Source organism: Sciurus vulgaris (genome assembly GCF_902686455.1).
Source record: "Sciurus vulgaris genome assembly, chromosome: 16".
Taxonomy (NCBI): Eukaryota; Metazoa; Chordata; class Mammalia; order Rodentia; family Sciuridae; genus Sciurus; species Sciurus vulgaris.
In genome coordinates this window covers 43,504,051-43,792,408 of record NC_136477.1, presented here as the reverse complement: position 1 = coordinate 43,792,408, position 288,358 = coordinate 43,504,051, and the positions used below count along the sequence as shown (strand labels likewise).

General features: G+C 38.4%; 3 protein-coding genes and 1 pseudogene across 4 annotated transcripts; 2 read left to right on the top strand and 2 right to left on the bottom strand.

Annotated features, from left to right (window-relative positions):
* Nucleotides 1-141,475: 141,475 nt before the first annotated feature.
* LOC306645992 (cyclin-dependent kinase 2-associated protein 2-like) lies at nt 141,476-142,289 on the top strand (annotated as a pseudogene). The gene has a single exon. The product of its transcript is annotated as a cyclin-dependent kinase 2-associated protein 2-like (transcript).
* Nucleotides 142,290-155,655: 13,366 nt separating this feature from the next.
* EFHB (EF-hand domain family member B) lies at nt 155,656-205,565 on the bottom strand. Its single transcript, XM_079115144.1, has 13 exons — nt 204,554-205,565; nt 193,156-193,218; nt 192,049-192,192; nt 190,843-191,023; nt 188,189-188,299; nt 181,763-181,889; nt 178,234-178,317; nt 177,607-177,674; nt 172,614-172,768; nt 163,624-163,831; nt 160,264-160,476; nt 157,462-157,643; nt 155,656-156,572 (listed from the first exon to the last, which is right to left on the bottom strand). Exons 1-13 carry the CDS (start codon nt 205,451-205,453, stop codon nt 156,399-156,401), a joined length of 2,610 nt encoding a protein of 869 aa, XP_078971270.1. The 5' UTR covers nt 205,454-205,565; the 3' UTR covers nt 155,656-156,398.
* A 9,557-nt stretch (nt 205,566-215,122) lies between these two features.
* Nucleotides 215,123-238,856, top strand: RAB5A (RAB5A, member RAS oncogene family; the record flags this gene model as incomplete). The annotated part of the gene is made up of 5 exons (XM_079115167.1): nt 215,123-215,285; nt 230,940-231,091; nt 231,364-231,486; nt 233,604-233,697; nt 237,851-238,856. 5 exons carry the CDS (start codon nt 215,123-215,125, stop codon nt 237,964-237,966), a joined length of 648 nt encoding a protein of 215 aa, XP_078971293.1. The 3' UTR covers nt 237,967-238,856.
* A 188-nt stretch (nt 238,857-239,044) lies between these two features.
* PP2D1 (protein phosphatase 2C like domain containing 1) lies at nt 239,045-261,015 on the bottom strand (the record flags this gene model as incomplete). The annotated part of the gene is made up of 4 exons (XM_079116163.1): nt 239,045-240,248; nt 257,567-258,630; nt 259,131-259,140; nt 261,012-261,015. The coding sequence occupies 4 exons, from the start codon at nt 261,013-261,015 to the stop codon at nt 239,458-239,460; spliced, it is 1,869 nt and encodes a 622-aa protein (XP_078972289.1). The 3' UTR covers nt 239,045-239,457.
* Nucleotides 261,016-288,358: the final 27,343 nt, after the last annotated feature.

The following is a 288,358-nucleotide window of genomic DNA, read 5'->3' as shown; positions in this document are numbered from 1 at the left end:
TTTTCTGAAACATTGAGCAGGGGCCAGGACGAGTAGGAGTTTCAGACTCCTTTAGAGTCTCTGCTTCCTTAGATTGAACACAGTGCTGTCCGTGGTTCATCTGATGCAGATGGTCACAAAAATGTAAGCACGCCATATTTACCCTGATTATCTTTGTTTCCTCAAATGACCATCAAGACCTCAAATATTTTATTTGATATCAAATACAATACATTTTCCTCCTCTTGTATGATGGATTTTTTTTTTTTTTTTTTTTTTTTTTTTTTTGGTATCAATTCTAACCAATGTAAGGGACTATAGGGAATAAAGGAGAAGCATTCACCCCAGTTCAGGAAGATTTCCCAAAGAGAAGATAGCCAAGATAAATGTAGAAAAATGTAGCTAGTTAGAAGGGGAAGGAACATCCACACGGAGAGGTGGCAATAGGACAAGACACAGGGGGTGAGATTCCTTCAGGGAAGCCTGCATTCTGTAAAAATGGAACATCTGAGACATGTGGGAGAACATCAAAAGTAGAGTGTATTAACAGACCTAGAACCAGTTAAGGAAGAGAATTTTAAACACTTGGTCTACCTGTTAATTACTCCGAAGGCAATGACCATGTATTTCTTACCCATTGCTCTGAACACTAGAACAAAGCATAACACACGGCAGGCACAATATTTAACGAATATGCCCATGAATGAATTAATGAATGAATGACTATAGTTTGTCCTTTTTATATAGTGCTTACATGTAGCATTCCAAATATAGCAGTTCTCTCAAGAGAAAAGTTGGAAGCAGTCAGTGCTTATACATATTTAGATAAACATGGCAGTTTGAAGGCTCAGAATGCTTCTTTTTCTGAGCTGGATATGTAGCTATAACAGAAGTCCACTACTGTGGCTGAATACTGAAATCATGTGGGAAACTTTGAAAACTCTCAAAGCCCCAATCCCAATTAAATCAGAATTTCTAGGGGTGAGATTCACCAGTAGCATTTTTTTTTTTTTTAATTCTCCAGGTGGTTCCAGTGTGTAGCTACAACTGAACACTCCTGATTTTGTGCATCAATATCATTCAAGATTGACAATAGGGGATTTTCATCTTTGGTACTCCTAGGAGTCACCTGGAGAGTTTTTATCCATGAACTATATGCCTGCTTGCAACTAGTGACTCAATAGCAGTGGGAAGGATCCCCACCATGTGTCTTTTGAAAAAGCTCACCATGAGAACCTGCAGGAGATTTGAGCACCACATCTTTAGAAAAGCAATAGCGAGTTTTGGCAAACACTCAAGATCCCCTAAAGTCGAGATGAGAAAAGTACTCTCTCCCTCTCCCTTTATTAGCCATGTAACTGTCATTGCCAGAGACTGTGCAAGAATGAAGGTAGAAGGTTCCGCAAGACAAATAATGAAAGGTGTCTCTTCATTTGGAGAAATGAGTGAGCTTATCTACCTGGGCATGTGACTTGTTTCCTAGGAAATGCATCAAGAGATAGAGTTGCCTGTTGGACTTCCTACATAGGCCTAATACTTGATCACCAACTTGACTTATCTACATCTGCACACAGCAGGCAGCAGTGAAGAGGGCTCCTGATCTGTATTATTCACACCGACTCTACACTGCATGTCCCCTGGTCCTCCCCTGCTGCCTGCGAGTATTGTTCTTTCTTTAATTAAATCCCCTGGGTGAAAGGATTGTCCCCATCAGAACAAATTCTGGAATGTTCTGCAGAAGTAAGCAGATTAAAAAGAAGAAAAAAAAAATAGGGTCAGCCAATTATTTGTCAAGGGAGTAGGAAGCAAGAGCTATCATGTATTTCTTTTAAAAAGAACATGAATCGAGGGTGTTTTAAAAAAATAAATAAATAAATAAAACTCTGATAGTCATCTGCATTGTCTTCTTTACAAGAGAAAAGACTTTTACATTTTTTTCCCAAAACCTTTGAAGAGAGAATCAATGAGCTTCATTGCAGCACAGAGACAAGGGTTTCTCAGACTGTCAGAAAAAGAAAATTTGGCATTCATTAGTATTAAATTGAGCATTTTCTCTTATCAAAGTCAGTATGCATTCTCTTGTCTTTATAATATTTCACTTATTAGCTTGTCTACTTACTGTTATTAACTTAATGGAAGTGCATGCAGACCTAAAAATTAGTTTATTTTTATACAGTTTGTTCTCAGTTGTTCTCTTTTCTCATAGAAAATGAATTTGAGGTTGAACTGTTCTTATTATTCATACTCATTACTAAAGAAACTTACCTTTCACATATATATATACACAGCACCATTAAATCAAGCTGTTTGCCCCTTTTAAGACAAACAGCCGCAGGCACAGGACTCATGAGCCTGTGAGCCTGTCCACATTCAAATGATTCGTGATTCAGTGATGACTGTCACTTGCTCACATTTTCTCAAAAGAACTATGTCTTACTGACTTCCCTAAAATTCACTTTTATCTACTTCAAGGCCTTTCTGTTTTTAATATCAGTTATTAGTTTCTGCCGTATTTAAAGAGGGTGTCTTCAAAGAGGGGCACCAGCCTCTTCAACTCTGAGAGCCCCAGAGAAAGTGGCTGTAGCTGCCATGCTGCCACAACGCAAAGGGATAAAGAGAGAAAAAGGGAAAAGAAAAAGCAGAAGCAATGGGGAACATCCGTTTCAGTCCAGAGGTGAGGCTTGTGCCTCTTCAACTGTGTTATCACCAATCCCACATTGGAAGAACTGATCTGTCGTATAGAGCTATAGGAAAGAAGGATAGTGATGAGATCTTTCCAGTCCCACTTCCTGTGTTTAATCTTCCTCAAAGGCTATTTACATTGCATATATACATATACATATAGCCCCATTATAATATATATATAATATAATATATATATATTATATTTATATGGGATATTTTGGCACCAGGGATTGAATCCAGGGGTGCTTAACCACAGGCCCACATCCCTAGTCCTTTTTAATATATTTTATTTAGAGACCAGGATTCACTAAGCTGCTTAGGGTCTCACTAAGTTGCTGAGGCTGGTTTTTGAATCCTCCTGCCTCAGCCTCCTGAGCTGCTGGGATTACAGACATGTACTACTGTACCCAGCAATTATTTTATGTTATTAGCAGCTTAGCAAAAACCTTTTGAGACTTGTGTCTTAGTTCAGGTCCCCAGTCAACCACACAAGGCTTAAATGCTGATGCTTTGCTGAAAGATGCAATTGTTGAACAATAAAATAGAGAAAAATGGGAAACTGAAGGCAATATGTTATCAGACCAGCTACCATTTCATGACCACAAAGAGACACAGCTGATCACCCAGCTGTGCTAACACCTTAAAACAAGCTGCACAGAAAATGGCCTTAGGACTCTTCACCAGAAGGGAAGAGGGAGAGGAATTTAGCTCCCCTGCCCATCTCTGGCCCTCCATTTGGCCAAAGTTTATACACAGAATCTAAACCTCTCTGCTCTCCCAGTTTACATTAATTAGCTCTTTTTGGCAACTATTGGGAAAGCCAGGTTTTGTGTCCAAGGGCATGAAGTTTGTTCTGAGTCCAGTGGTAAAGAATGGATCTGGAGTCCATGAATCTGCCTCCGATCACACCATGATATATGTCACAAGTCCATTCCAGCAGAAGAAACTATGATGGTGTTGGCAATAGGACCTTCCCACGATTCAGAAGCTAATACCTCAGAAATACGCAACTTGGGGAGAATCTAAGGTACTACCGAAAATATGTCCAGTCCAGGTTTTATCTTAGCCTGGGTTTTCTCTGGAAAAGTGGAGCCTGAGACAGAGCCCCCATGAAGTACTTTGGGATGTGATTCTAGGCAGGAGAAATGGAGAACCAGTGAGAGTAGAACAGAAAGGGAGAGAACGTCCGTGAAAGTGTGCAGGCACGGCTTGGTCACTGCACCTGGACTTCCATCCTGCTGGGAATTTCTGAGAAGCCTTGTAGAATGTGCCTCAGAATCAAACATCTGAGGAACAGAAGAGGCGACAATTAATCCCCTCGCTCCCGTGATCCACTGGTCAAAAGCCACCATCCTCACACTTCCAGACTTTTCATGTACAAATAATAGATTCCCACAAGCTTCCCAGGCAAAAGAGTCTGAAAAACTCTGTGGAGGGGAGGTTATATCAGCACAAAGCTGATCGCCCAGGAACAGTGGGTTAAAATGGTAAGGCCAAGAGGATGTAACAAAAGGTACAAAGGGTGTTTGCCACACCTGTCGAGCATTTCTTTTTTGGGGGGTACCAGGGATTGAACCACTGAGTCACATCCCCAGCCCAACTTTTTTTTTTTTTTAGAGACAGGGTTTCACTGAGTTCCTTTGCACATTGCTAAGTTGCTGAGACTGACTTTGAACTTTAAATTGGCAATTTTTATTGTTATATTCAATAGGTAACCCTGTAAGTAATTTGCATTTTAACAGGAACTATACCATAAAAAGTGTAGGTATGTAAATTAGTCTTGTATTAAGATAGTTAAACAGGAAGTTAAAGTGGCAGAAATTTTTCTTTTAAAGTTTAAGGAAGGAAAAAATATCTTGCTTTTACTATTTTGTACTAAATACCATGCATTGTGCTAGGTATTTTGGAATATTTTCTCGTCCCATCATCTCTATTAAGAAAAACATTGTAATCCAGATGTGACTTGGTGTCTTTGCACCTCAGAGGTTCCAGTTTCCTAATCTTGAAGCCCCTCTTCTATAATAGGTGCAATCAAGTAGACTCCCCCAAACCTTGTGGCTTCCAACTTTACCTCTTCAGGGTCTCCTCTGACTCAGCTCCTGAGTGACCCTCAGTAAGATTTCTTCTTTAAAGCAGAACTCAGCATTCACACACACACACACACACACACATACACACACATACACAATCCAATTATACTTCCAACTCTTGAAGTTTTGCTTGTGTTGTTGAAGCTTGAGGAATCAAGGGAATAAATCACATGCATCACCATTCCAGCTTCTGCCTCCTCCCTAAACACCCTCAGTTTGCATTAATTGGCCCCTTTTGACAACTCATTCTCTGCTCCCATCCAAAAAGGCTTGGCCCTTTTCCTTGCTTTGGCCATTGGAATACGGGTGGAAGTGCTGTGTGCCAGTCTGAGCTAGGCATCAAGAAGCCTGTGCATTTCTGCTTTCTCTCCCTCACCTCTGCTATCTTTGGAGGGTGGAGGGACCTCAAAACCCCAAAAGCAGGCATTGGACCGTGCATTTATTCAAGGAGGATGAATGAAACAGTGCAGAGCCTTCCTATCCAACCCAAGACTTGTGACGAGAAGCAGATCCAATCATCACAGCTAAAGCAACGTTGCTTAGCTGGACCCAGCTGAGAGCAGCCAAACCAGCCAATCTACAATACATGAATGATAACAAATGATTGGATTTTTTAAACAACTTAGTTGTATTGTTAGTTTTTCACTTAACAGCTAGCCAATATAATAGTCTATAGGCATCTCAATTAAACTCAACTTGCCTGAGATTAAACTCCTTTACTACCACCTATCATAAACATGTTCCTCTGTCCGATGTGTCTTTCGTTGGTTGGAGGTCTTACCACTCATCACTCAGTCAGGCAACAGCATAACAGGTAACTTTTACTAGCAAAGAAGCTACCACAGGGTGTTAATGTAGACCAGGGCAAGAACTTGAAATTGACAATATGTTAACTCCAATATCCAGGAGAAGATTTTAGGAAGACACTTGAATTTGTAAGAGGATAAAATTTGTAGGAAAAATCAGGAATGCGAGTTAATAGATGGTTCATTCTGGTAGAGCTGATGATTAAAGCAATAGGAGATTATAAGTAGTATATATAGTGATAAGAGAGACAGGTCAAAGACAGATCATTAAGAACAACCAACACTTAAAGAACAGAGGATAAGATTCCTCTAAGGAAACTGGAAAAGAATGTGTTGGAGGAGGTGAAGGAGGGTTTCCTATTAAAGATGCCAAGTGAATAAAACTTTCAAGGATGTATTTACATTTAATACTACTAATAATAAAGTATTTATTGACTGTTTACTAGGAGTTAAACATTATTCTAAAATCTTTTACATGAATTATTTGACTTAATCCTCATTAGTATAAATGAAATATAAAACAGTATTACTGTCATTTCACTAATACAGAAATTGAGGTGGATAAAATGTAAGTAATCAATGCAAATTCACACAGCAGTTGAGGCACTCTGTTAATTCTGGTACCCAAAATCTGAACCTCTATATATGATTGTAAGAGTGCTGAATGAAAATTTTCAGTCTTTATAAAAAATAATGCTACTAAAAAAGGCACATATGCACAAATAAGGATAGAAAACTGAGTCTGCCGACATACTGAATTTGCCTAAAATTTGCACCTTCCCTGATCTTTTGAACTCCAGGGGTTTCCTACCCAACACGCTGTAGTCAATGTGATGAATGCAGTAGGATTTTTCCATACCCTTGCTTCACCCAAAGCCCTTCTCCAAAAGTGGGGGCTTAGCTCCAAGGTTCAAGCTAGCAACATTGCTTTTTATCTATCATTTAGTGAATGACAGCTTAAGAAATCAATAAAAGAGTAAAATATGTGGATCATCTACCACTTTCTTCTCTGATTGATGTGAATTTCAAACAAGACTTGACAAGTAGAAATCAACATCTGGCAAATATCAGTGAAGCTGCTATTGTTTTGGAGAGGCTATGCTTCTTGGAGTCAATAACAAATTGAACAAGACATTGTCTACCAAACCTAGCTCAATTTTACTCTTTATAGACATAGCTAGATCTTAAAAAATAACTTTAACCAATTCATGAATTTGTTCTACATGATATTAAATCTTGTGATGTATTAGTTAGAAAGAAATGAAATTGTATTCTATGCTATAATTAAAACCATGCAAATAGCACTTGGTATGTATGGGCAAAAAATGGGTAAATACTATGAACAATGAAGATCAATTGTTGAAGAGCCTACTTCATTTATAAAATTGCCATTATTTTTTTCATTTTATATATATAATGTTCATTTGATAAATTATCCCTCTTTTTCCTGAATGGTTATGAATCCACTCCATGACCCTACTTTCCCTTTGAATTGAAAAAAAAACTCTAAAGACAAGAAATATCATGATTTGTTGATATCACGTAAAGAAATTTTTGGTCTACAATATTCTTTTAATGTCCATTTCTAAGCAGAAAATAATCTATTAAGTGAACTGAATCAACAAAATCTACTACTAAGACTCCATTCACATTTTAGCTTGGATCTCAAGTACATACAAACAAAAGCACACTTACACACCAATCCAAGTACCTACCCAGCCTTTTAAGCTTAAAAATAAGCCATTCGGGGAAATTTAAGATGGCAGATTAGAGCAAAGCATTGTGGTACGTGCCTGTAATCCCAGCAACTTGGGAGGTCAAAACAGGAGGATTGCAAGTTTGAGGTCAGCTTCAGCAACTCACCAAACCCTCAGCAACTTAGTGAGATCCCGTCTCAAAATAAAAAAGGATTACTGAGGATATAGCTAAGTGATAAAGCACCCCTGGATTCGATCCTTAGTGCCAAAATAAAAAGATGGCACATTAGAGGAAGAGAGGAAGACTACATGTTCTGATTGCTCCAAGGCTTAGAATTCAAGCAGTAGGAATACTGCTTCTCAGAGAATTAGGTGAAAGAGGGAATTCACTGAAATCCAATATTGGACCGACAGAGTCTTGGAGACTTAGAAATTCAGGTGCACTGAACAAAGGACAAGAAAGAGTACACTGAAGCCAGACAAGAATAGCCAAAGTAATTCTAAGCAAAAAAGCAATGTTGGAGGCATCACAATATATGACTTCAAATTGTACTACAGAGCTATGGTAACAAAAACTGCATTAAAATACACAAATTGACTGATGGAACAGAATAGAAGTCACAGAGATAAATCCACACAGATACAATCATCTTATCCCTGAAAAAGATGAAAAACATACATTAAAGATAACCTTTTTAACAAATGGCACTGGGAAAACTAGTTATCCATATGTGGAAGAATGAAGCTAGATTATTATCTCTTACCATGCACCAAAGTCAACTCAAAATAGATCAAAGGCCTAGGAATCAGACCAGAAACTATGCAACTTCTAAAAGAAAAAGTAGGGTTAACCCTCCAGCATATAGACACAAACAACAATTTTCCCAAATAAAATTCCTGAAGCTCAGGAAATAATACCAAGAATTAATAAATGGGATGGCATCAAATTTTAAAATCTTCTGCACAGCAAAGGAAACAATTAAGAATGTGAAGAGAGAACCTACAAAATGGAAGAAAATCTTTGCTAGCTACTCTTCTCAGAGTATATCTCTAGTTTTTTAGAGAACTAAAAAACCCCAATAAGTAAATAAATAACAATTAATGAATAGACATATGAACTATGCAGACATTTCACAAAAGAAGACATACAAATGACCAACAAATATAACAAAAAAGTTCAACATCATTAGCAATTAGGGATATACAAATCAAAACTATGCTGAGATTTCACCTTATTCAGTTAGAATGGCAGTCATCAAGAATATAATCAATACTAAGTGCTGGAGGGGATATAAAGAAAAAGGAACACTTTTAGACTGTAGGTGGGTTTGTGAATTAATACAACTACAATGGAAATCAGTATGGAGTTTCCTCAGAAAACTAGAAATGGAATCATCATATGACCCAGTTACACCACTCCACAGTATTTACACTAAATAATTAAAGTCATCATACTACAATGATACATACATACCCATGTTTATAGCAACACAATTCACAATAGTCAAACCATGGAAACTGGCTAGGTGTTCATTGATGGATGAATGGATAAAGAAAATGTGATGTATTTATACACACACACACACAATAAAACTTTATTTAGCCATAAAAAAGAATGAAATTATGTCATTTGCAGGAAAATGGATGAAACTTGAGAATATTATGTTAAGTGAACTAAGCCAAACTCAGAAAAGTTGAGGGTCCTATGTTTTCTCTTATATGTGGAAGCTAGAGAAGACAAGGGAAAAGAAAGGCAGGGTAAGAGTCTCATGAAAATCAGAGGGAGACTAGTACAGGAAAGGGAGAAGAGGGAGGGAGGACAAGAGGAAAAGGGTAATTGTACTGGCCAAACTATATTGTCAAATTGTGTGCATGTACAAATATGCAATGAAAAATCCCACCATTATGTATAATTATAATGCACACAATTGAATGCCAATAAAAATATGAAAAAAAAATTTTAAATAAAAATAAGCCATTCAACGCAAATATTAAAGCTTCTTATAGATTTCTTTCTGCATCATGTTTGGGAGAAATGCATATATAATTCCAAACCTGAAAAGCACAGGACACCCTTTGATGAGAAGGCTGTGATTTCAAGCACAGCATGAAGAGGGCATTCTTTAACTCAGTGAGACTCTGTTCTAGGAAGATTGTTTTCAGTGAAGGCGGATACTTTACACATTTCCTTCAGACACTTGGTAAAAAAAGAATGTAATACAGTGTTCTATACTCTTGGATCATAGCTTTGAACATGAATTACACTATTTTAAAAGGTATTGTACCTGTTTTCATTCCAACCACAAAACTAAGAGCAATTTGAGAAAATAAACTTCTTATGTTCATCACTATACCCAGCATGCCTAAAGAAATACCTAGCATTATGGACAGATATTGTTAAATGGATATGTATAATTGCAAACAGAAATTGTAGGTTGCTAAGGCTCCACTCAGTGAATGGTGAATAAATACAAATATTTACATATGTCAAGGAATTTGACATTCCAACCTTTTATATGTACCATTTTCTTTCATCCCCATCACAAGTCCCTGGGGTTGGTACTATTATTTCCCTGATAAGGAAACATATTCAGAGAGGTAAATAGTTTGTTAAATGCTCCATGAATAGAAAATGAGAAGGTCTGGAATCAAACTCCAGCATTTAGACCATCTTCCTAACCAGTATTGTAAGCTGTCTATCTTCAAAGTGCAGAGGATAGCATTCTCTAGGAAGAATATACAATATTGTCTTTATTCTACCTCTGAAGGAAATCGGGTAAAGCACGAGGAGAACCTAGAGTTACTATTAGTCCTAGACTATATATTTATGTTCCCTGGGCTTTTCTGAATTTTTTTATTTCTAGAAAATAAAGAAGAAAGTCCCTCCCTGCCACATCTTCTGCCCTGATTATTCCCTATGTCAATTAATTCCACCATCATCCATCTGATTATTCCAGTCCAATACTTGTGGTGCATTCTTACTTTCTATTCTCCCTTATCTTGTATATCCAATTAGACTATTCTCTAGAATCTAACAAAAATCTTTGAAAACTTCCTTCTTCTCTCACCCTAACCAAATCAGCTCCAGCCCAAATTCAATGTTTTATCTTAACCAAATGGGCATCATATTCTCCTATCTGGCCCTCCATTTCTGCTTATACCTCTCTCCTGTTCCTTTTCCATGCAGAGGCTATGATTGCTTTTTTAAAAATGTCAACCTGAGTACCTTGCTTCTCTGGATGGAATTTTTAGTTGCTTTTCATCACACATGGAGCAAAATTCCAACTCTTTAAGATGGTTTGCAAAACCCAACACAATTTGAGCCAAGCTCATCTTCATGTTCTACTACTTTCCCCTTCAGTTGCCACACCTGGTTATTTTCTCCTAAAGTCAGCATCTTCACACGAGCCATTTCCTCTTCCTAGCTCATCTTTCCCTTCTCCCACCAGCATTCCTTGTACCACTCTTATCCATTGTATAACACCTCGTGCAACATCTTTCCTTATGAGGAGATTGCACAGGGGCCATCTTAACCCTTTGTGCCAGGGAAAGGCATGAGTGAAGAGGAGTGACTTCGTCAGAACTGTGTGGGAGCCCTCTGATGTCAGATGGGAGGTTGCCTTACACAAGCCAGAGGCCAGATTCAGAATGCTATTTCTAAAGTAAATGAATGCAAAATGAAGACAAAGAGGTAAAAGAGAGGGATCTAGCAAAAACTACTGATGTCCACATCTATATCCTGGAACCAAGATGAAAACTCACATTATAAAGTCTACACAAAGGCATGAGATGGGACTAGAAGTTCTGGTCCACAGCTGGACTGCTTAGAAGGAACTGGGTACTCTAACAACTCTTAAGATCCTACAGTTTTCACCATTTGCCCTGAGAAAGAGGTTCCAGAATGCAGTCTGTTTTGGAGGCATTTACAAACCCATCCCATTTACAACAACTGCTTCTAAAAATCTTTTCATGGCTTTAGAAAAACAACCTGGAGAGGTTTCCAAAGGTTTTTTAATACACCTTAAGAGAGAAACTGCTTACATGTCCTTCTAAAACTACTACATTATTTCCTCATCACATTTAATGTGAGCACAACTAGAGAAAAATAATGTAATGTAGTAATGTAAAAGAAACCCAACAGTAATTTTTTGATATTGCTATTTGGTTGATATCTACTTTTGAAAGTTTATTTTTTGCAGGAGTATTTTTTGCTGGTTATCTTGTAACTATGGGCAGTTTATCATTATGATTTGATGGAAAAGGCATATTTTTGAGTAAGCTTTTAGTCTGATCCAGCAAACTAAAAATCTGCTGAGAACTACTCTAAGGTCAGTTGTAGACTTTTGAGCGTCTGTGGTTCAATATATTTCTAAGAAGCCACTTAAGCTAAACAGCAGGGTAAATAATAGATCTTCATCCTCATCCATTGCTCTGGACCCATGAAAACCATTAAGGGGCTGATTTTTTTTTTCCTTGTAGGAAAAAGGCAAACAAAACCTTTATAGAGTTTCTGTGAGCTCAGTTCAAAGGAAATGGTGGTATCAAGCAAATATTCATCCGATGACCTTGAACAAGTCACTTCTCAGCCTTGGCTGTCTCATCTTTCAAAAGAGAAAGGTCAACCAGATAATCATTAAGGTCTCTGAATCTCACAGTCTAAAGAGAGAGAGTCACACATGGCCAAACCAATTTTTACACAATGCAATGTGTGCAAGAATAACATTTGGGGGTAACTAGGTACTATCTCTCCCTGGAAGTGTTGGGGAAGAAAGTCTTCAAAGTTTAAAAGAATAAATAGCTTTTGAACTGAGGTCTCCAGAGATAAATAGAAGGTGGAAAGAATAACCAAAAAATAAATAAAAAAAGGAGAGAGTCATGTCAGGCAAAAGAAGCAGTTGGGCAAAGTGCTGGAAGCATAAAGCAGCAGGCAGTCCAAGAAATAGCAGGGCTTTGTTATAGCTGCAGCAAAGCATGCCAGAGACAGGGCATATGCCCTGTCTCTGGCATGCCCTTGGAGAGGTAGGCTGGGGCCAGAAGAATTGATTTATATTGAATAGAGAACTGGGGGAGGCAGAATGAGCATTAGGGACTGTTTTTCTTTTTATTTAAAATTGACAAATTATAATTGTATATATTTATAGGGTACAAAGGTTTTGTTATGATTTCTAATACAATGCATATTGATTAAATTGAGCTAATGAACATATTCATCACTTCAAGTATTTAAAAAGTTTTATAATGAAAACATTATAAGTCTACTTTCTTAGCAATAGCATGGTGAATATAGCTAATGATTGAGTTAAGGGAGTAATTTATCCCTTGATTTTTTTTTTTCATTCCTTAATTTTTAAGGAATAAAGAAATACAAAAAGTTTTTCATTATAGAAAAATCACTTTGGAGTAATAACAGAGGATACAAAGAAGATGGGAAAGATCAGACACAGGAAGACCAAACAAGGCTATTATTATTATGAAGTATAAAATGAAAATGGAAAGAGATTTTCAACACACACACTAAGTACTTGATAAGGGCTTCCACGTGAAAGAGATGGGGTGCAGCTCATGCTGACTGTCACAGGGAGACAACACAACAGAAGTGCTAGCTTACCTCTGATGGGAGAGCCCAATGCTGCTGCCACTGTGGAAAACCCTCTTAAAAGATTAAACACGGGGGCTGGGATTGCAGCTCACTGGTAGAGTGCTTGCCTACCACGTGTGAAATACCGGGTTCAATCCTCGGCACCACATAAAAATAAATAAATAAAATAAAGGTAGCGTGTCCCTCTACAACTAAAAATATTAAAAAACAAAAAAAGATTAAATATGGTTGCCAAATGACCCCACCATTTCACTCCTAGAGAAATGTGTTAGAGCTCAGAACTCAACTCTCAAAAAAATGTGGTACCTTGGCATGCTTAGGACTTTGAGCCAAAATAGATTGGAAAGCCTCAGATTCCAGGTCTCTCTGACCTTGACTCAAGGTCTCTCTCCCCCAAGGCAGGTCATAGGGACTAGAACTCTCTCCCCCAAAGTAAATCATAAAACCTAGAAAGTTTACTCTCTCCCTTCTCCCTTCTCCCTTGAAGACTGCCACTCCAGAGGGTCCCTGCCACATACCTGGGGAAAAATAATGCCACATGGAGAGGCCAAGAAAGAATCCAACAGACCAAGGTCTTGCTAGATCCTCCCACCCCAATCTTTTGCCCTTTTGTCCAGTCATATTTCCACAGGGCATCCATTCTTCATCAAACATAAGCATAAAAATAGAGCATAAACAAGGGGTGGGGAGGGGAAGAGTAGAAGTTCAGTGGATCAGACAAAAGGGAAAGAAGGAAAGACAGGAGAATGGAAACAAGAAAGACAGTAGAATGAATGGGACATCACTTTCCCATATTCATATATGAATACATGACCAATGCAACTCCACATCATGTACAACCACAAGAATGGGATCCTAATTAGAATAAGTGATACTCCATGTATGTATAATATATCAAAATACTCTCTATCGTCATGTATATCTATCTAAAAAGAGAAAAAAAAAAAGTAAGCATAAAAATAGGCTGTTTTCCTGGGTCTTTGGGCCTTCATTTCTGAAGGCTTCCTTGTCACATAAAGCCGTAATTTAAAAAATGTGTTGTCTTTTCTCTTGCCTACTTGTCTCTTATTATAGGCAAGTCAACCATGACCTTTGTAATGGATAAAGAAACGTTTCACATCTTTTTGCCCCTGCAAATGAAAATGTGTACACAAAAACTTGTCCAAGAATGTTCATAGCAGCATTAGTCATAGTGGTTAAAAATGAAAACAACCAAAATGCCCATCAACTAATGAATAGGTAAATAAAATATGGCATACTCACATAATGGATAATGTTATTTGTCAATAAAAAGAAATAAAACATGTATGTATTACATGCAACATGTATGAATCTTGAAAATATTATACTAAGTGAAAGGTACTAAGGTTTACATATTGCATGGCTGTGTTAACATGACATGTCCAGAATAGGCAAATCCATAGAAACACAAAGTATATTGTTGGTTTCATAGGGCTGGGAGGTTGTGGGAAAATTTAGAGATGACAGAGTCTCTCTTTGAGATAATGAAATTATTCTAAGACTAATCATGCAAAACTCTGTGCACAACTAATGGATTAGTTGTCCATTGCACAACTCTGTGAATATATTGAAAATCACTGAGTTGTCACTTTAAAATGGATGAATTGTGTTGCACTTGAATCATATCTCTGTAAAGCTGTTATTTAAAAAGTGCTATGGCCCAGGAAGCTGAGGCAGGAGGATCACAAGTTCAAAGAAAGCCTCAACAACGAAGCCCTAACCAACCTAGGGAGACCCTGTCTTAAAATAAAAAATAAAAAGGACTGAGGATGTGGCTCAGGGGTTAAGCACCCCTGTGCTCAATCACTGCATAAATAATAAATAAAGAAATAATGCTTGCAGCACTAAAGGACAAGGATCATACCTCAGACTTAGTAGGAACTCAGAAGAACATATATGGAATTGAAAATCATCTGGATAGATCAGAATGAAGATGATGGCTATTCATGATATTTGTTAAAGATTGAGATAGAACTCCTTGGAATTCGCTACCAGTTCTATCATTTGGATCTCCTAAAACACGGTGGAGCCATCAAACAAATAAAGCCTTCGAGGTTGACAAAATGTGACTGTAGAGCATAGCATGAAGCATAGGCCTCAGCAGGAAGGTCTTAAATGTGGCAAATCCCATCCCACATATGAATTCAAACAGATTCCCTCTATACCACAGAAATATGTTTTCTCTTCTCCCAGGAAGATGCAACATAAAGTATGAATATACATTTTACTTTATTTTGGGATGTGTTATAAATGAGATTGTGTCATAATTTTCAGATAGTTCATAATTAGCCTGTAGAAATGCAACTGATTTTTATAAATTGACTTTTTATCCTGCAGCTTTAATAAATTTTTTTGTTAGGACTAATAGTTTTTATGTGGACTCTTTAGGGTTTCTTACATTTATGATTACATTATGTGTGAATCATAATAACTACTTCTTTTCTGATTTGGATGCCTTTTATTTCTTTTTTCTTGCTTTATTTCTCTGGCTAGGACTCCTAGTACCATGTTGAATAGGAGTGCTGAGAGTGGACATTGAAGATTCCTAATCTTGAAGAAAGTTTATCATCATTGACTTTGATGTTAACAGTAAATCTTTCATACATGGCTTAATTATGTTGATGTAATTTCCTTTACATCTACTTCAGTGAGAGGTTTTCTTTATCATGAAAGGGTATTTGATTTTCTCAAATATTTCTTCTGCATCTATTGAGATTATCACAAGGATTTTTATCCTTCATTCTGTGAATGTGGTTTACTAGCTTGCTACATTGATTGATTTTCATATCTTAAAACATTTTTGTATTCCATGAATAAATCCAACTTGGATGTAATCTAAGATTCTTTTTAATGTGCTCTTTAATTTGGTTTGCTAGTATTTTGTTAAGGATCTTGGCATCGATTTTCATTAAAAATATTGCCTGTAGTTTTCTTTTCTTGCAATATCTTTTTTTACTTGGTTATCAGGGTAATGCTGGCTTCATAAAATGAATTTGGAAGTGTTCCCTTTTCTACAAGTTTTTGGAATAATTTAAGCACGATTGGTGTTAATTCTTCTTAAATGTTTGCTAGAATTCACCAGCGAAGCCATCTGTTCTGAGCTTTTCTTTGTGGTAAGCTTTCTAATTACTGATTCAAAGTTCTTTCTAGTTATAGATTTGCTCAGACATCCTATTTCTCCATAATTTAATCTTGGGAACATGTACATGTGTTAGTTTATTTTAGGTGACAACTTGACTGGGTTACGAAATACCTAGAAAACTCATACAGCATTATTTCTAGGTGTATCTGTGGGAGTGTTTCCAGGAGAAATTGCAATGTGAGTTGGTGAACTGAGTAGGGAAGATCTGCACTCAGATGGTACTGACTGGCCACGATCTATCCGTCTAAGCAGCTGGGGACCCAAATAGTACAAATCTCTCTCTTGGTTTTGCACATCAGAACTCAAAGCTCCCTCGCTTTTGGGTCTTGGGACTTACTCTACCAGCCCTCAGGTTGTCAAGTCCTTGGCCTCTAAAAAATAGCCTCTACATCATTCACTTCCCTGGTTTTGAAGTCAGACTTAGACTAAGCCACACTACTGAGATTCCATGGTCTTCAATGGGCAGGTGACCTATTGAAGACTTCTCAGCCTTAGTAACCTTGTGAGATAATTCCCCTATTCCCACTCTTGTATGGGGTGTGTGTGTGTGTGTGTGTGTGTGTGTGTGTGTGTGTGTGCGTGCGCTTGTGTGTGCGTGTGTAAAGAGAGAGAGAGATCCTATTGTTTCTGTCTTTCTGAAGAAACTCTGAATAATACAGTGTGTTTCTAGGAATTTATTTCTTCTAGGTGATCAGTTTGCTGTTGTATAATTGCTCTCATAAGCATTCTTATTTCTGTGACATCAGTGGTAGTGCTTCCTTTCATTTCTGATTTTATTCAAGCCTTCTTTCTCCCCCTAGTCTAGTTAATGGTTTTGTTAATTTTGTCTCTCCAAAACACCAACTCTCAGTTCCATTGACTTCTGCTATTGTTTTCTTATTCTCTATTTCAATAATTTCTGCCCTAATCTTTATACTTATCTTCCTTCTGCCAACTTAGGACTTAGTTTGTGGGGAAAAAGGTACACTCATACATTGCTGGTGGGGCTGCAAATTAGTGCAGCCACTCTGGAAAGCAGTGTGGAGATTCCTTAGAAAACTTGGAATGGAACCACCATTTGACCCAGCTATCCCACTCCTCGGCCTATACCCAAAGGACTTAAAATCAGCATACTACAGAGATAACAGCCACATCAATGTTCATAGCTGCTCAATTCACCATAGCCAGATTGTGGAACCAACCTAGATGTCCTTCAATTGATGAATGGATAAAGAAACTGTGGTGTATATATATATATATATATATATATATATATATATATATATATACAATGGAATATTATCAGCTATAAAGAATGATAAAATTATGGCATTTGCAGGCAAATGGATGAAATTGGAGAATATCATGCTAAGTGAGATAAGTCAATCTCAAAAATCCAAAAGGCGAATGATCTCATTGATAAGCGGATGATGACACATAATGGGGGGTAGGAGGGGGGCAAGAATGGAGGAAGGAGGGACTGTATAGAGGGAAAAGAGGGGTGGGAGGGGTGGGGGGAGGAAAAAATAACAGAATGAATCAAACATCATTACCCTATGTAAATGTATGATTATGCAAATGGTATGCCTTTACTCCATGTACAAACAGAAACATGTATCCCATTTGTTTACAATAAAAATAAATTAAAATTTAAAAAAAAGAATGAAGTTGGGTTGCCCATTGGAGATGGTTTTCAAATGTATTCATTGTGTGGCTCTGAAATTTCCTCATAGTGTTGCTTTTGCTGCATCCTAGGAGTTACAGTATGTTGCATTTTCATTTTCATATTTCTCAAGTAATTTTCTTATATCTCATTTAATGTATTCTTTGATGAATTGTGTTTTTCTCTGCCTATTTGTGAATTTTTCAGTTTTCCTTCTGTTACTTATTTCCATTTTTGTCCCACTATGGTCAGAAAAATCTCTTACATAAAGAAAATTTGTTTGAGAATGCTGTGCGTTGAAGAACAGTGTGCTATCACCAGGCTGACCAATTCCACAAGCACTCTTTATAGCTTAAAATAGGATCACTGGCAATATTTCCCTATAGCGATATTCCCACAGCATAATTTACGAGATGAATTTAGGTGAATCAGAGACTAAAGCAGCTTTTAATATTTATACGTTTAACATGAATAGAAATGAAACTTTTCCCCCATGATAGTGATTTCAATTTTCTTCATAAACAAATATTACCTTTATAAAGTTAACTTTATTAAAAATATTAAGTACATATAAGTACACTAGAAAATATGATTCTTTTAAAATTTTAGCTGCATCAAGTAGAGAAGCTACTGATGCAACCAGGTAAATACAATGATCTTAAGAACTGAACCAAAGCTTTTTCTCAGTCTTTAGTCAATGCCTACTAATTAATCCAACTTTAACATAGATCGTACTATACCTATTTAAAAGAACTCATTGGCTAAGAAAATGCTAGCAGTGTTCTGGAAGGTAGACTGGTGATTAATCTTAGTTTATATTTTATTTCATGAATTGTTAGGTTTTTATTCCTTTTGTTAATCCATGATTGTAAACAATCTGCAGGTAGGTGGTTTTATGGTTCATACGAGTAAAAAGGACTCCTTCTGAAGCCTGCCATTCTTCCCTCAGCTATTATTATCCATGCAATAGCAATGTTTTAAATTGCCCAGTTTTCTAAAAATATACAAAGGAAAGACTATCTAGATAGGTTGTCTAACTTGTAATCAGTAGATAGGTGGCATCAGTATTTCCCAGGAAGGTTATATCTATTGGTATTTGTGACATGAATTGTCTTCTGAGATGTTCCAGGTAAATGGCTTCTCTTTGAACATATTCACCCATCGTGAATATAATAACACAGTTCTTCTTCAGGGTGCAACTCCAAACCAGTAAGGAAATGAGAGAACAAACACACCAGAAGAAAAGAGTGCTAGGTGAGGGAATCATTAGGAATCCACTGTCAGAGAAGTAGAAGCTAAATGGAACCCAGATACATCCCCAGCGGAGTTCTGTAGCAGGGGGTGGGGGACAATGATATGAAACTAAAGGTTTATTCACTCCCTACTTTACACTTCAGATGTTTAGTAACTATTCCGTGAACCATTCCATAAAAATTTTAATTCAAAATCAATTCTCAGGGCATTGGACCTGAATTTGTATTTCACTTTGAAAAATGTCAGATCATATTACAAAAGCTATCACAAATGTGGCTCTTATTCTGACATTTTTGAAATCCAAAAGAGAAAACTTGGGCCAAAAAGTGAGAAAAAAAAATCCTTGCTTATCTCTGGACGTGCAAATGAAAATGGGGGAAGAAGAAACCATCAGACCTGGAAGGAACGTGTAGGTAATACATTTGTGAAATTATGCTTTTTGTCATCAGAGCACTCTTGTACTGTTTGCGTTTGGCTTCAGAATGGACAGAGGACCTTCAGTGATTCCAATCAAGGGTCCTTCTCCATCCTGAGCCATACAATGGTGATGTCATTCAGTCACAGAAGTGATTTATGTGCAGGTCTACCTAAGGTGCTTGCCCAGCAGTTTTATTTTCAGGTGATGTAACACCCTCCTCCTTGCCCCTCAAAAATCCCAGGAGTTGTTCCATCCAACTTCCAAATTCCTTTTTCCATCCAACTTCTCTTTAAAGTCTTTCCCTCTGTTTATTACCTTGTACTTTCGTGCTTTTCTTTCTTATCTTACTTTAGATCACCAAGAAGGGGGTCTGAGTCAAAGAATTTGAATTTGGAGACCTGTAGAGGAGTGTGGAAGGAGCTCATAGAGGGTGTACGCCAAGCAAGGCCATATAGAGGGTGTACGCCAAGCAAGTCAACATTGTGAGTAACTGAGCTCATTCCCACATGAAAATTCTGGAAAAGCATGTGAAAACCCATGTGTCTCAGATTTATCTCAGCTGAAGGTGAGGGAGCTGAAGCATGTAAACACCACCTCGCACCAGGCACTGACTGAGGGCTACTCCTCGGAGTTATTTCCCTCCTACTTCAGGGCTGCCATGTGCTCCTGGCTTAAAGAGACAGGCAGAGACTGGCAGTGACAGAAACACACTGAAGTGATAAAACCCTAGGATGGGATCCCTGGGTACAAAAGTACCAGGCTCTATTTCCACCCATCACACAAATGACCTCCCTCAGTGGCACTAAGGTGTTAACAGTTTGCAAAGCAAATCCCACTTTAAGATGCAGCCATTAGAGGATTGCAGGGTATGGTTGATGATAATAGACGTGTATATCCCAAATCTGGATATCCATGGTTTGGACTATTCTACAAGCCTCAGAAAATCAGGAAGCCAATTAAGCCACAGTCCTTCTATGAGAGCAGTCATAGATGAGCTGCCAGATGGCAGTCAGCACCAGACAGAGCCCAGGATCAAGCATTAAGGGTCATTGGAAAGCATCAGTGTTCATCATCACCTTACCTTTTAGGACTACATTATCAAAATACACTGTGTTGACAAGTACATGCACACACACACCACACACACACACACACACACACACACACACACACACATATGTATACAATCTATTTTTTTATTTATTTTTATTTATTTGTTCTTTTTAAATATGCATGACAGTAGAGTGTATTTTGACATATTATACATATATTGAGTATAACAAGCTAATAGGATCCTACTCTTGTGGTTGTATATGATGTGGAATTTCATTGGTCATGTATTCATATATGAACATAGGAAAGTTATATCCAATTCATTCTACTGTCTTTCCTATTCCCATCCCTCCCATCCCTTCTTTCCCCTTTGTCTCATCCAATGGACTTCTATTCTTCCCACCCACTGCCCCAGTCCCTTGCTGTGTGTTAGCATCCACATATCAGAGAGAATGTTTGGCCTTTGGTTTTTTGGAATTGGCTTATTTCACTTAGCACAATAGTCTCCAGAACCATCCATTTACCAGAGAAAGTCATAAAGTCATTCTTTTCTATTTGTCTTTTTACAGTACTTTCTGCAGTATGTGACAGAGAAAGCTGTTTACAATAGACTATAAGAGTATAGGTTGAGAATTAGACAACCAAATATTAAAGCTAGTTACTTCTTAGATAAGCAAGCCTCTCTCTCTCTCTCTCTCTCTCTCTCTCTCTCTCTCTCTCTCTCTCTCTCTCTCTCTCTCTCTCTCCCCTTCTGTATGTGAATAAGTAAGGAGGTAGGTATACATGTATGTGTGTATATATAGTTAATTATCAAGCTATAGAGAGAGAGACAGAGGCTGCATGGTATTTGGTAGATTGCCCAATTGCCCTAAGAACACCAGGAACATGGTATGTGGTGGGTTTTGCAGTGTCAGCTCAGTGGAGCTAGAATTATGTTTCCAAAATTGCCTTCTGAATATGGTTCCAGTTAGTATTGATCACTCAAAAAATTCACACAAGATTTGCAAGGTGAAAGTGAAGTGGTGGCCACTGTGCTTTGAAAGTCAATGCAGAGCAGCAAGAGCTATGGCAGCTCACTTGTGTTGCCACTGACCTCTGACCCACCTGGTCAGAGAAGCACCCAGACCTGCACCTCCCCCAGCCCCTACCAGATCTCCTCCTTGAGTTTCTCCAGGACCTGAGTCAGATGTGTGAACAGTAGCACAACAGGGACACACAGCAAAGGGGACCAGCTTCCCCTGCACATCATCCCCACAGTCAAGGTTAAAGGTATAGTTAAATGTTTACTCCCCTGTTGCCTCTGTGAGACACTCATCTGGCCACCATTTGTGATGAACGGTATGATAAGCTGCCCAGATCTCCTTTCAAGAATAAAAGTATTAATACTGCAGTTTCTGAAAGAGTTTTTGGTAGAGAGCCCTCTGCTGTTACCTGCTTTGGGGATCACAGAATGCTAAAAATCAAAAAAAGTCACCTTGCCCAAGGTTGTACCTCCTGCTAGGGGTGGCCTACACCCAACCACATCTATAAAGGCCCATCTCTTCTTGCCACAGTGCAGGACTTCCTGGAAAGGGCATTCTTCCAAACTCCCACATGAGAGAGCATCACAATCGACCACTCCTCCCACCCACCCAGCTCCCTTCCCTTCTCTTCCACAGGTGTTGATTCCACAAGTATTCCCAGTGTACCTCCTGCAGACTCATCTCTTTCAGTGTCTGCTGCCCAGGGAACACAATCTGGGACACTTTGTTCCTACCACTCTTGATGTAAGACATAATTGATGAAAACTTTAAGTACAGAGAGACCTCAAGAAGAGAGAACCAAAGCTATGGCACTTCAGGTGCTTCAGATTCCCAAGTGCCCACTAGGAGCCAGTAAACATGTGGTTCCAGAGTTAGGCAAACTAATGCTCCCCTTACAAACCTCCTGGATGGGGCTGTAACCCCAACCAGTAGAGCATGTGAAGTGATTTATTCATGTAAGTATACACACAGTCTAGCTCAAGAAACCCAATTAGGTAACTCATGTTTCTGAAAAATTACTGGCAGGTTAATCCAACTTCTCTGAGGATCCATTCTTAAATGACAACAGAAGGAGAGAGAGTCAAGGAAGAACTAGAGCCAAAGGCAAAATTTTTTTGCATTCTAGAAGAAATCAGAAGCTTAATCCGTCTAAACTTCACACCAGAAAGTGATAAAAGATAAGGTGGGAAACATAGGGCTGGGCTATGGGAGAAATTAATCACTACATAATTAGTAGCAAATGGGGAGTTATACTCCATGTGTGTATAATATGTCAAAACACATTCTACTGTCATGTATAAATAAAAAGAACAAATAAAAAATTTTAAAGATTTATATAAAACCTTAAAACTTAGTAGCAAAATACCTTAAATTGTCATTCATCTTATCAATGGTTTTTTGTTGTTGTTGTTTTGCAGCGCTGGAGATTGAACCCAGGGCCTTGTGCTTGCAAGAGCAAGCACTCTACCAACTGAGCTATATCCCCAGCCCTTAACAATGGCATTTATTTACAAAATACCTTTACAAAATAAAGTCACAGGAGAAACTTTTAAACTTTTATTCCATTTCCATTAAAATTATTAAATTCATATTTTCTGACTCACTCCTCCTAAATCTAATGTACTCTCAAAGACTGAGTTATCTTTTTTCCAGTTTATATTTAAAACAAGAAACATAATTTTTTACAGTAATATCAATTTTGTCAAAGACTTGTACAGTGTGCTTTTGGTTTCAATGGTTCATGCCTGGTTGTCTGACTTCTTTGCCACAAGGCGGCAGACGGGCATGACAGAGGATAACTACTCACCTCTTGGTAGCCAGGAGAGGTGTTATCAGAGAGAGAGTTGAGTTATCGTCTTAGCATTTTAGGCTTAGGTATTTCCTTACTCAATTATCATCCAATGGGAGAAATTTGTTCTATAATAAAACAGGTGGATGAAGACAAAGTTTTATTGTGTTATCAGCTACAGAAACGAGTCTATAGCAGGCTGATTCAAATATTGTGAATCCTGTTCAAAGATAAATATTTACAAAATAACTATATCATTCTGAGGATGCAAAATGCAGAGGTTTTCTTTGAAATTTTTCAGCATCTTGCTCCTGTGGCTGCATCCATTAAAATTAAAGTCTTCACTTTGTCTTTTTCATAGCAGTTACCGTCATCTAAAATTATTTTATTACCAGGGACCGGTGGGATGGAAAGATTATGAAGATGTTGGTAAAATGATACAAAGTGAATAAATTTGAGATATTTATCATATAAAATGGTGACTATAGTTAATAATAATGTATTGCTCTTGGAAATTGCTGAGAGTAGATTTTAAGTGTTCCAACTACAAAAAAAAATAAGTATTTGAAGTAATGCATATAATAATTACCTCAAGTTAATGATTCTACATTGAATACATATTTTAAAATAACATGCTATACACGATAAATATATTCAATTTTATTTGCCCATCGAAAAGAAAAATAAGAGCTGGGGTTGTGGCTAAGTGGTAGAACACCTGCCTTACACTCATAAATAAGTAAATAAAATAAAGGTCCATCAACAACTAATAAAAATATTTTTAAAAAAAGAAAGAAAAGAAAAATAATTTTTCTACTCCCTAACTGTAATGTTAATTCACTGGGGACAGAAATCATGCCTTCATTGTTGATGTTCTCCCACTTGTCCCTAGCACTTGGCATAGCACATCTCTCACAGGTGGCACTCAATTAATTGAAGAATAAGAATGAATGAGTGATAAAGCCAGGTGTGGTGTCACACACCTATGATCTCAGCTACTCAGGAGGCTGAGGCAGGCAGGTCACAAGTCCAAGGTTAGCCTGGGCAATTTAGCAAGACCTTTTCCCAAACTAAAATAAAAATAAAAAGGGCCAGGGATGTAGCTCAGTGGTATAGTATGTGCCTAGCATGTGTGAGACCTTGGATTCAGTTCCAAGAACTATGAAAGAAAAAAAAAAAGAAGACTGAATGAGGGATAAATAATTTTGAACTGAAAAAAAAAAAAAAAAAAGCCATTTCGAAGGACTCTGTTAGCAGCCTTAGAGATACTGATCAAACTGAGCTGGAGTCTTTGAAACCTTGTTTTTTTAATTTATAATCATCCCTTGTGGAAAGTCACATCTGTTTACTTCTCATGTGCCTGTATCACTTGTGCCTGTATCAAAATGCCATCCCCAGCCACAGGACGGAGCTGAGGAAAGGGAGAATGGATAATAAATGGACCATTTTGTGAGTTTGGGGTTTTTAGTGGCACACAATGGAAACTCGATAATTAGATTAAGCAAAGGAGAATTAGATTACAAAAAAAGAATGAAATAAACAGAAAGGTTCATTGGGAGTTTGATGGGACTATGCCATATGCAGAGCCCAACCTGAGGAAAACCAACAAATCAACCATATCGACAACCTCCTTATCTATATGAGAATATGTTATCTCTTTGCTTAAGGATTGCTTTAATGCATTTGAAAAAAATTTTTAAATGAGGCACTTACCCACTGAGTTATATCCCCAGCCTTGTTTATTTTTTATTTTGAGACAGAGTCCCGCTAAGTTACTTAGGACCTCACTAAGTTGCTGAGGTTGGCTTTGAACTTGGGATCCTCCTGCCTCAGCCTCCTGAGTTGCTGGGATTACAGGCATGCAGCACTGAACCTTGTTTATATTCTTCCTGATTAAGGTGCTGTATATCATTCATTAGATTTATTTCTAGACTTTTTTTACATACACACATATATGCACAAGAATGTGTCATAGTATTTAAGAAAAATTATTTTTAAATTATATATTCTACAGGAGGAGAGGAGGGGAAGATACAGGAAAGTAGGGAGGGTGAATACAGTTAAAACATATATACATGTATGGAAATGTCACAATGAACCCCATAAATTTGTACCAACTAATATGAGTTAATAATTTTCCCTGAAAGTCATATATTCTACTGGTTATGGCTGGATACATGAAAATTAAACAGAGTACATTGAATTTACATCCTGTATCAGCCAGCCATAGGTGCATAAGAAACCACCTGGAGTCCAGTGGTTTGTGTTCTTATGTCTTTGTTATAAGATGAGAAGGTACAAAATCTTCCCTGTGTTCATGGAAGGTGAGCTTTTTGGTCCACTATCTTGTGTAGAGTGTGAATCTGAGTAACTGGTTGGTGGATATGACTCTCCAGGCAAGTTGTTACCCTCATTCCTAAGCCCGGTGCTAAGTGAACAAGGACGTGAGATATCGCATTTTCCAAACTAGCCCCAGTAGTATCTCCAATCACTCATGCTCTTCTACATCGTAACATTACCATGAACTCATTAACAGGTGGCGCCTTTGTTCCTTCCCCTGAATTTGGGTGGGCCTATGATTGCTTTGGTGAATGAAGTGTGAGAGCCCTAACACTGTGATTTCTGAGCCCCACTCATAAAAGACGAGATGGTTGCTGTCTCCTTCAGCAAGACAACTCGCATTTAAAGCCCTGAGCCACCCCATAAGACATCCAACCACCTTAAGACCTCCATGCTTAGGAGGTAATCAGGTCCCACAGAAAGAAAGCACCACACTGGTTCTAACTGACATACCCAGCCAAGATTCTGGCCAAAAGCAGCACCAACATCCAGACCTGGCAGTCAAGATATTGCCTTACGAAATAGAGTCTCCAGCTCCCAGACACATGAGTTTCACGGCTGAAGTCCCAGATATCACAGAGCAAATCACCGAGCCCTTATTGAATTTCCAACCAAAAGAATTTTGGAGAGCATAAAAGTGTTGTTATTTTACACTGCTGTTGGGGTGATTTGCTTCAGGATAATAATAAAAAGAACCAGGGTTTAGGCAAATCATTCCGAGACTTGCAGTAATTGCGGTCTAGAGACTTATTTCCAAGTTCTGTTGCAAAGTGAAGGACATCAGAGTGAGGCTGTGCAAAACACTAGTATCTAAATCCCAGCCTACGAGTTTGAGGTTGAGAGGACTCATTTGCTCTCAGAATGGTGCATAATTCAGAATCAGGCCTTGCCTACTTGTGGCTATGTCTTTTTCGAGATCTCTTATTTTTCCAATCAAGGTCAAAACCCCTTTCCTACTACTTTGAAGAGAAGACAGCCATGACCACAGCATCTCTGAGGAATTCACAGCCAGACTTTAAACTGAGCCTGACTCAGTCACTTCTGCTTCATTTTGTGCTTCCTGAAAGTGTGCTTTGCTCATTGGCTTGGCAACTTTCTTCTTTACCAGGGAAACTTGAGAAACACACACACACACACACACACACACACACACTCACATACATACAGAGGAGAGGAGAGGTGGGGAGGCTGTTTAAAACACCCATTGTGTTGAATAATTAATTGCTCCCCAAAATACAATTCTGCTGACAGAGTTGAACTGAATTCAAGCCTTCTATTGTCTTCTATTCTCTCATGTTGACTGCTCCTTTTGGGACCCTAAAGCAGCATCCCTCTAACTTTCTTTTCCGACTGCAACAAGGGAAAAAAGGAAGGGAAAAAAAAAAATCCATGAGCCTCCCTCTTACATTTCCCTCTTTCAAAGTAATTACTTAGAATATTACCACAGTAAATTCAGAAGATTTTCTTTCAAGCATTATTTCTTATTTCCAATGTGAGTAATTCCCACAACTATAAAAGCCCAACTCACCATAAAAAGAGGATTGTGTGCTAAAAAGACATGATTCAATTATAAACACGAAACTGCTGAGTGAGTTACAGAAGGGTGCCAAAGAACCCTTTAGGGGGGAGAATGCTTTTCTTTCCTTTCCTAAACTTGCAAGTATCTCAGCTTCACAGTTTGAGGGACTTTACCTTACAGGCAAGAATCCTAGCTGTGAGAATCCCCTGGAGAGTAGGGTCAATTCAAAAGCCCTCTTGTTGGAAAACGTAAGCATTCTCCATTCAAGACAAATGCACCAGTTCTTTGTGTAGCTTGCTCTCTGCCATATTTGCCTCCATCCTAGGTTTTTCAGAGCTCTGCTTATTATTAAAAATCAAACCCAGTTCCCTTCTTTTAATGGGAATGTTCCAGCAGCTTACAGCTTTGATGGATCTCATGGAAAGATGTTCTGAGGTGGAAGAATTATTACAAAAGGAACCACAGGCCAGGTGCAGTGGCACGGGTCTGTAATCCCAGCAGCTCAAGAGGCTGAGGCAGGAGGATCACAAGTTCAAAGTCAGCCTCAGCAAATCAGCAAGTCCCTGAGCAACTTAGCGAGATCCTGTCTCTAAATAAAATACAAAAAGGGCTGGGATTTGGCTTGGTGATTAAATGCCCCTCAGTTCAATCTCTGGTAGAAAAAGAAAGAAGAAACCATAGTGCCAGGAAACTCATGTTCTATAGAGATAATGACTCCACATGATAGTCAGTCTTCAAAGAAGTCCCCAACACTCTCTTACCCACTGCTGGCACATGCCACTCGGCATGCATGTGAAAGTTACACCATCATCCCTTGAGTATTTACCAGAAGACTCTTTTAGTACATTAGTATATATCCATTTCCTTGGTTACAGGTAATAGAGAAAGGGGACAAAACATTTGAAGCATAAAGAGCTGGAATAAGATACCAGTCAAAGGATTTGAAGCTCAGAGTAACATCTAGGGCACTAGCAAATCAAAATGGAAAAACAGGCTATTATTCAGATGGTCCAAAGCAGAAGGAAAATCTTTCACCTGGAATCGTCAGATAATTCCAAATGAAAGCTTAAAGTTTTTGTTGCGGTTGTTGTTGTTGTTTTCTGTCGAGTTGAGCTGATCATTACTAGAGTTTATTTTCTCAATGTGCTCTTCCATAGAGCTGCAGAACAAAAAGCACCCACAGACCCATTAGGAGCTGGAGTCAGCCTGCCAAGAACTGGGTGAAAGCTCAACCGTGGAGGGGTGGAACCAAGGCCAAGTCGGAAAACCAGAAAAAACGTTCAGTGACACTTCACACCTAGCTGCCAGCACTGGGTTCAGGAAGGTGTGCGTGCGTTGGAGTGGGGAGGAGGAGGAGGAGGATGGGGGAGGAGGTTGCATCTGGAGCGGTAGCCGCTATTCACATTCCTGCTTGGTTTGCATTAGCAGGCACTGGCAGGCTGTTCTGTCATGACTCGTCCTATTTCTCTCACAGTAAGCCTAAGAAAAAGTCTCATTAGAGTGTGGAAAGCATGCATATGGATGCCCTAATTCAGAGAAATGTCCCTGAAGGAAAAGTGCATTCATTAGATTAGTTACTGAGGGGGGGAAATAAACCGAACAATAAGAAATGCACTCCAGAACCAGTTTGGATATATTTCCTTCGTTTCTCCATGCCTCTCTGCCAAGACCCAGCAGATCTAGAAAATCCGAGTGGTGCTATATTACATTACACTAGGGAAAGCTCTAAAGTGACGGATTAACCTCAGTATAAGACAGGCGGCTGAGATGGCCTGCTTTCCTGCAGGTTAAAAAGCTGAGATGGGGGAACAAGGCTCTCCAAGTGTACATTAGCCACAAAAGGATCCCCCCACTGTTCAGCACATTGTGCTGGAGCAATCGGATTTCCAGAAATAGACTCACCCTAATCCCCCTTTTTACATTTTCCAGAACTGAACCTGAACTTTCAAGGGGCTTGACTTTGCTTTTATTTTGCACTCTTCTTTTCATAGGTGATTGAATTTCCTAGTGTTGCTTTCAGATCAGATGTTATTTTGGGCACAACTCAAAGAAAGCCATCCATATACATCGAGGAGCCGTGGGTGGCAGAAAAGTTCAGCTTCATTCCTGATTAAGCAAAAAGACCCATCAGGGGGTGTAGGAGAAGGTGGAAAAAACCACTACCAGACTCCAAGGTCATTGAAAGGACAAGTACCTGACAACAGAGGATGATTCTGACTGATGCAGAGTCCACCAGGTTTTAAAGAGGGATACGCAGTTTTTTAAACTACCAGAACTACTGTTCACCATTGCTATCATCCCAAACAACATTAATCATTAGGCTTGAATTTTAAAATTTTAACATTAAAAACTGAGTGAAGTCACAAGGAAAAATACCACTTGATTTAATGAAGGAATTTTTTAAACCTTCTCCCAGTAGCAGATCCAATCAGTTTATAACCCACCTTTAAAAACTTTTCCTTCCAGTTCTCCTTCTTACCTGCCACAATTAAAGCAGGAGATCTTCGATGAATCCTAGACACTGTGCAAAAACCATTTGCCTTTTTTTCCTAGTTTTTTTTTTTTTTTTTTTTTTTTGGTTGGTTGGTTTTTTTTTTTTTTTGGGTAATGACGCTGTGAGAAGAAACTAGAGCTTAGGTAGATAAATAACTTGCCCAAGAATAGGCAGCCCGTAATTGGATCTGTCTGGTTCCCAAGTTTACACTCAAAAGCTTTCCAGTTGACCACAAGGAGGAGAGCATTTATTTTAAATTCAACATTTGAAGTTCTGATGTTATAACAGGAGGAAGGAAGTTCTGGTATTTCCAATGACACCCACACAAAGGCACCCCTTTCCCCCCACTGCCTGCCGTCATTTGTTTTGTTCATTGATTCCAAAGAGCATTAGAGAAACAATATAATTTTAGTTTGCTCCCCAGGGGCCACATAACAAAACATGTTGATGACTTTAACTTGCTGAAGTGCAGTTGAAATTATTTTTTTGTCATTCTGTCCTTCATTGGATGTCTAATTCACTGGTACCACCTGGGACAGCACCCACACACACTTCAGAATCAGATCTTAGCTGGGCCCCTCCCCTTGGATCCTGGGCAAAGAAAATGTGTTTGTGCTTGGGGAAAAAATAACAACTGCAACAACAAAAGAGAAAAAAAAAAACACCACAGCCCTCCCACACATCTGTTTCATGGGACTACAATCAAATGAGGTGAATAAATGAAAACAGGCTTGAGATATCCACAGACCTAGAGGATTTTTTTTTTTTTAAAGATGTTTCACCTACTTTACTAATTTCCATGGAATCATTTAAGGTCTCATTGAAGACGTCTTGAAATAAATGAAAAAATACTTAAACCCCAAACATGTACCTACTTTGTCTTTATATCCCCTTTAGCTTTCAGAGGACGTGTGGAGATAGGAAATGCATGTCCCCATCTTTGACATTTCTTGGTAGCAGGGTTGTAGATTCCAGAATACAAGAAGACGATTCCCTTGCTCTGAGCTATTCTTACAAAGACAAAATATGACACCAAAATGCTAATATCCAGATGATGAAGGACACATTCGAGGATCATTTTTATCTTTATCACTTTTACTCATCTCTATTTTGTATTTTTTAAATGATGTCATTACTTATATTTTTAAAGATTGTTTTATTAAGAAAGAAAATTCGAAACCTGCACGTTTAGAGAAAACTGAGCAAAAGTATATGGGGTTCTTCTATTTCAGAAATTGCTAGGATAAAGAACTTTTTTACAGGCTTCATTGAGTCCACATAGTTCTTGGGCTCCTCCGCCTGTAGGAATTCAAAGCTGAGACATTAATAGTGTCATGGGAATCCTGCTGCAGCAGAAGGAGGCTATCTGGATTCTAAATCCCAGCAAGTCCTTGCAGTGGTAGGATGACCTTGGACATAGCATTTAACCTCTCCAGTTCTTGATTTGCTTATTTAAAAAAGGAACAATACACTGGATACAGTCAAATGACCTTACAGTACTAACTGTGCTCAGAATCTAATGTGATGTGCCATATTTAAATGGTAATGAATGCTGCTGCTGGAGGTAATTAGGTATCTTTGGGGATTGCAAGATGGTAAATGGATGTCTGTTTCTCTCCAAAGATATTATTCTCCCATCTGCCAATTCCCTTGGGCTGGGGTAATAATCATCAGTCCTTTCCTGAGTTTGTTCTTGTCTCTTTTACTGCACATATAGTTTGAAAATGATGTATACTCTCTCCTCCTCTGCTGGCAACAAGGCACACAGTATTCTCTGTCATCTCACCAGTTCTGGAAATAGTCATGAACTTTAACCTTCTGGAAAACACCATAAAATCTCAAAAAGGACTCAAAAGCAGAAAGCTTAGATGGGGCATCATATGTGCTATGATATCAAATGCCTGAGGAAAACCATGTCTATACAGACTGGCCAGAAAAGGACTATCTGAGAAGGAAAGATTTGAGCTAGGATGTGTTAAAGAATCAGACATAAGAAGGGTGAGGAGAAAGCTTCTCCAGGGGAAGGAAAAATAGGTACAAAGGTCCTGGGATGGGAAAGAGATCACCAACTTTAGGAAGGTAACATAGTAGAACAGTAGTATCAAGGGAGGAGAAAAGCACACAAAATAGGGTTGAGGCCTCAGAAGACCTGGTTCATACAGCTGGTGCCATTGTACACGGATGTGTCATGATCCTATCTAAGTCTGCTACATGGAAAATAGATGTTTAGAGTATGAGATAACACCAACCAAACTGGAAAGACTTGTGAGAGGAGGCCAGCAAAAGTTCTGAGAAGGCTGGGCCGGACCTCCATCATGGTCATGAAGATGGGGAGAGTGATGTATCTGAGACACATTTTGGAAGTAGAAATAAGAGGACTTCTAAAGGATCAGAAGTGGGTGGGGTTATGTGCAGAGTTTGGTGTCTGAGAGAAGCAGTAATGACTCCCCAGTTTCTGGCTCAAGTAACAAAGAGGTGGGGACGTTTAGTTAGATGGTGTTTTAGTCAGCTATTTCGCTGTGACTAAATGATCTGACCAGCACAATTGTAGAGGAGGAAAGGTTTATTTGAGGGCTCACAGTTTCAGAGGTCTCAGTCCATAGAAGGCCGACTCCATTCCTCAAGGCTCCAGGAGAGGCTGAACATCATGGCAGGAGAGTGCAGCAGAGGGAAGCAGCTCTAGGAAGCTGAGAGAGTCCACTGGCCAGATACAAATATATACCCCAGCTCTTTGACATGGTGACAGCATTCTAGTGAGTTATTTAGGAAGCAGCCCTAGTCCTTGGCTCCGCATTTCACTTAAACATTTGTCTTGCACTTGTGGCTGTCTGACCTACCAGTTCCAAGCTCTGGCTTTCAAGGGACCGCCTTGCCCTGGAGTTTTCTGTCAGATCATGTCTAGAATCTTCCACAAAATAAATGGTAATATGGAGAATGAACTCAACCCTGAAGAATCATCATCTACCTTTACTCTTCAAAGTTCTTCAGAGACAATGTTTTCCATTCAGTTATTAGATTTCAAAAACAAGTTTACTAGAAGCATTCGAAGAATTGCGTATGAGAAGGATATTCCTTCAAAGAATTGAAGCAAAATTAATACAAAGCCAGCCAGAATTGAATGCAATGTTTTTTAGAACTTGGCAGGATGATTCTAAAGTTATATCTGTAAGAAAAATGTATGAGAGGTCAGCACAGTGGTTTACCTCCCAGCTACTCCAGAGGTTAAGGCAAGAGATTTGCTTGAGCACAGGGAGTTTGAGTCTAGTCTAAGCAACATAGCAAGACCATGTCTTAAAAAAAAAAAAAAGGCATGGGGATACCAAGATAAACTTCAAAAGAGAACAGTGAATTGTTACTCACTCTATCAAATATAAAGTCATTCTCTAATGCAGTAACAAATGTGTGACACTCTTGGAGAAATAGAAAAATAGATCAGTGAAAGGATAAATCAATCTAGTGGGGAAAAAGACTAGTCAATAAATGGTGTTTGGACCATTCACACACGTCAGACACAAAAATAAAACTCAGGAGAAAGAAAAACTAAATGTAAAAGAAAAGAACTTTACAAATAATAGATGAACATTTTATTTTGTTGTTTGATTGAACCCAGGGGCACTCTACCTCTGAGCTACTTCCCCATCCTTTTTCTTTTCTTTTCTTTTTTTAATTTAGTTTTTAGATGTTGATAGACCTTTATTTTATTCATATATTTATTTAGTGCCTCACACATGCTAGGAAAGTGCTCCACCACTGAGCCACAATCCTAGTCCCTTTTTATTTTCTTTTGAGACAGCATCTCCCTAAGTTGCTCAGGCTGGCCTGGAACTTGTGATCACCCTGCTTCAGTCTCCAAAGTAGCTGAGATTACATGTGTGTACTACTTCACTCAGGAAGAAACAATTTTTAGAGTCTTGGGAACAGAGATTATCCTTGCTAAAGGAAAAGACGACAGATATGAAGCTATATAAAATACTAGCTTCTATGGAATAAAAGTCACCATAAATGAAGTTTTGTTTTTTTTTTAAAGTGACTGAGAAAATATTTGCAACATGTGAAATGGAAAAAGAGATCAATACCTTATTTACAAAATATACCTATGGATCAAGACAACTCAATAGAAAAATAGAACAAAGAAGTACAAACACTCAAAATACGAAAATAACCTTACCTTTAATAACATTAAAATAAGTACAAATTAAAACGAAAATGAGATTTTTTGCTTCCCAATTTGAAAAATTATTAAGAAGATTTATAAGTTTTGGCCCTCACGGCTGCCTTCTCACAAGCTGGGAGAGCTGGGCTTTCTGGGCGACTAAGGCATATGTTCTATGTAGAGCAGGCCAGGAGGCCAGGAGGCCAGGATGGAGCTCCCTGAGTTGCTTGAGTGAGCAGGCCTCCAGGCAGTGGACCCAGGGCTGGTGCCTAGGTGGTGTGGACCTGGTTCACCTCTGCACCAGCACTGTTGGGAGAACCTGAGAAGCTCTTCACCAGGCTTGACGACATTAGCAAGGGCTCCTTCAGGGAGGTGTACAAGAGCATCAACAACCACACCAAGTAGGTGGTGGCTATCAAGATCATGGAACTAGAGGAGTTGGAGGATGAGATCAAGGATGTCCAGCAGATCACCATGTTCAGCCAGCACAACAATCCCTACATCATGGGCTACTTTGACTCCTACCTGAAGAGGACCAAGCCATAGATCATCATATACTTGGGTGGGAGTTCAGCACTGGACTTGCTAAAATCTGGCCCAGTGGAGGAGATGTAAATTGCCTCCATCCTGTGAGAGATTCTGAAGGGTTGAGGTTATCCACACCGAGTGCAAGATTCACTGAGACAGCAAAGCTGCTGTGTGCTGCTGTCAGAGCAAAGCCACACGAAGCTAGCAGATTTCAGGGCGGCAGGGCAATTCATAGCACATGCAGATCAAGAGGAACATGTTTTTGGCATTCTCTTCTGGAAGGCACCCGAGGTCATCAGGTAAATGTTGGCCTAAAGCCGACATTTGGTTCCTGAGCATCATGGCCATTGAACTTGCAAAGGAAGAGCCACCCAATTCCAACCTCCACTCCATATATGTCTTGATTCTGATTCCTAAAAACATCCCGCCCTTGCTGGAAGGCCACCACAGAAAGCTCTTCATGGAGTTCGTGGAGGCCTTCCTCAATAAGAACCCCATGATTCTGGTCCACTGCTAAGGAGTTGCCAAAACACAAGTTCATCAAATGCTGCACCAAGAAGACTGCCTTCCTCACCGAACTCATAGACTGCTACCAGCTTTGAAAGTCTGAGGGGCATGGCGAGGAGTCCCGCTCCAAGGACTCCAGACATTGATGGTGAGGCTGAGGGCCAGGAGCAGAGTCCTGTCCTGACATTCACTTGCAAATCATCCAGCCAAGCCCACATAGCAAGCTGCACAGGGGACCGCTCTGTACAACTCACAGAAGCCTGTGGAGTCCATCTAGAGACAGCTAAGGTCCCAGGGCCTGTCTACACTGGTCTGGCCTATCTTTGGAGAGCTCAAAGAGAAGTACAAGTAGAGTGGGGTGGGGTGGGGAGTGTGAGCACATTGGAAGAGCTGGAGAACTCCTTCAGCCTTGCTAAAGAGTCCTGTCCCAGCATCTAGGACAAACAGATGGTGTACTTAGTGGAGTCAGTGCAGAGGTTCTCACAGCAGAAACCACTGGACATCTGCTCACTGAGGTCTTTGTGCTGCTCTTCATAGAAGGGAGGTTTGTTTCTGTTTTGAGCTGCCAAAGAACCATGCTGACCTGGAAGCCCCCTTGTTCTGTATTGTGACTGTAAGGACACGTCAGCCTGCAGGCCTCATGTGCTGGGTCACCTTCTCTCCATCTCTCTGTAACATTTTGCTGTACGCCCTCTCCTGGCCTGACTGAAGTTATGCCCAGCAACAGAGAACCTGTGGAGACTGGGAAACTACGTGTCAGGCAACAGGGCATCTTGATCATCTCTTAGTCTTCCCCCAAGTACTGGCCTGGCCCTCTGAACTCAGCCCTGTGGATGCCAGACCAAGAAGCAGAACAACTGACAGCCTTTCCTTCTAACCCCTCAGGAGTGGGAGAACCTGGCCTTCTCTCCTCTTTAGCCCAGGACCCTGTCCTTGGGGTCATGTGGCCACTGGTCCTAGACCTGCCTGTTGTACCAGGCATGAGTACCTGTGTCATCCAGAAGTGTTGTTTTTTTTAAGAAAATGAAATTTCTTGTTCCTTTAAGTGTTCTGAAGGTGAATGTTGAAGGACCTGTCACTCTCAATAAAAACCTGAATTGGAAAACAAAAAGATTAATAAATTCCAGTGTTGGCAAGTTTTCAGGAATGAGTACTTCTGTATCTTTTCCTTATTAATGTAAATTAATACAGATGATGGATGAAAATTCAGTTTTTTTAAAAAAAGATTTTAGTTATTGACAGACCTTTTTTTTATTTATTCGTTTATACATGGTGTTGAGAATCGAACCCAGTAAGCTCCCGCATGCTAGGCGAGTGCCCTACCCTTGAGCTATAACCCCAACCCTGAAAATTCAGTTTGAGCTATCTAAATTAGAATTTTAAATTTCATGATGCTATGTATGAACAGTTTATGTTTTTATCTAGGATAATTTCTTGTGTGGTCTGACTTGGGCCAAGATTTTTCTTTAATGATATTTTTTATATCATTGTAAGGAAAAAATTATAATCAAAATATCGGTAGTACACAAATAATATTATTACATTTGTGGCTCCCAGTGAACCATCCTTCCTACCCTAGAGTAGATCACTCTCATATTAACTTAGATATCACTCATGTGATTTTCTTTGGCTAACAGGACATTAGTTAACATGAAGCATTTTACAGGTTTGACACATACTAGAACCTTGGGGTTTGTCATCTTGGAAGCCATCTGCTATGTCATAGCTCAGCACAGATTATCTAATGATGAGAAGTTACAGAGGAAGAGACACAAACTCTGAAGTGAGAGAACATTATGGTCATTCTAACCCAAGCTGAACCATACTATGAATGCATGTGCGTGAGTGACCTTATCCACATCATATGAAACAACTTCCCAGGTGGGCTCGGTAATGTACGAAATTGTGAGATCTAATAAATTTTTGTTATTTTAAACTGCTAAATTTGGGGGTACTTGATATGCTTAGTTAGATGACCAAATCCGATATGTGGACTATTCTGTAAATATGAAAAATATTGAGGTAGGTACCTACAGACGAACATGGAAGATGCGTAGGATACAGAAGTCTTCCTTTACATGGTAGTGGGACCATAAGAATGACTGAAAGTCAAAACCATGTGAAGTGATTTTAAAAATAAATGGTAAGGGAGGGAGGGAAAGGGGGGATACTGGGGAATGATATTGGCCAAATCATGTTGTTATATTGTGTGCATATACACATATGTCCCAACATTATGTACAACTACAATGCACCAGTGAAATATGAAAAAAAAAAAAATATATATATATATATATAAAACCCAAAGCCATGCTCCAATTCCCACCTCCTCCAACCACACCCTACCACTTTGAATACCACTTGGTCAACCCCTATCAGGAGATTAATTCACTGATTGGGTTAAGACTCTCACAACCCAATCATTTCTCCTCTGAACCCTCTTGCATTGCCTCATGTTCTAACTTTGGGGGGACACTTCACATCCTAACCAGAACAGATAGGAATTGCTATGAAAGCAAGACCATCTGTGCACAGATGATATTGGAACAATACAGTAGATGAGCTCTGCGGGGGAGGGAAAGGGTACTCTAACCCATCCCAGAGGATTGGGACATTGAGGGGAAAGCAAGAGGAGGTGCTGCCCTGCGATCGCCACTCCCAACTTGACCTTCATTTCTCCACTTCTTTGTAGCACTGTGCTAGCTTATGTTTTCCTCTTCCTGGAATCGTCTTTTTCTACTTTGTGTTCTTATGATACAGAAGTGAAGATTTCTTTGTGTTTTTTCTTATTACTTTTTTTTTAAGTGTTTTTTAGTTATCAATGGACCTTAATTTAATTAATTAATTAATTAATCTTTCCTATGCGGTGCTGAGAATCAAACCCAGCACCTCACACATGCCAGGTGAGCACTCTGCCACTGAGCTACAACCTCAGCCCCTTTCTTATTTCATAAAGAAATATTTACACATAATCTTCATCTGCTCCATCTATTTTTTTTCTATTTTTGTCTATTTTTTTTTCTGTCTCTACCTCCCCTTTTTATATTTGTATTGTTTTTCTTTAGTTTCAGCTTTTGTTCCTTATTTGCTCATTTCACAAATGTTTTTTTTCTGAAAATATTGAAATGTGTAATGGGAAGGGGCAAGGCAATATTCCAGGCTAGAGGAATTTGAGGAGGGATGGGGGTAAGGCTGGGGATTGAACCAAGGGGTGCTCTACCACTAAGCTACATCTCCAACCCTTTATATTTTTATTTTGGGACAGGGTCTCATTAAGTTGCTGAAACTGTCTTGAACTAATGGCCCTCCTGCCTCAGCTTCCCCAGATGCTGGGATAACAGGAGAGCACCACAGCAGCCAGCTACAGGACTTTTCTTTGTGACCTGCAATGGTGCAAATTCTTTTCAGCCTTGAGCTCTTCCCAGCAATTGGAGGTAAGCAGCTTTATGAAAACTTACAGTGTAGAGTCTGTCCCCACTAGGCTGCCTCACTAATGGTTTCCTGCAAATACAGGTGGTCTCTGTGACATGCTTTGTGCCACAGAAACCACACTTTCAAACTGAAGCCACATTAAGGGAAGTTTGTGCTCCTTCTCTTCTCACCCTACTTCTCTTGTTGCAATGAGGGATTTGTATTTTGGACTTCAATCAGGACCTCTCAACCTGGAAAAGTGTCTGCGGTTCTCCAAAGTGTGTAGTTGTGCTGTGGGTAACTTTGCTCCACTTTCCCTGTTATTGCTTTTTGAGCATCACTATTTTTAGGTAGTCCTTTCACATATTTTGTGACTTTGTGTTTTCCATAATATTCTAGTACAAGTTTGCATTTTTATTCTTTTGTGGGAGAAGGAAGCTGGGGTTTTCTAGAACAGAGTCATGTGGGCCTTTTCAGTTTTGTAAAGCCAGAAGTACAAATAATTCTTTAAGAAATTTGAAAACAAGAATTGAGCATGGGTTGCAGAAGTGGAGGTGACCTTGGGAATTCGTGAAGAGTTTTAAGATAAAGAATACACCACAGGGGTTGTGGCTCAGTGGCAGAGCGCTTGCCTTTCATGATGGGACACTGGGTTCAATCCTCAGCACCACATAAATAAATAAGATGAAGGTATTGTACCCATCTATATCTAAAAAAATTTTTTTTTAAAAAGAGTCCACAGTAGAATGAATCTGACATAACTTTCCTATGTTCACATATGAAAAAAGTTACCAGTGTAACTCTGCATCACGTGCAACCACAAGAATGGGAAGCTACACTCCATGCATGTATAATATGTCAAAATACATTCTACTGTCATGTAAAACTAAAAAGAACAAATTTTTTTAATTTTTTAAAGAATCCAAAGGTTTTTTGGGGCGTTGGCAGATGAAAATGATTGAATAGAAGGGAAAGAAAGATGATTTCGATGAGAGAGAGTAGCGAAAGAAAGAATAAAATCCCTGAGCGCTTCAACCTTCCCCAGGTAAAATAGACATGATGAAGCTGATGCAGTATATTTGCAGATCTGGGGTAGGTTGTGTGAGGGTTCTCTATTCAATGGTTGTCATTCCTCATTGGAAAATAAACTGAGGACATCATCTAAAAGGGAGGAAGGGAAAGAGGAAGAGACCTGTAGATAAAAGAGGCTAGAAAATCATTATCTCAGGGGACATATAAATTATAGAGAAACACTGCAGGGCATCTGAGTTTTAAAATCAAACTCAATGACCTTTTTTTTTTTTTTTTTTTTTTTTGTGGCACCAAGGATGGAACCCAGGGTACTCCACCACTGAGCCAAAACCACAGCCCTTTTCGGGGTTTTTTTTTTTTTTTTTTTTTTTTTTTTGGGTGGGGGGGCGTTGTTTGTTTTTGTTTGTTTGTTTGAGACAAGGTCTCTCTAATTTGCTGAGGCTGGCTTCAAATCCTCCTTTCTCAGCCTCCCAAATTACTGGGATTATAGGCATATGCCTCTATACCCAGCTACTCAGTTGCTTTTATGTTGAAATCACTTTTATTTTCCAACTTTTTCTAACTTTTAAAAGGTAGAATCCTTACGAAGGTAACCTAGCCACTAATACCAACAAAAGTTTGCTTATTGGAGGAGATTTGAACATGAAGAGGGCAGATGGAAAGGGCATTCCTAGCAAGGGAAATGCAATAAATATAAAGGAAAAAAAAAAAAAAAAAGAAAGATGTCATTGGCAGGTATAATGGAAAATATTTGAAATCACATTTTACACTCTTGATCCTTGTTTACTAAACTGCACACTTCAAATGTGAAATTGTCTTCTGTGTTTGACATCACTCTAATGGCAATTAAAAAAAAAACAGTAAATTTTGTCATCCAATGTTCCAAAAAATTAGCATTCTTAATCTTGATTCCATAGTACCCTAAGCTGTCTTATGGATCTTCAGAACTAAATTAAATATATTCTGTTTAGATTATTTCATGTTTTAAGTCTTTTCAGCATATAGGTCAAGAATGTCATATCTAATATATAAAATAATCTAATATCATGAACACCATTCATGAGAAGTGTCTGGTCAACACAGGATTTGATTATCTAGTGTATTCCTTTCCATGTTTAGAAAAGGAAAAAAACAGAATTTTATATTTGATAACTATGACAATGTTAAACTATGGACCAAATTTTTTCACACTCATGCCCTAAAGAGAGCAGGATCTCAGTTTCCTCCGGGCATCCTAGAAACAATTGATATCCACTAAGCCCCATCTGAATTCCAGGCCCATTAGAATCTAGGAGCACAATAAAAATGGTTATTTTAATCTTTTTGGAGGGGGTTGGAGAGTACCAAGGATTGAGCTCAGGGGCACTCATGACTACTAAGCTACATCCCCAGCTCCATTTTGTATTTTTATTTAAAGGCAGGGTCTCACTGAGTTGCTTAGCACATTGCTTTTGCTGAGGCTGGCTTTGAACTCGTGATCCTCCTGCCTCAGCTTTCTGAGCTGCTGGGATTACAGGTGACTGCCCCGCTGCACCCAGCAGTCATTTTATTCTGTAAAATTTTGTATTAATTCGTTATACAGAAATAGTTAGTCGTAATGATAATATTTTAAACAAGCATGTGAGTGATGCATAGATGACAGGAATATACCTTTAAATTATGTCACCAACAGTAGTAAAATTATGGTGGGATTTTTAAAACAAGTAAAGACACATTATTCATATCTTCCATTCTGAAAAAGACAATTTTAGGGACAACTGTCCAGGACACGTGGATGTGGCAATGTTATTAACAAAAGCATGAGTGTAGGCAGTCTCCCCAAAAGACATCAAGGTTAGGATGGAATTGGTCAGAAGTGAAGGAAGATAATTAAGGGGTTTATTATTTGTATTCTTCAGTAAATAAATAATTTTCTGGAAAAAAAAAGAAGTGAAGGAAGCACTGTGGAACCCAGAAGGTGACCCTTCTGTTCTCACCTAGGGGACACCAGGAGGCTGTGTGCCTTTCTCATCCCTCACCAAACTCACTGGCCTCCTTTGTGAAGTGGCAGTAAAAAGAGAACTGATCCATTGCAATGGTGTTGGATTAGTTATTTGGATGGCCATTTAAAGTTCCAAATATGTAGTGTTAGCAAGTGCCTGTTTATGGAAAAACTAGGTAGACACAAGCTGGAGAAAAGCAATTCAACAATGCCATCATAAATCTCCTAGTTTATCAATTGACAATATCTTGTTCTGTTTCATGTATTTCTAACACCCTGCCTACACCTTTACTCTGAGGATACAAAATACCTTGTCTTTAAAACCTGCTATGAAAATATATATAATTAGAATTCCTATATGCTAAAGCATGCAATCATTTGAAGGCAAGACAGAATAGCCCTCGCTTGGAAGTCATTAGGCTGATACAAAAAAGGCATTGTCTGGGATCTGGAACAAGACACAGATAAATGTCCACGGGTCTTTCTCCCTTGGAAGTAAATTTAGGTTGGGGAGAAAGTTTTCACTTTCTGCCCTACAAATATCTGTAGTGCTTGATTTTTTTTACAGTAAAAACGTATTGCTTCTTGGATACCAGTTCAAATTAATGTTTGTTAGATAGTCAAGAAAATCTGAAGACTGTGTATTGAATGGGATGACCATATTGTAATTATGCCTGTTATGAGTGCTATATTTTAGAGAGATACTGAAATTTTTGCAGATAAAATGATGTCTGAATTTCCCTCCCAATAATGGGAGGAAATAATAGGAAGGAGGACTGAGAGGCTAGAACAATGACAGGATCATGTGATAAGCACATAGTTTTACTTTCCTAGGTGTGTGGAACTTCCCAAGTAGAAAGTTAAAACTATAAATTGCTCTTATAGTCAAAAGCAAATAGATGATTTTAAGACAAATAATATATTCTTACAATAAACTAAAATGTGTCATCATAAATGATGCTATGTAGTACCATTTAATTATAGGAAGGATGTTGATATATTGCCAAAAGATAAAAGTAGAATTCAAAATATAAACAGACACATAATATATACATATTATATATAATAACAGTTTAAACTAAAATAATAAATATATGCATGTACTTGCACATAAAGATAGGACTTAAAAGAAATAGATCAAAATACTGATCAGTCCTCAGTATTAGTTTTATAGGTGATTATTTTGTTCTTTTGTAATGAGGATAAAGGAACTTTTATAGTTATATAAAGTAAATACTGATCCATGAAAGAGAGGAACTAAAAGAATGTTGTATTAAGTACTTTTGTCTTTTATTCATTTATTTACATATGCAATTTGTTTCAAAAGCAGAATGTTTTTAGGTTAAAAATTTTTTAGATATATATATGATGTGCATTAATTGCTACTCAGTATACGATGTTTCCAGCTGTTCCTAAAACCCTGCAAGAAAGAATTCTAAACGAATTGTCTGCTACGATTGCTACTGGAGACAAGATCACGAGCACATTTAATAGATATTTTTCATCTAATAACATGTCTGATTTGAAGTACAGAAGAAAGGGAGCAATTTTATTAAGAAATGGAAATAATTATAAGCTGGAAAATTCATTCTGATTTATATACTTTGGTTTTAAGATTCTGAGATAGAAATGCACCAGAGAACCCACCATTTTAGAAATTTGCAAAATTGAACATTAAGGCACATATTTATTAGTTGATTTGGGAAAGGGCCATCAAAAGCTACAGATGCAAATGAGTTCTGGCCTGGAACTGGGGAAGGCAGCCCAGGATTTCCCCAAACATCTCTCTCAAACTATGATGACAAGGCCTCTTCATTCTGACTCATAACTTGCAAAATTGATTTGTTCTACCTTTTTACAATATTCCAAATCAGTTATTAATAGATAAATCTGTGTCTGTGTGGATGAAACTTGTGTTTTCAATACTTTGTAAACATTATACACTAAAGCATCAAAGTGAAAATTTCTGATAAAATTACTCATAAAATCAGAATGATCAAACCAAGTCAAGTGAATTTAAGGGTACTCTTCCTCCTGTTTTCTGTCAGTTTGTTTTATGAATGTAGATACTTTCTGTACAGGATGCTTGACATCATAGGGGACCAGAGATCTAAAGAAATGTATTTGTATTCTTTTTTCTGGGATGTTAATGTTCATTTTACTTTCAAACACCTGTTTATGTGGCTGACAGACTCTACAGTTGTCTGCATGATCTTTGTCTCCTGGCGTTCATACCCTTGCAAAATCCCCTCCCCAGGATGTGGGCGGGACCTGAGGCTTGCTTTTTCGTCACTAGTGATGGTCATGTTCCATAGGAGATCTCCGTCTTACAAGAAGACTGTTCCCCTTCCTGGTTTTGATGAAGCAAGTGGCCAGTTTGGGAGGCACATGTGGCAAGAAACTGAAGACAGACTCCATCCAACAACAACAAACCCTCCACCTTATGGTCTCCAGAAATTGAATTTAACCAAGAACCTTGTGAGCTCAGAAGGGAATCCTTCCTCGTTTAAGTATCAGTTTGTTTGATGTTTGAGTATCGAACCAAGAACCCGATGCTGTGGTTACATCCTTCCAGGGAACCAGCTGAGCCATGACTGGATTTCTGCCCCATCTAAACTGTGACATAATAAATGTGTGCTATTTAAGGCATGGTGTTTGTGGCAATATTGTTATGCAGCAGATCAAACTGATACAGCTTGATTTTCATCATTGGGCAAAACTTAGTTCTGCCATATTTTATAAAGCAGAGTAAATTTTAGCTCCAAATAAAAAAGACTAAATATTCTTGGTCTAATTAATAGTTATGGTTTCTCTCTAAACTCAAATACCAAATGTGCTAATTTTATGGTGCAAATTAAGTATGAAGAAACCGCATTAGCAAGATTCCAAGGTAGCACATATTAATAATGTTGGAGAAACACCATGGTTGATAGGTTAAGAAATTCTTCCTCTCTCTGGAACTACACTTCTTAAAAAGAAAATATTTTTAATTTAAATTTTAAATGAATGGATGGAACTGGAGAATATCATGCTAAGCAAAATAAGTCAATCCCAAAAAAACAAAGCTCAACTGTTTTCTCTGATATGTGGATGCTAATTCACAATAAGGGTTGGGGGAGCTAGGGAAGAATAGAGTTATTTTAGATTAGGTAGAAGGGAGTGAAGGGAGGGGAGGGGGCACAGGGTTAGGAAGGATAGTAGAATGAATCTGACATTATTACCCCATTACATATATGACTACATGAACAGTGGGATTCTATATCATGTACAACCAGCATAATGAGAAATTATACTCCATTTATATTTGACGTATCAAAATGCATTCTACTGTCCTGTATAACTAATTAGAACAAATTTTAAAAATGTGTAAAAAATTTTAAATAAAAAATATACAGGTATTGATTTTATTAGAGTATTAGTATTTCCATATTTAGCTCTTGAAAGTTACCCATAGAAAAAAACAGGTTCATAACTAATTTCAGTAGCTATCTCTACCTGAAATCCTCTTCCTTGTACAGTCATTCTGAATTATATCCCAGCACCCACAGCACATGAATTTTTTTTTCTTTCCAGCAGGTGGACAATAACAAGGATATTCCAAAAAGCAATATATATATATATATATATATATATATATATATATATATATATATTCCCCCCAAGTTCTTCTTAGCTCATGGATTCCCAAAGTAACTTGATCAAAATATAGTAATATACCTAAGAAATCTAAAGCAATTATTCCTGTCAAGGCAAGAAATAAAATGCTGTTTACCTAGTCACCCAAGAAGAACAGCTTAAAGTTTCTATACTTTGCAGAGAATGAACTTGTTAGAACAACTGCCAAGTTGGTAAGTATGATCAATGCCCTTTCTTTATTTTTTAACCTAAATTGGTATGCAAAACACATAGCTAAATTCCATCAGACTTGAACTGATCCTGATGGAGGACAACATTCTTCATGAAATTTTAAACAGAAGGTCTGTTAATTATACATCTCAAAATGGATGTTGAAAGCTTGATTAAAAGGTTCCGTGCATGGTGTTGTCACACCCCTTTCTTTGTGATTTCCTGTTTTATTATCGGGGGAACTCTTTTAAAACACTGCTTGCTAGAGAGGGTGTTTGGGGTTAAAACTTAAATTTCCAAGGATTTATTTCAAACCTTTTAAAAGATATTTGGTCTTTCAAAGGATTTATGTACCAAAGGGGCAAAGTAAGAATAAAGCACAAATTATTGAATTCCAATGAAATCTAATAAATATTCGGCTTTCAGTTCTGTCTAAATTATTTAAACCCATTCAGTATAAAAGCTTCAATGTACACATCATCTCTAACAAACAAAATATTGTTTAAGCCCCATGATTGTCTAGCCTACTTTTCTATTATTTTTTTACTTTTACAGACTGCATTTTGATTCATTGTACACAAATGGGGTACATCTTTTTGTTTCTATGGTTGTGCATGATGTAGATTCATACCATTTACCTCATCATACATGTATATAGCCTACTTTTTTGATGAAGGTTTACAATATTGAATGTAAGTAACACCAATGTGACAAGGAGCCTTTTTTTTTTTTTTTTTTATGCTCTCTATATAAATTGACAAAAGCTAGCTGGTCCAGGTGGTGCATATCCATGATTCCAGTGACTAGGAAGGCTAAGACAGGAGGATCACAAGTTCAAGACCAGCCTCAGTAACTTAGTGAGACCTAAGCAACTTAGTGAGACACTGTCTCAAAATTAAAAGGACAGGGGATGTAACTTAGTGGTAAGGCAACCCTGGGTTCAATTCCCAGAACGAAAGAATAAATGAATGAATGAATGAATAGATAAAGTTCTGATTCAAACTCCCATAATCACAAATAATTTTCCTTTCTTAAAAAAGTTTAAAACTAAAAAAATGTATTTCATTTTATGTACAAAACAAAATGTTTAAAAATTTAGTCTTGCATCCAAAAAAGAGGTAGTTTTCTGTTGAATTTCTATCCAGCCATTATACAACATACATTTATGTAAGTACATATGTGTGTGTGTACAGTCTTTTTACAAAAGTAATACACATTTATTTACATATGTAAATTTGAAAATTACCATTCTCTGTAATCCCACTTCCAAAGACAATCATGCACGTTACATGGTATTCAGGCAACAGAGAAAAATACATCAAGAAAAAAGGGTTAGATGTTTTGTATCCTGATTAGTTCTTCGCTTAACCTTAAAATGATTTCTATATTATTAACATCATTTAAAGTCAAATTTCATCCTGTATGTGTATTACAGTTTACTCAAATCTTACCCATTATTAAACATGTGCATTGTTTCTGTCTTTTCACTTTTTTGGACATTTTATGATTGTTTTTCGGTGTCTGCTTCTGAATGGCTGGTCTTTCTAGCTAGTTTTTGATCAACTCAAATACAAAACTGAGGTCACTTTCAATCTTTAGGTCCCAAGAGTGAATCCCTGAACAAAGCTCCCTACTCATCTACACTCAGTGAATGTTTTCTGAATGAATAAATACACATTCTAATAATAAATTAGAAATTAGTTATAGAATTATAAGTCTTCAGAGGACACTTGAAAGCAGCCAGCAGACTGCCTAGGACCACACACACTTCACCGGGATGATAGAAGGGAAGCGTGCCACATTTTCATAAAATTCTACAGAGATGGGGAGTTTTTGCTTTCTGTTCATTGTATCATCACTGGGGGAGGAGAGGTGATTCTGTCTAAGGAGAGGTCAAGTGAGTTGTGAAAGCTCTTAAAAAGTAAAGGTCTCACCCATTCAAACACACATCCTACAGTCTGAAAGGAGACGAGGTGCATTCTGTGGGGAGGGTAAGAACAAATGGATGGATACATAGATCTTCCTACAGGGAAATGTTTTAAAAATCCTCTTTCTTCACTTGTCTCAGAGGTATCTTACCTGCATAGCTGCCTGAAAGTAGTAAGAAGTGCCCAATCTCCATCGAGCAGCTAACTGTATCTACCAGGCACTTCTAGTGGACACGGGGACAAATAATAACTTCCCATGAAGTTTAGAGACTAGAAATGGAATGGAGGCAGGCATGGGAAAGGAAATAAACAACCCCAATTGTGGGAAACCATCCATGACTAGCAGAATCAGGCTTGGCTGAGTCATGGGACATGGAAGTCTGACTTCCAGGAACTAGTGGTCATGAGAGACTGTTTCAGATAACCTGGGATATGTGACTTCTCTGCAGAGTGGCTCGCCACCTGAGAAAATGTTAATCCGACTGGGATGACCCACGAAAGGAAATGGCTTCCTTAACTCCATCCCATCCTCACAGAAGATGCTCCTCCTGGTCCCCCTTTACCTGTGCAACTATAAATAAAGGGAAGGTGGGCTCCTTCATGATCGCTAGAAGCCAGATCTTAGCATGGCTTCTTCCCCCGCGCCCCCTTCGATATAAAAAGGTAATTGTCTCCTGTGATTACAGCCGGCTCATCCCTCCCACAGGAACCCTTTCCCTCAGCCATGCTGGACATGGAAGAAACCCTACACCCAAAGATGGAAAACGATGATAACGTGCTAGGATGGAAACAAAGGAGGCCCTGGGAGTTAATTGGTGGGGCCAGGTGACTACAAAGCAAGGTGGTATTTCTGATGGGAATACAACAGATCTGAGACCCGAAGGATAAGAAAGAGTCAGCAGCCATGCAAAAAAAGAGTGGGAGTCGCAGGAGGAAGACTGTTGGAAGTAGAGCCCACGGCACGCGTCTGGTTGTGAAGGAGCCCACTGAACCGCAGAGTGCTCCCCACCATCCTTCCTCATTTTCACAACCCAGGCTCTCCAGCCTGGCTTCCTGCCTCAGCCTCTCTCTCTTCAGTAGCCTCTTTCCCAATTAAATTTTTACTGTTTCGGTGCCATAGCATTCTGCTTTCTAGCAAAACAAGTTACTTTTATGTGCTCAGGCTAGATTATGTCTCATCTTGTACAATCTTTTACACATTTGAATTTTGTCTCTAAAAAATCATCAGTCACACTTGTGGTGGGCAGGGTATAGATATAGATGTAAAAAAATTCTCAGCAATATTTCCAAAGTCTAGCTAAGGATGAAATTTATGTGTCTACAAACAGCCAAAGATTCTCCAAGCATTCAGTGATCACACTAAAACTCCACCTTAATTTATTAATGTTGACAGTTTCTCAGAAAAAAATCAAGATTCTACACATGTTTTTTAAAGAACAGTGTTACTTATGTACTTGTAAAATAAGTATTAAAAGTCAGAGGTCTTTTGATATCTTTTGATGAAGAGAAAAATCCTCAGAGACTCTTTAAAGAGTTGAACTCATTCAAGTTTATTAAATAAGATCAGTGAGCTAATTATCACAAAGCTGATGCATAAAACCAACCTGCTGTAGCAAACATGACTTAAAAATTTATGTGAACAAACTATTTTCCCGCCACATTCTAGCAAATGCATTTTCCCTTAACAAATATTCAACCTTGGCCTACAAGTCACTCCTAGAATTATTATAACCAAATTCTCAACTTTAAAGGAAATATCTAGGTCACAATTTTAGGAAGAGACAAAAATTCAACAAAAATAAATGCTCAATTAATCTAAGGATTATGGTAAGCAGTATGGAAATATTCACTTTCCTTGTTGTCATTTTCAATCAATGGAAACAATATGTACAACCTAACTATAGACTGTAAGTTCTCAAAGTCTCTAGTATCCATAGGTCTCCTCAGATTTCTGTGTAACTAAAGACTGTAGACCCTGATCTTGATTTAATTTTTATTACTTTTATTAAATAAACATCAAACTAAGAAGCTTCTGCACAGCAAAAGAAACAATCAGCATGATGAAAAGGCAGCCTATGAAACCATGAGTCAAAGGTAAATCTTTCCTTCTTTTAAGTTATCTTTTTTTTTAAATATATTTTAGTTGTCAATGAATCTTTATTTTATTCATTTCTTCATATGTGCTACTGAGAATCGAACCCAGTGGTTCACACATTGTGAGTCAGGTGCTCTACCACTGAGCCACAACCTCAGCCCCCCTTTATCTTGGTATTTTTGTCACAGCAACAGAAAGCATACCAACACAGACATTATGCTAAGTAAAAATAAGCCAGTCATGAAAAAAAAAAAAAAGAAAGAAAGAAAGAAAGAAAGAAAGAAAGAAAGAAAGAAAGAAAGAAAGAAAGAAAGAGAAAGAAAAGTGTTAAAATAGTCAAAGTCATAGAATCAAAGAATAAAATGTGGCTGGGGTTGTGGCTCAGTGGTAGAGCGCTCACCTAGCATGTGTGGGGCCCTGGGTTCCATCCTCAGCACCACAAAAAAATATATATAAAATTTTTTTAATAATAAAATGGTGGTTACCAAGGGTTGAGGGAGGGGGGAAATGGGGAATTACTTAGTCAGTGGGCAGAAAGTTTTAGTAAAGTAAGATGAATAAGTTGTAGAGATTTACTATACAATATTATACTTATATCAACAATATTATATTGAACACTGAAAAATGTAAGAGAGTAGACCTCATCTTGAATGTTGTTACTATAATAAAATAAATATTTTTAAAAGGTTACATTGTTATGGGCCAGGTTATATGGGCAATGACCAAACAGACACCATTTTACCATGAAATTCCATGTCATGTAAGAAATGCTTCTTCCATGGAAAAGCCCCCACCTATCAACAGTTGCTTAGCATAGCATGTTTGGCAACACAAAATGGCAATTCTTATACAATGTAAAATTATTCTTTTCTTGGTTCCCATTTTTCTTGGGCAGTGTACCCTAACCACATAGAATGTTGATTTTTTTAAATTTTTTTATTTGTTCTAATTTACTGTACATGATAATAGAATGCACTTGTACATTTTGATAGATCATATATAAATGGTGTGTGATCTCTCATTTTTCTGATTATACATATTGTAGGATCACAACAGTCATGCAGTCATATATGTACATGAGGTAATAATGTCTGTTTCACTCTACTATCCTTCTTAACCCCCCATCCCTTCCCCCTCCCTTCACTCCCCTCTACCTAATATAAAGTAACCCTATTCTTCCCTATCCACCCCCCTTATTGTGAATTAGCATCCACATATCAGAGAAAACATTCAGTCTTTAGTATTTTGGGATTGACTTATTTTGCTTAGCATGATATTCTCCAGTTCCGTCCATTTACCTGCAAATGCCATTTCATTCTTCTTTAAGGTTGAGTAATATTCCATTGTGTATGTGTACCACATTTTCTTTATCCATTCATCTGTTGAAGGGTATCTAGGTTGGTTCCATAGTTTAGCTATTATGAATTGAGCTGCAATAAACATTGATGTAGCTGCTTCACTGTAGTATGCTGATTTTAAGTCCTTTGGTTATAGACCAAGGAGTGGGATAGCTTGGTCAAATGGTGGTTCCATTCCAAGTTTTCTGAGGAATCTCCACACTGCTTTCCATAATAGTTGCACCAATTTGCATTTCTACCAACAATGTATGAGTATACCTTTTTCCCCACATCTTCGCCAACATTTAGTGTTGCTTGTATTCTTGATAATTGCCATTCTGATTAGAGTGAAATGAAATCTTAGAGTAGTTTTGATTTGCCCTTCTCTAATTGCTAGAGAAGTTGAACATTTTCTCATATATCTGTTGATCGATTGTATGTCTTCTGCCGTGAAGTGTTTATTCAGCTCCTTAGCCCGTTTATTGATTGGGTTATTTGGGTGTTTTTTTCCTCTTTTTTTTTTTTTTTTTTTTTTTTTTTTGGTGTTTTTTTTGAGTTCTTTATATATCCTAGAGATTCACACTTTATCTGAGGTGCATGTGGTAAAGATTTTCTCCCAATCTGTAGGCTCTCTCTTCACATTATTGTTTCTTTTGCTGAAAATAAGCTTTTTAGTTTGAGTCCTTCCCATTTATTGATTCTTGATTTAACTTCTTGATTTAACATCTCGTTAAAGAAATCCAATCCTAGGCCAACATGGTGAAGATTTGGGCCTACTTTTTCTTCTAGTAGTCACAGGGTCTCTGTTCTAGCACCTAAGTCTTTGATCCTCTGTGAGTTGAGTTTTGTGCAAGGTGAGAGATAAGGGTTTAATTTAATTTTGTTACATGTGGCTTTCCATTTTTTCCAGCACCATTTGTTGAAGAGGCTATCTTTTCTCCATTGTGTGTTTTTGGCACTTTTGTCTAGTATGAGATAACTATTTATGTGGGTTTGTCTCTGTGTCTTCTGTTCTGTACCATTCATCTATGCGTCTGTTTTGGTACCAATACCATGCTGATTACCATAGCTCTGTAGTATAGTTTGAGGTCTGGTATTGTGATGCCTCCTGCTTCACTTTTCTTACTAGGGATTGCTTTGGCTATTCTGGGATAGATTGTTAATGTCTGTCTAGATGTTAGTGTCCATTCTTTAAATTGTACTCAACTAGGGTCGTTTTGACCCAATTCTCCTTCTGTTCATGATTTTAGATCTCAAGATTTTTGTTTATCATTTTGAATCATAGCAACGACCACTTGTGATTGATGTACTGACATGCTTTTGGTTTTGACCTATAAAAGATTTGCTCTGACTCCTGGAGGAGGTTGAGGAGTGCAAACTTGCAGTTTGACCTACCAGCAAACTCCATCTCTTGCATTGAGATCAATTCAATGATATTGCAATTTCACCATAACAACATAAAAGGTAAATAAATAAAAATATGTATAAGGCATAAAGAATAGCAATAGAAGAACCCACTGGAATATTAATTCACCATTTATGAAACAGGACACTTCCAATTAATCTCCAAAGTTCTATACAACAAAATAGCAAACATGTGTCACCAAGTCTGATGGTTTGGTTGTGAGGTGTCCCCCAAAAGCTCATGTGTGAGATAATGCAAGAAGATTTAGAGGAGAAATGATTGGGTTATGAGAGCCTTAATCTAATCTGAATTAATCACCTGATGAGATTGAGTGGTAATTGAAGGCAGGTGGGGTGTAGCTGAAGGAGATGGGGCACTGGGGGCATGGCTTGGGGGTATATATTTGTACTTGGCAGGTGGAGATTCTCCCCCTCTCTCTCTGCCTTCTGATCATCATGTGAGCTGCATCCCTCTGACATACTCTTCTGCCATGATGTTCAGCCTCACCTGGAGACCCAAGGCAAGGTACCAGACTTCTATGGACTGAGACCTCTGAAACTGTGAGCCCTTAAACTTTTCCTCCTCTACAATTGTGCTGGTCGGATCTTTTAGTCACAGCAGCAATAAAGCTGACTAAAACTCCAAGACTGAGATTAAATACTACATATAAAAGTAGGGCTGGGGTATAGCTCAGTGAGAGAGTGGTTGCCTAGCAGGTACAAACCCTGGTTTCAATTACAGCACCACATTAATAATAATAATAAAAGAAGAAGAAGAATTGAGTAGGTGTTGACTATTTTCTATTTTTCTGGACCCTAGTTTACTCAATTAAATAATATTTGTGTTTCTGAAAGTTTAATTATGTAATCAATATTCTACCATGTAAAAGATAAAACATCTGAGTCATTAGAATAACTGAAGAAGAAAAGGAATAGAGAGTAAATAGACTAAGAGATCATTTATGACTATGACAACCGAGATAACAAATGATAAGAGCAAATCAAAATAGGATTCATAAAACGAAGTTACCAAATGCAAATACTCAACAGCTGGTCATTGGAGAAGGGCATGAGTTTGAACTCCAAGCCCTAAAACTGAAAATATCTGGGTCAGGAACTCAAAGGTTTAAGATTAGGGATAAAACTCAGAGGTAGAGCACTTGCCTAGCATCCTCTAAAGTCCTGAGTTCAATCCCCAGCACAGAAAAAAAAACATTTTAGATTTAAGCACCAAAAATGGTGATTTGGTAAACGTGATACATTTTGCCAACTATGAGATATCGATTCTTTTATGAGGTTTGCTTATAGGAGACACAACTCAAGGAAAATCACCTGGAGACCAGTGTGCAGGATACGAGCCAAGCCAAGAGACGTGCATCAGAGATCACCAATGGTCAGCCTATACTTTGTTAGGTTTTCTTCAGAATCTTTAACCTTAAATTTAAAATTTAATGAAGAAATAAAATGCAATAACATTTCATTTAGCATCAAGAAGCACTAGAATAATTTATGTTGACTCTGTTTGTAGCTATTTCTCCAATGTTTCCTTTTCCTTCTACTGACGTTTTCATTACTGTATCTCAAAAATACCCAGTTCAGAGTCTAGCACGTGAAAGATGCTCATTAAATATTTGCTGACTGGCCCCTGAGAAGTAATATGCCTGATTTTAATCACAGCCCCCAACTTTTCAGTTTTCAAGAGTCTTTCATTATTCCTCCAAGCCCATCTCAGCCCTGTTGTTTGAGACTTAATCCATCTGATTTTAATTAATAATTCATCTCATTTTTAAACAAAGGCATATAACTCCCAATCAATACTTCCAGTTGGCTCCAGGTAACCCATCATCTCCTTCAATTCTGTAATATCAGCCAAAATTAAGGAGCCATGATGTTATTACAAAGCTCTGTCATCTAATTACCAAAGAATTTCTTTTAGACTTTATGAAATATTGAAAATAACTCAGGACTGCCCAGCAAGCTCCTTCTCTGGGCTCAATTTAAATTAATCCCTTTTGTTCACAGGTCTGCAACAACCTTCAACACTGCCCTCTATCCTATTCAGACAAAAGACATTCTCTTCATATTTCACAAGAGACAATGAAACAATTACTCCTCACAGCTTCCTTCTCCCTAACCCCAGGGCCTCATACTATAATGTTACTGCCCCCCACCAAAAGGAAAAAAAGAAAGGTTACTGGTTAAGAGCATAGGCTTTGCCAGGCACAGTTGTGTGTACCTGTAGTTCCAGTTACTCAGGAGGCTGAGGTGGGAGGATCAAAAGAGTTCAGGAATTTGAGAACAGCTTGGGCAACACAGTGAGGTTCCATTTAAAAAGAAAAAAAATAATAATAATAATTTTACATTTCACAGTGTAAAACTATTCCAAAACTTCAGTTTCATTATATTTTCATGAAACATTGAACTTCATTAGTTTTGCTACATACCTACTGACCCTGAGTACTATTTTTCTCATAACATCTTGGGCAGAGGGACTCCAGTGTATTCAGCTTTCAGATATCTGAATTCTTCTCATCCCTCAAGTTACCTTATTAACAGACTAATAAAATGAATTATTTTTTGCTAAGAAACAACTTCAAAAACAAGGAGAGAAATAAAATCTTCCCTCTCTTTAGAGCAAGAGGGAAAAAAAAGAACTCACCATTTTAAAACTTAAGTATTAAGGCTTCTATGTGCCTCTGATGGTGATACACTTGAATGACAAGAGTCATTTATTTCTGATTTTTGTGTCTTGTGCTTCACTGGAACACCAATTCTATTGTAGGTTTTTTTTTTCTTTTGTGTCAATGAATTTTGTGTGGTATCCTACTGGATATGATTGCAATTTAGGTTATAATCTTTCAGAAGGCTACAGGGATATTGAGCAATATATAAAATTTACATCACTGATATTCTAACCTCAGAGTGATCCCAGAACCAACGTGTGGGCATTGCTTGGGAGTTTGTTAAGAATGCAGAATTTCTAGATTCCATCCCAGTTATGTTGAATCATAAGCTGCAATGAAACAATATTCCAGGTAATTCCTATTCACATTAAATTTTGAGAAGTACTGTCGTAACTTAATTGATCAAGCCAACAGCAGGTAGTCGTTTAGTAAACCTTCCAGCAACCACCACCATGCCACTAACGTTTTATACAAAATATGTGTCCTACGTATTCACCAGTGTTAGTAAATAACTATTCACATTCCCAAGACATGGCTTTTTTTCCACCGATGTGGAATATTCATAGTAAACATTACTGGGTGGAGAAAATTGATATTATAAAGATATTTCAGAAATTGATTTTTTTCACGAGGTAATATTTCTTATGTCTCAAATCCTATCCTAACCCAAGTAATAACAAGTAAGCATATTAATCTCTCTGGAGCTTATTTTTCTCATGAACAAAATGGCATATTAATAGATAATTTAATGTTTTATTGTGAGGATTAAATGAGATAATATAAATGAAGTACCCTGTAAGTCTCCTCTAGTTTGTGTGTGTGTGTGTACATCTGTGCAAATCTCATTTATTTCCCATGCACTATTTTAAAATATATTTTAATTTTTTCTATTTTGATTAAAATTATTAACACACATTAGTTGTACAAATTAATGATTCGCTATGACCTTTTCATACATGTACATACCTTGCTTTGATTATATCCTTCCTCCTTCTACACTCGATTCCCCTCCGCTCACACCCCTTATCCCAGTCCTTTCCCCTTCCCTAGTATTCTCTCTGGTGCCTTCAGAGCATCTTTTTTTCTTCAATCTTGATTCCACAAATGAGAGAAAAAAATGTGATACTTGCATTTCTGTGTCTGGGTATTCCATTTAGCATGATGAGCTCTAAATTCCACCCATTTTCCTGAAAAAATGGCTGAATAATACTGCATTGTGTACAGACACCATATTTTCTGTACCCATTCATTTTTTTGAGGGGCACCTAGGCATAATCCATATCTTGACCATTGTGAATAGTGCCACAATAAATATAGAATGTGCATTTATTTCTTTTACATGCTGACTTCTGTTTCCTTCAGGTATATACCCAGAAGTGGTATAGCTGGACCATGACTTTTTTTCAGATGTGGGATTGAAACCAGGGCCTCACATATGCTAGGCAAGCCCTCTGCCACCGAGCTCTGCCCTTAGCCCTAGCTGGATCATATGGTAGTTCTGTTTTTAATTTTTTGAGGAAACTCCATACTGTTTTCCACAGTGACTGTACTAGTTTACTAATTAACATTCCCGCCAACAGTGTACAAGAGTTTCTTTTTCTCCACATCTTGGCCAGAATTTTTTTTTAAGTAGTTATTCTAACTAGGATGAGATGAAACTCAATGTAGTAGTTTTGATTTGCTTTTTTCTGGTGACTAAAGATATTGATCCTTTTTCAGATATTTATTGACCATTTGTACTACTTTTTTTTATACACAGGGGATCAAACCCAAGGGTGCTTAGCCATTGGCCAACTTTTGATCCTCCGGCCTCAGCCTCCTGAGTCATTGGGATTACAGGCATGAGCCACAACACTCAGGCATTTGTACTTCTTTTGAGAAGTTTGTGTTTCAATCACTTCCTTTTACTGATTGGATTGCTTGTTCTTTTTTTGTTAAAATTGGTCATTTTTTGAGTTCTTTATATATATTGAGTTCAATATTCTATATATTGAGTTCTTTATATAAATACATTTAGTCCTCTTTCAGATGAATGAATAAAAAGATTTTCTCCTATTATGTAGGTCATCTCTTCTTTGCTGTGCAGAAGCTTTTTGATTTGATATAATTCTATTTATCAATTTTTGTTTTTATTTCTTGAGCTATTGAAGTTCTGGTCAGGAAATCACCACTGTGCCAATATCTTGATGTGTTTTTTTCTGTTTTTCTTTAGTAGTTTTGAAGTTTTTTTGTTTGTTTGTTTTTGTTTTGTTTTGTTTTGCAGTGCTGGGGATTGAACCCAGGGCTTGTGCTTGCAAAGCAAGCACTCTACCAACTGAGCTATCTCCCCAGTCCAGTTTTGAAGTTTTGAGTCTTACCTGAAGAACTTTGAGTTGGTTTTGAGTTGATTTTTTTACAGAGTGATAGATAGGGATTTAGTTTCAATTTTCTACTTTCTGGCTATCCTGTTTTCCCAGCACATTCTTCATGGAAGAGACATCTTTTCTCCTTTTGTTTTTGGCACCTCAGTTGAATTTGTTTCTTTAGTCACCTTTTAAAGTCCATTGACTGTAGGTGTATGAGTTTATTTCTGAGTCACCTGTTATAGTCCATTGGGATATTTCTGCTTTTATGTCAATACCATGCTGTTCTTGTTACTATGGCTCTGCATTATATTTTGAAAGCATCTATTGTTAAGCCTCCAGCATTGCTTTTTTATATTTTGATGGGGATTGCACTAAATCTGTAGATGATTTTAATAATATTAATTCTCCCTATTCATGAACATGGAAGATCTTTCCTTCTTTACATGTATACAGTGTAAAACAATCATATCACAATAATTGGCATATCTATCACCTGAGGAATACACTATTTCTTTGCATTGGGAATATTCAAAATCCTCCCTACTAGCTATTTTTAAATATGCAATTCTTGTCAGTAATATTTACCCCACAATGCTACAGAACATTAGAAGCAATTTCTCCTGCCCAACTGCTCTCTTGTGCCTATTAACCATCCTCTTTCCACTCCTTTTTCCAACCTTACCAGGCTCTGGTAATTACTATCTATTATTTTTAAAAATATTTTATTATGATTTTATTTATTTGTTGTGGTCCTGGGGATTGAACACATGGGTGCTTAACCACTGTGACACAGGGATAGAGAACAAAGAGTTCAGGACATGTTACATTTTAGATATAAGTAAATCATCCAAGTGCCTAGCATGTATTTGAATTCAGGTAAAAGAAGTGGACCAAAGACATAAATGTGGGTACCATTTAAATGTGTATGATATTTGAGCCATGAGAATGGATGAAATATCCCAACGAAATGTAGGGAAAGAGAAAGTACTGCATGCCAACCCAGGAGAAGGAATAATGTGGTGCATATTATTTAAATCTGTAATTTTGTATCTTCCGGGTGATTCTAAGTAATGAGCCAAACTGAAAACCACAGTTTTACAGTACTTTTTCTAATAAAATCTCTGGTTAAAAAAAAAGTAGTTCTCCCATATTTCGAGCAATCCCCCAAAAATGTTGGGAAAGTTCCAACTAAGAACTTCTCAAAGTTCTTAGTAAAAAAAAAAATTACTGGGAATATGAAAAAAATCATTAAGATGAAGGGCACAATAAGGAAAAAAATGTGATGTTTAGGAAGACCAGGCATTTTAGAGAAGAAAAGATGACTAATTGCAGAGATATCAACATCCTGAATATGCCAATTTCTTGTACCTGTCATTTCAGACCAGATAGTTAAACAAATGCTTACAAGAAGTATATCTGTTTTTTCTAGATGCTTATACCAAACTTCTTAGACTCTGTTAGTGTCAGAAGGAATCATGAAGGGGCAGACAGAAGCTCTAAAATGGAACAGTAATTACAGTAAAAGAGCATAACTATTACTTATAATTACATGCCTCTCAAGAGTTCTTCTTTCCTTCTAGTTCTAGAAGTTTGACCCCTTCTGAGAGTAATTGTAAATACCAGGGAAGGAAGACAGATTTAAAGGTTATCTGTCAGAGGAGGGGGGATACTATTCATGCATTTTTGTATCTTCATGAAAGGAGATTTTTAAAAACATAGTGAATGTCATCTTAAGAAATAGGTGCTTAAAATCAAGATGAATATAAATAATTCATTTAAATGCTAGCTTTCGGGTAAATACCTATAACTTTCAGTGGATGATAAAATAGCAAAAAAAGTAGTTTCTTTTTAATTAATTGGCTAACATTAAGGGATATTCACAGAAAATTTTTACATTAAGAAAACAAATAAGAACATATAGATAGTTGATCAATGCAATATTTTATTTTAACCTTTAGCAATTGAGGAGGGCGCTCCATCAAAGACTTCAGACCTCCCTGCAGTATCATCTTCCTGACAATTTCATTCTGTCACAACACTCAGGTTGATGCAGGTAACTCCCAAATTCAGAGCCTTTTCACAGTCTCTAATTTCACATTTTGAAAGACCTGCTGGGCATTTTTATCTACACAATCTCAAACTCACTCTGCTCAAACCTGATTATATCCTCTTCCTTTGAAAACCTAACTCTCCTCTTATGTTATTGATTTCTTTTTATGTCCTCATCATATTCCTTGTCATCTCTAGACTATAAATCTCAATTCCATCTTTATCTTCCCTCTTATTTGCCACCAGCATCCAGTACGTGGCCAAACCCTACATTTTTACCTCTGTAGAGTCTGAGGTTTGTCCCTTCTCCCCAATTCTCGACATTTCTACATAAGTCCTTGTTACATCTTGCTGAGACTACTGTGTAGCCATCCCACATAATATCACCCGCAGAAGTGGTTTTTCCAGGAGATTAGTGTTGCTTAGATTCCAGGGCCCAACACTTACATGTGCCTTTCCCAAAGTCATGCACCTCATGCAGATTCATAATATTATATTCTTATCCTTAAAGAGTCTCCATCAGTTGCTTAAGCTCCATGTCCTCCAGAACACCAGCCTAACTTTCCTCAGGTGTGAGCAAACTGTGGCATGAGTCAAATCCAGCCTGTCACCTGTTTGTAAATAAAGCTTTGGAGCCAGGTATGGTGGTACACTACCTGTAACCCCAGCAGCTCAAGAGAATGAGGCAGGAGGATCACAAGTTCAAAGTCAGCTTAAGCAATTTAGAGAGGCCCTAAGCAACTTACCAAGACCCTGTCTCAAAATTAAAAATAAAAAAGGCTAGGGATGTAGCTCAGTGGTTAAGTGCCCCTGGGTCCAATCTCACAGTACCAAAATTAAAAAATAAATAAATAAATGAAGTTTTATTAGAACACAGTTACAACCATTTGTTTATCTATCGCCCTGTGGTTGCTTTTGCACTGTAACAACATAGTTGAAGAGTTGCAAAAGAGTTGTATATGTCTCCGTTTTCATCCATTTACCTGCAAGTTGTAAAAGAGTTGCATATGTCTGTCAGAGTCTAAAGTATGTAATACTTGACCCTCCACAGAAACAGTTTTCCAACTCCTGGTCCAGGTTATTTATGTATCCATTTCACTTTCCTTATAGACAATAGCATAAGCCACTCATGGAAAAAAATCATCATCTCATTTTCATTGATATTCTCCCATGAGTCTAGCATACTTATTGAAAAAACACTCAACAAATATTTGAATAGAAAATGGAAGGTTGAATCTCGTGAACTTCTTTGAGGATTTTTACTGCTGAATTATATAAATAAAATATTTCAGGTATTTGGACTTCTCTCATCATCTCAACTAGTACTAGGAATATTTCTTATACATACACCTTTAAAATCACTCATCTTGCCTACAGAATTGGAAAAAGAATCTTTACCACACGAACCTCAGATAGAGCACTAATCTCCAAGATATATAAAGAACTTGAAAAACTTAACACCAAAAAAACAAATAACCCAATAGATAAATGGGCTAAGGAGCTGAACAGACACTTCACAGAAGAAGATATACAATCCATAAACAAAAAATGTTCATCTCTTGCAATTAGAGAAATACAAATCAAAACTACTCTAAGATTTCATCTCACTCCAGTCAGAATGATAATTATCAAAAATACAAGCAATAATAAGTGTTGGTGAGGATGTGGGGAAAAAGGTACACTCATACATTGCTGGTAGAAATGCAAATTGGTGCAACTATTATGGAAAGCAGTGTGGAGATTCCTCAGAAAACTTGGAATGGAACCACCATTTGACCCAGCTATCCTACTCCTCAGTTTATACCCAAAGGACTTAAAATCAGCATACTACAGTGATGCAGCTACATCAATGTTTATTGCAGCTCAATTCATAATAGCTAAACTATGGAACCAACCTAGATACCCTTCAACAGATGAATGGATAAAGAAAATGTGGTACACATACACAATGGAATATTACTCAACCTTAAAGAAGAATGAAATGGCATTTGCAGGTAAATGGACGGAACTGGAGAATATCATGCTCAGTGAAATAAGCCAATCCCCCAAAACCAAAGGCTGAATGTTTTCTCTGATAAGTGGATGCTGGCCCATAGTGGAGGGTGGGTAGGGAAGAATGAAGGAACTTTGGATTGTACAGAAGAGAGTGAGGGGAGGGGAGGGGAGGGGTAGGTGCGGAATGGGAAGGGATAGTAGATTGAGACAGACATTATTAACTTATATACATGTATGAAAAGAATTTTTAAAAAATATTTATCACTGTCAAAAAAAGTTAATCAAATTATTATAGTCAAAAAAAGAAAAAAGAAAAATAAATAAAAACACTGTGGTTTTGAAAATATAAAAATAAAAAGAAACACTCATCTTGCAACTTTCATCTAGAGTTTGTGTGTGTGTGTGTGTGTGTGTGTGTGTATAACTTAACTTCCTAAAACTAAAGAGACTATATTAGTCAATAGTTCAATTAAATGTGCTAGATTATTGTATCAATTTTTGTTTGCATCTTATTTCTCATATCCCAAGAGAAAAGATTAGCATGTGCAATGATACCTAGAATGCAAGGAGTGGACATATTAGATGGGTGGCTAGGCACACAAAGGATATTAACTGATTTGTTTATTAGGAAAATCATTCTGAAGCTCAAGATGCAGTTCAGTAGTAGAGCACTTGCAAATCATGTGCAAGACCCTGGGTTCCATCCCTCAGTATCACAAAAAAGGAAGGAAGGAAGGGAAGAGGAGAAAGAAAAGTTCAGGACAGGAAAAGAAAGTCACTCTGGATGTAGTAGACAATTAAATGTGATGCTCAGAGACAACTTCCAAGAAGAGATCTATTGCCCAGCTGTGAGGAGTGTAACAGGCTGGTTCACAGCCTTGCCAACACAATGTGTATCCAAATTTCTGACACACATTTAGGCATCCCTGGGTTCAATCCCACAGTACCAAAAATAAATAATAAAATAAACAAATCAATGTGCTAGATAAGAAAAAAACATTTCAGGGGAAGTCACAATATTCATGTCCCTTACCATGAATAAGGTTGAATATCATCTAATATATCCAAGTGATTCATCTGTTCATGTCTTTTGACTGTTTAAAACTGGGCTATTTATATTTTTAATATTTATTTATAAAAAAATTTTTATATGCCTAAGTGACAAACAAAGTGGAAGCAACCCCATCTGAGACTCCATTGGGGACTCCCAAATTGAGATTTTTTTGTATACATCAGTGGTTCCTCATCTGAGAGAGATCCCAGTATGATTCATCAGACAGGGGACAGTTGGGGTTTGCACCTGGCGGGTTCAGACCCCTTGCTGCCAGGCTACCTTCAACTGTGATTCATATTCTTATTTTAAAGGTATTGCTCTGCTACACTACTGCCCCGCAAAAACTGTACATTTGAAAGCGTTGCCAACGTGAATCCTTTAGTGATCCTTTAGTAATTTGATCCTTTAGTGATCAAATCCTACCCAACTGCCACCATCAGTGCAGGGGCCTTTGTAATACAAATTTTACTTCCTCTTTATAAAGTCAAAATGGTAAACTTGCTGTATGACTTAGGAGTCTGTTGTCCTTTCTTAAGTCTAGACTGATTTTTTAATTTGATTATTGATTAATTATACCAAGACTCTTTTTTTTCTCTTTGAGATAAGATAAATTGATCTCTTTTATCATGAAGAGTATTTTCATTAACATACAGGCAAAAATGCCCAGGCAAAAATCTTGGGAAAATATTTGTGACAAATATTAAGCTTAATATCTTAATATTGTGAATATCTTTGGAAATGCATTTGAGAAGTTTCTGAGAAAAAAAAATAGGTAGAGAAAATGGAAAAGGGATACATTTTCAAATATTTGAAATATGTATATATGAAAACAAGTTTAATCCTCCCCAAATTATTAAAAATTCCAAGACTCTTAGCTAAACACCTTCTTCATCTCTTGTAGAATTTTAAGTCTCAGACTCTGAGGGTTGGGTGGGAAGTAGTACTAGAGATTAAACGCCAGGGCCTCACACACGCTAAAGCAATTGCTCTACTACTGAGCTAAATACCTAGCCCCTTTTATTTTTATTTTCAGACAGGGTCTCCCTAGGGTTCCTAGGCTGGCCTTGAACTTACAATCCTCCTGTCTTAGCCTCCCTGGTAGCTGGGATTACAGAGGTGCACTACCATCACCACCCTAGGTCTCAGACTTGGACATTTTGTGCCCTCCTCTTCATTAACTGAACCCAGACATCCAGTCTCATATTACTAAATCAGAGTCCTTGGCCCCAAGTAAGCTGAAGAAATACAACAAAACTAATTTACTTGCTGATCAGTAGGAGGCTTATTCAGTTCCTATTCATGAGACAAAATTCCAATTCCCTGGGCTCACAGATTCCTATTAGTCACAGATCCACAATAGTCTCTTTCTGTCTCATTTCCTGAGCAAGGAACATTAAACAGTAGGCATCCTACAGTCCCTGTATGCCTATTCACCCAAAGTTCAGCCAATCTACACTTTGAACCCCAGCCAAACCTTTGATTTTTCTACCTATAAAGATGTTCCTGTGGATTTTGAACCCATTTCTTTCTTTTGTATTTTATCTCAATCCACATATTTAGAGCAGAATTTATAACTATCATGACAATAAACCTATGATAATATGCAAATATATGTACCATGTTTTCCCTGTCTATATGTTGAAAGAAGGAAAATGTTACGGATATAATACACATATTTTGCTCTCTGTAGTTATGCTCTCAAGAACTCTCTTCTACACCATGGCCAGGAGAACAAAACACAGCCTTCAGAAGAGCTTCATACACGTCCTCTAATTATTCTCAAACAGGATTCCAGCCATAATTTCTGACACCACTATAGATTTTAATAATCCCAGCTACTCACTAGGCAATCTTTCCGTGGAACAACAGATCACTGACATATCATTCCCACTGAAGTTCTGAGTGTGCTATTTTGATTAAAAACTGAATCGCTAAGCATTGTACAATAAAAATCAGACTGCTATAATGATGGGCTTAAGTAGCTGAAGCACCAAAAGAACAGCCTCTGATCCCTTCTTTCACTGATCCAGGAGAGAGGATTAAAATTGACAGACCATCCAGAGGTCCGATGTCTGAAAGAACACAGAGATAGAGTGCATGTGTAAGAGACTTTATGAGCCAACCGTGATCCAGCATAAGAGTATTGGAATGCAAAGTCATTTGCACCCAGAGAAGGTGCTGAGCTTATGCTAAATCTCTGCATAACTACTGTCCTCCCATTAAAATAAAGTGGAAAATTTGTGTCTACCAGAATTCCTTTTCAGGAGCAGCACTATCTTTGTTTGGAAACAATTCCTTCATACAACTGTGCTGGGTAAACACAAGACCACGGGAAACCTGAGAGTTTTTGGGAGAGACATGAAGAAAATTTGGGGTTAAGTCAGAAGGGGGCAGGGAGAAAGAAGAGAAGAAAAGAGATATTGTAAGCAGGATGGCAAGAACGTACAAAGGATTCTGTGATCCCTTCTGTCCCTCCCACAAAACGCAGAAAATTTTTTTAAAATGCATAAAGATTTGATGGAAATTTTTTTTCTTCCTTTTCTTTTTTTTTAGTGGAAACAATCATGGGAAGTCAAAATTCATTGTTGTTGTTGTTGTTGTTGTTGTTGTTGATGATGGACCTTTATTTTTATTTATTTATATGCAGTGCTGAGAATTGAACTCAGTGCCTCACACATGCTAGGCAAATGCTCTACCACTGAGCCACAAACCCAGCCCTCCAAAATTCCGTCTTTTTTTCCTTTCCTACATTTATCTATCAATCCACAACCCCTCTTTTCTCTCCCTATATACGCCATTTTCTATTACTCGAACTTCAACATACAACTTCCAGTTTTTTAATTCAGTCAGCCCTCCACGTCTGTGGGTTCTGCGTCTGCAGATACAGTCAACTGCATATTCCAGCCAACAAATGCCTACAAATGCTACATAAAACATAACCATCTTGAGATTGTATTTTTTTCTTCTTTTTTTTTAAGTTTCCCCTCTTTTTTATGGTTATTTTTCCACATTTTTATTGGTGCATTATAGTTGTACATATTGATGAGATTATTGTTAAATATTCATACATGCACACAATATAATAAAATTTGGCCAATAGCATTTTCTTCTTTCTTTTTACTCCCATTTCTTTCTTTCTTCCTTTCTTTGTGAGTTCACAGGAGGACAAGGGGGACAACCCTGGGTGCTACAAAAGAAAAAGCAGCTAAATATTAGAGTAGTAAAGGTTTGCTATGATATTAGATTTCCCTGAAGGACAGATGTGGATCTGGCAATTAGGAGCTTAGATTTATTTTAGAGTATTTTAAGTCAAATTTAGTGATTAATAATTTGTATACAGTAAGCTCCATCCATTTTTTTAAAATGTGGCTCAATGAGTTGTAACAAAGTACACAAATATGCACACCTGTAACTACTACAATGATCAAGATATAGAGGGGGGGATCCAAGATGGCAGACTAGAGGGAGGCTGCGTTCCTTTTCGCTCTGTAACGCCGGTTTCAAGCACAGGAGATCTGTTTCTTGGTAAGGCAGTTTTTGCTGCTTCTTGATCCCCTGCTGTTTACCCCATTTGTCTGCTGTGATCACCTGCAGTCTGCCAGCATATTGATGCCTTCTTTAAGTGCAGACTGCTCACTGTCAGGCATCTATCATCCACCATTTGCCTGCCTCTCGCCTGTCCATCGCCTGCCTTACACCTATCCATCACCAACGCATGAGGTTCACCTCCCGATCGTCCGACAACAGTCAGCAAACTCATCGCCAACAACCAGTGGAGCACCAGCTGCCTGCTGTTGCCTGGAAGTTCACTGTTATAGTACCAGCAGGTTTGATTACACGTGGTTGCTACCATTTTGAGACAACAGCCAGGCCCCGTAGGACCCCTGGCCAGACTGACTGAGTCCCATCTCCAGGATCCCTAGGCACGACCCATCACTCCCTGCCTCTGGGACCCTCATATTGACTGACTGCTCCCTGCTGCCAGGACCCCAGACCAACTGACTGCTCCCTATCACCGGGACACCAGACCAACTGATTGCAACCGGCCTCCAGGAACCCACAACCACACCAAACACACCGGACCTCCAGGACCCCTGCCTGACCAAATGCATCCTGCCTCCAGGACATCCAGCTGACCACAGCCACACCCTGAGCTGCAGCTCCCCATTTGCCAACACATTTCAAAGCCAGAGCAGCCATCTTGGATAATCCTGGAAGCTGTAGCTCAGATCTTTACGTGGGGCAAATCCCATCCTGAGATGCCTGCTGGAGGCTTGAAGCTCATTGTCAGGTACCTCTCGTGCATCAGGCTACTAAATTCTGGGAGGTTTCATTACTATATGACTGTTATACTGTAGATTTTCTTTTTTCTCTTTATTGAAAAAGTTTAAGTTTTTATTTCTTTACTTTTCCTGCTCTCTTTTCCTTTTCTTTACCTGTTCTCTCAGAGTCTCTTTCTTCCTTTTTTGCATGCTAACATCCAATTTCTTTTGATTACACTCTCACCCTTTCTATTATCTAGAACTTCTGTATATTCTTTTCTTATCCCATTAACAGCCACATTCTACATCCCTCTGCATCCTGTTTGTCCTCCATTTGAAACTGCAGAGACCTTATTGCAAATCTGTTTGTTTTATTGAAGATAATATTTGAACTCATTCTGTTTATTATGACAATTTTGTTATTGTCCTCATAGGGGCTATTTGGTCTACGATTGCATAGTGTCTGAATTGGGCACTGCTAATATTGATTTCCCCATAAAGAAAGGGATTTGGAAACCTATAGGGCCACTATAAGCCTATAGGGGGAAATCTGCACTATCCCAGATCTGCACTGCTAGAGGGGAAGATACATGAACAACATGAAAAAACAAGGGAAGAAAATGATCCAAACAAATCTAGATTCTATAGTAATAGAATCCAATGACAGTAGGTTAGAAGAAATGTCAGAAAAGGACTTCAGATTATACATGATTAAGATGATTCCCAAAGCAAAGGATGAGATAAGAGAGCAAATGCAGACAATGAATGATAATACCAATAAGATGAAAGAGCAAGTGCAGGAAGCAAAAGATCATTTCAACAAAGAGATAGAGATTCTCAAAAAAAAAAAAAATGGAAATCCTAGAAATGAAGGAAACAATAAACCAAATAAAAAACTCAATGGAAAGCATCTTCAAAAGACTAGATCACTTAGAAGACATAACCTCAGACAATGAAGACAAAATATTTAATCTTGAAAATAAAGTCGCCCAAACAGAGAAGATGGTAAAAAATCATGAACAGAATCTCCAAGAACTATGGGACATCATGAAAAGACCAAATTTAAGAATTATTGGGATTGAGGAAGGCACAGAGATACAAACCAAGGGAATGAACAACCTATTCAATGAAACAATATCAGAAAATTTCCCAAACCTGAAGAATGAAATGGAAAATCAAATACAAGAGGCTTACAGAACACCAAATGCACAAAATCACAACAGGTCCACACTAAGGCACATTATAATGAAAATGCCTAACATTCAAAATAAAGATAGGATTTTGAAGGCAGCGAGAGAAAGCATCAGATTACATAGAGGGGGAGACCAATACGGATAGCACCCGACTTCTCAACCCAGACTCCAAAAGCTAGAAGGACCTGGAACAACGTATTTCAACCTCTGAAAGAACATGGTTGCCAACCATGAATCCTATATCCAGCAAAACTTACCTTCAGATTTGAAGATGAAATAAAATCCTTCCATGATAAACAAAAGTTAGAAGAATTTACAAACAGAAAGCCTGCGCTACAGAATGTTCTCAACAAAATATTCCATGAGGAGGAGATGAAAAACAACAATGGAGGTCAGCAAACAGAGGAACTACCTTAGAGAAAAACCACTCAAAGGAGAAACCAAGCCAACTTAAAAACCAAAAATAAGCCACATGACTGGGAATACAAATCATATCTCAATAATAACCCTGAATGTTAATAGCCTAAACTCATCAATCAAAAGACATTGACTGGCAGAATGGATTAAAAAGAAAGACCCAACAATATGCTGCCTGCAAGAGACTCATCTCATAGAAAAAGACATCCACAGACTAAAGGTGAAAGGATGGGGAAAAACCTACCACGCACATAGACTCAGTAAAAAAGTGGGGATTTCCATCCTTATATCAGATAAAGTGGACTTCAAGCCAAAGTTAGTCAGAAGGGATAAAGAAGGACATTTCATACTGCTTAAGGGAACCATAAATCAGGAAGACATAATGATAGTAAATATTTATGCCCCAAGCAATGGTGCATCCCTGTACATCAAACAAATCCTTCTCACTTTCAGGAATCACATAGACCACAACACAATAATTCTGGGTGACTTTAATACACCGCTGTCACCACTAGATAGATCTTCCAAACAAAAACCAACCAAAGAAACCATGGAACTCAATAACACAATCAATAACCTAGACTTAATAGACATATATAGAATATTCCATCCATCAATGAGCAGATTCACTTTCTTCTCAGCAGCACAAGGAACCTTCTCAAAAATAGACCATATGTTATGCCACAAAGCAGCCCTTAGGAAATGCAAAAAAATTTAGATACTGCTTTGTGTTCTATCAGATCATTATGGACTGAGAATAGAAATCAATGACAAAATTAAAAACAGAAATTACTCCAACACCTGGAGACTAAATAATATGCTATTGAATGAAACATGGATAACAGAAAACATCAGGGAGGTGATAAAAAAAATTCTTAGAGGTCAATGAGAATGATGATACAACATATCAAAATCTCTGGGACACTATGAAAGCGGTACTAAGAGGAAAATTCATTGCATGGAGCGCATTCCAGAAAAGAATGAAAAGTCAACAATTAAATGACCTAACATTACAGCTCAAAGCCCTAGAAAAAGAAGAACAGAATAACAGCAACAGTAGTAGAAGACAGGAAATAATTAAAATCAGAGCTGAAATCAATGAAATTGAAACAAAAGAAACAATTCAAAAAATTGACAAAACAAAAAGTTGGTTCTTTGAGAAAGTAAACAAAATAGACAAACCCTTAGCCACACTAAAAAAGAGGAGAGAGAAAACTCAAATTACTAAAATTTGTGATGAAAAAGGAAATATCATGACAGACACCACTGAGATACAGAACATAATGAGAAGCTACTTTGAAAATCTGTATTCCAACAAAATAGAAACTACCGAAGACATTGACAAGTTTCTAGAGACATATGCACCTCCCAAACTGAACCAAGAGGACATACACAATTTAAACAGATCAATATCAAGCAATGAAATAGAAGAAGCCATTAAAAATCTACCATCCAAGAAAAGCCCAGGACCAGACGGATTCATAGCCGAGTTCTACAAGACCTTCAAAGAAGATCTCATTCCAATACTTCTCAAAGTATTCCAATAAATAGAAAAGGAGGGTACCCTACCAAACTCATTCTATGAAGCTAATATCACCCTCATACACAAATCAGGCAAAGACACATCAAGGAAAGAAAATTTTAGACCAATATCCTTGATGAATATAGATGCAAAGATCCTTAACAAATATTGGCAAACCATATCCAAAAACATATTAAGAAAATTGTGCACCACAATCAAGTGGGGTTCATTCCTGGAATGCAAGGATGGTTTAACATTCGTAAATCAATAAATGTAATCCATCATGTCAACAGACTTAAGGATAAGAATCATATGGTTATTTCAATTGATGCAGAAAAAGCGTTTGACAAAATACAACATCCCTTCATGCTCAAAACACTAGAGAAAATAGGGATAGTAGGAACATATCTGAACATTGTAAAGGCTTAGCCCATGGCCAATATCATTCTTTTTTTTTTTTTTTTTTTTTTTTTTGGGTGGGGGTGCTTGGGATCGAACCCAGGGTCTTCTGTTCACAAGGCAAGCACTCTACCAACTGAGCTATATCCCCAGCCCCTCAACATCATTCTTAATGGAGAAAAACTGAAACCATTCCCTTTAAAACTGGGAAAAAGACAGGGAAGTCCTATTTCACCACTTCTATTCAACATTGTCCTCAAAACTCTAGCCAGAGCAATTAGGCAGACTAACGAAATTAAAGGGATACGAATAGGAAAAGAGGAACTTAAGCTGTCACTACTTGTTGATGAAATGATTATCTATTTAGAGGATCCAGAAACCTCCTCCAGAAAACTTCTAGACCTCATCAATGAATTCAGCAAAATAGCAGGCTATAAAATCAACACGCATAAATCTACAGCATTTTTATACACAAGCAACAAAACAGCTGAAAGGGAAATGAGGAAAAGAACTCCATTTGCAATAGCCTCAAAAAAAATAAAATACTTGGGTATCAATCTAACCAAAGAGGTAAAAGATCTCTACAATGAAAACTACAAAACACTGAAGAAAGAAATTAAGGAAGACCATAGAAGATGGAAAGATCTCCCATGTTCTTGGATAGGCAGAATTAATATTGTCAAAATGGCCATAGTACCAAAAGTGCTATACAGATTCAATGCAATTCCAATTAAAATCTCAATGATGTACCTTACAGAAACAGAGCAAGCAATCATGAAATTCATCTGGAAGAATAAGAATCCCAGAATAGCTAAAGCAATCCTTAGCAGGAAGAATGAAACAGGGGGTATCACAATACCAGAACTTCAACTATACTACAAAGCAATAGTAACAAAAATGGCATGGTATTGGTACCAAAATAGACAGATAGATCAATGGTACAGAATAGAGGACATAAGGACACAAACCCAAATAAATACAATTTTCTCATACTAGACAAAGGGGCCAAAAATATGCAATGGAGAAAAGATAGCCTCTTCAACAAATGGTGCTAAGAAAACTGGAAATCCATATGCAACAGAATGAAACTAAACCCCTATCTCACACCCTGCACAAAAATCGACTCAAGGTCCTTGGACCTTGAAATCAGACCAGAGACCCTGCATCTTATAGAAGAAAAAGTAGGTCCAAATCTTCACCTTGTTGGCTTAGGATCAGATTTCCTTAACAGGACTCCCATAGCACAAGAAATAAAAGCAAGAATTAATAACTGGGACAGATTCAAACTAAATAGCTTTCTCTCAGCAAAGGTAACTATCAGCAATGCGAAGAGAGAGCCTACAGAGTGGGAGAAAATCTTTGCCACTCATACTTCAGATAGAGCACTAATTTCCAGAATATAGAAAGAACTCAAAAAACTCTACACCAAGAACACAAACAACCAAATCAACAAATGGGCTAAGGAAATGAACAGACACTTCACAGAAGAAGATCTACAAGCAATCAACAAACATATGAAAAAATGTTCACCATCTCTAGTAATAAGAGAAATGCAAATCAAAACTACACTAAGATTCCATCTCACCCCAATTAGAATGGCGATTATCAAGAATACAAGCAACAATAGATGTTGGCGAGGATGTGGGGAAAAAGGTACACTCATACATTGCTGGTGGGACTGCAAATTAGTGCAGCCACTCTGGAAAGCAGTGTGGAGGAGATTCCTCAGAAAACTTGGAATGGAACCACCATTTGACCCAGCTAGCCCACTCCTTGGCTTATACCCAAAGGACTTAAAATCAGCATACTACAGAGATGCAGCCACATCAATGTTCATAGCTGCTCAATTCACAATGGTCAGACTGTGGAACCAACCTAGATGCCCTTCAATTGATGAGTGGATAAAGAAACTGTGGTATACATATATACAATGGAATATTACTCAGCTATAAAGAATAATAAAATTATGGCATTTGCAGGCAAATGGATGAAATTAGAGAACATCATGCTAAGTGAGATAAGCCAATATCAAAAATCCAAAAGACGAGTGAGCTCACTGATAAGCGGATGATGACACATAATTGGGGGTGGGAGGGGGGCAAAAATGGAGGAAGGATATAGTGGCTAAAGAGGGGTGGGAGGGGTGGGGGGGAGGAAAAAAATAACAGAATGAATCAAACAGCATTACCCTATGTAAATGTATGATTATGCAAATGGTATGCTGTTACTCCATGTACAAACAGAAACATGTATCCCATTTGTATATAATAAAAATAAATTTAAAAAAAAAAGATATAGAATTTTTCCACTACCCCAAAAAGTTCCTTTGTAGCCATTTCCAACTGAGACTTCTGACTCCCTCCACCCTCACCAAATAATTATTTACCTGCTTTCTGCCACTACAGATGAGATTTCTCCTTTCTAGTATTGCAGATAAAGGGATTCATACGGTCTTTAATTGTTGGGGATGAACATTCTTTCATTCTGCATAATTGCTTTTGTGACTCGTCCAGGGTATTGCCTATATCAGCCGGTCATTCTTTCTTATGGCTGAGTAGTATTCCATCATATGGGTTGTTATAGTCTGGATATAAAGAGTCCCCCAAAGGCTCATGTGTTGAAGGCTTGATCCCCCGTGCAGCAACGTTCAGAGTGGGGCTTTGGGGAAGTGACTGGTTCATAAGAGCTCTGATCTCATCAGTGGATTAAGTTCACAGCTGGTGGCATTATTGGCAAATGGGGCAAACTCTAGGCTGTGGGACCTAGTGAGAGAAAGTAGGTCACTGGGGGACATGTCCTGGTGATACCGGTCAGGATCAGGTCCTTGTTCCCCTGGTGTTGAACATGAAACACCCAAGAAATGCCAAGGCAAGTATAGAAAGCAGGTTTTATTTAAGAGACCAAACTGAGATGGACTTCTCAGGAGAGCAGGGTACCCAGAGTTGGGTATTTGAAGGAGGGAGCATATCTTGCCTTTTATAAATCCCAGGTTTCCTCTCCCACCTCACCAGCCTACTGCCTAAGGGCAGGGAAAGAACTACCCAGGGAGTAATCATTAGCAACTCCTGTGCTGGGAGGCACGATTCCCCTGGAGGTGTTAGCAATCCATTTCCTTTTCTTTGATAATTAGCCTATTAGCCCTCATCTCTCTGACCCAGATCACTTACTATCTACTCTGACCATCTGTCCTTGCCTGTCCCACTGGAAGGGTATTCTTGTGTCTGGATCCCCTTCTCAGTTTCCCAGTTGCCAAAGGTGAGCAGCCTCCTCTGCCACACTCTCTCACTACCATGATTTTCTACCTCACATACCAACAGAGTCAGCTGATCATGGACTTCTGAAACCATGAGCCAAAATAAAACTTTTACTCTTTTAAGTTGCTTTTCTCAGGTATTTTTCCCAACACTGTTTAAGTCAGGTATTTTGCTGCTGGGACCAAAAGACTGACAAGAACCATTTTGAAGAGAAAAGATTTATTTAGAGGCTTGAAGTATCAGGAATCTTAGTCCATAGATGGCCAGCTCCATTACTCTGGGCCAGAAGTGAGGTAGAATATCATGGCAGAAGAGTGTGGTGGAGGAAAGCAGGTCAGGACAAGGCCATCAAGAAGCAGAGAGAGAGAACTCTGCTTCACAAGGACAAAATATAAACCTCAAAGGTGTGCCATCAGGGACTCACCACCCCTACCTGCCCGCAGTTACCACCCAGTTAATCCCCTGGAGGATTAATGCACTAATTAGTTTAAGGATCTCATGGCCCAATCATTTCACCTCCAAACTTTCCTGCATTGTTTCACACAGGCGTTTTTGGGGGACACCTTATATCTAAACCATAACAGGTACAAAGATAACACTCGGGTATATCACAGGTTTTTTATGCATTCATTTCTTGATGAACATTTTGGTTGTATTCAGTTTGGGAATAATAAGTACAAAATTTCTGTGCACATTTGTGTACAAGTCTTTGGGCATATGTTTTCTTTTCTCTTGACTAGAAACTTACAAATGTGGAATTTCTCAGTTGTGTGTTTAACGTTATAAGAAACTACTAAACAGTTTCAAGGAAGTTTGTACCATTTTTACACTCCCAATGGCAATGTATGTGTGCTCCACATCCTTCCCAAGAGTTAGTATTGACAGTCTTTTAATTTAGCCCCCTAGTAAAGCATGCAAATGGAATCTTACTGTGACTCTCCCTTGTATTTTTGTGTTGATTAATGATCTTTTAGGATCTTTGCATGTGATACTCAAACATCTTCTTTGTAAGATATCTATTCAAATATTTTACCCATTTTAACTTGGCTATTTATCTTCTTATGGAGTTGTAAAGTTTATTATATATTCTGGATAGCATCCTTCTGAGAGATATCTGTGTTGTTAATCATTTCTCTAAGCCTGTGATTTATATTTCCATTTTTGTCAGCCCAGATGGTTGGACCAGATAAACTTAAAGGAACTACAGTGATTATCCTGTGGCCCATTGGGCTCCATGGTACTTCCAAAGCCTCAAGGGGACCCAGGCCAAATGAAGTATTTTATCCACAGGGCAATAAAACTCTGAAGTCATCTTATTAAAGTCCTGTAAGAAGATAGATAACCAGGCTTCCTCATGTGTCCAATTTTCCAACAATATTTCCCAAACTTAAATGTAAGGAAACACCTGGGGATGCAGTTAGTCTACAAAATCTGGAGCAGGGCCTCCAATTGTACATTTCTAACATGCTCTCAGGTAATGCTGATACTGCTTGTCCATACTTCAAATAACAAGGCTTTGGTAGAGCCATCATAGTTTCATAAACAAAAACATATTCGTTCCCATATTTATACCAAAATACCCCAGGACCAATCATAAAATTCTTGAGTCTGCCCTATCCAAGTCAGTATCATCATGTGTTCCAAACACCTTAACCCACATCGTGCAACACAATGGGACTGGTTAGAAAATAAAGTTGCTCCTGATATTTCCGGGAGGGAGAAGCAGGGTCTGAGAAAGAAAGAGAATAAGAAGTGGGTGGAAAGGATAGAATGTTCTATTCAGGCTAACTTGCCAGGCAGCTAAATAGTCAAACTGCCATATTTTTTTCATATACAAACCAGTGTTTGCTTATTCTTATTAGACCATGTTTAGAGCAGTTTAAGTTCACAGTAAAATTAAGCAGATGGTACAGAAATTTCCCATATACCCCCTGCAAGTTAATGTTTTCAGTGATGATAAAGATAATTTGACCAATTTAGAACATAACACAAATACCACTTTAGGTGCACCAGGAAATCCAAAAGGGCTCTATTTCATCAACTCACATTTTAAAAGATTTAATACAAAACTTGGAAGAACACATGATGACCAAATAAAAATTCTTGATCGCAGTTTCTGTCAAAAGATTCATCCTCAATCAGAAATACTTGATAAATTCCTGTTAAATGAACTCATACCCCAGCCTGAAAGGTTCAGAAAGTCATTCATAGTCTTCATCACTTTAACACTTAACACAGAAAAACTCTTGGTAACTGGTGCTTTGGACTCCACATCCAACTAACCAGACATGATCATGGGCAATCGACAAGGAATATACCTCTGATTATTTTGCAAAAAAAAAAAAAAAAATGAAATGGGGATCACACTGTGTCAGCTATCCCAAGATGGAACACAGATGGATTTTTCAGGACTAACTAAACAAACTTTTCTCAGGAAATTGAAATGCGTAAGTTTTTAATTTCCTGAAAACAGCTCAGCCACATTAAGCCATTTTTTATGAAGAACCAACACCAAAGATTTTCCAGAACCCACCCCCAAAACTCACTTTCAAAACTGCCAATTCCAGTTCTACCATTAGTTCTACCGGTTCTACCAGTTGAGGGTGCTAATTTCTTAGTAAAACCTATTATCCTATTCTTCCACAGTAACAGAATTTAAGCAATGGCTGCTCAGCTGACACTCTATTTCCCGATCACCTTTTGGAGCTGAGTATAACCATCAGACGGCTATCATCAACTTAACATGAACAGAAGGGAAGTGCCCAACTCAACATTTCACTATTTATGAGTAAAAATTACCTGCAAGTGCTACTCCTTCCTACGCTGCTGTGCCTGAGGTTCAGCTTGGCCACATAGACAAAGACAAGGCTTCAGGAGTGAATGGACCACAAGATGCAAGAAACCTACATCCCTAAATGACTGCATGGAGTAGACTGCCCTTGCCCGGACCACCTCAAAATTCCTGTATAGACTTAAATAAACCACAGTCTTTTTAAAACCACAATATTTTGGGGCCCATGTTATAATTGTTTTGCCCATATGTGAACTGCTACCATAGGCTTTTGAAGAAGTTGTCAAAAATGGAGTCTCACTAAATTAATCTGATAAAGCAATTTCAAACTTTCCTAGAGACACTATCCCAACCATCTGTTATGATTTACTATGTTTTAAATAATAAAAGAGATCTATTTAAGGGCAAAACTATTTAAAGGAGATTGGAGAAGTTAACCATGTATATCACTTTTAAATTCCTGTGCTTTAAATATTAAGAGAAATATATTCAAAGGCAAAACAATTTAAAAGAAAGTGAAGATGATAGTCATTTACATCACCATTAGTCATTTCTATTTCCCATTATTCTATAAAAGATATGAGGTATAAGGGGGAAATTATTTTAATAAATTATCAAAGTCAAATCTTTACAAAATCACAGTGACTTATGTATGATTCATCCACTCCCTGGTGATACTCATTCCATATACCAAAGACCATATCATTAGCACATTTCATGAGGCAGGTTCCCTTAGAACATTCTCCTCTTTCCATGGTCCCACTGATTAAGGAAAATAGCACAGGTCTTGGTATAAGATGAATCTCCATTTGAACACTGTATCTATCAATTGCTAGCTGTTCATTTCTTCATTCACTCACAAGGTTAAGCAGTAGGAATACAAAAAAGGATGTTACTGTGTCACAACCACAACCCTCAAGGAAGTCATAGTCCAGAGTGGGTGGCATCTAAAATAATTATTACATACAGAACGAGATAGGCCATGGCAGGGAAAACCACGTACTTTAGGAGAGGCCAGGTCAGGCGTGGTGGCACACACCTGTAATCCCAGCAACTCAGGAGGCTGAAGCAGGAGGATCACAGGTTCAAGGCCAGCCTCAGCAACTTAGTGAGGCCCTAAGCAACCTAGCAAGACACTGTCTCAAAAATAGAAAATAAAGTGGATTGGGGATGCAGCTCAGAGGTTGAGCATCCCTGGGTTCAATCCCACGTACAAAATTTTTAAAAAGCCAAAAGAGTATCTCATCCATTTATAAAATCAAGAACTTAGGTCATCATCTTCCATTCTTGTACACAGTTTCCACTCAATGTATCCCGATAAAAGAGAAAGGAAGGGACTTTAGAGCTGAGCTGCCATCTAAAGGAATTCTCTGACTTTAAATAAGTCACTACTTTAAGTCACAGTTTCTTCAAAGGATCTAATAAGGCTAGAAGCCAGAAGATAATCATAAAATCTTGAATGTGCTAAAAGAATGTAACTGTCAATACAGAATTCTAAACCTAGCGAAATAGCCTTCAAAAGCGAAATTATTTCCACATATCAGAAACAGAATATCTATCATCAGAAAATATACCTCCCTGGCTCTTATCCAAAAGGTTGAGAAGTAATAAACAGCATATTTATAGTGAAGAAGGTAGTATGTCTGTTTCTTTTTCCCAGTTACTTTTATTTAAAGTTGTTATTGTTGAAAATTTCAAACTACTACAAAATTTTACCGATTATAATGACCTCTATTTCTCCACCATTCAGCTCCAACAATTATCAACTTGTACTTAATCTTCTTTGGTCTGCATTCCCACCCACACCTTCTTATTATTTTGAAGTAAAGATTTTACTTGGTCCTTGTCCCTGATATTTCAGTATGTGTCTCTAAATGGTAAGAAGTTTTTATTTAATAAAAATAGTCACACTGTTATTTTCATGCCTACAAAAACAACAATTCCTTAATATGATCAAATATCTACTATGGTTTCAATTTTTTGAAAATATAGAAAACATGGATATACTTCAAAATTTATAAAGAACTTACAAAACTTTACATCAAAAATACAAAGAACTCAATCAATAAATGGGTCAAGGAACAGGACAGACACTTTACAGAAGAAGACATACAGGCAATTAATAAATATATGAAAAAGTGTTCAAGATCTCTAGTAATTAGAGAAATGCAAATTAAAACAACCCTAAGATTTCATCTTACTCCAATTAGAATGGTTATTATCAAGAACACAAACAATAATAGATGTTGGCGTGGATGTGGGGAAAAAGGCACACTTTTTCATTGCTGGTGGAGTTGCAAATTGGTGCAGCCACTCTGGAAAGCAGTGTGGAGAATCCTCAGAAAACTTGGAAAGGACCCACCTTTTGACCCAGTTATCCCACTCCTTGGTTTATACCCAAAGGATTTAAAATCAGCATACTACAGTGATGCAGCCACATCAATGTTTATAGCAGCTCAGTTCATAATAGCTAGATTGTGTAACCAACCTAGATGCCCTTCAGCAGATGAATGGATAAAGAAACTGTGGTATATATACACAATGGAATATTATTCAGTCATAAAGAGGAATAATATTATGGTATTTGCAAATAAATGAATGGAATTGGAGAATATTGTACTAAGTGAAATAAGTCAATCCCAAAAAAATCAAAGGCCAAATGTTTTCCCTGATAAGTGGAGAATGATATATAATGGGTGTGGGGGGGGTGGAGAGTGAGAGAAGAATAGAGGAACTTTGGATTATGTAGAAGGAAATGAGAGGGAGGGGGTATGAAAAACGATGGAATGAGACAGACATCACTATCCTATGTACATGTATGATTACACGAATGGTATGAATCTACATCATGTACAACCATAGAAACAAAAAGATGTACCCCATTTTCATACAATGAATCAAAATGCAGTCTGTAAGACATTAAAAAATAAAAAAATAAAAGAAATTTAGTAACCAAAAGAAACAACAACAAAAAAGAAAACATGGATATATGAAAGACATATATTGAACATCCTTAACATACTTCATGTATGTGTGCCTATGTGAAACATTCTTTTTGTTTTGAATCAGAAGTCAAATAAAGTCTGTTTTGGGGATGGGTTGAGCTGCAGTGTTCTTAAGACAGCATTGTCAATTTAGTTGTAAAATTACTAACATATTAAACTTGAATAAATAGAGGACCTACACTATAATTTCTAGGATACCTAATGAAATATTAGTAAAATAAGGTTCAACTGAAAATCCAACAGAGAAAAAAATATGATATCTAGGACTTAAGGGTGAAGCTCAGTCGTAGGGTGCTTGCCTAACACGCATGAAGTCTTGAGTTGGATCCTCAGCACTACAAAAAGGAAAAAGAAAGAAAAGAAGACTGAATAAGTACTAGATTAAATCAAAAGAAGAGAAACATAAAACAGGTGACAAGTCCACCAACATATTGAGGATTTTGTCACTACTCTTATTACCAAAAGCTTGGTCCTTGTCCCTGATGCCAATCCAATAATGAGGACATGGTTTTGAGAAAAGGAAAAAAGGAAGATTCATTGTTTTGCTAGCAAAGGAGAAATACAGGGTATTCTTATCCCAGAGGCTCTGATTCTGCTCATCAGTAGGAGCTTTCAAAGAGGTGATTCAAAGGCTACCTTCCAGGTGTTCCCTGTTGGGGTTGTAATTCACTTGTCACTTTGGGAGAAGTCATTTCTGAGATCTTCTGGTACCTTCCTGTTTTATTCAGTTTTTCACTGCTGTGACTTAAAGACCAGCCCAAAACAATCATAAAGGAGGAAAAGTTTATTTGAGGGCTCATGGTTTCAGAGGTCTTGCTCCCTGGACAGCAGACTCCATTCCTCAGGGCTTGAGTGGAGGCTGCAGGTCGTGGAGGAAGGGCATGGCAGAGGGAGCTGCTCACATGGTGCTTAGGAAGTGAAGAGCGAGATCTCCACTCACCAGATACAAAATATACGCCCTAAGGCCACGCCCCCAATGTCCCACCTCCTCCAGCCACACCCTACCAGCCTTCAGTTACCATTCAGTTAATCCCTATCAGGGGATTAATTCACCAATTGGGTTAAGACTCTCAGAACCCAATTATTTCTCCGTTAAACCTTCTTGTATTGTCTCAAACGTGAGCTTTTGGGGGACACCTCTCATCCAAACCACAACATCCCCAAAGTTTGGGTGTGTTGGGTGGGTGTGTACTCAAGGACAGATAAATCTTTCAAAGATTGGGAAGAAAGGTGATCCTGTTTTCCCTAAGATTAGGAAGGGGGAGAGATTAGGGAGGAGCGGGAGAGAGGAAGAGAAAGAAACATCCATTTTAAAATAAGTCGAAGTGGCAGAGCAGCAAAGGCTATATTTAAAGCATACACTTTCTCAGACGTCAAGAGAACACGTAGACTGAAAGTTCGGAAAGTTTATAGGAAAACCTGAATAGCACTACTAACGAATTTAACATCATCAATGTTTACTGAACAGACCAAGTTAACAGTATATATTTCCTTTCCAAGTGCACATGGAGCATGATTTTCTAGGTGCTATAGAACAAATGGGTCTCACCAAAATTTTCATATTGAAACTTTATCCCCAATATAATGGTATTAGGAGGTCAGGACCTTGGGAGGTATGTCCTTAGAAAAGATGTCCAAGAGAGCCCCTTTGCTCTTTCTGCCATGTGAGGACACACACCCACAAACACACACACATATAAAAATAAAATAAAATAAAAGGCTTCCTACAAACTAGAAAGCAGCACTCACCAGACACTGAATCTGTAGGTGTCTTGATCTTGGATTTCCCAACTTCCAGAACTGTGAGAAATAAATTTCTGTTGATTCATAAACAACCCAGCTTATAGTATTGAGTTGTAAAAGACTAAGACACTGGGCAATAAAGCAAATGAAATTATACAAAATATCTCTAACCACAATGAAATTGATCTGGAAACCATTCACTAAAAGTTCTTGGAAAATCCGCAAATATTTGGAAATTAAAAAAACACACACCTAATAAACCTTTACATGTTACTAACAGAAATTAGCACTTGCTTTAAATTGAGTAAAATTGAGAACACAAGATAGCAAAATTTGTGAGATGTAACAAAACCAATGCTTAGAACTTGACAGGATTAAAATTTTTGTATTAAAAGAAAGAAAGTTCTCAATTCAAACAATCTAAGTTTTCAACCTTAAAGTCTGAAGAAGAAAGGAAGAAAATGTTAAAGATGAAAACCAAAATCAACAAAGTTGAAAACATAAAACCAGTAGGGAAAAATCAATGAAATCTTTGAAAAGCCCAAAAATATTGACAAAGATCTAAGCCAGTTTAATCAAGAAGGGGAGAATGCACAAATACAAATATCGGGAATTAAATAAGGGTACACCACTACAGCCCTAATGATATTAAAATATCAACAGTAGGAATATGTGGATACATTTTGCCAATACATTTCACTTCTCAGGTAAAATGGATGAGTCCCTTGAATGACACAAAGCAGTCTCCAATACTTAAGCTTTCCAGCTGATACTACATGGAAGAGATAAACCACTCCTACTGAATTCTGTCCAAATTGCAGATTTGAGTACAAAGCAAATAATGGTCTTTTAAGTCACTAAGATTTGGGATGATTCATTATATAGCCACAGATAACTAAAACAAATTCTGCACTAAATATGGGAGAAATATTTTAGTGAAATGGACTAAGTATTCAAATAAATATTAGGTTTGTTCATAAAGTAGTTCTCAACAAACTACAGGAATGTCAGGAATGACATCACTTCAAGTATAACTATAAGAGCAGTCTACAAATCAGTAATAAATAAAGAAAAAGCTAAAGCCAGGAGCAATGGTATATGTCAGTAATCACAGCTACTCAAGAAGATTGCAATCTGGGCAACTTACACCACGTCTTAAAATAATACATATATAAAAAATGTATATATATATACTTGGAAGAGATAAACCACTCCTACTGAATTCTGTCCAAATTGCAGATTTCAAAACAAATTGCAAAATAAATATATATATATAGTTGAAGAAAAGCCCAAATAAAACACAGAGGACAATATGTAGAAAACATGAACAAAAACCAGGGAGGCTAGATTTAGGTTCTCCAAATCACATGACACCAGAAGTCCACAGAATGGGGAAGTGGCAATGACTGTTTCACTTTGCTGAAATTTTTAAAGAGCTGAAGTAAAACTTCACACCAGGCAGCAAGCAGTATAAATAAAAGTAAATCCACACCCAGTTATCACTTTAAAACTGAAGAACATCAAAAGTGAAATCAATTTCCATGCAGGTATACGTTTGTTGGGATAAAACCAACTACTGTGTATAACTAAATGCTCTAATAAAAAAAATTTTTTTGAAGTTAAAAAGGTAATCAGGTTTTCAAGATGGCGGCCTAGAGGGTGGCTGCTTTTCATGTTGCTCCAGGACTCAGGATTCAAAAGAAGAGATATTGAGACACTTGGGACCAACTCAAAGCAGCCGGGTGACTCTCACCCATTGGGAAGGCATCCCGGATGGGACGGTGGTCCCGGAACGCAGGGAACTTTGTGAAGTAGAGCTGCCGGCGAGACACCCCTCCCCCCGCTGGAGCAGTGAACTCGGGCGCTGGGACTCGGAGCAACCACTGGGGCTCCGGCGGCTGCCCAGGGGAGGAGTGGCGAGGAGAGCTGGGTGGACTCAGAACACCGGGGCCTGCCCTGAGGAGGAGGAGGAGGAGCGTGGCCTCTTGGATTTGGAGTGACTGCACCAGAGCTACAGGCGGTTGCCAGAGGAGAGGCCCCAAGGAGAGCTGTATGGACTCAGAACGACTGCTTCTGAACACCGGGGCCTGCCCTGAGGACGAGGAGGAGGCAGAGAGCGCGGCCGCTTGGATTCAGAGTGACTACACAAGAGCTACAGGCGGTTGCCACAGGAGGGGCTGCGTGGCGAGCTGTTTGGACTCAGACCACTTCTGAACACCGGGGCCTGCCCGGAGGAGTAGGAGGAAGAGGAGGAGGAGCGCGGCGGGTCGTTTGGACTCGCAGTGACTGCATTAGAGCTCCAGGCGGCTGCTCAGAGGAGAAGGCAAGTGGTGAGTTGTTTGGACTTAAAGTGACAGCTCCTGAACACAGGGGGGCTGCCTGGAGGAGAAGCGTGGTGGGACGCTTGGTCTCAAGTGGCCGCACCAGAGCTCGGGGCGGTTGCCCAGAGGACCCGTGCAGCGGGTCACGTGGATTCAGAGCCACTCAGAGCGACCACTCCTGAACACCCAGGGGGTTATCTGGAGAAGGAGGAGGAATGGGGAGGGTCACTTCGACTCGGAGTGATTGATTGCCCAGGGCTACGAGTGGTTGGTGGGAGGTGGAGGCACACAGTGAGTTTCTTGGACTCCTAGTGACCGCACCGGAATACTGGGCGGCAGTCTGGAGGAAGAGGCGTGTGGCGGGTCTCTGGGACTCAGAGCGATTGTACGGGGCCCCAGGTGGCTGCTCAGAGGAGGGGCCGCATAGCCAGGCGATTAGGTGCAGAGCAGGGTCCCAGGATCTAGGAGGCTTCTGGGTGGAAGAGCCGCACAGAGACAGGCTTAGGGCGGAGCAAAGGTTCCATGCCTGCGGGCAGATTCTCTGAGGAGGGGCAGCCTAAGGAGATTCATCTGCGAAGGGTGAGGCTCCCAGGCCCAGGAGGTAGGGCCGGGCCCCTGGGAACTTTGCAGAGGAAGGCAGCCCAGCCCAGGCGGTAGCTGTAAATTGAGGGGAACCTCTAGGAGGGAACTGACCAGCGGGACCTCCCCATCGGGTGAGACTTCCCTGCCTGGTGAGGTTTCCCCAGAAGGACGGTAAAACCAGAGGCTCAGGCCCAAACAGGCCTTGCCTCAGCCCGCAGCCTAGGTCCCCTTTGGATGACAATTGGTCAACAAGTGGAGGCACCTCTGCCCACTAGCAGGGATTATACCCCACCTGAAGGCTACCACTCCTAGAGAGGCAGCTTCCTTGTGGAGCACCACATTATCAACTTCCTCCAAGACTTCAGCCTACTGAAGGCTAAGGGGGGATATATATAGAAATCTTCAGGGACATTGTAAGTCAATAGAGGAAATCTGCAATATCGCAGCGGTCCACTGATACCTGAACACTATGAGAAAACAAGGAAAGAAAATGTTGCAAACGAATCTAGATGTTACATCAATAAAACCCAATGACAGCATGGCAGAAGAAATGACAGAAAAGGAGTTCAGAATGTACATAATTAAAATGATCAGAGAAGCAAACGATGAGATGAAAGAGCAAATGCATGCACTGAATGATGAGATGAAAGAGCAAATGCAAGCATTAAATGATCGCACCAATCGACAGTTAAAAGAGCAAATACAGGAAGCAAAAGATCATTTCAATAAAGAGTTAGAGATATTGAAAAAAGACCAAACAGAAATCCTTGACATGAAGGAAACAATAGACCAAATTAAGAACTCCATAGAAAGCATATCCAATAGGATAGAACACCTGGAAGACAGAACCTCAGACATTGAAGACAAAATATTTAACCTTGAAAACAAAGTTGAACAAACAGAGAAGATGGTAAGAAATCATGAACAGAATCTACAAGAACTATGGGATATCATGAAAAGGCCAAATTTAAGAATTATTGGGATTAAGGAAGGCCTAGAGAAACAAGCCAAAGGAATGAACAATTTATTCAATGAAATAATATCTGAAAATTTCCCAAATCTGAAGAATGAAATGGAAAATCAAGTTCAAGAGGCTTATAGGACTCCAAATACACAAAATTACAACAGACCCACACCAAGGCACATTATAATGAAAATACCGAACATACAAAATAAAGACAGAATTTTAAAGGCTGTGAGAGAAAAGAACCAAATTACATTCAGGGGGAAACCAATACGGATATCAGCAGATTTTTCAATCCAGACCCTAAAAGCTAGAAGGGCCTGGAACAACATTTTTCAAGCCCTGAAAGAAAATGGATGCCAACCAAGAATCTTATACCCAGCAAAACTTACCTTCAAATTTGACGATGAAATAAAATCCTTCCATGATAAACAAAAGCTAAAAGAATTTACAAAAAGAAAACCAGCATTACAGAACATTCTCAACAAAATATTCCATGAGGAAGAGATGAAAAACAAAGAAGAAAATCAGCAAAGGGAGGAATTATCCTAAAGGAATTGTCAAATAAAGGAGGAAACAAGTTGTGTCAAACAAATAAATAAACAAAATTTTAAAAATGAACCAAATGACCGGGAAACCAAATCATATCTCTATAATAACCCTGAATGTTAATGGCCTGAATTCATCAATCAAAAGACATAGATTGGCAGATTGGATTAAAAAGAAAGATCCAAGAATATGTTGCCTGCAAGAGACTCACCTCATAGAAAAAGATACCCATAGACTAAAGGTGAAAGGATGGGGAAAAACATACCATGCACATGGACTCAGCAAAAAGCTGGAGTATCCATCCTCATTTCAGATAATGTGGACTTCAAGCCAAAGTTAGTCAGAAGGGATAAAGAAGGTCATTTCATACTGCTTAAGGGAAGCATAAATCAACAAGATATAACAATCATAAACATCTATGCCCCAAACAGTGGCTCATCCATGTATGTCAAACAAATCCTTCTCAATTTCAGAAACCAAATAGACCATAACACAATAATACTAGGTGATTTTAACATGCCTCTCTCACCACTGGACAGATCTTCCAGACAAAAATTGAACAAAGAAACCATAGATCTCAATAACACAATCAATAATTTAGACTTAACAGACATTTATAGAATATACCATCCAACCAAGAGCGAATACACTTTCTTCTCAGCAACACATGGATCCTTCTCTAAAATAGACCATATATTATGCCACAAAGCTAATGTTAGCAAATACAAGAAGATAGAGACACAACCTTGTATTCTATCAGATCATAATGGATTGAAGTTAGAAATAAATGAAAGATGAAACACAGAAACTATTCCAACATCTGGAGATTAAACAATATGCTATTACATGATGAATGGATAACAGAAGATATTAGGAAGGAAATTAAAAAATTCTTAGAGGTAAATGAGAACAAAGAAACATCATATCAAAACCTCTGGGACACTATGAAAGCAGTACTTAGAGGGAAATTTATTTCATGGAGCGCATTTAATGAAAGAAGTAAAACTCAACAAATAAACGACCTAACACTACAGCTCAAAGCCCTAGAAAAAGAAGAACAGAACAGCACCAAAAGTAGTAGAAGACAGGAAATAGTTAAACTCAGAGCTGAAATCAATGAAATTGAAACAAAAGAAACAATACAAAAAATTGACAAAATAAATTGTTGGTTCTTTGAAAAAATAAACAAAATTGATAAACCTTTAGCCACACTAACAAAGAGAAGATGAGAGAAAACCCAAATCACTAAAATTCAGAATGAACAAGGAAATATCACAACAGACAGGATTGAAATACAAAACATAATTAGAAGCTACTTTGAAAATCTATACTCCAAAAAAATAGAAAATTTCGAAGACATCAACAGGTTTCTAGAGACATATGAATTGCCTAAACCGAACGAGGAGGACATACACAATTTAAATAGACCAATTTCAAGTACTGAAATAGAAGAAGTCATCAAAAGCCTACCAACAAAGAAAAGTCCGGGACCAGATGGGTTCTCAGCCGAGTTCTACAAAACCTTTAAAGAAGAGCTCATTCCAATACTTCTCAAAGTATTCCATAAAATAGAAGAGGAGGGAACCCTCCCAAACTCATTCTATGAAGCCAATATCACACTGATACCTAAACCAGACAGAGACTCATCAAGGAAAGAAAATTTCAGACCAATATCCTTAATGAACATCGACGCAAAAATTCTCAACAAAATTTTAGCAAATCACATACAAAAACATATTTAAAAGATAGTGCACCATGATCAAGTGGGCTTCATCCCAGGGATGCAAGGTTGGTTCAACATCAGGAAATCAATAAACATAATTCACCATATTAATAGACTTAAAGTCAAGAATCACACGATTATTTCAATAGATGCAGAAAAAGCATTTGATAAAATACAGCACCCCTTCATGCTCAAAACACTAGAAAAAATAGGGATAGTGGGAACATTCCTTAACATTGTAAAGGCCATTTATGCTAAGCCCATGGCTAATATCATTCTAAATGGTGAAAAACTGAAAGCATTCCCCCTAAAAACTGGAACAAGGCAGGGATGCCCTCTTTCACCACTTCTATTCAACATCGTTCTTGAGACTCTGGCCAGAGCAATTAGACAAACCAAAGAAATTAAAGGGATACGAATTGGAAGAGAAGAACTCAAACTATCCCTGTTCGCTGATGACATGATTATATATTTAGAGGAACCTGGAAATTCCACCAGAAAACTCTTAGAACTCATAAGTGAATTCAGTAAAGTAGCAGGTTACAAGATCAATGCTCATAAATCCAATGCATTTTTATACATAAGTGATGAATCTCCAGAAAGAGAAATTAGGAAAACTACCCCATTCACAATAGCCTCGAAAAAAATAAAATACTTGGGAATCAATCTCACAAAAGAGGTGAAAGACCTCTACAATGAGAACTATACAACACTAAAGAAAGAAATTAAAGAACACCTTAGAAGATGGAAAGATCTTCCATGTTCTTGGATAGGAAGAATTAATATTGTCAAAATGGCCATACTACCTAAAGTGCTATACAAATTTAATGCAATTCCAATTAAAATCCCAATGACGTACCTTACAGAAATAGAGCAAGCAATCATGAAATTCATCTGGAAGAATAAGAAACCCAGAATAGCTAAAGCAATCCTTAGCAGGAAGAGTGAAACAGGGGGTATTGCAATACCAGATCTTCAACTCTACTACAAAGCAATAGTAACAAAAACGGCATGGTATTGGTACCAAAATAGAAAGGTAGATCAATGGTACAGAATAGAGGACACAGACACAAACCCAAATAAATACAATTTTCTCATACTAGACAAAGGTGCCCAAAATATGCAATGGAGAAAAGATAGCCTCTTCAACAAATGGTGCTGGGAGAATTGGAAATCCATATGCAACAGAATGAAACTAAACCCATATCTCTCACCATGCACGAAACTAAACTCAAAATGGATTAAGGACCTCGGAATCAGACCAGAGACCCTGCAGATTATAGAAGAAAAAGTAGGTCCAAATCTTCACCTTGTTGGTCTAGGATCAGACTTCCTTAACAGGACTCCCATAGCACAAGAAATACAAGCTAGAATCAACCACTGGGATAGATTCAAACTAAAAAGCTTTCTCTCAGCAAAGGAAACTATCAGCAATGCGGAGAAAGAGCCTACAGAGTGGGAGAATATCTTTGCCAATCATACTTCAGATAGAGCACTAATCTCCAGAATATAGAAAGAACTCAAAAAACTCTACTCCAAGAATTCAAATAATCCAGTGGACAAATGGGCTAAGGAAATGAATAGACACTTCACAGAAGAAGATCTACAAGCAATCAACAAACATATGGAAAAATGCTCAACATCTCTAGTAATAAGAGAAATGCAAATCAAAACCACCCTCAGATTCCATCTCACCCCAATTAGAATGGCGATTATCAAGAATACGAGCAACAACAGGTGTTGGCGAGGATGTGGGGAAAAAGGTACATTCATACATTGCTGGTGGGACTGCAAATTAGTGCAGCCACTCTGGAAAGCAGTGTGGAGATTCCTTAGAAAACTTGGAATGGACCCTCCATTTGACCCAGCTATCCCACTCCTTGGCCTATACCCAAAGGACTTAAAATCAGCATACTACAGAGATACAGCCACATCAATATTCATAGCTGCTCAATTCACAATAGCCAGACTGTGGAACCAACGTAGATGTCCTTCAATTGATGAGTGGATAAAGAATCTGTGGTATATATATACAATGGAATATTACTCAGCCATAAAGAATGATAAAATTATGGCATTTGCAGGCAAATGGATGAAATTGGAGAATATCATGCTAAGTGAGATAAGCCAATCTCAAAAAGCCAAAGGACAAATGATATCGCTAATAAGTGGAGGATGACACATAATGGTGGGAGGGAAGGGTTAGTGTTAGGGTTAGAGTTAGGGTTAGGGAGGGGGGCAAGTATGAAGGAAGGATGCTCTGTATAGAAGGAAAAGAGGGGTGGGAGGGGTGGGGGGAAGGGAAAAAATAACAGAATGAATCAAACAACATTACTCTATGTAAATTTATGATTACACAAATGGTATGCCTTTATGCCATGTACAAACAGAGAAACAACATGTATCCCATTTGTTTACAACAACAACAAAAAAAAATAATTAATTAATTAATTTAAAAAAAAAAGGTAATCATACTGATGCAGATCTATCAGCAATGGTAAATGGTATACTGGACCTACACTTTGCAACAACTCACCAGATCTGACTGTTAGATTTCCAGGAGTTTTGTGGTTCTTTCATTCAAATGTCAGTAGCTTAAAGTCATTCATGGTGTGAGCATTTATACCATCAAAACTGATAAATGTTGTCAATCAGAGTCCTTTCCCTGGTCTCAAGAAAACATTTACCAGCACATCACTGAATAAATGCCAGAGATAATGAAAACCTCTAAAACACTGATGGAAATGAGCTCTCAACCTGGAATTTTATACATCAAACCATCATTTCAGACTGAGAGGAAAGATAAAAACATCCCCATCCTAAGTTAAAAAAAAAAGAGAGAGAGAATTTTTTTTTATGTACAAACTCATATGGAAATAAATACTGAAAGCTCTATGGAATCACACAAGAAAAATTAACCTGGAAATAAGATGAAAAGAAATGAACAAACTGTATTCTTAAAAACAAATTGTTTTAAGCTATAAAAAAATAATTAATTTATATTTAAAAGTAATGTAGGAGAAAATCTGGAGAGAAGTGGTACAAATGTTTAAAATTTTTAAAAGTTTATGTTGTTAAAGAAGGGGATAGGAAATTAACTTTTAGACTTTGTAATAAAACGTAATTTAATATGTTGGAGGATACACTGGAGGTAGCCTAATGCATAGTAGGTCCTTAATATACATTTGCTACCTGCATTGCCAAGGGAATTAAATCTTTCCTATTTTTCTTAAATTTGGAAAGCATGGCAGAAATTGATACAGAATTGAACACATATTTTGTGTAAGCACAAAATGATATGAAGAATTGCTATTCGTTATAGTCAAGAGAGATATGGGTATATATACTTAACATCATAACCATCTGGGCATGAAATTATGATAACATGCAATCATGATCATTTTTATTCAATTTCAATTTATTCTATTCCTCTGCCATGTCTACATCTCAATTATGGACTCAGAAGATCCTACAACCCCTGCAGACCCTTGTAAGCAAAACAGTTCTCAATTCACATTATGAGTCTGATTTTTTTTTTCATCAACCATATTTGAACTGACTCTGTACTAGGTGGGAATTGTTTGTCATGGCTGCTTCACTCCCACTCAAGATATACAAGGATGTAATTGCCTCTGAACCAGACTCCAGTAATATGAATTCCCCTGGCCTTACTCCCAATTATTCTTTCCTGGAATTATTCCTTAACAGAGATTGAAAAGAGATCTAGAGACAAAAATAAATGGGGAGAAGGATAGAGATGGGGTACTTTCAAGTGGATTTGGTGAATTCCCTTGTTAAGTTCTTCCTTTTTAAAACCCTCACACAGAAGATAAATTTGCCACGAGATTCATCATCACCAACAAAGAAATTCAGTTTAGTAGAAGGCAATACTGTCCTGATTTCTGACTTCCTCTTGTGAGCTTTTTTAATCTATTTTATGATACTTTTAATTTAGGCAACATTTAATAACTCCGCAAAGTTTACATTGAAAGCAACAGTCACTGCCCTCTTCTTGCCCCTATCCATAAGTTTCTTATAACCAGGGTGACCCAGTGTGCCTGGGATACTCCCGTTTACACCTCTTATCTGCCATAATTATTAATAAACCTCTTTCCACACTCAGAAGTGTCCCAGTGTAGACAATAAATTACATGACAGCCCTCCTTATGAGTACACAGTTACACCTCTCCCAGAGATCTCCCAGGAGATCAATATTATTGAGTGCTTGTTTTCACTGAACACAGAGCTGGACATTGTATAAGTAATTTCTGTTACAGCTCAGCACCACCATAGGAGGCAGGTCATATTTATTACCAACTAGAGTGAAGGAAAGAAATGTTCACAGATTATGAAGTGGACCCAAGGCTGCACAGATTATGAATGACTAAGTAAGAGTCTTCCTCTGGCACCACTTCCTCAATGAAAGGAAACAACGGATCCACCAAGCCCCATGAGATTTGAAGTTTTGTTAGTGCTCCCTATCAGAAGGCAAGGCACTCGGGATGCATTGTAGTATAAATGTGGTGACCCTCTGTTGGAAACGATCCACAAAGATGTATTTCTGTATTCCCCGGCCCACTTCCTGTTCAGAAGTGGAGTCTATTACCCCTCCCTTCAGTATGGCCTGGTACGATGACTGGCTCAACTGATGGATGGTAGCAAAGTGATAATGAGTCAGTTCGACATGGCCCTAAGAAGCCTACCTGCTTCTACTTCTGCTTTCTAACTTTCCTGAACCACCCTGCAAAGGACTCTAGGCTGTCCTGACAGACAGACTGCATGAAAAGAAAGACCAGATGGAGAAGAACTGAAGCAACCTATGTAAGACCCCCAAAAAGGAGACCCTAACTCTGTCCCACAGATCCACGGCAACCCCAATCAACCGCAGGAGGCGTCACTTCATGCAAACCGCAAGAGGCTTTTATTCCCGCGCGCTGGGACCCAACTCACGACTCACGCAGGAGTCGAGGAGTTGAGTCCTGAGCAGAAAATCTTACAAGTTTATAAAGGCAGAAACCACACATCAGGAGGGGTCGCACACAGAAGGGAAAAGGGGAACAAATCCGCCGGGGAATTCCAAAGGGTGTCTGGGTTTGCTGATAACATACAACATGTTCACAATGTTTTACAACAGGGCATAGATTCTGGTCAACAGTTTCTGGTAATCTTATATCATATATATCTTAACTGTCTGAATACTATCTTGCTCAATTTACCCTTTTACTCTCTGTTTGGGGCTGTTTCCTGGAACAGCTTTAAGGGCTTTGCTCCCATCACTGGGAGGGAGACCTTAGGGAGTTGAGATAAAACAGACAACTTTAAAAAATGTCCATTCTTTCACCTAGAGGACAGGAAGCACCAAGATCCCAGCGGTGAGTGAGGCCTCTTAGACAAGACAGCCTCACCCAGCCTTCAGATCAACAGTGCTACCTGAGTGAGCTCAGCCAACATATGGAGCAGAGATAAGCAGTCTGTGCTGAGTCCTGCTGAGATTTCCTGACCCACAGAGTTGTGAGCCATCAGTGAGTATTGCTTGAAGGCATTGGGTTTGGGACAGGTTTAGGGTGCGGCAATAGATAACTGACCCATTCTTTCTCTTGTCCCTCTCTGTCAACCACACCCTGGATCTCAGCTGTCTGGATCTTTTAGGAGGTTAGGAAATGATATAGAAAAGACTGCTCTAGAGACAGAATGGGCTAAAAGGTTTGTTTCTTCCTGCTGTTGACATCTCCCCAGCCAGAATTTTTTTGGTAGATATACATGACATTAAAATGTATTTTTAATTGTATATACATGGAGTATAACTTATTCTAATTAGGATCCCATTCCTGTGGTTGTATCCCCAGACAGTCTCACCCTGTTTCCATTTTGCTTTGCCTCAGATGAAATTCTAGGTATTTCCCCATTCCTGCTTTATTTGCACTAAATCTCTACCTTGTAATTCCAAGACTGTTACCATAACCAGTGTCAGATCTTCCCTCGGAGATCCTAAAACCACAATTTTCAAATGACTATCTTTTAGCGTGAGGAAGATCTGTAAATGTGTGTGTGTGTGTGTGTGTGTGTGTGTGTGTGTGCGTTCATGAGTGCATAGTAATTTTTCTTTCTATTCCCTTAGGTCTTGACAAAGTCAAAATTACATTTAATTCTATATGTGGTTGAGTTATACAACATACATGGATATTTAATCTCTTTATGTAAATTTACCAGGACCAACTAATAACGTACCAATTTCTGACAAGAAGCGCCTTCTAATTCTATAGAAAAGATTCTTTAATCCAATTCGATTCACTCGGTAGTCACAACATGAATAAACTACACTGACCTGAAGAGCTTAATCAGTGTTTTTAAGAGGTCTAAACTGTTTCCAATGGCAACCAGAGAATCAGCTTGACATCCCAGACTATAAAAACCTTACAGTCCATCCATATGATGAGCCCAGCAGAGAGCTGAGAGGTTTATGACATTTTAATCATTGATAATTTTGGTTGTGCTGATGAGAAGACTTTTTAATGTGAGGAACTTGGAAAGCATTTCAAGGACAGCTGCCAAGGTAATTAAAACAGCCTTATAAATTGGTTTGAAGAATATGCCAGGCTGTCAAAACACCCATCAGCCTATCTGACCCAACCCTTCTCTGGCCACCTCCATCTATTCATCAGATGTTCTTGGCCTTAACTGAAATTGACAACACAACGATGACAAAAATGTGCTCAGGCAGCACGTACTACTTGGTAATCCTGTAGAGAGTGTGACACTCACTAACGAGATAGATTATTTATACTCTACCAACTCCCTGAAAGTACTCTAGGCAACTTCCATGAAAACTATAGTAAGCCTGGTACACAAAAGGAACACAGGGTAGTAGCCAGCCTCAGCTGTTTCAAAAGCCATAGGGGAGGTGGTAAAAAAGTGGAAATTAAGCCAGTTCAGCCAGGCCTGATGGCACACACCTATAATCCCAGAAGCTCAGGAGGCTAACACAGGAGGATTGCAAATTCAAGACCAATCTCAAAAAACCTTAATGAGGCTCTAAGCAACTTAGCAAGACCCTGTCTCAAAATAAAAAGTAAGAATGGACTGGGGATGTGACTCAGTGGTTAAACACCCCTGGGTTCAATTCCCCGGTACCAAAAAAATAATATTTTTTTTTAAAAAAGAAGTTTGAGTGTTAAATGAGGAAACTTGGGATACATAAATAAACACAACCTTCATTATATAGCATGGATGATGGAGGTAGAAGGGGAGCAAAAATCATACTCAGTGAAATGTACAGGGAGATGGGACAGACGGGCAACATATATGCCATTCAAGTCTGCAGAAGGTGAACTGTTCTCAGACTTTCGAGCTTGTCATTTCATTTTGACAGTAATTGATGAGAAAACTGAAATTCAGAGCTTGAGCAACTGGCCCAAATCCCAACAGCCAGAAAGTGATAAGACAACGTGCCCCACCTAAAGTCATATGATTCCAAAGCCACTAAGCAAATAGAGAATTGTTTTATGCAAAGCCTTTCTTCTTTTTTTTTTTTTTTTTTGCAAAGGATTTCTTCCACACATGCTAGGGTGTTCCTTTTGGATCTATTTTCAGAAGATGATATGGATGAAGTATTTTTATACAATGGCTAAGGGCACAAGCTCTAGAGTGTCAAAGAAAATTTGAATCCCTTTTGTATCACTCCTGGCTGTGTGACCTTTGGCAATTTACTTCACCTCCTAGAGTTTCCAGTTTCCCCATCGGGAAAGTGAGAAGGGTTATGCTTAGCTTATAGGATGGCAAAAGAAAGCCATAAAATAACACAATGCAAAATGCTTAGAATAGAGTTCTGAATGCAGAACTTAATACATGTAAGCTACATCATATTTTATTCTTATTCCTCTGTTTATTAAGAGGGTCATTGTTTAACTGAGATACTTACAGATAAGAAATGACATACTATTTGGGATTTGCTTCAGTACACTTTAGTGTAAGGAGAGTGAAGAGAGTATTATGTGTGATAGATGAAAGAAGACCAACAAATGTCGATGACTGCTGAAACTGGGTGAAGCTGGTACCTGTGGTTCATCATACAGTTTTCTTTATTTTTATGTATTTTCAAGTTTCCTACTATAATTTTTTTTAATATTCATAGTTATAATACCCAAAGGAAACATATGTTGGTTGAAAAATACCCTAAGGACTAAGTAGAGAAGACTGAGTTCCAGGTAGCCTGACCTCTTCTCAGGCCTGAATGTAGCCCAGTAGTAAATGTGCTCTACGCCTGGAACGAACACTCCTGAATCTCAGCTGCGCCTCATAAAATCTGCAGGAAGAAGCCTTATCCTTCAAAGGTCTGAAAATGAGCATTAACAATCTCCACAACAAAAGCTAATTATTTTCCAAATGACACCACCCTAATTTTCCTTCTCCCTATTTGCATCTGTCGGTATAGTCTGCCATGTCTCTTTTCAATATTATTATTCCTACTATCAGTCCCTTCTCCCAACATACTCAGCTTCCCTGTCCTTTGAACTTTTTATGCCTGCGAAGGGATTCCAGCCAAAGTAATTGTGTTTGGCCTGCCCTAGATCTCCTAAAGATTTCCTGTTCAAGAATCTTTCCCCCAAATCTTGAGGGTTCCATAGTAATACCTCTTGTTAAATTAGCTCATCATTATTGTCATTATTATTGCTAAAAGATACACATGCTTTTAGGAGGAAAACCACATTGTTATACATTTGCATAAATTAATTAACTATAATTAAGCAACATGAGATTCCAGCCTGTGAGGATTGTGGAAAAGAAAGTATGTTCAGAAAGAGGAAGTGGTACTGAAAATCAAATTTTGCAATTTTGCTTTGCTATGTTTCCTAAAGAACTCCATTTTGTCCATATTCCTCATTTCTTCTCTGTTAGACTTACCTTTCCACAAGGCACAGTGACTCGTGCCTGTGATCCTAGCCTCTAGAGGGGCTGAAGCTGGAGGATAGCAAATTTGAGGACAGTCTGAGCAACTTAGCAAGACCCTGAATGTAGCTCAGTAGTAAAATGCCCCTGGGTTCAATCCCCAGTACCAAAAATTTAAAAATAAAATAAAATAAAATAAAATGAAATGAAAAGCTTACCTTTCCATTGTCCAATTGTTATATGCACAATAACTCACTCTCTGTTTTCTACGCTAGATAATATGATCAACTTATCCTTGATAGGGTGAAAATGATTAATATAGTATGTCCCAGTATGCTTACCAGGGGGGAGACATTCATGGTATCGAGTATATATATATATATATATATACATATATGTACATATGTATGTGTATACACCCACACACAGACATAGACCTTAGAATCAAAAAACCTTACAGAAGATAGTAACAAATAGTCCTCTCATTCACTCATAAATGCAACACGATGTGATGTTAGAATTTTGCTCATGCTATTTTAAAAAACTTCTGTGCCATTGTTTCCCAAACTTAGATTGGACTGTGAAGGTGCAACACCTCACCAGCGAATCTTACCTCTTTATTCCACCATGTCAACCTGTCACTACATAACCATCATGGGACTCCACTTTAACAATGTGAAATCTAGTATGTCTAGTTCCCTTTAGCATTTTTTCATCAGCATGAGTGGTAATAAGACCAGTATTTAGGACCTGGGCAATGGGCTGCAGGTTGTAGAATATTCTTGTTATTTCAATTTCATCCAAAGTCTGCTATTTATACAATTATGTCCCTTATATGAGCTAGTTGAGGATATTTGCCTCCAGCTACATTGTTTTATGAAACTTTAAATTACCTTCAATATGAGTGATATCACTCTTCAAAAATCAACAGTTAAATAACAAAGATAGGTATTGTCTAAACATTGCCTTACAGATTTTAGTCACAAAGGGTTTGCTGCATTATTAACAATTTGACCCAATTAATTCCCATTCACTTTTGTAAATAAAGGTCATGTAAGGACAACACAAAGTACTCTGTTAAGAAATGATGTAGCTGGGCATGATGTCACACCCCTATAATCCCAGTAATTTGGGGGCTGAAGCAGGAGGATCACGAGTTCAAAGACAATCTCAGCAATTTAGCAAGACCCTAAGGAACTTAGCGAGACCTTGTCTCAAAAATGAAAAATAAAAAGAATTGGGAATGTGGCTCAGTGATTAACCTCCCCTGGTCCAATCCCCAGTACAAGAAGAAAAACAAAAACGAAGGGAAGAAAGAAAAGAAAGTATTGTTCCCTCAGAATTCTACATATATTCTTTAGTGTTTCCTTTTTATCCTTGCAGATATAGCTGAAATATAGAGATATTTAGAACTATTCCCCTAGTCTGTGATTTCATGACTTTCTTACGATTGAAAGGTTCCAAGAAATCATTTGGATCTTTGTGCATCACTCCAGCAACCTCTTGTTAACCTCAGTAACCAGACGGAAGCTAGCACACCTCACACCTGTGTTGTCTTTCATGCTCACATCGTATTTAAAGAAATTTTAAAAATGGTATTCTTAAAAGAAAAAACAGTTCTCCACATGTTACTTTTCACTTCTGGATTTCTCACTTCAATTGGGTGCAACACCTGACCAGGTCGATGATCTCTCTTGCTGTCCCACTGTCTCCATGTTTACTCTGTTATTCCATTTACTAGCCTGTGGATGCAGCCATTCACTATCATGTCTATTACTCTGCCCAGGCACAGTTTTTTTGATTGTTTGTTTGTTTTTGCGGTACTGGGGATCGAACCCAGGGCCTTGTGCTTACAAGGCAAGCACTCTACCAACTGAGCTACCTCCCCAGCCCCAGACACAGTTTCTTGAAGGCAAGGATCATTGCTATGGACTTCATTGCATCCCTCCACAATTCACATGCTGAAGCTCTAGCCGCAGTGTGATAATATTTGAAGATGGAGTCATTGGACACAGATGAGGTTATGGGGTGGGATACTCTCATGGACTTAGTACCCTTACAAGAAGAGACACCAGAGAGCTTGCTGTCCCCACTCCCCATGCACAAAGAGGCCATGTGCACACATGGCAAGATGGCAGTTTGGAAGAGAAGAGACCAGAGAATAGAGCTACCTTGCCAGCACCTTGATCTTGGACTTTCTAGCCTCCAGAACTATGAGAAATAAATTCCTCTTGTCTATGGTATATTGCTAAAGAAGCCCAAGGTGACTGCGGCAATTATGTCTCACGTGCTTCTAAATCCCTAACCATCTGACACAATGCCTGGTACCTAGGAAATACTCAGGAGTTTGTTAAATGAATGCACAGCCCTTACTACACACTGCCCAGTGAGAAAAACTGTTCGACACAATATTTTTGCACCATCTTTGCTATTCTTAATTTCAATTGCTAAACATCTAAATATGAACTTAAAATGCATATTTATATTGCTCAGTGGGACCTTTCCATCTGCCTTCTGCCCTGGGAATTTCATTTCTCCATGTATATGCTTCATCCCATTTATTTTTCCACTGAATTCTTTCTCACTGGCAAAAGGAATGAGCTAGTCAGGAAAAGGGGCTCAAAAGTTTGGTGATTTTGTTTTTCTTTTTTTTTGTTGTTTTTGTTTTTGTTTTTTCCTACCTATTCAAATAGGCAAATAAAGTTCACAAAATTAAAGTGACTTGCTAATTGTCCATTATTTTGACAAAATCTTAAAGGTTCTATGGGCATTGGAAGGAGTGATAAGAAAACAGTGTTATATCACGAGACTTAGAAAAATTCAAATCCTGTCTTATACCAACTACTCCCCTCCAATAAAGTATCCTACAAAATCCACAAAGAACAACAAATGACTGTTCCCAGTCAACAGTCACTGAAGAGCTATTTTGGCTTACGCTGTAAGGCAACCATAATCCTAAAACCAGAACTGACTGAGCCCATCATCTCAGTATGACTCCTCACAAGACACGTATTAGTTACAAAGGAAAAAATATAGATTTTCAATGAAGAAACAACATGCATCACTTTAACCAGGTGATCAAAGTTAACATCCCAAAAATAAAACATCAAGCCAAGTACAGTGGAGCACATCTGTAATACCAGCAACTCAGGGAGGCTGAGGCAAGAAGATCACAAGTTCCAGGCCAGCCTCTGCAACTGAGTGAGATCCGCCTCTCAAAAGAAAAAATAAAGTTGGGCGTGGTGACCCAGGATAGTTATGTGTCACTTAACCACTGGGGTATGTTTTGAAAAATGCACCCTAGCACTTTTGTCATTGTGTGAATATTCTAGAATAGACCTACACAAACGTAAATGGTGTAGCCTATTTTACACCTCGGCTATATGGTACAGCCTTTTGCTTGTAGGCTACAAACCTGTATAACATGTTACTGTACTGAATATTGTAGACCACTGTAACACAGTGGTTGAGTGTTTGTGTATTTAAATATATAAGAAAGTATAAATATTACAGTAAAGATATGTTTGAGCTGTATATTCCCATAGAGTCTTAAGGAGAGGAATAGCAGAGGAGTCTTGGCTGAGGCACATGGTGGGTGAGAAGGAAATAGAGGCACCCAATTTGGTTAGAATGTCCCTTCCCAGAAGGGGGATGGGACATGAAGGAATTATCAAAAGGTAATGAGTAAAGCCAATTTGTTCTACATGGCAGCTTATTGGAGGGGTTTGTAAGGGGTTATATGGTTTTCCTTCTACCCCAACAATAGAGGATTTGGCAGGGAAAGTGGGTCCCCAAAATTCCCGCAGCACTGAGAAGGTGGCTCCAGTGTCTATAAGGAAAGGGATCTGCCTGCCTGCCACCATAAGGGTCACCCGGGACTCCTGAATGGTGATGGTTCTCAGGTGCAGAAGTCCTGGGTCCCTTCATTCATCCATTGCCAATCCCAGCAAGTCACCAGAGGGAGGGGCCAAGGATGACCTGGCACTTCTCTGAGCACCAGGGCAATCCATTGCCCAATGTCCCAGTTGGTGGCATCTTGGACAAGGACTTGGGGGCTGCCAGGGATTGGGGCAGGCTCGTGGCCAGTGGCCCTCTTACCTGCACTTGAGGCATAGGTTTGGAGGTCTTCTGGGAGCTTGGGCGCCCCTAGCAGTGGACAGTTCGGCAGGTCTAGCTGGCTGAAAGGCTTTGGCCAGTATTTGGTATTTTAATTTTTGTTTTTTCTCTTCCCTTCCATTATAAACCTTGAATGCCACTGCTAGAACCTGTGGCTGTGGGGTAAGGGGCTCCCTATCCAACTGCCCCAATTTAACCTTTATGTCAGGGTAACTTTGGGAAAAGTAATAAGTCATAAGTAGCTGCCGTCCCTCTGGGATTTTGGGATCCTGGTTAGTGTACCTAAGCATGGCCTCTGTAAGGCGGCTTAGAAATGCTGACAGGTTTTCATCTCTGTCCTGTATTACTTCCTGAAGTTTGTCATAGTTAATGGGTTTAATAGCAGCCTTTCATAGACTTGCAAGGACGCAGGTTTGAAACCTATCCTGCTGTAGACACCAGCCTCAGTATTATAGTTCCATAGGGGCTCCCTATCTGGTACTGCTTCAGCCCCAATGGGGTGGGTTGAGGTTGATTGATGAATCTCATCTGCATAATTGCGCGCCTGTTCCCAAACTCTCCTGTGTTCCTCAGAGGTTAGGGTGTTGGACATGATCATGTAAATGTCAGGCCAGGTAAGGTTATAAGACTGGGTAAGGTACTGAAATTCCTTAATGAAGTTAGCAGGGTTGGAGGTGAAGGAACCTAACTGCTTCTCTATTTGGGACAGATCAGACAGTGAAAAGGGAACATGGACTCGGATTACACCCTCCGTGCCAGCCACCTCCTGTAAAGGAGCAAGGACATGTGCACGAGACCGCGTGGTGGGAAGACTTGGTGGGCTGAGTGGAGGAGCAGAAGGGGAAACAGAATGAGGCAAAGGAGAGGAATGGACAGGGGCTTCTGCAGTAGGAGGCCTGTAAGGAGATGGCTCATCAGCTGGATCAAACTCAGAAGAGAAAGGAGGGTTAAAAGGGGGAGGAGAAGCCAAGAGGACGTGTTCAGGCTTTTGAGGAGAGCAGAGATTAGGTTTAGCACGAAAGAAAGGCAAAACACAAAGGGGAAAAGTCTCTTTCCATTCACCAGGTCGCCCACATATGTACTTAATTATACCTAGTATAAAGCTAGAATTTAGGGTGTCATAAATAGACCATTCTGATTTACTATCTAAAGGACAGTTTGGCTATAATTCAGGGAACAGGTGAAGGTGTTTGAGATGGTTTAATAAACATCTCACGGGCCACTTTGCCGGGGTGGAAGTCCTAGATCCCATGGTGAAGACTGAGAAACACATAAGATAGTGATCGGGCATCCCACGACCACATGTTAGGCAATGAGAAGGTAGTACACAGGTCTGGTCATCACACAGTACCAGTGTCTACCAGGCAATAGCTGAGAGAGTTTGAGGACCTGGCCAGGATTTCGAGCGCAACGAAAAAATAAGCCTCAAACCCTGAGAGAGAATCTCAGCACCATAAAATCAGGAATCCGCTTTCGACGCAGAGCCAGCCACAAGTCCCCAAGCCAGCGGTGACCTCCGACCTGCAAGCAGCTTCTGGGACCAGGGCTGGGCAGCCAGAGACCTCTCCAAGCAGCCTTACCCCCCTCCAGCCGCAGGCTTTTTTCACGGGGCGATCCAAGATGGCAGACTAGAGGGTGACTGCATCTCCAGTCACTCCAGAACCCAGGATTCAAGAAGGGGAGGCATTGAGAGACTTGGACTAAAATAGAACCACGGGGTGAGTCTCCCCCACCCACTGAAGCTCAGCTGGGCGGCAGGCCCGGATTCGAGCGGCTTATTAGAGTAGGACAGGGCAGATAGAGTCTCCCCCAGGCATCTCTGTGCACTCTGGTGGTGGGCTCCTCCCACAGGGACAGATTCTCCAGCCTCGCGGAGCAGGCCCCACGGTAAGAGCCTTTCTGCACAGAAGCAGCACGGCCAGCTCTGTCCCGCCCCGCTGCCAGCTCCGGCCCGCCCACAGGTTGCTTCACAGACCAGCACAGGGCACCAGGGACTCCCCCAAGCAGCCCAGCCCCCTCTGGCGGGAAAGGCCTTTCTAGGCTAGCTTCTTGGGGCAGACCGCCCAGTGAGAGCCTGTCTACACAGAGCCAGCTACAAGTCCCCAAGCCAGTGGAGACCTCTGACCTGCAAGCAGCCTCTCAGACCAGGGCTGGGCAGCAACAGACCTCTCCAGGTCTCTCTCCCTGGAACGAGTAGCGGGCTAGGGGCAGCGTTCTTTGGAAGGATTACATTATCAAGTTAATCCAAGACTTCAGACTACTGAAGGCTGGTAGGTGATACACTGGAAATCTACAGGGACACTATAAGCCAATAGAGGAAATCTACAATATCACAGAGTCCCACTGACATCTGACCAATATGAGAAAACAAGGGAAGAAAATGTCCCAAACAAACCTAGATACTATACCAATAAAACCCAATGACAACACAGCAGAAGAAATGTCAGAAAGGGAGTTCAGAATGTACATAATTAAAACAATCAGGGAAACAAACGAGGAGATGAAAGAACAAATGCAGGCATTAAATGAACACACCAATCAACAGTTAAAAGAGCAAATACGGGAAGCAAAAGATCATTTCAATAAAGAGTTAGAGATACTGAAAAAAAAAAAAAACAAATCCTTGAAATGAAGGAAACAATAAACCAAGTTAAAAACTCCATAGAAAGCATAACCAATAGGATAGAACACCTGGAAGACAGAACCTCAGACATGAAGACAAAATATTTAATCTTGAAAACAAAGTTGACCAAACAGAAAAGATGGTAAGAAATCATGAACAGAATCTCCAAGAATTATGGGATATCATGAAAAGGCCAAATTTAAGAATTATTGGGATTGAGGAAGGCTTAGAGAAACAAACCAAAGGAATGAACAATCTATTCAATGAAATAATATCAGAAAATTTCCCAAATCTGAAGAATGAAATGGAAATCCAAGTACAAGAGCTTATAGGACTCCAAATATACAAAATCACAACAGACCTACACCAAGGCACATTATTATGAAAATACCTAACATACAAAATAAAGACAGAATTTTAAAGGCTGCGAGAGAAAAGAATCAGATTACATTCAGGAGGAAACCAATAAGAATATCAGCAGGTTTTTCAACCCAGACCCTAAAAGCTAGAAGGGCCTGGAACAACATTTACCAAGCCCTGAAAGAAAATGGATGCCAACCAAAAATTTTATACCCAGCAAAACTTACTTTCAGATTTGACGATAAGATCCTTCCACGATAAACAAAAGCTAAAGAAATTTACAAAAAGAAAGACAGCATTACAGAACATTCTCAGGAAAATATTCCATGAGGAAGAGATGAAAAGCAACGATGTAAATCAGCAACGGGAGGAACTAGCCTAAAGGAATAGCCAAATAAAGGAGAAACCAAATCATGTCAAAAAACAAAAATGAGTCCAATGACTAGGAATACAAATCATATCACAATAATAACCCTGAATGTTAATGGCCTGAACTCATCAATCAAAAGACATAGATTGGCAGATTGGATTAAAAAGAAAAATCCAACAATATGCTGCCTCCAAGAGACTCATCTCATAGAAAGAGATACCCATAGACTAAAGGTAAAAGGATGGGAAAAAACATACCATGCACACAGACACAGCAAAAGAGCTGGAGTATCCATCCTCATTTCAGAAAATGTGGACTTCAAGCCAAAACTAGTCAGAAGGGATGAAGAAGGACATTACATACTGCTTAAGGGAAGCATAAATCAGCAAACATAACAATCATAAATATCTATGCCCCGAAAATTGGCTCATCCATGTACGTCAAACAAATCCTTCTCAATTCGAGAAATCAAATAGACCACAACACAATAATACTAGGTGATTTTAACACACCTCTCTCACCGCTGGATAGATCGTCTAAACAAAAATTGAATAAAGAAATCATAGATCTCAATAACACAATCAACAATTTAGACTTAACCGATTTATATAGAATATATCATCCAACAAAGAATGAATACACTTTCTTCTCAGCAGCACATGGATCCTTCTCTAAAATAGACCATGTTTTATGCCACAAAGCTACTGTTAGCAAATACAAGAACATAGAGATACTACCTTGTACTCTATCAGATCATAATGGACTGAAATTAGAAATAAATGACACAATAAAAAACAGAAACTTCTCCAATACTTGGAGACTAAATAATACACTATTATATGATGAATGGATAACAGAAGACATCAGGAGGGAAATTTAAAAATTTTTAGAAGTAAATGAGAACAAAGACACTTCATATCAAAATCTCTGGGACACTATGAAAGCAGTACTTAGAGGAAGATTTATTTCATGGGGTGCATTCAACAAAAGAAGTAGAAATCAACAAATAAACGACTTAACACTACAGCTCAAAGCCCTAGAAAAAGAAGAGCAGACCAACACCAAAAGTAGTAGAAGACAGGAAATAGTTAAAATCAGAGCCGAAATCAACGAAATTGAAACAAAAGAAACAATCGGAAAAATTAACAAAATAAATAGTCGGTTCTTTAAAAAATAAACAAAATTGATAAACCCTTAGCCACACTAACAAAGAGAAAGAGGGAGAAAACTCAAATTACTAAAATTTGGAATGAACAAGGATATATCACAACAGACACGAGTGAAATACAAAACATAATTAGAAGCTATTTTGAAAATCTATACACCAACAAAATAGAAAACCTCGAAGACATCAACAAGTTTCTAGAGACACATGAATTACCTAAACTGAACGAGCAACATACACAACTTAAATAAATCAATTTCAAGCAATGAAATAGAAGAGGTCATCAAAAGCCTACCAACAAAGAAAACTCCGGGACTAGGTGGGTTCTCAGCCGAGTTCTACAAAACCTTTAAAGAAGAGCTCCTTCCAATACTTCTTAAAGTATTCCATAAAATAGAAGAAGAGGGAACCCTCCCAAACTCATTCTATGAAGCCAATATCACCCTGATACCTAAACCAGACAGAGACACATCGAGGAAAGAAAATTTCAGACCAATATCCTTAATGAACATCGACGCAAAAATTCTCAACAAAATTTTGGCAAATCGCATACAAAAATATATTAAAAAGATAGTGCGCCATGATCAAGTGGGTTTTATCCCAGGGATGCAAGGTTGGTTCAACATCCGGAAATCAATAAATGTCATTCACCATATCAACAGACTAAGAGTTAAGAATCACATGATTATTTCAATAGATGCAGAAAAAGCATTCAATAAAATACAGCATCCCTTCATGCTCAAAACACTAGAAAAAATTGGGGTAGTGGGATCATTCCTTAACATTGTGAAGGCCATCTATGCTAAGCCCATGGCCAATATCATTCTAAATGGTGAAAAACTGAAAGCATTCCCCCTAAAAACTGGAACAAGGCAGGGATGCCCTCTTTCACCACTTCTATTCAACATTATTCTTGAGACTCTAGCCAGAGCAATTAGACAAACCAAAGAAATTAAAGGGATACAAATTGGAAAAGAGGAACTCAAACTATCCCTGTTCGCTGATGACATGATTATATATTTAGAGGAACCTGGAAATTCCACCAGAGAACTCTTAGAACTCATAAGTGAATTCAGTAAAGTAGCAGGTTACAAGATCAATGCCCATAAATCCAACGCATTTTTATACATAAGTGATGAATCTTCAGAAAGAGAAATTAGGAAAACTACCCCATTCACAATAGCATCAAAAAAATAAAATACTTGGGAATCAATCTCACAAAAGAGGTGAAAGACCTCTACAATGAGAACTACAGAACACTAAAGAAAGAAATTAAAGAAAACCTTAGAAGATGGAAAGATCTTCCATGTTCATGGATAGGAAGAATTAATATTGTCAAAATAGCCATACTACCAAAAGTGCTATATAGATTCAATGCAATTCCAATTAAAATCCCAATGATGTACCTTACAGAAATAGAGCAAGCAATTATGAAATTCATCTGGAAGAATAAGAAACCCAGAATAGCTAAAGCAATCCTCAGTAGAAAGAGCGAAGCAGGGGGTATCACAATACCAGATCTTCAACCCTATTACAAAGCAATAGTAACAAAAACGGCATGGTATTGGTACCAAAATAGACAGGTAGATCAATGGTACAGAATAGAGGACACGGACACAAACCCAAATAAATACAATTTTCTCATACTAGACAAAGGGGCCAAAAATATGCAATGGAGAAAAGATAGCCTCTTCAACAAATGGTGCTGGGAAAACTGGAAATCCATATGCAACAGAATGAAACTAAACCCCAATCTCTCACCCTGCACAAAACTCAACTCAAAATGGATCAAGGGCCTCAGAATCAGACCAGAGACCCTGCATCTTATAGAAGAAAAAGTAGGTCCAAACCTTCAACTTGTTGGCTTAGGATCAGACTTCCTTAACAGGACTCCCATAGCACAAGAAATAAAAGCAAGAATCAACAATTGGGATAGATTCAAACTAAAAAGCTTTCTCTCAGCAAAGGAAACTATCAGTAATGTGAAGAGAGAGCCTACAGAGTGGGAGAATATCTTTGCCACTCACACTTCAGATAGAGCTCTAATATCCCAAATCTATAAAGAACTCAAAAACTCTACACCAAGAATACAAATAATCCAATCAACAAATGGGCTACGGAAATGAACAGACACTTCACAGAAGAATATCTACAAGCAATCAACAGATATATGAAAAAATGTTCAACATCTCTAGTAATAAGAGAAATGCAAATCAAAACTCCCCTAAGATTTCATCTCACCCCAATTAGAATGGCGATTATCAAGAACACAAGCAACAATAGGTGTTGGCGAGGATGTGGGGAAAAAGGTACACTCATACATTGCTGGTGGGGTTGCAAATTAGTTCAGCCACTGTGGAAAGCAGTATGGAGATTCCTCAGAAAGCTTGGAATGGAACCACCATTTGACCCAGCTATCCCATTCCTTGGCCTATACCCAAAGGACTTAAAATCAGCATACTACAGAGATACAGCCACATCAATGTTCATAGCTGCTCAATTCACCATAGCCAGAGTGTGGAACCAAACTAGATGCCCTTCAATTGATGAATGGATAAAGAAACTGTGGCATATATATGCAATGGAATATTACTCTGCCATGAAGAATGATAAAATTATGGCATTTGCAGGCAAATGGATGAAATTGGAGGATATCATGCTAAGTGAGATAAGCCAATCTCAAAAAACTAAAGGACGCATGATCTCGCTGATAAGCAGATGAAGACATATAATGGGGGGTAGGAGGGGTTATCGTTAGGGCTAGGGTTAGGTTTAGGGTTAGGGATAAGGAGGGTGGTAAGAATGGAGGAAGGAAGGACTGTATAGAGGGAAAGAGGGGTGGGAGGGATGGGGGGGAAGGAAAAAAATAACAGAACAAATCAAACAACATTGCCCTATGTAAATTTATGATTTTTAATTTAAAAAAAAATCAGGAATCCACCAGGAAATAAGACCACTATAGGGACCAACCGTAACTTTGAAAGTCATGGCTGGGGGTACCCCCACACCTCAGCAGCCTCGAGAGCCCTGGATACTCAACAGTCGCTTCTCAGGTCAGCCGAGATGTGTTTAAGTGGTCTAGGGGACCTGCCTAAGGGGAACTCACCAATCTGGAGTCTGGTGTTGCATGTAGAAAACTGGGCATCCAGGTAAATGGAAGGTAAGCCTGTATCCACAGGCACTGGGGCATTTGGATGGGGTTCCGCTTGCTTAGTTAGCAGAAGGACCCATCCCAGGTTTCGGCACCAGATGTAAGGCAGCTTGGGACCAGCAGCGATTCTAGCCGCCACTGCGCACTCCTGCTGAACTGCCGCCTGCTCGCTCGTCTCAGTTGCAGCTCGCCAATAGCTCCCAGAAAAATGCACCGCAGAGGCGAGGTCTCACGCAAGAGACTTTATTATGCAGATGACTAACACGTCCACTCCAGGGTGAAAAGAAAGGAGAAAGAGAGAGATGGCGTGTGTGCTACTCCCAGATATTGGAATCTCCCAGGCTGGAAGGAACCAGTAGCAGAGGAGAATACTTGCAAGCTGACTGATGAACCAATAGCTATCTAGCATATTAGGACATAATGTGGGAAGCAGGAAAATGGTGGTAGCGTAAGCCGGAAATTCCTGTAGTAAGAGGCGGGCAGAGCCGCAGATTGACAAGTGGTTGGGAGGCGGAGTATCGGCTTTATATTACACCCACTCCTCCTGGGAGAAGTCTACTGCCACGTCTTTGAATGTCACCAAGTTCTGAAGCTGGGTTTTCACTATTTCCACAGTCATTTTTCCTTCTCCTCCTGGTTTCTCTCTCGGAGAAAAGCAGTATTCTGGGAGGGCCAGGCGGTCTGCAGCACAGACACGGCGGGGCCCTTTTCCCACGTTCCTCTGCACCATCGCAACGAAGACCCTTGACGCCAAGACGGGAGCAGTCGCTAGGCCGCAGACATCGGCAGGGGGTGCTCAGGTCGGGGTCGGCAGACCCCTCTGGCCAGGCCCCTTCTGCGGAGGGAGGCCCCGCTGGTTTCCGCCAGCCAGAAGCTGGATGCACCACTCCATCCCTGCAGCTCCGTGCCTGTGGCTCAGGCTTGGCATCTCCTCCCAGGGTCCACAGGAGCACCTCTGGTCGCCTGGACCGCACCCCGGGGGACCTTGGTCCCAGCGCAGCAGAGAAGTGGACACCCAGGAGCCGAGAGGACAGCACTGCACATGTAGCTCCGCTCTCGCTTATCAGAGAAAACATTCAGCCTTTGATTCTTTGGGATTGGCTTATTTCACTTAGCATAATATTCTCTAGTTCCATCCATTTACCTGAAATTGCCATAATTTCATTCTTCTTTAAGGCTGAGTAATATTCCATTGTGTATATGTACCACAGTTTCTTTGTCCATTCATCTGTTGAAGGGTATCTGGGTTGGTTCCTTAGTTTAGCTACTGTGAATTGAGCTGCTATAAACATTGATGTGGCTGTGTCACTGTAGTATGTTGATTTTAAGTCCTTTGGGCATAGGCTGAGGATTGGGTTAGCTGGATCAAATGGTTGTTCCATTCCAAGTTTTCTGAGGAATCTCCATACTGCTTGCCATAGTGGTTGCACCAATCTGCAGTCCCACCAGCAATGTATTAGTGTACCTTTTCCCTCACATCTGATTGGAATGAGATGAAATCTTAGAGTAGTTCTGATTTGCATTTCTCTAATTATAATATAATTAATAATATATAATTATATATAAGTTATAATTGTATATTATTAATAATATGTAATATGTAATTAATATGTAAATTATTATTTACATATACATTAATTACATATAAGTTATATATAAATAACATATAATTAATTATATTATTATAATATAAATATAACATATATACAGTCATCTGACCTCTGACAAAGGTGCCAAAAACATATATTGGAGAAAAGACAAGCTTTTAAACAAATGGTGTGGGGAAAACTGGGTATATCTATTTGGAAGAATGAAACTAAATACCTACATCTCACCTGCTCAAAAATCAACTCAAAGTGGATCAAAGACCTATAAGTTAGGCCAGAAACAGTGAAAATACTAGAAGAAAACAGGAGCAACACTCCAACACATTGGCTCAGACACCAAGTCCCTCAATAAAACACCTAAAGCTCAGGAAACAAAACCAAGAAGTAATAAATGGGATGGTATTAAAAGCTTCTACACAACAAAGGAAACAAGAGCATTCCGGAGAAGCCTCCAGGATAGGAGAAAATCTTTGGCTGCTACTCTTCTGGTATCAGAATAACCAGAATATATAAAAACTCAAAAAAAGCATAGAAAAAAGTAATAAGCCCCTCAATAAATGGATAAAAGTTATTTTTCAAAAGAAATACAAATGGCCAATAAAATGTGAAAAAATGTTCAACGTCCTTAATAATCAGGGAGATGCAAATCAAATAAATGCATTCTACTGTCATGTATAACAAATTAGAACAAATTAATTTTTTTTAAAAAAAAACTACACTGATTTCATCTCATCCCAGTTAGATCATCTATCATCAAGAATACAAATAATGGTAATTGTCGGTGAGGATGTGGGGAAAAACAGACACTTATACAATGTCGATGGGACTGTAAATTAGTACAAACTCTTTGGAATCAGTAGGGAGAGTCCTCAAAAGACTAGGTATTGACGTATATATGACCCAGCTATACAACTCCTCAGTATTTATCCTTAAGAAATAAAGCCATCATGCTATAATAATCTATGCATACCCATATTCATAGTAGCACAATTCACAATAACCAAGTTATGGAACCAATGTAGGTGCCCATCAATAAATGAATAGATAAAGGAAATGCAGTACATTTACACAATGAGCTCTATTCAGTCATAATGAAGAATAAAATTATGTCATTTGCTGGTAAATGAATGGAACATCATACTAATCAGACAACCGAGGGTTGAATGTGCAGAAGTTAAAGAGAGAAAGATCATAAGAAGAGGGATCTAGTGAGAATATAAGGAAGATCAGTAGAGTAGAAGGGGAGTAGCAAAGCCAGGAAGGAGGGGAGGGAAAAGGGAAGTACTAAGGAAACTGACCAGATTATACTAAGTGCATTTATGAACACACCACGATGCATTCCAATTTTACATGTTAACTATAATGCATCAATTAAAAAAATAAACAAAGAATAATAGAGGGCAGCCAGGGGATCAAGGGCAAGGAGGAGGAGAGAGAAGTGGGTGGAACTGAGGATTGAAATGGAGAACACAATGTTATATGCACTTATGAATTTGTCAGAATGAATCCCTCTATTATTTATGATGATAATGCACTACAAAATTTTTTTAAAAGGATGAGGATATAGCTCAGGGGTAGATAGCTCCTGGGTTTAATCCCCAGTACAAGAAAACACACACACACACACACACACACACACACATTAGCCAAGGTCTGCACAATGTCAGGATCATCAATATTGCAGCCCTCTACCTTCTACCCTTGTCCCACTGAAAGTTCTTCAGGGATGATAATACACATGGAGCTGAGGTCTCCTATGAGAACAAGGTCTCCTGGAATATCTTCTGAAGAACCTGTCTGGGGTTTTTTATAGTTAAATTTTTTTCTATATGTAGAAGGAATATACTCTGAAATAATAACAAAATGTATAGTAAACTTACAAATATGCAACACATTGTCACTCTCAAGTATTTGTACTGTACATGATTGTATGTGCTATACTTACACTGGAAATGCAGTAGCTTTGTTTGCAATAGCATTACTCCAAACACATGAGTAATATATTACACTACAACATTATGATGGCTACGTCACCAGGGGATAGGCATTTTTCAGTTCCATTATAATTTTATGCCACTGCCATTGCATGTGTCATCCATCGTTGATCCAAATACCATGATGAAGCCCATGACTACCTATACCATTCCCAGACTAGCTTCTTCCACTGAACAATATGCATTTAAAATTTATCCATGACTTTTTCTGACTATCAGCTCATTTCTTTTTTATCTTTTTTTTTATTGTAAACAAATGGGATACATGTTGTTTCTCTGTTTGTACATGAAGTCAAGGCATACCATTTGCGTAATCATAAATTTACATATGGTAATGTTGTTTGATTCATTCTGTTATTTTTTCCCTCCCCCCCACCCCTCCCTTCCCTCTTTTCCCGCTATACAGTTTTTCCTTCCTCCATTCTTACCGCCCTCCTTAATCCTAACCCTAAACATAACCCTAACCCTAATGCTAACCACTCGCATCCCCCATTATATGTCATCATCCGCTTATCAGCGAGATCATTCATCCTTTGGTTTTTTGAGATTGGCTTATCTCACTTAGCATGATATCCTCCAATTTCATCCATTTGCCTGCAAATGCCATAATTTTATCATTCTTTATGGTAGAGTAATATTCCATTGTATATATACACCACAGTTTCTTTATCCATTCATCAATTGAAGGACATCTAGGTTGGTTCCACAATCTGGCTATGGTGAATTGAGCAGCTATGAACATTGATGTGGCTGCATCTCTGTAGTATGCGGATTTTAAGTCCTTTGGGTATAGGCCAAGGAGTGGGACAGCTGGGCCAAGAAGTGGTTCCATTCCAAGCTTTCTGAGGAATCTCCATACTGCTTTCCACAGTGGCTGAACTAATTTGCAGCCCCACCAGCAATGTATGAGTGTACCTTTTTCCCCACATCCTCACCAACACCTAATGCTGCTTGTGTTCTTGATAATCGCCATTCTAATTGGGGTGAGATGGAATCTTAGTGTAGTTTTGATTTGCATTTCTCTTATTACTAAAGATGTTGAACATTTTTTCATATGTTTGTTGATTGCTTGTAGATCTTCTTCTGTGAAGTGTCTGTTCAGCTCCTTAGCCCATTTGTTGATTGGATTATTTGTATTCTTGGTGTAGAGTTTTTTGAGTTCTTTATAGATTCTGGAAATTAGCGCTCTATCTGAAGTATGAATGGCAAAGATTTTTCTCCCACTCTGTAGGCTCTCTCTTCACATTACTGATAGTTTCCTTTGCTGAGAGAAAGCTTTTTAGTTTGAATCTATCCCAATTGTTGATTCTTGCTTTTATTTCTTGTGCTATGGGAGTCCTGTTAAGGAAGTCTGATCCTAAGCCAACAAGTTGAAGATTTGGACCTACTTTTTCTACTATAAGATGCAGGGTCTCTGGTCCGATTCTGAGGTTCTTGATCCATTTTGAGTTGATTTTTGTGTAGGGTGAGATATAGGGATTTAATTACATTCTGCTGCATATGGTTTTCCAGTTTTCCCAGCACTATTTTTTGAAGAGGCTATCTTTTCTCCATTGCATATTTTTGGCCCCTTTGTCTAGTATGAGAAAATTGTATTTATTTGGGTTTGTGTCCATGTCCTCTATTCTGTACCATTGATCTACCTGTCTATTTTGGTACCAATACCATGCCGTTTTTGTTACTATTGCTTTGTAGTAGAGATGAAGATCTGGTATTGCGGTACCCCCTGCTTTGCTCTTTCTGCTAAGGATTGCTTAAGCTATTCTGGATTTCTTATTCTTCTAGATGAATTTCATGATTGCTTGCTCTATTTCTGTAAGGTACATCATTGGGATTTTAATTGGAATTGCATTGAATCTATATAGCACTTTTGGTAGTATGGCCATTTTGACAATATTAATTCTGCCTATCCAAGAACATGGGAGATCTTTCCCTCTTCTAAGGTTTTCTGTAATTTCTTTCTTTAGTGTTCTGTAGTTCTCATTGTAGAGATCTTTCACCTCTTTTGTTACATTGATTCCCAAGTATTTTATTTTTTTCGAAGCTATTGTGAATGGGGTACTTTTCCTAACTTCTCTTTCCAAAGATTCATCACTTATGTATAAAAATGCATTGGATTTATGAGCATTGATCTTATAACCTGCTATTTACTGAATTCACTTATGAGTTCTAAGAGTTTTCTGGTGGAATTTCCAGGTTCCTCTAAATATATAATCATGTCATCAGCAAACAGGGATAGTTTGAGTTCTTCTTTTCCTATTCATATCCCTTTAATTTCTTTGGTTTGTCTAATTGCTCTGGCTAGAGTCTCAAGAATAATGTTGAATAGAAGTGGTGAAAGAGGGCATCCCTGCCTTGTTCCAGTTTTTAGGGGGAATGCTTTCAGTTTTTCACCATTTAGAATGATATTGGCCATGGGCTTAGCATAGATGGCCTTCACAATGTTAAGGAATGATCCCACTATCCCTATTTTTTCTAGTGTTTTGAGCATGAAGGGGTGCTGTATTATATCAAATACTTTTTCTGCATCTATTGAAATAATCATGTGATTCTTAACTTTAAGTCTATTGATATGGTGAATGACATTTATTGATTTCCTGATGTTGAACCAACCTTGCATCCCTGGGATAAAACCCACTTGATCGTGATGCACTATCTTTTTAATATATTTTTGTATGCGATTTGCCAAAATTTTGTTGAGAATTTTTGCGTCGATGTTCATTAAGGATATTGGTCTGAAATTTTCTTTCCTCGATGTGTCTCTGTCTGGTTTAGGTATCAGGGTGATATTGGCTTCATAGAATGAGTTTGGGAGGGTTCCCTCTTCTTCTATTTCATGGAATACTTTGAGGAGTATTGGAATGAGCTCTTCTTTAAAGGTTTTGTAGAACTCGGCTGAGAACCTAACTGGTCCCGAACTTTTCTTTGTTGGTAGGCTTTTGATGACCTCTTCTATTTCATTGCTTGAAATTCATTTATTTAAGTTGTATATGTCCTCCTCGTTCAGTTTAGGTAATTCATATGTCTCTAGAAACTTGTTGATGTCTTTGAGGTTTTCTGTTATGTTGGAATATAGATTTTCAAAATAGCTTCTAATTATGTTTTGTATTTCACTCGTGTCTGTTGTGATATTTCCTTGTTCATTCTGAATTTTAGTAATTTGAGTTTTCTCCCTCTTTCTCTTTGTTAGTGTGGCTAAGGGTTTATCAATTTTGTTTATTTTTTTAAATAACCAACTCTTTATTTTGTTAATTTTTCCAATTGTTTCTTTTGTTCTAATTTCATTGATTTTGGCTCTGATTTTGACTATTTCCTGTCTTCTACTACTTTTGGTGTTTGTCTGCTCTTCTTTTTCTAGGGCTTTGAGCTGTAGTGTTAAGTCATTTATTTGTTGATTTCTACTTCTTTTGTTGAATGTGCCCCATGAAATAAATCTTCCTCTAAGTACTGCTTTCATAGTGTCCCAGAGATTTTGATATGGTGTGTCTTTGTTCTTGTTTACTTCTAAGAATTTTTTTATTTCCCTCCTGATGTCTTCTATTATCCACTCATCATATAATAGCATATTATTTAATCTCCAGGTGTTGGAGTAGTTTCTGTTTTTTATTGTGTCATTTATTTCTAATTTCAATCCATTCTGATCTGATGGAATACAAGGTAGTATCTCTATCTTCTTGTACTTGCTAACATTGGCTTTGTCGCATAGAATATGCTCTATTTTAGAGAAGGATTCACGTGCTGCTGAGAAGAACGTGTATTCGCTCTTTGTTGGATGGTATATTCTATATATGTCCCTTAAGTCTAAATTGTTGATTGTGTTATTGAGATCTATGATTTCTTTATTCAATTTTTGTTTAGACGATCTATCCAGCGGTGAGAGAGATGTGTTAAAATCACCTAGTATTATTGTGTTGTGGTCTATTTGATTTCTGGAATTGAGAAGGATTTGTTTGACGTACATGGATGAGCCACTGTTTGGGGCATAGATATTCATGATTGTTATGTCTTGCTGATTTATGCTTCCTTTAAGCAGTATGAAATGTCCTTCTTTATCCCTTCTCACTGACTTTCACTTGAAGTCCACATTATTTGAAATGAGGATAGATACTCCAGCTTATGTTTTTTCCCATCCTTTGACCTTTAGTCAGTGGGTATTTCTTTCTATGAGATGAGTCTCTTGCAGGCAGCATATTGTTGGATTTTTCTTTTTAATCCAATCTGCCAGTCTATGTCTTCTGATTGATGAGTTCAGGCCATTAACATTCAGGGTTATTATTGAGATAGGATTTGTATTCCCAGTCATTTGACTCATTTTTGTTTTTTGACATGATTTGGTTTCTCCTTTATTTGGCTATTCCTTTAGGCTAGTTCCTCCCATTGCTGATTTGCATCAGAAAATTGTTTTTCATCTCTTCCTCATGGAATATTTTGCTGAGAATGTTCTGTAATGCCAGCTTTCTTTTTGTAAATTCTTTTAGCTTATGTTTATCATGGAAGGATTTTATTTCATCGTCAAATCTGAAAGTAAGTTTTGCTGGGTATAAGATTCTTGGTTGGCATCCATTTTCTTTCAGGGCTTGGTAAATGTTGTTCCAGGCCCTTCTAGCTTTTAAGGTCTGGGTTGAAAAATCTGCTGATATTCTTATTGGTTTCCCCCTGAATGTAATTTGATTCTTTTCTCTCACAGCCTTTAAAATTCTGTCTTTATTTTGTATGTTAGGTATTTTCATTATAATGTGCCTTGGTGTGGGTCTGTTGTAATTTTGTATATTTGGAATCCTATAAGCCTCTTGTACCTGGTTTTCCATTTCATTCTTCAGGTTTGGGAAATTTTCTGATATTATTTCATTGAATAGATTGTTCATTCCTTTGGTTTTTTCTCTAAGCCTTCCTCAATCCCAATAATTCTTAAATTTGGCCTTTTCATGATATCCCATAATTCTTGGAGATTCTGTTCATGATTTCTTATCATCTTTTCTGTTTGGTCAACTTTGTTTTCAAGATTAAATATTTTGTCTTCATGTCTGAGGTTCTGTCTTCCAGGTGTTCTATCCTATTGGTTATGCTTTCTATGGAGTTTTTAACTTGGTTTATTGTTTCCTTCATTTCAAGGATTTCTGTTTGTTTGGTTTTTTTCAATATCTCTAACTCTTTATTGAAATGATCTCTTGTTTCCTGTATTTGCTCTTTTAACTGTTGATTGGTGCAATCATTTAATGCCTGCATTTGCTCTTTCATCTCCTCCTTCAATGCCTGCATTTGCTCTTTCATCTCCTCGTTTGTTTCCCTGATTGTTTTAATTATGTACATTCTGAACTCCCTTTCTGACATTTCTTCTGCTGTGCTGTCATTTGGGTTTTATTGATATAGTATCTAGGTTTGTTTGGGACATTTTCTTCCCTTGTTTTCTCATATTGGTCAGATATCAGTGGGACTCTGAGATAATGCAGATTTCCTCTTTGGCTTATAGTGTCCCTGTAGATTTCCAGTATATCACCTCCCAGCCTTCAGTAGCCTGAAGTCTTGGAGGAACTTGATAATGCGGTGCTTCCGAAGAAAGCTGCCCCTAGCCCACTACTGTTTCCAGGGCTGGGGGCTGGCTCTGTGCGGAAAGGCTCTCACTGGGCAGCCTTGCTCTGAGAAGCTGGCTGTGGAATGAGCCTGCCACCAGAGGGAGCAGGGCTGCTTGGGGAATTCTTTGGCTGCCGTGCCCTGGTCCCAGAAGCCACCTGCGAGCTGGGGCCTGCCGCTTGGCCCAGGGCTTGGAGCTGGCTCTGTGCAGAAAGGCTCTCCCTGGGCGGCCTGCTCCAAGAAGCTGGCTGTGGAATGAGCCTGCCGCCAGAGGGAGCAGGGCTGCTTGGGGAAGACTTTCGCTGCCCTGCCCTGCTCCAAGAAGCTGCCCCTGTCCGGGCCTGCCACCTGGGCCAAGCTTCACCCGGTTGGAGATACCCCGCAGCTCTATGTTAGTTTGAGTCTCTCAATGCCTTCCCTTCTTGAATCCTGGGTTCTGGAGTGATGGGAGATGCAGTCACCCTCTAGTCTGCCATCTTGGATCTCCTCTCGTTTCTTTTTAATGCTGAATAATATTCCATTGCAGCTTTGCATGGTGGTGCACACCTGTAATCCAAGTGCCTGGAGAGACTGAGGCAGGAGGATCCCAGTTCAAAGTCAGCCTCAGCAACTTAGCAAAACTCTGTCTCAAAAAATGAAAAGGGCTGGGAATGTGGCTCAGTGGTTGACTGTCCCTGTATTCATTCCCAAGTGCAAAAAAAAAAAAATCTATTGTATGAATATACCACATTTGTTCATCCATTCACCTATTGAAGGCTATCATGGTTGCTTCCCATTTTTAGTGATTATGAATAAGGCTGTTAAATCATTTATATGCAGGTTTTTGTGGCTATAAGATTTTTATTCAATTGAGTAAATGCCTAGGAATGTGATTACTGGGTTTTATGCTGACTATTTGAATAATGCACAGTTATGGGTCACCTCTGCAAATGTCAGGGCTTTTATGTATCATCATCTAATACATTAGATAAAAATGTCAAGAGAATATATGAGTGGTGTGTTTTGACCATTTTTATTTTTAGTTTGCCCTTCAAATAACTCAAAACTGTTTCTCAATGAACAGATGTATGCTCCATTTGTTTGTAATCTCTATGTCTGTCTCTGCTTTCCATCTGGATTTGAATTTCTTCCCACTGAAGTACATCCTTTAGTAGTTCTTTCTGTAATGACATGACTCTTATGAATAACTCAATCTGTCAGCAGTTGTCTTGTGTTTTCATTTTCAATCACATATTTTAGCTGGATATGGAATTTTAGTTGATTATTTTTGCTGCTCAGCAAGTTGACAATATCAATTATATTTTAGTTTACATTATTATTTTTTAAATAACTACTTCCTGCCAGTTTGTTGTTTTTTTGTAGGTCATACGTATTTTCTCTCTGCTTATTTTTAAGAATTTGCTTTTCATGCTCTATAATTTCACTGCCACATAGGTGTGAGACTTTTTAGTTTGACTACTATATTCCTTGTCTTGGTTCATCTTTGGCAAGAGAACTTGAAAGAAAAGCTAAAGTTTCATGTGCTTTATTCTCCCAAATTAAACTGATTTAAATTGTGCTGGAGATTTTACCAAATGAAACTAAAGTTTTAGAGATCCAAAACAGTGGAAATCCAGTTTGGGACATGTGGAGTGGACAATGTGTTTTCTCTTCCCACTACTAACATATGACCTGATGGATAAAATACAAGAACAGCAATAAGATTAAATCCTATCTTTAAAAAAAGAAGTGAAACTTTCTGGGTGCTTGAGACAAAGAGGATATTTAAAATCAGAGACCTATGTTTGCAGCATGACATCGTGAGAGTCTGGGCCTATGCAAGCTGCACATTGGATCTGAATTCCCTCCTTCAGTGACTCTTGGTTTGGAACACTAGCTGAGAAGTCTTTGCATTTGGGGGTTTGTCTGGTGAGAAAACTCCCTCCTGGAACCCAACTATTATGCTGGGTGCAAGTACAGGATGCTCTGGGGCAAAGAAAGAGGCCATGCAGAGGATTAGATATGGCCCAGAGAGAAAAACCACAAGGAGGAACTCCAAAGCATGTCAGCTGGGCACCAAGCTGAATAAAGCATATGAAAAATTGCCCAGCAGAGCCCAGTTAACTCATAGAATCATGAAAAACAATGCATTATTTTCCCCAACTAAGTTTTGGAGAAATTCATTAGGCAGAAAAAGATAAAAACAGCTAAGGGTCAAAACAGATCTTAATTTCCCAAGACTTGAGTGTCAATGATATTGATTGATTCATTCATTTGTTCACTCAATGCAGCCTTTAATGAATGTCTATTATGTGCTGGTCAATAAAAAAAAAATTGTAAAGGACCTAGGGAAAAAAACTAAAAGTGGCAGGAAAATGTGTGCTATTTAAATGTGAACTATTTAAATGAGACTTCATTTTAGAACAGGTTGTTTATTTCTTCCAGAAGATTTAAAATCGTCTTGACTATGAAGAAAATGACTTTTGACTAATCAAGAAAGACAACTACATCTTTCATCATGTAAATGGAGCTAGAAGTTGTGTATGAAGGCCACATCCTTCCAGAGTCTAGCACAATTACCTACACTTAAAGACAGATAGGCTAGTTCAAAATCTGAATGTATTTTGTTTACAATAAGAAACCAGTTGTCATTTTCTGCTTTGAAATCTATTCCTTCACTGCATGCCTCTGACTGCCTAAAATTTAATATTCATCATGACTTTGAAGGCAATTATTAGCATCCCAGGTTATGATTTCCCCAGTTGTTAAAATGGATAATAGAAGTATCTACATCCTGTAGTAAAACCCTAAACAAATATTAACTAATGCTACCTGTCCTATTGGCTCCTGAATTACCAATTCTGCTTTAGAAATTTTTATTTTTTAGTATTTCAAATAAAATAGTGCTCATCTTTACTTTCTAAGAAACAATCATCCTTATTTCATGCTTTAGAAAATTAAAGATGTTAGTAATACTAACTTTAAGACGTTGTATTATGTATTAAATAACTTTTATACTTTTATTACCTATTTCAAGGCATCTGAAGGAAGTGCTGAAACATCTGAATATGCTTAGTTGTATAGAGGAACGGGAAAGCAGGGAGAAAGAAACTGGCTTTTCGTTTCTTTTTTGGAAGAATGTGCAGAGATGTAGGAATTGATATAAAAGAGAATTTGGCTTTCAGGGGATTCTGTTAAGTAGTGAGCTATAGCCAAGCTGGGAAATTTTGAAGTTCCTAATTTGCATAAAGTAGGAAACCTCCAATTAGCAAGAACATGCAAATCATGGCTTCAGTTTGGGTTTTGATTTTGCCTCAGATTTGCTCTCCTTCAATTTCCAATCTAGCCACTTCTGGGTATCTGATAGACTGTGGCATGTATTTCTCAGAAGGCTCTGGAAAACCTTGTGCATTCACTTTTTTTTCTTCTTTATTGGAGATGGGGTCTTTCTGTGTTGCTCAGTGTGGCCTCAAACTGCCTCATGGGATCCTCCTGCTTCAGCCTCCTGACAGCTAGAACTCCAGACATGTGTCACCACATCCAGCTCACCTGGTGCATTCAAATTACACTCTTGCTCTTTAGAGAAATAAAAATTGTGAAACTGCATAAGGTAGATCAAAGGGAATGTGAGCAGGAAAAATATTTAGGAGACTTTTAATATCTCCTTATCTATGGGACATTGAAAACTTGACAACCGTCAGGTGTTTAAAGGAAGGCTTAGGAGCTTCAGATCTGGGATCTTGTCCTGGGTTCCTCACATATTCTCTGCTTTAAGATGCAGATGAGAGTAAAGCAAAGGAAATTGATTGACATGATCATTCTGTGAGCTACCCTGTAGATATCCCTATAACAATTCATGACATTCTGTCCTCAGCAGAAACTATGGGGTTCTTGCCTTGGGAATGAGATTTGTGGATCTCGTGAAAGTGCATCACCCATAATGCCTCCTTTCTCACTTCTCCAGGGATACAAAACCAAAGGCGCTGGGACCTGGACCACTGTCAGGTCGTAGTTTATAACCAAGTGAACTATGGATTGAGAGAAGAGGAGGGGCTTAGATGGCACACATAGATGTCACCTCACCTGTATAACCTTATAACCATGTAAGGCATGGATTCCAGGGGAAGAGCTACTTCTCCCCTGTCTCTGTCGACTCTTTATCTTCCATATATTGACTTAGCAGCTTCTTTATTTCTGGGACTGGGCAGGGGGCTGTGGATATAATGGGGTTGGTACAGTGCTCTAGTAAGAAAGTTGCATATTAAAACAAGCAATTCCAATAAAGTGTGATAATAACTATGACAGGGGAGGTAAAAGGGTGCCTCTCCGTGAGATTAGAACATTTGTGACTTCTGCTGCACTAGCATTTTCCATGTTGTATTGGAATCTTCCACCTCCCTCACTGGTGGTGGTTTGTTAGAGGGTCTCATTGACTACTGTGTTCCTAGCATCCAGCTTAAAACCTGACATGGGGAAATAACTTTTATTCCCAATAAGAATTTATTGAATGCTCATAAAAATTTTTTAATTTATTTTTATTGTAAACAAATGGGATACATGTTGTTTCTCTGTTGTTACATGAATTAAAGGCATACCATTTGTATAATCATACATTTACATAAGGTAATGATGTTTGATTCATTCTGCTATTTTTTCCTCCCCCCACCCCTCCCACCCCTCTTTCCCACTATACAGTCCCTCCTTCCTCCATTCTTGCCCTCCTCCCACCCCCAATTATGTGTCATCATCAGCAAGATCATTCGTCCTTTGGTTTTTTGAGATTGGCTTATCTCACTTAGCATGATATTCTATAATTTTATCCATTTGCCTGCAAATGCCATAATTTTATTATTCTTTATGACTGAGTAATATTATATATATAATATTATATATATATATAAACTGTGATATATATATATCATAGTTTCTTTATCCATTCATCAGTTGAAGGGCATCTAGGTTGGTTCCACAATCTGGCTATTGTGAATTGAGCAGCTACGAACATTGATGTGGCTGTATCTCTGTAGTATGCTGATTTTAAGTTCTTTTGGGTATAGGTCAAGGAGTGGGATAGCTGGGTCAAATGGTGGTTCCATTCCAAGTTTTCTAAGGAATCTCCACACTGCTTCCCAGAGTGGCAGCACTAATTTGCAATCCCACCAGCAATGTATGAGTGTACCCTTTTCCCCACATACTCGCCAACACCTATTGTTGCTTGTATTCTTGATGATCGCCATTCTAATTGGGGTGAGATGGAATCTTAGGGTAGTTTTGATTTGCATTTCTCTTATTACTAGAGATGTTGAACATTTTCACATATATCTGTTGATTGCTTGTAGATCTTCTTCTGTGAAGTGTCTGTTCAGCTCCTTAAGCCCATTTGTTGATTGGATTATTTGTATTCTTGGTGTAGAGTTATTTGAGTTCTTTATATATTCTGGAAATCAGTGCTATATCTGAAATATGAGTGGCAAAGATTTTCTCCCACTCTGTAGGCTCTCTCTTTACATTGCTGACAGTTTCCTTTGCTGAGAGAAAGCTATTTAGTTTGAATCTGTCCCAGTTATTGAGTCTAGCTTTTATTTCTTGTGCTAGGGAGTCCTGTTAAGGAAGTCTGATCCTAAGCCAACATGTTGAAGATTTGGACCTACTTTTTCTTCTATAAGATGCAGGGTATCTGGTCAGATTCCAAGGTCCTTGATCCATTTTGAGTTGATTTTTGTGCAGGGTGAGATATAGGGGTTTAGTTTCATTCTGTTGCATATGGGTTTCCAGTTTTCCCACCACCATTTGTTGAAGAGGCTATCTTTTCTCCACTGCATATTTTTGGCACCTTTATCTAGTATTAGAAAATTGTATTTATTTGGGTTTGTGTCTGTGTTCTCTATTCTGTACCATTAATCTACCTGTCTATTTTGGTACCAATACCATGATGTTTTTGTTACTATTGCTTTGTTGTATAGTTGAAGTTTTGGTATTGTGATGCCCCCTGAGTCACTCTTCCTGCTAAGGATTGCTTTAGCTATTCTGGGTTTCTTATTCTTCCAGATGAATTTCATGATTGCTTACTCTATTTCTGTAAGGTACGTCTTTGGGATTTTAGTTGGAATTGCATTAAATCTGTATAGCACTTTTGGTAGTATGAACCATTTTGACAATTTAGTTCTGCCTATCCAAGAACATGGGAGATCTTTCCCTCTTCTAAGGTTTTTAATTTCTGTCTTTAGTGTTCTGTAGTTCTCATTGTAGAGGTCTTTCACCTCTTTTGATTCCCAAGTATTTTATTTTTTTCGAAGCTATTGTGAACGGGGTACTTTTCCTAACTTCTCTTTCCAAAGATTCATCACTTATGTATAAAAATGCATTGGATTTATGAGCATTGATCTTGTAACCTGCTATTTACTGAATTCACTTATGAGTTCTAAAAGTTTTCTGGTGGAATTTCCCAGTTCCTCTAAATATATAATCATGTTATCAGCAAATAGGGATAGTTTGCATTCTTCTTTTCCTATTCTTATCCCTTTAATGTCTTTGGTCTGTATAATTGCTCTGGCTAGAGTTTCAAGGACAATGTTGAGTAGAAGTGGTGAAAGAGGGCATCCCTGCCTTGTTCCAGTTTTTAGGGGGAATGCTTTCAGTTTTTCACCATTTAGAATGATATTGGTCATGGGCTTAGCATAGATGGCCTTTACAATGTTAAGGAATGTTCCCACTATCCCTATTTTTTCTAGTGTTTTCAGCATGAAGGGATACTGTATTTTATCAAATGCTTTCTCTGCATCTATCACAATAATCATGTGATTCTTGACTTTAAGTTTTTTGATATGGTGAATGACATTTATTGATTTCCGGATGTTGAACCAACCTTGCATCCCTGGGATAAAACCCACTTGATCGTGGTGCACTATCTTTTTAATATATTTTTGTATGCGATTTGCTAAAATTTTGTTGAGAATTTTTGCATCGTGTTCATTAAGGATATTGGTCTTAAATTTTCTTTCCTTGATGTGTCTCTGTCTGGTTTAGGTATCAGAGTGATATTGGCTTCATAGAATGAGTTTGGGAGGGTTCCCTCCTCTTCTAGTTCTTGGAATACTCTGAGAGACATATTAGAATGAGCTCTTCTTTAAATGTTTTGTAGAAAGCCAAGAAACCATCTGGTCCCAGACTTTTCTTTTTTGGTAGGCTTTTCATGACTTCTTCTATTTCATTACTTGAAATTGATCTATTTATATTGTGTATGTCCTCCTGGCTCAGTTTAGGTAATTCATATGCCTCTAGAAACCTGTTGAAGTCTTCAAGATTTTCTATTTTGTTGGAGTGTAGATTTTCAAAATAACTTCTGTTTATGTTTTGTATTTCAATCGTGTCTGTTGTTATATTTCCTTGTTCATTCCGAATTTTAGTAATTTGAGTTTTCTCTCTCCTTCTCTTTGTTTTTTTGGCTAAGGGTTTATCAATTTGTTTATTTTTTCTAAGAACCAACTATTTATTTTGTCAATTTTTTGTACTGTTTCTTTTGTTTCAATTTCATTGATTTCAGCTCTGTCTATAACTATTTCCTGTCTTCTACTACTTTTGGTGCTGTTCTGTTCTTCTTTTTCTAGGGCTTTGAGCTGTAGTGTTAGGTCGTTTATTTGTTGAGTTTTCCTTCTTTTATTAAATGCGCTCCATGAAATAAATTTCCCTCTAAGTACTGCTTTCATAGTGTCCCAGAGATTTTGATACGATGTATCTTTGTTCTCACTTACTTCTAAGAATTTTTTTACTTCCCTCCTGATGTCTTCTGTTATCCATTCATCATACAATAGCATATTATTTAATCTCCAGGTGTTGGAGTAGTTTCTGTTTTTTACTCTTTCATTTATTTCTAATTTCAATCCATTATGATCTTATAGAATACAAGGTAGTATCTCTATCTTCTTGTACTTGCTAACAATAGCTTTGTGGCATAGAAAATAGTCTATTTTAGAGAAGGATCCATGTGCTGCATTGAAGAACGAGTATTCGCTCTTTGTTGGATGATATATTCTATATATGTCTGTTAAGTCTAAATTATTGATTGTATTATTGAGATCTATGATTTTTATATGCAATTTTTGTTTGGAAGATCTGTCCAGTGGTGAGAGAGGTTTGTTAAAGACACCTAGTATTATTGTGTTGTGGTCTATTTGATTTCTGGAATTGAGAAGGATTTGTTTGATGTACATGGATGAGCCAATGTTCAGGGCATAGATATTTTTTTTTAATTTATTTTTATTGTAAACAAGTGGGATACACGTTGTTTCTGTTTGTACATGGAGTAACAGCATACCATTTGCATATTCATAAATTTACATAATGATGTTTGATTCATTCCATTATTTTTTCCTTCCCCCCCACCCCTCCCACCTCTCTTTTCCCTCTATACAGTCCCTCCTTCTTCCATTCTTGTCCCACTCCCACCCCCCATTAAGTGTCATCATCCACTTATCAGTGAGAACATTCCTCTTTTGGATTTTTGAGATTGGTATCTCACTTTGCATGATATTCTTCAATTTCATCCATTTGCCTGCAAATGCCATAATTTTATTATTCTTTATAGCTGAGTAATATTCCATTGTATATATATACCACAGTTTCTTTATCCATTCATCAATTGAAGGACATCTAGGTTGGTTCCATAGTCTGGCTATTGTGAATTGAGCCGCTATGAACATTGATGTGGCTGTATCTCTGTAGTGTGCTAATTTTAAGTCCTTTGCGTAAAGACAGAGGAGTGGGATAGCTGGGTCAAATGGTATATCCATTCCAAGTTTTCTGAGGAATCTCCTCCACACTGCTTTCCAGAGTGGCTGCACTAATTTGCAGTCCCACCAGCAATGTATGAGTGTACCTTTTCCCCCACATCCTCGCCAACACCTATTGTTGCTTGTGTTCTTGATAATCGCCATTCTAATTGGGGTGAGATGGAATCTTAGTGTGGTTTTGATTTGCATTTCTCTTATTACTAAAGATGCTGAACATTTTTTCATATATCTGTTGCTTGATTGTACATCTTCTTCTGTGAAGTGTCTGTTCATTTCCTTAGCCCATTTGTTGATTGGGTTATTTGTATTCTCGGTGTAGAGTTTTTTGAGTTCTTAATATATTCTGGAAATTAGCGCTCTATCTGAAGTATGAGTGGCAAAGATATTCTCCCACTCTGTAGGCTCTCTCTTTGCATTGCTGATAGTTTCCTTTGCTGAGAGAAAGCTATTTAGTTTTAATCTGTCCCAGTTATTGATTCTTGCTTTTATTTCTTGTGCTATGGGAGTCCTGTTAAGGAAGTCTGATCCTAAGCCAACAAGGTGAAGATTGGGACCTACTTTTTCTTCTATAAGATGCAGGGTCTCTGGTCTGATTTCAAGGTCCTTGATCCATTGTGAGTTGAGTTTTGTGCAGGGTGAGAGATAGGGGTTTAGTTTCATTCTGTTGCATATGGATTTCCAGTTTTCCCACCACCATTTGTTGAAGAGGCTACCTTTTCTCCATTGCATATTTTTGGCCCCTTTGTCTAGTATTAGAAAATTGTACTTGTTTGGGTTTGTGTCCATGTCCTCTATCCTGTACCATTGATCTACCTATTTTGGTGCCAATACCATGCCGTTTTTGTTACTATTGCTTTGTAGTATAGTTGAAGTTCTGGTATTGCGATACCCCCTGTTTCATTCTTCCTGCTAAGGATTGCTTTAGTTATTCTGGGTTTCTTATTCTTCCAGATGAATTTCATGATTGCTTGCTCTATTTCTGAGAGGTACATCATTGGGATTTTAATTGGAATCGCATTGAATCTGTATAGCACTTTTGGTAGTATGGCCGTTTTGACAATGTTAATTCTGCCTATCCAAGAACATGGAAGATCTTTCCATCTTCTAAGGTCTTCCTTAATTTCTTTCTTCAGTGTTTTGTAGTATTCATTGTAGAGATCTTTTACCTCTTTGGTTAGATTGATACCCAAGTATTTTTTTTTTTTTGAGGCTATTGCAAATGGAGTTCTTTTCCTCATTTCCCTTTCAGCTGTTTCATCGCTTGCGTATAAAAATGCTGTAGATTTATGCGTGTTGATTTTATAGCCTGCTATTTTGCTGAATTCATTGATGAGGTCTAGAAGTTTTCTGGAGGAGGTTTCTGGATCCTCTAAATGTAGAATCATGTCATCCACAAATAGTGACAGCTTAAGTTCCTCTTTTCCTATTTGTATCCCTTTAATTTCTTTAGTCTGCCTAATTGCTCTGGCTAGAGTTTCGAGGACAATGTTGAATAGAAGTGGTGAAAGAGGACATCCCTGTCTTGTTCCTGTTTTTAAAGGGAATGGTTTCAGTTTTTCTCCATTAAGAATGATGTTGGCCATGGGCTTAGCAAAAATAGCCTTTACAATGTTCAGGTATGTTCCTACTATCCCTATTTTTTCTAGTGTTTTCAGCATGAAGGGGTGTTGTATATTGTCAAATGCTTTTTGTGCATCAATTGAAATAATCATATGATTCTTATCTTTAAGTCTGTTGACATGATGGATTATGTTTATTCATTTACGGATGTTAAACCACCCTTGCATTCCAGGAATGAACCCCATTTGATCGTGGTGCACAATTTTCTTAATATGTTTTTGGATACAGTTTGCCAATATTTTGTTAAGGATCTTAGCATCTATATTCATCAAGGATATTGGTCTAAAATTTTCTTTCCTTGATATGTCTTTCCCTGGTTTGGGTATGAGGGTGATATTAGCTTCATAGAATGAGTTCAGTAGGGTACCCTCCTTTTCTATTTCCTGGAATACTTTGAGAAGTATTGGAATGAGTTCTTCTTTGAAGGTCTTGTAGAACTCGGCTGAGAATTCGTCTGGTCCTGGGCTTTTCTTGGATGGTAGATTTTTAATGGCTTCTTCTATTTCATTGCTTGATATTGATCTGTTTAAATTGTGTATGTCCTCCTGGTTCAGTTTGGGAGGAGCATATGTCTCTAGAAATTTGTCAATGTCTTCGGTACTTTCTATTTTGTTGGAATACAGATTTTCAAAGTAGCTTCTCATTATGTTCTGTATCTCAGTGGTGTCTGTTGTGATATTTCCTTTTGCATCATGTATTTTAGTAATTTAAGTCTTCTCTCTCCTTCTCTTTGTTAGTGTGGCTAAGGGTTTATCTATTTTACTTTCTCAAAGAACCAACTTTTTGTTATGTCAATTTTTTTAATAGTTTCTTTTGTTTCAATTTCATTGATTTCAGCTCTGATTTTAATTATTTCCTGTCTTCTACTACTGTTGCTGTTATTCTGTTCTTCTTTTTCTAGGGCTTTGAGCTGTAATGTTAGGTCATTTAATTGTTGACTTTTCATTCTTTTCTGGAATGTGCTCCATGCAATGAATTTTCCTCTTAGTACCGCTTTCATAGTATCCCAGAGATTTTGATACGTTTTATCATCATTCTCATTGACATCTAAGAATTTTTTTATCTCCTCCCTGATGTTTTTTGTTATCCATGTTTCATTCAATAGCATATTATTTAGTCTCTTAAGTGTTGGAGTAATTTCCTTTTTTTACTTTGTCATTGATTTCTACTCTCAGTCCATTATGATCTGATAGAACACAAGGCAGTATCTCTATTTTTTTGCATTTCCTAAGGGCTGCTTTGTGGCATAACATATGGTCTATTTTCGAGAAGGTTCCATGTGCTGCTGAGAAGAAAGTGTATCCGCTCGTTGATGGATGGAATATTCTATATATGCCTATTAAGTCTAGGTTATTGATTGTGTTATTGAGTTCTATGGTTTCTTTGGTTGGATTTTGTTTGGAAGATCTATCTAGTGGTGACAGCGGTGCATTAAAGTCGCCCAGAATTACTGTGTTGTGGTCTATGTGTTTCTTGAAATTGAGAAGGATTTGTTTGATGTATAGGGATGCACCATTGTTTGGGGCATAAATATTTACTATCGTTATGTCTTCCTGATTTATGGTTCCCTTAAGCAGTATGAAATGTCCTTCTTTATCCCTTCTGACTAACTTTGGCTTGAAGTCCACATTATCTGATATGACGATGGACACTCCGGCTTTTTCCCTGAGTCCCTGTGCATGGTATGTTTTTTCCCATCCTTTCACCTTTAGTCTGTGGGTATCTCTTTCTATGAGTCTCTTGCAGGCAGCATATTGTTGGATTTTTCTTTTTAATCCAATCTGCCAGTCTATGTCTTTTGATTGATGAATTCAGACCATTAACATTCAGGGTTATTATTGAGATAGGATTTGTATTCCCAGTATTTTGTCTCATTTTTGTTTTTTGACATGACTTGGTTTCTTCTTTATTTGGCTATTCCTTTAGGGTAGTTCCTTCTGTTGCTGAATTCATCATTGTTTTTCATCTCTTCCTGAAATATTTTGGAATAGTTTGCTGAGAATGTTCTGTAATGCCAGCTTTCTTTTTGTAAATTCTTTTAGCTTTCGTTTATCATGGAAGGATTTTATTTCATCATCAAATCTGAAGGTAAGTTCTGCTGGGTGTAAGATTCTTGGTTGGCATCTATTTTCTTTCACAATGTGAAAAATGTTGTTCCAGGCCCTTCTAGGTTTTAGGGTCTGGGTTGAAAAATCTGCTGATATCCATATTGGTTTCCCCCTGAATGTAATTTGATTCTTTTCTCTCGCAGCCTTTAAAATTCTGTCTTTATTTTGTATGTTAGGTATTTTCATTATAATGTGCCTTGGTGTGGGTCTGTTGTAATTTAGTATATTTGAAGTCCTATAAACTTCTTGTACTTGATTTTCCATTTCATTCTTCAGATTTGGGAAATTTTCTGATATTATTTCATTGAATAGATTGTGCATTCCTTTGGTTTGTTTCTCTAAGCCTTCCTCAATCCCAGTAATTCTTAAATTTGACCTTTTCATGATATCCCATAATTCTTGTAGATTCTGTTCATGATTTCTTACCATCTTCTCTGTTTGGTCAACTTTGTTTTCAAGATTAAATATTTTGTCTTCAGTGTCTGAGGTTCTGTCTTTCAGGTGTTCTATCCTATTGGTTATGCTTTCTATGGAGTTTTTAATTTGGTTTATTGTTTCTTTCACTCAAGGATTTCTGTTTGGTTTTTTTTCAGTGTCTCTAACTCTTTATTGAAATGATCTTTGCTTCCCATATTTGCTCTTTTAACTGTTGATTGGTGCGATCATTCAATGCCTGCGTTTGCTCTTTGATCTCATCATTTGCTTCTCTGATCATTTTAATTATATACATTCTGAACTCCCTTTCTGATGGTTCTTCTGCCATGCTGTCATTGGATTTTATTGATGTAGCATCTAGGTTTGTTTGGGACATTTTCTTCCCTTGTTTTCTCATATTGGTCAGATATCAGTGGAACTCTGAGATATTGCAGATTTGCTCTATTGGCTTATAGTGTTCCTGTAGATTTCCAATATATCACCTCCTAGCCTTCAGTAGACTGAAGTCTTGGAGGAACTTGATCATGCAGTGCTCCACAAGAAAGCTGCCCCTCTAGGGGTGGTGGTCTTCAGGTGGGGTATATTCCCTGCTGGTGGGCAGAGGCACCTCCACTTGTTGACCAATGGTCAACCAAAGGAGGACTAGACTGCAGGCTGGGGCATGGCTGATTTGGGCCTGTGTCTCTGGTTCTAACACCCTGGTGGGAAAGACTCGCCCGGCAGGGAAGACTCACCCAGTGGGGACATCTCACTGGTCAGCTCCCTCCTAGAAGTTTCCCTTGATCAAGAACTACCTCCTTGGCTGGGCAGCTCTCCTCTGCAAAGTTCCCAGGGGCCTGTACCTACCTCCTGGGCCAGGGAGACTCCGCCTGCGCCGAAGCATCTCACTGGGCAGCCCCTCCTCCGAGAAGCTACCCGGGGTCTTGGTATCTTCTCTCCTTACCCAAGATTCTCGCTGGGCAGCTTCTCCTCCAAGACTCATAAAAATTTTTGAACAGAAACTTTATACATCTCTTTATATCATAATATTGAACATATTACTGGTACACAATAAATATGAGTGTATGAAATGAATGAAAAGTCATGGAATCAGGAGGCACCATTGTTGTGGAGAAAAAAACACTGACTTAGGATGGTGGCAGGGGTGGGGATCAAGATCTACTTCTGCCACATACTTGCTGTAGTCATTGCAGCCAAACAGAGCCCCTCTGGCCCCGGTCATGATTCCTCATTTGTAAGGTCAAGGTAATAGTGCCTTGTCCCCATCTTCTTTACAGATTTGTTTCTGGCTACTGGTGGCAGAATGTCGATGAGGCACTCTCCTCAGTTCTCTATACCTTTGGCAATTCAGCACCTGCTTGGAGAAGAGAGGGATGGAACTTTAGGGTGAACCAGGGACTCAGTATTTGTTTTCTTTGAGAAGCTCCTGAAGCTGGAGTTGGAAATGTCAAAATGAAACAATGTCATCCTTTTGTTCTTTCATCCTTACCTTTTTATATCCATCCATCCTACGGAGAGAAATTTGAAATACATTGTAATGCACACTTTACACATTTTATTGAGATCACCAGTTCACCAGGAAGATTTTTTGCCACATTTACATGCTCTCACCTTTCGGTTTACCTGTATGTGTTTTCTGTTTTTTTCTTCTGTCTCTATTTATATATGGATGTGGATATATGAGAGTAAGTTTCACACAGGATGCTTCACCCTAAACACTTCAGCATCCTATATACCAACAATACAGTGATCACACAGGAGAAAGTAATTTATCAAAATAAATTAGATATTATTTAATATAGAGTCTACATTCAAATTTCTCCAATAATAACAATATGTACATTACGATTTTTTTTTTTTTTTTTTGATGGGAGGATGCAGATTTTGCCCAGGGCCTCAGGCATGCTAATCAAGAGCTCTACCACTGAGCTACATCCCCCAGTTCTTTTTATTTTTTATTTTGAGAGGATCTTGCTAGGTTGCCAATGCTGTTCTCAAACTTGGGATCCTTCTGCCTCAGACTTCCTAGAAGCTCAGATTACAGGTATGTGCCACCATGCCTAGAAGTTTCAAACTTTTTTTTTTTTTTTGTACCAGGGATTGAGCCCTGGGGCACTTAACCACATCCTCAGACCTTTTTATTTTTTATTTTGAGGCAGGGTCTCACTAAGTTGCTTAGGGCCTTGCTAAGTTGCTGAGGCTGACTTAGAACTTGTGATCCTCTTGCCTCAGACACCCAAGCCACTGGGATTACAGGCATGTGCTACCTCACCTAGCTGAAACTGTCTTGATCAAGAAAAACTACATTTGACATTGAGAGTCAGTATGCATATACTCATATAAATGAAAACATTTCACAAAACATTATGCAGCTTTAGCATATAGAACACATGGATAGTTTCTACTTCAGTTCATTTTATTCCATTTCTTTTTTCTATTTATGCTAGTTACTTCATACAGTCAAGATTCCTACTTTGTTCCAAAAGGCTTGTATTAAAATACAAGGGATTTAAGGGTCTATTTGCTAGCCGAATTTTTTCCTAGGAACATTTTAGAGTAGTGATTTTCAAAACATGGCTGGGAAATTCATATCAGTTGAATCAAGAAATCTATATGAAAACATAAATTTATTTACTATAATTTATTATATGTTACACAGTATATATGTGGATTTACATGTTTACATACTCACACACACACATACACAAACACTTTTTTTTTACTAAGTATCTCTGTCAAGAGTTGAAGGCCACTGAAACTGTAATTATAGCACGCTTCTAGTTATTTAGAAGCAAAAATGCTAAAATGTGACCCTGATTTTTCCTCATATCTCCAGTGGGCTAGCATTTTGGCCTGTACCTGCCAACCTTGTCAGGACTTTACTCCTTCGAATATCTTTTTCCTTACAATGTCACTGTCCTTTCCCTCTCACATAGTCTTACCTGCACTATGTGACCCTGTTTCACTGCTGCCTATGTAGTTGTGACAGCCTTCCTCAATAGTTCTTAGATAAGGAAGGCCACAGAAACTCTGGGTACCCTTGCCTGTTTAAGAAAAATGTCATGGGACCGTCTAAGATTAGGTAACCCTGTGCTTATAATAGCATGGCAAGTCCAACATAAAGGCAGGCTGGGCAGAGGTGTCTGGGCCAAGTCTCAAAACTCTTATTCAGTCCTTGCAAAACACCAGTAAACCCAAGTCAATAGCACATTAAAAAGATCTTTCATGAAGCCAGACATGATGGTGCATGCCTGTAATCCCAGCTACTTGGAAGGCTGAGGCAGGAAGATCACCAAGTTCAAGGTCACCTTGGGTAACTTAGCCAGAACCTGTCTCAAAACAAAACATAAACGGGCAGGGGATGTAGCTCAGTGGTAGAGGGTTTGCCTAGCAAGGAAAGGCCCTGAGTTCAATCCCTAGTACCTCAAAACAATAAACAAATAAAAGAAAAACCATAAGCATTCACCATGATCAAGTAGGATTCATCCCAGAATGGTTCAGCATATGGTAATCAATAAATGTGATGTACCTCATTAGGCATAGAAGGTATATAGCTCAATACAATAAAGGCCATATTCAGCAAACCCACAGCTAACATCACATCAAATGGGGAAATGCTGAAAGCTTTTCCTTCTAAGATCCAGAAAGAGAAGAATGATCACTTTTACAACTTCTTCCTATAATACAGTACTGGAATTCCTAGCTAGACCCATTAGGGAGAAGAAAAACTAAATCCAAATTAGAAGGTAGGAAGTAAAATTATCTCTGTTCAAGTTGATATGATCTTACACCTAAACTCTAGAGATACTACCAAAATTCTGTTAAAACTAATAAAAGAATTCAGTAAAGTAGCAGGATACAAAATCAACATACAAAAAGATATTCTGATAGCTTGATTGGGCAAAATAAAAGAATGGAAGAATCACAGAAGGTATTTAAAATATCTATTTAAATATTAAGTAACCATGAATCTACTTCTCAGCAGAAAGAAAGGATCCAAATGATGCTTCAACTACAGAAGTCAGACTGTCATGGGAAACACATTACAGAGAAACATGCTGAACCCATGAAAGAAACTTCATTCTGCTACAACTTCAAAATGTTCCTGTTGCCTACAAGTCTTGAAGGCACCTGCTTCTTCCCTGGATCTATTTCTCAAATGTGAGGAATGACTTTTATTTTATTTTATTTTATTTTGTTGTATTTTATTTTCAGACAGGTTTTTGCTAAGTTTCCCAGGCTAGCCTCAAACTTGCAATTCTCCTACCTCAGTCTTCAAAGTGTCTGGGACTACAGGCAATTGCCACTGTGCCAGCTAAGGGATGCCATATGAACTGAAAAGACTTCATTTGAGAGTGACTTGATATAAAATAAGAAGACAATAAAGCAAGAATTTATGACACTCTTTTGGTACATAGACCAGCCTCTCTAACAGAACATTTTCTATCCGAGTAAAAACAAAAAGAGAAAAGTAAGGCTGCAAACCTTCTTATGAGAAAATCTGCAATCATCGCTTTTTTCTTATCATCCATCTTCTTGTAATCATGCTTTTAAGATAATGTCTCTACTGAAACCTTTCTTTTTGCAAGTTACTAAAACTTTGCAAATGACTAGACTTAATTTCTTATTTTTTATTATGGAAAACTTTAAATGTGTACAAAAGTAGCGAGACTAGTATAACTCTCATATAACACTGCCATTCCTGCTTTATTCATCCTCCTTACTCCTTAGTGCTTAATTCGTCTTCTTTTTTACTTCTTTGAAGTATTTGAACCAAACATTACTTCTTTCTTGAAATCTCTTCTTAATTTCTGAGATTTTATAGGCCTAGACCTTTTCTTAAAATGTGAAGGACTGCCTCTTAGCTGGAAAATGGTAAAATGTCATTCTATAAAGAGACCTTCTCTTATGGAAATGTACGTAATTAAGAAGTGGGAGTTACCCATACTTTCCAGGTCAATTTCTGGGAATAAAAATTGGATCACTCTGACCAGGTACAGCAGTTAGGAAAACAGAGAAGGTAGTGTGATAGGAAAGGGGGAGATCAGTATGGATTGTTAGCACCTGGCCTGGAAGGAAAAGCACCTTGTCCTTCTCAGTAAAGTGTTCTTTAAATTTTGTGAACCTTCATAAAGAGTTTATTTAGTATGCACTAAAACAAATGATACACCATGACCTATTCATTCCAGTTCTATATAACTGTCAGCTTTGGCATCACTGTGACCAAAATATCTGTCAAGAGCAACTCAGAGGAGGGAAACTTTATTTGGGGCTCACAGTTTCAGAGAACTCATCCAATAGACAGTCGATTCTATTGCTCTGAGCCTGAGGTGGGAGAAGGCTCCAGTAGAGGAAAGCTACTCAGCTCTTGGTGGGGTCAGGAAGCAGAGAGAGAGAAGGGAAGGGGACACAGGGAAGATGCACCTTTCCAGGATATGCCCCCAGTGACCCACCTCTTCCAGCACCGTCCCCCACCCACATAACCACAGTTACCACACACTCTGTCCCTTCAAACAAGGATGACTGATTAGGTGACAGGTCTCATAATAATTTCACCTCTGAAATATTCTTGAATTAACAGGCACTTTGGTGGGACACCTCATATTCAAACCATAAGAATAACGGAAAAATTAGTACATATATCTACAAAAAGACATACACAAGAATGGCCATAAAAACTTTATTCAAAACTGCTAAAAATGTGAAATATCCTAAATGTCTGTTAACAGAAGAACAGAGAAGCAAAATGTAGTAAATTCATATGGTGGAATTCTATACAGTATAAGGAGTTACTAAGATGTGCAACATGGACAAATAATACACACAAAAAGTCCATACTACATAATCACATTTATATAAATTTCAATAATAGGCAAAAGTTATCTACAGTACTAGAACCACCATTACCTCTGGGAGAGACATTATGGACTAGGAAGGGGAAGAGAGTGTTAAGGAACGTTCCTTAACTTGATCTGAGTTATATGAGTGTATAAACTTGGCATATTTTCCCACATCATTTAAATGGAATCAAATTATGTATATTCTTTGTCTGTGGTAGTCAGAACTTGACCTGGTTCATGGTTATACAATTGGATATGTATGTGAAAAATTATTAGATTGTATACTTAAGATTCATATACTTTATGTATCTATAATTTTATTTTTTGAAAGGTATATATCTGGTCATTTTATTTTTTGAAAGAGACCCTTGTCAGGGAAAATTTTGGCAGTTGATTAATATTATAGTCAACCTCTAATGATAAAGCCTCATAAAAATAGTGGTCATTGAGTTATAGTCACAAAATTGGAAGAGCATGGTTAGTTCTTTTTCTTTTTTTTTTTTTTTTTGGTGCTGATAATCAAACCCAGGACCTTGTGCATGCTAGGTACATGCTCTACTACTGAACTATATCCTCAGTCCCACGATTAATTCTTAAAACAGAACCAAATATCATATAATGCAATTTTTAGTAATCACTCATTAAATGTCAGGGAGTGAAGAGAAGAAACTGTGACCTTTGCAACAGTTTTCACTGAGGCTGGAGAGACTGGGATTCATGGGATGTGTCCCAGGTGAGAAGAGGACATTGGTGTTAGAGAATTAGTTCTTTATTGGAAGTCCTGACATGACTGTTCATTTGGAAAGTCCTTCTTGACAGCCTCAGTGATGACCTCTTCGAGACATCTCATCTAGACTTTAATCACCACCTTCACAAAAGCCGTAAGTGCAGAGGCTCAGACAGAACAGCACACAGATAGTCATTGCCCACTTAATGGCCTCCCAAAGGCAAACACTCTTTTACCACTGCAGGAAGCCAATTTCAGTGCTTGACCTTCTATTTTTATTCTGCTATTTTCACATTTAGTGCCATTACCAGGAGTGTTTTCACTTATTTCCAGTTACAAACTGGCATTTGAATGAAACGTACCATCTCTTTGCACCACAGACCCTCCTTTTCCTAAAAGTGGTTGGTTTATAAGTTGGCATCTTCTCACATACAGATGGCAAAAAGGATGTTGCAGAAACATATTGTGAGTACTAGTCTGGATGTTCTGTTCATCCAGCTTGTTGTACTAGATAAAATTTTAAAAAGCTATGTTTTTATATGTATGAACTAGAATTCTTCCATTAGAGGTCATGTTATTTAGCAATTACCATACCTTCTTCCTCTGCAATGACTCTCCACCTGCCTACCTGCTTTACAGAGTCATTACTGTTTATGGAGACACTTTTATTTGCTTCAAGTTATATACTTAACCATGTGTTTAACAGATTATCAGTAACCAACCCCAAAGAAATGGAGATCTAAGAATTGCCAAAGAACTTTAAATAATTTTTTAGAAGAAGCTCAGTAGTCTACAAGCACACACAGAGAGACAACTCAATGAAATCAGGACAATAATGCATGAAGGAAATGAGAAGTGGGACTGGAGCTACCACTGTACACAGATAGCCCAGGTCAGACTATGTGTCTAGTCATAGCAACTGGCACCTACCATCAGGCGTGCTGCTGTGCCATGGTCTCAGCACTCACTGATGCCACCATGTATGTTCCCAGGGGCTCACTGGACAAAGCACTTGCCACAACTGGGCACACATGACCTTGTGGGGACCCATGTACCTAAAAGACCAAACTCCTGCCACAGTTGGACCTGCTGCCCACTATGTTGAACTTCTATGTGCTTCCATCTCATCAGACTGTGTACACCTGTGTGCCCACTAGACCAGGCTCCTGTCATAACTATATCTGTGCTCATAGCCTCTGCATGGCCCTGGAACTAGTTTCCTGACATGGATCAGAATCTGGAGCTGCCATGAACCTCACCCACGTGGCACCCTCACCCCATGAATTGGAGGGGGACTCTCCCTTCTTAGGTCAGTCCTTTAAGTTTGGAAGGGGTGATTCCTTCTTCAAGTATGAAGGTAACAACATAAGACTACAAGAATATGAAACACCAGGTAAATAAATATAATAACATGTATGGGCTCTGAATTGTGAGCTTATGGACTGGCCTAGGAAGAGAAATACCTGCTGCAATGGGTGACGCTGAGGATGCCATCTGGGTCCCGCTAACAGATCATAATTACTTGTCAGTAACCAAACCCAAAGAAATGAAGATCTACAAATTGCTAAAGAAATTTTTTTTAATTAAAAAAAAAAAAGTTCAGTAGGCTACAAGAACATACAGAGAAAACTCAATGAAATCAGGACAATGTGAGATGCTCAACATAGAGATAGAAATCATAAAAAGAATGAAACAAATTCTGGAGCTGAAGAATACAAAGACTGAAATAAATAACACAATGGAGAATTTCAACAGCCAATTTGATCAAGTGGAAGAAATAATGGCAAACTGAGATCCAAGATGGCGGTCTACAGGAAGGCTGCGTTCCTTGTCGCTCCGCAACGCCGGATTCAAGCAGAGGATATCTGTTTCTCACTGCCAGCAGATTGACTGCAGACCACCAGTGGAGAACCAGCTGCCTGCTGCTGCCTGGAAGTTCACTGTCACAGTACCTGCAGGTTTGATTACACGTGGCTGCCGCCACTTTGAGACAACAGCCAGGCCCAGTAGGACCCCTGGCGGGACTGACCGAGTCCCGTTTCCAGGATCCCTCAGCCCGACCAATCACTCCCTGCCTCTGGGGCCCTCACATCAACTGACTGCTCCCTGCCACCAGGACCCCCAGACCAACTGACTGCGCCCTATCACCAGGAACCCAGACCGACTGATTGCACCCAGCCTCCAGAATCCCACAACCACACCAAACACACCAGACCTCCAGGACCACTGCCGGACCAACTGCATCCTGTCTCCAGGACCTCCAGCTGACCACGTCCACCCCTGCAGCTCCCCATTTGCCAACACATTTGGAAGCCAGAGCAGCCATCTTGGATAATCCTGGAAGCTGTAGCTCCAATCTTCGGGTGGGGCAAATCCCATCCTGCGACGCCTGCTGGAGGCTTGAAGCTCATTCTTAGGTACCTCTCATACATCAGGCTACTGAACACTGGGAGGTTTCATTACAATATGAATATTATACAGTAGATTTTCTTTTTTCTCCTTTTTTAAAAAAAATATTTAAGTTTTTATTTCTTTACGTTTCTTGCTTTCTTTTCCTTCTGTTTACCTATTCCCTCAGAGTCACTTTCTCCCTTATTTACATGATGTTATTGTCCCCATAGGGGCTATTTGGTCTAGCATTGCATAGTGTCTGGTTTGGGCACTGCTAATATTGATCTTCCCTTAAAGAAAGGGTTTTGGAAACCTATAAGGCCACTATAAGCCTATAGGGGGAAATCTGCAATACCCCAGATCTGCAGTGCTAGAGGGGAAGATACATGAACAACATGAAAAAACAAGGGAAGAAAATGATCCAAACAAATCTAGATTCTATAGTAATAGAATCCAATGACAGTATGGTAGAAGAAATGTCAGAAAAGGACTTCAGATTATACATGATTAAGATGATTTGCGAAGCAAAGGATGAGATAAGAGAGCAAATGCAGACAATGAATGATAATACCAATAAGCTGAAAGAGCACCTGCAGGAAGCAAAAGATCATTTCAACAAAGAGATAGAGATTCTAAAAAAAAAACAAATGGAAATCCTTGAAATGAAGGAGACAATAAACCAAATAAAAAACTCAATGGAAAGCATCACCAACAGACGAGACCACTTGGAAGACAGAACCTCAGACAATGAAGACAAAATATTTAATCTTGAAAATAAAGTTGCCCAAACAGAGAAGATGGTAAGAAATCATGAACAGAATCTCCAAGAACTATGGGACATCATGAAAAGACCAAATTTAAGAATTATTGGGATTGAGGAAGGCACAGAGATACAAACCAAAGGAATGAACAACCTATTCAATGAAATAATATCAGAAAATTTCCCAAACCTGAAGAATGAAATGGAAAATCAAATACAAGAGGCTTACAGAACACCAAATGCACAGAATCACAACAGTTCCACACCAAGGCACATTATAATGAAAATGCCTAACATTCAAAATAAAGATAGGATTTTGAAGGCCGCGAGAGAAAAGCATCAGATTACATATAGGGGGAGACCAATATGGATAGCAGCAGACTTCTCAACCCAGACTCCAAAAGCTAGAAGGGCCTGGACCAACATATTTCAAGCTCTGAAAAAAACATGGTTGCCAACCAAGAATCCTATACCCAGCAAAACTAACCTTCAGATTTGAAGATGAAAGAAAATCCTTCAATGATAAACAAAAGTTAAAAGTTTTACAAATAGAAAGCCTGAACTACAGAATGTTCTCAACAAAATCTTCCATGAGGAGGAAATGAAAAACAACAATGGAGGTCAGCAAAGGGAGGAATTACCTTAGAGAAAAACCACTCAAAGGAGAAACCAAGCTGACTTAAAAGCCAAAAATAAGCCAAATGACTGGGAATACAAATCATTTCTCAATAATAACCCTGAACGTTAATGGCCTAAACTCATCAATCAAAAGACATAGACTGGCAGATTGGATTAAAAAGAAAGACCCAACAATATGCTGCCTGCAAGAGACTCATCTCATAGAAAAAGACATCCACAGACTAAAGGTGAAAGGATGGGAAAAAACCTACCATGCACATGGACCTAGTAAAAAAGTGGGGGTTTCCATCCTTATTTCAGATAAAGTGGACTTCAAGCCAAAGTTAGTCAGAAGGGATAAAGAAGGACATTTCATACTGCTTAAGGGAAACATAAATCAGGAAGACATAATGATAGTAAATATTTATGCCCCAAACAATGGTGCATCCCTGTACATCAAACAAATCCTTCTCAATTTCAAGAATCACATAGACCACAACACAATAATTCTGGGCGACTTTAACGCACCGCTGTCACCACTAGATAGATCTTCCAAACAAAATCCAACCAAAGAAACCACAGAACTCAATAACACAATCAATAACCTAGACTTAATAGACATATATAGAATATTCCATCCATCAACGAGCGGATTCACTTTCTTCTCAGCAGCACATGGAACCTTCTCGAAAATAGACCATATGTTATGCCACAAAGCAGCCCTTAGGAAATGCAAAAAAATAGAGATACTGCCTTGTGTTCTATCAGATCATAATGGACTGAGAGTAGAAATCAATGACAAAGTAAAAAAAGGAAATTACTCCAACACCTGGAGACTAAATAATATGCTATTGAATGAAACATGGATAACAAAAAACATCAGGGAGGAGATTAAAAAATTCTTAGAGGTCAATGAGAATGATGATACAACATATCAAAATCTCTGGGACACTATGAAAGCGGTACTAAGAGGAAAAATTCATTGCATGGAGCGCATTCCAGAAAAGAATGAAAAGTCAACAATTAAATGACCTAACATTACAGCTCAAAGCCCTAGAAAAAGAAGAACAGAATAACAGCAACAGTAGTAGAAGACAGGAAATAATTAAAATCAGAGCTGAAATCAATGAAATTGAAACAAAAGAAACTATTCAAAAAATTGACATAACAAAAAGTTGGTTCTTTGAGAAAGTAAACAAAATAGATAAACCCTTAGCCACAATAACAAAGAGAAGGAGAGAGAAGACTCAAATTACTAAAATACATGATGCAAAAGGAAATATCACAACAGACACCACTGAGATACAGAACATAATGAGAAGCTACTTCGAAAATCTGTATTCCAACAAAATAGAAACTACCAAAGACATTGACAAATTTCTAGAGGCATACGCTCCTCCCAAACTGAACCAGGAGGACATACACGATTTAAACAGATCAATATCAAGCAATGAAATAGAAGAAGCCATTAAAAATCTACCATCCAAGAAAAGCCCAGGACCAGACGGATTCTCAGCTGAGTTCTACAAGACCTTCAAAGAAGAACTCATTCCAATACTTCTCAAAGTATTCCAGGAAATAGAAAAGGAGGGGACCCTACCAAACTCATTCTATGAAACTAATATCACCCTCATACCCAAACCAGGAAAACACACATCAAGGAAAGAAAATTTGAATCAGAGTGCGGCTGAGCGGCCCCGAGGAGCGGCCAGCTGGCGTCCGCCACACCCAGGAGTTGGGGATGTCCTACAAACCTATCGCTCCCGCCCCCAGCAGCACCCCTGGCTCCAGCACCCTGGGCCAGGCACCCCGGTACCTACAGCTGGAAGTGTCCCATCGCTGTGGGGCTTGGTGCCAGGAGCCGCTGCCCCTTTCAGACCACTGTTTAACGACTTTGGCCCTCCCTCCATGGGCTATGTGCAGGCGATGAAGCCACCTGATGCGCAGGGCTCCCAGAGCACCTACACGGACCTGCTTTCGGTCATAGAGGAGATAGGTAAAGAGATTCGGCCCACCTATACTGGTAGCAAGAGCGCCATGGAGCGCCTGAAAAGAGGCATCATCCATGCTCGGGCCCTGGTCAGAGAGTGCCTGGCGGAGACAGAGAGAAACGCCTGCACGTAACAGGAAGCACCTTGGCCTCAGCGTCTGGACCTTTCTGGCCACTGCAGAGCACCTGCTTCTCCCTGGCCCTGGCTCCAAGTTGCACTTCCTATCCTGGGCTTCCTGTCTTGTCCCTTGGTGGGTGCCCTCCAGGAACCAGGGAGCGTCTTTCACTCCAGTGGGCAGCACTAACTGGGCCCCTCCCCCTGCAAGAGTGAGCTGCCAGGTCACCGAGTACCCCAGACCTACCAGCAGTGTCAATCCCACTGGAGCCTTCTCCTTTCTCGGCCCCCATCACTGCACTTACTTCTCACCACTTTGTCCCAGGCCTCCTTCTCCCCCAACAGGAGCTTAAAAGGCCTGTCACCTCCCTGCCTTGTCTCTGGGGCCATATTGACTCTTTTCTCAGTGTGTCTTTTGCTAAATATTCCCTTTTTATATAAATAAAAGGATGATTTAGGGGAAAAAAAAAAAAAAGGAAAGAAAATTTTAGACCAATATCCTTGATGAATATAGATGCAAAGATCCTTAACAAAATATTGGCAAACCGTATCCAAAAACATATTAAGAAAATTGTGCACCACAATCAAGTGGGGTTCATTCCTGGAATGCAAGGATGGTTTAACATCCGTAAATCAATAAACGTAATCCATCATGTCAATAGACTTAAGGATAAGAATCATATGGTTATTTCAATTGATGCAGAAAAAGCGTTTGACAATATACAACACCCCTTCATGCTGAAAACACTAGAAAAAATAGGGATAGTAGGAACATACCTGAACATTGTAAAGGCTATTTATGCTAAGCCCATGGCCAACATCATTCTTTTTTTTTTTTTTTTTTTTTTTTTTTTTTTTTTAGTCTGCAGTCTCACTTTATTCACTATCTTTATATTACAGATTTTTATACAGTCAGCCCTCTGTATCCACAGGTCCCACATGCACAGATTCAACTAACACAGATGGAAAATACATATATTTTTAATTATGTCTGTACTAAACATATAGACTGTTTTCTTGTCATAATTCCCTAAACTATACAGCATAATAACTAACTATTTAGACAGCATTTACATTGTATTAGGTGTTATAAGTAATGTAGATTTAAAGTATACAAGAGGATGTGCATAGGTTTATATGCAAATACTATACCACATTATACAAAGGACTACACATCCACAGATTTTTGAAATGCAGGGGTAAAGCCCCAGGATACTGAAGGACAAGAGACAACTATATGCTTATCTTCCTCATTAGACTATGAGCATCCTGGTATAAGGAAAGAGTTACTTGCAATATTTCTAAGCATCAAGAATCTAAAAACTTTCATTCTGGTTGGGGGTATAGCTCAATGGTAGAATATATGCCTAGCTTAATGCAAGGCCCTGCGTTCATGCCAGCACTTAGTATTGTTGAACACTCTCCTCCTTCTGTGGCTACCCATCCAACATCAGCAAAAGATACCACTGCATCCTCTCCCAGGTGGTTAGGACTCCATTCTGTTGCATGGCTGGTAAGCTGAAATTGAACTCTTGGACACTAAATCAGAGATAAGTTAGTACCAATTTTCCTTACAATACTTCGAGATGAACCATATGGTTTTCCAGACCAAAGTACCAATTGCATGCTTACTCCAACTTGTTGAAAAACCATCCTCATCAGGCGCTTAATCCAGCCAAGCATTTAGATGGTAAAGTTGTCCCAAATTTGCATTTCAAGTACTTCAGGCATACATAGCAGTACATTGTCCATTAAAGCACACTCCGCAGCGCGGCAGCCAGCACCTTCTCCCCAACATCATTCTTAATGGAGAAAAACTGAAACCATTCCCTTTAAAAACAGGAACAAGACAAGGATGTCCTCTTTCACCACTTCTATTCAACATTGTCCTCAAAACTCTAGCCAGAGCAATTAGGCAGACTAAAGAAATTAAAGGGATACGAATAGGAAAAGAGGAACTTAAGCTGTCACTATTTGTGGATGACATGATTCTATATTTAGAGGATCCAAAAACCTCCTCCAGAAAACTTCTAGACCTCATCAATGAATTCAGCAAAATAGCAGGCTATAAAATCAACACGCATAAATCTACAGCATTTTTATACGCAAGCAATGAAACAGCTGAAAGGGAAATGAGGAAAAGAACTCCATTTGCAATAGCCTCAAAAAAAAATAAAATACTTGGGTATCAATCTAACCAAAGAGGTAAAAGATCTCTACAATGAAAACTACAAAACACTGAAGAAAGAAATTAAGGAAGACCTTAGAAGATGGAAAGATCTCCCATGTTCTTGGATAGGCAGAATTAATATTGTCAAAATGGCCATACTACCAAAAGTGCTATGCAGATTCAATGCAATTCCAATTAAAATCCCAATGACGTACCTCACAGAAATAGAGCAAGCAATCATGAAATTCATCTGGAAGAATAAGAAACCCAGAATAGTTAAAGCAATCCTCAGCAGAAAGAGCGAAGCAGGGGGTATCGCAATACCAGAACTTCAACTATACTACAAAGCAATAGTAACAAAAACAGCATGGTATTGGCACCAAAATAGGCAGGTAGATCAATGGTACAGAATAGAGGACACAGACACAAACCCAAATAAATACAATTTTCTCATACTAGACAAACATGCCAAAAATATGCAATGGAGAAAAGATAGCCTCTTCAACAAATGGTGCTGGGAAAACTGGAAATCCATATGCAACAGAATGAAACTAAACCCCTATCTCTCACCCTGCACAAATCTCAACTCACAATGGATCAAGGACCTTGAAATCAGACCAGAGACCTTGCATCTTATAGAAGAAAAAGTAGGTCCAAATCTTCACCTTGTTGGCTTAGGATCAGACTTCCTTAACAGGACTCCCATAGCACAAGAAATAAAAGCAAGAATCAATAACTGGGATAGATTCAAACTAAAAAGCTTTCTCTCATCAAAGGAAACTATCAGCAATGCAAAGAGAGAGCCTACAGAGTGGGAGAATATCTTTGCCACTCATACTTCAGATAGAGCTCTAATTCCAAAATATATAAAGAACTCAAAAAACTCTACACCAAGAATACAAATAACCCAATCAACAAATGGGCTAAGGAAATGAACAGACACTTCACAGAAGAAGATGTACAAGCAATCAACAGATATATGAAAAAATGTTCAACATCTTTAGTAATAAGAGAAATGCAAATCAAAACTACACTAAGATTCCATCTCACCCCAATTAGAATGGCGATTATCAAGAACACAAGCAACAATAGGTGTTGGTGAGGATGTGGGGAAAAAGGTACACTCATACATTGCTGGTGGGACTGCAAATTAGTGCAGCCACTCTGGAAAGCAGTGTGGAGATTCCTCAGAAAGCTTGGAATGGAACCACTATTTGGCCCAGCTATCCCACTCCTTGGCCTATACCCAAAGGACTTAAAATCAGCACACTACAGAGATACAGCCACATCAATGTTCATAGCGGCTCAATTCACAATAGCCAGATTGTGGAACCAACCTAGATGCCCTTCAATTGATGAATGGATAAAGAAACTGTGATATATATATATATATATATATATATATATATATATATATATATATATACACACACACACAATGGAATATTACTCAGCTATAAAGAATAATAAAATTATGGAATTTGTAGGCAAATGGATGAATGAAATTGGAGAATATCATGTTAAGTGAGATAAGCCAATCTCAAAAATCCAAAAGAGCAATGATCTCACTGATAAGCAGATGATGACTCTTAATGAAAAAAAAAAAAAGAAAATATCATAAGTCAAAAAATGCAATTAATACAACTAACCCATAGAACACCATAGCTCTCCAGCACAGCACACAATAGGTTGACTGGGAGTTGCATCTTGCTACCACTGACCAGCATCACATGAGAGAATATCTTCCTACCTATCACTAACCCGGGAAAAGATCAAAATTCAAGAATGAAAGCAGAGTTTCCACTGAATGCATATCACATTGGCACTGTTATAAAGTCAAAAGATCTAAGTCAAACCATTATTAGTCAGGGACAATGTGTACATGTCTCTGATAGGATGTGTTGAAAATGGCACTTTATCTCATAGTCTTCCCACAAAAAAAATGCATAATTCCAACCATAAGAAAGACATGAGACAAATCCCAGTTGAGCACTGTTCTACAAAATACCTGACCAGTACTCCTCAAAACTGTCAAGGTCATCAAAAACAAGGAAAACCTGAGTGTCTGTCATATGTGAGAGAAGCCCAACAAGATAAGACAACTAAATGTAATATGGTATCCTGGATGGGAACTTGGAACAGAAAAACAGACACCAGGTTAAAATGAAGGAAATGTGGGGCTGGGGAGATAGCTCAGTTGGTAGAGTACTTGCCTTGCAAGCACAGGCCCTGGGTTCTATCCCCAGCACTGCCAAAAAAAAAAAAAAAAAAAAAAAAAAGGAAATGTGAATAAAGTATAAAGTTTAACTGATACTATATCAACCTTGTTTCATTCATTGTAACCAATGAATCTGAATAACATTTTAAGCTCAACTTAGGGGAACCTGGGTGTGGGGGACTATCTATTTTTCTACAAATCTGAAACCATCTTAGAATAAAAAGGTTTTGTTGTTGTTGTTTTTGAGGTCAAACCCTTAGTCAAGTGCTCTGCCCCAGTCCTTAAAAACATTATTTTTAAACAGACATAGTTCCTAAAGAGCACACGCACTAACAGTAAAAGAGAGTGAACAATCTATATGCTAGAAGCATGAACTGTGAGCTGAGCTTCATGAAACACAGAGAAAGCTTAAAGTTTTGTGGCTCAAAGTGAGATTCCTCACCCGGAAGCTTTGGAAATGCAGACTCTCAGACCACACGCTGGACTACTGGATCAGAATTAGAATTTCAACAAGACCTACAGGTAATGTAGATGCACATGAAAATGTAAAAGGCATCAGTATGGAGGATCTTCAACATGAATGGCCTATTCATCTCTTGTCCTTCCCAACACCTACCTCCTCCCAGCAAAATTCTGTTTTTCTGAGAGACATGTTTACTGCAAGAATTGATGATCTTACCATCATCCAAAAATTCTAAACATGAAAATATTTCCAATGGGAAAAAACCACAGGCTGAATCTCTACACAAAGTCTACACAAAGATAGCATTCTTTTTCCCCCCCACCCCAGGGCCTTGTACTCACAAGTAAAGTACCCTACCAGCTGAACTATATCCCCAGCCCAAAGAAGGCATTCTTAACCTTAATCGAAAACACCTTCTAATGTAGAGAATAGGAATAGGGAGTGCCTTTTTTTATTTTTATTTTTTACAGACTGCATTTTGATTCATTGTACACAAATGGGGTACAGCATTTCACTTCTATGGTTGTGCACAATGTAGATTCAAACCATTCGTGTAATCATACATGTACATAGGGTAATGATGTCTGTGGTGAGAAGAATGGAGGAACTTTAGATTACAGAGAGGGAGTGCCTTTTTAAAAAGATAAATATATATTGGTGCGTTCAAGGTATTGATACAATCTTTGAGTTCACACCAAGAAAGAATGAATAGTCTTTTCCTCTGCCCAGGTGGAAGTGCCTTCACCTCTGTCTGCAGAGCAGGAAATCAAGCAGAGTAATTACAGGTGGAATAAGAGCTCTACGCTCCAGATTACTCTCAGGAAACATTTCTTAGTCTAAATGCACTTTTTAATTAGCTCTTCCAATAGCATCATGCTAATTGGCTAATTTGGGAATGATATGAGACCCTGTGTGCTTTAAAGAAAATCTGTTTGTTGATATATTTATTTTCAGCTGAGACTGTCTTATTGCTGGCAGGACAGATATTATTAAAACAGAATCACCTGCTTATTTTAACCAGGTTTTTTTAATGAACACACATGAATTGGATTATCCCTAGGGTTTCAGGAGGAAGTATTAGCATTTTGAATGATGGGAAATTGCCACTTAGCTGGGAAATAAATGAGCTTTAAATAGATCCCATTATTTTTTACAAGGTTATTATTGTAAATGTTTCATCATAGAAGAAATGCCCTTCTAGTCTATCCTCCTTGTTAGTTTATGATTGGGGTGTTAACCTCTAACTAGCCCAGCTCTTCATTCAAACCACAGAGAGTTTTCATAAGTGGTTATTACATAAAATAAAATTACCCTTTATTGGCTCACATAATATTTCCAAGAAGTTTCTTGGTTTGTTAGCTATGTTGTGAATAAAACATATTAAATTTATTTGCCTGGGCTAGGAAACTGGTTTTTTAAAGTTTTATTGGTTTAATGTATTTTACTATTAACAAGGCTCTCCTGAACACTGTAGAGACATAAGCTAGGTGAGAATATTTGGATATTTATTTATGTCTCACTTGACTATTTCATACTGCTTTACTTGCTTTACTAAGAGATGCCACTTCATGATCCAAACTTCCCCTCGATCTTCCTATCTGAAATTATTCTAATGACTGCCACTACGTAAGAAAAGTAGAAACTGCCTGGATAGCCCTGGATTTTGCAATGTGCGGTGGTAAACAGTCTCCTTCCTCTAGTTCAGCGTCCTCTTTATATCAAAAAGTGTTATTGAGCTGGCTGCAGCTCTTGTGCACAACCAAGTTCCATCATTAAGTTTGGAAATGCTAGGGTGCCCCCTACCGTTAAAAATGAGGGAACACATTTCTTTGTCACTTCATTCACAGAAGATTCTTCCAAAAAGAATATTGAACCAAAGCACGAATAAGCGGTGATTAGTCACATTGATGCCTGCATGCATGGATAAGAGATAAGGATATATAGCAAAACTTCTTGTAGAAAACTTTTAAATTTTGGAGTTAGAAGCTATTCTAATGTTCAACTGGTCTAGAGATCTATCCATGGGGTGATAATAAGGGTTGAATACTACTTGGTCGAAAGTGTATGTGTATGTGCATTTTCTAAAATGATAGTGTGTGTTGCTCTCGTCATAATGTCATAGGAATATATAACTGGGTCTACATCTTTCTTCTGTGTGTGTGTGTGTGTGTGTTATCTTCTCTTTCTTCTTTCTTAGTAATGTTAATGTCCATGTAGATGATCCATCTACCTAACATCAGATGTCTCAATTCTTGAATTCCTCTTCTTCAATAATCCTGTTCTCCACCTCACCTTCTTTAGTCACTTAAGCCCTGTTTCTTATTTTATTTTGTGACAGAGTCTCACTAAGTTTCTGAGGCTGACCTCAAACTTGTGTTCTTCCTGCCTCAGTCTCCTGAGCAGCTGGGATTACAGGGGTTTGCCATCACATCTGGTCCCCAGATTATTTTCAATTAGAAAATAATTCTGGAAAAGGTGTGGCAGAATTAGATCTTGAACTATTCCTTAAAGGATATGTAGAATCTATAAATGTAGATGGTGGAGTGGGGAGGATGGAAGGATTTCCAGGAAAAAAAGATAAGATCATGGTGGGTAGAAATCCTGGGAACACCATGTAGTTCAGTTTTCTTCAGAAGCAAAGAATAAAATAAAAGGAGTGTTATGAAATGTGGTAAAAAAAGGAACAATAGTTGAAGAATATAGGGCCTCAAAATGCTCAGCTAATAATGTACATTTCACTAGCTACAAAGTGAGAAAACTAGTGAAAGTCTTTAGGCATACTAATGGAAGATTACATAGAACAGAATAAAAAGAGAAAAGACTAGAACCAAGTACAGGACCCTGGATTCAGTCCCAAGCACTGCAAAAAAAAAAAAAAAAAAAAAAAAGAAAGAAAGAAAGAAAGAAAGAAAAAAAAAGAATATGCAACACTAGAAACTGAAAAAAATAAACAAAAGAACAGATGAAGCACTATAAGGAGAATGCCAAGGAATGGAGAGGTGGCATTAGATTACAGATATTCCAGAAACTGACCATATACCATAAAGGTAGGAACGTGGAACCAGTGGTTTGAGTGTGGGGTTAGAGCAAAGCTTACTATAGAATGAGACCTCAGTTTCCCGACTGATAAATTTGACATAATCCCAACCAAAATCCAAGCAGAATTTTTGTAGAAATTGACGAACTGATTCTAAAATTGAGAAAAAAAAATAACTAGAAATGTCCAAAAAATTCTGAATTAAGAACGAAGTTAGAGGATGCACACTAACTGATTCTAAGACTTTGTATAAAGCTACATTAATCAAGAAAGTCTGGTACTGGTGAAAGACTTACACATAAGTCAGTGGAACAGAATAGTCTATAGATATACCCAATTAAAAAAATACACAAAGTTATGATTTGTGGCTTAGGTGCCAAGAGAATTAATTCACTGTAAAGATAATCTTTTTTAAAAATAATGCTGAAACAATTCAACATCCATAGAAAAATCTTTGAAACTGTGAATTAAGCTAATTTTTCACAAAGAAGACACCAAAAGCACAATCCATAAATGAAAAATTTTAAAACTTTTATTTTAGAAAGGCATTGTTAAATAAAAAAGACAAGTTAAAGACAGGAGAAAATATTTGCAAAAAATACATGTCTGATAAAATAATTGTATCTGGAAAATATTTTTCTTTTTGTGGTGCTGAGGATTAGAACCCACAGCCTTGTGCATGCAAGGTGTGGAAAATATTTTTTAAAAACTAAAACTTACTGGGCACTGTGGCACACGCCTGTAATCCCAGAACCTCAAGAGGCTGAGGCAGGAGGATCGAGAGTTCAAAGCCAACCTCAGCAAAAGCGAGGCACCAAACTGCTCAGTGAGACTCTGTCTGTAAATAAAATACAAAATAGGGTTGGGGATGTGCCTCAGTGGTTGAGTACCCCTGAGTTCAATCCCTAGTACCTCTTCCCCCCAAAAAAACTTAAAACTCAAAAATAGGAAAACCAACCAGCCAATTTAAAAGAGTCAAAATACTGGAACAAAAAGAAGACACATGCATGACACATAATCCCATGAAAAGATGCTCAACAAAATTTGTCATTTCAGAAGTGCAAATTATAACCACATTGTGCTGTTATTGCACAACTGTTAGAATGACTGAAAAAAAATTGATGATACCATATGTCAGCAGGACTCCTGAATTGCTGGTGACAATGTAAAATGATGCAACCATTTTGGAAAACACACTTTCAGTTTCTCAAAATTAAACATATTACTTGCCATACAGCCAGCAATCCTACTCATAAGATATTTTCTCAATAGAAATGAAAATGTATGTTTATACAAAACCCATACATGAAATTTTATAGCCGCTTTATTCAGAATTAAAAAAAAAAAACTGAAAACAACCCAAGTGTCTTACCCTGGTGAATGGATAAACATACTACTGAGCAATAAGAAGAGTGTAGTATTGATCCATGCAATAACATGAATGGATCTCAAAAATATTGTGCTAAGTGAAAGAAGCCAGTCTCAAAAAACTACCCACTCTATGATTCCATTTATATGACATTTTAAAAATGGGAAAAGTGTAGGAACAGAAAACAGATGAGTGGCTATAAAGGGTAGGATCAGGACAGGAGAAATGTTTACTGTAAAGAGGCACAAGAGAATTTTGAGGAGTGACAGAATAGTTTTGTATTTTGTTTGTGAGGGTATACAATGTGTGTGTGTGTTTGTCAACACTCATAGACAAACACTACCAAGGCTGCATTTTACTGTATGTAGATGTTACCTCAAGAACCCTATTGGTACCATTTTTCACAATATCAAAAACAATAAACAACTAGAAATACTTGGAAAAAATTAATAGAAGATGTACAATATCTCAACATGGAAAACAAAAATCCATTACTGAGATAAATGCTAAATAAATGCATGGATATGCCATATCAGAAGTCAAAACATTTTGAAAAATTTCAACTCCCCCAAATGGATCTTTAGATTCAAAGCGATCATAGTAAAAATCCAAGCAGATTGTGTGTGTGCATACTTTTTAAAAAATAGAATGAGGAACTGTGCTTAAAGCATAGAACAAGTAATGGTTAATAAGTATTCCTGATTTATCAAGAGCAGTAAACCACTAGGAACTGGTCAAATTTACCCAAGTCAATAGCAGACATCCAGTCAATAAAATAAGAATCACAGAGATGAAGGAAGAACCTAGAAGAGATAAATAAAATGGTTACATTAATAAACAGAGAACACAACGGAACTTACAAATGGGATTAGCTAAGATCTGAATTAAGTCTTTTGATTAATATTTATTGAACTAAAACTGTGCTAGGCGCTTACGTAGGCTTTCTCTCCATAACCAACACAATTAGCTTACAAAGTGAAAAGGCAGGCATTGTTATCTCCATTTTAGAAATTATGAAGCCACAGCTTTATAAATTTAGTTGTACTTCAAGGTCATCCATCCAGTGAATGATTTTACTCATATCTAACACTCCCAGTTTGCTGCTCAGGAGGGGTCTGATTGGCAAACTAGAATTACTAAGTATAATAATACTCTGTGTTTAGGATGCAGAGAGCAGGAGGCTGGGAGACTGTGTCATGCTAGGGACTATGCAAATGAAAATCAAGAAATTCACAATTTGGTATCTGATGTAATACAATTTGGAAAAGAAGTGGTATTGTAACAAATAGTAGCAAAAAAACTAAATGATGAATTAGAAAACGCGGAAGGCATGAAGCTTGATTGAAATTACAGTTCTTCATGTTTTTTTAATATAGTCAAAGGTAAGAAATGTAAGTCACAGGATGTTCATATTCTGTGTTAAGAAGAAAATTCCTGGCTTAGGTACCTCACAGCATTCTGAACATCATGTACAGCCATGTACAACTGCTTCATTTCAGTAGTCTATGAAATACAATGAGGCTGGTTTCACAGTAGGGCCATTGGCTTTTTACTAAGGCCTGGTCAAAGATGAATGCAGATCATGCTAGCTGGGTTCACAAGTTTAAAACTGCTTCTTCAGTAACAGGATTGCATAGAAATGACATCAAGCAAACAACAGAGATGCTGGTCTTAACTAAAGATAACATAAAGCTAGGCATAGTGGTGCATAGTTGTAATTCCAGCTGCTCAGGAGGCTGAGGCAGGAGGATCAAAAGTTTGAGACCAGCATGGGCAATTTAGTGAGAACTTGCCTCAAAATAAGAAATAAAAAGGGCTAGGCAGGTAGCTCAGTGGTATAGTGGGTTCAACTCCCAGTACTGAAAAAATTTTTTTTAATTAAAAAAATAAACTATAAAGTTTCCAACTGACTAGACAGTAAGCAAGACAACCTTTATGTCCTAAGAGGATCCTTGTGAAATTCTGGTCCAGATATTTGGCAGTCAACACTGGCTACCAGCCTACAACAGACAGAGAAGTTCTCTGGATTCTGCCTGTTGCAACTTAACTGTAAATTTTAGTGAAAACTCTAGGTGTACCCTGTGATGGTAGTGACCTTGGCTGATAGTAGGTGCAGCCATCAAATAAGAAGCACCAAAGACAAAAATCCACTTCTTGAGAAAAGAGTATTTCCATATACATAAACCTAGATATTAGGAGGTGAAACTTGGAATCAACAAGTTAATTCAAATACCTTGATACCACAGGGCACAGTAGTGAGGCTCAAACTTTTAAAAAGGGCTTGCCAATGAAGTCTATCACCCCAAAGTCATCCTGCATTCAGATCAGGGAACACACTGTCATTTAGCTTGATTCATGTGGTTCAAGGCCCGTCCCCCATCGCTAGTCCCACTTGAAGAAATTCGCAGGAGAAAGCAAGCTTCAGAGGAAGTAGGTTTCTGAATCCTAGGCAATTCCAAAGCAAGAAGCAATGAAAATAGCCCCCAGACACAGGATTGAAGGGTCCCACTCACCAACGAATATTGGCGGCAGGCTTCTAGTAGAATCTGCCCTCAACAGAAATTCAAAGGAAGATAAAAATTTAGAGGTTGAGTGGGAAAGATGGACACATCAAAATAAACTGTTATGACCAGGTTGCTATCACAAATTCCTCAACACTGCAAGAAGGAAATAATGTCACAAAGGCCACTCTCTGAAAAAGAAGTCACTCTACATAAGTTTATTTTTAGCCCAGATATAGTAAATGCATAACGCCAAGATTAACCTCATTTTTTTTCACATTCATTTAAATCCAACTTAAGCACGCTGATGAGTATCCTGGGGAGGCTGAGCAATTTTCTCCCTCTCTCTCCTTCAATCAGATACCATGGGGTCTGTGCTATGACTTTGATGACATAAGCACTGGGTTCTGAAAACAGTGTTCTGCTCTCAGAGCTGAGGATTGACTTATTTCCTAAATATGGTGGGTGCTATGAATTCTTTTATGTCACATTACACCTTTGACCTTCTAAAATTGAAGTTCATCGGAGGCCTGGAGTTAAGAGAATAAGACTTTGGAAGTTGAATGGAACAAAGGTCTTTCCAGTAAGAAGTCAGCCCGGATGCAGCTGCTAAAGAAACCAACCTCTCCCCAGGTCCTCAGAGCTCCTTGATGGAGATTTGCAGATGCAGAAAAGGGGAAGACCATTTCTTTGAATGTTCTAGTTCACTGGGCATTGAATTTTATTTTATTCTGGAATTTCTTTGAGTGCAATCTTCAGATCATAATGGGCAAGAAGATTTAATATGTGAGCATTCATTTCTCCCTGTAAACTCAATACCAGGAAGTTTATTCAAATTTTGAGTATCTGGGGCTGGGGAGATAGCTCAGCTGGTAGAGTGCTTGCCTTGCAAGCACAAGGCCCTGAGTTTGATCCTCAGTACCACAAAAAAAAAAAAAAAAAAAAAAAAAAAATTGAGTATCTGTATATATGTTGATGTTTCATTACTAGAATAATTTTTTTTTTTTTTTTTTGTGGTGCTGGGGATTGAACCCAAGGCCTTGTGCATGTGAGGCAAGCCCTTTTACCAACTGAACTATATCCCCAGTCTTCATTACTAGAATATTATAATGCCATCACCTATTCTCATTACCCAGAATCCTTACTACACTGTTGAACAATGTGACTAGGCATCATTTGGGATGAGAAATTGAATAGAAAGTTAATTTTTTAATTTGTTTTGGTTTTTCTCTTATTCTGGTACTGGGAGTTGAACCCAGGGTCTCATACATGCCAGCAAGCACTATAATACCAAGCTGCATGCTCCAGTCCTAATTTTCTAATTTGTAAACAGTTACCTTCAAGTTGAAAAATGTATAGTTCTGACCCATCTTACATCCTACCAGGGACAAACTCTAGATGGCCTACTAGTGAGGTGAGGAGGACACACAAAGGAACATAGATTGATACTGGGAGAGCCGATTTATTTTAAAGTGGATTAGGACCATCCTGAAAAATGGCTTATCCCTTTCCTCAGAGGCCATGACTGCCTTGCTTGCTTGGCAATAGACTGATGACACAAGCCTAGTGGGTCAAGGGAACATACATTTGGAAAATGTTTCCAAGAGAATGTTTACGCTCCAATCCTTATGTTTTCTTACATATGAAAAGAGCTCTACTAAGAAGAAAAAGGAAAAGAAAGATGGGAGTAAATCTCATGAAAACCGAAGAGAGATCAGTAGAACAGAGAAGGAAGAAGGGAGGGGAAAGGAGAATTACTGGAGAGTGACATTGGCCAAATTCTATTGTTATATTGTGTGTGTGTACAAATATGGAACAATAAATCCCATTATGTACAACAATAATGTATGATTTTTTTAAAGCGAAGGGGGAAAAGAGCTCAATTAGCTATACTACTTACTTGTTCCTTCATATAAATAAACTTAAAGGATAAATAACTTTTTAATAAAAAAAAGGAAATGTAAAAAAATCAAGATCTTATTTTTCTGGAAAAATATGGATAGAACACACATTACTGACCACTTGATCAATTAAGTTTTATTACTGATAAAACTTTGGTTGTGGATTCAACCCACACTGGTACCTGTGGACATATGGAGAGAACACACTGTCCTGGTATCACAACATCACCATCCCCACACCATCCCGGCATGGGGATCACATTTGTATGACCAAAAGCCTAGATATGGTTCAGCACAATTTGCTACTAATAACCCTCTAAAGCTACATCTAATGGTGAGTGAGCTGTGTCCTCTTCAGAAACATCAAGGACAGCATGTTTCTCTGCTCATAGAAAGATGTTAAGAACAAATAGCCATTACATCATTGTTTGGAACCTGAGTTTTTACTATCTAAATTCTGCTCCTTGTAAGTTTGTTTTCCTCAGATGCTAATAAAGACTGAAAGTCTGCTAAGATTCTTTTCATAATGAATCCTAAAGAGAACAATGAAAATGTTGAAGGCAAAATTTTATGAACATAGTATCACAAACCAGACCAAATTCTCAGGTCTACTAAAAATTACATAACATCTAATATTGTTCTGAACTATGCCTTTGGTGAAGTTGAAAGTTAACTCTTTAAGCACTTGTCAAGCTGTAAAGTTCTTGCATGCTTTATGGAAAGCGACAAATTTTAAATTCCAAAATCCTCATTTATTAGTAAAACACATGAAGGCATTATATATCCTATCAGAGTGAATGCTGAATTCTCAGATCATATAAAAAATCAGAATGGGTCAAACATTTTGGATGAACACAGATTTAACTATTCTTTTGTTTAAATTCATAAGCTGCAAAAATATCACATGGTTGTTTTACACTTGATCCGGTCTGCATGCTGTAGCTCATCCAGAACATTTCTAATGTTCTCCACACAAACTTCACCTCTGTGATGTTTTTTTGATGCAAGAGTCCATACATTTTCAAATTCTTCTTCAGAAAGCTTCACACCAATGTTACATAATATCTCTGCAATCTAGGGGGGGAAAAAGTATTTTAAGACCAGACCAAGATTTATATGTTTTAAATTTTGTATTTAAAAACATATTTTATAACATTTCACACTATGGATATTTTACCCAAAAAGTGTGTGTGTGTGTGTGTGTGTGTGTGTGTGTGTGTGTGTGTGTGTCAGTATTGTGTACATTTTTAAGAGGTCAACCCTTCACCTAAAGTCCCAAAAGGACATCCTCTGTCTCTTCCTATCAATTCTAGCTCTGGACATAATGGGAAGAGGCAGTTATTCCCTGGATTCCACCCTGTCCATCCCTGGCATTGGTGCCCCAGTGGCTATTGTGACCCAGTTGGTGGCTCTCACTTTATAACCCCTCTAGGCAAAGGATCACTTGTAGTACAAGGGCCACATTTTCTGAGAAAAAAAACAAGATGCATGGCCTGACATATGGATGGCAATAGCACAGAATATTTTATATCAATTTTTATCCCAGATCATCTGAAACGTGATAGCAGTAGACAGGAAGGGTGACAGAATAGCCCTTTTCGTGCCTACTTTTTGGTTTAGAAACCCAATGAAGGATACTTGCACAAGAAGGGACAGATCTTTCCTATTCCCAACTAAGAATAGTATTTAAGTATTGACTGGTATCTGAATCATAGACTTTTATTGCTATCCTTTTGAAAAGTCTAAAATAATGAAATGATAAATTGGATACATATACCTTACCATTAAAATAAATTTTTCCTGTTTCCTTTTTTTGTTTGGTTTGGTTTGGTTTATTTTGGGGGGTGGGGGTGTTGTTTGGTCTTTGTTTGGGAGGGGTATTAGAGATTGAACCCACTGATCAGCAAACATTTCCATCTTTTCATCTATGAGATTGACATTTCTTTCAGAGTAATTGCTGTACCTCTTCTTTTGATCTGGTCTTGAAGAAGTCTCTTTCAAACACCCCTTTCTGGGCAAAGATGGTAGGATGTAGTAACGAATAAGCATTGCCCTCTTCTCCATAATTAGTTCTATCACTGACGCGACGAATTCGGGGGACAGGAATATCACATCGAACAGTTGGAACACCAAAGATGGGGTAACCTAAGTAATGGATGAGGGAGGAAAACAGACATTCTAAAACTAAGCTGTATAACACAGTAGGCACAGCCACGTGTGGTTACTGAGCACTTGAAATGTGGCTAGTCTGAATTGCAGTGTGTTGTAAAAGTAAAATTCAAGCACTTTAGTATAAAAAGAAAAAATGCAGCCAGGTGTAAACCCAGAACTGAGGATGCTCAGGTGAAAAGGTACCTTAAGTCCAGGAATTTAAGACCAGCTTTGGCACCATAACAAGACCCTGTCTCAAATTTTTGAAAAATGCAAAAATCTAATAATTTAATATTTATTAATTGATGAAACGATATATTGGATACATATACCTTACAATTAAAATAAAATTTTTCCTGTTTCCTTTTTTTTGTTTTGTTTTTTTGTTTTGTTTTATTTTGTTTGTTTCCTTTTGGGGGGGGGGTGTTATTTGGTCTTTGGGAGGGGTATTGGAGATTGAACCCAGGGCCTCAAACATGCTAGGCAAGCACTCTATAACTGACCTACATCCCCAGTTCTTTATTTTATTTTATTTTGAGACAGGATCTCACTACACTGCCTAAGCTGGCCTTGAGCTTTCTGACCTCCTGCCTCATCCTCCTGAGCAGCCAGGATTAAGGTGTGCACAACCACAACCCATCATCTATTTTCTTTCTTAATGTGGCTTTTTTTTAATGAACTAGAAATTTTTAAAGGCATACATGACTCCAGTTACAATTTTTTTTGTACCCAGAGGCTCTCAACCACTGAGCCACATCCCCAGCCATTCTTTTTTTTTTTTTTTTTTTTTTTTTTTTGAGACAGGGCCTCACTAAGTTGCTGAGGCTGACTTTAAACTTGGGAATCCTCCTGCCTCAGCCTCCCGAGCCACTGGGGTTACAGGCTTCAGTTACATTTCTATTGAAAAGCACTATTCTAAAGGAGGTGGCATGATTTCATTACACTAAAATATACAGCACATCTCAAAATCAAATGAGAAAATATATAAATTCTTCATCCGTGCTTCATTCAAGAAAGCAAGCTGAACAAACAACCTTTCTCAACAATCAATATTCATGCTCAATTGAAATATAGGTAACATAATTTGAATCTTACCCTTCCAAAATTCATGTGTCAAAATTTCAACACCAGTACCTTAAAATATAACCATATTTGAAAATAAAGTCATTTCAGATGTAACTAAGTTGCGTTTGTTCTGGAGTGTGATAGGTCCCTAATTCAATATGACTGGAGTCTTTATACAAAGGAGAAGTTTGGACAGAGACATACATCCATGGAGAACACCATGTGAAGGCAGAGATCAGAGTGATGCAGCAAAAGTCAAGTCATGCCTATGATTGCCAGCAAACCACCAGAAGCTATGTTGGGGGCTATGCCATGCGGACTGTGCCAAGATGGCGCCTGGCAGCCAGCCAGAAGTTTTGGTCACATTGGCGGTATGCATGCACAGGTGTTCCCCAGTGCTCCTGCTCCTGCCTGCTCGTGATTGGGCAGTTGGCTCCTCGCCTGATCTCAACTGGCGTGGCCCCCGCCCTCCACGTCCTGGAGGGAATATAAGCTGGCAGTAGGCAGAAGGAAAGGAGCAGCAGCTAGCAGAAAGAAGCTGAGAGAAGCCATTAGCAGAAAGGAAGAAGAAGCAGCAGCAAACAGATAGATGCAGCTAGCAGAGAGAAGCAGCAGGCAGCGGTGGAAGGCAGATCGCACAGCGGAGAATTGAGAACACACCTCTAGATCACAAATAGGCAGATCCAAGTATGCGGGACGCATCACTAAGAAGCACCTCAGATAGACGCACCCTTAGTTCACAGGATGCAGGACGCAGCTCTAAGAAGCAGCAGACCTTTAAGAAAGCGTAGAAAGCCTGTCTTTCTCTAAAACTTCCTCTCAAAGCAAGTAAGCCTCATTTCCTCTATCCTCTATAAACAAGCAAGCAAGGAAGGAAGCAGCTCAGAAATAGAAGTAGCTTAGTTTCCAGTCCACCTCTGATAAATACCCACGCAATTTTTGCTGCAGACAGTAACAAATATCTGCAGGCTGCAACAGAGAGGCCTGGAACAGATTCTCCTGCAACAACCTGCAGAAGGAGCAAACCTTGCTGACACCTTGATCTCAGACTTCTAGCCTCGGGAACCCTGAGACAATAAAAATCTGTTGCTTAAGTCACCCAGTTTGTGAAATTTTGTTACAGCAGCCCTAGCAAACTAATACATTGGGTTTTAATATGTAGAGAAATGTCTTGTAAAAACTTTAAATATTTGAAGGCAAAGTATATAGTGTTAAGAATCACATGGTTTAAAAGTCTCAAAATACTTGGTAAAATCTGAATTACTACAATGTATAGCATTCAATGTTCTGATCTATGAGGGTTTAAATTTCATTAATACATAATGAATCTTTTTCACTTGGGTTATCATTAGCAATTCAGTCAATATTTATATGTGAGACTTACTCTAAGGGTTTAGAGCATAGAATTAAATGTAAGGCCCAAGATTTCAAGAAAGTTAGAGTGACATACAGAGGGAATCTGGGGACAATGCAAGGACAGATGAAAGAATACTTTACTTCCATGTTTGCTGATCCTCATGAAACTTGCCAAATAATGTGTCACACTTACAGATAGAAGGGACAGCTCCTACAACTGCATTGATCTCAGAAGATGTTGTCTTATAATGGTTGGAAACTTTATCACTTGGTCTCAGAAGTGTCCGGACAGTCTTTTCTGAGCTCCCTGGTTCTTTGAAGACAATATCCTCAGGTTTTATGAGGAGAGTTGGTTCAGATTCTTCCAGGTTAGCCTCAGCAGGGTTTGCACAATCTGGTTTTCTACCTTTAAGAAAAAACAAAGGAAAAAAGCACAAGAATGTGTTACTACTTGGTTCTTGCTACTCTGTAACAAGATGAGTTTCTTGTTCAGTTTGTTCCAGGTAATGGGAAGTGAGCAGATGTGAACCAACCACTGATGCCAACGTCATACACCAGATAATCTGAATGCGGCCTAGGGTTTCCTCTCATGAGTCCATTTACTTTGTTCTAGGATAACATTTTCAAATCTGAGAGACCAAAAGTAATTTTTTCTCTCTTTCTTCTATTTATTATTAGAGCTTAGGACTGGAGTGTAGCTCAGTGTCAGAGCACTTGCCTAGATGGGAGAAGCCCTGAGTTTGATTCCTAGCACTGAAAAGAGAGAGAAGAAAGAAAGAGAGAGAGAGAGACAGTGAGACAGAGAGAGAGAGAGAGAGAGAGAGAGAGAGAAAGGGAGGTAAGTGAGCATTTATTCTCATATTAACTTAGGTTGTTCTAGTCTAGTGGAGTTGTTCCTAGAACTGTGTCCTAGGGAAAGGTAGAAGACATATTTGGAGTTCTGAATATTCCATGCATACTTGATTGAAGGAGCAGGAAACATGTATTACAATATCCAGAGAGGTGGTGAGAACCCACTGTGAGCTCAGGAACTGATTATATAACTAATCCCTACAAATCAGTGTATGAAAGAAAACACGGGACTGAGTGTGTAATTCAGTGGTAACCTGTATGCTTAGCATATGCAATGCCAAGTTAAATCCCCAGCACCAAAGGAAAAAAACCTGATGTGGAACTAAAGTTGCAAGACACTGTACTCTTTTACAGATTTGCTTTGGTGAGTGAATTCTCAATTTTAAGAGTAAATTCATGAGACATCCTTTCCAAAGATCTGGTTGCTCCACACATACCACTAGAGGGTACTGTGGTGTTTCAATCACCAGAGGATTCAACAGGTTTAGGGACAAGCCCGGGTTACAGAGGTAAGTGGTACAAAGTATCAAAGACAGGTGGAGACTAAGGCAAACCAGGAAAGACACACCTCCTCAAAGACTGCCTAATCCATGCCATGAAAGCATTCAGGTCCAGAGTTCCAAATTCTCTAACCTGTTCCTCCATCCAACAAAAAGCAGAAATCTAGACAAAGTGTGAAAATTTGTTCCTCAGAAAACTGCCTTAGGGTACCAATCCACTTTCCTCCAAAAGTCAGCAGTAAGGCAAAATTTAACATATGAAAAATTCTGGCAAAACATTCCTGGGATCCTTCTGACCCCTAACTTGCAATTTTCTGCCTAAAATTTTAGAAAATAAAGTCCTCAAGAACTGTATTAAAAATGACTGATGAAGTTGGGATCTAAAAACAGGAACAATTTGAAGAACTATCTGGTTTGAAAACAGGCTTCTGCTCTCCCCCACTACTTTCTGAGTTGTGCCAAGAAGGAAAAAAACTGTCACGTCCACTTTATTTCTTAGAGGTTTGGGGTAGAGTTGTTTTCTACAAAATAAAAACTTAATCAGAGAAGATTCTGCTGCTTTCTGAGTAGACAGAAAGGCTGTACCAGACACACTGAGGACATTCTTTGTAGACCAAAATTTGGTTTAGACCTTGGAGCATGATCCAGAAATAAAGGTGGAGCAGAGTGTGGCTCAGAAACTTGGTTCTGTGTGTGTGTGTGTGTGTGTGTGTGTGTGTGTGTGTGTGCGCGTGCAAGCTGCAGATTGACTCCAGAGCCTCCCAAATGCTAGTATATTCACTTTTTAGAGAATAGACAGACATTCCAAGGGGAAATAAAATTGTAAACAACCGTCTTAAAAAGTTAGTCCTCCCTACTAATAATCAAGTTACAAAAATTAAAGCAAATGAGGTATCATTATATATACCAACTAAATTATAATAATGTTTGAAGGTTGGAGTAAAACCTTCTCACAGCCTTAGCTGATAAAATTGCAAATTGGTAGAATCGTTTAGAAAAGCAGAATGAAAATAAAGATAAGTTACTTCTGGGACAGACAATAATAACATTCATAAGAAATTAGATATAATTAGAAACAGAAAGCTTTTCCAGAGATGATAATCATACCATTACCCATATTGCTTTTAAAATATCTGGAAACAACCTAAATTAGAGTGAAGAAATGGTTTAGTAAATCATAACACATAAGCATGAGGGAACTGAAAATGGAGCTTGCAGAAACCATAAAAGTATCTCTTCATTCCATAAAAATTGAAAAGCTAAATTTTAAAAGCCAAATAAAAATGGTATGTTCATTGTTATTACAGATGTGTTTAAAATACACATGCATACATTTGCATATATAAATATGGTTGGTGATACAGGAAAATAACCTGTAAACTTGAAAATATTTGAATCAAAAATAATAATCATGGTGGTTTTTTCCTTTTCATGGAGAATTTTATAAATTTGATTTTCTTATGTCAAGTTCTATTTCACTACTGAGTTTTCCTGTGTGAGGAGAGCTAAATTACTCTTAAGATAACGGTTTCCAAACAGCTTTGTGAGGAACTATCAAACTTTGAGTTCCTACATACTTTCTTTTTGCTTTTAATTTTTTTAATGAATAATACATGATTTCAAACTCAAAATATTCCAAAACATACATTTTTTTTTTAAAAAGCGTGTCTCAGATGGTAGCACAGCCTGTAATCCCAGCAACTGGAGAGACTGAAACAGGAGGATTGCAACTCAGAGGCCAGCCTTAGCAATTAGCGAGACTCTGTCTCAAAATAAAAGGCATATGTGTGGTGTGTGTGTGTGTGAGACTAGGAATGTAGTTCAATGGTACAGCACCCTGGGTTCAATTTCTCATACAAAAGAAAAAAGGAGTCTCAAGTTGAGTATGTAGCTCAGTGGTAGAACACTGTTACAATATGCACTGAAGTTCTGGGTTCAAATCCCAGTACCACATAAAAAAATAAAGGGCAGTCTTACTGCTATCTTGTCCCTCAGCCATCCAGTTACCTCTTTCTGGAAATAATAAACATTTTCAAATTCTTTCCTATCCTTCCACAGACATTCTATGTGTAAATAAGCAAATTAATAAATATATGTGTGTATTTTTTCTCCTTTACATAACATTAAAGTAAGTAAGATCTAAGCACCTAAATATGTAAAATTCCAGTTAAAAATTCAGCAAAACTTCAAAACTTAAATACCTTTAATAATGACCTTCTCTTCATAATCTTTAAGAACCATTGTTTCTTTCCAGTTAAGAAAATTTGCAAATTCAAGGAAGTTAATCAGGCCGTCATTATCCACATCACAGTAGTCAAACAGTTCATCTAGGAGCTTCTCATCTAAATGTAAGTTGGCCTGGTCACAAGCTTCCTGAAGCTCTGCTTTATCTATCATCCCGTCTCTCTTCTGTTAGACAAAAAGAAAAAAAGATGAGATGAGCACTGTCTTCAGGAGCAGAGCAAGCAATATCCGTTATTGTTTTAGTTAGCTTGTTCACCGCTGGGACCAAAAGACCTGACAAGAACAATTAAAGGAGGAAAAATTTATTTTGGAGCTCACAGTCTCAGGGGCCTCAATTCACAGATGGCCGACTCTGTTGCTCTGGACCCAAAGTGAGGCAGAACCTCCTGGCAGAAGAGTCAGGTGGGAGGTAATGGCTCAGGACATGGCCATCAGGAAGTAGAGAGACAGAGAGAATTCCCCTCAACACAGACAAAACATAAACCCTGAGGGCACATCCCCATCAACCCACCTCCTCCAGTCACACCTACCTGCCTACAGTTACCACTCAGTTAATCAGAGAATTAATGCACCGATTAGATTAATGCTCTATCCCATCATTTCACCTCTAAACTTTCTTGCATTGTCTCACATAAGAGCTTTTGGAGGATAACTCATATCTAAACAATAGCAATTATTTAGCTTAAGAAAAAATAAATAACTCTATCACATAAATTCAAAGACTGTCTCAACTTTCCTGTAAGAGGAGGTAAATACTAAGGCAAGATTGATCCTCATTGAGACAATGTGATATACACATACAGCAACTTCAAACCTTGGTTGGAGCAAGCAGGGTGTGGCTCAGAAACGTGTCTATTTATTTATTTATTTATTTTTAGGTGCTGTGGATTGAACCCAGAACCTCCCAAATGCTGAGAATATGCTCTTTCACTGAGCTACATACACTCCCGATCCCCATTCTATTTTAATCATGTTTTTAAAATCATGCTGTTTACGCTGGGACTGAGCTGGAAGAACCATGATATATGCTTGACATTTCATTGGACCAATGTTGTGTACAACATCTTGACAATTTTCTTTGCTTACAAAGTTTTTAACATCTCCCATGTTTCAATGGGGCAATAAAGAGTCCTTCACTGCATTGCTTATTAATGAGAAACTAAGAAGGTAGTTGCAAGACCAAGTGCAGGGAGGTGGATTCAAAGACAGTTGCCTGGTTCTGTTTGCTAAAACTCCGATAGGCAGAGGAGATGCTACCCATCCATCAGGTCAGCCCCCACTGTAACAGTTACTATCAAGGTTCATTCTGGCAGGGAGAGGAGGGAGATGTCTCCTTTCAGACAAGAGTTAAAGACAGACATACCTACACAAGTATGAATGGAAGGAACTTTGTGAGGAATCTGAGCAAAAACTTTGGCTGATTTCTTGGGAGGTCAAGGGGCAAATCCTTCTGCCTGTTAAGGAAGAATGACAACAGCCAGGACATCTTACCACTCGGCCCCTCCTGCAGTCTATCAAGCCAATCTTCAAGCCATTCAGAGATGATGGTAAAGATCTGAGTTTTTTATTTTTGTGTTTTTGTGTGTGTGATGTGTTTTTGTTTGTTTTTGGCAATGGATTTTGGCTGCTCTACAGGAGTTCTGGCTCCCTCAAAGAGATTTCCTTGAAAGGGAAAATCTCCCAAGGGAAATCATGAATGAATCATTGAGTAGTAGTATTCAGGCTCTAACTGCCCAAGTTTGGATTCACCCTGCTGATGGAGGTGATCCCATGAAGAAAGAGAAATGACCCAATGAGATCAACCCAATAAATTCTAGATAATTACTGCAGTCAGACCTGCAGCCCTGGAAAAGATCTCTAAGTCTTACGTTGAAACGAAATGTGAACTTAAAACACAGTATCTTGACAATTTATTGCCCTAGATTAATGTAAACTACTTTATAAAAGCCTCTACTGAAAGCCCAAGTTAACCAAAAATATAAACCCCATATGCCTAGCTGGAAAACAATGTGGGAGAGTGGGGGGGTGCTGTTGAATCAAGAAGTCCACAAAACTAAAATAGATGCTGCTGATAATCATAATTTTGCTGACTAATACAGGAATTAGTGTAGACTGAAAAAAAAATTATTGGTTTGTTTCATTGAGCTGTGTGCAACCACAATACCATATTTACTGGTGCAAAGACAGCCTACCTCTGTGCAGCCTTGATCCCCTCTTTACCTGTATCCCAACCTCAACTGCTTTAAAGAGAAAGGTGACGAGGGGAGTGGGACCAAGGTCTTCCTGTCACTAAGAAAGATCAAAGGCCACATGCATGGGTCCAAGTATGCTGGGGGGCAGTGAGGACTCAAATTTTTAGGCCTTTGGATTCAGGCACCAAAGTTATCATCATACTCTGTCCCAGGGTGGGGAGAAGTTTATGTCTGGATTTAGCCAGTGGGATTGGGCAGGGTTCAAGGGAAGAACAAAAGCCAACTACAGGGCAGAGGGTGTAAATCACTGGTAAAGAACTTGCCCTGAATTCAATCCCCAGCAGAAAAAAAAAAAAAAAAAATTCAACAATGTATTATTATTGACATGGTTCAATTTCTGACTGTGTAATTGGTATTGATGTTCTCCATGTTTGAATTGGGATTGCTCAAAAGTGCCAGAGATTACACTGATTAAGAAAAGTCACATGTACGTTTAGAGCCCCACAACTCTACTGACCCTTGGAGCTACAAGTCTTGGTTACAGGTGATTTTGCCAATTAGAGGCTCTAGAAAGGAGAGACCACCTTCGCTTAGAGGCGTGCTTTCAGGTTTAAGACTCACTGTCTCCGGCTATTTTCTGAAAAGTAGCTCAACCTGTTACTGAGTTCTTGTTGGAACTGACACTAGACCCCCGGCGACCTTGTGAGTCTCCAGCCTGCTAATCATTTTAAGATGGACCAGCTTGGACTCAATGACTAACAAAGTGGAAAGAATCCAGCAAGCCTCCTTTGTCAGGTGGAAGTGGTATATTCAAAAACGAGACCAGCAGAAGATGGAGCTCAGTGGTACAGCCTTGGTACAGTGGTACATGCCTTTAGCATGTGAGACACCCGTGATTCAATCCCCTGCCCTGCAAAAAAATAAAAAGGAAAAAGAAAAAAAATGCAGACATCCTGGCCCCAGTAACATCTGAGCTTTATATGAAAAAGGATAGCGATCTTTAGGAAATTATTTTATTTACCATTCTGCCATTAAAGAAAAGCCACTGGTTCCAAAGGGACTTGAATTCACAGACGCTCCTCTGAATGCCTGGGCTTCGCTGATTATTTGCTAACCTGAAACTTGGTGGCCTTCACTGGGGTTCCATGGCTTTCAAACCCAAAGTTAATTATGAAGAACCAAAATTGGATGCAGTCAGTACGCAGCGGGCAGCCCTAAAGGCCATTCTCGTAGCTTGGGCCATGATAAATATGTTTTATTTTCACTGAGTTGGGCTGTTACCAGAGGCCTTCCTGTTTGGTTTGCCACTTGGGGAGCTACATGCTAGCAGATTTAAGACACCCCTCTTTTGGTCTATAAACTATGGAAACTATGGTTGTTAACTGAGCCAACTGAATAATTCTTGTAGATACTCACAGTAAGGATCCATTCTGTGAGGGAATTATTGGAATTAAATGGCTAATCAAGCCTGAAACCATTCAGATTGCCACCATTGCTGCCTGGACCCATCGTTGTACCAGACATGACATCACACAAGATAAAGGACTGTATCTTTCGAATGCAGAAGTTCCACTGCAAGCCAAAAATGACACCTGCCAAAAATTGATCTGTTTGTCTCATGGTCAGAGAGGACATACCACACACAGATGGAAAACTATATTGAACTTTGACCTCCTCTCAGAACTACTAGTGGTGTGTCTACCAGTGTTGACACTCTTTCAAGTTATGGAATTTCCATTCCAGTCCCATCGGCTGGCTCCAGTCACAAGAGTGAAGCCAAAGAAATTAATCTGAGTCATGTTTTTGCTTTCCAGACTATTTTCAACAAAACATGGTCCACCTTATAGCACAAAAGCTGTTAATCAAGGTATTCAATAAAACTTTCTTCCTCCTTACCATCCATTGCCATCTAGAATTAATGAGCATTAGGATGGCATTCTCAAAAATTATTTACCAGGATGTGGGGGAAAAGGTACACTCATACATTGCTGGTAGGGTTGCAAATTAGTGCAGCCACTCTGGAAAGCACTGTGGATATTCCTCAGAAAACGTGGAATGTAACCACCATTTGACCCAGCCATCCCACTCCTTGGTTTATACCCAAAGAACTTAAAATCATCATACTACAGAGATATAGGCACATCAGTGTTTGTATCTGCTCAATTCACCATAGGCAGATTGTGGAACCAACCTAGATGTCCTTCAATTGATGAGTGGATAAAGAAACTGTGGCATATATACACAATGGAATATTACTCAGCCAAAAAGAATAATAAAATTATGGCATTTGCAGGCAAATGGATGAAATTGGAGAATATCATGCTAAGTGAGATAAGCCAATCTCAAAACACCCAAGGATGAATGATCTCGCTGATAAGCGGATGATGACACATAATGGGGGATGGGAGGGGGGCAAGAATGGAGGAAGGAGGGACTGTATAGAGGGAAAAGAGGGGTGGGAGGGGTGGGGGGAGGGAAAAATAACAATGAATCGAACACCATTACCCTATGTAAATGTATAATTACACAAATGGTATGTCTTTACTTCATGTACAATCAGAAACATGTATCCCATTTGTTTACAATAAAAATAAATTTTAAAAAATTATTTACCTTTCTCATTAGCTCTTGCTAATTTTTACCTTAGTGAAAAGTAGTTTGGTCATTCAGTGTAGCTGTTCCCAGAACAGAATCAGCCTATCTCAGCTGTTTTCTGAATTATAATCAGGATAAAAGAGGTATGGGTTATAAAGTCCTTTTTTGTTTTTTGTTTTTTGTACCAGGGATTGAACCCAGAGGCACTTAACTACCAAGGCACACACCCAGCCCTTTTTTATATTTTATTTAGTTTAGAGACAGGATCTCTCTGAGTTGCTTAGGGCCTCGCTAAATTGCTGAAGCTGATTTTGAACTTGCAATCTTCTTGCCTCAGTCTCCCGAGCCACCGGGATTACAGGCGTGCACCACCGTGCCTAGCTAACGGCCTATTTTGAAAGTTCCAGATTTTGCCATGACCATTCCTGGTCATTATACATCTTTTTTCCCCCAGTAGCAATCTCAGGCTAATCTGTTTGATCTACCCTCTTCGTAGCAACCAGGCATAAAAAAGGATTCTAATGGTTGAGACACAGTTCAGTGGTAGAGTATGCTTAGCAAGCACAAGGGCCTGAGTTAAATCCTCAGAACCACAAAAAAAAAAAAAAAAAAAAAAAAAATTCTAGAAGATTCAAATTTAATTTCTTTTCAGCATCTCCGCCACCTGATGCTCTGGTTAGGTTGCCATAATCCTAGTCATAAGGATAATAATGCCTTGATTGAGTGCACTGCTCACCCAGTCTTCCTATAGTGGCCAAAACAGGGAATGAAATGGGTCTCTGGAACTTTTCTAAAATTTCCTTATCCCTCTTATACCTGACCTTTCCAGACAAAAGGTCTAGGGGTAAATAGGGAATGAATGGATAAATGTGAAGTTACAGTTGCTGGAATGAGACACACGGATCTCGCGGTGATGGAAGAACAGCAATCAAACTCTTGGAGAGTGAACGCCTTAGACCTGGAATGTTCAGGGGAGTGAAAGATGTTATTTAATCTTTCAGACCACTCCATGGAGGCTGCACGATAGAGACAAATGCTGTGGAGTAGCTCTCTCAAACTGTTAGAAGCACCATAAGTTTAATTGACAGCCAGGCAGTTCTATCCACAAGTTGAATGCCATTCTCCTCCATCTTACTGAGAAATCTATTGGAAACAACAGATAACAGTCTCAGTTACTGTTCCTCCCTCCTGGAACACCTTTGGAGATGCTCCTGCATCCCGTTTTCATTCGCTCCATGGAATGAGTGAACACCATCATTCCACAGGGTGAGTGAATGTCATCAACTAGCAAATACCACTGTTATGGACAAGTAGGAAGCTGGATGGACTGTCTACAAGCAGTCCCTCCAAAACCAAGAACTAGATGCAATTACTGAATTTAGCTGAGAACAATAAGGCCCAGCAGCAAAAATTTATTTTAGGAGATTATTCTAGTTTTAAGTTAATGATGTTTACAGATTGGCAAAGAATGTATTCCTTAAGTAAGCACAAATTACTCAGTTCTACACATGCTTAATTAGATAATTAATTGAAAGAGAAAAATCATCATGAATTACATTGTCTGTAATAGCCAAGAGCCAGCATTCCTGCTTGTAATTTTGAATTTATCATAGCACTTGGCCCTGATTCTACTCTAGTGGTGTGTTCTATTTGTTTAACAACTGGCCCTTTGGAGGCTGTAGTGAAAGGAAACCTTTATTTGTAGCAGTTGCAACTGTCCATGGTATAAATACTTTCATCAGGGCTAATTTCTAACTACCATTGGGATGTCAAATGGCTTCAAACTTCCTGAAAATTTAACAATATGCTCTCTCAAAGCCAGCTCTAGCATTCCACTGCTACTCTAATTTATGATTAACTCCTCGAGATATTAAGTTCCCTAAGTGGAAGGTCTATACATTATCCAGAATAAAGCTTGATGTATTATGGGTGTTCAATAAATAACAGAATTAATTTTATACACCAAGAAGATTCACTTAGGAAATCATAGTTTATTTGCACTGTTCTATTTTTTTTTTCCTCTTAAATTAAATCTGGGCATCCAACAATATCAGATTCAAATAATCAAAAACTATCCTACAGCTGTACCAGACCCACATCTTATTACCCTCCCAGTAAAAAGCTCCTTAAGGACACTGAGCACTACATTGTGCATATTAAAAGTTAACTGTTTAAAAGGTATATCAGCATTAAATAATTCTCAGTAATTCCCTCCCTCCTTAATTTAATTTTATCACATGGAATGTGCCTGGTGGTTTACTCTGATAATCAACAGCTATTAAGATGATCGTATTCCCTATAATTGCACTGAAAATGAAGAATTTTTAAAAGCAAAGCACTAGGTATTGTGGCAGGTTCTCCTATTCATGTCACTACTATGTAAATTTCCTTTACCATCATATTTATGAGACATCTACATGTGAGTGAAAAGGAGCTGAGTCACAACTCAGTGTTAGAATAATATGCCTAGAATATGGGAGGCCCTAAGCTTAATCTCCAGTTCCATGGAAAGGGTAAAAAGTTACAATAGGTTAAAAGTTAAAAGGTGTTTATTTTAGCTTACTTTTCTTTTTAATTTTGAAGCATCATCTTGAAATAATCTATAAATAATAACTGGTCTCCTCAAAAGCCAGTTTTATTCTTACATTTTCTTTAAACACAGTTTTATAGTAGGACATAGGTGAGTACTGGTCTGTAGGTGTTTGTTCCTACATAATTAGTACAATTTTGAGGGGAGAGAACAGTGCTGGGGATCAAAAACAAGGCCTCTGCTGAGCATAGTAGCGCGCACCTGTAATCCCAGCTACTGGGGAGGCTGAGGCAGAAGGATCACATGTTCAAGTCCAGCGTGAGCAACTTAGTGAGATCCTGTCTCACAATTAAAAATGGGGATGTAGCTCAGTCATAGAGCACTCCTGGACCCAAATAAATAAATTAAATTAAATAAATAAAATAGAAAGCACACCCTGCTCCCCTAGGGAAAGACATTCTGAGCATGACTTGGACCTAAATGAAGGTACAATGGGTACATGCTCAGATTAAGTTGTAGACTGTCAGATCTTCCTCAGGAATCCAGAGTTGTACCTTTTTCCTTGAATCTAGCACACTGCAGTTTAATAATCCACAAGAAAAAAAAATGGTTCTCAAACTTGAATGTGCACCAGAATCACCTGGAATGCTTGTTTAAATTGGTGGGCTCCCACAACAATGTTCATAGCTGCTCAATTCACAATAGCCAGGCTGTCAACCTAGATGGACAACCTAGAATGTCCTTCAATTGATGAATGGATAAAGAAACTTTGGTGTATATATATATACACATATATATATATATATATATACACATACAATGGAATATTACTCAGCCATAAAGAATAATAAAATTATGGCATTTGCAGGAAAATGGATGAAACTGGAGAATATCATGCTAAGTGAGATAAGCCAATCTCAAAAAAACCAAAGGATGAATGATCTCAATGATAAGCGGATGATGACACCTACTGGGGGTGGGAGGGGGCAAGAATGGAGGAAGGAGGGACTGTACAAAGGGAGAAGAGGTGTGGGAGGGGTGGGGGGGAAGGAAAAAAATAACAGAATGAATCAAACACCATTACCCTATGTAAATGTATGATTACACAAATGGTATGCTGTTACTCCATGTACAAACAGAAACAACATGTATCCCATTTGTCTAAAATAAAATAAATTTAAATAAATAAATAAATAAATAAATAAAATAAAATAATAAAAAATAAATAAATAAATTGGTGGGCTCCATCCCAGAGTTCCTAATTCAGTTGATCTGAGGTAGGCCTTAGAACGTGCATTTCTTACAAGTTCCCAAGTAATGCTGATAGTGGGAAAGGACCTAATTTTAACAACCAAATAATTACACAAGGGATCAGCAAAATTTTTTGTAAGAGACAAATGATAAACATCAATCTCTGTTGTTAGTATTCAACTTCGCATATGTAGGACAAAATAAGCCACTGATATTAATTACAATAACACAGACATGACTGTGCTTCACATAAACTTTACTTACAAGAACAAGGAGTGGAATTGGCCCACAGGCCATAGTGGGCTGACCCCTGATCTACACCAACCTACTGGGATTTGTCAGCCCATGCATGTACCAAAAATTCTGCTCTACTACTAGCCTTGTCATAGTGCCTGAAGGCTGCCAGCAAACTGTCAAAGTTTTGGTAATTAAATTTCTTCAAGTGATGTCGAACAGCAGCGATCAGGGCTCGCTCTCTATCCTTCCCTCGAAGACATTCGCCTGAAGGTCTATTATGGATCAGATCACCAACTCCTATTGAAGAAAAAAAAAGTCTTTTATGTGAATTTAAAATCTGTGAATACTATTTTCATCTTTAAACAGAGAGACAGATCTAGCAACCTCTGTGAAAGAAAAACTCACATTTAACTCTGATACTATTAAATGCCAGGAAAAGCTTGTAGAATAAAAAAAAGCACATAAAGTAATTGATAAATATATCTGTTGTATGTCACTTCTCCTTTCAAGAAAAAAAAATCATAAAACATGAAGTTTGTGGGGGTATCATCAGCCCCATTCAGCTACCAAGTCCTTTACTAAGATATCAAAGCCCTTGCTTGACTACCTCTTGGGCAACATTTGTCTACAATGCTGAAGATCTGCAAGCTGGGACTGATTTCATGTAAGGGCCACTCAGTGTGTCTGGGGTTGGATCCCTTATGAAAATTAAATTCAAATTCCTTATTCCCAACCAGGTATGGTGGTACATGCCTATGATCCCAGCTACTGAAGAGGCTGAGGCAGAAGAATCACAAGTTCAAGACAAGACTGGGTAACTTATTGAGACCCTGCCACAAAATAAAAAAATAATTTTAAATGGCTAGGAATATAGCTTAGCAGTATAGCATTTGCCTACTATGCACCCAGACCTGGATTCTATCCTCAGTAACACATAAAAGAGAAACAAGAGAGAGAATCGCTATTCCCTCCTAGTTTCCAGTTGATCTTTAGTCTGCATACCATGTTCCCATTTCTCAGCTCTGCCTCTCCCCGTAGCACCAATGTCACTGAAGGCCTGCCCCCATCCGTAGTTCTGAGGGAGATGTAGAAGGGCCTAGGCAGTCAGGACAAGATAGAGAGTGAGGAGGTCGGGGGCAGGGCCAGAACAAAGGAGCATGAAGAGGGTCTTCTACTGAGGTTAACTTCCTGCTTGATGACAGTGCTCGTGGACACAAGCTGGGACCCCATCAGACAGATACTTCTATACTTGTGCTCCTAAGCAGAGGACCCAATGGAAAAACTAATGCAGACTTGTGGACAGAGGAGGCACCAATCAATAATAGTGAGGGGTGTGTGGACAGGGAAGGAGATAAGTAAAGGAGGAAATTCCAGAGACCATAAAAAGAACAGGTCGGGCTGGGGAGATAGCTCAGTCGGTAGAGTGCTTGCCTTGCAAGGCACAATGCCCTGGGTTCGATCCCCAGCACCGCAAAAAAAAAAAAAAAAAAAAAACAGGTCAAAATTCCCCCACCAGATTCCCAGTTCTGGGGCCCTTTCTCTCAGTAGAAGTCTATCACTTTTGCAATAAGCCTTCTTGCTTACTATCTCTGTGTCCTGTTCTTCAATTCTTTGCTGAACAAAGAAAATGAACCCAGCACCCCTAGTTGGTAAAAGCTCCATTAACTAAGAATATTGACCCACATAACCCAGCACCCCTAGTTGGTAAAAGCTCCATTAACTAAGAATATTGACCCACATCCCCAACTAGAGTTGACCTTGGTGGGTGTCACCAGAAGAGACTTTCTGCCTGGCCTACACTTTTATCCACTTCCTGCCAAGACAGTTTTGTTGGAGCAAGGTCATGCTGGCAGTTGATTGTGGTGCCCTGAGTAAATTAATTAAAATTACAACATTCATTGCAGCTAAGAGCATTTAATATCTATACCTATTCAGTGTAAGGCATGATGCTAGGCTCTGTCAGGGTCTCTTTTAATAGGTAGTCATAGCACCTGTAAATTACTTATTTATTATCAAATAGGGAACTAATTATGCACATGCTGGTAAAAGTCTTCTCTGAAAGACTTTTTTCCCCTCTATGGAAAGGCCCTGAGTATAGCTAAAAAGCCCACAACTAATGCTGGTTCCAGGAACAAGGCAAGTGCCTCAGACCAAGGACATCTGAAACAGGTCAGCTACCATTAGATCATCCTAATCAGACCATCCTCAAGTGGACAAAACACAAGAAAAGCTCTGAGTGAAATTCAAGACTGCTAGGAAAGCCAGGTGCAGTGGCGCACACTTATAGTCCCAGTTTATAGTTCTAGCTGCTCAGGAGATTGAGGCAGAAGTTCGAGATCAGCCTGGGCAACATAGTAAACACACACACACACAAATAAATAAATAAGGAGGAGAAAGAGGAGATATAGAAAGAAAAGGACAAAAAGGACAAAATAATTGTTACTATTGTAACTATTAATGAAAAATAGTATGACCTTTCTCTGCTTCATACCCTTTCCTCAGATAGAAACCCTTTTGGTGGCTATTTTGTGTGATGAAGTTTGTGTGATGAAGTTTTCCTTCTACAAGATGACTCCAGGTTGAGTCTGTTTATCTTCAGAAGCCTTTGCCTCCATTAACACCCAAAGATAATAATTTAAATCGTTTTTCAACTCTAATGGTTTCCCCCCCACCATACCCACTAGATTTAACTGCCTGATGGGTGAGACCTATACTATTACTTTCTTTTGGTCTGGTCCTGAAATAACATTTATGAACCTGACATCAAATCGCTTGCAATCACTAAAGAACCATTCCAAAAAACTGAAACCAGAAGTACAAGCTCTGACCTTAAGAGAGAGCACTGTGACCTGACTACCACACCACTACAGTCAGAAAAGCTGAGCAGGCTCCTCTGCTGTACCCATCCTGCAACCAATTCCCATGATGCACCACTGTCCACCTGCTTTGGATTTTCCTTCACCTGGCCTCTGCTCTGGTGCATCCTGGGAGCCAGGGAGACCTCACACATTTCTTAAAGCTGTCGTTTTTTGTCATTGTTATTGTTTTCATTTCTTTTACCAATGCTAAGCAAACATTCTACCACTAAGCTCCATCCCCAATGTTTTTTTTTTTTTTTTTTTTTTTTTTTGGAGATAAGGTCTTGCTAAGTTGCCCAGGCTGACCCCAAACTTTCAATCCTCCTGCCTCAACCTCCCAAGTAGCTGGGATTACAGGAGTACACCACCACCATGCCAGGTTCCTAGAGTCATCTCAATATAAACAATAACTCCAATAACAGGAAGAATACCTTCATCTTAGGGATTGAAGCATTCTTTGTTAAAATAAGATTAACTATTTTCCTCAGTAAGGGTAAAGGAGAATTCCAGTCCCAACATGTCTCTGTTAGCAGGCAAACCCTGAAACTTGCCACAGAAGAGAGGCTATTAACTAACACCAATAATAGTTACAAAAGGCTGGAACCAGAGTAGAGTTCATCTGCGTCCATCTGTGAGTTAAAAAAAAAAAATTCAGAGAGGACGTTTTGAACTCTTCCACAGTTACACCATATGGCACCATGGCTGATTGTTATACTTACATATTTTTAGATTATTAATTTTCATTTTAAAATACTTTCTTAACATTAAATGTATAACAACAGCATTAATCAATCATCAAGAAATTTGTTGGACTGTGAGTGGTACAGCATTGGTTCAATCCCCAGTACCACCAAAACATTTTTTTTTAATTGTAAACATCGAATTGTCAAAATGGTAAACTGTGCTGAATACATCAGTTCATGCTACAAATATTGGTCAGCGATGTACCACTCTCTGGACCCTATGGTTCTAACGACTATAAGAGCAAGCATTCTCCAGCATAAAGCTTACCCTCAAGTAGGCAGAGTTTCCCATGATCAAACTTACTGCTTTTCAGGCTAACTGGTGGATTTCTTAATTATCCCTTACCCACTCCAGAAGATGTTAAGAATCTCTGAATGGACAGTGTTATGGTTTAGATCTGAAATGTCCCCCAAAGGTCATGTGAAGTCTGGCTTGACAGCCTGTGGCACTGTTCTAAGGTAACAGAACCCTTAGGAGGTGGAGCCTAATGGAGGAAAGTTAGCTCACTGGGGACATACCCTTGAAGGGGATACTGGAACCCTGACCCCTTACTCTCTCTTTTTGCTTCCTGGTCACCATGAAGTGAACAGATCTCCTTCTGCCCTGTGCTCCCCTCTATGACATTCTGCCCCACATCAAGCCCAGAGTGACAGGAAAAAGTGACCACAGACTGAAATCTCTGAAACAGTGAGCCAGAATAAAACCTTTCCTCCTGTAAGTTGATTTATCACAGGTATTCCGGCCATAGCAACAGAACTCTGACTAACACAGACAAGCATCCATTAAACATATAAGAGTTCATCTATAAAAAGAACAAAAATACAATTTCTTAATGTAAGGATTAATGATACGCCAAAATACTGTCTTAAATAAACTCACTAATTACTTGTTTTTACTGTCAGTGAGCAGACCTTTGCTAAAATATTTTCAATAGCAGTTTTTAAACTTAAACATGCATCTGGTTGTGGTGCTGAACACCTGTAATCCCAGCTACACTGGAGGCTGAGACAGGAGGATCACACATTCAAGGTCAGCCTGGGAAACTTAGCAAGACCCTGTCTCAAAACAAAATTTTAAAAACACCTGGGAATGGCAGGCACAGTGGCAAAACCTGTAATTCCAGCAACTAGGGAGGCTGAGGCAGGAGAATCACAAGTTCAAGGCCCGCCTCAGCAACATAATGAGGCCCTAAGCAACTTAGTGAGACCCTATCTAAAATTTTTAAAAAATTAAAAAGGCTGGGGATGCCGTTCAGGGGTAAAGTGTCCCTGGGTTCAATTCCTGGTATGAAAGAAAGGAAGGAAAGAAGGAAGAAAGGAAGGAAGGAGGAAGGAGGAGGGAAGGAAGGAAGGAAGGAAGGAAGGAAGGAAGGAAGGAAGGAAGGAAGGAAGGAAGGAAGGAAGGAAGGAAGGAAGGAAGGAAGGAAGGAAGACTAGAAGTTTTTAGAAGACAGTAAGTTCAGCTGCATAACTTTATGGGGGTTTTGAGATGTTTGTTTTATTTGTTTGTTAAGGAGAAAGTTTGTATATTTACCATATTCCTCAGGATGGAGACAAGCTCCAAATGTGTGGCCTGGGGGAACGTTCATTGTTTCTGCAATGCTACCAAAGAAAACACATCCTTTAGTTCAAGTACCCACCACATGGCACCCCTGGAATTTAGAATGTTTGTCATATGTTCATAGTAGCCTATTTTCTCTTCTGAGCAAACTATGACGCTAAAACAAAAGTTCTCCAAAAGATCTATTTTTTTGATCATCCATTTACATACACAGTGACTGAATGCTTTCACTGCCTTTGAATAACCCAGATTTTAAAAAAAAAAAACAAATTCAAAGCAAAATTTTCCAAGTATAAATAGAGAGACAGAGAGAATAAAGAGACAAGAATGCAAACACAATGTTAAATTCCTGCTATCCCAGAAATAAAGTTTTATGAAAAATTATCCTTCCTTCCACCTTGGAGAACTCACCACTTTCCTGTAAATCCAAATGCTATAAACACTAAGATTTCCATTGATAAACACAATTTAATGATTTTCTTATTTAATAGACAGAATTTAATAAAACATAAACCAACATTTGCCAAAACAGTACTTTTCAAACTTGAGGCAGATATGACATGAAGTTATGGAGTGATATGAAGTTAACCATTAACTTACGGATCTAAAACTTTTCCAAGTTTATGTTGAAACTTCTCTTTGAAATCATCAACTCTCTTGGATACAACCTTGGCTCCTCTTTTCCTACAAAATTGGAAAATTGTCAGATATCTCTATTGCCTGAAGTTGTGTAGACTGCCAAATATATATGCAGTAAGGAATACCATAGTACCAATGAAATAATCTAGTTTCAAAACAAATTCTATCCTAAAATTTTAGGTGTTCACTTTTGTATCACTTATACTGTATAATGAAAATACATTTTGATTAAAAATAAAACAGGCAAAGTTAAAAATATTTTCAATAAATAACGAAGTATTAATTATACTAAGCATAACCTCTAAAATTTCCAAACGAAAATTAATCATCAAATAAATATAAACAGGATATAAACATATAACTCATCTAATAAGTAAAAATAGAGTGAAATTATAATCCTCTCCAGTAATAAAATAAATGTAAAATAAAAAATAACAAATCCCAATGGCTTGGGAGGGGAAGGCAGGAGGATCATGAGTTCAAAGCCAGCCTCAGCAACTTAATGAGGTGCTAAGCAACTCAGTGAGACGCTGTCTCTAAATAAAATACAAAAAATAGATCTGGGGACATGGTTCAGTGGTCAAGTGCCCTGAGTTCAATCCCCAGTACTCCCCCTCAAAAAAAATAAATAAAATAACAATTGACCTCCTCTAGCCTAGTGAAAAAGAGGGAGAGAACATTGAATAAGAATACACTCTGCATGCAATTTAAGTTCTGATTATGAACCATACACTGCAATGTATAATTATTTTGTGTTAAATGAAAAATCAGAATACAAAACAACATTGCATTCTGATGAAAACTATGCAAAAATCTACATCTAAAGCCAACTAGAAAGAAATACACATTAAAATAATAATAGTTGAATTAAAGTGACAGGATTATGGGTGATTTTATTTTGCCATTTTCTATAATATAATTTTGTTACTTCCACTGTTGTGATTAAATGGATAAAATTTCTTTTGAAAACTAGAATTACAATGCTACTATTTAATGACATTAAAATTAATAAATTCTCTATTGTTGTGCTAAGACTAAAAACAATGAACATTAAATTCTTAAACTCCATTCACTTTTAAAAATATTTTCTGTACTATTGAAATTCTGAGCTGAATAAATTTCTGGGGAAGAGTGACACTCTGTGGAGAAACAAAAGAAGAAATGGAAAGTAATTCATCTTGCTTTTTCATTTCCTCCCCGTTTGTTAGTGGGGAAAAAAACACATGGGTAAAGTCTGAATAAATCAATGACAGTTTAAGGGCCATAATTTGAACAAATAGAGTTGACAATCTAAAAATCAGCTCCAAGGGGCCTAATTAGGAACATGCAGGGACGATAAGAATAAGAATTGTAAGGCATGGAGTCTACTCTTTTTAGTCTAAAAGTGCCTGGATTATGCTCCTGGGAGAATCAGGAAGTATCTGTGGGTAGCCAGGCATGTCAGCATATCAATTACTACAAAATCACTACCCAACCTCACAGGATTCACCAAGGAATGCAAAGTTCTTTGTGCACTGCTGGTGAACTCATTCACTGACACATACACACACACCCCTACCATCTGATGATTCAAACTGAGGTCATAAATAGAATATAGAGATCATTTTACAATGGAACTATACCCCTCAAAAGTTGAGATTAAACCAATTTCACATTAAAATTAGATGCCTCAAAATGTAAACGAGTATGTTTGACTCCAAGTTTATAACAGAAGTCATACTGAAGAATGAAGTAGTGAACTTTTCTTGAAATTGACGAGCCAAAGGAATTCAGAATTCCTCTACATCTTCAGCAATAATATTAAAATTCGGTTTCAAAATACAAAACGTATGATCTAATAAAACACTTGCAAACCATGTTCCCTTGGGAACAAAGATAAGTTAGAGGGAAACAAGTCCTGCATATTTCCTGCTCTACTGCAAAATACAAAATAAATAAATGAATATATATAAAAAATATAGGGGCTGGGGAAATAGCTCAGCTGGTAGAGTGCTTGCCTCACAAGCACAAGGCCCTGAGTTCAATCCCCAGTACCGCAAAAAATATATATATACTTTTTTCATATACATATGATAAACCACATTTTTCACCTCCCTTCAAGTATAAATTTCTACATTATATTTCATTATAAATCCCTATGCCCCCTCTTCTGCTTTTTGATACCCGGGATTGAAAACAGGGACACTATACCACTGAACTATACCTCCACTAATTTTTATTTTTTTATTTTGAGAAAAATAAAAAAATTATTTTGATAGGATCTCGCTAAATTGCCCAGGCTGACCTCCAACTTGTGATCCTCCTGCCTCAGTCTGCAGTGCAACTGGGATTACAGTATGCACCACTGCACTTGAGCAAGTTCTTAAATACTTAAATCATATCTTCATGCTTTCCTTTATTGCATGGTTTAATCATTTTAATAATGATGAAGGAATGTTACATGAGTGCTTTTACTATATTCTAAAGAAAACCCATCTCATGCAAGTCTAATATTAGAAGAATTTCTTCTGTGTGTGCTATATTCCTTATGTTGAACAAGTCAAGTATCAGAAACTCATATAAGAAAGGAATAAAAGAGGAATATAACCCATGAGCAGGGGATCACAATATCAAGTGCCTATAATCCTGGTGTAGTGGTAAGGACAGTCACTGGACCCACACTGCCTAGGTGTCAATCCTACCACCAGGACTCCTGAGCTGCATGATCTTAGGCAAATGATTTAACCCCTCTGTTCATTCAGGTTCTTCATCTGTCAAATGGGAAGGGTAAATCTAAAATATACCTAACACATAGAGTTCTTGGAAGGATGAATCTAAAAATATATAAAGTGTTTAGAATTTTGACTTTATAGCAAAGAGTTATCATTGTCACAGGGACAAAACAAGTAAAAAGTAAGGAAGTTGGATATCTATGGAAATGCAAACTTCCATGGATATAAAAGAGATGTAAAAGTCCATTATATTTAAGAATCTTAAATACAGTTGACCCCTAATGTTTAAAACATGCATACATGTATTTATATTTGCTTGTGAAGTCACAAAGTAATTTCAGAATGATACAAACAAGGCACACCTCTAATCCCAGTCACTCTGAAGGCTGAAGTAGGAGGATTATAAATTTGAGGCCAGCAATTTAGCAAGACCCTGTCTCACAATAAAAACTAAAACAGAGAAAAAAAAAAAAAAAAAAGAGGCTGGCGATGTAACTCAATGGTGGTAAAGCACCTCTGGGTTCAATCCCTAATACCAAAGAGAGAAAAAAAAAAAAAAGAATGGTATGAACACCAAACAGTATCATGTTTGCCTCTGGAGGACCTGGGCAGAATGGGTGCCAGAAGTGAAAGACATTTGTTTCATTGTATAATTTTTTTCTAATTTTATATTTGAACTTTGTCAATGTATTCTCTTTTAAAAAATATTAAAAATGAATAGTAAGTCTAAATGTCAAATATCTAACATTTATTCCTGGACACGACATAATTAAACTTACATTTGTAGTTCATGGAGCCAATATAAACTTTTTGCCATGTTTCGTCCATCATTAAAATGTGGTGTTGGAACTCCATACAAATTAAACCTATGGAAACTTGGGTTATACTTTCTGTTCTTTGCTTCTCCTGTTGTGGGGGGAGGAGGACAACAAGGGTGGGTGGGTGGGGAGGAAGACTTCTGACTTAAACAACAAAAATAACAAATAATCTTATCTTGCAAGGAGAACATTATGTTCTTGTTAACTTTGAAAATGAGAGTGGGATGAAGAATGAAACTGTAACAGTACAGGGAATTGTGCAGATTTGACTGTAGACAACAGAAGCATTCCCCCACATGACCTGGGAGACTGGTGAGATGTTATACACAAGAGCTCCTTGTGTTAATATTTGGAAAGCTATATGTAGGAAACCCCAAAGATTCCACCAAAAAAAAAAAAAAATCCTATTAGAACTAATCAATGAATTCAGAAATGTTACAGGATACAAAATCAACATATAAAAATTCATGGTATTTCTATATAAAAATATCTAGGCTGGGGATGTAGCTCTGTGGCAGAACACTTGCCTAGAATAAAAAAAGCCCTGAGTTTACTACCCAACACTGCAAAATAAAAACAAAATAAACTACCTGGTTGAGCACACACCTGTAATCCTAGCCACTTTGGAGGCTAAGGCTAGCAGATGGCAGGTTGGAGGCCATCAAGACCTTGTCTCAAAATAAAAAATTAAAAAAAAAAAAAAGACTGGGGCTATAGATCCGTATTAAAGCACCCCTGGGTTCAATTCCTAGAAAAAAATAAAGGAAGGAAGGAAGGAAGGAAGGAAGGAAGGAAGGAAGGAAGGAAGGAAGGAAGGAAGGAAGGAAGGAAGGAAGGAAGGAGGAAAGAAAGAAAGAAAAAGAAAGAAAGAAAGAAAGAAAGAAAGAAAGAAAGAAAGAAAGAAAGAAAGAAAGAAAAGAAAGAAGCAAGAAACTACTTATCCGAAAGCTAAATCAAAGAAAGCAATACCACTAACAATTGCATCAATCAGTCAATAAAATAATGAGGAGTAAATTTTAGGGTTTTGTTGTTGTTGTTTTTGTTGTTGTTTGTCTTTGAGACAGGCTCTCACTGTTTCCCAGGCTGGTCTCAAACAGCTGGACTCAAGCAATCATCCTACCTCAGCTTTGCGAGTTGCTGGGTGCAACCACCATGCCTGGCACTAAGGAATAAATTTAATACACAAAGTAAAAACCTGTATACTGAAAACTATAAAACACTGATGAAAGAACAACTAAATGAAAAGGTATTCCATGTTCATGGATTGGAATAATATATATGGCTAAAATGTCCATACTGTTTCTTCTCTGGGAAAATACCAAATGGTGGATGACACAGACACAGCAAGTGGGAGGCCCCAGAGGCCCTGGAATGGAAAGCCAGTGATGGCTTCCATGAAGGCCTAGACAGCAGCCCCTGAGGCTGCAGTCGGGAATGGGGCTGTGGCCATGGGGCTTCCGGAAGCAAGGCCCAGGACAAAGCCTGGATCCCTAACACCAAGCTGAACCATGTGGGCAAACACTTGAAGATCAAATCTCTGGAGAGGATCTCTCTCTTCTCCTTGCCTCCTAAAGAGTCCGAGATCAATGACTGTCACCTGAGGACATCACTCAAAGATGAAGTTTTGAAGATTATGCTTGTGCAGAAACACCAAGACAAGGTCGGTCCTGGCCAGAGGACTGATTCAAGGCATTTTTTACTATCAGGGACTACAATGCTCACATGGGCCTACGAGTTAGGGTCTCCAAAGAGGTAGCTGCTGCTATAGAGGAGCCATCATTCTGGCCAAGCTCTCCATTGTTTCTGTGCAGAGAGGTTACTAGGGGAACAAAATTGTCAAGCTCCATGCTGTACCTTGCAAGGTGGCAGGACACTGTGATTCTCTGCTGGTGTGCTTCATCCTTGCCCCCAGAGGCACTGGCATAGTCTTTTTCTCCACCACACCAAAATGCCCAAGAAGCTTCTAATGATGACTGGTATTGATGACTGTTAAACTCCACCAGGGGCTGCACTGTCACCTTGGGCGATTTCACCAAGGTCAACTTTGATGTCAACTCCAAGACATACAGCTACCTGACCCTCAATTTATGGAAAGACATTGTGTTCACCAAGGTTTCCTATCAGGAATTCACCAACCATCTTGTGAAAACCTGCACCAGCATCTTTGTGCAGAGGACCCAGGCTCCAGTTGTGGCTACCTTGCAGGGTTTTAGACAAGAAGAATAAAGTGAATGAAACCTAAAAACTAAGTGAATACATAAAAATAAAATGTCCATACCACCCAAAGAAATATACAGATTCAACTCAATTCCTTTCAAAACCCCAAGAGCATGTTTCACAGAAATAGAAAAAGAAATCCTAAAATTCATATACATTCACAAAAGAACCCAAATAGCCAAAGCAATCCTGAGAAAGAAAAGTTAGAGGTATCACACTTTCTTATTTAAAATTATATCCCAGGGGCTGGAGGTATAGCTCAATGGTAGAGCACATGCTTAGCATGCACAAACTTCTGGGTTCAATCCTCAGCACCAAAAAGAAAAGAAAAGAAAATTACATTACAAAACTATAGTGATGGGGAAAAAAGTATGGCAACAGGATAATAATAGACATTCAGTGGCACAGAATGGAGAACCCAGATATAAATTTAAACATATATGGTCAACTAATTTTTAATGAAGTAACCCATAAAAGACAAAATGGGAAAGACGGTCTCAACCATAAATGGTTCTAGAAAATCAAATTTCCACCTGCAAAAAAAAAAATGAAATTGGACCCTTATCCTATACCAAACACAAAAACTAACTCAATTCAAATTGAAAAAAAAGACCTAAACTTTATGACCTGAAACCATGAAACTTCTAGAAGAAAACAAAGAGGAAAAGCTTCTTTTTTTTTTTTTTTTTTTTTTTTTTAGGAAAAGCTTCTTTACACTGACCTTGGTAATGATTTCTTAGATATCACATCAAAAATTCAGGCTACAAAAACATAAATAAATAAATGGAACAACATCAAATTTACTTAAACACATGCCTGTAATCCCAGCATTTGGGGAGGCTGGGGCAGGAGGATGGTGAATTCAAAGCCAGTCTCAGCAACATAGGGAATCCCTAAGCAACTCAGCAAGACCCTGTGTCCAAATAAAATATAGAAAGGGCTGGGAATGTGGCTCCAATACCAAATGCTCCAATACCAAAAAAAAAAAAAATTAAGCACAGCAAAGGAAACAATCAACAAAATAAAAAGTTAACCTACATGTTGGGAAAAATATTTACAAATAATATATCTGGTAAGAGGTTAATATCCAAAATTTATAAAGAACTCACACAAATCAACAGCAAGAAATAGGCAATAGGGCTGGGCATGATGATGCTTGTTTATAATCCAAATTACTTGAGAGGCTAAAGCAGGAGATGGAAAGTTGGAGGCCAGCCTAGGCAATTTAGAGAGACCCGGTTTCAAAATGTAATTTTAGATAAAGACTGGGGATGTAGCTCAGTGGTAGAGTGCTTGCCCAGGACTCAGCCCTGGGTTCAGTCCCCAGTACCTAAAATAAATTACGTACCAGATCTTCATATTTAGTAAATAAGTAGGGAAATGATGTGAGACAGACAGGTATTAATGATTAAAACACACAGGCCCCACCACTGTTACAGAAATCCTGAACTGGGGAAGTACTGCAATGTTTGGGGGATCCCAGCAGGACTTTCCCCTGAGCTGATTTGAGAGGTTGGTGTTTTATATTTGTTCCCACTGAGATCTGGTGAGGTTATCAGAACACTGTATCCCTCATACTTCATTGTAATCATTTATCTTACATTAGAAACATTTAGAGATTGAAGCCTGAGAACAAAATAGGAAGATTTTTTTTTTTAAAGATTTACCATTGTACTTTTTTCCTTTTCAAGTCTTGATATGGTGTTAGTTTCCTATCTAAACAAGAAAGTAGAACTGAAACTAGAGAACAATGAAGAAGGAAGAAATGTTGAAGAAAATATATTCAGCCTTGTTAATGATCCAAATAATGCAAATAAAAATAGTAACAAGAAATCATAATTGTTTCGAGTTAAACAAGAATAAAGTTTACGGATATGTGAGGCAATGGAAAAAAAATGTTTTGGGGGGGTGGGGGGATACCAGGGATTCAACCACTGAGCCACATGCCCAGTCATTTTTATTTTTTTATTTAGAGACAGGGTCTGACTGAGTTGCTTAGAGCCTTGCTAAGTTGCCTGAGGCCAGTTTTAAACTTGCGATACTCCTGCCTCAGACTCCCAAACTACTGAGATGTTAGGAATGCACCACCACACCCAGCTGAAAATTCTCAAACGCTGTGAGGACAAACTGGAGCAGTTGGTCAGAATGACAAGTTGGCTCTGAAGAGTGAAGTTTCAAAAGCTCAGATATTAAGTAATATAACCTGAGGAATATAACCAGCATATCACATTCACCAAGGTATATAAACAATACATTTTTATAATAGTGAAGAAAACAGCATGAAAACATACTCCAAAGTATTTCATTAAATGAGAAAAACAAAGCAGCCTGATGGGGTGGCACACATCTGTCATCCCAGCTAATACGGAGGCTGAGGCAGGAGATTTGTAAGTTTGAGGCCAGCCTTGGCAACACAGCAAGACTGTCTCAAAATAAAAAGTAAAAAAAAAAAAAAATCTAGAGGATGTAGTTCAGTGACAGAGCACCCCAGATTTAATTACCAATACTACAAAAGAAAAAAAAAAAAAAAAGCAACAAACTGCCAAGTGGGGAAGAAAAGTATTGTGGATTAAAATATACACTTATACATATACATATGTCTGAAAATACAAAGAAAAACATTTACAAAAGTATTATGTGGAAGATTGGGAATTGGGGGAGATGTTCTTTGAAGATCACTTATTTCTATATAGTTTGCATTTATGAAAGAAATATCTATCACTTTAGTAATCATTAAAATTGTTATTATAAAGATGTTATAGATCTACTTCTATTGCTATTGAATAGTGTCCCTGACTTATTTTAAGTAAAATAAAATAAAATACATATAACTAATTCCCCCAAAGTAGAGAGTATTATCCCATTTATCTCAAAATAGATCACTCAATGGATGGGTTTAGAAAAGTGTTCAATTATCAACTGTAGTTATCTTTGGCTAATGGGATTTCAAGATTACATTTGCTTTTTCCTCACTTTTAAATATTTAAATTCTCTACAATTATTGTGTATTTGTATAATAAAAAGTAAATGTACTTTCCTTATGAAAAAAAATAAGGACAGTGTTTATAAAATCAAACTCTTAACTTTCAAGAGGCTAATAAAACTTCCATAAAAATCAGCAACTGAACCAGGTGTAGTAGTGTATTCCTGTAGTTCCATCAACTCAGGAGGTTGAGGAAGGAGAATTACAAGTTCAGAGCCAGCCTGGGCAAATTAGTGAAAGAGACCATCTCAAAATAAAAAAGGATTGGGAATATAGCCCAGTGGCAAAGTGCCCTGGGTCCATTCAATCCCATTTCAGTCCTGTTATGGCCCATTAGAAATCTATCCTAAATATTAAAATCCTACTGTAATTTTCCTCAGACTGTTAAAATGCTAATAAGATGTCTCATTATAGAGGTCTGAAGTAGAAAGCTCACAAGTTCAAGGACAGCCTCAACCATTTATTGAGACCCTGCCCCGAAATACAAAATAAACACTGGGGATGTAGCTTGGTGGTAGAGCACTCCTAGGTTCAATTCCCAGTACTTGAAGGAAAAAAAAAAAGATATCCCATTATAGGTTGTGTATATGTGTGTATGTATGTATGTCCTAATGCACTTTTACACTGACATAATTCTTTTTAAAACAAGACATTATATTAGATTGTATAGTAGATGCTAAGTTTTTTTCAAAACAGGAATCAAACATTTTCACAAGAGAGGGAGGGAGGAAAGGAAGGAAAAGAAAAAGGGAGGAAGGAGGGACAGGGAAGCAGAAAGGGCAGAGATATAGAGAGGAGTCAAGGGCATGAGAAGGAATATGGTGTCCAAGTGGGTAGGAACAATGGCCATTTGAATGGGAGGTGGAGACTATCTCAGGACTAGGAACACATTAAGGAGTGCAGGAAACCAGCAGAGATTAGCTATGAAAGCAGAGACTGGCAGCTACGAACAAAACTTTGAGAGAAAACACAGGAAAGCAGTATAGTGCTGGAGTTAATGGAGGAGAGAAAATATTGAAATAAATAACAAAGCAGGAGCAGAGAGAAAATAATTTTTAAAAAGTACTGTTCACTGATTACCTGTTATTTGTCAGACATTTAACTTTATAAACATTATCTCCTTTATTCATCGTCACAAACCTGAGGGTCTCCTGTCCTCAGGCCATTTTGCATTGGAGGAGACTTACCCACATAGTAATCATTGTGAGAAACAATATACAAATCATGTCCTTCTTCTCCTTCTTTAAATACTTCTTCAAAGGTTTTTGGTGGATTCACTACATCTCTAGCAGAGAGTTCTGAAGGAAGAATCAATGAAATCAGTTTAAAGGTGTTTTTTCATCTATTTCTAATATAACAAGTGACAAATGAGGTATATGCTGGTGCATAAGCTACTTAGACATCCTGAGAGATCACAAAATAAAATGAAGATTTATCAACAAAGGCAAGACAATCTAGGTGTCGTTGTGCTAGAGAACCCACTTGACTTAGCTTACTCCCTAGAATTCTGAAGAGTATGAGAACCCTATATCAGTTAATCATTTAGGTTATCCTGAGCCATGTTCCCAGGCCGGTTAAATTCCTGATTCTAAGACTCTCTATACAATTTTGACTTTAGTTTATTCCCAACTTCTTAAAATGATCTCAGCAAATCTGAGTTACAAATTAGAAACCCTGATGATCTGTGCGATAGCTGTAGTATGTATATTGACAGCTGGAGACTGAAGCATACACCCCAAGTCTGCTTCAGCCTGAAACTATACAAAATGGATCCAGAGGTGCCAGGGAAATCACTGACATCATATAGAAATTCCCTTTCCTACTGGTTCCAAATCTAGATAAGATATTTAGGAGTTGGGACTGTGGCTTCATGGTAGAGCACTTGCCTAGCATGTGTGAGGCACTGGGTTCGATCCTCAGCACCACATAAAAATAAATAAAATAAAGGCATTCTGTCCATCTACAACTACAAAAAAAAAAAAAATGTTTAATAGCTGCTTTACTGTGACTGGTCATTCCCAGTTTTATGTGACATGAATTATTTTGTTTTCATTATTTTGTGCAATGATTTTTAAATGTAACTTCATTTTTACCATTTCATTCTTCCCTTTCAACCTAACAACATAAATGAAGTTGTTTCCTTTCTTTTGGTTTTTCTGCCAAGAATTAAGATCTGAAAACTCATAGTTAAGGATATTGTAAGGTGATCTCACTCAAAATAATCCTATAAAGCAGTACTTCTTTTGATATATGAATCATTACATCAATTAATACATATATACACAGTGTTTTTGAAACATAGTTTTATATATTTAAATTAGGTACACCAAGAAAGTATTTTCCATATTAAATGAACTATTCCTAGATAGCAGTTGTTATATAATTACTGTAATGCCATATCTACTAACTGTTCACATAAGTAGAATTTTGAAATCCTATTAAAAAGAAAAAGAGAAGATATTTTATCTGTTCTAAAATTCGTTTCAAACTTTAATAGAGTTTAACTTTAGATCTGATGCAATAAATTACAAGTTCAGATATTGCATTCAAAAGCACAGTTTCTTTCTAGTGTGGATTTTACCACCTTAAGGAAAATAATATAATTGGACTTTTGGTGAACAAAGATAAGATTGCTGAAGCACAGCCAAATGGGTACAGAAAGACAAAGAGAAACTGAATTTCTCTTGTAGTATAAAAATGGAATTTTAAAAAAAGAGGTGGAATTAGAGGTTTTCTGGTAAGATCCCATTGGTTGCTAAAATATATAGACTCTTTTTTATCTACATATTTTCAGCAGCCAATGGGCACCATTCAGAAGAAGGGGGCAAGAGATCAGAGGAGGATTGTAGGAAGGAAATCTGAGAAAGGCATTTAAGAAAAAGGGGGAAAAAAAAAAAAAAGGTCACCCAGTAAAGTGGCAAGAAGCAGTGCCCTTTAGAAAGAAGTGCCTGTGACCAATTCCAATAGAAGTTGGTATTTGTTGGAAAATACGCTTTACTTCCTCTCAAAATTAGAGTGAAAGTTGACTATATACTCTGTCCTATGTTTGGTTAACGTGCTGGTAAGTCATGAGTCTGCACAAATGGAGTACAGTATGCAGCACTCACCAAACTTATTTGTTTCATGAAACCGTTTCATAGATTGTTAAGAGTCATGATCGTATCAGAGGCATTAGTGGAAATAAAATATGCAAATGGATGTCCAGGGAGAAGACTGCAGCCCTTACAGCTGGTGCTAACTTTTTTCTTTTTCTTTTTCTTTCCTTACATGATATAGATTTATCTAGGAAAGCAGATACACATTCAAGGGGAATGTTTGGGCTATCTCAAGGGAAAAACTTCTTTGGGGGTAAAATAAGAAATACACATTCAGAGGAGAATGTGGGCCATCCTGAGAGTGAGCAGCTCTTGGGATAAAGCAAGGGATACACATTCTAGAGAGAATGTGGGTCCTCTTGAGGAAGAGACAGCAACCTGTTGGTCTGGCATAATAATATTTACAGAGGGACAGTAGTTAGCGGCTGGACTGGAGGAGGAGTCAGGGTGAAGTTATACACCTTCCTGGTGCTGTAGAATGCCAACTTTTCTCAGCCTCTTTCCCATTATTATATCATATCTACTATGCTCACTATATCTCCACTTCAAAACCTGAATCTTTACCACCTTGGCACACACATATAAACTCTAAGGATTTAGGTTCAGAGGGTAACTTTCTCACTACGATCTCATCTTTCATTCTTGAATAATCATTTACATTATTACTAACACCATACCAGTTTTATAGTTAATCCAATTTCCAAGACTTATTTTACCACCCCCTCTCAATCCTTATGTTTTACTACCTCTGATGATTGCTGTCCCAAATGTCGTATTGATTATATCCAGTCCTTCAGGCAATCCTGGTTTTTGATCATGAGATTTTCCTAAGGGTGCACGTTGGTTGCTAAAATATATAGACTCTTTTTTATCTTTCATTTTCTGCTGAAATGTGGTAATAGGCTGTGGGTTTATCAATGAGCTTGCCTAAAGAAATAATACAACACAGAGGTGTATCAACAAATCTGATTCAAAGGAGTTAAAAGATTTCAATGGGACTAAAAGGCTTATGAAGGGAATTCCCAGGTTATTTGACTCATATACTCAAATAGGAAAGACAAGCACAAGAACTTTGTGATTTCCACAAGTTCTCTCCAGGTGTATATATCTAGTCTACCCATTCAATCAATAGCAGATAACATTCTGATCATCTCCCCTCAACATCTGTATAAGCCCTCTGTAAACATCTCCAGGCAATAGTCGCCAAGACTGTCCTCTTCATTCTCTAACAAAGCCTGATGGCATTTTTCTTTACCAGGAGAAAATGGAGTGCAATTTGCCTTTTATCATCTGAGGGGAAAATAAACAGCTGTGGCTTGAACCATTGATTTCTTCACACTCTTGGCTGCTGCTTGGATGTTTTTCATTGCCTGACAATGCTTCTAGAGGACAGAGTGAGAAGAGGTCATAAAAATGCAGCTGGAAAGGAGATTGAAATCCTCCTTTGCACATTTTCACTTTGGGTGATTAACAATGTATAGGCCGTCGTGGGGCGGGGGGGGGTCTCTCTTGAAATTGTCCTTCTCCCCTTCCCTCTGGTGTTTCCACCCCTCCTGAATCCTTTGGCTGAAGTGAAGCCCAAACTTGATGTTAACTGCTAGACCATTCCTCAGATTCACAGAAAGCAGAAGGCCTTTGTAACAGCTTCCTTAGTAACTGGACTCAGGACGTAGCAAACCATTTTGACTCTCTGGAGAAGACACACACCAATGAAGAAGAACCCACCAAGTGGGCAGCCCACTACCTCCTTCCCTTTCCATAAACACCCTTTGCCCCTGAGTCTAGGAAAATAGGGCTTTAAGGAGCTATCCCCTCTATTTTCTTCAGGTTCAGCCTTGAATTAACCCAATTTCTTCCTATCAACACTTGTCTCTGGAATACAAGTACTCAAGCAGTGGGTAGCCCAGATGTTTGATTCTGGTAGTAAAAGGGAAAAAAAGAAAAGAAGTTACCGTTACTGTAATTTTAGATCTTATTCCATGTGTCAAATGAGGTGCAATTGGGGGATCATTTGCTCTACCATAAAATACTCTTTCTGCTCCAGGGGGTGGGTATCTGTAGTTGAAAAACTTTTTCGCCTCAGGTGGAGTAATCAGCTACAAAGCACAAGAAAATGGAATTATTAGGCACAATTTAAAAAATATTAACAGAATTCATCTACACCACTCAATGAACACTCTAAATTCCATGAAGAAGTACATGGGAAACTACAGCCCAAACAATGAAATTTCCCCTAAAATTTATTTATTTATTTATTTGTTTATGGAAATGGCATATTTTAAAAGTTATATTTAGAAAACAGAAACTATCCTGGTTAGAAATTATACCATTATTCCTATTGAAATAAATGGACTCTCGTGGTTTTTATAAAGTTAAAAAATATAAACTTGCAATTTCCACTTTGTTGGGCAAAATCAAGAGAAGGTCTCAAAATAAAGTAAAGCTTTCAAATTGACCACATTAAATTTATACAACTTTCATAAGGAATGTTGAGAATTGTCTAACTCTTAATGTTACCAGAGTCCAAGGCCAGAGGCCCAACTCTGGGGGGTCCCAACAAACCAGTCCCTTTGTCCAAAAGGGAAAAGGAATGGTAAAAGCAGGAAAGGACTTTCAATCGGTATAACTGATTAAAGACAAGGGGCACCAGTATTTGCAGCCCTGTCCTCAGGTGTACTGACAGAGAGCTCCCAGACTACATAGATAAGGGGGGCCAGAGATATGCACAGGCAAGCAGTCTTGATCAAACTGTGGTCTGATTGGTCATTATCTCAGATAGTCAGGCAGGGTCTTGTCAGTTGTGATATGAAAGTTGCTGTTACCTGAAAGGTGATTTTGACTCATCACAGATGTGTATCAATCAGACCTGTTCCTGGAATCCAGAGTGACTGACTCAGCAAAGAAGACAGATGTAAAATAGAGACAGAAATGCCAAGGATTTTTACATATGCAGGTCCAGGTGAAAAGTTCTGAGCAAAGGCCACCTCTAAATACTTGTTACATTAATATTCATTTGCAAAGTAAAAATAGACACAAAAAGACAAATGCAAAGTGCTCACCCTAGGAAGTTTTTCAGTCAAAGAGGTTGCAACTCTGTATCCAACTGGAATCACTTTCCCTGCCTAAGGGGGGCGGTGTGGAGACAAAAATTGATAACTTGTCAGCATGGAAGAAAATATTTTGAAGAAAAGCAATTATTTCAAAGTTAGTCTTTGCTACAAAGTTACTTAAAACCCAGGAAAAGCAACTCTTATCACTCATCTGGAGGGATACTCAACCACGATGATTCTAAAAAAACAGATCGTACTAAAATAACCTTATCTTCCATTAGTTATCCTATGTATTTCCTAATCATTTCTCCACAACTTATCATCCCTGGAAGCCTAAGTTCTCCTTCTTTTGTAAAAGCAGTATGTAAGACCCTAAGTCTAACCACTTCTCTCAAATTCACTTATTTTTTGTGAACGCAGGTGCATGCAAATATTAATAAAATGGTGTGCCTTATTTACTGATAATTTGTCTTTTGCTAGTTTGATTCATAAGCCCCAAGTTAATCAACCAAAGAGGGTAAATGGAAAGATTTTCCTCTCCAACAATTCAATAAAAACATAGTCTCATAAGACTAAAGAACATGGAGACACCCAGGTAGCTACTATCGAATAAGAGGGGGGGGGGGGGGGGGGAGAGAGAGAGGAGAGAGAGAGAGAGAGAAAAGGAGGATGGATTGATGGATGGATAGATAAACCCATGACCTGATGGATCATTTTACTCACCCTTGGTCTGCTTTCTATCAACTATTTAACAATGGTAATTCTACATTTTCACCATTGCAAGTATTTTATCTATAATATAATATAAAGCTGCTCCTCTGCTACATTCATTTCTCCACCTCCTAACAACCTAGCTTGTCAGTCTGTGAACATCCTAGCTAGCTATTGGTTCATCAGTCAGCTTGCAAGTATCCTTCTCCATTGTTGGTCCCTTGTTAGCCCCGGATTTCCACTGCTTAAGACTGGCTCCCCCGCCATTTTCTCTCTCTCTTCCTCCTCCTCGCTTTCATGCTCTCTCCTCCTGGCTTTCACTCTGTCTCTTGTGCTCCTCTCTCTCTCTCTCTTTTCCTCTCATTTTCTCTCTTATCCTGCAGGGAGACACTCTGCCTGTTCCTTAATAAACTCTCTTATGTGAGTTCCCGCGTCTGGAGTGGTTTCTGGGTTCTTACACTATTAGCCAGTGTAGAATTGTCCACATGCAAGGTGCTTTGATTGTAAATCAGAAATTGTGATTAGGTTTCTATGCTTTGTGCCTTTTGACTGGGGACACAAAAATGTCATATATGTCTGTGTTTACTTGTCAGTGTCTTAATATGTTTGACAAGTCTCTCCATCCCTGCCTAAATCATAGATCTGATTTTATATTCCAATCTTCTGTTGGTATTTTCCTTTTTTTTTTTTTTTAAACTGAGGATTGAACTCAGAGGTACTTTACCACAGAGCCACATCCCCAGCCCTTTTTATTTTTTACTTTGGGACAGGGAGCTCTGAGCTAGGTCCTCCACAGCCACCAAATATGCATAGCATTTAGCTGCTATGTTGCTTTTGTTTCCTTTAGTCTTAAAGTTCTTAATCTTTCCCTGTCTTTTGTGACCTTGACCTTCTTGGAAGAGTAGAGGCCAGTTATTTTGTGAAATAACTGTCCCTCAATTTGGCTTTGACTAATGTATTCTTATGATTAGATTCAAGTTATACATGTTTGGAAGAGACAGCACAGAAAGTTTTATGTTCTATCAGGGAGTATATACTCTCAATTTGAACCATTAATGTTAGTGTTCATTTTGGTCTGCTAGACTTCTCCATCATAAAAGTTTCTCTATAACTGATAATTATTCTGGATAAATATCCAGTTCCTAACTTTCACCTAGTGATTTACTATCTACTGATGATTCCTGTGTGTGTGTGTGTGTGTGTGTATGTGTGTGTGTGTGTGTGTGTGTGTGTGTGTGTGCATGCACGTGCCTGTACTGGGAGCTAAACCCAGGGTCTTATGCAGGCTGGGTGTGTGTTCTACCACTGGACTACACCCCAGACCCCTCTACTGAAGAATCTTTATTTGTCCACTTTTTTTTATTGTTGTACACTATGTGGGATTCATTGTAATGTATTTGTACATGCACACAACATACTAATATAATTTAGCCAATATTTCCCCAGTATTTCCCCCTTTCTTGCCCTCCTCCCTGTCCCTGGTCCCTGTCCTCTACTCTAATGATCTCGCTTGAATTTTCATGAGATCCCTGCTGCCCTGACCCCACACCTTTCTTTTCCTCTTTCTTCTCTAGCTTCCACATGAGAGAAAATATACAAGCCTTGACCTTGTGAGTCTGGTTGATTTCACTTAACATAATGTTCTCAAGTTCCATCCATTTTCCTGCAAATGACATAATTTCATTTTTCATTATGGCTGAATAAAACTCCATTGTGTAGATATATGTTCTTTATTCATTCATCCATTTATGGACACCTAGGCTGGTTCCATAGTCTGGCTATTGTGAATTGTACTACTATGAACACAGGTATTCATGGATCACTATACTATCAAGATGTTAATTTTTCTGGATAAATACTGAGGATGGTATAGCTGCATCATATGGTGGTTCCATACCTAGCATTTTGAGTAACCACCATACCTATTTCCATAGTGACTGTACTAATTTACTATCCCACCAACACCATAAATGAGTTCCTTTTTCTTCACATCCTTTCCAGCATTTATTATTATTTGTATTCTTAATGATTGCCATTCTGTTATGAGGCAAAATCTCAGAGTAGTTTTTTGTTTTGTTTTGTTTTGTTTTGTTTTTGCGGTGCTGGGGATTGAACCCAGGGCTTGTGCTTGAGAGGTAAGCACTCAGTCAACTGAGCTATATCCCCGGCCCCTCAGAGGAGTTTTGATTTGCATTTCCTTTGCTAATGGTGTCGAATATTTTTTTTTTAACATATTTGTTGGTCATTTGTATTTCTTTTGAGAAATGTCTGTTTGATTCATTTGCCCATTTATTAATTGGGTTGTTTGTTTTTTGGTGTTGAATTTTACGAGTACTTTATATATTTTAAATGTTAATCTTCTGTCAGAAGCATAGCTAGCAAAGATTTCTCTCTCATTTCTGTAGGTTTTGTCTTCACATTCCGAGTTGTTTCATTTGCTGTGCAGAAACTCTTTAATTTGATGCTATTCCATTTATTAACTCTTGGCATTATTCCTGAGCTTTAGGAGTCCTACTTGACAAAGTTGTTGCCCATGCCTATATGCTGAAGTATTGACCCTACATTTTCTTCTAGGAGTTGCATGGTTTTTGTTTCAAACCTAGGTCTTTGATCCATTCTGAGTTGATTTTTGTGCAGGGCAAGAGATAAGGGCCTAGTTTCATTTTTCTACATATGGACAACCAGTTTTCCCAGCATCATTTGTTTAAAAGAGTATCTTTTTCTCCAATGTATGTTTTTGGCACCTTTGCCTAGTCTAGTGATGATTCTTATTTGAATCATATTATTATGATGGCTGCCAAATGGTGACTTTATAATTCCAACATACTTTCTATGTTTACCAGTTAGCATTATACTACAAGGGAGAATTCTCTTCTTGCTGTTCATTCATTCATGTATTTATAACAGTATGGGCTCATGGATTTCTATTTTATTCAATGGCAACTTTATTCAGTGTTCAAAGTATACCATTTTGGACCAGCAGGAGTTCCTTCAAGCTGGTTTAATATCTACATCACTCTTTGAGATTTTTCTTACTTTTTGGTTCACAAAGGTGTTCCACATTCATACTGTATATACTGAACCAGCCCTAGAGTCAAATATTCCTCCAAAGATCATTTATTTATTTATTTATTACTAGGGATAGAACCCAGGGGCATCCCCAGCCCTTTTTTATTTTGAAACAGGGTCTCCAAAAGTTGTGTAGGGCCTTGCTGAGTTGTCAAAACTGGCTTCAGACTTGGGATCCTGCTACCTCAGCCTCCAAAGGTATCAGAATCAGAGGTGTGGGCCACCATGCCTGACTCCTGATTCTTTATAAGAGAATTGTATTTATAAATCAAAAGATAAGACTAGGTGTAACAGCACACACCTATAGTCCCAACTACATGGGATGCAGAGGCAAAAGGATTGTTCCAGTGCACAAGTTCAAGGCAAGCCTCGGCAGCATAGGGGGAGCCTCCATGGAAACAAGCAAACACACAACAACTATAGAGATCAAGATATGGCTTTTTATATGCTCATTGCCACCACATTGCTTCTGGGTCCTCTAAGAGGATAGAATCAAGAAATGTGTGTATGTACTCATACTCCCACATGCCTGCATCTATATTAATTCTGTAGCATTCTGTGTAGTTAAATGTTTGTAGATGGAGTCCAGAAACATAGATCTGGTACAGAAATAGATGTAGATAAATCATGAGTTTGTACCAATATAGACAATTAAAATCAACAAAACAGGATTCATTCTATTCTTCTCCTTTCTATACTAGTAATGCTTTTCTCCATTAGTGAGAAATGTTGCACCTGTGATTCTATATTACTTATCTTCTCAGGTTTTCTGTCACAAAACTCCCAACTGTACCAACCACCTGCTCTCTCAAGTCTCTAACCACATCCCGTGCCACCTGGCTTGGCAAGTTCCTCACTCAGGCCCCAATGTTACAGTTTTCAGTGCCCAAAGATCCTTCTTATTCCTCGCACAATTGGTTCCCCAGATGCAGGTCAACTCAGAAAGGTGGATACAAGCTTACCTTCAGCTGCTGAAAACCCACAGAACCATAATCATCATGCCACACTCCATTCCACAAATTTAGTGCAGGCTGGCATAACTGTCCAATCTCTGGGATTTTGTTTGTTTGTTGTTTTCTTTACTCTTTTTTACTATTTTTATTAGAACTTTGTGGTTATACATAATAGTTGGGTTCATCCTAACAAACCCATACATGCATGAAAATCAATCTCCCTTTTTCCCTCCTGTCCTCCCCACCTCTGCCCTTCTCCTTCCTCTATTCCTATCTCTGTTTTAACCATAGAGATTCCCAATTCTGAATATTTCAGAGAGTTAGGAGTGATGGTATGGATTCCTTTCTGCCCAGAAGACAGCACACATGATGCAAACGAAACCACCCACTTCCCAAAATTCTGCAGAAAATGGATTTGCAAATTCAGACACAAAAATTTTTGCACCTTTTTCTTCAGTATCAGGGCTTGTGTTACCACGAAGGTCTCACAAATTTTTAAGATTTACTTATTTATACCCTTTCTTAAAACAGTTATCAAGTGCTTTTAGTTCAGAATAGGGAAAAATAAGGCACCCCTTTGCATGACATGTACCACATTACAAAATAATGTCAGCTGAGAATAGTGGTAAGATTTTTGGAGTACACTTCAAGAAGAAGAAAGATTCTGATAAAAGAAGAAGACGATGACGAAGGAGGAGGAGGAGTCTTTTCAACCAGGCACAGTGGCACACACCTGTAACCCCAGCTACTCAGTATGTTAAGGCAATAGGATCACAAGTTTGAGGCCAGCCTAGACAATTTTAATGAGACCCTGTCCAAAATAGAATAAAAAGGACTGGGGATGTAACTCAGCATTAGAGCACTTCCCTAACATGTGCAAAGCCCTGGGTTCAATCCCTTAGAACCACACACACAAAAAAATTAAGTTTCAAAAATTAAATAATTTGCCTACTGGACTCAAATCTCTAAATTCTAAGTTCCTTGAAAACAGGTACTATGTAATTTTCCATCTATGCAGCTCCACTGGATAGCATACTGTCCAATTTTTTTTTTTTTTTTTTTTTTTTTTTGCGGTGCTGGGGATCAAACCCAGGGCCCTGTGCTTGCAAAGCAAGCACTTTACCAACTGAGCTATCTCCCCAGCCCCCCTGTCCAATTATTATACATAATATAGTAAATTTTTTTTTCCTGCAGTGCTGGGGATTGAACCCAGGTGCACTTCACCACTGAGCTACATCCCCAGCCTTTTTTTAATTTTTATTTTGAGACACAGTCTCACTAAGTTGCTGAGGCTGGCTTCAAACTTGAGATCCTCCTGCCTCAATCACTAATATTACAGGTGTGTGCCACCACACCCACAAAATACTATGACTTTTAAAAAAAATTTAGATGTTGATGAACCTTTATTTTATTTATTTATTTATACTTGGTGCTAAGAATTGAACCCAGGGCCTCACACATGCCAGGCAAGTGCTCTACCACTGAGCCACAACTCCAGCACCCAAATACTATGATTTTTAAAAAGCCTTCCTTTGGACATTTCCTTCCTTCTTCCTCTTTCTACTCCATGGCCAATATAATTATCAATGCATTTTGTACAGTTCACTTGCTTTGTTTTAATAACCCAGGGTGTTTGCAATAGTCAGTGCACGGATGGATATTAAGGGACATTCTTAGGATATCATAGGAAAATTCTCATCATAGAGATTTTATATCTGCTAGAGTAACTTACAAGATCCACATGGCCTTTCAAGGGCTACTGAGCTCCACACAGAGAAGGCATCCTCTTTTTTTTTCTTTTCTTTTTCATTACTGGTGTAACAAGGGTTCACCAAATGCTTTAAATATAAACCTTGCTCTTTAACCACTGGTGGCTCATTTCAAAACTGACATGTTTCTCTCTCACTCTTTTTTTTTTTTTTTTCCCTTCCTCCTCTCTCTTTGCCCCTCCAAAATCAAAGGGGAAGCAAGATTAAGCTTCTTCTTGCACTAGGCTGGGTTTATTGTGTTCTTTGGATCACTGAACACAGAAATAAAGAAATCCAAACTTGGGAGCTGGTACCAGTATATCTAAGAAACGGCTCTCGAGGCTACCATCTGGATATGAATTGTATTTCCTAATAGGCACACCCAGAGCCTGTCTCTTATATTCCCCTTTTAAAAATCTTCTGTTCCTCCTGGCAGTTAGAATTGCAGCCTTTGAGACCTTAGTCCACTGATTTTCTCATTTGCTAGCAAATCAATACAACTTCTTTTTCCTTTTTCTCAAAACTTTGTACTCATTATTAGATTGGCATCAGGGATAAGAAGTGAGTTTTCATTATCATTGGGCATTGAACCCAGCACTCCATCAATGAGTTGCATCCTTAGTTCCTTTTAAAGTTCTATTTTGAGACATGGTCTCAATAAAATTGCTGAGTCTGACTTTGAACTTGTGATCCTCCTGCCATGGCATCCTGAGTAGCTGGGATTACGGGTGTGTGCCACCCCGCCTAGCTGAGAAGACTTCTTTTGACCAGAAGCTTTCTGGTTTTGGAAAATCCAAAACTCTTTCCTCAGGCCACTATTTCTTGGAAACTCTTCTCCACTGCACTGATTCTATACCAATGATTATCTTCCTAGAAAGACCTCCCACACTCAAAGCATTCACTCTTCCACTGAACTATATCTATATCCCCAGTCCCTATTTTTGTTTTATATTGTACATAAATATTTTAATATTTAAAAATTATTTAGGGACTGAGGGTGTGACTTAGTGGTAGAATGTATGCTTAGCATGTACAAAGCCCTGGGCTCAATCCCAGGACCCCCCCAAAAAATATTATTAGAAAAGCTTTTTTTCCTCTTGCCTGTGATTCTACTTCCATTCCCTCTGCTTATCTAGAATCTGGTTCCACCCATTTTCTCCTAATCTCAAAACTCCATTACTGATTCACTAAATAAATAAAAAAGGATTTCTAAACTGCATTCTTTACACCCTTCTCTTTACTATCACACTTTTTAAGGAAAAAAAAAAAATTCACAGTAGTTTTCTCCAGTTCTAAGATTTGAATTTGCTCTTCGGTATATTGCAATTGAAATTTTCCCTCTATTATACCATTCAATAATGCTGATTTCCTTACCAAAATTAATCTTCATTCTATTTGCCATACGAGAGATGTTTTAACACTGCTAGTCACTCTCTCTTTGACACTCTCTTCCCTGTCCGGCCACATTTAGAAAGGAAGGTGTGACAAGTGGGAGGAAGCAGAGGTTTTAGAATTGCCTGTGTTGGAAACCAGAAACTGGAGTCCGTATGTCTATAAAATAAGAGCAGAAGCCAACCAACTACAGAGCCTGTCCAGAAACAGGAAGCAGACATGGTTGAGTAAAAAGACAGCATGGCTAGGGAAATCCAGTGAGGAAACCAGAAAGCAAAGTGGGTCAAAGACAAAAAAGTACCCCGACTCCCAAGGGGAACAAAAGTCCGCAGACCCAGACAAAATTCTGTAGAAGACCCAGGACCTCCTTAGCAGGGCTACAGTCCTAAATCTCAGTGTGGGAATCTTTCATTCCCAGAGTGCCTTCAAGATGCTTCTTCGCTGGGCGCGGTGGTGCACGCCTGTAATCCCAGTGACTCCGGAGGCTGAGGCAGCAGGATTGCAAGTTCAAAGCCTCAGCAATGATGAGGTGCTAAGCAAATCAGTGAGACTCTGTCTCTAAATAAAATACAAAATAGGGCTCAGTGATAAAGTGCCCCTGAGTTCAATCCCCAGTACCAAAAAAAAAAAAAAAAAAGGATGCTTCCTTAATGGCACTTCAATACCTTCAATTCCTTTATGTTCCTCAATTCCACTTTTAGACCTGCCTCTTCTCTGTTATCTCTCCCCATTTGATCACCCAGCTCTCCTTTTGCTTACCAAAATAAATTTCCTGCCAGGTGGGATGGCACATGCCTATAATCCTAGTTATTCAGGAGGTTGAGGCAAGGGGAACACAAGTTTGAAGCCACACTCAGAAACTCAGCAAGGTCCTGAGTAACTTGGTGAGACTCTGTCTCAAAATAAAAAATAAAGCTATACAAATTCAATGCAATTCCAATTAAAATCCCAATGACGTACCTTACAGAAATAGAGCAAGCAATTATGAAATTCATCTGGAAGAATAAGAAACCCAGAATAGCTAAAGCAATCCTTAGCAGGAAGAGTGAAATAGGGGGTATTGCAATACCAGATCTTCAACTCTACTACAAAGCAATAGTAACAAAAACGGCATGGTATTGGTACCAAAATACAAAGGTAGATCAATGGTACAGAATAGAGGACACGGACACAAACCCAAATAAATACAATTTTCTCATACTAGACAAAGGGGCCAAAAATATGCAATGGAGAAAAGATAGCCTCTTCAACAAATGGTGCTGGGAGAATTGGAAATCCATATGTAACAGAATGAAACTAAACCCATATCTCTCACCATGCACGAAACTAAACTCAAAATGGATTAAGGACCTCGGAATCAGACCAGAGACCCTGCAGATTATAGAAGAAAAAGTAGGTCCAAATCTTCACCTTGTTGGTCTAGGACCAGACTTCCTTAACAGGACTCCCATAGCACAAGAAATAAAAGCTAGAATCAACCACTGGGATAGATTCAAACTAAAAAGCTTTCTCTCAGCAAAGGAAACTATCAGCAATGCGAAGAAAGAGCCTACAGAGTGGGAGAATATCTTTGCCAATCATACTTCAGATAGAGCACTAATCTCCAGAATCTATAAAGAACTCAAAAAACTCTACTCCAAGAATTCAAATAATCCAGTCAACAAATGGGCTAAGGAAATGAATAGACACTTCACAGAAGAAGATCTACAAGCAATCAACAAACATATGGAAAAATGTTCAACATCTCTAGTAATAAGAGAAATGCAAATCAAAACCACCCTAAGATTCCACCTCACCCCAATTAGAATGGCGATTATCAAGAATACGAGCAACAACAGGTGTTGGCGAGGATGTGGGGAGAAAGGTACACTCATACACTGCTGGTGGGGCTGCAAATTAGTGCAGCCACTCTGGAAAGCAGTGTGGAGATTCCTTAGAAAACTTGGAATGGACCCTCCTTTTGACCCAGCTATCCCACTCCTTGGCCTATACCCAAAGGACTTAAAATCTGCATACTACAGAGATACAGCCACATCAATGTTCATAGCTGCTCAATTCACAATAGCCAGACTGTGGAACCAACCTAGATGCCCTTCAATTGATGAGTGGATAAAGAAACTGTGGCATATATATACAATGGAATATTACTCAGCCATAAAGAATGATAAAATGATGGCATTTGCAGGCAAATGGATGAAATTGGAGAATATCATGCTAAGTGAGATAAGCCAATCTCAAAAAGCCAAAGGACGAATGATATTGCTAATAAGTGGAGGATGACACATAATGGGGGGGAGGGAAGGGTTAGTGTTAGGGTTAGAGTTAGGGTTAGGGAGGGGGGCAAGTATGGAGGAAGGAAGTAGTGTATAGAGGGTAAAGAGGGGTGGGAGGGGTGGGGGGAAGGGAAAAAATAACAGAATGAATCAAACAACATTACTCTATGTAAATTTATGATTACACAAATGGTATGCCTTTACGCCATGTACAAACAGAGAAACAACATGTATCCCATTTGTTTACAATAAATAAATAAATAAAAAATAAAAAGGACTGGGGACGTAGCTCAGTGGTTAAGCACCCCTGGTGAGGTGGATGTGGTGATGAACGCCTATAATCCCTGCCACTTGAGAAGCTGAGGTAGGAAGATCGCAAGTTCCAGGTCAGCCTCAGCAATTTGATGAGATCTTGTCTTACAAAATAAAAAGGATTGGGGATGTAGCTCAGTGGCGTAGCACCCTGGTTCAATCTCTACTGCCAAAAAAAAGGCCCAAGTACCACAACTCCTTTACTGATTTCACTAAATAAAGATTTCTAAACTGCATTCTTTACTCCCTTCCCTGTACTTCCTTAAAAAAAAAAAAAAAAAAAAAATTCACAGTAAGTTTCTCCAATTCTAAGATCTCCTCCAAACAGAATTTTAAAATCTTTTTATTGAGCTCTATGCCTAAGAATACATTTCTATGAAGGAAGAATCATAATTTCTGCTATTCATTTAGACACCTATATGTTCATTTAGTGATCTGTCTCCATTACTGGAGTGAGCCTAGAACAAGAGGACAGAGAGCCCATACTTTTTATATTGCCTTGTTTGTGCCCAGTACAATGACCACTATAACTCTTTGCTGAAAAAATAAATAACTCAGAGAGTAAATAATGAATGGGAAAAAGAAAAGCATTCTTTTTTTCATTCATAATATGAGTATTAAGACACATGTGTCTCAAAGTGTGAGAGAGTTTGAGAAAATGAAGATTGGGGAATGAAAAGAAGGTCAAATTAGAAAAAAGGAAGAAATCAAAAAAGATCAATTGTGTGTACAGAAAAAGCTGACGCCTAGGAAGGGAGGCAGAGAATCAGGGGAAATCAGGCAAAGTAACATCTGCAAGGAGTTCAGTGGGATAAGGAACATTAGAAATCTTTGTGATTTGTTTTCCAAAGCCCCAACAAGTCTCACCACTTTATCATCTCAATAAAGGTATGGTTATACACAGGTCCTAGGAAAGTACTAGGAAAGGAAAAAATAATAATAAACTTACACTTGGCCAGCAAGGCATCCGATCAAAAAATTTCCCAGAGTATATGGGTCTGATGTGATCTGGAGGTTCCACTCCTGGTTCAATGTTTCTAGTCTCCTTCTTCTCTTCAGGTTGTTGGATAAACTGGTTCTGGGGAGGTTCTATCACCAAACCCATCTGGGGCTCTAAATTCTTAGTTTCATCTGGCTCCTCTGTTTGGGGAAGCCCAATGTCCACCTCCACAGGGGCCTCCATCTGTACGCTCGGCTTCAGCACAACACAGGTAGACTCGTTATCCTGTTCCTGTCTGGCTACCATACCTAAAGCAGGCTGTTTTTCCACTACGGTCTCTATCCCTTCGGAGCCTCTAGCCACAGGACCTCTCTGGCTCCCTACAGGCTGTGAACTTGAACACACCATGCCCAAGGGAGGCTGCATTGTCCTTCCATAGGGATATCTTGCTGGAAAACACTCATTTTCTAACCCCACTCTTACTGGTAACACCCACGGACAAGGTTTTCCCAGTGAGGCAGAGACCCTGTTGACTCCTAAATTACCTCTCTCCATGGGGTTCCTAGAGATGGTTTGACTTCCTAATCCCATCTCAAGCCCCTTACCCACTGGTAATGCCATCCTCTCCTTATATTTATTAATTAAGGGGTTCTTCCTCCATAGGGAATCTTCTTTTCCTAATCCTGTTTGAAGCCCCAACTCCACAGAAGGCTTTGTTCCCGGAAAGATCCTCCTGTCTCCTAAATCATCCTTTCCTTCTTGGGAGAATCTGACCTCCAGGTTCGCGGGAGATTTCCCCCCAGACGCCCTCATTTCTCTACAGGCACTCAGCTCTGAGGGGAAAGCAGTGCCTGGATCTAGGGAAGTTTCCAATACTTTGGGGGTCCCCACTCTCACGAAAGAGCACATCCTCACTCACACGCTCTGCCCACGGCTTCCCGCCTGCTTTTAAACACTTCGGGGGTTCTTAAAACCTAGCGGAGTTCACCTGGGGGGAAAAAAGAGACGGAGTCTGTTTACCTTGTTACCTGGGAAACAGACGGCGCGGGGCGGGGCTTAGCGCGCAATTCCCTGGGCAGGTCTCCCTCCCAGCTCTCATTCTCCCGCCCCTTCTCCCTGTCCTCCCTTTCTTTCTCTGGGCCCTGTTTCTTTCTTTACTGGATTTGGAAGGCAAGAAAACTTGAGTGATGTGACTTTGGGCACTAGAGCAAATGTACACTAACGTCCCTTTGGTTTTCAAAGCAACATGGTCTTTTTAAGATGATTTCAGCCATTGCCTTCTTCCTGGGCATTGACCCCTTAATTTTCCTGATGATTTGGGAACAAATAACTTTCTGGGGGTGGCCACTGGTTTTGGATCCTTCCTTGCCCAAGTACCTCCACACAAGAGCCTCACTGCATAGTAGGCAAGAGCTCTGGCACTGAGCTACATCCCCAGACTTAAGGAACTACTTCAAACTCTGGAGTGTTATTATATTTGACAACTGTGGTCTTTAAGTACACTTAAACTTTAATAACTAAGCTTCAAGTCATATTTAAACTGAATATATTAAAATTTGAAATAGGGGGCTGGAAGTGTAATTCAATAGTAGCCTGCTCAAGGCCCTGGGTTTGATCCCCAGCACCCAAAAAAAAAAAAAAAAAAAAAAAAAAGTTTGAGATGTTACACAACAAAACAGATTGTATTTTTTTAAATATTGTGGCAAACTCAAACTTTTTTGTTTTTAAGTATGGAATTTTCTTTAAATTGGGGTTACTTTTTTTCAGGTTTTAATGCAAGTGTATTTGGTGAATATTTGTTGTGTTCTACATATATGGGGCTATAAAACACCTAGCATGGAATTTGAACAGAATTTATAGGATTCCAGTCTGCAAGAAAACCTTGTAAAATCCAAAATTTAAAAAAAAAAATGTGAATAGGGGATATTATTTCACTTTTTCTTGCCGGGTTGGGGGCGGTGGCATTACCAGGGATTGAACTCAGGGGCACTCAACCACTGAGTCACATCCCCAGCCCTATTCTGAATTTATTTAGAGACAGGGTCTCACTGAGTTGCTTAACCCTTGCTTTTGCTGAGGCTGGTTTTGAGCTCACAATCCTCCTGCCTCAGCCTGCTGAGCCTCTGGGATTACAGGCATGCACCACTGTGCCCAGCTCTATTTCACATTTAAAAAACTGCTAATTGTAACTTTATAGATCATTAATATAAATGTCTTCCCCTACCCCCAGATCTTTAAATGACTTAATAGTGTGTAAATCAAGGTATGTTTGTACAAGGGCTCATCTAATTCATTCATTCTAGAAATAAGTATTGAGTCCCAATTTTGCCAGTATTGGAAATACAATGGAACATTAGCCAATCCCTATCTCATGGAACTTACATTCTAGTAGGAATGGATAACCATCAAGTAAATCCATAAACAAAATCATTTCATTTCAGGTAGTGATAGTTGTTTTGAAGAAAACAGGATGCTTTGATATGGAGGAAAGCACTTCAGAATTTGAGCAGGGGCCTGAACAATGTCTTCCAAAGACATGGACTTTATTTTCCCCCCAGTACTGGGGAATAAACTCAGTTCTTCAAGCATGCCTGGCAAGCACTCTATAACCTACTTACATCCTCCTCCCCTTTTTAATTTTATTTTGAGACCGGGTCTTCCTAAATTGTCCAGGCGAACCTTGAACTGAGGATCTTCCTGCATCAGTCTGTCAAGTAGTTTACATTATAGGTGTTTGAAACTATGCCCAGGTCAGACTTTTTACTTATTTGTTTTTTTTGGTACTGATGATTGAACCCAGAGCCACAAGCTAAGTAAGCACATGCTCTACCACTGAACTACACCTCAAGCCTCACACACAAGCATTTTAAACATGACCAGCTCAAGTTTCCACAGCCTTTTTCTCACTGTCTTAACACCATGCCTATGTTAGAACTACCAGTTGGTTTGTCCCCAGAACAAAAATTTAAATCGTCTCAATTAAATGTAAAGGACCAAGTGCAGTAACACACACCTGTAATCCCAGTGACTTGGGAAGCTGAGGCAGGAGGATCACAAGTTCAAGGCCATCTCAGCAACTTTGAGAGGCCCTAAGCAACCTAGTAAGACCGCATCAAAATTTTTTAAAAATGTTGCAGGGTGTGGGGCAGATGCTGGGGATGTAGCGCAGTGGTAAAGCACACCTGGGTTCCATCCCCAGTAGCAAAGACAAAAAAGTAAATGTAAAGGTGGGGGATGTAAATCAGTGGTAGAGCATCTGCCTAGCATGCCTGAGACCCTGGATTTAGTCCTCATCCCTGCAACAACGAAAGTAAATATAAAAGACAGGATCAGCTACTCTGGTAGCTGAGGCAGAAGGATTGCAAGTTTGATCCCAACCTGACCTCAAAGTCAACCTTGACTCTGTCTCTAGATAAAAAATAAAAAGAGTTGGGGATGTAGCTCAATGGTAGATCACCTGCCTAGCATGCAGAAGGCCCTGGGTGCAATCCTTCGTAGTACAAATTAAAAAAAAAAAAAAAAATGAAAGAAAAAGAAAATGAATATAAGTATTCATTACCATCTATACAAACATTTGTTTTTCAGGTACACAAGGGAGGAAAGATTTCCTCTGAAGAAAAGGTAGAAGATATGCAGTGCTATGCAGAGTAAGAAAAGTAGAAATTTGTGATTTAGTGCTTGGAGATTTGAAGGTGATAAGAGACAGTGTTCAAATATTTATGACTTGATTTAAGTCCATCCACTGTGTAGCTTGCTTAACAAATTCTATCAACTATCAGAGCCCACATTTGACACTAAATGTATACAATTATCAGTCCCCCTCAGTTATCTCAGGTTAGGAAAAAGAATACACAGGTATATTGTGAGTGGCCACAACAGCCAAGCCTCTTACTGTGGCATTTAAATTTCTCCAAAATTACCAGTAGATAGGGAACATGGTAAGTAGACTTGAGGCCCTCGGTTCAATCCCTAGGATCACCAATCAATCAATAAAATAAAACTACTGCTAGATCTTTAGATGTGCTAAGTCACTGTGTTGGCAACCTCCAAACATAACTAAAGTGTAAAATAATGTAGAATGTATTTTATTTATTTACCAGGGATTGAACCCAGGGGCTTAACCACTAAGCCAGTTCCCCAGCACTTTGTATCTTTTTATTTTGAAACAGGGTCTCACTAAGTTGCTTAGGGTCTTCTAAATTGCTGAGGCTGGCTTCTAACTTGCGATCCTCCTGCTCAGCCTCTTGAGTCACTGGGATAATAGGCATGTGCCACTGTATTTGGTTTGGAATGTATTTATGAAGGAAGTGAATTAAAAGACAAAATCGGTAGACATAAATGAACAAGGAAGTAATATTTTAGAATGATCAGATAGGGAGTTTCTAGCAATTCATAAATTTCAGCATCTGACATTATGAGGCTTTCTGAAGTCAGATATTCATCATTCTAAATGCAATTAAGTTCACAAATACTTTAGAGGTCACTAATATATCAACCAGAGTTCTGTGAGGAACTGAAATGATGGTCCTGTTTCTTAAAACAGGTCCTGTTACTTTATAATCCTAAAGAAATAAAAGGCTAACTATAAAATAAGGCAGATTTTAGAAGAATTATAGACAGTAAAACTCTTCCATAGTGGGAAACTACAGAAATAAGATAATTAAATCCAATACAAGTACACTTAAATTCTGTCTAGAGGAACTGATATTCTGGCCAAAGTGAGTCCAGCCATGATGGGCAGTAATGATGTTTCAGGTAGAGAACAAAATGATCAAAGATGCCAAGATGGGAACACACAGACAATATTCAGGGCACACAGGATAGGTACTGGTGGTTAGAGGACAAAGCAACAGTTTGGGGAGAGGGAAGCTACATAAATAGAATAGTTAGCAAGTAATGAGATACCTAGGAAAGTGACTGACTTAAGCATAAAGCATGGCTTGTTGGGCTGGGGATATAGTTCAGTTGGTAGAGTGCTTGCCTTGCAAGCAGAAGGCCCAGGGTTCAATCCACAGTACCACACACACACACACACACACACACACACACACAAAAAAAAAAAAGGGAAAGAAAGAATGGTTTGTGGGCTGGGGTTGTGGCTCAGTGGTAGAGCACTTACCTAGCATGTCTGAAGCCCTGGGTTTGAAAATAAAGGTATTGTGTCCAACTACAACTAAAAAATATATATTTTAAAAAAGAACGGATTGAAGAGGCAGGAATATGCATTAATTTCAGTTTATATGAGTATTATTCATGGCCCACACATTGGGATTAGACCTCAAATTCGGGGACTAGAGAATTTTTAGTGATAAGAATGGATGATGGTTAGTGATAAGAATGGATGATGGTTTACGACTGTTACAAGGAAGAGTTACAATTTCAAGTATGGGTGACTGGGAAGCAGTTAATGTCAAGTCACTAAGCAGAAGCAGGTGTGAAGTAGAATAGGTTTGGTTTGGGACATGCTATTGACCTGACAAAACTGATGTGACATAACCTATTTCCTGATTCTTCCTGGGACTGTCCATAAGCTATTACCATGACTAGTATATCACATTGGAATAATCCCTTGTGGACAGAGTGCCACAGATACCAACCACATGTGACACATTCTGTTCTGGTGACTGGAGAGTTGATTTTTGAGACTGTTGAAAGGTTCAGATCCTCTTGATTGCACAACAGTTGAATGAGCACCCACAGGATACCTTAGCTTTCAATAACATTTATGCCCTCACAAACATGGTTACAAATTATGATCTGCAGACTGAAAAGTAGTCTTTATTCTGAGGGAAAAATCAATTTAACATTCTTCTATCAAATTGCTTTTTTAGGAGTTAGGTTGTCAAACACCCCACCAGAGACTGACTATGATGTGGAAGTCAGCCGAAGAAGTCTGTCTGAAGTCGGTCTGCTGTTGAAAGTAAGGAACATCTTGGGTTGTCTTTCACTAGAATCCTGTTTAAGAATTCACGTTCTGGAGCCAGCCCGCAGGTTGGAATCCTGCTTCATCACAAACAAGCAGTGATCTTGGACAAGTTACTCAATCTCCTCTACCTGAAATTCTTTTACCTGTAAAGCAGGCACGCCTCATTCATTAATTCCACAACCATGACGGAGGTTTCCCGGTTTCCAGGTACGGTGCTAAACATGGGTTTACAGCGGAGAGGACCACTCTTGGAGTTAACATCCTAATGCAGGGAGACAGGCGACGATCTTGTTTCCGAATGAAGGGCTCGCAGTGTCAAAAATCAAACGGGATGATTCTTGTAAAGCTTTTAGTACAGTTAACTCTCAAATGGAAACTGGATAAAAGCCAGCTATTGGTTTAGGATTCGCCCCTTCCTACTCCCTACCAAAAATAAGTGAACTCTCAAAAACAACAACAAAAAAGTAGTTACTATTTTCCGGATCACCGTTTCTACAGATCGCTTTTGGGATAGGGAGGGTCCTATTCTCCCCGGGCACAATTCACGGCTCTTTCCCAGACCCACTGATCCCCGGGAACATATCGGGGAAGGAACCTTTCCTGCCAGTTAAGATCCTCCAAAAAAGCCCCTCTGCTGAGTTGCCAGGGCTGACATGTTATGAGGTGGGGTGTGGGGGTCTGTGAGCGAATATTCAGAGCGCGTATCGCCGCCCCACAAAGGCTGAGCGCAACAAACACACAGGCTTTGGGTCTTCCCCCAAAGCAGGACAGCGAGGGAGCTTCCGCACCCTGCCGCCGGGACCCGAGCCCAGTGATCCCCGCCCAGATAACAATGGCGCTGGCGAAGGCGGAGACGCGCGCCGGGGTGGCGGAGGAGGAGGCGGAGGGAGGTCACGGATCTCTCCCGGGCCGCTCCAGGGCGTCACGTGACAGACACCCCACCCGACCCCGCCCCCAAGCCCGGGCAGGGCGGGATCGGAAAGGGCGGTGGTGCGGGCGGCCTGGCGACGACGGAAGTGACGAAGGGGCGTATCTCGCTGCGTGTAGCGACGTGGCGGCGGGGTCGGTGCCGGGCGGCGGAAGTGACTCCAGCGCCAGGACCTGAGTGTTTGTGTTTTGGTTTGTGAAGGAGCCGGCGGCCGGCCTGAGGGGAGGAGACGGAGGCGGGAGGAGGAGGAAGAATTAATCGGAACTCGACCGCCGGCGGTGGCGGCGGCGGAGGAGGAGAAAGGAAGGAGGAAGGCGGAGCGGAGAGAGGCGGAGACGGAGCCCGACAGGGGCGGCACCACGGCTCCAGCTCCTCACCGTCCAGTGTAAGGGGAGCGGCTCGAGGAGGAGACGCCGCGGCAGCCACAGCCTTATTCGTCCTTCGGGCCACGCCTGGGCCTTACCACGAGGAAGTTGCGGCCCCGCGTGGCGCGGTCTCAGGTAACCAAGCCGCCTCTCCCCGTGCACAGAGCGGCCCCGGACACCAGGTTATCCGCGGTCCCCAGCCTGTCCGCGGCCCTGAGCGCTCTGAGCTTCCCGCCCCCTTCTCCCTCTCGCGCACCATCCCTCTGAACCGGAGAGCTATTGAGCCTGGCGTCTTGTCCTGCCAGCTCTGGTGACTCATCTCTCAAGGAGCTCCAGAGACCGGGATTTGGGGACTAGCTCAGGGAGCGACGGGTGTCACCCTCTTCCCTTCTCAAGATGGCGCCGTGGAAAGAGTCCTGGAGGCCGCGGTTCCGCCTGGCCCCTGCCCTGGCAGTCCCGAGGGTCGAAGTGAAAAGCTAGGTCGGGGGAGGATAGAAAGACGGCCAAAGGGCCTGTCGCATGTCGCTTGCGCCAGCAGACCGGGTTTGGCTCTCAGCTACTCAGGTGGTCCCCATACAGGATCCGGGGCCTACAGCAGGTGTGGATTTGGGGAGCTCCGCCTACCTGCGACTTCCAAAGACTGGTGATGGAATCGGTGGGAGGCTCGTCAAAATAAGCTGGCCAAAGACTTTTATCACATCTATGGGAGGTGGTGAACCGCGGCTTTAAGGAAATTCAAGATAATTAGGACGCTGAACTTCATCAGCGGGCAGAGACCATGAAACTTGCTCTCTGGAAGCAGGTTACCCCCCTGAGACTTCCACACCTTTGAAACTCTGAACGTCATAGTTCACATACTTAGTTTTTGTCTCGCTGAAGTGGAATCAGCTTGCCTTTTATGTAACCAATAAGAAAAAACTACCTATGTGTACCCCTGGGAATACTCAGGACTGTCCAGAATCTTTATTCTTAACGTAAAATGGAAGTAATTTGAATTTGCAGGGTTGTTGTAAGCGAAGTACATAGAACAGTGCCTGGCACAGATTTAATGCCCAGTAAAACATTTGACCAGAGAACACCTAAAAGGATTTTTTTTTTATAGAATGCGAGCTGGTTTTTAACGATTTAAAATGCATATTATGCAAAATCCTTTTGCAGAACAAAAGTTTCAGTAGTAAGTATAAGTGATTTGATTGAATGCACGTAATTCTGTGTGTGTGTCAATGGTGCTGGGAATTGAACCTAAGGCCTCCTGCATGCTAGCAGGCACTCCATGGAGTTAACCACAGCCCTTGCATGTAATTTTTAACCTTAATGTTATGGTAACTGTATATTTATAATTAGATTTAGTCTATTTTCTGCTTGAGATCCTAAGGAGTAATTGTGATTTGGTAGCATTTTACTTTAAAAAGCAAAGCTAAATGAGAATCTTGTTAGGTTTTTCTGTGGAAATCTGTTATTTTTCCTGAAATTTTGGGAGTACCATAGAAATTTGGAACATGTCCTTGATAAGTTATTTACTGTTTTGTAGATAAAATTTGGAAGTGGTTTAAAATGATAATATGTGTATCTGAAAATTGGTACATTTTCAGTTTTCATGAGAATCTATTGATATGTGAGCATCGTTTCATCAAAGGGCTACTTGTAATTGCCAGTTTCATCTACTGCTGTGTAGTAGGCAGTGTATTAGAAGTTATTTACATATATTGTCTCTAATTCTCACAGTAGCCTTACAAGTTGGGCATTATGGAAATTGAGACTTGAAAATTTGAAGAAATAAAAATTGGTATAGCCAAGAATAGACACCCCTATCTGTTATGTTTTTGAGGGTGAAGTGAGTTGGTAGTTTTATTTATATCCTGTTGGTTGGGAGCAACTTAAACATCATATCACTTCATCTGTAAATATGTCAGGATATATTGATTAGACGAGTACTCTTCAGAGCTAGCATTTGAATAAAGAAGGGTGATTTTATTGTCTTAAGAACCGAGGTTTCATGAATATTTTAATGATGAATTCATATTATTAAGGTTATTTCTTGTATAAACTTATTTTGTGGGGAAGGCAAATTTATTAGGTAACTAAATGAAATATAGCAAGGTTTTCAGGGAGGGAATCATTAAATAAATATATTTTATTAGTAAGAATATAATTGTATATTTTTTAATAGACTGGGGATTGAACCCAGGGGTGCTGAATCCCTGAGCTATATTCCCAGCCCATTTTTATGTTGAGACAGGAGGGTCTTGAGGCTGGCTGTGAACTTGTGATCCTCCTGTCTTAGCCTCCCAAATCTCTGGGAGCCGCTGGCCTTGTGCCACCACACCCAGCTATAATTAGATTTTCATTAAAGGTGGGAGTGAACTATTGATTTGTGGGTAAACTAAAAGAGACTACTTCAAATATCCACTAATTCCTTTAAGATTGAAAATTAGTGTTATTAGATAAACATAGAATCTGCCATTCAGGCTAGTTTTTTTCCAAATGTATTGCTCTATAGGAAATACTAGCACATATTATTAACCTCAAAATGTGAAAAATACATGGTTAGTTTTAGTAAGTCAGTTACTACTAATCCTACCAGATAGAGAACAACTGTTAGCATTTCTTTGGTGTACTTGAACAAATGTGGAAACAAGTTTTAAGTGTTATCAACTGGGCACACAAACCTGGGAGCTTTAAAATATTTGTTGCCCTAAAATTATCATTAATTAAATTAAGCCATTTAACAGAGACCTTCCAATACTAAATTCTAAGTTGTGTTTCAGAAGCTTTCCATTTGTTATCTTTTCTCCAAATAATTTTAACCCATGTAGTCTGGCTTCAGAAACTGAACTCTTGAGTCATCTGTCAGATTGCCTGGGTTTGAAACTCAGCTCTGTCTCACTTCTGTCACAGTTACTGTATGACCTCAGTCAAGTTACTTAACCTTTCTGTGCCTTACTTTCCTCATTTATAAGGATTTTACTTAACTTATATTGTTGAGTGGCTGTGTTCTTTTAGGAAAGTTAACTTTGGAAAAATTAAAGCCCTGAAAAATGACAAAGTGATTTTACAAATTACGAAGTGATCAAAATGCTTGAATGTTATGCCTTTAAATTATTTCTCTAAAAAATAGTAAAATAAAGTAAATGGCATTGAATGTCCAGTTAAGGTTGTAATTATATAATAACATGGTATGGGCCAAACTTGTTAAAGACATGAATACTAGGTTTGCTTTGTTTCACTGATCTGTATATTTAATTTATATTTGTTTCTTCACAGGTTTCTTTACCTCTAGAAAGAAAAATAAATTGACACTTTGCATCCTGGAAGTGCATTTAGAAGTCTGAAATTAGAAACTTCTTTCAAATTTGGACATGGCTAATCGAGGAGCAACAAGACCAAATGGGCCAAACACTGGAAATAAAATATGCCAGTTCAAACTAGTACTTCTGGGAGAGTCTGCTGTTGGCAAATCAAGCCTAGTGCTTCGTTTCGTGAAAGGCCAATTTCATGAATTTCAAGAAAGTACTATTGGGGGTGAGAGCCTCTTTTTCCTTGAATCATATAATTTAATCCTGCATTGACAAAAAGTATTTTGGTGTTCCAAATGGGTGATTATGAATACCTAAATAGATTTTTCAGGAAAGAAAAGAGCTGTTCCAGCAGACTTGAAGCTTTAAAACCATTCTTGATTTTTGTTAAGATAACATGTCTTTTTATAATTTGATTTCCTGGTTAATTACCAACATGGTTGTATTGTAGCTGAAATACAGGTGTAGGCATGAGTAGAATCAAAGTTATAATGATTGGAAGCTTTTTCAAACTAATACTTGCTCAATTATATTGTTTTGAGAATGAATAGTAAAAGAGTTAACCTTGAATTCTATGTAACAACTATTTTTTAGTTAATTTATGCTAATTTATAAATTAAGTTTAAAAACTACGAGGGTACACTTGTAAGAATCCTCTTTAAAGTGGGAGAATAGAAAAAGGTGAGTAATTAATGAACAGATCATGAAGAAAGTGGAACCTGAAGAAAAAGATGGGAGAGGAGGAGAAGGTAATCACAGTGGTTGTAGTAGGATGGAAAATCAAACCCATCATTATATAGCAGTGGAGCAAAACAGACTCTTTTAGGCCTGTATCATCTGTGAAACAAAACTTTAGAATTAGATAATGTCAGAGGAAATCATATGGCTTTAAGATTCAGAATGTTTTGCCATCCTATATTTTTAAACATTTGTGAATATAGTTTAATCCCATTTCAGGAAGAAATGGGATTAGAAATACACAATACAGAAATACACAAAACAGATATGCCCGGTGATGGTAGGAATTTCTTAGATTATAGAACTTCATACAGTGCTATTAATGTATGTTCATAAGTAAATACACTGAGAATTTTTTTCATAATTTGAGACCCTTGTGAGATAAATTACATAATTTACCTTGTAAACTTTTTATTATGCAAGGGAAACTTACTAGGTAAGTTGTATTTCCAGTTTAAGAAATGCAGTATAATGGTGATTGTCAACCTCTTACTTCTGTATATCCTGTGAGTGTTATATTGTTTTAATGTTTTATTTTTTTATAATTACTGAGCATCAGCAGTGTAATTCATATCATGAATCTTTTATTTTGAGTTTGAAAACTTCAACTTTTAAAAAATATTGATACATAATATATTACACATCCTTTGCAGTGTCTTTGGCTTAATAACAAAATATTATCTATGTTGAAGGTTTAACCTCCAGATACAGTGTTGACCAGAGGAACCTGACCCATCTTATAAAGAGTTTTGAAGACTGCTGGGTCATGTCTATCCACCCTAAAACCTTTGGTTTCCCAAAATACATAGGTGTTCTGGGTTAAATACCCTAGGTTAGAAAGATTAGGACTTGCTATATGCTATTCTCCCCACCTTTCCCAGTACATATTAAAATAATAAAAACTTTACATACTGAAATACATAGAAAAAGACTCAAGAAGACTGTTTAAAGGGAAAATTTAACCCCATATCAGTGCATCATTAATATGCATTGTCTTCTGATATGTAGCTATATAATTTCCATTTAATACCAATTTAGATTATGTACATTCGTTAATGAATTTTTATAAAGATTATTTCTATGTATAAAGTTTCCTTGATGTTTTCTGCTGTACAAATCAAATATGGCTGTTCAAAAACAACTTTGAAAGGAATTTGCATCCACATGTCTGTGTTATTGGTTATTGTATTCTTTTTCAGTATGCTGATTGCATATTTCTTTAGGATTTGAGATAGTACCTCTGTGATTACATCTTTGGACACTGTTCTTTATGCCTTTAGTAACACTCTCTATCCTTAGGAATTGTGGAAGATTCTAAGCATTTTAAGGATTCAAAGGTTTGAACTATTTTATAATCAACCCCAAAGGTCCCAAACTTATAAGTAGTGTGTAATTTTGTTTGGACTACTGTATGATAGACGTTACCTAACAAATGAACCTGGTCAACTATTTTGAACTTAACTGGTTTTTATTTATATATTTGTTTATTTTGTTATTTGACTGTTTATCTCTAGTAATGTTAGTTCTGAAAAGCTCATATTTTTATATCTGTTGTGTTCTATGCTGCACTCTTAAATTTGTGGTTTCCAAATCCTTCTGTAATTTTAAATTTCTCCCTAAAAATAACTTGAGTTCTCGTTGCCTCACCATACCTGACACTCCCCTGATCTTGTAACACTCGTGATGAGGTTAGGTAGCTATGTGCCATATATAGCAATTTAGGAAGTTCTAGCTTCTTTATAAGAGTTTAAAGTCTGCATGATGTTTATGTCCCTATTGTCTGTCTAAAACTAGCCCAGAGGTTAGTAAGTAGCATTAATGTTCCCTATTACACAAGCATCAACATTACCTAGGAATTTATTGAAGTGTAAGTTCCAGCATTGAATCAAAACACTGAAGGGGGCCAGCAATCCAGATATTAACAAGTCCTCCAGATGATTCTGATGCATGCTAAGATTTGAGAAATACTGCTTTATGTGTTCTGAGTAATCAACATTACATTTATACTAAAGTTGGTTCTTCCACAAATGGAATAATTGGCTGACCTGCCTGCCTGCTTTTTTGCCTACCCTCCTTTCTGTTAAATTTCAGGTTTTTCCAGAATTTTAAAAAATTCTGTTTATGCAATTACTCTAGTTTGTGGATTACAAGTATTGTGTATGCTCATATCACATTACCCAATATCGTTTTCTGTGAGAACCCTTTCCTTACCTGTTTTTACTCATCATCTATTCTTTGTCCCACTGAGGATATCCCATTGATAAATTCTTTTTTCCTATCTAGCGAATATGCACCATTTTCAGTAATCTATACCAATGAGGCTTTTTCTTTATTGCCACAAGGATTCAGTGACTTATTATAAAGGAGTTAAGTGCCTTCTTTTTAAGTTACTTAACAGTTATAAATCCTGAGTAGAATGCTGCAGTTTGTACATTTAATATCCATCTAATTTCCTAAGGTCAGCGTGTGTGTGTGTGTGTGTGTTGTGGTACTAGGGATTGCATGACAGGCTAGCACCTACAATGAGCTATATAACCAACCTTTTCTATGTTATTTCTGAGACAGGGTCTTGCTAAGTTGCCCAGACTGGCCTTGAATTTAGCCATGCTCCTGCCTCAGCCTTCTGAGTAACTGGGATTTCAGGCATGTGCTTCTGTACCTGACCCCAACTTGTTTCTCTTTTCTTTTTTCTTTTTGATACCAGGGATTAAACACAAGGACGCTTAACCACTGAGCCACATATCCAACCCTTTTTTAAAAATAGAGTCTTGCTGAGATACCTTACTTGACTTTTTATAAGTATTAATATGAAATAATTCATTGAAGTTCTTATTAAAGCTTGACATAGAATAAAATGCTTTTTTTTAAGTGTTGGTACCACTACCAGTGTTAGTTCCTGCTGAGTCATTTTTATTGTTGTTATTTTTGTTGTATTGTCATAGAATGACATTATTTTGGAATGATGACTGTTATACAGAATTGCTGATTCTGACCTCAAACTTTGGATCCTCCTGCTTCAACCTCCCCAGTTACTGGGATTATAGGCATGCACTGCCACGCTCAGCAAAATTAAAAAAAAAAAAAAAAAAAAAAAAAATCTTTAAGCAAATATTTCCTAAACCTGAGCTTTCCTAAGAATGAAGTTTTTAAAATATTTTTTACAGCCAAGTTTCTTAAAATTCTGTATGGTAAAGTTTTACTCATCTCTTGTTTTTCACAAATGTAGATAGTAATGTATGTTACATTAAATGTGTGTCCCTCACATCAACTGAGTTACTTGTTGGAAGATTTCTCCAGAAAAAAATTATACAATTAAATGGAATCATACCTAAATGTACATGAAAGTTACTCCTGGTACTTCAGTTAATAATATATACTTAAAAATTGCTAAGAGAATAGATCTTAGCAATAGAATGGTAGGTATATGAGGCAGTAAATATGTTAATTCACTTAATTTAAATTAATTTTAGCTGGAATTTCATTGTAATTAGCTTGATTCGATCATTTCACAATGTAGGCACATATCAAAATATCCCATTATACATCAAATAAATATAGTTTTTGTCAATTATACCTTAATAAAGCTAGAGGAAAAAGTAAAGTTTCTTCCTAAATATAAAAAGCCAACCAGAAATTTAAATTTCAGGAAGTTATGTTTTCCCAGTAGCAAAAAGCTTTCTGTTTCCTTCCACTTGTTAGTCTTCAGAAAGACTTATGCATATGTATAAAGTGTAGTCTGTCTGTGCTCTTATTTAACGAGACTTTATCTTTTTGCATCTGTATGTTGTTAAATATTTTTGAAGCTGGGCATGGTGGTGCATGACTGTAATGCCAGCTACATGAGAGGCTAAGGCCAGGAGAATCACAAGTTTGAAGCCAGCCTCAGCAACTTAACAAGACCACTTCTCAAAACTATAAAGGATTCACTGGTAGAGTACTTGCCTATCATGAGGTTCTAGTTTTGATCTGAGAAAAAGAAAAAAAGTACTTTTTGAGAAAGGACAGGAGGTCCCATGGACCAACACCAGCATATGGGTTTTTTGATCATGAGAAAAATATTTTTGATATATTTGTTGTGCTTTGTGATATACTGAGTTAAATTTTGTGAAAGTTAGTCATTTGTTCTGAACTGAAAGAATAGTGTCTTGATTGCATGATACTTCCTTCTAGAAAGTATATAGCTGGGATCTGATAGGTTGTGTTACTCAGATAAATTGGTAGAGAGTTGGTGTTTCATATAATTTGTACCACTTAGTCACCTAAAAATGTCTTTTAATAATCACTATCAGTTCTCCAACTTTCTAATTTAAAATGTTGTCATTTGTAACTTTTTCTAGGAGTTGAGAATAGGTTTGGTTCTAATCCTAGTGCCTTTTCATAAACATTTATATGAGCCCAGTTTGCACATTTGTCAAGTGAGATTGTTGAAACCAGTCATAATGGCACACACCTGTAATCCCATCTACTTGAAAGTTCAAGGCCAAACTCTCAAAAAATAAAAGTGCTTCAGGATGTGGCTCAAGGGTAAAACAGACGTTATTTTAGATTGTTTTTTCCTCCACATTAAATAATACCATCAATACATTTTAACCATTTTTTCCTCTTAAAATTTATTTCTCCCCAGCACCCAAAAAAAAAAAAAAAAAAAATTATTTCATGGAAATCATGAATCATTTATAAGCATCAGTTTTTGCCCTTTGGTAATTGTGTTGATGCTTTCTAGTGCAGGTAAGTATTCAAAGCTGTTTGGTAGAATGCTATTTTGCCAGATAGCTCTAACTTAGTGAAACTGCCTCTATTGATTCACCAATTTACTGCTTTTATTCTTTTGTATACTGGAAAGTAATATTAAGTTGTCAAAAATATATTTTATTCAGATTTACTGAGCTCCCAACATTGTAGAATTAGAAATCAAAGATGACCTTTTAGTTTCATATGAGTGATAAATTGAGTATTATAATCTAGTACTATATATATATTAAAGTAAGTCAAAGTGACATTATCATCACTTTTTATATAAAACCTAAATCTCCAACTAATGGTGTTATAGATGTTTGTGTGCATATGTGTGTGTGTGTGTGTGTGTGTGTGTGTGTGTGTGTATCCAAAAGAGGATATGCATAAAAAGAAAATGTTATTAGTTACATTCTGAAGAAATATCAATTTGCATAAGCTTTAGTGCATGGACTTGGTCTGATCTATTCTGGCTATATTTGGCTATATTCAGTTCACTTTTGCTAGCTTTGTGGTTCTCTCTGTTCTGAATATGATTTCTGATTAATTGACCTTGCAGTGAGAGACACATAAAAGACAGTTGGTTTGGAATAATGGTGAATGTTGTAGAATGGGAAGCTTTTTAAAAGTTTGCTTTTTAGTGGAGTAAATAAGAATTCTGGGCTATAGGTGTAGCTTAGTGATAGAGCACTTGCCTAACCTATGGGAGGGTAATTTTATCGTTTGGTATCATCATTGATAGCCTTGTCAAAAGGCCTCTTTGTAGAAAACAGGTATCTAAGATAAAAACAACAAGAATAAGTTTTTTAAATCATTGACTATCTTTTTTATGGGGGTAGGGGATTGAACCCAGGGGCACTTAACCATGGAGCCATATCCCCAGCCCTTTTTATTTTGAGACAAGTTCTCGCTAACTTGCTTAAGTCCTGGCTTGGTTAGTGAGACTGACTTGGAACTTGGAGTCCCCCTGCGTCACCCTCCCAAGCCACTGGGTGTTTGGGAGAGTAGCTTTCCTGGGAATTGAAACCAGGGCTTTGCGTATGCTACGCAAGTGTGCTCTACCACTAACGTACATCCACAGCCCTCTTTATTTTTTGAAACAGGTATCCAGGTTTTCCTCAAACTTATAATCCTTCTCCCTCAACCTCCCAAATAGCTGAGATTACAGGTGTGCTTTATTGTACTATCATTGACTATTTTTCTGTAAATATAAACTCTAGCTACTTAATTTCTAAATCCCTGGAGGTGAAAATATTACTGAAGTCACATGTTGAACTTGGAAAATAAAATCTTCAGTGCTTTACAAATATTGCAAAAACAAAATAAAGTGTTGCTCAACAGAATTTACCTTCTTTTTAAGATAACATAAGTGAAAAGGATAGAAGCAGGATGAGGATTCAGTCACTTAATATCTTTTAACCTCTGGACTGTTGAAGAAAGCGAATATTCTTTGAACTCCAGAAAAGAGGGTGATCTGATTTATAGTAACTGCATAATTACTGGACACCTTTCAACTTTTCTCAAAAAATAGGTCCTTTATCTCTGCATAAAACTAAAACCAAAATATGTTCCCTTTTGTAGCAGTGAGTTCATGTTACCGTTCGAACATGAATGAATAGAATTCTTTTTCTTCTATTCTTCTATGCTCTATTGCATTCATAAGTGATTTGCAAGTTTTAGAAAACTGTGACTTCAAAGAAATACTAGGTAATAAAGATAGTATACTTAAAATGGTTACATGCATTTGTAGAACTTACACAGTATTTTCATGAGTTTCATTTGTACTTTATTATGGCTAAAAAGTTAGTAAATACTAATTTTATAGATGAGGAAACTGAGGCAGTAGCTTAAGTAGTTTACCTAATGTTTTGCAACTGACAAATGAGATTCAAGATGGGATCTTCAGTGCAACCTGTGTTCTGGAATTGAGAGAGAGAGAGTGTGTTCTTTTCGTGTGTGTTTTCCTTGTAAGAAACTGTTAGACTAGAAAATGTGGTTCAAAGTTAGAGTTAAGGTACACATGACAAGGTTTCATTATATATATTACCCCTATGTAATATTTGACACAGGGGTCCTTTTAATTTTATGTGTCACTTAAGGAAAATAATATGATAGTAAAGAATATTAGATAAAATTTAAACTACCCATGTTTCTAAATTAATATCACTGTTTTCATATTATGCTGTCCACATAAAGGGCTAGAGATGTAGCTCAGCAGTAGAGCATTTGCCTAGCGTGCACACTACTCTGGGTTCAATCCCCAATACCAAAAAAAATTTTTTAAAGGTTTACTAGGAAGTCTTACTCCTCTCCTTGCCCACTTAATTCTTTTCACCAGAGATAATGTCATTTTGTGGCCTTATCATTCAAGATTAATACCATTCATATTTATAGATTGTTCTCCCCTTTTTATAAATTTTAAAACATATCAGAGCTATGTAGTATGCTGTATATTTTTTACTTTAATACTGTTTTATTCATTTTTAAGAAACAAATGATCCCAAAACTCAGAAGTTTACTTTTGTATTGGGGATTGAACCCAAGGGTGCTTTACCACTGATCTACATCCCCAGTTCTTTTTTTTGTATTTTATTTTGAGATGAGGTCTTACCAAGTTGCAAGATTGGCCTTGAACTTGTGATCCTCCTGCCTCAGCCTCTGAAATTACTGGGATTACAGGCATGTGGCACTGCGCCCAGCTAGATAGTCTTAACATATACCAGCTCTTTTTGGGTGTCTCAGCTAGAGCTCTTAGCTATAACTGTCCTACATGTAGCCTCTCCACCTGTTCTGGGTTTTTCTTTACATTATGACTGCCTTGAATGTCTCAAAAGTACCAGGTAGAAGCTGGGTGTTCTTTTATAACCTAGTCCCAGAAGTCACAGAGAAGTATCAGTTCTATTCTTGACTCAGACTGGCACAGATTCAAGGGGCAAGTGCCAAAATCATGGTAAGAATGTGATAAAGGAAAATCTTGGAGCAGCCATCTTGGAAAATACAATTTGATACAAAATCTGTCCATATCAAAACAGCTTCCTCACTTTTCTTTGTGATAGTCATACTGTTTCATTTTACTAATGGTAAGATTTTTCAGTATTTTTGTTATTCGTATTTATTTTAGTAATGGGAAATTTAACCTTTTCTTATTTTTTTTAACCATTCCCTTATTGATGTGAACTTTTATTCTTTGCATTTTGTTTGCAAAGAATCAAAGTAGTGGATATTATCAAGTAGTGGATATTATCTTAGAACCTCCCTCCCCAGATTTACTCTTGTAATATCAGATTTTTAAAATGTTTTTGTTTGTGCATTAGAGTTATCTATTGGGCTTATTTTTATATAATCATATATGCATTATTCATCACTTTTCTCCCTTAGAGCACTCCCAATTTCTTTGGAGAGTTGCTTGTCATAGATAATTAGGTTCTGAGATTACAGGTTTCCTGTAACTGTTTGGTCCCCCCTGCCTGTTAATCTTGGGTTTAAAGTCTTCCCTATCTCCTCTCCTCTCCTTGAACCTTTTCTAGTCCTATGTTGTAAAATTGTCAACTATTAGAACTTTTAAGTTCACTTTGCAGGTAGGCTTATTGCTAAGCATGAGTGGATCACTTTGAAGTCCAGTAATGTCTTAAAGGTCTGGAACATTCCTTTGAAGGCAGGAAACATGGTGAGCTAGGTCTTAAACCAGGAGGTGAGTGAGAGAAACCTCCTTTGCAAATTAATCTGGGTATTGGCCTCCTACATTAAAGGAGTTTAATAAAGTATTGTTGAACTGTTTAATGAATTATCTATTTTCTATAAAGTATCTTTCATAGACATTTTTTTATATAGCCATCTATTTTCCTTAAATCTATGTTAACTTCATTAACTTCTGTGCTGTTTTAGGAGCTTTTGCCTAATACTTTTTAATAAGTTGTAGTAACATCTCCCCCATCTCTTATTTTTTTTTTAACCTTTCCTCTTTGTAATGTATACCTTTATTCTGCTTTCCAATTCCATATTTTGAAATATAGTCCAGTCTAAGTTTATATTCCTATTAAATACATTTATGTTACTTGTATTTATACTATGTTTATATTTCTGTTTAAAAAAATTTTTCAATCCTGTGAGCAAAGGCTTTATTGTTTAGGATTATGCTTCTTGTGAATATGTGAATATAACCAGAGGCTCTCATCCCTGAAAGTTTTGGATTTTTTTTTGGTTTTTTTGTTTTGTTTTTTTTTTTTTCCTTCTGAAACAAGGAATTGAATACATGGATACTTGACCACCAAGCTACATTCCCAGTCCTTTTTATTTTGAGACAGGGTCTTGCTAAGTTGTTCAGACTGGCCTCAAACTTGGCAATTCTCCTGCCTCATTCTTCCTAGTAGCTGGGATTACAGGTGTGCACCACCATGCCTGGCTGCAGTATTTTCTGTTTGGATTTAGTCAGTGTGTATGCTTTATTCTCTGCTCTGCTCTGTTTTTGTCCCCTTTCTTCTCTCCCTGTGTTAGCTGAAAGATGACTTTTCCCTGACTACATGAGCATCTCTTCTGTTGTCATCTACCAGGTGCTTCTCCTATACACATATGCAGTTTTACAGGAAATATTATCTCAATTTTATTTTGCTTTTTGTCTGCTCTAGACCATCCATATATTCTTCTCTTTGTATAATTTTATCTTCTAAAGTGCTTATGTCTGAGAATCTATTGTTAGATTATTGCTATTAGCACTCATTTCCCCAGCAAACCAGTTTCTATTTTTTTAATTTTTTTATTTTTTCTAATTACTTATTCACGACAGTAGAATGCATTTGTGCACTTTGATCTGTCATACATAAATGGAGTATAATTGTTCCTACCTCCATACCCCCTTCCCTCCCTCCAGTTTCTATTTTTACAGACAATTTTGGTGCCTGGTTCTTGGTGCTACTTGGTCTGCTTTCTGTTATCCATCCCACTTATTCATCTAAATGTTTGATCCAGATCCTTGAATTCATTTATTGAATTCTTTGGTTGGTTCTAAAAACCTTTGCTTCCTTTATACATCATTTCCTTAAATTAAAAAAAAAAAAAAAAAAAAAACTTGGATTTTATGACCACAGTCTTCGTTCCACTACTGAGATGTTGAACAGGGCCCTTCCCCTCTTTAGTTAATATATCCTAGAGTTTCATCAGAACCCTAAATCTAGTTTCTAAAAGTTCTACAGAGGAATAATTCATTGTGATCTACCTTGGGGGCTACACTATTGTTTTAGTTTCTTTTATGTTTTTCTGTTCATATTTTCTTAATATCTCCCTATTATGAAATATACCCTCCCTATTCCTGCCAGAAATTTAGATGTGTACACACTTACACACACATGTGTGTAATCTGTTTTTTCCTCTAATAGATCATCTTAAAACTAGTTTTACCTAATTTAATTGCTATTTAAAACTTACCAAGTCACTAGTGTTTTCATTTACTTAGGTTGATTTTGCTAAATATTAAATTCTTTCAGCATGAGGGTTTATTTTATCCCTACACCAACTTTTATAAATTCCATGAAATTATTAGATTAACAAATGTCAGCATTTTGTGTCATTGATCCATGTTGTCAAAATTCTTTCCAAAACAGCTAGGTGCCTTGCCATATGCCTGTAATCCCAGCTGCTCTGGAAACGGAGGCAGAAGGATCACAAGTTTGGGGACAGGCTGGGCAACTTAGCAAGGCCTTATCTCAATATACAGAGCATGAGTTTTTGCTGTATCTTCATTTTGTTTCATTTTTGCTGGTTCAGAAGAATCATTTTTGCTGTATGGATAACTTTGTTCATTACTAATTGACTACTTTTGAAGCCTCAAATTTTTGTATAATCCTGATTGTCATATGTGGCAAATTTGAACAATTCTAAAAATAATTCTTTTCTATCAAATGTGATACATGATAACTTGGAGGACTAGAGATATAGGTCGGTGGTAGAGTGCTTTGCTCACTGAATAAGGCCATGGGTGGTTTGATCTCTAGTATTGCAAATAATAATTGTAACCTGGGTGAGAATGGTGTTTTTCAGTTTTATAGAATCATTTTAGATATAGGGGAGCTTAACTTCAGTTTTCATTGTTTTAACAATAGCAATTTGTATATTTTTTCCTTGCCCAGAGTATTATAATGTCTCTTCCTTGCTCATTATTTAGGGTCTCACATGTTATGGACCTTCAGTATTTGCAGATTTAGCATATATAGTTTTAGCTATTCTCAATGGACTTCAAGCTCTATGATCTAACAATTTGTAGTTTTGCTGAGGAAGAATGTTACTCGGCTTGCCTACCAAGCTTGCTAATAGGAGTTCATCATGTAGCTCAAAGAGGGAGTCTGTTAGACAGGCCAGCACCTGCATCTCAACGCAGCTTTGTTTTTCTCTACTTGTCGTCGCGTGCGCAGTAACTCTCCAAGTGATAAAAGCTGTTTCTTTGTGAAATATGGGCCTGAAAAGAAAACCAACTGCTAGTGCTGGTGATGGAAGTCAAGAGAAAATGAAGAGGTCTAAGAAAGTGATGGTTCTTAGCCAGAAAATTTTGGATAAATTAAAGTGGTTTTTCAGATTCAGGTAAGTTTGTGGTTGGTTAATGTTGCTACAGTATTGATGTAGTAGTTTATATTTCTGGTGGCAGAATTTATTTTTATAATTATAAATGACTAGTAAAGCTTTCTTAGGCACACTAAGGATTTGAGGATGTCACTTAAATTTCAGTTATATTGTACTGAAGTTTAGAGGAGAAGTTAAATATATATATATATATATACACACATATATATATATATATCAACAGTTTATGTTCTTGGCTATTCTACTCCAGTAATATGTTCTCTTGGTGCTGTAGCATTTTTCGCTATTTTTGATATATTGTGGTAACTTCCTGGGCCTCTAATATTAGTCTTTCCTCCTCAAAATTATGCTGTTTTTCATACATGAACAGTGTTAGCAAGTTAAAAATATCTTGTTTTTTTTTTTTTTGTTTGATATCATGTTTAGTTATATGGGTTAAGTATCCCTTATCCAAAATGCTTCACATCAAGCCAGGCATGCTGACACACGCCTGTAATTCCAGCTACTCAGGAGGCTGAGGCAGGAGGACTACAAGTTGGAGACTAGCCTGGGCAATTATATCAGGACCCTGTACCCTTATAGACACTATCTTATCTATATGATAGATTAATATCTTATAGAATATTTTTGATAATTTTATACATAAAACAAATTTATAGAATATTTTAAACAAAATGAAGTTCATAGTATAGAATTTCCTACTGTGATATTATGTCATTGCTCTTCAATTTTTTAATTTTGGAGCATTTCAGATTTTTGGATTAGAGATACTCAACCTTATAATAATAACTTGAAATATCTTTTCCCAATTTGGGAACTTTTAATTTAGATCTTATCTAAAATAGCCCCTAAATGGTTCCACATATTTTTTTGAACTTCTTTCTTTGAGCAGTTTTCAACATCTCTATGAATGGGGATTTATATTAGATGCTAGAGAAGAACTTCTCAGGGAACTCTCCAGTCTAGGAAAAGATAAATAAAACAGTAGTTATAAAAGATGTGAAACATGTCGTAACACAGGGAACTCTGAGAGCACGGGTAGGAGATAACAACTAGGGTGGGGTGAAGAAGAGTTTCTGAGTGGACTTAAGGAATGATTGTTTATGTTCTTTGTTAACCTGGGATTCTTTCTCCTTCCCATGTGTTTTCACTTGGTTATTGCCAGTGTACTGTAATGATGTTGACTTCAGTTTGTTCCAGCCAAATTTAAGAAATCATCTGTTCTGTTTTAGCTGAAGCCTTTGTTTTCATGATAATCCTGCTTCTCTCAGAATATCTCTTTCTAATAATTTTATTTACAAGAATATATGAAGTAATATCAAATTATGGTAATATTGGATATCCTTGTTTTGTTCTATGATTTAGAGAGAATGCCTAAGAACTTTCCTATTAAACATGATCTGATTTTACTTTGAAAGATGGAACATTTGCTGAAATCTAAGGAAGACTCCTACATATGTATTAGGACTGGGTATCAATACAGATGCCTTACTGTTATTTATTTAAGTAAAAATTATTAAAAATGTTTTAATAAAAATACATTTTTCTTATAGTATAACAGCTTTGTATTTCCGAAAGCATGTCTGTTTGTTCATGGGCCATTGTTATTTTAGTGTATATTTCTTTGCCTGTATTTTATTTAAATATATTTAAAGAAGATTGGTGGTCTTTGTGATAGTTTTATCTGGTTTGAGAATTGAACCATATTTTCTTTAAAGCAACAAAATTGTTATATCCCTGAGCCTAGAGTTGATTTATAAAATTTTAAATGAATATTTTCATTACTAATGTGCTTTGTGGTCATTGTATATCTAAAAGTGAAAACAATCTGATTTTAGATTTTAATCCTTTCTTTTTTTTTTTTTTTTGGCAAATTTGCATCAAACTACTTGATTTCAGCTGTTAAATATTTTTTGATTCTATAAGAGTTGTTTTCATGACAGTTCTAAATATCCTTTAACAAATACAGGATTTGAGAAAATACGTTTGGTAAAAGAAGTTTGAGCTGAAGTAGAAAATATCTTAAATAAGGCTATTTGTGAGAATTCACAAAACTACATTAGAATCTAGTTCAGAGACATTTGTAATTATGTTTGCAAAATTTCACAAGATTGTAGTTGCTAGTACTAAAACCAGCAATCAGTTGACCTAAAAATATGAAAAATAGTTTATCTAATATTAAAGAAATGCATTTCATTAGACTTGTCACATTTGATATTAGTAAATCTTATGAAAAATAAACAGCTAGATGTACTGTTAAAATATGAATCAAATTTTTTTGGATGATATAGCAGTTAAAGAAAATTTTCTAATTCAAGTTCATATCAATTGGGGAAGAGGTTTTGATGAACTGAAACTTAGAGGAGGAACATACCAATTTACTGTGGTAAGGTAGGGATAGGTCTCTAAGTACCAAAGTTAATGGAGGAGAGGAGTTGCAAGGTATAATGGCTGTTAACAAGCAAGCTGCTGAAGTGGACTGTGTATGTAGTTCTTTTGGGGAAGGAGGTTTGCTGGCGATTGATGGATTTCAAGCATGCCACTTAACTACATCACCCGCCCCTCTGTGTGGGTCTTGTGATTTAAAAAAAAGCATCATTTTATAATGGTACTTTCTTAGAATTAAAAATGGAATCAGAGAAGGGCACAGATGGAAAAAGTAGAAATCCAAATATTCTCCCCAGCACCTGAAAACAAAAACAAAAATTCTTAGAGCAAAGAAAAGAAGAGGTAGTAGTGAATATTAAATATATGTAACAAATTAAATCTATACTGAAGTAATGATGCACTAGAATGTGCCAGTATAAAACAGGAAAATGCAACAGGGCATAGTGTTAGCAATGCAGATGTTAGTTATAAGTATACAATCATTCATAGGTATCTGTGGGGCATTATTTCTGGATCATACATACCACCACCATCTTCACAGGTACCAAAATCTATCAGTGCTCAAGTTCTTTATAAAGTGCATATAACCTATCTCTCTTCTCTCTAGATTACTTATAATATCTAATACAATGTAAATGCTATGTAAGTAGTTGCTATACTATGATTATACTGTAATGCTTAAGGAATAATGACAAGAAAGAAAATCTGTATGTGTTGAGATCCATTTTTTCTTTTTTTCTTTTTTTTTTGGTACTAGCAATTGAACCCCTGAGCCATGTTCCCAGCCCTTTTTTTTTTATTTTGAGGCACGATCTCATTGAGTTGCTGAGGCTGGCTTCAAATTTGTGATTCTCCTACCTCAGCCTCCCAGGCCACTGGGATTACAGACACATGCCACCATGCCTAGCACAGATAGGCTTTTTTGTGAATATTTTCAGTCCACACTTGGTTGAATTCATGGATGCAAAAGACTATTTTTCTCCCCATTGGTCAAGAATATTAGTTTACAGGCCAGGGTTGTGACCAGTGGTAGAGCGCTCACCTAGCATGCGTGAGTCCCTGGGTTCAATCCTCAGCACCACATAAAAATAAAATAAAGGTATTGTGTCTACCTACAACTAAAACAAAAAAATTTTTTTAAAGAATATTAATTTACATAAATTACAAAGCAATTTAGAAACACATTCTTCAACTTATTAAAAATTATAGCAAATTATACCAATGAGCTATACCTCTAGCCCCACAACAAATTGTTATTAAACTTTTTCAATATGTGATTTCACTACAAAGGTCTCATGTAGGCATATATATAATATAGTTTTGAAGTACAGATTTCGCAACTACTTAAAGTCTATTAACTACAGGTATGCAATATATTTTCCAGGTGTGTTTATTTTGAAGGCATTTTCAAGAAAATGATAAACTTAGTGATTTTTTTTTTTTTTTCCAGCTGCTTTTCTGACCCAAACCGTGTGTCTTGATGACACAACAGTAAAGTTTGAAATATGGGATACAGCTGGTCAAGAACGATACCACAGTCTAGCACCAATGTACTACAGAGGAGCACAAGCAGCTATAGTTGTATATGATATCACTAATGAGGTAAGTACAAATGCCTTCTACATTGAAACTGGATTGAATATCTATTTTTGGTGTTAAGAATTTTGATGAGATAAAAAGATTTTGAAAAATTTTGATAGCCAAATATAATCTTTCTACTAAAGCTTTTTTGATTAAAAAAAAAAGCCTCAAATAATAAAACAGTCCTAAGAAATTTTCTTCCCATAGAGTCTCCTCTTAAAGCCTTGTCTCATAAAGATGCTTCCTTATCATTTTTTGAGCTTATGCTAAATAGCTGTTCCTTTGTTTCACAGGAATCCTTTGCAAGAGCCAAAAACTGGGTTAAAGAACTTCAGAGGCAAGCAAGTCCTAACATTGTAATAGCTTTATCAGGAAACAAGGCTGATCTAGCAAATAAAAGAGCTGTAGATTTCCAGGTATGTTGAATTTAACTTTCACTTGAAGGCACATGTTTGTTTGCAAATGATTTTAAAACCATTCAAATTATAGAAAATAACAGATTTATAAAACAGTTGTGGTATACATGCTAAATTGTCTCTCTAGATGGGGTTGGAGGGTATAGCTCAGTAGTAGAGTACTTGCCTAGCATGTACATAATCTCTGGATCTTATCTCCAGAATTGTGCATGCATTCAGACACACTCCTGTTTTTTTCTCCTGATAAGCCTGAATTTTTAAACCTTATCTTGTTGTAAAATAAACACTGTTTCAAAGATTTTGTCAACTTAAAGAATTTTTTAAAATTTTCACAAACAGTGCAGAAATACACAAAGCAAAAACAATTGCTCTCCTGATGCGGTAACACAACCCTGTAACCCAGCTACTTGGGAGGCTGAGGTGGGAGAATTGGAAGTTCAGGCCAATCTGGGTAACTTAATGAGACACTGTTTGAAAAATAAGAAGGTTTTAAGGACAGAGCCTGGTGGTAGAGCTTTCTTGGATTCAATCTCCAATACCAAAAAGAAAAAAATAATTAAAAAGAAATTTAAAATCTAGTTTGTATATTATTTGTGATAGCTAATTCAGAATGTTCCTTGCTACATAATAAAGCAAGTGTTCATCATTTGAAATCCTCTAATTAGACCTTTTAAAATTATTTATTTTCTTGCTCATTGGCTTCTCTACCAGAAAAGTCTGGTTGTAGTCATTATACTTATATTAGAGATGGAATAATGTTCATTTTTTTATTAGAGCATTATAATTATGCATAGTGGTTTGGTTCATTTTGACAAAATCATTTATGCAAGGAATTTGATTTCGGTTCCCATTCCTCCCACATTTTTCCCTCCTCCGTTTTCCTTTTTCTTCTCTACTGATCTTCCTTTCACCCCTTTATTTATTTTTGATTGGTACTTTCTACATATACATAAAAGTGAAATTCCCTTTGGTACATTTGTATATGCATATAACTTGATTTTGTTAAATTAATTCAATATTTCCTTCCCTTTCCCATCCTCCCTTCCTCCTTCTTGTTCTCCATCTTCTAGTCCACTGATCTTCCCTGTATATTTGTTATCTGATCCCACCCCAACTGCCTTCTCTTCCCTTTTTCTCCTTTTTTTTTTTTTTTTGATGGTGATAGATGTAATGCATGCACTGAGAGAAAGCAAACTATTTCTTGCGCCATTAAGTATTAAGCTGAGCATATTACATAGTTTTCATTCACCAACTTTGTGAGGTGTGGTAACATCTATTATTCTTTCCTAGACAGTTTTCTCCCTATTATGGAATAATAGAGCACTAAATTATAGTCAAAAGTGACCCGTCAGTACAGTTCAAAGGAACCTCAGTTTGTCAAATGGGACAGATAATTGGTTGTTCCTCAGAACAGCTGTGAGGATCAAAAGCAATAATATATTTATTTGTCATGCTGTAAAGCATGACAAAAATGTAGGGCGGTAATGTAATTTTCAAAGGAATGATTCATGAGATGTTCAAAATTATGTTACTATGGAAGTCATTAAAAATTAAACATGAGGATGCCATTCAGTGGTTGAAGTCAGTCTTACACATTTGATTTCTCTTAGTCTTCATTGCAGTTAATTGGCATGAGTAAAATTCACCATTGAAATCAATGAGAGTTTTATATTCCCCTACCCCCAACACCTTCCCCAAACTAATTCATTATTTGAAATCAGATTTAATATTAGACCAGATGATCAAGGCAGGATAGTGTAAGAAGTTAAGGCAAAAATATATATATATTTAGGGTTGGGATTGTAGCTCAGTGGTAGAACGCTTACCTAGCATGCATGAGGAACTGCATTCAATTCTCAGCACCACGTTAATAAATGAAAATCCATCGACAACTAAAAAATCTTATATATATATATATATATATATATATATATATATATACACACACACACACAATGGTAAAATTGTCCCCATATAGTGTTTCTGTTATAGCATATTAGTTGTTGATTATAGGTAATCAAGTTGGAGTGGTAATAAGGAGGCCACCTTTTTCTGCAACAAAAATCAGTTATAGTATGTGTCCATGGAATATATCTCATTTCTTTTTCTACAAACAGGAAGCACAGTCCTATGCAGATGACAACAGTTTATTATTCATGGAGACATCAGCTAAAACATCAATGAATGTAAATGAAATATTCATGGCAATAGGTAAGGTTAATAATACCTTTTTTTCAAATGATTAATAGGCAAAACAAATATGGAACATTTGATTTATCTGTATTAAACAATTCTTGAATTTTTAAAAATTGTACTACTTTCTTAGGATTGTTCTGCTAAGCAATGCTGTTAGTAATATTGTTAAACTTGAAAAGTTACTACCTACTTGCATCAGTTTAGGCAAGTTTCTGCCAGGTGGGTTATGCTTGGTGTAGTGGATGTGATAGTTAAAGCAGATTTTCCCAAAGCTGTCACCAAAAAGTTGGATACATATTTTCCTATGAGTATACTTTTTATACACAATAATTCTATGGGAAATACATTCCAAGACCTTCAGCAGATGCTTAAAACCTTGGAAGTATTCAACTCCTATTTTTTAATATCTTTTCAATCTTTTTTTTTTTTCCCCTTGACTCAGAAACAAATGACCATTTTCATCTTTTAACTGTGTATCACATACTGTGGGTATAACTTCTGCAGTTTGAGGTAGAACAGCAAAACTAACACAAATTTCTCTTTCCATCACAATTTCATAGATTATTTTTGATTGATGCTGGGGATTGAACCTGAGGCCTCAAAAGTCCTAGACAAGTTTGATATACATCTTCAACTCCAAAGATTTGTTTTTACTCTAGATCCTAGCAGCATTAGCATCAGATTATTTTTTTATCTTGATAACTTTTACCTTTTCACTTGAAAGAAGCATTTAATGGGTTTTCTTCAGCATATATAGACTGCCAGCATCTATAATCTTGTACTTCAGAGCCTTTATTAAGCAAAATATGGGTTACTTGAACCCAGATACTGCAACACTCGACAGTAAGTCTGAGAACAGAGATGACTACTAAGAAGTATTGGGCATAGGGTACAGTGGCACATGCCTGTAATCCCAGCGATTTGGGAAACGAAGATCTCAAGTTCTGTACCAACCTCAGCCACTTAGCAAGGCCTTAAGCGTATCAAGAACCTGTCTCAAAATAGAAAAGATTGGGAATATAGCGGTTAGTAGTAGTAATGGGCAAGTAGCCTATACATTGTGAATACTCTAAAGATAGGATTCATGTCCGAGGTTGGGCGGAGTGGGATGGTGCACGATTTCATCCTGTGAGTCAGAATAGCACACAGATTAAAACTTGTGAATTGTTTATTTCTGGGATTTTCCATTTAATATTTTCTGACCTTACTCAGTTGTGGGTAACTGAAACCACAGATACATGTAGACTCCTAGAACAAAACAAACAAAAACTCAGGGCAGTATTTACTATAGTAACATTTAGACATAATGTTTTTTTGCTGATCAGTAATTTAGATTATCCTTTGCACTACCTTTTTTGTTTTTCAAGTCCTTTTGAAGTTAAAGTATTAATGAATGTATCTCAGAAAAGTACATAATACATAAGTATACAAATTGACTAATCAATTATTTTGGTGGGTTTTTTTGTTTTTTGGTTTTTATTTTTTCCTTTTTTTAGTTCAGTGGTGTTTTTGTTTAGTTTTGTTTTGTTGTTGCTGCAATGGTGGGAATTGAATCCAGGGCCTCATCATGCTTGTTAGATGGGCACTCTACCACTGAACTACATCCCCAGCCCAAAAAATTATTTTAATATAAACATCGTATAGGAGAAGATTTCAGACTTTGAGGCACAAGGGTAAAGAAGGAAGGCGAAACAATTATCTGTGCTTTATCTCCGCTCTAAACAGTACTTTTATCTTTGCTTCAAGGTACTTTTAGCATGGTAATTACTATTTCAGTTTTTGATTATAGGTAATAGTGTTTGAAGTAGTATCAAGTCTTTTTTTTTTTTTTTTTTTTTTTTTTTAAATAACAAAAAGATTTCTGTTGACCCTGCTTCCAGTGTTTTTGAGTTATGCGCAGTCTACTTGAGGGGGTCTAGTTTGGTAGTTATCACAGTTTACTGCCTCCACAGTTTCTTGAGCCTGGCATTATTCTCATCCCATAATATATATATTTTTTAATTGTACAACAGGAATTCTTAACTACAGTGTACACAATTCTGACCCTCCAAAAGAAACACTCTTACATTGAACTTAGACAAATTAACCAATTAATAACTTTATCAAAGGCTAAAGAAAACCTGGTAAAGGCTTTCATAATTTGCACTAGGTGATCAAGTTTAATGGTGGATTATTTGAAATGGAAAAAAACTTGCCTGTTTAAGATGTTTTCCTGAGAAACTTATGCAATTTGATAAGGAAATACTGGTACCATTTTGAAAGATTATATGACAATATGCTGTTACAAATGGGACCTGTTATGCCTGTAATCACATTTAAAAAGTTAACGGGGGACAAGGAGATAATAAGTTGCTTAAATCAGCCTGGATTTTAAACTTTTCCATGATATTAAGACTTCACTGGGTTGAGGTTGTAGCTTTGTAGTAGAGCACTTGTCTAACATTCCTGAGGCTCTGAGTTCAATCTCCCTCCACCCCCCCCCCCCCTGCAGAAAAAGAAAGATCATCAGGTGGGCTGTACCTTTTATTCACATTTCAGATGTGTTATATAAGGTCACTTTTCATTATAAAGTAGCCTGCATTAGAGTTTTTCCTTCCCTCCCCCCAAGTGAGAATGTTTGTTTTTTGTTATTGTTGTTTTGGTTTTTTGGCTGGGGATCAAACCCAGGACCTCTCACATGCTAGGCAAGCACTTTGCCACTGAGCTACATCCACAATGTAGGATGTCCCTTCTTGAAAGAAATTCCAGCTATAAATGGATTTGTACTCTTAATCACACAGTAGTACACTGAACAATTTTAATCAGTTCAAGGACTAAAAAGCTCTTCATTCCAGTTACTTTTCTTCAACCTCCTATTACTCAGATTTAATTTCTGAAAGCCCTTAGAGAAGTAAGCTAAAGAGAAAAATGGTTAGTGATTACAAAACCTAACTTGGTGTTAATTATAATAGTTTATAATGCTAACTTATTCTGTGTCTGGTATCAGTGTCCAGGACCTACAGAGCATTGTTTATAAATACATTTGACTAGAAATTTAACATTATATTACCATTTATGCTACCATCTCTAGAGCCATTCCTAGAGCTATACCTAGAACCCGAACTTCAGTGCTCCTTTTTATATCCTGGATCCATTTCCCAAACCAGCATCTAGGATTCTAAAGATAAATTAGTGCTGACGTGGAATATATAGAACAAATAAAGAGTCAAAGATCCAAAATACAACTAGGCATTCATATTTTCAAGTAAAACATATTCAACTTCCTGAGTAACCTGAATCAAGGCTATGGTAGGTCTTCCCATGGTATTGCATCCCCAAGATTGATAGAGACCAGTGTCCAGCCACCCTTACAGTAAAAACTCTAGACATGTGTTATTAACCTCTCCCCTCAAAAAGTAAATCCAACAACTTCAATGATCTTAGGAATTAAACAAGCTACATTAGATACATTTTTCATACTCTAAAAATATCCATTAGCTGGCAGAACTTAGCAGAATTAAAGCTAAAGAGGACTTTGTCCAAATTTGATAAGCCACATTCATCTAACTCAAACAGAATTGGAATCCAGTTTTTGGAGATAGACCCTTTAGAATCAGTTATAAATAGATATAACTACTGGTGAATCAGATTAGGGTTCTTTATCAGCACATAAGGAGAGAAAAAGGACCTGGGAGTATAACTCAGTGGTAAGGCTCTTCCTAGTATTCAAGGCTCTGGGTTCACTTATGTGGGGTTGGGAGGTCTAAGGGGTAAAAGGGTAGATGGTTGAAGAGTAAAGGCAGTGAAAACCAGGAAAGAAATAGGAGTTGTGATCTTCATAATTCTGTGTGATAATTAGGTTGCACAGTAGAGGACAAACATTGTTGGTATTATTAAGTGTATGTAAAAAAATTACATATAGTTCTAGTCAAATTTAGTTTTTAGTTATTTCTATAACTGGTCTTCATCTACCCCTTCCCGAACATGTACTCCCTTAGAAGAGCAACCACAGTGGTTTGTTTTGGCATTTATTAGATACTTGTTTCATTCAGATAAACATTTGAAATGAGTGAACATATGTTTATATGAAACTTTAATTGTAGCCTAACTAGAAATTATAAATAAGCAGACGAAGGTAATTTTAATATAAATATTCTAATTTTATTTATTTTAATAATTTGTCTCTCAGCTAAAAAGTTGCCAAAGAATGAACCACAGAATCCAGGAGCAAATTCTGCTAGAGGAAGAGGAGTAGACCTTACCGAACCTACACAACCATCCAGGAGTCAGTGTTGTAGTAACTAAACCTCCAGTTTGAACTAGCTGGAATATTCTGCTTCCTAAATGTTGTTAACAGCGGGATTGGAGCATTTAACCGGCCCAGTATGACTTCCAAAAAGAAGAGACTTATGATAGAGTCAAGTTTCTAATACAGAATTATTTTACGTGTTTTGAACTTAATTTTTAATAACATGCATGTATCCCTCCAACTAATGTTACAGCAATAGAAAGGGAAGATGAGAACTATGTGTATACGTGTTTCATTGGAAAGTTATGAGGGAATCATATCTCATCATTAGGGATAAAGACAAATGACTGGATCCACAACTAACCATCCAGTTTCTCCAAACTGGAACAGTAGTCATCTATGGAAAAGATTTGAAAATGATTAATTTGGGCTTTTGAAAAACATGTATAGGATTCTCCAGATGTTTTGCTTAGCTGCAATATTCAGGCAAATAATTTCTTTTATCTAAAATGTACATTCCACATTTTAATAATAAATTAACCACAAAAAAACCATCCCACATGTCCAGGAAGAAAAAAAGAAATTAGTGGCACTGAAATTATAGCCAGTCCCATTATTTTTTTAAATGGGGTAAAAAAAGCAGATGTATCCCCATCTTAAGAGTATAAAAACTGATAAATGCAGTTTAATAAATAGTGTTCCCGTCATGTGAGCTCTTCAACAAAAATGAAACAAACCAGGTGTCTGTGATTTCTATTTAATCACTGCTGGCCATTATATAGGTCTTGTTTGGGGGTAGGGAGGGGGCTTTTGTTCCCTTTGGACATGTAGTCAGTGCACTAACAATTATGTACATTCAAACTTGATTACTTTAAATTTGATTTCCAGCTGTACTGTAAATAGGGTACTGCACTGTCTCCATATGTTTATTATTTTTCTGTAATATTTAAGAGTTGCTTAAAAGTATACAAAATGTACAGTTACTAAAACAGCTAATTATTTCTTCCTCCTTTGAAAGAAAGGGGCTTCAGTTGTTCCTCATGGCTAGAACCGTAATAAACAATGTACCTGTAATTTGTAACATAAATATTGCAATGTTAGTAACAATCTTGCAACCTTGTTTTTCAAAGTCCATTTTATTTTGATCAGTTCAGTATATTGCACTAATTATTTTAGGTCTTTTCATTATATGAAATCTACCATGTGTCAGATGATTTAATCTATTTAAGTGTTGGACTGCTAGCAGAACTTGTACATTTTACAGTAATTCAGATTAGTAAGGAAAACAGTTCACCAGTGTTTAGTTTTATATTGAGGTGCTCAGGTTGGAATAAAGTGGTATAAAAAGCAAGTGCTGGTTTTTCTCTTTTTTGGCATAAAGTGGTGAACATATGTAAATGATATTATATAACCTAAATTCCGCTTTTATATTTTACTACTTAAAATTATTTACATTATATTGATGTATCATCATAACATCTGCTTCATAAACAAATTGCTTTGTTGCATTATATTTTGGTAATCTGGATAATTAGAACTTTATTTTTTTATGGCAGCAACTGATATTCACTTCCACTGAGAAATATTACCATAACTGTAATATTGTCTCTGGACCCAGCCTCTAAAGCAGCATTTACAAGTTTATGGCTAATATACTCAGCTGCACCTTCATAGAAATTTTTAACGCGTGATTCTTTTCCACTTGTTTGCACATCATCTGCACTGGTTAGTCCTTGAGTTTCTCTCTCACTGCTAGTCGTTGCTGGCGAAGGTATTTCTACATTTTTAGGATCATCAATACTATATTCAGAATATTTTAAATCAGACAAGTTTTTGGAATTTGTGGTTGACACACATTCTTTAGATTCAGGTTCACGCTGAAACAATACATGGATATTACCCTCAAATTCAGTATTACTTCTGCCACTTTTTGAAAGAGACAAAGGACCTGTAGATGATAGAGCTTCTAATTGTGTGATAGAGGCATATGTTTCTTTATACATGTGAAACAGTGTTATTACCATTGCAGTGACTTCCTTTTTATCCAAAACTTCCCAGAGTCCATTAGTTGCTAAGATAAGGAATTGACATAAGTCATCCATAGGAATAGAAATAGTTTGAGGTGCTGGGATAATGAATTTTTTCAGTTTGAGACTTCCATGAAATCCTAGTCCTCTTGTGGTTTTTATTTGCCCTTCTAGGAGCCCATACGGTTCATTTGAACTGATCACTGCTCCATTCTGAAGTACTCTTCTTCTTTCTTTGATGTTTCGTGTAGTATGTTCTTTGGTTAGGCAAAAACCTTTTCCATTTCTGCATAAGACTGCTTGTACATTACCTAAAAGATGATTTAAAAATATGAAAAATTGTCCTAGAGATTTAATAACTAGTTGTATCAATTACTAATGCTGTGATTTTAGTGCTAAACAGAAAGCAGGCCATGTAAACATTTTTAAATATGTATACTGAATGATTTATGACTACTTAGATTTCAAACTGAGAAACCAATTTTACTGTTTAAAATACTGGGTTTGGTATTAAAATAACTAAAACCACAGATAATTAAAAATAACTCCTAAATCAAAGTTTTTTTATGAAACAGCTTCAGAATGTTTATTTTGGAGTCGTTGAACTTTTTTATAATCAACATATATTCCATGTAGCAGGATCTTATTTTTTTAAATGTTTAAATAAATGCTTTTTCAGTTAAAAACACTTTTTTTTTAAAGCAGAGTCTGACAGTTGTGTAATTGGTTGAAGTTAAAATCTGAATGTACTTAGGTACAGTAGCATTCTAACTTTTCATAACCACTGTTAATTTGATTCTTATTAGGTTCCTTCAATGTGTGGAAAAAAATATGTATTTATGTATTAAGTGGAAAATAGGCAGCCACAACATTTAAACCCCTCCTTTGAGAACTGAAATGTTAAAAGAGTTGATAGTAATTTGTTCGTACTTGAATTCATGATGTGTGTTTCATTAGTCTTAAAGTCTAAACATGCTCTGAACAGATTAAAGGATGATAGTATTACTAAAATTATAGTTTCTTTAAAAGTCACAGGGTTTTATTTTGTTTCCTAGGAAAAAATATTTCCTCAGAGTTTTTAGGAACATAATTATGTTCTTGGTACAGTCATTTATGATTTATAAAAAATTGTTCCGAGATGGGGTTAGTAGTCTTGTTTAAATATTGTATCCTTAGAAGTAAATTCATAGATTAGTATGCCAAATTTACTTTAGATAGAATGTTCTGACTTTATTCTGCTGCACTTAGGATCAGAATTTTATTGCTTACAGGGATTCATTTCTAAGCGTTCTTTTTTGCAATGCTTGAGATTGAGCCCAGGGCCTCACTCATGCTCGGCAAGTGCTCTACCACTGAGTAACATCATAAGCCCTTTTAAATTTTATTTTGAAGTAGGAACTCACTTAGTTGCCCAGGTTGGCCTTGGATTTTCAATCCTCCTGCTTCAGCCTCACATGCAGCTGGAATAAAAGAAGTGTACCACTGAGACTGACTTAAGCCATCCATTTTATTTAGATAAAGGAATTTAGCCTTAGAAGACCTGGGAATGTAGTTCAGTGGTTAAAGTGCTTTGCCTCAGTGTGTGAGGCCATCAGTGCTGGGAAGAAAAGAAGGCTGTGGTTCATGTAAGTGATGAGACAGAAAGCCTAACTTGAGGAAATTAGCGTTGGATATATGCTAATAACATTGGCTCATTTACATAATATGAATTGTTGACGTCTATGTTTGTGAATTGGGACCAAAAAGTGATATAGCCATGCATGCACACCTGTAATCCCAGCAGTTTGGGAGACTGAAGTAGGATTGTGAGTTTCAAGACAGCCTCAGCAACTTAGCACCAGGCCATAAGCAACTCAGAGAGACCCTGTTTCTAAAATATAAAAAAGGGCTTGGGATGTGGCTCAGTGGTTTAGCACCCCTGGGTTCAATCCCTGGTACCAAGAAAATAAAAATAAAAGGTATTTTGGGAACCTGAGAGCTATGTAAATGATAGTTCTGAAATTAGACTTCATTTATGTATTACTTTGGTTATTTCTTAATAACCAATAATGTTTTAATGCTGATCATTCTAGTTACACAAGGTAAATTGGTAAAATAATTCTTGATTTTTAGTGAGTTGTAAATTATTAATCGGCAAAGCAGCATGGAAATGGTACTTAACATGCCAATTGATTAAACAACATTTGGATGCAAGGTTCAGTACCTCTTTGGCATTAGAAAAAATTTTGTGTGTACATATGAATAGTGCTATGAAAAATCCAACAGAATTTGGTTCAGAACAGTTAATACCATTGACTTCCTAAATGTTCACTAGCATGTGGCAAGCCAAAATTCGCTCAACAAAAAGAAAAGGCACACTTCCCTGCCAATTTGACTTGAAAGGAATTTAGGTTAGCCAGGTGCAGTGGCAGATGCCTATAATGCCAGCTCCTAGGAGGCTGAGGCAGGAGGATTGCAAGTTTAAGGCCAGCATAGGAATTTAGCAAGACCCTGTCTCAAAAAGGACTGGGGATGTATCTCAGTGGTAGAGCACCCCTGGGTTCAGTCCCCAGCACCACAAAAACAAACACAACTTCAGTAGAAATATGAACTTAAAATGGTAGAATGGTCAATAACTTGATTGAACCCAGGAACACAACCATGGAAGCCACATCCTCAGCTCTTTTAGTTTTTATTTTAGGAGAGGGTCTTACTAAATTGCCAAGGCTGGTCTCAAGTTTGGTGATCTTTCTGCCACTACCCGCAACTGATAAACAGCTATTTGGGTTTTAATTTTGTCTCTACTGAGAGTTTGCATAGTCTGTCCTCCCAGAGGTGCATGCCAATTACGTCTCAAAAAGAAAAACAAAAAAAAGGCTGAGGATGTGGCTCAGTGGTAAAGCACCTACTTGTGGTACCAAAAAAAAAAAAAAGGAAAAAGTTTCCTGTACCATCTGTGTAGGGAAAACAAGAATGCCTAGCCAAGTGATAAAATGTGTGATGAAAACTTACACAAATTGTTCTGGTTTTTTTTGTGGAGGGGGAAACCCTAGGGATTGAACCCAGAACCTCACATAGTAGGCAAGTACTCTTATCACTGAATTACATCCCCAGCCCTCTTTACTTTGAGATAAGGTCTCACTAAATTGCTCAGGCTGGCCTTGAACTCCTACTACATTCTCCCAAGTAGTTTGGGATTATAGGCTTGAGCCACCTCACTCGACCATTACACAAATATTTTAATCTGAGCATAAGAGTTAAAATTCCTAATGTAAAGTTTCCAGCTTTTGAGAAAATGTTTCCAGAACAAAAATATAAGTCACTGGAAGAGCAGAATGTTTAGGGACAATAATCTTGGGGTTAAAAAGAGCTGCTTTGTGATGATGCTCAAGTATCCTTATGGTAACTATAATAAATGCTTTTTTTAGGGGGATAGGGGGGTGGGAGGGTAGTACTGGGGATTGAACCCAGAGGTGCTCTTTCACTAAGCTATATCCTCTGCCCTTTTTATTTTGAAACGGTCGTGCTAACTTGCCCAGGTTGCTCCCAGACTTAATCCTCCTGCCTCTGTCTCAGTGGGATTACAGGTATGTGCCATAATGCCTGGCTTCAGAGTGTTTCTTAGGCAGAAGGCAATAATGTAACTACTTTCTAAAATTACTGGGTTATCTCCGACTTTGTGAGGGAAACAGTCTAATGTACTCCAGGGTGAGCTCTACAATGAAAAGCACACTAGATGTGATTAATGGCAGATTAGACCCTATTGAAGAAAAGGTTAGTGAAATTGAAAACAGAGCAATAGAAACTACAAAACAAAGCATAGAAAAGATTTCAAAATCAAAGAGCATTAATGATTCAGGGACAAATTTCAAGTAGCCTCAAGCACATAAATTTGAGTGCTTTAGGGAAAGGAGAGAGGTGAGAAAGTAATTTTCATACATCATGAATTGCTTAAAAGCAAAAAACAATCTTTAAACTAGCCACAAGGGGGAAACCGTATTATGTATAGAGGAACAGAGAAAGTGGTGACAGCAATACAAGTGAGAAGGCAGTGAAGTAAGATTTTTAACATACTAAATGAAAAAATCTGTCAACATGGAATTCTATACCAAATGAACATTTATTTTAAAAAGCAGAGGTGCAAATAAAGTCTTGTGTTAAGAATTCATCACAAGGCCCATATTACATCTATACATATATCATTTTAATTGAAATTATGTAAAAGGTAATTAAAGTTTAATAGAAAAAGTGATAGAGAAAATATACTACATATATAATCAATAAGTCTAGTTGGGAATAAATGAAAGTGTACTATAGTAAGGATTTTATTCTATATGCCAAGTATTATACCACTTAAATGTAGACTGGAGACATTGAAGATGTATAATATAAGAGATGGGATTGTAACTCAGTGGTAGAGCACTCGCCTAACCCATGGGAGGCACTGGATTTGAGCCTCAGCACCACATAAAAATAAAGGTAATTGTCCATCTACAACTAAAAAAAGAAAAAATTAAAAAATAATAAAGTATGATATAAAACAAACTATTAAGTAACAGTTATAGCTGGCTGGATGTAGTGGTGCATGCCTGTAATCCCAGTAACTTAGTGAGACCCTGTCTCAAAATAGAAAATCAAGGCAATTATGGTGGCACACACCTGTAATCCTATCCACTGTGGAGGCAGAGGCAGGATTGCAAGTTCAAGACCAGATCTGCCAACTTAGCGAGAGCCCGTCTCACAAGAAAAACCAAAATAGACTGGGAATATAGCTCAGTGTTAAAGTGCCCCTGTGTCCGATCCCCAATGTAAGGACGGATGGATGGATGGACAGAAGGACTGACGTGTAGTACACCCCAGTACCAAAAAAAAAAAAAAAATACAGCTAATAATTCATCAAAGGAGATATAATAAAACCTTAGAAGAAGCCAGTAAGCCAGGTACTGAGGCATATGCCTGTAATCTCAGCTACTTGTAAGTCTAAGGCAGAGCATTGCAAGATAGAAGTCAGCCTGGCCAATTTGAGGAAGCTGTGTCTCAAAAACAAGATGAAAAGAGTGTGTGCCTAGTACATGCAGAGCCCTGAATTCCATCCTCAGTATTGCAAAAAAAAAAAAAAAAAAGGAAAAGGAAAAAAAAAAGTATTAAAGACTAGATGGAACATATTTTACCATACCACCAATCATATTGCATGTACATAGAATAAACACCCAATTAAAAGCCAAAGAGAAAAAATAAAATAATAATAATTGGGGGGGGGGGGGGGAGGCAGAGACAGAATTACTAAAAAAGCAAGACCCAAATATATACTGCTTTTTCTTCCCCCAAGTCCTAGGGATTGATTGAACCCAGGGGTGTGCTAACACTGATCTATACCCCCAGCCCTTTTTACTTTTTTTACTTCTTATTTTTGGACCTGGGGATTGAACCCAGGAGTACTTTACCACTGAGCTACATATCCTCCTCTTCTTATTTTCTATTTGGAAATAGGGTCTCACTAAGTTGCTTAGTGCTTCACTGAGTTGCTAAGGCTGGCCTCAAATTTGCAATCCTCATGCTTCAGCTTCCCAGGTCACTAGAATACAGGCATATGCCACCATGTCCAGCTTAATTTTATATTATTATTATTATTATTATTATTATTATTTTATTGTGCTGGGGATTGAACTCAGCACCTGTGCATGCAAAGCAAGCATGCTGCTACTGCCCACATCCCCAACACAATAAATTCTTTTCAGTATGAAGACAAAAATATGTTAAAAGTAAAGGAATGGAGGGCTAGCTCAGTTGGTAGTGTGCTTGCCTAAGGCCCTGGGTTCAATCCCCAGCACCACAAAAAAAAAAAAAAAAAAAAAAAAAAAGTAAAGGAATGGAAAAAGACATGATAGAAATAAAGAGCTGGAGTGATTACGCTACTGTTGAACAAGTAGACCTCAGACAAGAAAAATCGATAAAGAATATATCATAATTATAAGAGATCAATTGAACAAGCAAACGTTAGCATTCTTAAGCATATATCTAATTATTTCTTCAAAATTCTGAAAGCAAAATCTCATGGGAATTCAAGAGGAAATAATCAACAAATATAGTCAGTTTCAAACTCTCTTAATAACTGATGACGAAGAAGTCAACATAAAATAAGATCAGTAAAGAACACTGAGGACTGGAAAGATAACACCAATGACTTGGCCTCATTGATGTGTATAAAACAATAATAGGTACACAGAGAACATTTAAACAAGATAGACTGTATTCCGAGTCATAAAAATAAGTCAATAAATTAAAAATTTAAATCATAATGTATATTCTATGACTATGATATAATTAAATTAGTTTTTAGGAAAAAAAAGAATGAGCAGGCCAGGCACGGTGGTGCACACCTGTAATCCCAGTAGTTGGGAAGGCTGAGGCAGGAGGATATTAGGTTCACAGCCAGCCTCAGCAACTCAATGAGTCACCTTGGGTTCCTGGTTAAATCCACCGTACCAAACAACAACAACAAGAAAAAAGTGAAATCAAACACCAGGACAGAAAGCTAGCAGAAATCACATAGCAGAAACAGATAGAAAGATACTGAACATTAGAATTAGCAGACACAAAATATTAAGTGAATGTGTAATATATTTAAAAATAAGACCAGTTTAAAAATATATGGAAGCTGCCAGGTGCAGTGCCTCACACCTGTAATTCCACCAACTTAGGAGGCTAAAACAGGAGAATTTCGAGTTCAAAGCCAGGCTCAGCAATTTGGTGAGGCCCTAAGCAACTTAGGGAGACCCTGTCTCTAAAATATTTTTTAAAAAGGGACTTGGGGGGGTAGGGTTGAGGCTCAGTGTAGAGCAGCTTGCCTAGCACGTATGAGGCACTGGGTTCAATCCTCAGCACCACATGAAAATAAATAAATAACATAAAGGTACTGTGTCCATCTACAATTAAAAAAAAAAAATTTTTTTTTTTAAAGGGGACTGGGGATGTTGCTCAGTGGTAAGCACCCCTGGGTTCAATCCCTGTTACCAAAAAAAAAGTACACACACACACACACACACACACACACACACACACACAGGGAGCAGGGGAGGCTGGGCATAGTGGGGCATACCTGTAGTCTCAGCTACTTAGGAGTCTATAGGAGGATCACTTGAGCTCAGGACTAGGCAACTTAGAGATGCCATCTCAGAAAGAAGAATAAAAAATATATAGATACGGAGGAAACAAGAAATCATAAGAATAGCCAAAGTTGTTTAAGAAAAGAAAAACTAGAAACAAAAAAAAAAACCCTAAAATATTAGGAAAATGGAAGTGCTTGAATTTATGAATAGAGAATTAGTGAACTGAAAGAGATGTAAAGAAATTGTTAAAACTACCATACAAAAACATGGAAAAATAAGTTGAGCTCAGTAAGTTAAATGACATTAGTGATAGAGAAAGTCTAATATAAGCTTAATTACAGCTTCAGAATGGAAAGAATATGGGCTGGGGATATAGCTCAGTTGGTAGAGTGCTTGCCTTGTGTGCACAAGATCCTGGGTTCAGTCCCCAGCACAAAAAAAAAAAAAAAAAAAAAAAAAAAAAAAAAAAAAAAAAAAAAACCACCAGAATGGAAAAAATGGAACAGGGGCAAAATTTGTAAAAGATAGTGTTAGATATCAATTCACAAAGTCAAGAAGTCAAAATATCCCAAATTTATAATTTTTTAAAAACCTACTTTATAGATAATCATGGTGAAATTATGCCCCTTCAAAGACCAAAATATATTAAAAGCAGGGGAAAAAACTGACTACCTTTGATATGTCTGTCTTTTTTTATCAGGGAATATCTTTGAAATGCTAAGAGAAAATCTGCCAAACTAGAATTTTTTTTTTTTTTTTTTTTTTTTTTTTTTGTTACCCAGGATTGAACCAAGGTATTTAACCACGGAGCCACATTCCTACATCCCTAGCCCTTTTTATTTTTTATTTAAAGACAGGGTCTCGTTAAGTTGCTCAGGATCTCGCCAAATTGCTGAGGCTGGTTTTGAACCTGTGATCCTCCTGTATCAGCCTCCCAAGCCACTGGGATTACAGGCATGCACCACCATGCCTGGCCCAAACTAGAATTTTTTACTCAACAAAATATCTTTCAATTGTGCTTGCCTCACATGCACAAGGCCCTGGGTTCAATCCCCAGCACAAAATTTTAAAAAATCTTTCAAGAAAAAGAAACAATATAACACAAAGTGTATATTTGCCACCAGTGAACCCTCACTAATAGAAATTTTAGTGGATATACTTCAGGCAGAAGAGAAAACATCACAGATGAAAGAAGAAAGGATGTGGACAATAGTAAAAATTGAAAATAATTAAATAAAAATAAAAATGTATAAGCCAATAATAACCTCTTGTGTTTTTGGTTTTTTTCTGATGCTCGGCATCAGATCAAATCTAGAGCCTTGCACATGCTAGGCAAGCACTCTTATCACTGAGCTTTATCTCCAGCACATTTTTTTTTTTTTTGCAGTGCTGGGGATTTGAACCCAGGGCCTCGTGCTTATGAGGCAAGCATTCTACCAACCGAGCTATATCCCCAGCCCTATCTCTAGCACATTTTAAGGATTTTCTTATGAAATTAAAATATGCAACAGAATATGGGTAAGGAGGGAGTGAATAGAACTGAAGTGTTCCAGGGTACCTGTAGTGCTTGAAATAAAAGTGGTCATTAGCCAGCACAGAGGTGCACACCTGTAATTCCAGGAACTTTCCAGGCTGAAGCAGAGGGATACCAAGTTTGAGGACAGTCTGGGCAATTTAGCAAGACCCTGTCTCAAATAAATAAATGAATGAATGAATGAATGAATGAATGAATGAATAAATAAGCTGGGATATATTTCAATAGGAAAGAGCCCCTGGGTTCAATCCCCAGTACTGCAAAAATTTTTTAAATTAAAAAGTGATCAGCACCACTGGTATATGATGAGTCAAGAATGCATTTGTGAAGAAAGGCAAAAAGAACACTTTTTTTTTTTAAAAAGTAGCTGGCTGGGGAGATAGCTCAGTTGGTAAAGTGCATGCCTTGCATGCACAAGGCCCTGGGTTCAATCCCCAGCACCACAAAAAAAGTATTACAAACAAACACACAAAACGTAGTGTATCAGGCAGGGTAAACAGCTGAAAATCTTTTCTGTAAAAACAATGAGAAAGAACACTGGAAAAATTGTTGAAATCGACTTTCTAGAAATCAACCAACATCTTGCAAAAATCTGAGATATATTATCCAAGAAAAACAACTACAACTGGTGAGAACAGCGGGGCTTTTTGGCCTTTAACTTGACCTGCTTCAAACGGCTTCTCACCTCTGTGGTGGCATTAAAAAGCAGCACTGCCTCATAAGGATGGTAACTGTGACACTGAACAACCTAGCTGTCTCTGCAGAAGACAAAATAGCTTTGGACCTCCCTTTAAAACAAAAATCCCCAGAGAACTGTCACTATTTGAACTGACTTGTAACTCTGCAAAAAACTCCATTCGGAGATCTTGTCATTATTTGACCTGACTCAGCACTTACTCTGTGCAAACAACTCCGTTCCCAAGGTATTTGTCAAAAACAAACAGCAGCAATTATTTAAAATCACAGCTGCCTGAAAAGCATTTAGGCCTCACAGGAGACTAGCTTTAAAAATCCCCAGAGCCGCTGGGCTCATGGTGCACCCCTGTAATCTGTTACTCAGAAGTCTGAGGCAGGAGGATCACAAGTTCAGGATCAGCCTCAGCAACTGAGCAAGACCCTCAATGAATTCGCGAGGCTCTTTCTCAAAATAAAAAACCGAAAAGAGCTGGGGATGTGGCTGAGTGGTACAGCATCCCTGAGTTCAAGCCCCAGTACCACAAACCAGGAATGAGGTATCCATAGATATGGTTTTATAAAGCTCATGAATTTCTGAGAAAACAGAACATGCACATATGCAGCCTTTACACATGCACAGAAACTGAATCCTCATGGTGACTGACCTGGAGGCTCTACCCAAAGAGGAAGTGGAAGCTAATATAGAGTCTTAAACTGCCTGCCATTTTATTAAAGACAGACTCAACAAAACACAGACCCTCTCAATCCCAACAATGACTGCAAGATTTATTGGTTCAAGGGAGTATTGAAGGGAACCTTGACCTAATTGTTAGCTGACTGCTAAGCTGACCAAGCACAGCCATTATAGCTACACATAAGCATGGAGATTTGACAGTTCAGGGAAGTCATTTAAGAACAGCAGCAGCAACAAACCCTAGGAGGGGAGGAAAATCTGTTACTTAAAATATCTGATTTTAAACAAACAAACAAAAATTGTGAGACAAAGAAACAAAGCTAGTTCAATTGGGGTGTGGGGGTGGGGAATGAGTTAATAAGAATGGAAGCCCTTGGGTTGGGGTCATGGCTCAAGAGTAGAGCGTTTGCCTAGCATGTGTGAGACACTGGGTTCGATTCTCAGCACCACATGTAAATAATAAAATAAAGGTCCGTGAACAACTAAAAAAATAAAGAATGGAAGCCCAGCATTGGACTTTTATCAGATATAAATATATTTAAAGAGTTAAAGGAAAGTATGGCTACAAAAGGAAAGCATGATAATGCACCAAAGAGAGAATATCATTGAAGAGGATAAAGGGGCTGGGGGTTTAGCTCAGTGGCAGAGCACTTGCCTAGCATGTACTATGACCTGGGTTTAATCCCCAGAACTGGAAAATATCTATGTCTCTATCTAACTATATCTATATATCTATATCTGTCTATCTATCTATCTATCTATCTATATATATATATATATATCAATAGAGATGGATAGATTTAGATATCTAGATCTAGATCTAGATCGATAGATGGATAAAATCCTAACAGAGACATAGATGCAAAAACTCCTTCACAAAGTACTAGCAAACCAATCTAACAATATGTAAAAAAAATTATATACCATGAGAGAATCACAGCTCTGGGAGAGAAGTCCCCTATTTCTCCTTGGCTAGCAAAGCAATAAACCACCATTCTCCTTTTTCTCAAAACCGTGTCCTCATTATTGGATTGGCATCGGGACAAGGACCGAGATTTCAACAACAAATTTGGCACCCCAGATGGGACCCAAGAGCAGCCGCTGCTCCAGCTTTCCTGGGCGGGCCTGACTCTCCAAGGAACCTCACTTCCATGTTGAGGATTCATGGTGCTGGCAAACTTGTTGAGAGCCAGCTGCGGGAGAGTTTGGAGACAGGTGAGTTTGCCTAGGGTGGAACCAGAGGAGCTGTTCTGTGAGTAAAGGGAGGGACTGAGGGATCATCCCAGCGGCTGCTGAGGCTCCTTTTGCTTCGGGGAACTCCCGCCTTCTCTCCCTGAACAGTACAGGTTGCTCCATCATGGTCCTCTATGGGAAAAAGGAAACTGAACTCAGGAAAGTCAAAACAGCTTTGGCCATTTGCATGATCCCTGCCCTACGTATGCCTTATCCAGTTACCTGCCACCTGCCACCATGGACCTTTGGACTGCTCTGAAGCTGAATGCCCTTCACTGTCCATGCCCCACCTGACAGAGAACAAGCACTTTGGGTTACTTCCTCCAACTCTGTCCCCTTTCAGAAGGAAGCAGTTTGGAGATGTCACCCATTTTTCCATAGAAATGGAATATAGAAATGGACAGTGGGGAAATGTAACAGTGGTCCACTTTATGCTTTGATTATAGCCCTTGCTGCTCTGCCACTGCAACTTACTTTAAAAATGGACAGGTTTCTTTCTCTTCCTCTCTCCCTGCTCCTCCCTAATCTCTCCTCCTCCCTAATCTCAGGGAAACAGGATTAACTTTCTTCCACTTCCTACACAGAGTACACACCCACCATGGGAACAAAGTAATCCAGACTTTGGGGATGGTAACAGCGGATCTCAGATATGATTACAATTCCAGACAGAAAACACCTGGAATGCAGCCTTTGAATCACCTCTTTAAAAGTCCCTTTCCTGCTGATGGGCAGAAGCACAGCCTCTGGGTATATAATTTTTTTTTACATATTGTTAGATTGGTTTGCTAGTACTTTGTGAAGGAGTGTTTCTCCTTTGCTAGCAAAGCAATAAACTTCTTTCTCCTTTTTATTTAAAAAAAAAAATTATATATGTGTGTGTGTGTGTGTGTGTGTGTGTGTGTGTGTGTGTGTGTATAAAATGAACAATCAGGACTTATTCTAGGAAGACAAGAAGGAAAATTCAGGAGTGTTGACCCATACCTGTAATCCCACCTACTCAGGAGGCTGAATCAGGAAGGTCCCAAGTTCAAGGCCAGCCTCAGCAATTTAGAGAGATCCTATCTCAAAATAAAAAATAATAAAAACAAAAAGGGCTGGGGATGTAGCTCTGATAGAGTGTCCTGAGCGTTTAACCTCCAGTAGCACCAAAAAAAATTTTTGAATAGCATTTTTGTGGATATTCAAATGGCTAATAAGCACTTGAAAAGATACCCAACATCATTAGTTATCAGGGAAATAGAATTCAAAATTATAATGAGATGTCACCTCATACCCAAAAAGATATCTAGAATCAGGGTGATAGGCAACTGTAATCCCAGCTACTGGAGAGTCTGAGACAGGAACATCTGAAATTTGAGGCCAGCCTGGGCAATTTATCCAGACCCTGGATAAGTCCAAATAAAACTTAAAAGGACTGGGGATGTAGTTCAATGGTAGAACACTTGCCTAGCATGTGTGAAACACTGGGTTCAATCCCCAGTACTGGGGATGGTGGTGGGGAGTATGTAAAATTTGTGGAGTTTTTGATGCTAGGGAAAAAGTTTAATTGGTGATATATATATACATGCATATATACATATATACACTTAATTATGTATGTTCTGTTTTAATCCTGTAAGGATTAAAAGAAAACAAAAAGCATGAAGAGAAATTATAAATGCAATAAAAATGAGATGTGATAACAAAAATTAAGAATGCTAGTTTGGCCAGGCACACCTGTAATCCCAGCAGCTCAGGAGGCTGAGGTAGGAGGATCAAAATTCAAAGCCAGCCTTGGCAATGGCAAGATGCTAAGCAACTCAGTGAGAACCTGTCTCTAAATAAAATACAAAATATGACTGGGGATGTGGCTCAGTGGTTGAATGCCCCTGAGTTCAATCCCTGGTACCAAAAAAGAAAGGAAGGAAGGAAGGAAAGTTCAGAAGTTAACTTTTTACACATGTACAAATTCAACACTTATTCAATGATTTCATCAGTTCATGTTTTGTTAAAAGGTAAATAGTGTTTAAATTCCAGAACTATACACAAACCTAATTTTTTAGAAATTTTATCTTTTATGAATTTCAAACAAGAAAATTCCTTTGCTCTAATTATACCTGTTTCTCTTTTGTTTGTTTCGCACTATTGAACCCAGGTATGCTACACAACTGAGTTACAACCCCTGCTCATTTTTGGTTTGGGTTTTTATGCTTTGTTTTGTTTTTTGACACAGGTTGTCCCTATATTGCTGGGACTGGGCTCAAATTTGTAATGCTCCTTGTCTCAGCCTCTTGAGTCACTGGGATTACAGTGCATGACACTGCATCTGGATAATTATTTTATAAAATACAAAATGTACCTGGATATGGTAGTGCATATGATCCCAGCAACTCAGGTCGCTGAAGCAGAAGGATTGCAAGTTTGAGGACAATCTCAGCAAATTAGCAAGACCTGTCTCAAAGTAAAAAAAATTTTAAATGCCTGGACATGTTACTCAGTAGTTCAGTGGTTAAGTCCCTCTGGGTCCAATCCCCAGTATCGGAAAATATTTAAAAAAAAAAAGAAGCCTAGTTCTTGATTGGTGTTATAGTTCAGAAGTAGAACATTCGCCTAGCATGTGCAAGGCTTAGGGTTAAATCACCAGCACTGCAAAAATGAAAAAGTTGCTTAGGACTTCAATAAAAAACGTTTCTGGGGCTGGCCTCAACTTTGTGATCTTGCCTCAGCCTCCCACGTCACTGAGATTACAGGCATACACCACCATGCCCAGCAGCCTACATTTTAAGACAAAAACAGTGTGTGAAAAAAAAATGCATTCTGCAATTCAGTCATGATTTTTGCCACAGAAATGCTCCTGAAAGAAAGCATTTTAGATACTGTTCAGTCATTTTAAAAACTAAATTTCTGACCAGGTGCTGTGGCACACCCCTATAATCCCATCAGCTTGGGAGGCTGAGGCAGGAGGATCAAAAGTTCAAAGCCAGCCTCAACAATGGTGAAGCACTAAGCAACTCAGTGAGACCCTGTCTCTAAATAAATTACAAAAAAGGGCTGGGGGGCTGGGGAGAGAGCTCAGGCCGTAGAGTGCTTGCCTTGCAAGCACAAGGCCCTGGGTTCGATCCCCAGCACCACAGAAAAAAAAAGGTCTGGGGATGTGGTTCAGTGGTAAAGCACCACTGGGTTCAATCCCTAGTACCCCACCACCACCAATAAAAGCAGGTTGTATACATGAAGTAGTTAAACACAATTATATAGACTTGAAAATTAAAATGTGAGAAATGTTTGACCTAGAGATTAGAACTGACCAAACAGCAAAGAGTTTAGAAATAATGAATCATGGTGTACATTTATAGTTGTGTCTATTTATTGAATATTGACTATCTCGTCATTTCTCGTTTAATTTATAAGACTCCTGTGTCAAATGATACTTTCTAAAAGATGTCAAAATTCCAAAACTATGGGGTCAGTTCCTAGGTCGACCTGAAATCTGAAAAGCACCAACCCTTGAAGTAAGCCTGCTCTGAAGTTGTTCGGAATCTCCAGGTAGAGACAGAAATGGCAACCACCCTGGGGCAGGGGGCATTGCACTTGGTTTCTTGATATCCGTTAATCCCGAGTCCTCTGCCTTTGGGACCCAGAAGTGGAAGGGATCAGAAACAGCTAACTCTCAGGGGACTTGGCCTTGTCAGGGATTTTTTTTTTTTTTTTTTTTTTTTTTTTTTTTTTTGCGGTACTGGGGATCAAACTCGGGGCCTTGTGCTTGCGAGGCAAGCACTCTACCAGCTGAGCTATCTCCCCAGCCCACCTTGTAATGGATTTTGTAACTATGTGGCCCTTGGAATTCCACGTTGTCCACAAACCATGCACCCTGGCCTAGCCTCCTGGTCTCTGAAGCATGAAATCATGGGAGGATTTCCAGGGCTAGTCCTCATTGCCTCTGTGCCTCTGAAACCTGGAACAGATCATCTCACCTTCTGAATTTTCCACTTCTCATCTGAAATACTCAGTTAACAACACTTAGATATAATTAGATATTAGTACTCTTATAAGACTAAATGAGAAAAAAAACTAATCTCTAATCAGTATTCAGCAAGCAAAGATTATCACAAATAATCATTTTTTTCTGTGGAAAGGGCCATGGAATACTACCTAAGCAACTCCTGGAACTCAGGTTAACTTTTCTAAGATCCTTTACCTCTGGATTTTCCATTTTGGCAAACTCCTAAACTGACTTTAAGAACCAAAGGTCAGCAGGGCACAGTGGCACACACCCATGATCTCAGCAATAATTGGAAGACTGAAGCAGAAGGATCACAAATTCAAGGCTGGCCTAACTTATTGAGACCCCCCGCCCCCAGTCTCAAAAGTGGCTAAACTCCCCTGGGTTCAATCCCTAGTCAAAAAATAAATGAATAAATAAATAAACATAAAATATGCTTTGAAGGTCAAAAGAATTGTTTCCTAAAATAAATATAAAAGAAACAAACTGGACATGGAGGCAGAACACCTATAACCCCAGTGACTTGGGAGGCTAAGGAAGGAGCATCACAAGTTCAAGGCCAGCCTCAGCAACTTATTGAGAACTTCAGCAACTTAGGGAGACCCTGTCTCAAAATAAAAAAATAATAAAAGGTTTGAAAATGTAGCTCAGTAGTAAAGCACCCCTGATTTCAATCCCTAGTACCAAAAAAAAAAAAAAAAAGAAAGAAAGAAAATTCAGTCAAATTTGTGGAGAAGAGAATACACACACATAAAATTGCAGCACAAACTGTTACCCTTTCTGAGTTAAAACTGATGCTCGCTGGCCCGTGAGCATGAGGATGATCTATTACGAATGTATTAGTTATCAGAATAACTGACCCATTTGAACAGCTAAACTAAGAATAATCAAACAATTTGCTATTGTTATGAGCAAAGTAAATGTGCCAAGTGTTTTTTGTTTTGTTTGCATCTAAGTGTTATGTACTTGTTATGGTTTGGATCTGGAATGTTCCCCCAAAGACTCCTGTGTTAGGCAATGCAACAATATTTAAAAGTGAAATGACTGGTTTATGAGGGCTCTGACCTCATCTGTGGATAGATTAATATTTTGAATGAACTCACTGTAGGCAGGTGGGACATGGCTAGGAGGAGGAGAGTCACTGGGGGCATGGTCTTGGGGGACTCTGTTGGTGTCTGGCCCCTTCCTCTTGTGCTCGCTCTCTGCTTCCCTGCTGCTACATGCTGAGCGGCTTTCCTCTGCTGTGCCCTTCCACCATGATGATCTGCCTCACCTTGGGCTGACCCTGGACTGAACCTCTGAAACCATGAGCCCAAAGTAAACTTTTACTCCTTTAAGTTCTTCTTGTCAGGTATTTCGAACACAGTGACAAAAAGCTGACTAATACAGTAGTATATTTTCTTTCCATCTTTACCAACAACTCTATCACTACTTCATTTGGGAAACAATCTTTTTGTCACATTTTATTTGTGTCTCTTTGAAAAATATTTAAAATTGTTTTTGTACCTGCAATCTGCATTTAAACTGGCTTTTTTTTTTTTTTTTTTTGGAACTGGGGATTGACCAGGGGTGTTCTACCACTGAGTACATCCCTAGCACTATTTTATATTTTATTTTATATTTTATTTTATTTTTGCAGTGCTGGGGATTAAACCCAGGACCTCTGTTTGACAGGCAAGCATTCTACCAACTGAGCTGTATCCCCAGCCCAGCACTTTTTATTTTTATTTATTTTTTTTTAATTTTGAGACAGAGTGTCACGAGGTTGCTTATGGCCATGCTAATTTGCTGAGGCTGACTTCAAACTTACGATCCTCCTGCCTTGGCCTCCCAAATCATTAGGATTACAGACATGTACCACCACAACTTGGTTATTGTTTCTTAAAATGATCTGTGTAAACTGTGGTATATATATACAATGGAATATTACTCAGCCATAAAGAATGATAAAATTATGGCATTTGCAGGCAAATGGATGAAATTGGAGAATATCATGCTAAGTGAGATAAGCCAATCTCAAAAAGCCAAAGGACGAATGATATTGCTAATAAGTGGAGGATGACACATAATGGGGGGGAGGGAAGGGTTAGTGTTAGAGTTAGGGTTAGGGAGGGGGGCAAGTATGGAGGAAGGAAGCACTGTATAGAGGGTAAAGAGGGGTGGGGGGGGAAGGGAAAAAATAACAGAATGAATCAAACAACAATACCCTATGTAAATTTATGATTACACAAATGGTATGCCTTTACGCCATGTACAAACAGAGAACAACATGTATCCCATTTGTTTACAATAAAAAAAAAATCTGTAATTTTTAGGCATTAATAAATCACTAAATAGACTATTAAATAATTCTGGAAGCATGAAGGGTTTTACTGCCAGGAATCAAAAATGTTAAGGTTTTATCTATTGCTATAACACATACATACCAGCATTTGCAATGTGTAATACTCCTGAAATTATTTGTGGCATCATCTGAGAAGGGATGCTTTTTGGCAATCCATCATAGTTATTGGTTTCTTTCCAATTCTTATCAGCATAGGGATTTTTAATGCTGCCTTCCAAAATACAAGTAACTGCAGAACAGCCACTCCATCGAACCCTGGAAACTTCATTCCTTCCAAGACGTAAAAGCCTATCCATTCTCCAAAATGCTTTTGCAAATGCTTTGTGTATGTCCTCGTACTCATACCTCTGTGCTCTTGGCCTTTTGCGTGTGGAGGAAAAGAAGTCTTCTATTGCTGTGTACTCTTCTCTAAACACGGTGTGGAAGGAATTTACTACTCGTTGCTGTTCAGTCGTCATTTGGTAGGAAGGATCAAATCTGGAAAGCTGATGGAGAAGTAAAATCGGGAGTTCCACTGATGCCAAGTCTGCTGCTGAGGCACCATGATGTCCGTCAAACAAACCAAAGAAACACACGTTGGGCTTATTGCCAAAATTATTCATTATGGTGAATCTGTCATTCATGTCCACTTTCCATGCAGCATTGCCATCTCCACAGATGGCTACTCCTTTAATCAATAGATGAGATATCTGTTGAGAAGATACAGAACTCCCATCAATGTTATCAAAAATCTTATAGTATGACGGGATTTGTTTTTTCCCAAGTAGCTCAAAAGCATTATTAGTGTTCTGTAGGATTTTTTCATTGAACTCAAAAGTCGACAACAGTTGGGAAATTATAAATAGTCTCTGAGCCTCAAGGACTGGAGATGGGAGTTTCCTCCCACCCATCCACTGGAAACCCAGTGTAGCCAGAGCTTCATGATGCTTCTTATGGAAGAAAATACCGGTCATGTCAATTTCCTGCTTGCATAAGGAACAGGGGAATGTGATCCTTTGCGTGTCTTCCTGATACTCTTCGCTATCTTTTCTACGTTTCAAAACTTTGACCTTCCTAACATGCTTTCTTCTGGGTAGAACTGAAACACTCTCATCCGATTCAAATGTTGATTTTTTCTCATTCCATTTTCTTGATTTCCAAAACACTCTGTAAACAAGAAGAAAAATATTTACAATCTAGAAAAGTACAATAAAATTCTCTTCAAGTCAGTCATGGCAGTGCATGCCCATAATCCCAGCTACTGGGGAGGCTGAGGCAGAAGGATGGCAAGTTGAAGGTCAGCCTGGACAATGTAGTAAGATTCGGTTGCAAAAAAAAAAAAAAAAAGAGGAGGAAGAAAAAAAAAAAAAAACCAACATGGAGTTCCAGGGTTCTACCCTGAATACTAAAAAATTAAAAAACCTACACCAAAACCAGACTGATAAAAGGAATGATAGTAAAAACGGAATTTTTTTAAAACTACAATGAAGAAGTATGGGTTGAGGACAAGAAAGAAAACAGATGATTTGGAAAACTGAGGCCAGAGGATCATAAGTTCGAGACCAGTCTCAGCAAAGGAGTGAGACCCTCAGCAAATTAGTGAGAATTTGTCTCAAAAACAAAAAAAATTTTAAAAGGTCTGGGCACACAGTTCAGGGGTACAGTACCTCTCCAGTACTAAAAAAGAAAAGAGGTGGAGCTTGATCATATACTCTGTATAGATGGAGAGTAGACGCTCTTGCTTGCTTGCTTTTATTTGTTCTAATTAGTTGTACATGACAGTAGAATGCATTTATACATTTTGATAGATCGTACATAACTAGAGTGCAATATCTCATTTTTCTGATCATATATGTTGCAGGATCATATCAGTCATGCAGTCATACAGATACATGAGGTAATAATGACTGTTTCACCCTACTGTCATTCCTTCCCCCATGCCCCTTCCCCTCCCTTCACTCCCCTCTATCTAATATAAAGTCACTATTCTTTCCCTATCCCCCATCCCCCTATTATGAATTAGCTTCTGCATATAAGAGAAAACATTTGACATTTGGTGTTTTTTGGATTAGAGTTATTTCACTTAGCATGATATTCTAAATGCTGTCCATTTACCAGCAAATGCCAGAATTTCATTCTTCTTTAAAGCTGAGTAATATTCCATCATATATATATTTTCACACATTTTCTTTATCCATTCATCTGTTGAAGGGCATCTTGGTTGCTTCCATAGTTTAGCTTTTGTGAATTGAGCTGCTATAAACATTGATGTGGTTGTGTCATTGTAGTATGCTGATTTTAAGTCCTTTGGATATAAATTGAGGAGTGGGATAACTGGGTCAAATAGTGGTTCCATTCCAAGTTTTCTTAGGAATTTCCATACTGCTTTCCATAATGGTTGCACCAATTTGCATTCCCACCCTGAGGCTGGCTTTGAACCAGTAGTCCTTCTACCTTAGCCTCCCCAGTTGCTAGGATTATAGGTGAATGCCACCACACCTGGCTATTGTAGTTTTAAAGTTCATGTCATATAAATTTTTCAATCAATGACATCCTTATTTACTTACTATTATTTATTTATTTTGATACCAGGAATTAAAACCAGGGACACTTAACCACCAAGTCACATCCCCAGCCCATTTTATTTTTTATTTTGAGACTAAGTTGCTGAGGCTGGGTTTGAATTTGCAATCTCCTGCCTCAGCCTTCTAAGCTGCTGGGATTACAGGTGTGCACCACCATACCTAGTTAATGTCATCCATACTTCAATCCCATCAACAACTTTGATTAGCATCCAATTACTTTTTCAATATTTATAAACAAACAGCTACTATGGAAGGTGCTAAGATTTCCAAATGAATAAGGCTTTCATCTCCTTGCTTTGAGACAAAGAGGAGAAAAAGATCACAGTGCCAGCCACGTGCTCATGCAGGTCATTAATAAGGGGTTTAAACAGGTCATGTGGAGTGGAGGTCAGAGCCCCATCCTTGCTCCCAACCATGAACCTAGCCCCTCTTCTACCTGAGAAGAACATTATAAACCCTGAGAAACTAACCTAGAAAAATTCAGTTAAGCTGGGTGCAATGGCACATGTCTGTAATCACAGTGGCTCTGGAGGTTGAGGCAGGAGGATCATAAATTCAAAGCCAGCCTCAGCAATTTAGCAAGACTCTGAGCAACTTAGTGAGACCCAAAATAATTTTATTGAAACTCTGTCTCAAAATAAAAAATAAAATGGGCTGGGGCCCTGGGTTCAATCTTTGGCACTGAAAAAAGAAAAAAGTATACACCCAGTCATTTTGTGCATATGCTCAATTTCAATTTCCAAGTGTTAAAGGTAGTCATATTTGTTAAACTGCAATCAGCTAGATTAGAGACTGCATTAGTAATAGAGAGTATTTTGTTTTGCTTTCCCAAAATTAGCTGAAGAAATAAGATGGCCTACAAATCTAAATCTGATTGTAAACATAAGAAAAACTGAGGGTGCACTTAGGACTTTTCAAAAAAGGAGATATTAGTAAGGGCCCCTGGCTGTTTGTGGCACTCACCCATTATTCCAGCAGCTCAGCAGACTGAGGCAGGAGGATAGCAAATTCAAGGTCAGTCTCAGCAATTTGGGAGACCCTGTCTCAAAATAAAAAAGGCTGGGAATATAACTCAGTGGTGAAGCCCACCTTCAGTTCAATCCCCAGTACCAAAAAGGAAAAAAAGAAAGCAGTATCAGCAAGGGATTCAAGGCAAATCTAAAGGAATTACCAGTTAGCCGACAAAAAGAAAGAGGACCCAGAAGAAAAATGGACAGGAGCATGGAGGAGTAGGGAGAAGAAACAGTTCAATCACTTTCTTTTAAGCTTTTTTTTTTTTTTTTTAATTTTTAAAAATATTTTTTAGTTGTCAATGGCCCCTTATTTATATGTGGTGCTGAGGATGGAACCCAGTGGCTCACACATGCTAGGCAAGCACTCTGCCACAGAGCCACAACCCCAGCCCTCTTTGAAGCTTTTATGACCAAAATGTGTATCAGATTTGTAATTGCTACTTCTTGGCAATTCATGGAAAGGATGACATTTTTACAAGTTTTGACATTTGGGACAATGCATAAAGCAGTATAATACTCTGATTTACTTGGTAATCACTTTGATATCAGAACTTCCTTTTTATATATGGAGGCCGCAGCTGTGACACAGCCCTCACAAACATGAAGCCATTCTTTGAACCTAATTCGTCATTCTATGTCTGTTGGATCATTCAGATATTCTCAACACCGGTTGAGTGGCCCTTATCTGAGATGCTTGAGACCAGAGGTGGTTCTGGGTTTTGAATTTTTTCAGTTTTGGTATATTTTCCTGTACATAAGGAGATATTTGAGATGAAACCCAAATCTAAACAAAAAAATCATTTGTTGTTTCATTTACAACTTATACACATAGCCCAAAGGTAATTTTATTTTCATGCACACAGTAATTTTGTGCATGAAACAGTTTCATGGTGTTGAATTTTCCACTTGTGTCATCACTGTCGTACTCACATTTGGATTTTGGAGTATTTCAGAATTTTGGATTAGGGATATATAATCTAATAAATTAACTATAAATATAGATGATAAATTAAAAATTAAAATAGGCAGGTGCAGTGGTGCATACCTGTAATCCTAGCAACTGGGAGGCTGAAATACGAGGGTCACAAGTGTGAGGTTACCCTCAGCAACATACTGAGACCCTGTCTTTAAAAGGGCTGGTGATATAGCTCAGTAACAAAATGCCTCTGCGTTAAATCCCCAGTACAAATAAAATAAAATAAAGGGTTTTTCAAGATGGCGGCCTAGAGGGTGGCTGCATTTCATGTTGCTCCAGGACTCAGGATTCAAAAGAGGAGATATTGAGACACTTGGGACCAACTCAAAGCAGCCGGGTGAGTCTCACCCGTTGGGGAGGCGTCCCGGAATGCAGGAAACTTTGTGAAGTAGAACTGCCAGCGAGACGCCCCTCCCCCCGCTGGAGCAGTGAACTCGGACAACTGGGAGCGCCGTAAAGGAGGCCGCTCGGCACAGCGCTGGGACTCGGAGCAACCACTGGGGCTCCGGCGGCTACCCAGGGGAGGAGTGGCGAGGAGAGCTGTGTGGACTCAGGACACCGGGGCCTGCCCTGAGGGGGAGGAGGAACGTGGCCACTTGGATTCAGAGTGACTGCACCAGAGCTACAGGCGGTTGCCAGAGGAGAAGCTGTGCGGCGAGCTGTTTGGACTCAGAATGACGCTTCTGAACCCCGGGGCCTGCCCTGAGGACGAGGAGGAGGAAGAGGAGCGCGGCCGCTTGGATTTGGGGTGACTACACCAGAGCTACAGGTGGTTGCCAGAGAAGGGGCTGCGTGGCGAGCTGTTTGGACTCAGACCACTTCTGAACCCCAGGGCCTGCCCGGAGGAGTAGGAGGAGGAGGAGGAGGAGGAGGAGCGCGGCGGGTCCTTTGGACTCGCAGTGACTGCATTAGCGCTCCAGGCGCCTGCTCAGAGGAAAAGGCGAGTGGTGAGTTGCTTGGACTTAAAGGGACAGCTCCTGAACACAGGGGGGCTGCCTGGAGGAGAAGCGTGGTGGGTCGCTTGGTCTTGAGTGGCCGCACCAGAGCTCCGGGTGGTTGCCCAGAGGACGCGTGCAGCGGGTCACGTGGATTCAGAGCCACTCAGAGCGACGACTCCTGAACACCCGGGGGGTTATCTGGAGAAGGAGGAGGAACGGGGACGGCCACTTCGACTCGGAGTGATTGATTGCCCAGGGCTACGGGTGGTTGGTGAGAGGAGGCACGAAGTGAGTTTCTTGGACTCCTAGTGACCGCACCGGAATACTGGGCGGCTGTCTGGAGGAAGAGGCGTGTGGCGGGTCTCTGGGACTCAGAGCGATTGTTCGGGTCCCCAGGTGGCTGCTCAGAGGAGGGGCCGCATAGCCAGGTGATTAGGTGCAGAGCAGGGTCCCAGGATCTAGGAGGCTTCTTGGTGGAAGAGCCGCACAGAGACAGGCTTAGGGCGGAGCGAAGGTTCCAGGCCTGCGGGCAGATTCTCTGAGGAGGGGCAGCCTAAGGAGATTCATCTGCAAAGGGTGAGGCTCCCAGGCCCAGGAGGTAGGGCCAGGCCCCTGGGAACTTTGCAGAGGAAGGCAGCCCAGCCCAGGCGGTAGCTGTAAATTGAGGGGAACCTCTAGGACGGAACTGACCAGCGAGACCTCCCCACCGGGTGAGTCTTCCCTGCTGGGGGAGGTTTCCTCACAAGGACGGTAAAACCAGAGACTCAGGCCCAAACAGGCCTTGCTTCAGCCCGCAGCCTAGGTCCCCTTTGGATGACCATTGGTCAACAAGTGGAGGCACCTCTGCCCACTAGCAGGGATTATACCCCACCTGAAGGCCACCACTCCTAGAGAGGCAGCTTCCTTGTGGAGCACCGCATTATCAACTTCCTCCAAGACTTCAGCCTACTGAAGGCTAAGGGGGGATATATATAGAAATCTTCAGGGACACTGTAAGTCAATAGAGGAAATCTGCAATATCTCAGCGGTCCACTGATACCTGAACAATATGAGAAAACAAGGAAAGAAAATGCTTCTTAAAAGAGCAAATACAGGAAGCAAAAGATCATTTCAATAAAGAGTTAGAGATATTGAAAAAAAACCAAACAGAAATCCTTGACATGAAGGAAACAATAAACCAAATTAAGAACTCCATAGAAAGCATATCCAATAGGATAGAACACCTGGAAGACAGAACCTCAGACATTGAAGACAAAATATTTAACCTTGAAAACTAAGTTGAACAAACAGAGAAGATGGTAAGAAATCATGAACAGAATCTACAAGAACTATGGGATATCATGAAAAGGTCAAATTTAAGAATTATTGGGATTGAGGAAGGCCTAGAGAAACAAGCCAAAGGAATGAACAATTTATTCAATGAAATAATATCAGAAAATTTCCCAAATCTGAAGAATGAAATGGAAAATCAAGTTCAAGAGGTTTATAGGACTCCAAATACACAAAATTACAACAGACCCACACCAAGGCACATTATAATGAAAATACCTAACATACAAAATAAAGACAGAATTTTAAAGGCTGTGAGAGAAAAGAACCAAATTACATTCAGGGGGAAACCAATACGGATATCAGCAGACTTTTCAATCCAGACCCTAAAAGCTAGAAGGGCCTGGAACAACATTTTTCAAGCCCTGAAAGAAAATGGATGCCAACCAAGAATCTTATACCCAGCAAAACTTACCTTCAAATTGGACGATGAAATAAAATCCTTCCATGATAAACAAAAGCTAAAAGAATTTACAAAAAGAAAGCCAGCATTACAGAACATTCTCAGCAAAATATTCCATGAGGAAGAGATGAAAAACAAAGAAGCAAATCAGCAAAGGGAGGAATTATCCTAAAGGAATTGTCAAATAAAGGAGGAAACAAGTTGTGTCAAACAAATAAATAAACAAAATTTAAAAAATGAACCAAATGACCGGGAAACCAAATCATATCTCTATAATAACCCTGAATGTTAATGGCCTGAATTCATCAATCAAAAGACATAGACTGGCAGACTGGATTAAAAAGAAAGATCCAACAATATGTTGCCTGCAAGAGACTCACCTCATAGAAAAAGATACCCATAGACTAAAGGTGAAAGGATGGGGAAAAACATACCATGCACATGGACTCAGCAAAAAAGCTGGAGTATCCATCCTCATTTCCGATAATGTGGACTTCAAGCCAAAGTTAGTCAGAAGGGATAAAGAAGGTCATTTCATACTGCTTAAGGGAAGCATAAATCAGCAAGATATAACAATCATAAACATCTATGCCCCAAACAGTGGCTCATCCATGTATGTCAAACAAATCCTTCTCAATTTCAGAAACCAAATAGACCATAACACAATAATACTAGGTGATTTTTAACACGCCTCTCTCACCATTGGACAGATCTTCCAGACAAAAATTGAACAAAGAAACCATAGATCTCAATAACACAATCAATAATTTAGACTTAACGGACATTTATAGAATATACCATCCAACCAAGAGTGAATACACTTTCTTCTCAGCAGCACATGGATCCTTCTCTAAAATAGACCATATATTATGCCACAAAGCTAATGTTAGCAAATACAAGAAGATAGAGACACTAGCATGTATTCTATCAGATCATAATGGATTGAAGTTAGAAATAAATGAAAGAGTAAAACACAGAAACTATTCCAACATCTGGAGATTAAACAATATGCTATTATATGATGAATGGATAACAGAAGATATTAGGAAGGAAATTAAAAAATTCTTAGAGGTAAATGAGAACAAAGAAACATCATATCAAAATCTCTGGGACACTATGAAAGCAGTACTTAGAGGGAAATTTATTTCATGGAGCGCATTTAATGAAAGAAGTAAAACTCAACAAATAAACGACCTAACACTACAGCTCAAAGCCCTAGAAAAAGACGAACAGAACAGCACCAAAAGTAGTAGAAGACAGGAAATAGTTAAACTCAGAGCTGAAATCAATGAAATTGAAACAAAAGAAACAATACAAAAAATTGACAAAAAAAATAGTTGGTTCTTCGAAAAAATAAACAAAATTGATAAACCTTTAGCCACACTAACAAAGAGCAGACGAGAGAAAACCCAAATCACTAAAATTCGGAATGAACAAGGAAATATCACAACAGACAGGATTGAAATACAAAACATAATTAGAAGCTACTTTGAAAATCTATACTCCAACAAAATAGAAAATTTCGAAGACATCAACAGGTTTCTAGAGACATGAATTGCCTAAACTGAACGAGGAGGACATAAACAATTTAAATAGACCAATTTCAAGTACTGAAATAGAAGAAGTCATCAAAAGCCTACCAACAAAGAAAAGTCCGGGACCAGATGGGTTCTCAGCCGAGTTCTACAAAACCTTTAAAGAAGAGCTCACTCCAATACTTCTCAAAGTATTCCATAAAATAGAAGAGGAGGGAACCCTCCCAAACTCATTCTATGAAGCCAATATCACACTGATACCTAAACCAGACAGAGACTCATCAAGGAAAGAAAATTTCAGACCAACATCCTTAATGAACATCGACGCAAAAATTCTCAACAAAATTTTAGCAAATCGCATACAAAAACATATTAAAAAGATAGTGCACCATGATCAAGTGGGTTTCATCCCAGGGATGCAAGGTTGGTTCAACATCAGGAAATCAATAAACGTAATTCACCATATTAATAGACTTAAAGTCAAGAATCACATGATTATTTCAATAGATGCAGAAAAAGCATTTGATAAAATACACCACCCCTTCATGCTCAAAACACTAGAAAAAATAGGGATAGTGGGAACATTCCTTAACATTGTAAAGGCCATTTATGCTAAGCCCATGGCTAATATCATTCTAAATGGTGAGAAACTGAAAGCATTCCCCCTAAAAACTGGAACAAGGCAGGGATGCCCTCTTTCACCACTTCTATTCAACATCGTTCTTGAGACTCTGGCCAGAGCAATTAGACAAACCAAAGAAATTAAAGGGATACAAATTGGAAAAGAAGAACTCAAACTATCCCTGTTCGCTGATGACATGATTATATATTTAGAGGAACCTGGAAATTCCACCAGAAAACTCTTAGAACTCATAAGTGAATTCAGTAAAGTAGCAGTTTACAAGATCAATGCCCATAAATCCAACGCATTTTTATACATAAGTGATGAATCTTCAGAAAGAGAAATTAGGAAAACTACCCCATTCAAAATAGCCTCGAAAAAAATAAAATACTTGGGAATCAATCTCACAAAAGAGGTGAAAGACCTCTACAATGAGAACTATACAACACTAAAGAAAGAAATTAAAGAACACCTTAGAAGATGGAAAGATCTTCCATGTTCTTGGATAGGAAGAATTAATATTGTCAAAATGGCCATACTACCTAAAGTGCTATACAAATTCAATGCAATTCCAATTAAAATCCCAATGACGTACCTTACAGAAATAGAGCAAGCAATTATGAAATTCATCTGGAAGAATAAGAAACCCAGAATAGCTAAAGCAATCCTTAGCAGGAAGAGTGAAACAGGGGGTATTGCAATACCAGATCTTCAACTCTACTACAAAGCAATAGTAACAAAAACGGCATGGTATTGGTACCAAAATAGAAAGGTAGATCAATGGTACAGAATAGAGGACATGGACACAAACCCAAAGAAATACAATTTTCTCATACTAGACAAAGGTGCCCAAAATATGCAATGGAGAAAAGATAGCCTCTTCAACAAATGGTGCTGGGAGAATTGGAAATCCATATGCAACAGAATGAAACTAAACCCGTATCTCTCACCATGCATGAAACTAAACTCAAAATGGATTAAGGACCTCGGAATCAGACCAGAGACCCTGCAGATTATAGAAGGAAAAGTAGGTCCAAATCTTCACCTTGTTGGTCTAGGATCAGACTTCCTTAACAGGACTCCCATAGCACAAGAAATAAAAGCTAGAATCAACCACTGGGATAGATTCAAACTAAATAGCTTTCTCTCAGCAAAGGAAACTATCAGCAATGCGAAGAAAGAGCCTACAGAGTGGGAGAATATCTTTGCCAATCATACTTCAGATAGAGCACTAATCTCCAGAATCTATAAAGAACTCAAAAAACTCTACTCCAAGAATTCAAATAATCCAGTCGACAAATGGGCTAAGGAAATGAATAGACACTTCACAGAAGAAGATCTACAAGCAATCAACAAACATGGAAAAATGCTCAACATCTCTAGTAATAAGAGAAATGCAAATCAAAACCACCCTAAGATTCCATCTCACCCCAATTAGAATGGCGATTATCAAGAATACGAGCAACAACAGGTGTTGGTGAGGATGTGGGGAGAAAGGTACACTCATACATTGCTGGTGGGGCTGCAAATTAGTGCAGCCACTCTGGAAAGCAGTGTGGAGATTTCTTAGAAAACTTGGAATGGACCCGCCATTTGACCCAGCTATCCCACTCCTTGGCCTATACCCAAAGGACTTAAAATCAGCATACTACAGAGATACAGCCACATCAATGTTCATAGCGGCTCAATTCACAATAGCCAGACTGTGGAACCAGCCTAGATGCCCTTCAATTGATGAGTGGATAAAGAAACTGTGGTATATATATACAATGGAATATTACTCAGCCATAAAGAATGATAAAATTATGGCATTTGCAGGCAAATGGGTGAAATTGGAGAATATCATGCTAAGTGAGATAAGCCAATCTCAAAAAGCCAAAGGACGAATGATATCGCTAATAAGTGGTGGATGACACATAATGGGGGGGAGGGAAGGGTTAGTGTTAGAGTTAGGGAGGGGGGAAAGTATGGAGGAAGGAAGTACTGTATAGAGGGTAAAGAGGGGTGGGAGGGGTGGGGGAAGGGAAAAAATAACAGAATGAATCAAACAACATTACTCTATGTAAATTTATGATTACACAAATGGTATGCCTTTACGCCATGTACAACCAGAGAAACAACATGTATCCCATTTGTTTACAATAAAAAAATAAATAAATAAAATAAAATAAAGATGACTGATTAAGAGTATAGAGTGGAACTGGGTGAGATGACACATACCTGTAATCCCAACAACTCAAGAGACTGAGGCAGGAGGATTACAAGTTTGAGGCCAGTCTCGGCAATTTAACAAGAACTGTCTCAAAAGAAAAAATAAAAAGGGCTGGGGATGTGACTCAGTGGTTAATAAGTGCCCCTGGGCTTGATCCTTGTTACCAAAAGAAAAAAAGGAGGAGGAGGAAAAAAATACTGTACATGTAATTATTTATTAACTACATTTGTTATCCAAAAAAAAAAAAGTTAATTACCTTAATGCACTATCAATTTCCACTTCCATTTTTATTTCTATGTGCCAATGGAATTGGAATTGTTCTTTCTTTGCCCTCACTTTTCCCCACTTTGTGGAACCTCTGTTTCTTCAACTTGAATAGTGGTGGTACTGGAAACAGGTGCAGGCAGCGGAGATGGTGGTGCTGTCCATGGAGGAGGCTCTCCTGAACTGATGTTGGAGCTCCCTGTGTGGAATGTTTACTACATCACTGGAACCCCAGTCACAATTCACTTTATGATTCAGAAGGACTGTGAAACAATAAATCACAAATTATTCTTACAAACTTGCCTTCAGAATTTCTAAAGGAAGGATCATTCCTTAAATATACTGTCTTATGCCAGGCACAGTGATGCACACTGTAATCCCAGCAACTTGGGAGGCTGAGGCAGGAGAATCACAATTTTTAGGCTAGCCTCGGCAACTTAGCAAGACTGTTTCAAAATAAAAAAAATGAGGACTGGGAATGTAACTCAGTGATAAAACACCCCTGATTCAATCACTAGTACCAAATATATATTGTGCTATTTTATGCCTGTATAATAAGATAAAAATATGAGAGGAGTGACTTCAAGCAACCTTATTTTTTTTTCTGATAATTTGTGACAGTTAGAAATGATGAATCTAATTTACTTTTTCAAAAAGTAAGTTATCCTTATTGTACAGACCAGCTGCCCTCTCACCCAGTGGTCTGTTACCCAAGATCGTCTCTCCAGGATGCCCTCTTCTACCTGCCCTCTAGAGCTTGCCCACTCCATCCTGCTGTCCCAAGTTGCCAAATGAGAGTAATAGGTCTTGTTTGGACTACCTTTTTGTTTTGTTTTGTTTTTACTGTCATGGGGGTGGAACCCAGGACCTCACACATGCTAGGTGAGGGCTCTACCTCTGAGCTACACCCCTGGTCTATCTTTTTGATTCTCAACCCTCTCTTCACTCCTGGCTTTCACTTTTTTGCTTTCTGGTCTTTGATGCACAGCTGCACGCCACTCTCTCACAGAGAATGGCATGAGTCCCAGAGCAGCTGGCTTGCACACTGAAGTTCAGAGAGCCCAACTGTCTACTGGATGCTTTCAACAGGATGCATCACAGTCAAAACTCAACATGTTCAAAATGGGCTCAGGAGGCGGAGACAGGAGGGTCACAAGTTTGAGGCCAGGCTTAACAACTTATAAGACCCTGTCTCAAAATAAATAATAAGGAAAAAAAAGGCCTGGGGATATAGTTCAGTAGTAAAGCACTCCTGAGTTCAGTTCCCAGTACGATTTAAAAAAAAAAAAAAAAAAAAAAAAAAGGCTGGGCTGGTGACTCACACCTGTGATCTCAGCAGCTTGGGAGGCTGAGGCAAAAGAATCACTGGCTCAAAGCCAGCCTCAGCAACTTAGTGAGACTCTAAACAACATAGTGAGACCCTGTCTCAAAATAAAATTTTTTAGAAATGGACCGGGGATGTGGCTCAGTGGTTAAGCACCACTGGCTTCAATCCCTGGTACCAAAAAAAGAAAAGGAACTTGCTACCACTTCCTCCAGAATCTTCTATCATCACCTCTGTTAGGCTGGAAACTGTTTCCCAGAATCCTTCTTCCTGTGTGGTTCCAGGTTAGAGTTGACCAAAGAAAGAATCCATATCAGATTTTGGAGACATCATATCTGAATGCTGTCATTGTCCCATGAGTTTACTCATAGGTAAGGGTCTAGAAGGTTTCAGCTTGTCCTCTGCTCCCCATTACTCTGCCTCTGGTTTTCCCTCCTAAATGCAGATGTTGCTGATCAACAGCAGCCCAGGCCTATCATCCAGCAACTGCCTGTGGACCCACAGAGGCAAACATTTCCTCTAGACGTCACCATTAGCCTCTCCTTCCTGGTTCTAGCAGAAGCTAGACACCTCTGACTTCTCAGCCTGACCAGTTAGGGACTTCTCTGATCCTTCAACTCTTCTTTCCAGATATTCAATTGCACAGTTTTCCCACTGAATGCACCCAAAAAACCACTCCGGATGCAGAAACTCACACAAGAGATTTTAATAAGCAGATGAACAGAGTGTCTGCCCTTAAGGGCAAAAGAAAGAGTAAATGGCAGGGGAACTACCTTTAAGTAGTGGAAGAACACAGGCTAACTGGATCAATGACTGATGAGGAAGTTAACAATCTAGATTGTAAAATTGTGTGTGTGGGGGGGGCATAATCAGGGGAGAAATGGCTGCAGCCTTGTTCCCTTCATTCCCCCGTTTTTGTTTTTATAAAAAGACACAGGTAAAGATCCATCTTCAATGAGTGCTTCCTGCTGGTCATGGGCATAGAATTGATTCAGGGTAGGGAGATGTCATGGCAGTGGGTGAGGGTTTGGGACTGGATAGTTCCCCTGGGAAGTACACTTGTAGCTAGTCTCTAATTCATCTTTTATGAGGTTCTGATAGTCCCGTAATAAAAGCTAATTTAATAATGAGAAGGAAAGAGAGGTGGTTAGGATGTCCCTTCCCAGGAGGGGAATGGGACACATGGGAATTATCAAAAAGGAATGAGCGAAGCAGATTTGTCTCATATGGCAACTTATTGGAGGAGTTTGCAGGGGGTGGTATGGTTTTACCTCTCCCCCAACAATAAAGGATTTGGCAGGTGAAATGGGTCCCCAAAACCCTCACAGCACTGAAAAGGTGGCTCTAGCATCTATAAGGAAGGGGAGCTGCCTGCCTGCCACCGTAAGGGTCACCTGGGGCTCCTGATCAGTGATGGTCATCAGGTGTAGAAGTCCTGGTCCCCTTCAGTCATCCATTGCCAATCCCAGTAAGTTACTGGGGGAAGGAGGAAAGGGTGACCTGGCACTATCTCTGAGCACCAGGGCAATCCACTGCCCAAGGTCCCGGTTGGTAGCATTTTGGACAAGGACCTGGGGGCTGCTGGGGGTTGGGGCAGGCTCGTGCCCAGAGGCCCTCTTTTCCAAACTTGAAGCATGGGCCTGGAGGTCTCCTGGGAGATAGGGTGCCCCTAGTAGTGGTCATCTGGGCAGGTCTAGCTGGCTAAAAGGTTTTGGCTAGCATTAGGTATTTTTGTTTTTTTCCTTCATTTCCATTATACACCCTGAATGCCACCACTAGAACCTCTGGCTGTAGGGTAAGGGGCCCACTGCCCAACCACCTCAATTTAACCTTTATATCCAGGTAGCTTTGAGAAAAAAATAAGTCATGAGTAGCTGTCGTCCCTCCGGAGTTTCAGGGTCCTGGTTAGTATATTTGAGCATGGCCTCTGTGAGGCAACTCAGAAGGGTGGATGGGTTCAGTTTTGTCTTGTATTACTTCCTGAAGTTTATCAAAACTGATGGGTTTAATGGCAGCCTTTCTGAGACCTGAAAGGATGCAGGTTTGGAACTTGTCTCACTGCAGACACCCAGTCCCCATGTTATAGTCCCATTGGGGCTCCCTATCTGGTACTGCTTCAGCCCCAGTGGGGTGGGTTGGGGTCGATTGGTGAACCTCATCTGCATAATTGTGCGCCTGTTCCCAGACTCTCCTGCACTCCTCAGGGGTCAAGGTATTGGACATGATCATATAAATGTCATGCCAGGTAAGGTCATAAAACTGAGTTAAGATACTGAATTTTTTTTTTTTTTTTTTTTTTTTTTTTTTTTTTTTTTTTTTTTGGGTGCTGGGGATTGAACCCAAGGCTTTGTACATGTGAGGTAAGTTCTCTACCAACTGAGCTATATCCCCAGCCCCTGAAATTCCTTAATGAAGTTTGCAGAGTTGGAGGTGGAAGAGCCTAGCTGCTTCTCTATCTGGGAAAGATTGGAGAGTGAGAAAGGAACATGGACTCTGATCACTCCCTCCACAGTGGCCACCTCCCATAGCGGGGCTAGAACATGTGCATGGGACTGAGTGATGGGAGGACTAGGTAGCCTGGGCAGGGGGGCAGGCAGAAGTAGAAACACAACAGGGCAAAGGAGATGGAGGAACAGGGGCCAGAGGGGTCTCTGCTGCAGGGGACTGATATGAGGGTGGTTTGTTAGTGGAGTCGAAGTCGGAAGAGGTGAAGGGGTTAGGAGGGGGAGAAGACGACAAAAGGTGTTCAGGTTTGCAGGAAGAGCAAAGATCAGGTTTAGTCCACAAGAAAGAGAAAGCTTGAATGTAAGGAATCACTTTCCATTTGTCTGCTAGCTCACAGAAGTTGTATAAGTCCCATAGAACATCAGGATCCAGGGTGCCATTAGGTGGCCATTTTGGATCGATTATCTAAAGGATACTGTGGCCAATTATCATTACACAAGAAAATAAGTTTTGGTGGCTTTAGGTTGGGGATCAGGTGAAGGGGTTTAAGATTTTCTTATAGACATCCCAAGGGTGAATCTGCCAGAATGGAGGACCAAGATCTCATGATGAAGACAAACAGCCGAGTCAGTGTCCAAGGCGTCCCAAGGTCACAGACTAGTTGGCTGGAGACGAGGAGGCAGTACAATGATGGGAGTCGTTACCCCTGTCAATGTGTGCCGGGCAAAAGTTGAGAAGGTTGAGGACCTGGTACCAGGATTTTTGAGAGGAAAAGTGAAGAGAAGCCTCAACCTGGAGAGGGAATCTCCACCATAAAGATTAGGGACCCACCCATCAGATAAGGTCAACTAAGGGGGCCAGCAGTAACTGTAAAAGTCATGGCTGGGGGAACCCCCACTCTTCAATCCCCTCTAGGGTGCCAGACAATCAGGACAATCAACGGTCACATCTCAGGTCAGCAGAGGAGAATTTAAGTCCACCTAGGGGAAAACTCACCAATCTGAAGGCCAGTGGTGGATGTGGAACCAAGCATCTGGGCAAATGGAAGGTGAGACCAGCGTCAGGGGGGTCTGGGGCATCAGATGGGATTCCACTTGCCTAAGTGGCAGTAGAAGAGCCCACTGGAGTCACGGCACCAATGAAAGCACCCAGGAAACGACTCCGGTCGTGGGAACTCATGCAAGAGATTTTAATAAGCAGATAAACAGAAATGCCTGCCCTGAAGGGTGAGAGAAAGAGAAAGAGAGCAAATAGCGGGGAAACTACCCTTAAGTAGTGGAAGCCCACGGGCTAATTGGACCAATGACTGACGAGGAAGTTAACAATCTAGATTGTAAAATGGTGTGTGTTGGGGGGGGGCAAAATCAGGGGAGAAATGGTTGCAGCCTTGTTCCCTTCACCCACCAACTGTATATGGTCTCATTTTAAAAATGAGTCCTTTATTCCATCGCTCCTCGAGTTCTGCCTTGCTGATGGAATCCTAGCTGATGCAGGTCTCCCCAGCCCCATTCTTCCTCTCAGGATATACACTGGCAGTCACCACGCCTGTCAGACATCTCTCTGTAATATTCCTCTGCTCACCCACTTGTCCACGTTCTCACTGCTCTCTCACCATTCCAGGTCCTGAAATAGCCTTCTCGGATTGCTGAACTGCCTTCCAGCTTCTCTACCACTTCCAGTCTGGTTCCCCTTAGCATCTTTCCCTTAGAGCAATAAGAAGTGATCCCCTGCCAAAGGCTGATTGCCGGCCTCCTCTTCTTTTTGTATAAAACTGGCGTTTGGGGCTGTGGAGATAGCTCAGTCCGTACGAACCCTGGGTTCGTATCCCCAGCACCACCCCGCCAAAAAAAAAAAAAAAAAAAAAAAAACTGATGTTTGACAAACCTCTGCCTTTTTTGGCTTTTGCCAACGCCTCCATCTTCATGGCATCATTGTTCCCTCACCTCATGCCCATGTGTAGTCATTAGACAAATCTTTGCCAGTTTGGTAGGAAATGGCATTTGACTGCTTTAGTCTGCATGTTCTTATTCACTGTGGTTTAAATCCCCCTCATCTATTCAGGTTCTGCATATTTATTTCTAGCAGCTGCCTGCTCCCCAGGCCATGGTCGGCATGGGAAGGACTTGAGACTTCTCCTTTAAGCTGGTGCTTGAGACACGTAGGCTTCAGCTCCCAGGGTGTGGTCAGGCATCTCACAGGGCAGCTGTGGTTCTCCTATCTCACCTCCACATGCAGCTCCCTGACCAGATGGAGATTAGACTACAATGAGGATCCCTTACAGAAGTTAACAGATGACTCAATGTCGACTTCTCCCTAAAAAGGCCAAAATAGAGAACAAGTAGTCCTGAAATACTTCCCAAGAACCAGGATGGGTTATCTCAATGTGGGATCCCAACAGCTTATTTTCTTTCAGAATCGTATTTATTGCATGTTAATTTTATCTACCTACTAAGTGATTATTTTATTTGTGTGATTCATTTTATTGAAAATTAAGCTGGGCGTGGTGGGGCACACCAGTAATCCCAGCGACTAGGGAGGCTGAAGCAGGAGGACCACCTAGGCAACAAAATGAGACCCTCCTCTCCAAACAATCAAAACACCTGCCAGGCCTGGTGTCACAGGTCTATAATCCCAGTTACTGTGGAGGCTATAGCAGGGGTATCCAAATTCCAGGTCAGCCTGAGTAATTTAGTGAGACCTTGTCTCAATAGAAAATAATTAAAAGGGCCGGGAATGCATCTCAGTGGTAGAGAGCTTGCCTACCATATGGAAGACCCTGAATTTGAGCCCAAGCACCACAAACAAGCAAACAAAAACTTTGTGAAAACAATGCATGTAAATAAGTACAAAATTCTACCAAGAAGATTAAAAAAAAATATGAGTGTAGGCCAATATTCACCTATTTTTGGATTGGAAAATTTAATAAGATGTTACCATAAAAGGGACCAAAGAAAATCATCCACAAGGAGAACATGTTCACAATTCATATAAGTAACAAAGCATTTGAATCTAGAAAATAGACATAAATACTTTGAAAAAATCAATAATAAAAAGACAAACATTCCCTTCTTCCCAAAGGCACAAGACTTGAGAGACACCTCACAAGAGGAAATGATTAATCAATAAACATGACAAATGACTCTATCTCAGTAAAAATCAAGAAGATGCAGATTTAAATCATAATGATGTATTGTTTCATATCTACCATGTTGGCACAATGCACCTTGAGTCTAATCATCCAAATGTGGGTGAGAATGTGAAGCCATGAGAACTCTTATGCAGCACATTACTGATGGGATACAAAAAATCAGTACAGTTCCACCAGAAAACAACATAAACAACACTGCCCCATCTTGTAAGTTGAAGATGCTCCTATCTCAAAGATCTGCAAACTATGGTCCCTGGGCCAATCTGTCCCATGGATTTTTAAATTTATTTTATTGTGAAATGAAGTCTTATTAAATTTCCTGAGTCGCCCTCAAACTTGGAATCCTTCTCAGCCTCCTAAGTAGCTGGGATTACAGGTGTGCACCACCACATTGGAACCCACCACCTATTTTTTTTTCATTTATTTTTATTTTATTTTTTTTATTCTATCACTTATTTTTGTATAGCCTGCAAGCACTCAACCCCTGAGCCACATCCGCAGCCCTATTTTTTAAAATATTTTTTTAGTTGTAGATGGACACAATACCTTTATTTCATTTATTTATTTACTTATTTATTTTTTATGTGGTGCTAAGGATTGAACCCAATGTCTCACACGTACTAGGCAAGTGCTCTACCACTGAGCTACAATCCCAGCATCCCCAGCCCTATTTTTGTATTTTATTTAGAGATAGGATTTCATTGAGTTGCTTAGTGCCTCACTTTTACTGAGGCTGGCTTTGAACTCGAGATCCTCCTGCCTCAGCCTGTGAGCCACTGGGATTATAGTTGTGTACCACTGCACCCGGCCCAGCTCTTTTTATTTTGAAACATTAAGTTGCCCAAGCAAGTCTGGAACTTGTAATTCTCCTGCCTCGTACTCCAAAGATCTAGGGTTAAAGCATGTGCTGCCATGCCCAGAAAGTTTTAGGTTTTTAAATAGTTAGAATAAATCAGAATTATGATATCCTATGATGTGAAAACTACAAAATTCACATAGGACTGTTTATAAAATTTTATTGGAAACAAATTTATTGGAACAACACTCATACCCATTTGTATATGAACAGTCTCTGTGACTGCTTTCTAAGTGTAACAGAACCAGTGGCTCAGGAGGCTAAAGCAGGAGAATTGCAAGTTTGAGGCCAGCCTCAGCAACTTAGTGAGACCCTGGCTCAAAATAAAAAATAGAAAGGGCTGGAGATTTAGATTAGTGGTAAAGAGCCCCTGGGTTCAATCCCCTGTACCCCAAAACAAACAAAATATGGCTTAATGGAAAGGTGGCCAGACTAAAAAATACTGAAAGCCACCCTCCCCAGTAGGCTGCCCTTGTTCTACTTAAAAACCACCAGTCAAATTCAAATTTCCTAGATGCTCCACAACTATGATGATAACAGTTGAGGCTGCAGGCACCAGCCAGTGTGGAAGAGAGTTATATTTAGTATCACTTCAGGAGCTGTCTCTTTGGACATCACCAAGACTCTAGTACAGAATGTTACTGTTTGAGAGCTTCTGGGCCCGTGGCAGAGAAAATGGTGTGGGTGGTTTTCTGACAGTTCTTATAAATACCCCAGTATTTATTTAATGGCAGAAACACACAGAGAGAACACACAGAGTGTTACAGCAGAGAACACAGCTTAGCTCCATTCATCCCCTGGGCCCAGGACCAAGCACTTCTAGTCTGTTCTGAGGGACTGTCCCTGAGGCCAGCTGCAGCTCTGTATTTGAGAAAGTCACCTGCCTGCCTGCTGAAGGAGGAAGGAAGGAAGGAAGGAACAGGGAACAATGAGGCCCTTGTAAAAGGCCAAGTTTCTCTGTTTTGTTTTGTTTTTGCGTTTATTTTCCTATCTGTTCATTCTGCAGAAAACTTTTCAGGAACTCTCCACTGCTTCTGGGTGAAGGTCACAGGTCTTGATATTGATCAAGGCCTGCAGGGCCTGGTCAAAGCCTGCTTCTTCAGCTTCAGCTCTCCCCACTGTCCCCTTCTCTAAAGTTCCTCAAACATGTGGCCGCTCTGCCCACCTCAGGACTACACCTCAGAAGCTTTTCCCTCCACTGGCACCGGGAAATTCTAGCTCATTCTTCATTTCTCGTGAGCTGAGCTTTGGCATCATCAGAAAGGAGTTTTCTTGATTCCTCATGCAAATCCTCTACCCTTTGTCCAATGCTCCCATAACTCCCTAGACTTTGCCTTTGTTTGAGTTTTTCATGGTGTATTTGTATGATTATTGAACTAATGTCTGTTTCTCCAGCCTGTCTTGCTTGCCATTTTAATCCGAGCCAATGCAGAAACTGAAGGCAGATATGCCTGCCATGTAGTAAAATGTCCACAAATATTTGTTAAATAAATGAAAAAGCAAATTAAATGTGTTTGAGCACTTAAATATTTAGTTTTTCCAGGGGTGTGGCACACTCCTGTAATTCCAGTGATTTGGAGGTTGAGGCAAGAGGATCACAAGTGTAAGACCAGCCTCAGCAATTTAGTAAGACCCTCAGCAACTTAGTAAGGCCTGTCTCAAAATTAAAAATACAGGGCTAGGGATGTATCTCAGTGGTAAAGTACTCTTAGGTTCAATCCCCAGTACCAAAATAAATAAACAGATGAAAAAAATAAAAATAAAAAGAGGTCTGGAATGAATCAAAATGCGGTCTGTAAAAGTTAAAAAAAAAACACAAAAAAAAAACCAACAACAAAAATGTCTGAGGTTGCCTAGCATGTGTGAGGAGGCACTGGGTTCAGTCCTCAGGACCACATTAAAAAAATAAACAAATAAAGGTATTGTGTCCATCTATAATTTAAAAATATATTAACGATAAATAAAAAGAGCTGGGGATATGACTCAGTGATAGAGGGCTTCTGGTTTCAATTCCTAGTACCACCATAAATAAATAAACACCAAAATAAAATTAAATAAATTTTAAAAAACTGAGGGCACATACCTGGAATCCCAGTGACTAGGGAGGCTGAGGCAGGAGGATTGTAAGTTCAAGATCAGCCTGGGCAAATTATCCTGACCCTGTTTCAAAATAAAAAATAAAAAGGGTTGGGGATGCAGCTCAGTGGTTAAAGTGCCCCTGGGTTTAAACCCAGTAAGGGGAAAAAAAAAAAAAAAAAGAACAAAATAGCAGAAGGGGAAATAGAGATCCTACACCCCATTACTATTATTGTCTCTATTTGCATGTGTGTAATTATAAGTGCTGAGCTAAAGGTTCTTGATCTGTAAATGGAGCTCCTAAGTGCTCACAACTAGGGTTATTTTGAAGCTGGAAATATATGCAACCCATGTTCAGATCCTTGGCTGTCAATAAATGATAGCCACAATTGTTATTGGCCAAAATTAAAGTGTCGAGAGTAGAAGAAACTGGGCTGGGGATATAGCTCAGTTGGTGGAGTGCTTGCCTTGCAAGCATAAGGCCCTGGGTTCAATCCCCAGTGCTGCAAAAAAAAAAAAAAAAGAGAGAGAGTAGAAGAGACTAGTGCAAAGTGCTTATTTCTCTGAACTGTAATGTACTTATCCCTACAATAGGGATAATAGTTTTTTCCATCCTGGTAAGGACTGATACCTCATTTTGCAAAAAGGGCTATCATAGTACACAAATTATTAGTACTTTTTTTTTTTTCTCTTTGAGACAGGGTCTAATTAAGTAGCCCAGATTGGCCTCAAATGTATGATCCTCCTGCCCCAGCCTCCAAAGCAGCTAGGAAGACAGCCCTGTCCCACCATATTTGGCCCATTCACTCTTCCTATTTTCTTAATTATGGGAGCTATAGCAAAGTTTAGTTTCTCAGAAATCACCTTAGAAAATGGATTCATCCATCTATGAAAACATGCAAGGGGTATTTGAAAATGTACAAATGTTAGTCAGCAGTGCTAACGACGCTGAAGCTTTCCCTTGTTTTTGTTTTGTTGCTGTTGCTCTTGTCTTGCAGTACTGGGGATGGAACGCAGGTCTCCCACAATGAGACAAGTGCTCTACCACTGAGCTACATCCCCAGCCCTTTAAAATTTCATTTTGAGACATAGTCTTGCTACATTGCCCGGGCTGGACTCAAACTTGCAATCCTCCTGCCTCATACTTTCAAACAGCTGGAATAATAAGCGTGTACCACCACACCTGGCTCTACCTATTAATATCTCCTTTCTGTTTTGCTAGGGCTCTCATGTCTTTCATATTTTAGACCTGTTTCCACAAAGTGATCACATTCCTAATAGGACATGTATGCTTCGTATGTGGATGGTGGAAGGTGGAGAATATGTCAAATTAAAACAGAAAATTGGGGAAAGAGAGGGGACCCCTAATGTTTACAGAATACCCACCATTTCCAGACATTGCTCCCAGCATTCTTTTATTTATTCAATTTTGTTTTAGAACTTTATTTTTTAAAATTTATTCTTATTTTTCTGCTTTTTTACTTATTCTTGTTTTGTTTTTATTGAGATGGTGTCTCAATGTGTTGCCCAGACTCATCTCAAACTCCTGGGCTCAATTTATTTTCCTGCCTCAGCCTCCTGAGCAGCTGGAACTATAGGCATACATCATCATGCTAAAATTATTTTTGTGGGCTTTCTTTTTATTCTTCTTTATTTCATTTTTAATTCAAAGCAATACATGTACATGGTTAAAATGTTATTACATGTACATAGTTTAAAATGTAATTGTGAGCCTACGGTGGTGGCACACGCCTGTTATCCCAGTGGCTCAGGAGACTGAGGCAGGAGGATCATGAGTTCAAAGCCAGCCTCAGCAACTTAGTGAAGCCCTAAACAACTGAGACCCTGTCTCTAAATAAAGCACAAAAAAGAGCTGGGAATGTGGCTCAGTGGTTAAGTGACCTAGGGTTCAATACTCAGTACAAACAACAACAACAATAAAATGTAATTGTGAGCTGGATGTGGTGGTGAATGCCTGTAGTCCCAGCAAATGGAGAGGCTGAGGCAGGAGGATAAAAATTTCTAGGCTGGACAATTTAGCAAGACCCTGCCTCAAAATTAAAAAAACAAAAAGGGATGGAGATGTAGCTCAGTGGTAAAGCATCCCTGGGTTTAATCCCCAGTATCTCTTTCTCCCTCTTTCTCTCTATTTCTCTTTCTCTCTCTCTCATGCGCGCGCGCGCACACACACACACACACACACACACACACACACAGAAAAAATTAAATGATAAAATGATATAATAATTAGCCACTACATTTGTTTTAATTTTTAAGAACTTATTTCCCTTGATACTGGGAATTGGAGCCAGGGGTCCTTTACCACTGAGCCTTACTCCTTTTTATATTTTATCTTGCTAAGTTGCCTACATTGGCCTCAAACTTGTGATCCTCCTGCCTCAGTCTCTGGTTTATCAAATTTTTAGTAAAAAATATGTAAATAAAACTGAACATCTTATTGGCTTTTTAGAAAATGTAAGGGTCTTCTTAAATAGTTTTACAAAACTGGTCAGTCTTTGCATTCAATGTTCATCTATTTGCCAATGAAAGAATCTATGTTGTACTACCTATGTGTAAAATGTTTAGATCTCTATACATATAAACTTAAGGGTAAAATGAATTCATATTACAAAATGTTCCTCAGCCACTCTGTGCAAAATTTAGTGAACACTGCTAATTTATGAGGATCTTCAGAACCATGAATTGGAACACAAAGAGAAGCAAGAAATGGCTGCTTGGCACTCTGGGAAACAATACTTTGTTATGCAAGAATCCTTTGCATTCATGCTAAGAAGGAGGATTTGACAAGTTAATTAATTTGTCTTTTCTCTTACCTAAGCACTTCTGCCACTCAAATCCTTTCTGCACTCCAAAGCCCAGCCTCTCTCTTCCAAAAATCCAGCATTCCATCGTGGGTGCCTTTTGTTTGGAAGATCTAGGGCACAAGATGTGAGGAAGTGTGTCTCCCTGGGGCTTTCAGACTGCTAAGCAGAAGGGTGACTGTCTAGGTTTACAGGGTTGCCCTGTCTGGTACTCATACCAAATGACAGCCACCCCCACACCCACCTGTTTTTTGAGTGTTTATGACATGAGGAACTCCCTGAACTATATGTCCCAGAGTTGGGGCTCCTCTTGTCTGAGCTTAATAGAAATGCTGCTTTAAAAACTAATTGAAGAATACACATGGACTGGGGCTGTAGCTCAGGGGTATACTTGCTTAGCATATGTGAGGCACTGGGTTTGATCCCCAGCATCACATAAAAATAAGTAAATAAATAAAGGTCCATTGACAACTAAAAAAATGTTAAAAAAAAAAAAAAAAAAGAAAAAAGAAAAGAGTATACAATATTTAGCCAAGCACGGTGGTGCACACCTGTAACCCCAGCAACTCAGCAGACTGAGGCAGGAGTTCGAGTCCAGCCTCAGCAATTTAGTGAGGCCCTAAGCAACTTAGCAAGACCCTGTGTCAAAATAAAAAGTAAAAAGGGTTGGGGCTGTGGTTTAGTGGTTAAGCACCCCTGGGTTCAATCCCTAATACCAAGAAAAAAAAAAAAAAAATCTGGTTGGCAATTATACAGATACTACATCACTTTACTTTTCTACAGCTTTTAAACTATTTCATAACAATGTAAAATCATGGTTTAGAAGGGATATCACATTACGTACTGAATACTATCTATTCTTTGTTTTGTTTTACTCAAAGTAGTTGCAGATATATAACCAGTTTCATAGTTTGGCACATAGTTATCTGTACTTCGCTGACTTACGGTCCCAGTAGCGGTATGCTCAGCCAACCAGGAATCAAGAAAAATGAAACCATTTTTTTACTCTAGTAATTGGACCCAAAACTAAAAAAACCTGTCATGAGAATTTTTTTCCCCCTAATTTGTTAAATTATATATACAAACATTTTTTACAGTTAGGGAATTAGAATCCCTCATAAGTTTATTTTAAAAGATTATCTGGCACTAATGAGAATAAAATTCATGATATTCAGATCATTCTGGAAAATCTAGGTCATACCAAATTTTGGTTCTTTGGAAATTTAATTTGCATAGATGATTTTCAGTTGCTTAAAGCAATAATTATGTCTGTCATTTTGCCTGAATTTAGAGAAAATCGGGCTTCATTTCTTTTATTTACTTTGCACTTCCTTTGCAAATGGTAGGTAACCTGGCAAAGCAAGTGTATGTATAAGTATTTAAAATAGAAAGCAGAGCAGGGAGTGTAGCTTGCCTAGCATGCTCCAACACTAAGTTAGATACCCAGCACTGTAAAGTAAATAAGTAAGTCAGAATGCAAAGGAAAATAAAATTCTCCTTAATTTTTATTTTATTTTAATGTTTCTGTACTGGGGATTTAACCCAGGGGCACTTTACGACTGAGCCATATCCCCAGTCCTTTTTATTTTTGTTTTTGAGACAGGGTCTTGCGAAGTTGCTTAGGGCCTCACTAAAATGCCTAGGCTGACTTCAAACTTTTGATCTTCCTGCCTCAACCTCCTGAGTCCCTGGAATTACAGGCTGGTGACACCTCATCTGGCAGAACTTGCTTTTCTAAGATAGGAAGGCATCTCTGAGCACAGCATACTATATGAATAGGGGTTAACCATGTTGTCTGGGAAAGGGTGTCCATACAACATAGCAAATGCAGAAGCCCTGAGGCAGTGAATAAGTTAGGATCGTTAATGGGCCCCAATAAAAGTTTTGTTTTTTTTCCCCCAATGTAAAGATCGGGTTGGGGATATGGCTCAGTTGGTAGAGTGCCTGCCTCACATGCACAAGGCCCTGGGTTCAATCCCCAGCACCACAAAAAAAAAAATGTAAAGATCACTCCAAGAAAACAATCAAACATTCCAAAGATTCCAGTGAAGCCTTTGTCCTGGAGTGGGGGAGGGTAGAAGTGGGGTGGACTGACTGGAAGTTATTGGGAAGTTCAAATTCAAGGGCTAAAAAGGGTAAAAGCCATAGCCAATTAGAAGATCGCAGTCTAAACCAATAGCCTTGATACTTTTACAAGACGTGTTTGGCATAGATTTTTTTTTTTTATTGTAAACAAATGGGATACATGTAGTTTCTGTTTGTACATGAAGTAAAGGCATACCATTTGCGTAATCATACATTTACGTAGGGTAATGGTGTTTGATTCATTGTTATTTTTTTCCCTTAACCCCCCACCCCTCCCACCCCTCTTTTCCCTCTATACAGTCCCTCCTTCCTCCATTCTTACCACCCTCCCATCCCCCATTATGTGTCATCATTTGCTTATCAGTGAGATTATTCGTCCTTTGGTTTTTTGAGATTGGCTTATCTCACTTAGCATGATATTCTCCAATTTCATCCATTTGCCTGCAAATGCCGTAATTTTATTATTCTTTATGGCTGAGTAATATTCCATTGTATATATATATACCACAATTTCTTTATCCATTCATCAATTAAAGGACATCTAGGTTGGTTCCATAGTCTGGCTATTGTGAATTGAGCAGCTATGAACATTGATGTGGCTGTATCTCTGTAGTATGCTGATTTTAAGTCCTTTGGGTATAGGCCTAGGAGTGGGATAGCTGGGTCAAATGGTAGGTCCATTCCAAGTTTTCTAAGAAATCTCCACACTGCTTTCCAGAGTGGCTGCACTAATTTGCAACCCCACCAGCTATGTATGAGTGTACCCTTTTCCCCACATCCTCGCCAACACCTATTGTTGCTTGTATTATTGATAATCGCCGTTCTAATTGGGGTGAGATGGAATCTTAGTGTAGTTTTGATTTGCATTTCTCTTATTACTAAAGATGTTGAACATTTTTTCATCTGTCTGTTGATTGCTTGTACATCTTCTTCTGTGAAGTGTCTGTTCATTTCCTTAGCCCATTTGTTGATTGGGTTATTTGTATTCTTGGTGTAGAGTTTTTTGAGTTCTTTATATATTCTGGAAATTAGTGCTCTATCTATTTTCAGTGAATTTCATTCTTTGAATTCATGAGATAAGAACTGGAAAAGAAATTGATGGTGAGCTGCTGGGGTCTGCAGCAATACTAGAGGGCATACCCCTTCATTAAGAGCTGCAGTATGACTGGGTGGGGCACAGTGCTGCGTGCCTATAATCCCAGCGACTCAGGAGGCTGAAACAGGAGGATCACTAGTTCAAAGCCAGCCTCAGCAATTTAGCAAGGCCCTAAGCAACTCAGCCAGATCCTGTCTCTAAATAAAATATAAAAAGGGCAGTGGATGTGGCTCAGTGATTAAGCCCCCCTGAGTTCAATCCCCGGTACCAAAAAAAAAAGCTGCAGCCTGGCAGTCACCACTTGATAGTAGTAGAAAAGATTATGGCTTTGCCAGCTGGGACACTCAGCTAACTGCAGCAGGCATCCCCTGCTGTGATGAGCTGCTAACACTAAAACAGGCTTTCTCAGCTGCAGAGGCCTGCGGCTTACACAGATCCCACCCACCACTGGAAGCAGAAAATTGAGTTTCTTCTCAAACTCCGGTTCCAATAGGAAAGAACTTCCAGAGCTTGTTTGAGGTATAAAGATGCTTCCTGAGTGTAGTAGGCTTATGTCCCAATAAGTCATCATAAATTGAAAATATTACAAGTGGAAAATGCATCTAATACATAACTTACCGACATCATAGTTAAATCTAGCCTACCTTACGCATGCTCAGAATACATAAGCCTATGGTCGGGTAATATTATCTAACCCTGAAGCCTATTTTATTTTTCTGAAGCCTATCTTATGGTAAAGTGTTGACTATTTCATGTAACTTATCCAATACTCTACTGAAGGTGAAAAGTAGAATGATTGTAGGAGAAAGGTTTTGCACCACAGGAAAGTGAAAATTTTGTAGGTCAAACCATCATAAATTGAGGACCAGCTATGTTGCCTACAGGGAGTAGTAGGCTTTGCCGACTTCACATTCTATAATATCATGGAGTTGAGATTGTGTTTTAAATATTAGGAGCTGGATGTGGTGGCACACACCTGTAATCCCAACAATTTAGGAGGCTGAGATAGGAGGATTGCAAATTTGAGACCAATCTGGGCAATTTATTGAGAACCTGTCTCAAAATAAGGAAAAAAAAAAAAAAAAAAAGGAGAAGTCATTGGAGGCTTTTTTTTTTTTTTAGGATTTTATTTATTTTAAATGTTGTTTAGTTGTTAATGAATCTTTTCTTTTATTTATTTATATGTGCTGCTGAGTATCGAACCCAGGGCCTCACACATGCCGGGCAAGCACTCTACCACTGAGCCACAACTCCAGCCCCATTGGAGGGTTTTAAGCAGGGAATTGTGTCATCAGAGTCAGGTTTACAATTACAATTTTAAAACTCTGTTCTGTGGAGAGGAAGTTAGGGTTAAAGCAGAGAGATCAGTTAGGAAGTTGCAGCACAGTGGTGCATGCCTTTAATCTAGTGACTCGGGAGGCTGAGGCAGGAGGATTGCAAGTTCAAAGTCAGCCTCAGCAATTTGGTGAGGCCCTAAGTAACTTAGCAAGATCCTGTCTCAAAATAAAATATATTTAAAAGAGGGGAGGGGACTGGGGATGTATCTCAGTGGTAAAGTACTCCTGAGTACAATCCCTAGTACCAAGGTTGGGGGTGGGGTATGAAATGAGTTTTCTCTCAAGGGTGCCCTGTGAAAGGAAACTAATTCTAAGAGATTTCTGTGTATCTTTTAAAATCTTTTTCTTATATTTGCCCTCCCCCTCCCCCCCAAGTAGGGATCAGACCCAGTGGGGTCGTTTTTAATTTTGAGACAGAGAGTCCTGCCCAGGCCAGTCTGGAACTTGCAAACCTCCTGCCTCAGCCTCTGGAGTCTCTGGAATTACAGGTTCGTGCCACCACTGTGCTGAAAGTGGCAAATACTTAGTAAACTAGGACACTGCCTTTTATCTTCTTGGTGTTCACTTTTTAAAAGTGCACTGTGCAAAGGAAGAGCTTATTAAATGCTTATAACAGCCTAATGACGAGGAGGCAGCAAGCTTCCTGAATCCTTTGCCCTTGAGAATTCCCTGCCTGGTGCTTATAACACACTTTGAATAGGCCTTGAAACTGTGGGCCTTTCGCCTTGGGCAGTATGGATGCTCTGAGGGGGTTGGGGAATAATGAAAAATAATGTTCAGTAGATGTCAGAAGTCATTCACCATTCAGACAATGATGGTTTTCAGGGAGGATTAAAATGAGGTTGGCTACTTCTGATTCAAAACATCCTGGAAAAAGCCTGCCTCCTGAATTCTGAGGGTGGCTTTGTTACCAGAATAAGCCTGGGCTGCCTGCTGTTCAAAAGCCAACACTTGGTTTTTTGTTTTTGTTTTTGGTACTGGGGATTGAACCCAGGGGTGCTCTATTACTGAGCTACATTTCCAACTCTTTTTTGAGATAGAATCTCGCTAATTTGTTTAGGGCCTCGCTAAATTGCTGAGGCTGGTCACTGGGATTACAGGTGTGTGCCACAGCCCTGGCTCAAAGGCCTATATTTGGGAGAGGGAAGTTGGTGGAAAGGAGTCAGGTTTATTCAAGGGCTGGACCTGAAGAATATGGAAGGAATATCTCCTCAAGGATGCATCTTGGGGGACTCACAAGGCACAAAGGGTTTTTGTAGGAATGGAAAGGAAAAGCAGGGCAGGAAGACTATGTGCTGAGTGGGGTCTTTGTCAACTTTCTCTTCATTTTTTATTTTTACTTTTTGCACTATGGATTGACTCCAGGGGTGCTTTACCACTGAGCTACACCATTACACCCCTAATCCTTCAGATTTTTTTTTTTTTGAAACACGTTCTCATTAATTTATCAAGGGGCTCACTAAATTGCTGAGGCTGGCCTGGATCTTGAATCCTCCTGTCTCTGCCTCAGATTCCTTGGGTTGCTGGGCTGTCTTCTTTTTTCTTCTTCTCTAGAACAAAGGCAATGGACCTCTATTCCCTAGGCCTTGTTCCTGCAGTTCCTTTTAGACAGGTTACTTTTATCAAGTCAAACTTTAATTTACAGAACTGAAGAACAAGAAGGGGAATTACAAAGGTTTTCAGATGTTCTAGAACTTGTAAATCTAAAGATATTTAGAACCATATAGATGGATCTCCCTTTTAGCATTTAGATTGCTGGGCAAAGGGGAGAGGACATAATCCTTGCAAAATGATTAGGGATTAGGGAAGGCATGGAGTCTCTAGAGCTG

Coding starts and splice junctions, on each gene's coding strand:
- EFHB (XM_079115144.1), bottom strand. CDS start 205,453: ATGTGCTCTTTCGTGAGAGTGGGGACCCCCAAAGTATTGGAAACTTCC. Junction 188,300..190,842: donor TGGGACAGCAATCATCAGAG/GTAGTAAAACAT, acceptor TTCTTCCTTCAG/AACTCTCTGCTAGAGATGTA. Junction 181,890..188,188: donor TCACAATGATTACTATGTGG/GTAAGTCTCCTC, acceptor CCCCCACAACAG/GAGAAGCAAAGAACAGAAAG.